Here is a 278,227-nt window from a genome sequence, read left to right as displayed (position 1 = left end):
ATAACGTAACCAAATCTAACCTAAACTAACCTACGCTAACCTGAACTAGCCTAAATTGACCTAATATTAGTAGAAACAAGTGAAATCCTATCATTTTTTAAAAAAAATTATACTTGACCCCTACACTAACATAATATAACCTAAACTAATCTAACCTAACCTAAGCTAACCTAAACTAAGGTAACCTAACCTAAACTAACCTAATGTGAACAGAAATTACCAAAATTCTAACACTTTTTAGAAAAAAAGAGTTGGACCCCTTCTGCTAAACATAGGCCGACACAAATAAATACAATCAAAGTTGACGGGACACACTAAATTTTAAATAAATTTTCAGCGTCAAATACCATTAACAGTGACGCCAAACTATCCAAAATATTCTTAATGGTATTTGAAATGTCGATTTGTACCTATGACCAGGGGCGCCAGAACCGGGGGGGCAAGGGGGGCAGTTGCCCCTCCTGAAATTTTCAGAGGGGCAAGATACTTGTTTTGCCCCCTCACTTTCAGACTAAAAACATCACACAACACTGATTATAAGAACTAAATTTTGCTTTTTATGTTAATGTGAAAAAAATTCTCTATTCTAGATTCATCTTTCTCTTTGAAACAAGGGACCGGGCGCTTTTTCTACCCACATGTTAGACAGAAAGAATCAGGAAAAAGAATTGAAAATTCCCTTTATTTCCATTGGTGTACATTCTCAAAACTGTAAATTCTTTAAAAAAAATTGTTGTTTAAGTAATCGTAAGTCTGCAATATGAAACGAGTCGTCGAGCGAGATTTTAAAATTTAAAAAATGTAGCAGTTTAAATGAGTAACAGGACATTTAGGCAGGGGCGGATCCAGGACCGACTTCTGGGATAAGGGGCGGTGGGTTGTCATACTGCTACTTTTAAGGGATCCAAACTTTGGGATGGGTTTTATTTATATATATAAAATAAGAGTTTCCTCTTTGGGGATCCGCCCCTGCATTTAGGGCCTAAATACATTTTCCATAAAGTTAAATCAATGTTCTTACAAACAATAAGCAGAGTCCAGTAAGTTTTATAGTGAGGAGGAAAAATGTAGGTATAAGGTAGGATTAATAATTCAGAGCACATGAAAAATGTGAACTCCATTGTCGTTCCGTTCGGTTAACCCTTTCACTACCATTTTTTTTCGGAGTAAGAAACATTATTATGACTAATTTAAGTTGTTTTCAAACATATAAATATATATACAAAAAAACATTTTTCGCCGTTTTCGTTTTTCGATGTGGGAAAGGTGGGGCATTATAAATCCCACTGATATTTTTACGTGGGACCTATATGTCCCAGTGGTAGTGACATGAGTGATCATCTTGTATTTTCAATTATGATACGTATATTGTCAAAAAAAAAAAAAAAAAAAGGTCGTATTTATGATAACAAATATTTTACATTTCGACATCCTTTTCCAAATGACAGTACACGCAACCACTGCTTTATCACTAGCACATTGTTCTTCAATTTCATTGTTCACTTTCACTCCCACTACTGTCTATTTGATAATGTTCATAACAATTCTGTGAACCATTATTAGGGTTCTCTTTACTAGTGGAACATCGATTCATAGCAATAACATGCGGTAAATTACCACGGGTTCTCTGAGAATGTATCGTGGGACACACATGTCCCAGTGGTAGTGAAAGGGTTAAGATATGAGTGCAGAAACAGAACACCTGTTTCAACTCTCCTTTTAGATCAAGTACGTAAACAAGAATAAGGAAGACAGCCACTGCTTATAATAACTAGTAGTGTTAGATATTTAGCTCGCAGTAGTCAAGCAATCAGTGGACATTTGCATAGTACGGATAATTTGATATAACTCCTGGCTGAAAGAAAAATGGATGTGCCTGTTCTCAATGAAGGGATTAATCAACGGGATAACTGGCTTAGTGCTGATTAAAAAGAATGAAATTTTAAAGATTATGGGACATGCAATATAGAAAGACTTGGTAGCAGAAGTCAAAGAGTCTCCATTTTATGCACTCATAGCCGACTCCACGATTGATATTTCAAAGAAAGAACAGTTGTCTCTGTGAGAGCTGTATTGACTCTGATTCATCAAATCCAACAAAATATTTATGGGAATGATCACCCCACATGGCACAAACAGAATTCACGATCAAAGCTATTCTAACGAAACTTAACCTGAATGGAGAAAATATACGCGAACGGTGTCATGATGGTGCAGCTATTATGTCAGGACGAGTGAATGGTGTGCAGAAGATAATTTCGACTCAACATCCGAAAGCTGTATACATTCATTGCAATAATCATGCATTAGATCTTCCATTGCAGAAAGTAGCACGGAAATGCGAATCTTTGTGTGACGTACGGGCCATAGTGAAACACGTTTGAAACATCAACCTGGATTTTGCAAAACGATAGACAACATACGCCGACATTGTTCTTGAACCCTGTAAAACTATCAACGAAAGTAATCCCAAACATTTGCTGCCTCTTTGTCCTACTCGCTGCTGTGCTAGACGAAAATCTCTAATCAGATTTCAATTTACTACAAACGAATTCAAATCACGTTGAAAAAATCACCAGTAATACAAGTGGTCCAAATGATGATCAAAAGGTAATTCTAAAAGGGTATTTGAAAAGAATGAACAAATTCGGAATGATATTTTTTCTGATAGTCAGTATACGTGCTTTTGTACCTTGAGGACAACTGGCGAAAGTGCTTCAAAATTCTGAAGCTTCTGCTTCTGGAGCTAAAAGAGCAGCAGCAATTCTATCTAGAGGATACTCTGAGAAATCTACGAACGGACAGTTTATTTGAAAACATCTTTAAGGAAGCAAAGGAAAATGCAGACAGACTACACTTAAAATTGCCCACCTCATCAAGATCAAAGAGAACACCAATTAGGTTGGAGGAGACTGATAATCCTTCTATAGCAGCTACCCTAGGATCTGTATCAGATCTTCCAATAGGGATGCGCACGAGACAAGATTTGTGGCTGTCTCGTCTCGAAAATGTGCTGTAAAAGTAATGTCTCGACTCGAAAAATGTATATTTCTCTATTGGAAGAGCCGTGTCTCAACTCGAATTTTGTCAGGAAAATCTTGTCTTGACTCGTCTCGTGCGCATCCCTATCTTCCAAAAATGTACTTCGAAATCATTGACTATTTGTTGAATAAAGTGAAGCTTCGTTTCAATCAGCCAGGCCTCAAACAACTCATAAATCTCTAGAAGATACTTTGTGAAGGAGCTATATGTGCTGGGGGGCCTCTCTCCAGAGATTATTTGGGAGTTCATGCGTCGGATTTTAACCTAGATAGATTATGAGCTCAGCTCAGGCTGCTTCTACCTATTTTGATGACGACTGAGTCGCTGAGGACCATCAGAATATTAAAAACTATTAGTGCTGAAACCCCAACTGTTTGCAGTCTTCTCAACCAAGTTGTTCGTCTAGGGACTTTCGTTCTCACTATGCCAGCTTCTTGAGAATTTGCGAAAGATGATTCACCTATTTGCGTCGTCTAAAGACATATTTGAGGACGTCCATGATGCAGGAAAGATTGGCTCATCTGCTGTTGTTGCATATGTGTGTAGCGACCAGACTTAGATTTAAACACCATTGCAAGAGAATTCATATCAAAAGCAAGCGAAAGAAAAGATACTTTTGGTCAATTTTGAAAAGGAATAAATGTAGAATTACGTAAGTGAAAATGTTATGCCTTATATAACTAATTATTTAAATTACAAAATAACACATAAAATTCAATATAAACTTGAATTATTCCTTATTAATTGTGTCTTACTTCATTACTGTGAAGTAAAGTGAATATAATGAGATTAGGAAGAAAGGTGAATGTAATAAACTGGATATACTGAAGTAAGTGTAGTAAAAATACAAATAACTCTGGACAATGAGTGTAATTGAATTTTCTATATAAATTTTATGAAGTCTTTAGTGAAAATTCCATTTTTCCATTTCTGGCACTAAGTCAAGTAAGTAGAAAAATATATTTTCTAATTTTTTACTTGATTATGTAGCCTGTTTTATAATGTTCAAGTTACTTTCTACTACAAAGTGCTACAAAGTTTGTAGTCCTAAATAGCAATTTCTAATATTACAGTGTACTGCAACACCAGAACTGGATTTTTAAAAATATAATTTTAATTTCCTCATTTCCAAGTGATTTAAGTAGCTTTAAGATTCTTTAAGTGTTTCCGTGTGACCACGTCCAATTACAGTTAAAAAATATGTACCAATATATAAAATGGTAAAAATTGTACTTACAAATAGTCATTGTGAGCAGTACAAATTTTACAATTTTGTATGATTTTAATTCTGATTTCAGTGGTTGAAAATTTCTTCACCAGACCAAAATCCAGCACAAAACTGACACGGGATTAATTAATCTAAAGATGTAAACTAAGATGCCTGTAGTAGATGGAAATTTCACTCTCACGAAACTGTTTACAGCTTCATTATATTATTATTATTATTATTATTATTATTATTATTATTATTATTATTATTATTATTATTATAATTATTATTATTATTATTATTATTATTATTATTATTATTATTAACCAATCAAATCAAATTATTCTTACATTACAAATATATATTCGTATTATCTTACCTATGTTACATTCCCGTATCTATTTTCAAGACAGCAGTTTCCCCCCCCCCCCCGCAGCTAAAAAATACTTCCGACGCCACTGCATATGACTACATACGTACGCAGGAATTTATTTCGGGGACCTAAAGTTTGCCGGGGGTCCAAATTCAATATGATAATACATTACATTAAAATTTGTAAATCCACCAAAATTTGACTAAATTCACAGAAAAGTCGGGCTTTCGGGTCAGGGGTTCGAATGCCCTGGACCCACCCCTGCGTAAGTCCCTGATATGACTTTCAAAATACTCAAATGCTTCTATCGCTATTGTTTTATGATTGCAGCACTGAAATTACTACCAACGATAATATTATTTCTTTGTACTAGTTCAATGCTTCTTAACTTCTGTTCATATAACCTCACAAGCTGACCTCTCAGCTTTGTTTTGTATATTTTTGGTTTAAATTTTTTATTGAGTTTACATTTATTAATATGTTTTCTACTCTTCTTAGTTAATTGTTCCACGTATAAATCTGGGTCTGAGAAAACGGTGAGCTCCACGTGTTCAGTAAGTTTGTCCCGCTTTAGGCCTGTCAATGGTGTTGACTCTAGAAGTGCACGCAAACTGCACACCGAGAACGCTATGATTACATTAGTGTTGCACAAAACACACTTTCGAAACTCCCTATAATTACGTCGGCACCTTGCAAATATTTCGTTTTGAATCTGCTCGGTTGAATGAAGGACCTATCAGAGTAATAAATGTGACAATGAGATAACACTAATTTCTTGGGGGGGGGGGGATATATAATAAGTGAGTTCTAATGCGACAAGTATATGTACTTTCTAAGATCTTTGTTTCACGCGTATACCCATCATCGTTTTGGGTCCTCTCCTTCGTACGAACACATCTCAGCGCAGGCACACCAGTTTCACTCTGCCATAATGAGGAATAGATACAATTCTTCCTTGTAGTATACCTAGTAATGGTAATGGCCGCTACAATTGAATGAGGATAAATTTCAGATTAATTATTTATCCAGAAAACAAAACAGGCAGGCCTGTAGCAGCCCAAAAATGGGGGGGGGTTGAATTTATGGGGGGCGATCCAATCATAGTATAGTTCATAACCGTATTATAGTTCATTTGCAAGCCTGCCGTGAAAATTTTAGGAGGGCCAGCGAAAATTTAGGGGGCCCGGCCCCCTTAGACCCCCTCTGGATACGGGCCTGAAAACAGGCACGCATTTATAAAAGGTTATCCACTAGTGATAATAAGAAAACAATAGAGTAGGTTATCGTTTCTTAGGAAGGTTTTTGATTACCACCAATAGGTAACAATCTATCAATAATCAAAAGTGTTTACAACCATGAGCTTCCAATAAGTAGAGGGTGTTAAGGGTCTTCACTACAGCTAAATTATATTATCGCTAATTTTAGAGTTTTTCTGTAATATCTTCAAAACAAATAAAAGTATTCGAAAAGCAGAAACGTAGTGAACTAGTCAATACGATTTTGCATGTGTTACCTTTACCGCAATTCACCTACCTGCTTTTGGTATGCCGCTATTTACAGAACCCGCAAAAACTGTTAAATCTATCTACAGTTGCAAATCAAAAGCAGATAGATGAGTTGTAATAACGATATCACATGCTAAATCGTATTATCTAGTTCACTACGTTTCTGCTTTTTGAATATTTTTAATTGTTTTGAAGATATTACAGAAAATCTCTAAAATTCGTGGTAGTTTAATTTCGCTGTAGTGAAGACCCTTAATATAAATCAAAGATTAATTGATCATTGTGTCCGAAGCAGCCTGCACACTGGACTTTTATTTAATATAAACAAATCAACCAATAAACGAGATCTGCGAAAACAAATTTAAATTTTTCAAGGTTGTAATCCAGTTGTGCTCGTACTTTCCGAGTACGAAGGTATATTTTATTGTTAGTCTGATTTTGAAAAGAATGGAACAATGTTTGAATTTTTATTTGTTATTCGGATATAAACAATTACTTCTTATTTCAAGGCTAAATTGAACAATTATTTCTATTGGAATGCATAGGGATCCCATTATTATTATTATTATTATTATTATTATTATTATTATTATTATTATTATTATTATTATTATTATTATTATTATTGTAATATTAGAATTTATTGCAAATTTCCTATATTAATAACATTTATTCAATGTTTCCAAGTTGTTTACGACAATTGTCGTCTTGCAATTTGACTGAATGTGGGCGTAGTGATACTAATGATCCAGTTTGTTACCAATTAAAATACATATAGATCCTATATATTTGGTAAATTCTTCTGAATTTTGTAAATTTACATCATTTTTGTATTGTTGTATTCTAAATATTTGATTTCTTTAATTGAGATAAATAATGTCAAAATATTTATCTCAATTATGTCTTTCATATGTTTACATTCCCATATGTTTTAATATAACGTTACCCTGGAAATAGGCGTGTGGACAAGGGCGCCCATCAGGAGGGAAAAGGTGGAGCGCTTGCCCCCCTAGAGGAAATGGTACTTCAGAATATCGAAAATCCAATAGAATTTTTACATTAGTTACAGCAAAATTTGAAACTATTTTTGAAACGTCGGTTTTACTTGCCCCCTTTGAAAACCACAACATGGGCGCCCTTGCATGTGAACCTCTGATTTGAAGAACGTATGGGGTTCAGATTAGTTAGTTGATGGTGATTGCAAATGGAAGCCAGTAATGCTTATTTTTTGTTCCGATAGATATTTAGCGATTTTGCTAATTTCAGTAGGGATGGTATCGAGACGAGACGAGACGAGACTTTGTACAGTCTCGGTCTCGTCTCGGTTTATTAATAACGGTCTCGGTCTCGGTCTCGTCTCGAGTAAAAAATCACCGTCTCGGTCTCGGTCTCGTCTCGGTCAACAGATGCTTGTCTCGGTCTCGGTCTCGGTCTCGAGTACCAAATCTCGGTCTCGTCTCGAAAGTCTCGAAAGTCTCGAAATAAATAGTGTGAAATTAAAATAGTGAAAGTATTATTCTCGTACAGTCTGTCGTTCCCGGTTATTTTTTCCTTTCATTTTGACTTAGAATTATGGTATGGTGTACCTCTTCATAGCTAATTTGCTAGTGCTAATGCTTTCCATGCGCGTATTCCAGGTTCAATGATCAGTGGGTATATCACCCTAAAACCCTAATAGAACCCATATTTCACTTTCAGCAATAGACTTTGTCTCATATAGCCTCAGAACTGCCTATATAATTAAACTCTATTAAATTAACTCCAGTACTATACAGTAGTTTATTTCCTTCCTTTGAATCAGAATTGTTCAATACCTCCTAACGGATAACGCAACACATAGCAGCACGAATGTATTTAATGGTACCGAAATTGAAACTTTACAATTTCTCATTATTCAATACATTCTGCTTTGACTGTAATTTTAAAAACAGAATATAACGTTCATTATCTTAACAAATAGGGTAAATTATTACTACAATATACGTATTTTGTTTGAAATTGATGAAATGCTTTATTACCGTTTCACATCTCTGTGTTTAATTGACATTTTATAACACGAACGTCCTGAACCTTGTGGTGGGAGCTACTACACTCATCTTTGCTATGTGAGGTCTCGAGTTGGATCACAAAACAAGTTAGATTCAAAGTCCGATATTTCGCATAGTTCGCGTCTCATTTTAAGTGCATTCTGTTCTTATACAAGTTCATAAGGTTGTAATGCATTACGTAAGCACATATCCAGTGCCGTAACATAGAATTATCTTATTCTTGAGCTCTCAACGGCGCATGCAATCTTTATTCGAGAAAACTAATCTTCCGTTTATTATGTTCAAATTTTATATTGATTGAAAATTAGTTGCGAAACATGGACATACATATTATATAAGTATATAGGTAATTCGAGTTCTCTGTATCTATTTTTTCTCATTCGCCAAAACAAGTGATTCTTAACTTTCTGATTTTTTTGTATTAATTTTCGTAGTTTTGCTGCAACATGATGGATTGAATAGTCAAAAATACTTTTTTCGCTCTATGATTTTCATTAAATTTTGGATCCATTTTTACCCTACCTTACCTAGTAAAAGTTATATATTTAGTCTTAGTTGAGGAATCGGTTTTTCGCTTCTGTAAAATTACGAACTTATGACTTGGTTTAGTTTACCTCCGTAGTCCACCTATAATAAAATCATCACCATCATCATAATCAACCATTATCGATCCATTGCTGGATGAAGGTCTTTCCAAGTCTTCTCCACAACTATCTAACTTGGGCAATTCTTTTCCAGGTTACTTCTCAGTGGCTCTTGATTTCGTCACACCTTCTTGTATGGGGAGGTTTCCTTGGCTGGCTTTGTCTCGTGGTATCCAGTCTAGAATTGTTTTCGTCCATCGATCATAATTTCTTCTTGCAATACGTCCAGCACACTTTCCAGCTCACATTAAATTATTTCATTAGCACCATCAGTATTCGTTTCTATATATTTGGGCTACAAATAATTCGAATTCGCTACTTTCGGAGTACATACACGCTACTTGTTAATCTGAATGATTTAAATCAACACAATGTGAGGACCCCCATTTGGTCTAGCGGCTAGAACTCTTGATTTCGGTTCGCGTGGTCCCGAGTTCGATTTCCGGTAGGGGAAAGTTGAACGACTGATGTGGTTCGGATTCCACTATAATCATTAGCTCCACATCTCCTTTAGCTGCCCTAGCATAATTGTGGGACGTTAAACTAAAACAAAACAAAACAAAAGTGAACACTGTGTATTACTAACTGTAAGTTCTTGAATAATTGCATATAGCTATATGGTATGGATCGAGTTTGAGGTGGTCGGTGGTCAAACTAAAGCAATTGAAATATAATTAGGGTGCAATTAGAACTTTTAATTAAGCACGGTCTTAATCTAAAGTGTACACCAGGCCTAAGGCTTAGGGGAAACAACTAGTGTTACTGAAAATGTATCAGTTACATTTAATTTCAGTTACAATTTGCATTTATATGTATTGCTGGAACGAAGATTTAAACATTAACATTATAAGTAGCCCAAAGACTATGAAGAACATCGTCTCTTGAAAGCATTCTTGCACCATAAAACAAATTACGAGTAATGTTAAAATATTTTGCAGTTTATCTACGTTGTTTGCACATATTTAGAATAATATTTAGCTATCTATTTAACACTGCTTAAAATAATGTAATTGCCACTTGTAATTAAAACCACCAAAAACTGTTGTAATGTCATAGAAGCAAAGGAAAGCAATAATCATTACAAAAATTTAATACAAATACGTCATTTTAAGCAGTATAACAATCTCTACCAATGTGTTTGGTATCTCTGAAACGATTTGAAATAACAATTGTTGTAAATAGCGTTATAAGCATTTAAGTCTTTTGGAAGCATCTGCATGATGAGACGTGATATGTCAGCGCGTTTTCGAAGTAAAGTCTTTAGAAACATTTTCCGTTTCTTGTAACTTTGTTCCTTCCTTCATTCGAAATATATTATACCATGATCACAGTATTTGACGCTAAGGTGCAGTTGATGCACATTGCACCGTCCATGTCATTTGCGTTATTAGAGATTTCCAATCTACACTAAATAACGTATGGGCTATTTTGGTTTTGTTAAATAACTAAATTAGAAATATATAATACTTTACGTAGCGCAATTTGAGAAAATACAACTTTATTTTGCTTTAGCAACATAATTTCCCAACTTGGTACAAAATTTCAGCATTTTTAATATATATTTCAGCATATATATATATATATATATATATATATATATATATATATATATATATAGCAGATCCTAGGGGCGGGTTATAGGGACTATAGCCCCCCTTAACGCTCAGGTATGCACTGGATAAAATGGGCTTCAATCCTACTTTCTTTACACTGGATAAAGCGGCAAACCATGGTTTAGCCGCTCCCTTGATCATATACTGTGTCCGCGGCTATACATTATATATATATATATATATATATATATATATATATATATATACAGGATGGCCCATTTTAATGTTTCCTTGGAGATATCTCGAAAACAGTTGAACATAATGAACCGAACAAAAACTCAAATAGAAAATTCCATGGGGCACACCGAATGGTGTTGTCGCGGCGCCTCCCGGGGCCGTCTTTCATGGGGTACCAGGGCCAAACTTTAAAAATTTAAATGGAAACATAGAGCGAGTAATATCTCGTTCCATAGATCTTTAAAAAGTAAAAAGTGTTGTAGCAAAAGATTTTTCACATCGGTCACCGTTTTTAAAATGGCCGCCAAGACATGGTGCCTGTATCAGATAAAACGTCCAGTACCACTAGACCCCTAATATGAAAATAGTTGGAGATAAATGAACAGAATAAAACTCGTATAGAAAAGAAGAGATTATTTATCATTCCACGGCTCGAATCTAATGCAACGGAGAAAATGATTATTAAAGTATAATTGACATGATACAAAAGAGGAAATGATATAACATGACCTTTCCGATCTCTGTCCGTAAGTAGGTGAAGCGGGAATGAATGGTAAAATCTCAAATGAGAACCTCACTTTCTATTTGCAATAGATATGGTTTGTCTGAAACACGTGTGTGTACAAATGACTGGTACTATAATGAATAAAAATAAAGTGAAATAAGGTGAATAAAAATAAGATGAAATTCAAATTTATCAACATTTTACCCGCCCCTTCGCCTCTGATAATTTAACGCATTGCATGCAAGATTTTTTGGGACATATCTGCATCAGTATGTACCGTTTCGTTACCAAGGATCACAACTGAAATTACCGTTGAAAGTTATTCGGAATGTAACTGTGGACATCTCAGTGAAACTCATATTCTATCACATGCAAGAAGACATAGAAGGAAAAGAAGCGAATCAATATCATGCAGACGATTGTTGAACAAAACCAACGTTTGTAAACATTGTTCTAAAATTGAATTGTTCGACAAATGGTTTCGCATTTCTGTTGATTCATTTTTGCATCAAACCATTGCCCGCAATCAAAATGGAAGGTACCAATTAACAAGAATTTTACATACTTTGTCCGATTACAGAGACATTTATCTCTTACAAAAACACATTTCAAATAACTTTGTTTCGTAGATACAATCTGCAAAAACTAAGGCTCTCATTTGCAATTTCACCGATCCTTCGCGCTTCACTCACTTACGGAATGAGGTTGGAGCGATAATTTTCTAGGAGTTAAATTTCTTTCTTTCCATTATGGCACTTTTACTCTAATCATCTTTTCGACTGTTGCAACATTCCCAAGCTATAGAATGATAAATACCCTCTGTCGTTTCCTATTCGAATATTTGTTCTGGTGTTTTCATATTAGTGATACTGGACGTTTTAGCTGATGCAGGTACCATGTCTTGCTGGTCATTTTGAAAACGGTGACCCATATGAACAATCTTTTGCAACAGCACTCTTTAGTTTTTAAAGATATGTCGAACGAGGTATAATTCATCCCATGTTTCGATTTACAATTTTGAAGTTGCGCCCTGGGCCCCCATGAAGGGTGGTCCTGGGAGTCTCCGCGACAATATCAATCGATGTGCCACATGACATTTTCTATTTGAGTTTTTATTCGGTTCATTTATGTTCAATCGTTTACATATTAGTGGTACTGCACGTTTTACTGTATCTGATAGAGGCAACATGTCTTGGCGGCCATTTTGAATACAGTGCCGGATATGAAAGCTCTTTTGCCACAACGCTTTTTAGTTTTTCAAGATCTATCGAACGAGATACCACTCACTCCTTGCTTCCATTTAAAATTAAAATTGTGCCCCGGAAACCGGTATGTACAACTGGGTGGCACCGCGACCATATATATATATATATATATATAGAGAGAGAGAGAGAGAGAGAGAGAGAAAGAGAGAGAATTATATTTGCATCAGCAGTGGATTTTGTTTCGGGATAGGCTTGAGGGACGAGTAAGAAACATTTGTGTTGTACGTGCAATGCAAAAATTATCACAAATTTAATTCGGGAGGGGTTTGAGCCCGATAACCACTCCCTAAATACGCCACTGTACATCAGTCAACCGTTCTCATATTATCTAACACAGCAACGAAACAAATTTTGAGTGAAGGCAATTTTAGTATTTATCAATATCAATATTCGAGACGAGACCGAGACTTTCGAGACTGACCTAAGTCTCGTCTCGGTCTCGTCTCGATTTATAGAGGTCTGTCTCGGTCTCGGTCTCGTCTCGGTATTTAAAAGTCCGTCTCGGTCTCGGTCTCGTCTCGGTATATAAAAGTCCGTCTCGGTCTCGGTCTCGTCTCGATAATTCGAGACGAGACCGAGACGAGACCGATACTAGTCTCGGTCTCGGTACCATCCCTAAATTTCAGAAATGAGGTATTTTTAACAACTGAAGTGCAATTAATAAAGCTCAAAAAGAGTTATTGATCTTAATTTGAATGCCACTCATTCTAGCTTTGGAACTTCTTGTATAAAATAACAGACAAATTCTGACCAAAGCATATATTAACTAATAAATAATAGCGTTACAGTTTCGGCAAATTAACTTTGCCTTCATCAGACACATTATGAAATACAATTTCTAAGATTACAGCTTATATACTTCTTAAAGTGAGAGGAGGTATTCCATGAACCAATCATATTCGTCCTTTCCTTTAACAATTTTTAAATGTAAGGGAGACAGGACATGAAATAGACTGGGAAGGCGTAGAAAAAATGAAATAAAATCGTTGTTTTACGTCCCACGTTTATGCCGGTTAGGCTAAAGGAGACGGTGATGATGCGTAATGAATGAAATGGTGGAATGAAGAAAGTGGGAGGAAACGGGAGAACCCCGAGAAAACCCACGCACAGGGTGTTTGTCCACCACAAAGTTCATTTGGCGGGAGCTGGGATCAAACCCGGGACCCCAAGCACCAGAGGTGAACGCTCTACCACTGAGCCACCGCGGCCCCGGGAGGGAAGGCGTAGAGGGGCTGGAAAAGGAGAAAAGAAGCATTATAATACTGCTTGTAGACGATCCAAGAAAGCTTGAACAAGACTCTTGTTCAAGACCATTCAAGACTATTTGATGAAAAAGACGTCAGCACTGACGTCATTTTTCTCTTGAATTCAATAGTTTCGTTCAAGAAATTTCGTTTCGGTCCTGTTCTAAACAATCAAATTCAAGAGCATTCAATAGCCAATCAGCGTTTGAGTTTGAGTGCAGGAAAATACAAAACAAGTATGATGGCGTCGTGAGACAGAGCTGCAGTTGAATAAATATCTTTTCGTTACTCTTTTCTATAATTATCTGATATTCCAAGTGTGTACTATAATAAACAAAGCTAATATTTGCGCTGGAAGATTTTGTTAGTATTTTTTGTTGATAATATTCACGATTTATATAGTTATAATGCTTGCATACCCATAACTTTTGTTAAATTTTGAGGCAATGAGAAGTATAAGTATTAATTTGAGAATTCAATATACAAGAATACCGGGTGTAGATTTAGAAAGAAGAGTCCATTAAATAATATATATAACTGACTTTTGTTGATTTAATAAGACGTTTTGTACTGTTATTAATCTCTGATAATATCAAATAATTGCGTACAGATTGATAATATGCTCGCAAACTGAAGTATCCTGGAAATGATTACATATTATCCTACTGTAATCTAATTATTTTATCACCAAATCCACAAGTAGTATTTGAGAAGTTATTTCTTAAGGTAGAGGTTGGTATTCATGTGTGCAGATTAGTTTTACTAGTGCTTTCCCGTAAGGTACAAATGTGCACCCTAACATGCTACAAACAAGACTGTGTAAAAATAATAATAAATAAATAAAATCGAGATGCTATTTAACAGTGTCGGGGCAGGAGCATTGAAGGGGGTCCACGGGTGAGTAGTCCGTACGGAGCAGGCGCGTCATCGACCGAGGTTATAGTACAAGAATAAGAATCATGTATAAATTAGAATAGTGCAACAAACTCTTGACATCATATTCACTCATTTGAATTGAACTATAGCTCCTGTAATGATTTGATACTGGTAACATTAAACTTCTAAACATAAAATACTAGTTTCTTACATTATGCAGGCATGTTTCGACAGTGGAACTTTTTACTGTATTTCAGATAATTCTCCTTCATACACAATCACACATTTTAACAGTAAAATTACTATTCGTTTTACGGTTTATTCTCAACCAGTACCAAAACAGGGATTGATTTGTGAAGAAAATATGATGCAGCTATGGGCAGTAAGTTCTGTAGCTGAAAAATATTATCATTGTTTCGTTTGGTTTTCTGTGATTTCAGCCTTTTCTTTAAACAGTCTTCGATGCCAAAGCATAAATTACTTCAAAAGGCAGTCATTGCCTCGTGATACACACAAGTTTAGGAAACATTTCGATTTTTTTCTTTTTGAGTGTGGTTCTGTCATCAGCACGCCATTTGAGGAATCAGATTTTTTTTTTTTTTTTTAAAAAAAAAAGCTTAGTATAGGGAACAATTTTATACCTAAGCAGCACTTTACTTTTTTAACGTCACCTAACCTAACTCGCATTTAATGTAAAAGGGACAAACTACTTAGTGAAAATTCGATGGGATTGCTGCAAAAGCAATTGACCTGTTTTCTAAATTATTTAATATAATCTATTAAATTACAAATGTCTGTAGAAAGTTACGAAAAGTACGCTAATATTATAGCTATTCATGCGCAGGTCTGAACTAAATCAGTACGCAGTTTCGCTTTCATTTGTTTTCATAGTTACAGTCTCTTGTTTTGGACTGCCATCTATTAACAAGTATATAAAACAGATTCAATACCTCTATGATCGTGTAAAGGTTGTTTCAAATCCGTTCGAGACTCTTGTTCAAGTGTCTCGAACAATACTCCTTTGAACGTGTAAATTTGAGGTATTGAATGGTCTTGTTCAAGCTTTCTTGGATCGTCTAAAAGAAGCATAAGAAAATGGAAAGAGGCAGAATGGATAAGAAAGGAAGGAAGCGAGAAACTTATGAATTGGAATAACGGACTAAATATACATGATGTATGGAGAAAAATATTGGATAAAACAGAGAAGAAAGAAGAGGTTAAAACAGATGTATTGAACAAGAGATAGACAATTAAAAGTTTATGTTTTTCAAAAGTGAAAGTTATTCATACACAGGTGTGCCAATTAAAAGTTTAGCTCTTAAGTGAAAGTTGATCATTAAAAGTTGCATTTGTATTAATTAAAAATTGTTAAAGGAAAGGACGAATATGATTGTTTCATGGAATACCTCCTCTCACTTTAAGAAGTATATAAGCTGTAATCTTAGAAATTGTATTTCATAATGTGTCTGATGAAGGCAAAGTTAATTTGCCGAAACTGTAACGCTATTATTTATTAGTTAATATATGCTTTGGTCAGAATTTGTCTGTTATTTGATCTTAATTTGTTGATGAAAATCTATCAAATAAAACAGTTTGGAAGATCACTTTAATCTGCTTGATTACTAAATCTTGAGCATTACCGTAAACTGAACATTATTTTAGCCTAGAAGATTAGTAAACTTAAGTTAAAACTAAATATATTGTTTTGGCAGTTTTAACATTACAGTTGAAGTTATTTTTACTGGCAGGGATGTTGAATTTGTGAAAGCATGGCAAGGGTAACAAACATGATTTGTGACTAGTTTTGTTTCAGTCTTTCCTTCTGCACAGTGAAATGTCTCTATTTCCGAGCACTATACAATATTTTACTACATTTTTAAATTGTTAATATCTTAGCAGAATGAGAGTCTTGACGAATAAAAATGTAATATTGTTTTTTTTTTTTCAATTCAATGTCTTCAAAATTGTAGCATTGACAAAATTCTTCAAAGCTATTTTGTTCAGCAAAATGTTTATTGTTATGTCACATATAATCACAGCAAATTAATATTAATGGAACAAGTACGGTTTGGTGGATACTCTTATTTTATTTAAAGCGATCCTTTGATGGTGTTAACAAAATTAATTTCTACAAATATTTAGATCCAATTACCTTCTTATTTTGATTCTTGTGGAGATGCATGCTCACTGGGCCAAAAAAAGTTAAATTATTTTATGATAATATTTCTGTTTCAGTATAAGTAGTGAAATATGAATTATGGAATATGAATAACACGAAATTTTTATGTATGTAAGAGCCAATATTAGAGTAAGGCAGTGATATAGTATGTGTAGAAAGGATGCGAGGCTATTATCATAATTCGAATTTGATATATACCTTGACATTGCACGTTCAGAAAACAAAGATTAATTAAACACAAACTTGTAAAAATGTATAATTTATTTTATTAAAAATTTGAGAATTGCGTAACTTGAAAATCGATTACAGGGACAATTATTAAGAAAATTGTGAATTCAGATCAGTTGTCACTAAAATGTTTATTACATATTTTCCCTTTCTTTTTTAAAATGTTCATGTAAATTTTGCTGTGAATAAAGATCAACATGATCAATACAAAATGTTCCTTACAATTGCTAAAAGTCACAACAATTTACACTATTATTATTATTATTATTATTATTATTATTATTATTATTATTATTATTATTATTATTATTATTATTATTATTATTATTATATTATTTACATATATTTTAGATCATAAGTAATAAAGGATTTAACAAATAATAATTTAAACACATATTTGTTATTCGAATAGTAACTTCATTTATTATGTGTTAATCTGTAATGTAATTCTAAAAAAATACATCTATGTAAATTAAAATTTTTGTAATTAAGAATAAAAGAAACAGATTAAGTTTCCATAAACAAGTAAATTCACTTTCAAAGAAGTGAAATCAGAAAGGTGAAAGTGACAATGTCAAAAATATAAAAACAAAAAAATCATACAGGTGAAAAGCCAAGACAAAAATATATGAACTAATCAATAAGTAAACAAAGGATCAGAAAAGGCAGAATTGTTAGAAATGTTAATAGCGTCGTTATAGTCAATTCTCTCAGCATAATCAAGTTAGTCGACCACGAGATTTTAAATCTTTGTCAGAATGGACTTCACCTTTTTCAAACCTTCAACTATCCTGTGAGTAAACCTTTGTAGTAGAAGAAAATTCTGCTACATATTTTTTTGCGGTGAGTAATAGCCTTTCCGCTTTTTCTCATTGAATATAATCACCTCTCGCAATATTGTGATAATGTCAATTTCTGTTTTCACAACATTGACAGGGCATTTTTTTAAACTATAACTTGAACAATTATTGTTATTGAATAATGATATGAATAGGTTCTGACGTGCACAAGTCTAATCATGTTTCAACACAGCTGATACAAATTGTTGCCATCCTTCTCCCTTGTTGTATGAACATATATTTACTGTTATACATATATTTACTGTTACTTTTTCTTTTCTTTTTCTTATTTTGTTTATCACCTTCGATGCATCTCCCCTCTTAGCAGTACTTACCTGGAATGTCACTGTATATATTGTACATAAAGGTTCGGGGTTCGATTATAAGTTAGTATATTTTATAGTTATATTATTTTTGAAGTCAATGTTAATATTGTATAAAAGACGAATCTTTATTCTTTAAGCTATTGATAATGTACCAGCCAAGAACAACAGGATGTAGGGTCACTGAAGGGTCACACATATGTGATGATAGTGTATGTACTTTCAAAATAATCACTTTTGTAATGGTTTCTTTTCAAGGAAGTATGATAATGTACGTGCGTGTACATCACGCAGTGAGAGCATGGATTACTAAGTCCAATTTCAAAGTCTGTATGATAGGTCTCCACGTGCGTCCACGTGTCGATCTAAACTCATGTGATAATTTGATCTTTGTCCTTACGATAGTTTTATATACTAGTTGCTATACAAGGTTTGGCACATTCCGGGGAAAGACGCTCGTATTATTATTTTTTCGCTCTGCGGTCTGTATCTTGGTTTACAGTAACTTGGCTCATAACATCTTGTATTTTAATCTATGTAGTAACAAGTATCTGGCTTATTCTTGTATTTCATCGTATCTGGTGATTCTATTTTTACTTAAAGTGGAACTTTAATAATTTTATTGAAAAGAACAGCCAGTAACAATTTGTATTCGTTTTTTTGTGGAACTTGTAAACTTTTATTTTTCTTATTAACTTCAATAAACTATTCACGCCTACCAAAGAGAGATCCTACTTTATTTGGAAGAAAAAGAAGAACCTGCGCGAGACGTAAACGTCAATCATATAACACCCTTGATCAGATTAATCCCTGGATCGTACACCGTGGACTTTCGTTGAAACCAGTGATGCATATATCAATGCCAGCATTCATTCAGAAACTTGATGATCATATAATATAACACATGCACTTGAGTTCAGTGTAAAGGTTTGTACCATGCCACTATGTCTTACAGTTAAAACATATACTGTACGCACGGGGTGCACATGTTGAAGAATTGCTACTAAAACAAAAGAAACTCGTTTAATTACCAATATTTACAGTACTGGTTAAGGAGCAGTTTTTATTAATTTTTGATACTGGATTATTGTTTTGTGCACGCTCATTTCATCTTCAGACAACTCACACTCCATACGAATACAGACATAGAATCTCAACGTAGCTAAAATTATGCAATTTACAGTTTTCCATCTTATAATACTATTTTTCTTAGTCACGTCGGTATGGATTTTCTTTCTTCTTGTAGATCTTTTGAATACTATTCTTATTAACTGTAAAATATCAAAATGTTAACTTTGCATAATTAGCAATAAATTCCTATCCAATTGATGATATTCTTAAACATTTGCCTAACTTTAGTAATATATAATCCTCCAAAAATTCAAACTTCACCTGTAATCTACCATGTATGAAGTATGATACGACATTCAGTTACTACTAATTTGGTGAAACATAAACAGCACATCGGAAAGGAAACAGCAACAGAGATGTTACTGAGTTAATGGGAATTATATCAGAACGAGTATTGACGTAAAGGAAGAGTTGTATTTGTGCTTCACCGACTGGCAAAAAGCTTTCGATCTGCCCAGTTGGACTAAATTTGTACCACATTCAGAGAGTTGCAAGCGGGTATTCATTTATTTTTTAGCCGCGCAGGTTTTGTCGTAGCGCCCATTTTGTATAGGCACCTGAGCGTATTTTGAACTTTTCAGAGGATTTCGTTAAACACTGTAACTTTTTAGGTTTCAAAGATAATGAGTTCAAACCAAAGCCAAGTTAATGGAATGGACAACATTCTGTGTTCTGTGCACATTGAGACGTACTTCAGAACGTCGAAAGAAAAAACTCTGAACATTTGGTTGTAAACCTAGAAATGGCCATTTTGGAATGTACATTTTGAAACAAAATAAATGAGACTCACCTTCAATTTTTTGTCTACATAGAAACTAGATAGTAAACAACGTCCCAAACTAGTTTCAGATCTGATAACCATATACTTAATTTTTTGGGAATTTTTAAACATTGCAAATTTTCGAAAATCCTGTATTTTCACCATCAAATATCTCAGGAAGGACACAAGTGAAAAGTCTCAAATTTGCACAAAATAGATGATAGTTATTCAGCAAGAAGTCGGTAAATTTGCATCACTGAGACTTGAGTGGTTTCTGAGTTATAAGTTTCTTATTCACTGAGACTTAATTTCATGAAGCGCCATGAGGAGTGGATATAAACTTTGTAGCAAAAGTCAAAATAACACGACAGTAATGTTTAATGGGTAAAGTATGCATAATTTATGAATCATATCTTGTACAAAAAACAAAACGCCAGTTAATTCTTTTCTGCCTATAGAGCTGCTGTTAAGACATCAGTGATGTAAACAGCTGACTAATTTGTGTACAGAGTTCGGCACTGATATTGAAAGTACGACCTATAAGAGTTGTGAACTCTGTGAGTATGAGTTTCCTGAGAATCTTAGTGATTGGCACCCACACTATGTTATTCGTAGATAGTTTTAAAAAGGTTCTTGAGCCATGGGAATGCTAAAAGTTAATAAAAAGATCGTTATTTTCCTGACTGATGTCTTTAATTCTCAAAATCCACCATTTCTCGTCGTAAATACAGGCTACGGTATCATCAGGTTCAACTGACAACATGCTATGTTCTTTATAACATCTGATTTGTGTTTGCGTTAGAGGTATAAGTCTATGATATGATCTGGCAATGAAAATACACTATTTTCAAAAATTCGCAATGTTTAAACATTTCTAGAAAATCAAGTATGTGGTTCTCAGACCTGAAACTTGTTTGGGACGTTGTTTACTGTCTAGTCTGTATGTAGACAAAAAAATTGAAGGTGAGTCTCATTTATTTTTTCAAAATGTACATTCCAAAATGGCCATTTCTTGGTTTCTAACCGCAATGTTTAGGGCTTTTTCTGAAGTACGTCTCAATGTGCACGAAACACAGAATGTTGTCCATTCCATTAACTTTCTTATGGTTTTGGTTTGAACTCATTATCTTTAAAACCTAAAAGGTTATAGCGTTTAACGGAATCCTGTGAAAAGTGCAAAATACGCACACGCGCCAATACAAATTGGCCGCTACAAACAAACCTATGTGGCTAAAAAATAAATGAATACCCGTTTTCAACTCCCTGAATGTGGCAGAATCTTCGGTAAAAAAATATTAAAAAAATAAATTTTGTCAGAAACTTTTGACCTAGAAATTGGTCGATTTCATTTGGATTGCCCCAGTAATGTTTAAAACTAGCAACCCGCAGAGTCCCGCTCAAGCGCGAAAAAATATGTGCTTAATTCGCTCTAATTATAGTGTTTACTAATTAGCTGGCTTATCTGATTATTTTTAAAATGTAATCCTCTCCCACCCCCATCCCAAGAGGGGAGGATTAACTTGAAACTCATGAAAACTGATATCGTCAAACTCAGCGACCTCGAAAACTATGAATTCAACACTAATATATGTCGTTTTCGATTACTTTTAAAATCTCGCCCCCTCCGTGGAGAGTGAAGAATGACCTTGAAGTCGAATTGGATTAATACTGTGAACGACCCCAAAAACTGTGAATTCAAGTGTAATATAGATCGTTTTTGGAATGGGGCGGAAATAGAGCACAGGGGCGAACAATATATAAATACGGGCCTGAATAAATGACAAAGTAGTAGTGTAGAGATTGGAGTCAGACAAGGATGTAGTATGTCTCCCCAATTAATCAACATTTACAGTGATTGTTTAATAAAGGAAGCATTAATGGGAATTAGAGATTTCAAGATTGGAGGGCAGATCATTAGCAAGATCAGGTATGCGGATACTACAGTTATAATTGTTAAAACCGAAGGAGGATTACAGGAGATGATTGACAAAATAGTGGACACTGGGAAAATATATGAAACGGAAATTAGCATCGGAAAATCGAAAGTCATGACAATATCTCGTGGGTCAGAGTAGAACAAAGAGAATTGGAAGAAGTCGATCATTTCAAGTATCTGGAAAGTATTTTGACGAGAGACGCTTACTGCACCGAAGAGATCAGATCAACAATTGCCAAAGAAGCATTCAACAAGAAAAGACCACTCTCAACTAGCAGGCTCAATATTGGACTAAGGAAAAGTTGGTAAAGTAATTTACTTTATATGGAGGATTGGACTTCATGGTTCAGAGACTTGGACATTACGGGAGTTAGAGAAGAAATATTTAGAGAGCTTCGAAATGTAGTGTTGGAGGAAGATAAAATAGACAGAGAAAGTAACAAAGGAAGATGTTTTAAATCGAATGGAAATTGAATTGGACAAATCCTGTGAAGAGATTGTGTTCTTCACACTGTTGTAGAAGGAAAGTTAGAACATAAGCGAGGAGTTGAGTTGAACGTCCCGTTTCAGCACCAGAGCTATATGAGACATGGACCTAGTAATTAACGTAGAATCCGAACATGATCTCCCGCCGGGAATCAAATCCGGGTCTCTAAAATAAGAGAGGAATAGGAAGAAGAAATTTCTAATCTATGATTTGAAAAATAGAAGAAATTATTGGGAGTTAAAAGAGGAAGCTGAAGAGCGAGAAACGCAGAAGAAACATTTGCAGTCCTAAACTTAACATTAAAAAAAAAATAGTACCAGAATTAACCAAAATGCAGAATACTTTAATAATAATAATAATAATAATAATAATAATAATAATAATAATAATAATAATAATAATAATAATAATAATAATAATAATAATAATAATAATAATATTTATTTTAGTGCCGCGAACAGCTTTTGGCAAATAGTGATGAGCGCAAGAGTCTTGGTCTTGCAGTTTTTGCAAGAGTCTTGCATGCAAGACCAAGACCAAGACCAGGAATCCCGATGCAAGACCAAGACCAAGACCAAGGGGGGCAAGACCAAGACCAAGACCAAGACCATACCTGCAAGACCAAGACCAAGACCAAGACTCTTGCGCAAGTATCGGCACTACTTGATTATTTTTATATAATGTAAAAAAGAAGGAGATGGATTTTTTTGGCTTCAGTAAAAATGCTGCTGGAGTGAATGTGTTCCCAGTAGTTTATGCAATCCATATGAGTCGATCTGCCCCTGTAGCATATAGTTACAGTATGTCATTTTCTGAATTGGTTGTTCGCGTTTTCTGTAGATATTGCTCATTTTTAAGCCACTCATGTGTCATCTTGCTCCATGTGAACTTTTTTTGGTGGGCAAATACTGTGTGCGAGGATTTTCCCGGTGTTTTTCTGTTTCTTCCTACTTTCTTCATTCCACCATTTCAGTCATTTCTCATCATTACCGTCTCCCTTAGCCTTGATGCATAATCGAGGGACGTTAAACTAGATACTTCATTTCATTTCAAAGCATATTAGTGGTGTTCTTCTTCCAAAACTAAAGAGACATGTGGTATTGAACATCGGTAATACCGTACACCATAGGTGTCGACTATATGGGTATGGCCTTGGCTCCGAGACTCAAGCATCCGTTGGAAATTTTTAATGCGCTCATAAAATTAATATCGAAATAACATTTTCATGACATTGACAAAAACTTAATACATGTGACCGCAAGTTTGATTTCATGGGCGGATGATTATACGTTGAATAATTGTTTATCAATATAACTTTTAGCCACCATAGGTATACGACACATCGAGGATTGAGCGATATAACATTATACTACAACAATAAATCTATATTATAAAATTGAAAGTGACTATTTTTGTGACTCCTAATCTCTTGAACCACCCGCTCGATCTCGATCAAATTTTCAACATAGATGCAGTTTGGGCCTGGGAGTGTTTTCATCATTTCACTTTGACGGTAAAACTTTGGGGAGGGGAAAGAGGGAGCTATAAAATAATAAATAAAGCTTAATAACTTGAACCAAATGAGCAATCTCGATCAAAATTTTAACATAGAAGAGGTTCAAGCCTGGAATGTTATATGTCAGTTCACTTTGACGGAGCAACGTAGGGGAGGGGAAGGTGTACAAAAATCAATATGAATGAAAATAAAAATGACTAAGTTTGTGACTCAATAACTCTTGAACCGATCTCAATCAAATTTTTAACATGAATGAGGTTCGGTCCTGGAAAGTTTTTTTTAGAGTTTGTTTCATTTTGATGGTAGAACGTAGGGGAGGAGGAGGTGAGGGATATATATATAATAAAACTTAATAACTTTTGAAACACCCGACCGATCTTGATCAAATGCTCAACATAGATGAAGTTCAGGCCTGGAGCGATTTTTATAATTTTACTTTAATGATGCAACGTAGGGGAGAGGGAGGAGGAAGATATATGTAAAAAACTAAAAATATAAATGACTGTCATTGTGACTTCATCACTCTTGATCCAGCCGATCGATCTCAATCAAATTTTCAACATAGATGATGTTCGGACTTGTGGTGTTTTTTTTTTTTTAAATCACTTTGACGGTAGAACTTAGGGGAGGGGAAGGGGATTGAAAATGTACAAAAATAAATAAAATTTAATAACTCTTGAACCACCCGACCGAACTCAATCTCATTTTCAACAAAGGATCGGACCTGAGATGGTTTCTGTCATATCACTTTGACGGTACAGTTTACGGGGGGGAGGGGAAAGATATTTAAAAATGATCGAAAATGACCGATATTAAAGTGGAATCTATAGGTTTGAGGTCGCTGAGCTAAACAGTGACACTTCCGATAGTGTATAAATTCAAATTGAGCGTCGTAGTTAGGCGGAGGGAAGGGAAGAGATATAAAAAATATCGAAAATGACGAATATTAGTGTCGAATCCATAGTTTTCGAGGTTGTTAAGTTGAATACTGACCTTCCGATACCGTTTATGACCAAATTTATCCTCGTAACTTGGGGGAGATGGAGATACATAATGATGGTAAAAAGTGATCAAATATTAATGTCGAATCCATAGTTTTCGGCGTCGCTAAGGTGAACAGGGATACTTTCTATCCCGTTTAAATGCAAATTCAGCACCGCAACTTGGAGAGGAAGGAGATATATAAAAATTATCGAAAATGACTATTATCAATGTCGAACTCATGGTTTTGGAGGTCATTGGGTTGAACAATGACGCTTCCGATGCCGTGCCTCGCAACATGGGGGAGGAGGAGATATATAAGTTTATTGAGAATGACCGAACTCATTAGTTATCGAGTCTTTGAGACGAACAGTGACACTTCTGATGCCGTTTAAATTCAAATTCAGCCCCGCAACTTGGGGAGAAGGAAGGGAAAGAAATATAAAAATAGTCGATATCAGAAAGGCTTTACTAATAGTAAAAAGTGACTGACTAACGAAATATATTACTTTTTTTTTTCTTTATAAAGTTTAACCCAACGAAGTGGATAATTGATGCTAGTAATCTATATTCACAAGTGAGACTTCAAATAACTTGGAGTTTGATGTCGTTATTTTATACTTCTAATACAGGTCGAAAGCATTCATATAAATTGAGTTTATACAAGAGATAGACAGTTGAGTCATTTTCAGTTTTCACTCAAATTATTCTAAAATATTAAGAGGTTTGATTATAATAATAATTATTTTAATTTTATCTCTCTTTTTTGGTCAATATTGCTAAATATATAATCATCTTCATCATAGCTATTCTGCCATTATTGGCAGGTTACTTGCTGCAACTGAGAAGGTTCGACGTGCGGTGGTCCAAGCTAGTATCTTCGTCTTGACGTAGTAATTTTCTGTTTTAATACCTTCCTTCAACTACAGTCTCCTTCGCTCCCTCCCTCTCTTTCCTTCCACAATACCCTCTAGCACGTCCCTCATAATACAGTTCCTCCTCAGCCAATATCCTAACCAGTTCCTCTTCCTCCCCTTAACAATGCAATTCGTCTTTTTTTTTCCCTACTGCTAATATTTCTTACACCTTCTCATTCGTTTTACATTCAACACAGCTCTCCTTTTTTTCTAGATGTCCACATTTCGAAAGCCTGCAATTTTTTAAATCGCTTTTGAGTCATGTCCATGTTTCTGCCCTATACACTGAGAAAAATCCATTATCCGGACAGCGGTATATTGTACAAATACAAGGATTCGTTATGTTTACTAAGGAAATCTGTACGGAGCGTACTTTATCCATATACTACACAGGTACTGCCTTTTACCCGCTTAGATGTTACATCATGTGGCTGCAGGATGTCTGACATCTAACAATCTTCTGTATTTTACATACGTATACGTATGTTAAATACTTCAGCTATATGTTATATACGTCCATCTGTGTGTGAGATCCAGACTGCCTATAGACACTCTTTCTTTCTCCATGGCTGACGTCATTGAACTACCGTCTTTTGCTTACGAAACGAAGTTGTTTACAAACGGAACAGAAGAGAGGAAGGAAACAAAAGCCTGGGTAAGTACAATAGTTAACTATTACTTTAGTTAAATATTCCATTAACTATATATTCTTTTAGTGTAACTTGCTTTAATATATTACTAAGTAAGTAATGTAGTTTATGACTACAATTCTTACTATTGTAACTCGTTAATGATTGAGGAGAATGGAATGGGTGTATCTGAATTTTGAGAAATCTTTGAATATTAATGTTTTGAAACATTTTACGTTTCAAGGTAGCAAAATGAATGTTATGTGTTTATTTATTCCGTTTTATGTGTGACGATTTATTACTTGGTGCAGATTTTCTACAGGACTGCTTAACATAATTGCTAAGAAACCGTTTTCAGCGCGAAAATTTCCTTGTTTAGAGAAGATTTAGGATTTAGATTTCTGGGCTTTCGGCATCAATGGTTTTGTTAGCCCGTTACATATGAGGGATGACTTCCCTCGGTGAGCACACTATCCGGGAAAGGAAGGGAAGAAAGGATTGGGGGAGAAAGAAAACGGGCTGGGATCTATATATTAGGCACCGCTCCGGCATTTGCCTGCTGTGAATGAGGAAAACCCAAAGAAACCTTATTCAGGATGGCTGGACTTAAAATCTTTTGATACTTTTTTGACAGAGTTCCTCCACCGGGATCGAACCCGGGACCGTTCGCACCGAAGGCGAAAGCATTAGCGATTACGCTACGCGGGGCCACTTGTGTAGTCTAGAAAACTCATTTTTACTAGGATATTTGCAAGTTTTTTTTTTTTTTTTTTTTTTTTTGCTTTTAGTTTAACGCCCCATGATTGTACATCAATGTAAGTGAGAAGGTGACGATGAGATACATGATAATGGTGGAATCAAGAAAATGTAAGGAAACTGGAAAGTCTTAACAATAATCACACGCACAGTGTTCACCAAAAGCCTATTTGTCGGGAGCAGGAATCGAACCAGGGGCCTAACGGGTCAGAGGTAAGCGCTCTACTACAGAGCTTTCTTTTGTTTAAAGAACTTGTTTACATTGAAATATATATATTACGAAGATATTGACATATTTTACAGCCTCACTGAAATTTAAAAAAAGAAAGACTCGTCAGGGAGAGCTTACTTGTCAGGTTTTTATTTTTTAAATTTAATTTAATTTAATTTTTATTTATTTATTTATTTTTGCTTGTTATTTTCCCTAGTTAATTAATGTTTGGGTTACTGAGAATTAAAACCTTTTTAGTATTATTGTCATGTCATCACTTTGGAACCAAAAAGTTAGAATTTTTTTTCTTGTGTTTTCAAATATGAAGTTGGTGAGTTTGTACCTTAGCATTGGTTTGATTTCTAGAACGTAATTGAAGGTCATGTTGAGTTGAGTCTTGGCGGGTTTGAATTCGTGAAGTGTCAGGCACTGCTTGTGTCCCTGGCTTCTGTCTGTGATGTTTCCTGGCTTTGGGCTGTGACGTATTTATGTTGAGAGTACCAACGCAGGCCGCGTGATATACTGTAGCTACAACACAGCTTCAACAGCTACGAGTGCCAGGTGTTTGAATTTCAGCTTTCGTTACGACGTGACTAATGCAGTATAGTACTAGGTTCCAATTCTATGGCTCGTAAAAACAGTATATTACTTTTGTGGTGTGGTAAGAAATACAACGTAATAGTTATTAGTTTAATTAGTGTTTCTTCATAGTATTGTTTCACTATTTCTAGAAGGAATTAAGTATTAACGAAGTAATGAATAAGCAAAAGCACACTTTGATTGACGTTTACTATTTCTCATACTCCATTAAGAATGTTTTGATCCTCAGTTGCGCAAACATCCAGTGTGCTTTTTTTTTTTTTTTTTTTTTGCTTACACTGCCTTACAGATGAGCTCCCTCGTGGCTAAGTGGTTAGTGTACACGCCTTTGGCGTGGGACATCCGGGTTCGATTTCCGGCCTGACCGTATGTGGTTCGGATTCCACGTTAATCTGTAGGTCCACGTCTCATACAGCCTTGCTGCTGAAAGAAACGTTAAAATCAACTCAGCACTGCTTTACAGATGCAATTGTTCGATTCCGAGTTCGAATGAAGCTTTTTACGGGCAAGGGGCGACTTTTATATATACAATCCAAGCATTTTAGTTATCAGTTATCAGCATTAGTTATCAGCATTTTAGTTAGTGATGCAATATATATATATATATATATATATATATATATATATATATATATATATATATATATATATATATATATTACAAAATTGAAAGTGACTATGTTTGTGACTCTTAATCTCTTAGGGCCGCGGTGGCTCAGTGGTAGAGCGTTCACCTCTGGTGCTTGGGGTCCCGGGTTCGATCCCAGCCCCCGCCAAATGAACTTTGTGGTGGACAAACACCGTGTGTATGGGTTTCCTCGGGGTTCTCTCGTTTCCTCCCACTTTCTTCATTCCACCATTTCATTCATTGCTCATCATCACCGTCTCCTTTAGCCTAACCGGCATATCTGTGCGACGTAAAACTCAAAGGTTTCATTTCATTTCATTTTTTCTTAATCTCTTGAACCATCCGACCGATCTCGAGCAAATTTCCAACGTAGATGCGGTTCTGGCCTGGGAGTGTTTTTAGCTATTTACTTTAACAGTAGAACTTAGGGAAGGGGGAGGAGGGGGACAGAAAAAATAAATAAGACTTAATTTACTTTGAAGTGTAAAAGTGCGAGCGTTTTCTTCTCTCTCTCTCTCTCTCTTTCTTTCTTTCTTTCTTTCTTTCTTTCTTTCTCTTCACTCCTTCAGTCTCCTCTCACTTTGATTTCACGATTTCGCACTCTGATGAAAAGTATTAAATACCGCCAGGAAAAGTACTAATATATAACCTCTCTTTTAGGCGCCCCTCCAACCACGTGCCCGGGGCATATGCTTTGCTTGCTCGCCCATAGCTTCGGCTCTGTGGGCTACATAAGTAATATACAATGCTTACGTAATACTTTGAGTTATAAATACTATTAAGAAAGGAAGAATTGCATTTTTTTAACTTTCGGGAAGAAGCTACTATGGGATTAAAGATAAGGTAGGAAAGGCAACACATTTGCATGCAAATGAAGAGAAACACATTCCAGTCTATGCTTTCACCCAGCAGATATTGTTTGGAACCAAAAAAATATTTTAATTTTTTGAATCTTGTACTTAGGTTCACAGCGGAAGCGACAAAATAACTTGACTCATCCATTGTAGCTCTCCCCGCAACCAGTGTTGCCAAAATGTTGACAATAAGTTTGCGAAATGAGAGGTGACGAGTCCAATTTTGGGTGAAAAGTCGCTATAAAAAATAATCGAGAAATTCATTGCCTATAAGCATTGTTTTAAAGTTGTAGATGTAAACTAAACAATATGTTCTACTCACTGGCGCAAATCCCGGGGGGATGACGGATACATGTCCCCTCCAATCTTGGAACTGAGGGGGACTTCTCCCCAATAATCCGATTTGAAATGTGTTCTCTGGGAGAAATTTGATGATTTTTGTCCGATTCCTACAAAGGAACGTGAGATAAAATACACGTCCCCCAGAATAAGCCTCAAATCTGCAGCCTCCCAACGCTGAAGACAACTCTGATCCTCCACAACATTGTTGTTCAACTTCATAAGTATTTTGGACATCGCAAAGAAAAGTATGGTAATGGTCTAATCCCCCCCCCCCGAATGTTGAAGACAGATTTGCGCCGCTGGTTCTACTCACATCTTTGTAAATAGGGCGCAACCAATCCTTTAATTCAGGGATCATTTCAGATTGTTTCGGGTACTTTTGTTCATATTGTGGAGTCAAAATAGTTCCGAAATAATTAACACTACAGTACTTACGTTAAGCAATTTTTTTGTAAAAGAAAAAGTGCAGAATAATTAAAAGACCCCAAAGGACAAGTATAACAAACACCCACTTCGCCTTTGTTCACGCATCTATAGCTAATCTTGTTGCTATCGGTAATGATGTATTACGTGTGCTTCTCAACGGAAACTCTGCGAACTAAAGAACATTAAGTTTGTAGTTGTTCTTCGTTAGAGGGCAAGGGTAACATAACAATGCAGGATTGTGCGGCAGTTGGTACTCTGTATTTCCAAACTTTTCATCACTTGCGCTGATTAAAACTAACAAACAGAAAAAAGAACGTAAAAACTGTTTTGAACTAATAATGCTTCTCTACAGATGAACATTTTGTTTGCAGCAAAAAGTCACTAAATTTGTAAGTAGCCAAATCGTCATTTAAAAATCACCCAAAAAAGTCTCAAACCGGAAAAATTATTTTTTGTCGCTATCGTAGGGCGACCATATGTCCCGTTTTGACCGGAACAGTCTCGTTTTAGAGGCGTGTCCCAGCCGTCCCGTCAGTAGATGGAAAAAAGTAGTATTCGTCCCGTTTTATGTAAATGAAAGAAGTAAAAACAAACCCAGTACCTTTACTCCTTTTAAAAGTATTAATAATTAATAATAACAAAGAGGCAAAAATTGAACTGAAATTCCCTTTATTAAACATACACTGTTTGCAGTACTGCTCGAAAGGCAGCAGAGGTTGTGTGTTGAACAAACTTCAACGTGTCTTTCCTTTTTCATAAGTACCCGCTCTGTAACAAAGAGAGAGAGAGGGGGGAACTCTGATATCAAGGCACTGATAAGAACAAAGATAGATCTAAAAGTCTAGGGTTGCCAGAACCTGTCCCGTTTTTAACTGAAAATTTTATGGTCACCCTACGCTATCGTTGAGGTCGAATTTCCCTGATTTAGCGACTTTTCCCAAAATTGGCAACATTGACCCCCACCGAACAACATCCCGTCATCTTTAGCCTAGCCAGCATAATAGTGGGACGTAAAACTTAAAGATTTCATTTCATTTCGAACAACACCCCCAGAAACCTACTGTTATGCCATTCCCAAAACACCCTTTTGTACAGTTCTCCCTAATCGAAAAAAAATGTAAATAGCAGGGTTCATACATAAATATGGAGCTCAATTTCCCTGAATTTTCCAAGTTTACCAGGTATTAATTTGCAATTTCCATGTCTAGTGGAAGAAACTAATAATACGAGAACACACAAATTTTAAGAATACTATATTTATATATTTGAGAATGGCCACCCTTCTCCCTAATGAACGATTGCAATTAAATATTGAGTCACAAGAAAATAAATAATTAAAATAAATAAAATTTAATTTGAAAAATATTAAGTTGAGAAGCCTACTAAGGGAATTAAATACTTTTGTTCCATACTTGAATACATTCAAAATATACAAAAATATTGGGTTGGGGAAGAAAAGAGGGCCCGCGAGATTTTAACTGATTCTTGTAGTACCCGACGACAGAAATCGATTACTGAAAGAATTTTCAAAATCAGCGCAGGCAAACATGGAGAAAATCATATTTTCATGTACCGGTTCAAAATGGGGAAGAAAAAAGGGCCCGCGAGATTTTAACTGATTCTTGTAGTACTCATCGAGAGAAATCGATTAGTGAACGAATTTTAAAAATCGGCGCAGGCAAACATGAAGAAAATCACATTTTCATGTACCGGTTCAAAATGGGGAAGAAAAAAGGGCCCGCGAGATTTTAACTGATTCTTGTAATACTCGTCGAGAGAATTCGATTAGTGAAGGAATTTTCAAAATCGGCGCAGGCAAACATGAAGAAAATCAGATTTTCATGTACCGGTTCAAAATGGGGAAAAAAGGGCCCCGCGAGATTTTAACTCATTCTTGTAGTACTCGTCAAGAGAAGTCGATTAGTGAAGGAATTTTCAAAATTGGCGCAGGCAAACATAAAGAAAATCAGATTTTCATGTACCGGTTCAAAATGGGGAAGAAGAAAGGGCCCGCGAGATTTTAACTGATTCTTGTAGTACTCGTCAAGAGAAGTCGATTAGTGAAGGAATTTTCAAAATCGGCGCAGGCAAGCATAAAGAAAATCCCATTTTCATGTACCGATTCAAAATGGGGAAGGAAAAAGGGCCCACGAGTTTGAACCGCTTTATAAAATTCTAGCCCGTGGCCATATGTATCACATATCTCACCAGTTCATAATAAAAATTTTGAACATAAAATTACGGTCGTCCGTGTGACGTACTCCCAAAAGGCCTAATGTGTATCATACAACTCACATTCAATGAAACCACATCCGTGTAGAATTTAGAAAGGAACTTCTTATGATGTATACAGGATGTCTCAAAAGTTCCCTGACATACGGTAACTCTGTTATTATCAGAGTTACAACAAAATGTAAGAGGTAAAAACATCTCGAAATATGACGTTTTCAATCTAAAGTGAACACTTTTTAAAAAATCGGACGAGATGTTTGTGCTGTATACTCTTTATGCACCCAATTTTAAATGAAAATGCAACGTTGTCATTTACCTTGCCTGAATGAAGTTACTGTTTGAAACGGGGGCTGGCCATCGACATGTTAGCGTAAAAGACAGTAACTTCACTCAGTTATGTTTTGGGTCTAGGTAAATGGCAACGTTGCACTTTCATTTCACATTGGGCGCATAAAAAGTGTACAGCGCAAACGAGTCATCCGATTTTAAAAATTCCTTCACTTTAGATTGAAAACATCATATTTGGAGATGCTTTCCCCTCCTACATTTTGTTGTAACTCTAATAGAGTTACCCTATGTCAGGGGACTTTTGAGACACCCTTTATATCTTATTTAATGTATGTTTGATGTCACTATAACTGTAGTATAATTTAGTTTGTTTAAATTTACAATTTAATACAAGTAGATTCGGATTTACATGCGTAGGATTTTGTATGCATCTAACTAATGAATTCTTTTATTTTCATGCTTAACTTAGTGACTTGGCTTTGAACTGCAACTGATTATTGTAACCCATTATTGTTTGAGAAGAAACAAGATATCCGAATCTTCATTTGGAGAAATCAAAGGTATATTGGAAAGCTGGGGATTACAATCATTACTTTCTACATTTCAAGGTGCGTAAATTATATATTCTGTGTTTATTGTTAAATTACTATTACTAATATTGGGTTTAGAATCAATCAAGCACTTCATGATATTTTATGGGGATTAAGATGGGTGCCGGATAGATAAGTATTTGAGCGTCAGCCTCTTATTTCTTTTCAATTTAATATTTAATCAATGATTATTTTCTCCCTCATTATTCCACCAAATCGTATTCCAAGATCATCAATTTTCATTACTCATTTGTGACCGTCAGCCGACATAGCATATTCGTAGGACGTAAAACAAAGATTTCCTGTTATTTTTTGTTTCTCTTTTCTCCATAGCTGTGAAAAATAACGCCTTCAGCATCATAAATTTGTAGGCTACTTGCCTGCTTTCGCCTTCAGTCGTCTACTCTTCAGACATCACGAAGCAAAGCAGGTCTACTTTACAGTTCCTAGTTTTGAAAGGATGTGACATAACATAATGATATTGGTGTTGCGATGTTCAGTACCATAGATAATTAAACAATGCTAGTAAACAAATCGAGTAGCAATTGTATTTTTTTAGCTTACATGCCTTTCAGACCGGCCATTTTTTTTACATATTGTTATTTCTACTCTATATGAAATATATTCTGAGGTTGTGTTTTGGGGAGCGTTCACCTCTCCTGCGTGAAGTTCCTGGATCGATCCCAGCACGTGCTAAATGGGCTTTGTGTTGGAGAAACACTGTGTGTGGGTTTTCTCGAGGTTTTCCCGTTTTCTCACACATTTTTCATTCTATTATTCCATTCATTCTCACCATCGTCTTCTTTAGCATACCCGGCATAATCGTGGGACGTAAAACTCAAAGATTTCATTTCATATAAACTTTGTTGCAAAGTAACCTGATAGCTGAAGATACTTTGCAACACACACAAAAAAAAGTATTTTCAACATATGAACATAATGTTTCTGTGCAATGTTTTCTCTCCTCTATTTATACATTTCACTTCCTACACAATACTGCATGCAGTCTACAAATATTGAGGTTGGACTTACGGTACCGGTGTCAGTACTTAGTACGAATTATCGATATTTGTAAAGAAAATTATGTATTTTCTGGTAGGGACATAGGAACCACATTCTGATAGTTTAGTATGTCCCACAAAAATGGCAACTCAAGAACAGCAAAAATCTCTGAGATCTGATTTGCCTTGGTTGCTCTTTGTATCCAAGAATATCATCCCAACCGTAATCAGTGGAAGATTTACGGGATTTGGGGCTTTCAGGCTGAAGTCCACCCAAATTGCCGAATTTCTTTTAAAAATCTAATTTTAGTCATTCCTATGCGTCTACGCTTCAAGCCCTTCAAAAAGTCTAGTCATTTCTAAATAAAGGAAATCTCTCTGTGTGAAGTCCCTCTCAAACTATTTTTCTGAATCCGCCGCTGTTCGTAATTTATTTCCCAACAAGAAATCCATTCCGACATCTACCTGAATAGGAAATTTTTCTAAAGTTAGACGGCAGGAGGTACCAGTAGTAATAATTTCCTATCTGAGGGGTTACGTTTGATCAGTGCAAAGTAGCCCCGATTAGAGCCTGAAACAGCCTTCTCCCAGTTTTATTTTTATATGACTTTCAAACGTTTCACACTTCAATTTCAACTATTGTCTCAAAGTCCCATTATACACAGAGTATTCTACGAAACTGACTTTGACAAAAATTCTTGTAGGTGATATCTTTCAAATTGTGTCGGCCTTTACAGTTACTGCTTTCCATACCTCTATAACAACAAACCCTTCACTTAATTAGAACTGATGTTAACCGCCAACATTATAGTCAAAATCCAGTTAGATGTTCTATCTTACGGTGACAGTTGAAACGTTCTCTTTAGTCCATAATTTTACCGACAGAGGACTGTGAAACTTTTCCGTATTTTGTGCAAAGTTAATCCTGAAGTGCAAAATAATCCCGTCTTACGGTACTTACAGAAGATTAGTCAGCAATTTTCACATTAATTTTAAAGGTGACAACAGTTGGAGCCTAGGGCTGTGTGATATTTAGATCGAACGATTGATATTTTCAAATACCAAAACATCGATATCGAAATTTTTGATCGATATATCCATATTTTTGATCTCTTTCATATTTCTATATTTTCGATTTTTGATATTGTTTATATTTCGATATTGCTGTATTTTTCGATAATTCGAACAAGTTTCGATAGTTTGTCGATATCGATTATCTATCTAAATTCGGATATCGGAAAGCCCTCCCTCCGAAATGAAGTTTTTGGCTATGGATCTGATTAGGGATGAGCACGAGACGAGACATAATTTTTGTCACGAAATTCGAGATGAGATATAGCTCTTCCAATAGAAACGGATCCGGTTTTCGAGACGAGACATAACTTACGCGGCACCTTTTCGAGAGGAGACAATTTCAGATCTTTTCTCTTGTGCATCCCTAGACTTGATCATGAGTTATCAAAAAAAATGTTAATGAGAAATAACATGTAAATACTATATAGGTAGCTAAAACATTTTTGTTTTCATTCTTCAGTAATGCATTGTTATTAATCTCAGTATTTTATAGTGTATTCTTAAGCATTAGGTGATGTATAATTAAATTTTGAATTCAGTTAACTTATTTTGTTTCTCAGATTATTTTTCAAATGTATGTACAAACGCTTATTTTCATTCTTGAGTGTTTAAAGGACGTATAGTTATTAAACATAGTATTTAATATTGTACTCTTAACGTGAAAGTGATATACAGTTAACTTTTGAATTCAGTTAACATTTTTCTTTTTAAAATTGCTTTAAAAAGTATGTAAAAACGTTTTTATTTTCTTTCTTGAGTGCTAAAAGTGATGCAAAGTTATTAAGCTTACTACTTTATATTGTGTTCTTAACCCTAAACTGATACACAGTGCGTTTTTGAATAAATTATGTCAAGTTATTTGAGTGACGAACACTGATAGAAAATCCTGACTATTACTGGAACATTTTGATTTTAAGGTGAGGACTACTGGTGCAAGGATTTTAAAATATTGTTTTTCCTTCTACTCCTTTTTGAATTCTGACTACATGGTCATTATAGGAAGGATCAGTGAGTCTTTCCAACTACGGTATAGCTCCGACAGATCCACAATGCTCAGAGAAAAGACAAAATAGTATGTTTTCAACCTTAAAGTGAGAACCACTGGCGTTTTTACCCTGCTATGCAAAAGTAAGTGAGTACTCCAATGGGGTTCCAATGCGGTACCTAATTTCTGCATTTTAGATTAATGGAAATACATGCCTCTAAAATGTAAAGAACTGATTTTTTTTTTTTTACTGAAAACTGCAACTCGGTAAGCCTTATGGATGCCGAGATATGGGAAAATAAAGGGCGGTACTATAAATATGTAGGGCTTGCATACTTGACGCTACAATTCGGAAAATGAATTAAAATATGACTTACGGCTATCAAGATGTTGTCAAATAAAGGGAAGACCAACACAGTTAAGGGGATTTCGTGTTAGATGCTAAAATTTCCGAAATCAGTCATGGAAAGTTAATAAATACCAGTAGCAATTTCATCTTAAAGTAATTAGATATCTTCATGGGGTGTTAGAACATCATGGAGTCTACCAAAATTAAATTTTAAAAGCTATTGAAAATATAATCTGACATTTGTAAACAGTATTTGAAATATGTGTTTACCCAAAACTTCCAGCTAGTACATCTAACATCTGGAGAAACACTGTGAAATAAAAGCGTATGAGATCCTGAAATTTCGGAAACAATTATTGGTCGCAACAAAATTAAATAAGATGGTACTTCTATGGGTTAAATGAGTACCTCAGTACAATTTCGATCGAAAGATTAGTTCAGCCCTAGGTTTTCTTCAGGCATTTCCAAGGGTTCATCGAGCTGTGCAAAAGAATGAAAATTCGCTGTCAATATGTAAGATAGTAACCAAGATATAAGGAATTATATATTTTATGACGTAAAAATAGAGATCTTTATATATTTGTACTTTTGGGTCTTTCCTATAAGAAAAATTCAGAAAATTACTGTATATACCTTAATAGACAATTCAATGGGCGGGGATACAGTAGCTTAGTGGTAGGGTGTTTAACTAATCTTTTTTTGCAGAAACTATTGGAGTATTCACTTAACCCATAGAGATACGATCATACTTAACTCCCCATTTAATTTTAAATTAAATAAAAGGAAATATTTCAGTGTAGCGACCCACGATTATGAATTTAAGTCTCAGGGAGATTTTGATTAGAGCAAGTGAATGTTGTTGACAGAATTGATGGAATGCAAAGGTGGGAGGAAAGAGAGTATTCCGAGAAAACCCAGGAATACGATGTCCACTACAAACTGACTTGGCTGCGGATCGAACCAAAAACCCAATACACCAGAGGTAAGCATTCTACCACTAAGCCACCGTGCCCCCGCCCACTTAATTGCCTATTAAGGTATATACGATTCTTTTCTGAAATTTCTTCTTCTTACAGCAAACACTCAAAAGTACAAATTCATGTGGGTCTCTATTTTTACGACGTCATAAAATACACAATTCCTTATATCTCGCTTGCTATATTAGATATTGACAAAAATGTTCACTTTATTTCAGAGCCCGATAAACGCTTGGAATTGTCCAAAGAAAATTTAGAGCTGAATTAACCTTTCGATCGAAATTGTACTGACGAGTCTGAGGTACTCACTTAACCCATAGAAGTACCATCTTATTTAACTTTTGTTAGGATCAATAATTGTTTTCTGAAATTTCAAGATCTAATACGCTTTTATTGTATGGTGTGGTGTATCTCTAGCTGCTAAATGTACTAGCTGGAACTTTTAGGTAAATACATATTTCTAATACTTTTTACAAATGTCAAAATATATTTTCCAAAGCTTTTAAAATTTAATCTTGGTAGACCCCATGATGTTCTTAAACTCCATGGAAATACCTAATTACTTTAAGATGAAATTGCTACTGATGCTTATTAACTTTCCATAACCGGTTTCGGAAATTTTACCACCTAACACGAAAACCCAATAACTGTATGGATCCTCCCTTTATTTGACAATATCTTGATAGTCATATTTTAATTAATTTTCTAAATTGTACTGTCTAATATGCAAGCTCCACGTACCTACGGTGTCGCTTTTTATTTTACCATATTTCGGTAACTGTTAGGCGTACCGACTTGCGGTTTCGGTAAACACACACCTCTAACGTTCTTTAAAACGTTATTAAGACATATTTCAGAATGTTTTGAAATGAGAGTTCTGCGAATATCATGGTACCCGAAAACCCCCATCAGGGCGTGTGTGTAGTGTGTTTAATTGAAAGTACTTTTGAGGTTGTTGTAAGCCCTCGTAATTACGTTTCCGAAACTGCACCATCTAGTACGCAAACCCCACACTTCTATGGTGTCGTTCTTTATTTTCCCATATCTCGATATCCATAAGGCTTACCGAGTTGAGGTTTTCGGTAAACAGATGTCAGTTCTTTACATTTTAGAGACATACATTTCAATATATCTAAAAAAATACAGACATTAGGTGCCCCATGGTACCCCGAACACCATTGGGGTACCCACTTACTTTTGAATAGTAATACATTTTGAGTTGTTGTTCAGCATCAATAAACACTTCATAGTTTTTCTACATGCAACCCAAAAGTCCATACCTGACCGAACGATTTTGTCCATTTAATCTCAAAAATGTTAAGATACTTTGTATTGTTAAGTACAACCAAATTAAGCTCACTGAATGTAACATTTTAAATATTTTGTGATTTTTGTTGCAGGTATTTCGTGCATCAAACCAGGATTCTGCTTGAAAGACAGTCAAAAGAAGCAGTGTAGGTTGTGGCTAAAAGTACGTCCTTTCTGAAGACAGACCCAGTTGTACTTACATTCTTTTGTACGAATATACTGTATAACTCTAATAAAGATACTGTACTACAAATTATTTCTTTCTTCCATAAATTAGAATAAAATATTATCTCTGTTTAAAGAAAATGTTTGTTAATGTTAAGTCATTTTAACTCTTTTTCTCTGTAATAAGAACATTATCCCTCGCAATATTTTTTATCTTTGTGCTATTACGATTGGATGAAGTAAAATTCTATACGAAGTACTATTATTTCAGACATGCATTAATAACTAATGTATTGTTCTATATGTAAGACAATGTGTATACTGAACATGTCTAGCGAAGGTGTTGTTTTAATACAGAATCTATAACTCAGCTTTTCAGTAGTCAACTTTATTGGGAATCCAAAGAAAAAAGTAAAAAAACAAGAAATGTTGGACTTACCAACGTATATGTGTTCGAATTCTGGACTAATCCAAATTATCCAGAGAAATCATTATATATTTCTTTGTTGCTATTTCAGATGTGTCCTTTATCCAAGTCGTATGAAACGGAAACTTCATACATCGCTATATTTTGTATGAATTATGTTCCGTATTTACTTAGTCACTTTGTAACTTTCTCTAGTGTTGACAAGGTCGCAGGTGTGAATCGAATAGTTTAGTGTTTCACTCATGTCACCTTGTGACTAAGGTACGTCCTGTCGGTATATATATGATACTGGGTTCAATTAGCGATAAAATACATTTTTAGCATTAAACAAATGCAAAAATCTACACGAAATGAGATACCACGATCTCTGACTTACAGATAACACCAAGCAACTAACGGTACTGAGTGTGATTGAGTTTACTAGTTACTATCTGGCTAAAATCAGTGTTCCTTTAGCTATAGTTCTTTTCGTGCTCTGAATTGCAAAGTTTGAGATAACAGTTTTAAATTATTGTATATATATCTTCCGAATAATTCTGAGAATCATTGCTCTTTCTTTAAGCAATGTATGAGACTGTTAAACTGCTCGTTGCTTAAAACTAAGAAGGATGCATCCAAGAAAGTCCAAATTTGCAGAATGTCTAGAGCAGGGAAGGATAAATATGTTTAGTCGATGGCTGCACAACGCCTCCGCTGTCACCAAATTGTCACACATCGAATACAGCGGACGTTTAAGAGTATTCTGCACTTACTATTAGGAATCGGCCTGGGAACTTTGGCGCAGCTACCATCTCTCCTTGGTGTTGCATTTTTAATGGCGAGTACTGAGTAGGAATCATCTTGTGAGCGATTACGTTTTCGACTGACACCATACTTTTAATTATTGCGACATTTAAAAAAACAAAACAAAAAAAAAAACATACCTGTTAATTAAAATGTACAGAGAAGTTATTTCTGGAAAATTCTATTCAGGCCTCTTGTGGTAACAACTGCACTTTAGAAGAAGATACTATTAAGGAAAAGAATGAGGAAAAATAATCTTTATATCGTACAAGCAATGGATTATAACAGCTTAATAAATGATTGTACGTAATTTTGTTTGAGTTTGAATATAGGATTGTATACAGCTGTGCATTTTGCATTATTATTGAAGTGCTGCAACTAACTAACTGCAAACCATATGATAAATTCTTACAGTAATGTATCATATTGATTTACTCTGTATGAAAACGAAAATAGTTTAACATATGGTTAACCTCCTTTGTGCCCATAATTTTAAAATTAACGCTTGTCACTTTTCGACACTTGGTTTTGCAGTAGCTTTCCAACGAATTAGCAGGAAGCCCAAACTTATAGGACACCCTGCAGGTAAATACATTTCTTTGGACAGATTCACTGCTCCAAACTAAGATTTGAAAAGTGTAGTATTGTTAATTTTATTATTATTGGCACAAAGGAGATCAACCATATTTTAAGCTATTTTTGTTTTCATACAGAGTAAAACAATATTTCACAACATTACAGTAAGAATGTATCATGCACTTTGCAGTATGTTGCAGCACTTTAATAATGGTGCACTATACGTACAATCTAGATCCTGCATATGTCCAATCCATATTTAACAAGAAGGCAATACGTATGCGATACAGGTAAAATCCGTATATTTCATATGGACAACCTATTAGCTATATACATCCAATCCATACATTACATATGGCCAACCTGTACGCGACATACGTATAATCTATATGCTGCATGCAGACAGTCTGTAAGCTACATATGTGCACTCTGTATGGTGCATACGGATATTCTGTATGCTGTATCTGGACAAGCTGTGTGCGACATAAGGAAAATCTGTGTAATATATACGTACAATACGTATATTGTATCTAGTCGTACGTACGGGGCACAAGTACGATATAGATGCTGTCTCGGGGTTGAACGCAAGAAACATACATACAGAACGTATATTGCATACTTCTTGAAATTATGCTCCGTCCTGATAGTCAGTGTGTGTCGTCATTATTAACCCACATGCTACATACGATCCTGACGTCACAAAGCTAGATATCATCTCCGTATATACTTGTTACTGCAGATGACATCACACGATTGACGTCATTGCACTTATGCAGACAGTACGTATAATACATACTTTTTCAGCTATACGTTTGCTGAAGGATGTTATATACGGTTGTACGTTAAGTCCAGAAACTACAGGAATTACGAATGTAACCTACGTTTTTAAGTATGCCACCTACATTTTTTCTCTCAGTGTAGAGTAGATATTGAAATCAGTAAAACAAAATCTCAATATTTAATTGGAAGTTTGTTTAATACAAGGATTAGCTAATCGTGGTTGAAAAGAAAAACCTGACGCCTTTAGAGTGTAAAAATAATTTTGCAATTCATGGTATTTCAATAATCTGTGCCGTCTTGATTTTCTTTCATGCGTCTCAGAGGTAGCCTTCCCAGTTTGGGAACCAGTGGAGTGTTGGATCTGTTAAAAATTATAAACAGATTAGGAAACGTTGTGATTTAGGCATAACTTATAAGTAATGAAGCGTGGGCACCCATTAAAAAAATAAAGGTCATCACCTATGTTGTACACTATCATCATACTTACACGAAGTTAAACTATATTACATTTAGAAACATATATTGTATTTCCGTTACTACTGGTGCATTGTAGAGTTTATTATCCCTTATATCCATAGTAAAATTTACCTATGAAAAGATTGAGATTTCTTAAATGCAATACTTGCAAGACTCTTGCATGCAAGACCAATACCAAGACCAAGACCGGATATGCAAGACCAAGACCAAGACCAAGACCAAGACCACCCCGGTCTTGGTCTTGGTCTTGCATTTGCTCATCACTATTGGCAAAAATACAGCACTTGGTATCAGAGTATGCGATGGAATAATAATACTACTAAAAATAAATAATAAGAAAGGAAACAATAAAAAGAAGGGTACTAATATAAAACACAATGTAGCTAAACGTCAGCTAAGCAGAAATAATTCCTTGTCAACGCAGTAAAACTTATCAAGTTTTCCATCCATCTAAAACAACAAGAAGCTAAGAACAGCAGTCATAAAATTACATTTGGCTTAATGTTTTCTAAACGTCATTGATTAAAAACTATCAGTCAGATCACATAAAACTTTCACATTGTTTAATACAATATGTCTAAAATGAGCTTAAAGTATGTGTCAATCTTTTTAAAATTTCACAATTCCAATTCAGAGGAACTAAAATCATGGTATTTCTTATGCTATGATTTGGCACTTTAAAACCTATGTTTTGTAAACAATATTCACTAATAATAATAATAATAATAATAATAATAATAATAATAATAATAATAATAATAATAATAATAATAATAATAATATACTCTTGATTTTTATCGATTTCTGTTTAACAGACTTGGAAGCAACGGACAAATTTTGATGCACTACATTCCGTGGGAAACTCCTGATTTTAGACTAAAACTGTTGCATTTACTCTACTAATAAGGGCCGCGGTGGCTCAGTGGTAGAGCGTTCACCTCTGGTACATGGGGTCCCGGGTTCAAACCCTGCTCCCGCCAAGTGAACTTTGTGGTGGACAAACACCGTGTGCGTGGGTTTTCTCGGGGTTCTCCCGTTTCCTCCCACTTTCTTCATTCCACCATTTCATTCATTACTCATCAATGAATAATGTCCTCCTTTAGCCTAACCGGCATAATCGTGGGACGTAAAACTCAAAGATTTCATTTTTTTACTGTACTAATGTGTACATTCATTGTGCATCAAGTATTCTACACTGGTAGATTGAATATTGAGGCGTTGGATGGAAAAGTGGCGTAACTCAGTTTTGACACATTGTGAAATGTTGAGACTTTCATTCCAATCGATATAGAAAAAGCAGGCAAAATCGTTTCTTTGTGATAGAAAAAGCAGGCAAAATCGTGTCTTTGTGCTGCCATCTCTTGGCCTATTTTTAACTCTGAGATACGCTACTTTGCCATCCACGCCTCATGATTGATTAAAAATAAAGAACTGAATTTTTTTCTCTTTCTTTTATAACGTATGGCGGATATTACCCACTGTACACTTATTTTCGGCATTTACAGTCAATCGGTACGTCTGTTCGAATACGCCCCCTTCTCCCATTAAAACTATTACAGCGAAGAATCTTTTTCAAGACTTTGTCTTATCTGCAGAGCCACCTGTGACCACCTTTAGCTTTTCCTAAAACTGTCAGTTGTTTGTTTAGTTAAATATTCCGATATATTCAAAAATAAGTCCAAACTGTATCTCGGCCTCCTCTGTCTTTGATCTGGAATTAAGGCTAGGGTCTGAATCACACACAGGAACATTTTACTTTTCAAACTCACCAACTGGAAATAATATTGCCATTTAAAAAATCTTTATAAAATTTAATAGAGTACTAAATTACATTTATATATATACAGACAGACAAATGCACTACATTAATTCCTTGGACAAAGCTCACAAGACATGACATACAAAATTCTATTTTACAACAGACAAAAGACAGATCACAATAATCCTCTTCAACAATGATCCTAAAGAAGTCCATGCATTGTTTCGGACTTTCATTTCTAGAGGTAAATGCATTGATTCAAACCAAAATATGAAAATTATTTTTTTCTATTATTCGCCTAAAACTATTTCCATTTTTTACCTCCTTTTTTCGGAATTTGATCTGAAATATAAAGAACACATTACGTCAAACTTGTATTTTCGACATAGTAGACAAATCTGATCAAATACGTTACCTTAAAACTTGTTTTAAAATATTAATTATTGGCATTTGAATTCATTCTCACTTTTCGCAACGAAATTTCATGTTTATTTTAAAACAACGGTAAATGATATTTTATTGAAAATATTGTCCTTAGGACGCTACAGCCTTTCCTCACATTTCGCATAATACGTAGATTCCGCAAGAAACAAGTCAATGTTCTTTTGATGCGATCACTCATCGAGCCATGTTTTTTTGAAATGTTCAAAAGATTCCAAGTATTGTTCAGAAAGGCAATGCTGGATCGACCGAAACAAATGATAATTTGAAGGACCGGCGTCAGGTAAATAGGCTCCGTGGGATAGCACATCTCATTCAAGTACTTACAGGTTTTCGTTCACTAGGTTTGCAGTGTCTCGAAAACAATAATTTCGTCATATCTTTTGGCATATTGTGAACATTTTCCTCCGAGTGTTCAATTGAAGTTGAATAATTGTGTTCGGTAGCTTTCATCATTAACCGTTTGATCCGATTACAGAGCTCCTAATAGATTATACAGACCTGATCCTACCAAATGCACAGCATAACCTTTTCCATGCTGTGACGTTGTTGATGGATCGCTGGACGTACCCATGGTTTCCTGCCCTTAAAATTTTCGAAACGAGACAGCTTGTCATCGCGTGTCACAAATTCAATGCAGAAACGATTTGCATTAGTCTTTTAAGCAGCAATTCACAAATGGTTAAACGTTATACAACGTCTCTTTCTGTTAATTATTGTGGCACTGCTATTCAACTGGGGTACGCGTACCCCTAGGGGTACGCGAAGATGTTTCTGGATGTGCATAATCCTAAAGTAAGCATATTTCCAATCTTTATTGAATTATAATAGTTGGGATTTTTTCCTTTCCAATGGTTTCTCTGCGTTTTCTTTCCAATGTAAATGAAGCACAGAAATTGCTTGAATCCAGAATCAGCTCTGATTCTCGCACTTTCGAGGATTCCCCAAGAATCGAGGAGTTGTCGTCCCGGAAACAAGCTCAGTATCTCATTAACAGGTTAGTTCTAAAGTTACTTTTATTTTTTTGATTTTTTCTAACATTGTCCTGAGTGTGCGAATTATCAGGGAGGATGAGGGGAAAATTTTCCTCAGTAGAACTGGATGTTTCCCATATGTTTTGAAATTTCCCATGTTAATTTTTTCGGATGTGCACTTTATCCCCCTGTAAATAGTCTTTTGATTGGCACACTGATTGTCCTTTTGTTGGGTTGGGTTGTCCCCGTTTCTAACCAACAGAACATGTGTATTAAGTTTAATAAGTTCATTTCGATTTGATTTCTTTTAAACAGCTTCAGGGATACACAATTGGATGGCAAACTGTGTCTAGGGGTACGCGAGGAAAAAGGTTGAATAACACTGGACTAAAGGAATCTCTGCAAGTTGTTTCAGATACAGCACACTCTCCTTACGTCTCCACAAACAAATGATGACCTTCAGCACCAGATTTCTTGAGATGAAAACAGAAGGCTAATGCGTTGCACAAATTCTTTTCTTTTGTGCAAATCCCATTAGTTTGAATACAAAATAATTGTTTTTTTTTTTCACTCTAACCTAAGGCCACATACTGATATTAAAACCTATTGAGTAGGGGAGATATGTATGTTCTACCCCACTTTCCCCCTCCACCCCTTAACTGTCAAAAAAATTATGAAGCCGCCACTGACTGCCAAAAATTTATGAAGTCACCCCTGACCATTGTACTTTAACACACAAGGATACCCCAAAGTACGATTGAATACGCTTTTATGACATTTAAAATCATAAAAACTTACATCTAAAACTTATAACTAAAACTACACTACATATAATTATATCTACTCCTCTTGTATCTTATAATGCCCCCAAGCTAACGTATTTACACCATCTCGCGCTATATATATTTTATCGTCCAAGGAATCTAGTGCCAGCTTATGAACGGTTATGCTATATATATCGTGCTTATAACTTCTAATGAGGTTTATATCCTTATACGTTTTAACATTTTAAAATAAGCTTTCTTTATAATCATCAAACTGCAACTCCTTGGCAACTACACATTTAGTTACTCCTTTAGCTTTTTTCTCTTCTTTATTTTCTACTCTATAAGCATACATCTTTGATCTCAATCCAATAAACTCTGTCATTATCTTACCTTTATTCTCATCTTTCATCTTACCTATTACTTTTTTGTTTATTAGTGGTAGTCCATATATGTTATTTTCCTTGTATTCACTCGTGTCAAACTGGTCAACTATTTCTGCTATATCTTTGTAAAAGTCTTCAGTCTCAATCTCATATATAAAGCTGTCGGTATCCATATAACATAAATCTATATTGTTTCCATATTTCGGCTTCATTGTGTTATAGTGAAAATCATACATTAATAGCTTCGATAGTTCTAACACACTCATACCAACATATATTGGCTTATTAAACGTTAATCGCTCTTTTTTCATATGTATAGCACACAAGTTCTCACTAAATATTGTTCTGTAATCAAAGTTAGGTTTAGCAATTAATGCTTCTACCCTCTTAGGATCACATTCTAATTGTATGGGCTGCCTCTTTCTAATATTTTCCATAGTCTTTCCAAATACCGAGTTATTCATGAGCTTATAAAAATCTTCTTCAAACTTGTTTTTAGCTTGCGTCCTCATCTCTGTATTTAAATCAATGTATTTCTTTAACCAGTCTGATTGTTTGAATTCTAATACTCTATGCCCTTTCTTTAATCTCATTCCAAGTGACATATAAAGTTTTAAGTTTCTATAGTGAATTACATATCTTTCCTTATTGTAAAGCGTTGTTAATAATTTCGATTGTTTTGAGCCGGGTGGACACATGTTCTCTGGAGCTAATAGTAAATCAGAATGCTTGTTATGTAAATGCTTTGGATATTCTAAATCTACTTCTAATATGTAACCAGTTTCTGAGTCATCCGGAATGTTCATTATATCTATGTAAGGTTTAACCCACTTAAAATCTTTATAAGGCATGTATTGACTCATAGCCCATCCATATAAGTTGTTTGCGTCTAGATATGCTAGATATGTTGAACACTCATCCTTATTATAATCTTGCATATATTTGTTGTTAGCTTTTACATATCTTTTACTGCATTGTGAGATTCCTCCTCGTATACCCTTTTCTAACATTAGTATTTTATCATAATCAGTCAGCATTTCTAAGTTAATTTTAGTCATCTTTAACATTGCATCCCACGATAGGCCTGGTGCTGTATAATACCAAGCAGGATCTAATCCATATGCCTTTAAACACACATCTCTAAAGTTTTCAAATATATCTGTTAATTGAAGGACATCTGTTTTGTTATAATGTTCAGTTAAGTCCTCCAATAACTCTAGATTGAATTATTTACAAACTCGTACATGAAGCTTATGACGTTCAGGACTCATTTTTTCTCCTGTTAATCTGTTTGTAAATTTGTCTGGAGATAATGGAACAGGTTCTTTCAATTTTTCAAATGAATCAACACAATCAAATGGATAATCACCTTTAGTATTAACTAGATCAAGTTTATCAATCGGGAAAAACTTTAATGTTTCTCGAAATTGTTCTGGCTTTAAATTCTTTGTTAGCTCTGCTAAACTCTTTGGCATAAATCTAAATGAATCAACAAATCTTAAATTTATTCCATCTTTTTCTGATCCTGCTTTTACATATTTTTCATATGTTATGTACCTTTCCTCATTATTAGCGATCAGTTTAATTTTCTGTGTGTCATAAGCTAACTCCTTAATAAACAAATGTGTATCATAGCCAGTTAAGTTGTGAAGAAATACAGGAACAAAGTTGGGATTTTTATAGTTTAAATTGCAATAACTGTGAGCTGCACCTCTAAACTTTCCAGTTAAATGATCATGATCTCTTACCTTTGCTTTATTTTTATTTATCTTATACAAACATTTTTTTAAGTCATGCTTCCATTCTTCTATTTTTTCACTCATATCATCTTTATCCTTGTAGAACTGTATTTTCTTCTTCAGTAAATTTATTTTTTCTCAACAGCTGGTGGTAAGTCATTCAAGTTTTTCTCACATATATGACAAGTATCTGAACTGTTATAAACTTCTATTTCCTCCTCACTAAGCGGGTTCATATTAACAACTCTGTTATATATTTTCATAATTTCTATTGCTTCTTTTTGTAACATTTCAATAAATACTTTCGCAGCATCTGGACCTATATAACTAACAGGGGCTTTGTAGTCTCCATTTGAATACTTGACATAGTAACAAAAACTCATTGGCTTATGCTTTTGATATTTTACTGTTTTACTACAATTATGCTCTATTTTTAACTTACATAAGATGCATTCAAAGTCAGCAATTATCGTAAATTGAACTCTTAATGATCGATTATAGTTTTGAAACTTTATTTGATTGTCGTATGGTTTTGGAAGTTCTATTCTAACAGCCTCATGCTCTTTACAATATAGCTCATGGTTTTGCAACTGCTTCTCATTTCGAAAGTGTCTTATTAAACATCTATCACAAAAGTATAACTTCTCAGTATGTTTTGTCACTTGACTTCTTATTAATCGTGATAGGTCTTTTATCCAACAAAAATGATTGTTTTTTTCATCTTTTACATATAATAAATTGATATGTTTCCTGCTTATTTTTTGTGATTTGAAGTGGATATACATTATAGTTCTTGTCATAGCTGTAAACATTACTTCTTTTTTCAAATTTAACTATATCTTTTAACTGTACAGGAAACTCAATACCATTACAATATTTCTTTTGTAATTCATTAACAAGTTGCTTATAATGAGAGGGTCTTTGAGGATTTTTTGAAACGGTTTTATCAATAGGTTTTAAATAACTTGCAATAGAATATAAGAAACATTTATTATCTTTATTTTGAATATTTATTACTGCTTTCTTATCTTTAATCTGCTTTGGAAGTTCAATATAGGAAGAAGCTCTTAATGGTACATACTTATTTAATCTGATTTCTAGGTGTTTAATTTGATGTAACGTCCATCCTGATCCTCGGCCTTGAAATTCTTCCATTTCTCTACGAAGTTTTTGTTTGGCATAAGATATATATTCACTTAAGTCAGTTGATTTTAATATTCTCTCGTTTGATGTTTTGAAATTGTGCTCTTGTATTTCTTTATCTTTAATATAGTCACAAATGAAAACAAGGTTAACTTTAACAGGGTGAAATTTTAATTCCTCTTTGATTTTGTTAATAGCAACTCTTTCGCTTGTATCTAAAAATTTTATTGGGTCTTTATATCCTCCTGTGTTTTCGACTTTAATGGTTTGTAAACGCTTCTTGAGTGCTGTTTCTTCTAATTCAATTTTGATGGGTATACGTGCTGGCTTCGGTTCTTCAATTACTTCTTGTTTAAATGGGAATATATCTCTAATCTGCCTTCTGCTTTGTTCATCGTCATATTGTTTAAGAAGGTCTATCAGTTCTGCTTTTCTTAATCGGGAATATCTTCTGATCTCCTTCTCCTTACATTGTCGTCTTAACTCTACTACAGTAAACTTGCTATAATTACTCATCTTATTTATACTATAGAAAATCTTTATATTCTTCAATTTCTATCTTCACCGGATTATTTCAGTTCATTTTCATTTGTCCTAGTACAACACTTAACATTGTACACTCCTGCCATTGTCTACATATTACGCGTTGTATTAGAACACGACTTTCATGGGAATAACCCATCAAAGTCACATATACACATTTAAAATTAAATCATTTTTGTAAACTTACTCATCATCATCATAATCATCACTGCCATATTTATATTCATCATCACTACTCAAATCGGATGTTTTTTGTTGCATTACTAATAACTCTTTTTCCTTTAACAGTATTTGCTTCTCAAGTAGTGTTGCTAAGAGTTTAAGATCATGATGAATTAGTTCAAGTCTATCATGTAATAAATCAAAATCTTTCTCCATATTTGTTATATAGAAAACCAACAAAAATGAAATAAATTTAAATCTAAGAATAAAAGCAAACATGACTAGTGCTAAGGAAATATTGTCTTACAAACCTATATTTGATTGTGTATGTAAATATTTAGATATTGGTGGTTATAATGACGAAGATAAAATAAATTTTAGCGTATCCATAGGTATGTTAGATCATTTGTTCAAGAAGGCCACTAAAGAAAACAACTCATTTCTTACACAAAACATTCTCTATGCGAAGGTTATGAGCTTGTCTGATGAAATATTAGATTCACTGACTGATGAACAATGGCTATCTATAGGCAATGATGATTATGAGGAGGAATATAACTATGATCACATTACAGAAGACTTCATACGTAAATATCTGCAGAAAGTTAATTTGAGTGAAATATGTTTATGGAAAAAGTTATCGGAAGAGTTTATAAGAGAATTAGCTGATAAAGTTGATTGGGAGATTATTTCAGGAAGCCAAGACTTATCAGAAGACTTTATAAGAGAATTTGCAGATAGAGTTGATTGGAAAGAAGTATCGGATAACCAAAAGCTATCTGAAGAATTTATTAATGAGTTTATAGATAAAGTTGATTTTGATGCTATATCTTACAAAAACGAACTCTCTGAAGCCTTTATACGAGAACATGCAGATAGAGTTAATTGGTGGTACATATCTGGAACTAAACAATTATCAGAAAACCTTATAAGAGATTACGCTGACAAACTAGATTGGGAAATGATTTCAATGTCTCAAAATTTAACAGAAGAATTTATTGCAGAGTTCGAAAGCAGAGTTCATTGGGTTAACATTTCAACTTATCAACACCTATCTATAGACTTTATATATACATATAAATATTTTGTGGATTGGAGAGCTATAATAAAATATCATAATAATCCCAATTTAGGTGATATGTTGAATGTAGCATTCACTGTTGCAGCAGAGGGTAATGTTTAACTAATTATCTTTTATGGCTATTATACCATAAAAGTTGTAATAAGAATGAGTAGAGATCAGGCTCGTTAATGAAAATTGTATGAGGTTGCATGTTTGAAAGGGGTCCAGTGCTGGTGGCCCTCTTGTAACTTTAATTATCAGATAATAACCTATCATACAAGCAATCAATTTCTTTAACCAATTCTTCTTCTGATAAGGACGTCCAAAACTCATTACCCTTACCTTTACGAATATCTAGTTCTTGCTGCATTAGGTTGAATAGCTTAATACTGTTAGGATCTCTAAACTTTTCGTATATTATTTCATGATTCGGATATTTTTCTTCTGCTTCATTAAGAGGCTTGTATAGACTTCTCTTCTGACATCTGATGGCATAATAAGGGAAAGGATCATTAGGTTTGTTCTTCTTATATATGATTAGACAATTATCTTTTGAAACATCATCTGTATATGGTGCTGCAATTTCTTTTAAGCTCTCGTTTTGAATTCTCAATCTCTCCATTGTTTGTTCTATCTCTTCTACTCTTGATTGCAACTCTTCTTGGTTTTCCTGAATCTGCTTAAAATTAGAAACGAAATAGTCTTCGATGATATCATAGCACTTGTCGTAGAAGTCTTGTGATACCCATAAAGCAATAGCAAGAAATATCTTTTTATACATATATGTTCCTGAGATAACTGAGGTCGATTCTCTGTCACCTCCTTTTACTAGATATGTGGAAAAGCAACCCCCAGGAAGCCAGGAGCTGAATTTTTCATTGTAGTACCTTATTAGTTGTTTTGATTGTTTATTTTCTAACCAATGATCAAACCTCTTACCACCACTCTGACACAGCTTAGTAGCATTAAAGTATCCTGTACTCTTATCTATAATCAATTTGAAATCGCCAAAAATACCATACCAATAATTGTCTTTAATCTGTTCGTAGCAAATATCGTTTAAACTAAGAGAACTATCCATAGTACTCATATTTATTATATAGAAAATGTTAATTTTTAACTTCATTTTCATTACCACCTAGTTTTACTGTGTAAGATGAGTTTCTGAAGTTCCTAGAATCAGCCTTTTACTAGATACTTAGAGCGACCGCCAGAATTCCGGCAGTCGGTTTTCTCATCGTAATACCTTATTATTTCTTTAGATTGTTTATTTTCTAGCCAGTGTCTAAACCTCTTACCTCCATCTTGACACAGTTCAGTAGCGTTGAAATATCCAGTGTTAGACCGCTTATCTTTTCTGAAATGAGCTTGTCTTCTGATGTTTTGTTTTGTATCATGATGGTATATTTTGCAACCGGAAAATCTTCCGTTCGGGAGTTTCTTTGTGGTTCTTCGTTAAACGTGTGTATTCAGTGCGATGGCTTTAAGAAATTAACTCTTTAGATTGTTTATTTCGTTACCAGCTAGCCGGCGCCAGATATCCCGCACCGGCTTTGATTTATGTAAGAGACCAACTCTATGCTATGTTTGCTACATTTCCAATCTCTGAACCTTTTACCAGCACTCTGACACAACTTGGTAGCGTTAAAGTATCCAGTGTTCTTATCTATAATCAATTTAAAATCTCCAAACAGACCATACCAATAGTTATCTTTGATCTGTTCATAGCAAATATCATTTAAACTAAGAGGACTATCCATAGTACCCATATTTATTATATAGAAAATGTTGATTTTTAACTTCATTTTCGTGGGGATCCACCAGCACTGGACCCCTTTCAAACATGCATACGTCGCTTCTTTGAAGTGGCCTAGACCGCTTATTAGCTGGCTTACATCCAAGCCAGCAAAAACTCAACGTATTGAAGTCCACCTGCTACTTTTTTGATAATTTCTACAGCTGGAATACCAGCGCTGGAAATGTATGCTATCTATAAGAGTAACGTTTCATTATTGTGTAAGACGAATTTTCAAAGTAGCCCGAATTCGGTCCACTTAGTTTGTTATTATAAAATACTATCCTTTTATGGAATAATAGCCATAAAAGACAACATTTATAGTTACACTACAACATTACTCTTATCTATCCAACTATTATGCGAATCATCAAACCCTAGCCATTTAACGTATACTTTGTCACCTTTCTTTCTCAACACTTTCTCCACCAAGTATTCATCTTTATGTTTCGTCTTTAATAGTTCTGGTTCGTAAAATCTACCTTGCACATCCTCTTCTTCCAAATCTTTAATTCTATAGGTAGGCGGATTGGATGGAATAACTTCACTAATAACAAATACTTCTGTTGACCAATTAGGTGTATATCCTTTCTCAAATAACCCTTTCGACTTACTTATACGAACATGATCACCTAACTTGTATTTGGGCTTAACACGCTTATATTCTTTTTGATACACTTTCTCCAATATTGTTTGCTCATTCTTCTTATTAACTTCTATAGGCTTTAAACCAATTGTTCTATGAATTTGATGATTATACTCTTTAACTAGTGTTGGTAATATCTCTATCCATTTATAATTTCCTTGTGTTGTAAACCTTTTCCACATGTTCTGCTTAAGTGTTCGATTAAATCTCTCAACAACAGAAGCTTTCTTACCACTATAGGTTGAATAGTGATTAATCTTATTTTCATCCATCAACTTCTTAAACTCTTTATTGTAAAACTCTTTACCTTGATCAGTTTGTAAGTTACTAGGTTTTCTCGTTCTTAATATGGATTCGAATGCTTCTGTAACATTCTTACCACTCTTATCTTTAACAGGAACAGCAAACACATATTTCGAGAACACATCTATAATCGTTAGCAGATACTTATAACCTTTATTTAATTTGGAAACACCTTTTAATACTCCGCTATCCATTTCTACAAGATCAGCTTGCCAAAGATCATCGATACCTTTTATAACTACACTTAATCTGTCAAAGTTTTTTCTAGATGGTTTGTGAATTTCTTCTATAATGTATTCTCTAACACCTTTACCTTCTTCTAGTCAATCAGGCTTTTTAACGAATTGAGTTTTAGTAACACCGCATACAGAACAAATACCTTTCTTTAGATATCTTCCATTCTTTGTTTGTTCAATTCTAATAGTATCTTTCTTCGTATCTGTCGATTTCTTACACTTAACACAATACATCCTGTTTATTATATAGAAAATCAATAACTATCGCTGTTTAATATTATGCTATCAACATTCTCACCATCATCATCACTATCTTCGTCTTCTCTTTCTACATGCATAAGAAGCAATAGTAATTTACCATGTTTCAGATCAGAATCTTTAGATGGTCTAATTGCTAATTTATCATTTGTATTAAAGTGCAATGGAAAAGTTTCAACTAGAGAACCATTTAAATATAGATCTATATAATACATATTGTAAGATGACTCTATATGCATTATCCTACCTTTATAAAGAAATTTGTATGTGATAGATAGATTATGTATTAAAAAGAACGGAGTTTCAACATTTTCTGATATCAATCGACTATGAAGCTCTATAACATAACTCCGTTTGATGAAGTTAAGCTCTTCTTTCAACATAGCAATATCTTTTCTCACAACTGTATTATCTAACTCTGATGTCATTTTAACATTACCAAAGATGTCCATATTTATTATATAGCAAACGTCTTTAGGAAAGCTCTCTTTCTATGTACATTACAACAAATAATAGTTGTCCTTCTTCCATAGCTAAATTTTTATTTGGTTTAATCGTAATTATATCGTTCTTCTTAAAGTCAAAAGGTATCTCGTTAACCAAAGTATCACCCAAATATATATCTAGAAAGTATTTATCCAAACTTAATTCCAAGTGCATTATTTTCCCATTATAGAGAAATTTGTAACCATTAGAAAGATTAAATATTCTAAAGATTGGCTCCTTAACGTTTTTAGCTCTTAATCGATATAGTAGAGGCATGGTTTCTTTCTGCATAACCAATTTAGTAGTATCCATCCTAACCTTTTCAATATCTTCTTTCTTGATGTATGTGTCTTGTAACATTTCTAATGCATCTTCAAATCGTTTTCTATCGTTCTCTAATTGGGCTTCTATTGACCTAAGTTGATTTACGCTAACAATATCATTTAAATTCTCCAACAATTTTAATTTTTCTTCACTAATATCAACATCACCTTTTCTATCTTTAACATTACCAAATATATCCATACTCATTTATTATACAGAAAATGCCCATCCTAGTTTTTCAAAACATTTCTTTAACATCTCTATTTGTCTAGGTGAGTGTTTAAAATCAACATCAACATGAACATCGTGCTTTTTCAACAGATGGTACAATACACATTTCAAGTTAATAAACAATACTCTTTTCGGATACAGTTCTTTAAAGACCTCGTGTAAGTTTTCGAACTCATTTACAAGTGTTTCCTCCATATGCTGTAATTTTAATGGTTTTTGATCGGTTAGGTGATAGTGTATTAAATAGACATCATCATAATATTTTGTGTATTTGTTTTTCTTTAGTACTTCTAGAACATCTTTTGTTGATATTAAATCTTTTGATATATCTCTAAATTCATCACTTAACACCTTGAGCACCTCTTCGGGAATAATTCTATCCTGTAAAGCTTGCAAACGAGATAACTATAACTTAAATCTTTTTGTAGTATCGTACCATGGTTTTCTCGCACAAGCAGCTCTCATTCCTTCATTAGTATCGTAAACCCAACCACTCTCTACAGAACAATCGTCACAAATGTATTTACTCATACCTTTTGCTAATGACTTACTACCACAATAACTGCATTGTAATGGTGCGGCGCTATAATTTGACAGCAAGTCCTTTAAGGTAATTATTGGGCGTAACTTTTCCAACTCTTCTTCCGTGTACAAAAATTTAGGTATTAGCATTTTCCATAAATCAATAGCTGTATATACGTTGTTTCTATCTTTTAAGTCTATCTCACTAACATACTCAAAATACTGATAAAAATTATAACTATCTAGTGCATCTAATTTATCCTGATGCTTCTCAAAATAAGCTAAAAATCTATTGTGTATAGCTTCCATTGTTTATCTTAACACAAAACTTTTATGGATACAAACCATAAAAGCACTTAATCATTTTTAATCATTTTTAATCATATACATAACATCACTAAAAGAATACCCTTGATTTAGAAGATTTAAAACCTTAACACAAAGATGACCACATATAACTGAGTTAAAGTCTTGTATTCGTTCGTCATTGTAAAAGAAGTTTTCGGTACCAAGATATTGTACCAGTTGTTTAGGAGGAACACCGCCATAAGAATCGAACACGTACTTTATGTTGTTATCTTTCCAATAGCATATCCAATGAGTACCAATGTTTTCTGATTTATCAAAGTTAACTACACCACACTCATTTACATAGGGTTTTTGTGGAAGTTCATCACTCATAAATACACCTCTAAATCGTTTTATCTTTAATTCTTTAGCCAACCTCTCTATATCGAAGTTGGTCAATGGTTTTAGTTTTTTGACTTCTTTTGTTTACCTGCCCCCTGCTTTTCTTCCATAGCCATATTGTGTCTTTTTTGTTCTTCAAGTTCTTGTTTATTCTTCTTAGCATCCAGTACAGTTTTAGTAATCGCTGCTGCACCACCTGCTAATGAGCCAACTGCTCCTAAAGCTGCTAAAATGGCTGGAATTGTAAAAATAAAACCGCCCATATGCTCTTTCTGAACCTTTTTCATTTGTGCAGTAGTTAAAGTTAAATTCATTCCTTTACCTTCTTTAATTTTCTTAGATTTATCGTTAAGTTGTTTCTTTGTTAATACATGATCAATATTTAAATCCTTTAGTTCGTTATAAGGAACACTAAACATACAACCTTTAATAGAACACATCTTCTCTATTTATTTAAGAAAAAATCTTAGTTTGTAAAAGTACAGTTGTTGTTGCTTCACCAAAATCAATTAAGGAATCATTCTCATCTGTTATCCTTATCTCAAAATTATCAACCTTGTCTTTGGATATAGGGAAAAATAATGGATAAGTAGGCTCGTAAATGATACTATGTTTGAACTCAGCATCTGTTTTGAATGATGCTATGATCCCTGTTTCTCTATGTGTGTATTCTGTATCTTTAACAAACATGCATCTACTATATTACAGTGAACATTTATAGTATCAAACGGATGAAACTTTGGCAACTTACTTCCAATATGTGTTTTGTTCTTTTCTAAAACTTCAAAAACATTAAACCCGAGGACAGTGCCTATACTCCCAATTGTAACATCATTACTATCAGTTTCAATTTTAACTCTATTTCTTAAATGATCTTCTGATAATTTTATGTTGATGGATTGAGATTTTAAATATTCATTAAGACTGTTTAAGCTGTATTGCCCTTCTGGTATAAAAACTTGTCTATCACCATATGAGAAACTATTTTTTCTGTTATGTTTGGAGTTAGATATGTACTGTAAAACCCAACTAGTCCTATACTTAAATAGTTGCTCCTGTTGTCTAATTCGTGATGGAGTTTCTTCTTTAAAACTGAAGTATCACTCGTTAGCTTAAATACCTTAGCCATTTATTATATAATAAATGAATGAGTTTGATTTACCTAGAGATATTCCGAGAGAGAAAGTAATCAAGTTAATAGAAGATGTCATTCAAAAGTTAGAATACAGTTTAAAGAAGAAAAAGAGAAAACTACGAATTGTTAGATATGCATACTACACTTTGATCACGTTGTCGGTTATACTTTCTGCAACAACTGGGTTTATTAATATTTTTATACCTGTAACAATTTACTCGATATTAACAACGTCTCTTGCAACTGGAAGTGCTATAATAACAGGTTTGTCTTCTAAGTTGAACATAAGCAAAAGAAAGGATGAATATAAAGCCATTGTCACTTGTATTAACTCATTTAAAGAACAGTTAGAGATGATAATAACATTAAATGGTGAAATGGATAACGAATATATAAAAGGTACGTTGCTTAAAATCAGAGAACAGCTTAAAGATATAAGATCATAAAGAGTAGATTTGAAGACAGGCGCGAGTTTAAGTCTTTTACAGACATCGGGAAAATCGACGGCCGTTGTGATGGTAAAGCAATCTTCATCAACGAACCGGGTCTGTACTCTCTAATCATGAAGTCAAAAAAGAAAGAGGCTGAGCGGTTTCAAGATTGGATAGGTATCTGATTGGGTTGAAACGTTTACAAGACTTTCAGGCCCTTCACATGTGAATGGTCAAGGATTAGAGTTCTTTAACAAATCAAAAGGCACAAACAAGCTTGGGAGCTCCGATCGGTGCTACCAAAAATATACACGTTGAAGACCTGGAAACAAACCAAGGGGGTGTCCAGAATACATACACCCTTCCAAACGAACAACCTCACACAACCTTCATCAACGAACCGGGTCTAATCATGAAGTCAAAAAAGAAAGAGGCTGAGCAGTTTCAAGAGTTGATTTTCTCTATAATAAATGAGTAAGAAAACTATTAATTGGGATGTACAAGAGATGATAAAAGAAACAACAGTTAAGAAAAGAAATGGAGAGCTTATACCTGATGATGTTCGATGTCTTATCGTAGGTCCGTCAGCGTGTGGTAAGACGTTTTTGTTATTTAACTTCTTATTACAGCCAGGTTGGTTAAACAATAATTACTTCTACATATGTTCTAAAAGCATGAATCAGCCAAAGTATGAGCAGTTAAAAGATCGATTTGAGAAGGCGGAACTAAAGTTTAAGAAGCAAATAGCAACGTTCTTAAGCGGTAATGATTCTATTGTACCTATTGATGAATGTGAAAAATACTCTGTCGTTGTGTTTGATGATTACATTTTAGAGAATCAAGATACAGTTAGAAATTACTTTACAAGAGGTAGGCATAGACATTTAGATTGTTTCTATCTTGCGCAAACATATTCAAAAGTACCTAAATAGCTTATAAGAGATAACGTTAACTTCCTATGCATATTCAGACAAGATGAAACTAATCTTAAACATGTGTATAATGAGTTTGTTGGGGGAGATATGTCTTATGATAAATTTAAAGAGATGTGTTCAAAATGTTGGCAAGAAGATTATGGTTTTATAGTAATTGATATGACAAGGAAAGTAAACAATGGTAAGTATAGGAACAAGATAAAACACTTCTTGAACATTTGATGTTTATTGACGTTTTACGTTTTAACGTTTGACGTTTATTGACGTTTATTGACGTTTATTAACGTTTATTGACGTTCTTTGACGTTCATTGACGATTGTTCGTTTTCTATACAATAAATGGATGAGAAAGAAATTGATAAGAATATTAAGTTGAAGGAGTTCTTGATAAAGGGCTTCAAATCTTGGAAGAAAGAAAGAGCAGTATATACGATAAATTTAAAACACAAGAGCAACCTGTAATTGATGCTATTCAAAACTTGGGGAGTGAGATCAAAGAAGTAGCAGAACAAAATAAAAATCTAATAACTGAACTTGTTCCAGTTGCACATAAGTGGCTTCAATAGATCCTAGTCTACTAGAAACACCTAAAAAGATAACTTATGATAGTTCTCCAAGTAGTAGCGATACGCCTATAACCGGAGAAATAAAGCAGATGAGAAAACAAATTAAAGACAAAGTGGAAGGAGTAGAACCTTTAACAACAGCACAATCATTTGGTAAGATTGCAACGAAATATTATAGTAAAAGAAATGATACTGTGTTTGGAATAAGAACTGTAGAAGAAGATGGAAAAATAATAAACAAGATAGGAAATTTGGAAGTTAAAGTGAATGGTGATGATTTGATAATTAACGGCAAAACTTATAAAGGAACAGAAGGTCTATGGGAATTGTTAACGACGAATACTAATAAAACCATTGAAGATTATGATGATGATGATTTTGAACAGTACAAGGAAATAATAATAGACTCAGATGCTGCCTTACAAAAATATAATCGAGATAAAAAGGTAGCATCTAGTAGAGGTTCAAAGTACATTAATATTATCAAGCCTATTTGGGATAATTATATTAAACCAACTTTACCCCCAACTCCTAAAAAGAACACGACACCTAAAAGGACTGGTGAAGGAATTAAACAATATACAGAGATACCTAAAGAGTATGTATGGATGGATGATGTGAGAAAGCTTATAGATAGGTTAATAGTTATAGATGGAGAAGAAAAGGCTGGAAATGATAACTTTTACAATGAGAAAGTAGGTATAGTGAGTATGATTAATAATAAGCTTTCACAGTTTATTCCTAATGATCCAAAAGGTATAGGGTATTTGATTAAGATCCTAAATATGTTGCCACCACGATTCTGGAATGATGAGAAGCTTGGGAAAGGATTAGTAAATGATTTGATTAATAAACTCCCATTTGAATTACATATTCCAGGATTTTCCTACAGTGGTCCGGGAACTAAGCTACATGAAAGATTAGAAAGAGGTGATAAAGGTATTAACCCATTAGATGAGGCTTGTAAAGAACACGATATATACTACAGAGACAATAAAGATACAGAGTCAAGACATATTGCAGATAAGGAATTAGAAACTAAATCATGGAAAAGAGCATTTAGTAGTGATGTGCCAATTGGTGAACGATTAGCTGCTTTTGGGGTTGGTACTGCTATGAATGCTAAGGTTAAGTTGGGGTGGGGGTTATAAGTTTTTAATTGTTATTATGCATGAATCTTTTATGGGTATGTCCCATCAAAGCGTTGTTTCAAGATTTTCTTTATAATAAATGGATAGTGTTGAAAGTTACGAGTTACAGAGTTTTAAAGCTAACACAAGAACATTTAATAATTTGAATGAAGCTAACAAAGATATTGAGTTTGATTTCAATGTGGGGGATGGGTTCGTACATCCACACAAAGCAGATTGTCACATGACTTTTGAAGTTGTTGGTGCATCAGTTGGAGGAACATTTGGTGCAAATGATACTATAAAACTTGTAGATAACTTCTTCCCATTCCTCTTTTCTCAAATTGAGGTTAGAAAGCATGGTGTTGTTATAGATAAGATTGAACTACCTGGAATAACATCTACAGCTATTGGAACATTAAAGATTTCCAAGCCAGAAGTTGAATATCTAAAACAAGCAGGATTTGAAACAGATGATAAACTTAGTCTAAGAAAGGACTTTAGTGTTTTGTACCCATTAAGATTAATTCCAGGCTTTTTAAGTGATTATAAAGAGGTTATGTGGAAAGGTGGATTGAGAATAACATTTACAAAAGCTAACAACAATAACGATGTCTTGTACAAATGGACTGGATCAGGAGCAGCTCCTCATGATGGAAAAATAACAATAAAAAGTATGGAGATAAGAATGCCAATTGTTGAATACGAATCTAATTACGAAAACAAGTTAAAGTTGAATATTCTTAAAGAGCCTAAAGTCATCTTTTCATTCCATACTTATCAATGTGTTCAAAAGACTGTTGTAGGTTCTTTCTTGGAGTTTGATGTTACTACTCAATTTAATTCTAGACAATTTGATATGCCTGATTTCGTAGTTGTAATGTTCCAAACTGATAGAAGTGGCAAACAAACAGCAGATGCAAGTAAGTTTGATCATTGTAAGGTAAAGAATATCTATCTTAAGAATGGGAGGAATGAGGTATTTCCAAAAGAATCAAGAAATTTAGATATTGCTAACAAGGATTATTTTAAGATGTACGAAGACTATACTGCATTTAAGAGAATAACATGTGGTAACACTGAAATGTACTATGACCCTAAAGAGTTTATAGATAACAGGCCAATGTATGTGATTAATTGTAGTAAGAGGAAGAATGTATCGGTAAATGAGAGAACAAACATAAAGATTGTTGTAGACTTTGCAGAAGCTGTGGCTGCTATTACTATATGTTATGCGATTTTAATTGGACAAAAGAACTTTACATATGATCCCAAGAATGAGAAAGTAGTAGAAGAGTTTTAGATAGTTAACAAAATATCAACGGACATATAGAGATTTTAAAGGTGAGCGTTTTGCTCACCCTTACGGTTCAAGAATCTAAGGGCCACCAGCGCTGGCCCTTTTATCAGTTACCCATAGGCAACCATATAAGAGAAAAATATCAAAAACAGTATTCGACTTTAAAGGGTATCGAAAAGATACCCTTGCATCCTCAAACTGTTTTCATTAACGATTGTTTTATGGAAGTTTTCCATAAAACGAAATTGATAAAAAATGATTAAATATTTTTTGTTGAAGATAAAAATTGAAGAGTGTTCATTGATTTTCTATATAATAAATACGATGTCGAGTCATATTGAGCTTTTAAATAAACTTGGAAGTCTTGAACAAAAACAAGTTATTGGATTAAGAGAATTAGAATTAAATACAGAATTTAAGATTGTGAAAATGGAAAAGATTAAAACTAAGTTTGGAAAGAGCATATTAGTTGAGTGTGAGAAGTTCAAGGTCTTTCTTCCACCTAGATTTACAAAACACTTAACAGATAAAATGATTGATGAGATCGTTAAAGATGGAATAAAAATCAAATACACTGGTCTAAAAGAAAACTATCCAACTGTTGAGTTCTGTATGTAAATCCAAAATGAACAAAAATGAACAAAAATATGCCGTTAGAAGTAAAAAATGGAGTGGTTAGAAATGGATCCTCAAAAAAAGTTCATTCTTACTAATAACTTTAATGTAATTGTAAAAAATGTGCAAACCGAAGTTCAAGTAGTTTTTGATATTAACGGTTGTCTATTCAGTTTGAATTACGATCAATGGACAGAGTTTAAGAAGTCATTGTTTCCTATTGAGAACGAGGTTAACAGAAGGTTTCATTATCAGTATCCGAACTTGTAATTTTAAGTATGTTTTAAGTGTTTTATGGTTATAAAGCCATAAAACTGAGATCTTTGAATATACAAATACAACTCAGTTATTGAAATCTGGTATCAATAAATGCTTTCAACTCTAGAGATATGTGTGGAGAGAAAAAGAGAAGATGTGAGAAATACATTTTGTATATGGAACACTAGCGCGTGCATGTGGCACGTTTTGGAACTAAATAGTGGCTCTGCTGACAAGGATGCTCACAGCCAAAGTCCACTGTGTAACAGCGCGATATTTTTCGCTCGAATTCTGATCGTTACGAGAGAAAAGTTTAGCGAAGAATACAGCGCCCGAGCTATGTGTAGCCGTTAAATCCAATGCTAACTATATGAGAAGCGAAAGATATGCCGCTGTTAATCATTCTCTCTCTGTTTCTATTGCACAAACCTCTCTGTCGTTCAGAGCTGATGAGAAGGAAAGAGAGAGAGAATGAGAGAGAGAAAAAAAATTGGCAAGCGTACAAGTTTTACTTCCTCCTTCTTCTTTGCTATATATGTATATGTATGCTCGACAGCTGATATTGTAAATGTGTGTATGCGATTGAGCGGGAGTGTATATACATATATCTGTAGTATACAACATACTAAACTTCAACGTTTTATAATTCAGTTATTTTTGAACCAATTTACACCAAACAAAAACTATTTTTTCAATCAAAGACAGCACTATAAGTTATAAGTTTTAGATGTAAGCGTTTATGATTTTTATATCATAAAAGCATATGCGATCTCACTTTAACATTGTAGTTATGAGCTCTTATGTGCTATTCAACTAATGTTAGAACAAAAAATCAAATCAAAGAAAGTGCTTAGTAATTACGTTAGTCATCTAGTGGTGATTTATAGTTAGTGATATTATAGTCCTTTTCTTTAAATTCTGGCAATCTTTTTTGTATCCAATCATGAAGTTTTATATGGGATATGGAACAAAAGTTCTCATTATAATATGCAGGAATTCCACATACAACACACTTATTATTAATATTTCCTTCATTAGTTAACTCATAACAAGATGTAGTTTCGCTCCTTCTAGAAAGATGTGGCGGGAAAGCAACACGTATTATATCTTTAAATAAAATAACTTGTGGTGCTGGTAATGTAATACCTACAGGGTTATATGTTGGATCTACAAACTTACATTCTGATAATGTAGCAGGTCTTAGAATCATAAATGGTGTATCTACATCCTTAAAGAATTGATACATTATTTTTATAAAGTCATGCTCTAACATTTTATTATGTATTTCAACCACTCGTTCTTTTGATGAGAGTGAATAATCTAGCAGCGGTCCAGAATATTTTAAACCCTGTTCAGCTTCTTTATTGAGATTCTCTGCTCTATAACATCTTTTACAATTATCAGACCTCTTGTTTCCATTTCTAGCGAACTCTTGGAATTGTTTTAATTCTCCACAAATTACACACTTTTTCATGATTTATTAAATATAAAATATCCGAAATAGTTAGATCATTTTTGTTTGGTTTTAAATGTCATAAAAGCATATTCAATCTCACTTTGGGGTATCCTTCTGTGTTAAAGTACAATGGTCAGGGGTGACTTCATAAATTTTTGGCAGTCAGTGGCGGCTTCATAATTTTTTTGACAGTTAAGGGGTGGAGGGGGAAAGTGGGGTAGAACATACATATCTCCCCTACTCTATTGAAAGAACTTTTGTGTGTGTCTAGTGTTACTTAGCTATGTTGAAATAGTACAAGTACCAGTGGCGTATTTAGGGGGGGGCTTCCGGGCTTAAGCCCCCCCCCGAAATCTTTCTTACTATAGTAAAGTATATGGAATATCTTGCAGAATTTTCACATTTTCAGGCAAAGCCCCCCCCGAAAGTTAGCAAAGCCCCTCCCGAAACAAAATCGTAAATACGCCACTGACAAGTACTGATCTGTGTTGGTCAATAGTGAGAATTATTTCAAACACCTATATTAGTATATATTAAATTCTATAATTAACTCTAGGTAACAGTTGCCCATCATTATTTATACTATTTAATTTCGAAGATAAAAGTAAAAAGATGCTTTATAAATATGTGAAATAAGATAACATTGCGGTTGCCATCATGTAGAAGTTATTGTCTTTAATTAATATTATAATTTGTCTGTAGTCAAGAGGCTGTAAAAATTCTCACAGCTATATAAAATTATTTATTTCTATATTATTTTTAAATTTATTGTTTCAGTCTTTATAAGAAATGGATGCTTCCGTGGCTAAACTGTTAAACCAAACAAGCTCCTTTCCCAAATTATAAAATGGGTGACTTTTGGAATACACGCATAATACTACTACTATCACTAATAATAATAATTTCAATTTCAATCCTTGCTCAATGTGACGACGGAGATCTTCTGTGGAGGAGGCAAGAGATGTTGGAATGACGGGGAATTCCAGTAGAATTATGAATTTAAGGAATGATTTACAGGCTTATTTCCTTCAATTGTGTATTTTCAGTTTATTTCAACCATTTGTAACTCATATATGATCACTGTTTCTTTTTATTTCTTCTCATATGCAGTATATATTAAAATAATATATTACAAAGACAATTAGTTATAATTTCTTTGATATGTGACACTCATTAAACACAACACTCCAAACAATATTAGAGAATAATCTGAAAATTGAGAATTTTTTGGTGCATCAATTGCACAGTAAATGCCTGTCTCAGTGCTCTACAATTTTACCAACTAATGTTGGCTGTTTAATATAATATATGTGAGTTGCGTTGCATCTGTCCAGGTGCTTGTAAAACCAGCAAAAATACTAGACGCGACCTAATAAAGTTATGACAGTCAGGAGGAATTATTTTTTGCTGCTGAGTGCACAATACTAGTCCATCTAACTTAGTTCTGATGTAGCAAACCCTTCTATGCTTCCTACAATTTTTAAACTTTTACCTGTCTCCAGAACTGATTAGATCTGAGAGCTTACATATCACGTGTTAACAAAAGGGTCGAAAATAGGGACATTCCTAATGAAAATGCAGGTTTAATTCCATTCTTAAAGCTAATTTTGTTAGTTTTTCCTCACACAGGTAATCTTTTAGAAACATCACTATGCACTGAGATTTTCTGCAAAATTTGAGTACTCTGCAGTTGTTTTATATAAAATGTTTAGATTTAAACACTTTTTATTCAATGATAATAGCATTTAGCTTTGTGACGTGGAAAATAGTCTTCCATAAAATCATTCGTTCAAAGTCCCCTTATTTTTACAAAAATAAGTTCTCAATCCTATTTCGCTCTTATAGGGTTCGATCCCGGATAGGGAATATCGTTCATTCGTGTCTCTTATTACTATGTATCCGTTCAGTGTTTCTTACACGTATACCTCACAGGGTGCTTTGGCCCCAGGAGCTATAATAAATTGTGTTCACATGTCACTTTTATGCAGATCACATGCTTTACGAAATAGCGTCCCCGTGCAATTCCGTAGCATTTTAAATTTGCCCCTCCCCGAACGTTGCTTTTAACAAAGCCTGGGTCTATCCATTCAGCTATAATCTTTACTCTGAACAGAAAGCTTAAATTCGAAGCAAAGAAACAAAATGTTTTTCCTAATCCCTTTCCTCTTTATAATAAGAAAATAGTGTTAAAATGCAGCTTTATTATATACATATTCTATTGTAATTTAAGACTTTAAATAATAACTTTGGATGCCTATATCGAAGAGTCGATATCACTGATGTGTTTGTATTCTTGAAAGTATCCAAAAACCTTTATGTATCAACTTCTGTGCCTTTACATACAGATATTAAAATGACTATTCAATAATACGAAAAATACTTTTAGTCGCATTACCACTATGAGAAGCAAAGTCTACAAAACACCGTGTGAATTACTGACAGTATGGACTTTAAGGGAAGACAAGTACAAAATTTCAAATTCCTAGGTGAATCCTTGTACAAATCTGGTAAAGAGACAGAAAATTTTTAATAAATTCTTTGTTCTTGTTCTTGTGTTCATTCTTTGTTCTTGTGTTCATCTCCAGTCTGTCCTCGGCATATCGCCTTTCTTCTATTGTCTCTTCATTTTTTCCCTTCGTATTTCTTCGTTCTTCTTCTTTAACTCAACACTGTTTATTCTAGTTTGTTATAATGCTTTCATCTATTTTATTATCCATACTTTTTTACTGCTTCTTTAGGCCGTGATCTATATTCTTTCCCGAATATATTTATATCACTGCTCGCAAATCCTGTGAAAGGGTATAAATCAGAGCCAAAGATAATGGGACAGCTTTTGATTTGGAAGCTTCAATTTTGCGTTGTCCATAGTCTGTGGTAATCATTTCCAACTGAGTGCTCTGTGACGTAACAGTTTGTTGCTTTTCTTCTTAGCAAATCACGTGAAGAGAAGGAGCTGGAAGGTGAGAGAGTAAAAGACAAGGAAGAACATCGAGAGCGTAGTTGATGGTTCTACTTCATTCTCATCGTCAAACTCCCTTCATTGCTCACTGCGATTTCTCTGTAAAAGGTTGTTCCTCTATGATACATCGAGCACTTTGAAATGACTAATTTCGGGTCTAACAACAATATTCTATTCTACAGAACTTCAAAATTTTATATCCAACTGTTTCGGAAATCCACTGATGAGTGACGCAGTGAGTTTTCTCTTATATACAGTCCCACATAGCACACTACGTCCCTGGGATGTCCCATTTTGATCCCAATCATCCCATTCGGTTCCCGGGATTATCGGGACAATGAGAAGACATCCCATGGACGTCCTGCATGGGACGTCTTGAAGGATTCCCATTTAGGATGTCCACGGGACGTCCCAGATGGGACAGAAGGTCCGAGGGAAAACCAATAGACATCCCTTCGTGGCCCCGTTGAATATCCCGTATCCCGGGATATTAGCAGACATCTGTATTTCCCGCGAAATCCTGTGGATGTCCCTGGAGCACATTCGGATAATCCAGGGATGTCCCGTCGTCCGTTGCGGGCTCAGTCTCGGACATCCCGTGGACGTACTTGTGCTATGTTGGGTAAATATATTATAGTATGTGGAAGATAATAATTTTTGTTATTATCAGCGTTCGAATAGAGAAAATGTGTAACGGCCTTTTGCTTAACTCTGCCATTGCCTAAAACAACAAAATAGAACAAGAAACATTAAAGACGACTGGAATTCCCAAATCTTTACAACTCAGTTCACCAATATTCATATTATCATGTTTTGTTCTTCAATATTCAGTCTAAAAGTCAGTCTTATGACTTTGTACCGGTGGAAGCAACAGAAAACACCAAGTATTTTAAAAGACAGCTTACCTTTCGGAAACTTGAATTCGCTGACATCAAAAGTTACTTGCTCTGGAGGAGGAATATAAAATGGACTAGAAGACTCATGCTGTAAGAGAAAGAAAAAATGAAATTCATGTTCATAGTAAATAGTATTAACTTACTTAGAATTCACTATTTAATCTACTCAGAAAATATAATAAAAGAAGAATTTTCCATTTTTGGTACATTTCTACACGCTAACAACGGCTTCCTCCTCTCTGTTTTCCCTTAAGCCGTTTGGATATTCCATTAATTCTTCTTTTGGTCTCATCATTCTTTGTTCTTGTGTTCATCTCCAGTCTGTCCTCGGCATATCGTCTTTCTTCTATTGTCTCTTCATTTTTTCCCTTCGTATTTCTTTGTTCTTCTTCTTTAACTCAATACTGTTTATTCTAGTTTGTTATAATGCTTTCATCTATTTTATTATCCATACTTTTTTACTACTTCTTTAGGCCGTGATCTATATTCTTTCCCAAGTATATTTATATCACTGCTCGCAAATCCTGTGAAAGGGTATAAATCAGAGCCAAAGATAAAGTGGAATATCTCTTATGAGTGTAAAAACAAAATATTTTCAAGCATATGTTTATAATACGCAGACTTTTCCATTTGCAATATCCATCTTTTGAGGTCGTTAGTATGTGTGTTAACATTAAACGAACAGAAAATATGCCAATATAACGTTATGTACGTCGATTCCATTTGCTTGCTATCAATGTAGATTCTTTCGAAGTAATTAGATCTAAACAAACTAAGAATGAATGACTAGCGCCACATTATATGCTAAGCGAAATTTATAGATGTAAGTGAATAGAAAGCTTTGCACGCTCATTCATCTATTGAGATGTTCTTAATGTACGGTGCAATTAATGCCATAATCAGTAGTTAAAATGAGCCTATCAACGATGAGTCAGCTTCCTCGATTACATTAAGCCCGAGCTACACATTGCACAACTCTTTGAAAGTACTCCGTAATGTTCAAGGAACCTCGGATACAGTACTTCCAAGCTTATTTATACTTTAAACATGTTCAAACGCATATACAGATTCGCATTATCGCAATTCAATTATTACTTTACATACATTTCTAGCTTCATCATTACATTTACTTTGTATCTTCGTGGCTCTCTTAACCTAACAGATTCGGTTCTACTTTAACATGACCCGGTTGAACCTTCTCCAAGGTGTGTAGCAGCGCAGATATTATCAATCATATTATCAATCTTTATTCAGTATTTATTTATTCTTATAATTTCATTTAAGAATAGATTTCGCCATTTTATTTTAGGTGCTCATCCCATCCAAACTATTTTCACACCAGTCGTGTCCAGTTACCCTCCACAAAGTTAAAAAGAAAAAGAGTTCACATCTTAACTCCCCTCTCGTTTTCCTAACTTTCTGTCCTTTTTCACTTTCTTGTCCTTCATCCACTGACCATACGATAATGTTTCAAGTCCTTCACTGACCACCAACGAAGTTCCCTGTTTGTTTTAGTCTTCGTCTGTCCAGATTTAAAATGTTAAATAGTTTTGCCAACCAATAGGAAACGAGGATGGGCTTGCATTTGAATATTTGTAAATGTTTCTGAAAAGCGAAAATAGAGTGATCGGAGAGAACAGAATGAAGAGAGACGTCAAACGATCAGTACCAAAAACGAATGCGTCCATTTTCATTACTTTAAAGAAAATTTATTAGTTTCATTAACAAAACGAGGAGTATAGTGTGTGAGTACTATACGACCAGTGACAGTGATTAGAAAGACAATGCTAAAGTAATTACTGATATAAACGTCTCATCGGCAGGATCTGCATACGAACTTCAACATTGTGAATGTGAGTGATAGACTACGCTGAAGTAATTAGTGATATAGACGCCTCATCGGCAAGATATTCACATGAACATGAATGCATTGTGAATGATTTCTGAGTTGTTCTGAATGTGAGTGATTTGTGCATTGAATGAACTATTTGGTGAAAATACTTGAGACTCATCGAGAGACCATGCAGAGAGGGCCGGTAAGATCAAACATACGTATACTGTGATAACCTTTCATAATAGAACGGCCAAAGACTATTAAGCGAATATGATAACTATCAAAAGAAAATAATAACAATTGGACTATTCCACTAATAAAAATTTACGTTAAAGAAAATAATAACATTTGCAAATCTTGTTATCCACGTACTAGCTCACGTTTATTCCTATTGATATATAAAATTTAGCCGGGAAAATTTCTTACTTGTAATGTTTCTTTTAGCATATGATTTTTAAAAATAAAGTGGCTGACATGTAATTTTTCGAATTTCATTTTTACCTATATTTTGCCCAGTCACAGGTGTAATCAAAACAGGAATCGTAGTTTACATAAATAGCTACAGGCTCATGGTGTAGTTGGGGTTAAAGGGTGGTAATAACCAATACATGGAATTTATGTACTGTCGAACTATACTATATCATAGATCAAATATTAGTTCAAGTGAATAATGTTTAGCTGTTTTAAGTCAACAACATAAACGTTGGCACCGTATAAAGGGACAGGGCGAGTCCAAGTTCGTCATCAGATTTCTTGTACAAAACAATAATATTATCTAACTTTAATTGAATAAAATAACATACAAATGCTTCGTTTGTCAAGTATACGAGGACAAATTGCAAATACTTTACGCCTACTGATTTATTGCCACATTATAAACTATAAACGAGAAATAAGATATACCTAACATTCTACAGACTTTGGTCTATTTTCCCACATAATCGCCATATCTGTTGAGGCGCCTGTCCCACCGTACTACAAATTTCTCGATGTCAGCTACAAAAAAGGAGGCCAGCTGATCACCGAACTGACGATGATCAATACTCTGTGCTTTGCTCTGTAAGTGAACCTCTGTCTTCTCACTCACAAAAAAAAAAAAAAAAAAAAAAAAAAAAAAAAAAAAAAAAAACCTCACCGAGGGCAGTGACTCGACTGTAAGAGAGCTGCTCCATAATCTCTCATCCCCAAGAATGAAGTTCGATTATTGTTTTGTTTGCCACGTGCAGTTTGCATTGTCCTTTAGCAGCACATCGCTAACATCAAGAGTAACCTAAGGCTTTTCCTTAATGCCTGCCTCCAGATGAGACTGCGTCAGAAGCGTTCTGAGTTAATGATTTCACTTTCTGCCAGAGAAATCCAGTACAAGTCCTCCCCAACTGTCACAAAACAATGTGAGCATCAGTTTTCTGACTGATGGTGTTGTTCGGAATGTCTTTTTTGCTGGCGAGCCGGGATGTTTCAACACCATTCTCTGCTTTTTCGACTTGAGAGTGTAATGCAGTATCCACGTTACAATGACAATGACAATGAGATCCACAAAAGTGTTGTCCTCCTCGACGTAACACTGCAAATGGTTCAGTGACGTGAACGTTAGTTTGCTTTTGTTGCTATCATTAAGAAGCTTAGGAAACCCACCGTTATGACACCTTACGGTATTCCAACAAACTGTAGATATTTACTTAGAAGTCGTATCTACTGCAATGAATCTCTCGTTGCACCAACTTCACACTATTCTATCCAAACTTCCAATTCCCGAACTAACACTCGGTAATCTCTCGGATCCTTTGTTTTCCGGGATTTATAAACTTCCTAAAACTTCCTAGTTCCATCATAACATTTACATCATATCTTGTTATGAAATGCCCTATCTTGTATTTGTCTCGGAGGAATACTTCCTAGTTGTAGCGTGAAGTCTACTTTATCTCTTTTATTTATTTAATAAACTAACTTGTTTATAACTTCTACAATTTCGAAAATAAATCTACGAAATTCTTATTGAATTTAGGTTATTTTGTAATACTCAGTGACGTAAGTAAAAGGGGTAAACGGGGCTTGTGCCCCAGACACCGGATTGGGAGGGCGCAAAACTGGGCAAATATTTATTTTCACTATAAGGCAGGGAAAGGAGTTTTAGCAAACTAAAGATCATAAAAAAATTACCTCAGAAACTTAACAGGAACAACAACGACTCACCAACCTTAGGATCATATCCATAGAGGATAAGTTCGCTTCAAAGCTATCTTTTGATTACAATATAAAAACCTTTGCAGCCAAAAGAGTCCCAAAGTTATATTCTTGTTCAGCGTTTGGTTTTCATTTAAATTAACATCGATTTAAGAGATTTGTAAAATGTCTGAGTATAATACTTGAGACAACAGCTTGACTGTTTGTCATAATTAAATATTCTATTCTAAAGCAACAGATTGTTGATTCATTCTACACATATGCACATCCTGATATAATTCCAAAAACATTATGATTTGCAGTTATTATGATAAGACTATAAGAATATGTAAAGCATGCTACTCTCAGATTATTTGGCAATCAAATACGAATTAGTTTGGTGGTTTATCTTGTACTAAAAATTAAATTATGTACTGCAATTTTTAAATCAAGTATTACTATTTGAAGAAAAAAATGATTAGGACAATTACTGTGTGATGCCAATATCAGGTAGTCGGGGAGCGTTTTGATTTGGCTAGTGAGAGGGGGGTCGCTAAGGTGAGTTCTTGCCCCGAGCAACAATTAGCCTAGTTGCGTCGCTGGCAAAACTTTATATACATTTGTCTCAGTGAAAATGAAACCAAAAAGAAATGTTGCACATGTAGAATTCAACGAAAAAATGTATTAGGAGAATCTTCCTTTCATTTTTTATAATTAGAAATTCAGCGCAAATCGGGGACGGAAATGCGTGCATTCCCAACAAACTTTTATGGACACACATAATTTGTACGGGAAGGGCTTTTCTCATTTACACAATATTACATTAAAGTCGTTCGAAAGTAAAAATACTATAATGTTAGAACCCCCCTTCAACGTTTGTTATGATTGTACCTCTATTCCAGTTGTAAGTATTTTAGTATCACAATTTAATGGTAAAGAATGTCCTTTCAAATACGAATAAACCTAGAGCATTTTTATCTCTCAAATATTCTGATGGACACATGAGACAAAATATGATGATAACGTATAACTATTAAATCTTACCTCATTTTCATCCGACTTCTTTCCTGGTGGTATTGCCTTCATCCCTCCTTTACTCTGAGGTCTGTAACCTCGATATGCGATACACGTATCTCTCAGGCTACCTCTTAAGCCTACTAAACTCCTATAAGACGAATGGAAGACACGGCTCCAAGGATTGCAACCAGTCAGATCAAGAATTGACACAGCCAATGCTCGGCCAACCTGAAAACAGTCACAAGTCTTAGTTTCCTGGTTTACACAAATTATGTTGTTTCACAGCAACTGTTACAATTTCTTTCATTACGTAAGATGTATGAAGTGGTAACAGTGAAGATGCGTGTGCAGCGCCTGGCCTTTTGCTAGGGCATATTAGGTGATCCCCTGCAGTGCGTGAGATCAAGTGGGAAGATGGTTGATGCACACTGATACAGCTCTCTAAGTTTGGAAAGAATAAATTATGGGCGGGATTAGTTGGCATAAGTTTATCTGAGGTGGGAAGTGTGCAAGGAGACAACACCCTAAAGAATTCAAGGCGAAGGAACGTGGGCAAAAGAGAGATTGCTGAGCATTCAAGAGGATTGTCTCTAAGTACGGTCAAGTAACTAATCAACTCCATCAATACCTGCAACAATCAATCCGATGAGAATTCTATAACCTTGGCACCAGCGGTCGGGAGGCCACTACCCAATCGCTTATCGTTGCCAGCAGTGCTTTGCCGCAGAAAAAACATGGTACAGAAATATGGAAGTAAATAAATGATAATTGGATGCTTTTAATAGCTTTTAATAGTCGATGAATCCTCTTCACCTTCTTCGCAACTACAGTCAGCGTTGATATATGGTTGATAGCTTCGAATGCGTTGTTGCCGAACAGGCAACTATAAGAGACTTCGAAAAATACATGCGCACAATTACATTTTGTAGAATTATGCATTCCCTGATATATTTTAACTACACTGAATTCCTGAAAAGTAGCATCCATAGTTTTCTGAAGGAATTGTATGGACTTATTTCCAGAGCTTCTCTGTTGTACTAATTGGCACCCTACACAACCACAGCTACCGTTGTAGCGACTGACGCGTATGTGGCCATTACTATGGGAAATGTTGAAGAAACACAACCACCTACCTCTCACCATGCAAGCGACGGTATTCATAACCTAAGCTGTCAAAGGAAAGAGGACGCAATCCACGGCCCTTTCAAATCTACTGACTAGCCAATGCTGCATACAACAGTGGACAGTCCGTCACGGTCATGCGTACAAGGAGTCTCCCATCGCATGTTGACACTGCACAATCCGCTGCCCGATCGTCAATACATATAGTTCTCTTCTGGCTGCAGCACTGTCGTTGATAAATGCTCTTCATGCACACAAGAAGCCAGTTTCACACAGCCCAAACGTGTGAGGCCGTTCGAACGTAGTTGTGTGTTTTTATTTTCGATTTGAATTCCACGAGGAATAGTTATCCTTACCCGTATGTTTCTTGTTCGCTGGCTCACGCTTCGTTCTCTGAGTGCTGCGTAAACCGCTCTCTTTCTGTAGTACTTCACGTACGGTGTAGCTGGAATTACATATACTCAATCGCAACTGAAATTGTTATAGTTCGTACATCATACATTATTCTATTGCATTATATTACTGTGGATATCTGAGACAGTTGACTTCTATTAATTGCCTGTTTGGTAGACATCCTTCGCTTGCATATAGAATATCCTCCAAACGTTATTCATCGTAAGTTTAATTTATGAAAAGATAACAGTTTTCGAAGTAGACATCTAAAACTTACATCTATAAATACTTGTGGCGAATACGACGGAGGATGCAAAGGAGTTTCTATGCGTTGCAGGAAGTCTCTGGAGCACGGTGGCACCACATTCACCAGTTTTCCTGTGTTGAAATTGCATTCCAATGTGTAGCTACGTACAAGTCCAATCGCCTCTGTTACGGCAACTCGCGCACAACCTTTCAAGACCTCTTTCCTGAAAATAAACAATAAACGAATGATATTCATTAATTTATATAGCAACAATTGATCGTAAAGGATTGTCCATGCCATTCAATTCTCTGATTCATTAATTGTGTTACTGGTGTAAATACAACAGCAACGAAAGGATAAATATCAGGATAAGTAGAAGAGATAGGAAGACGCTGTAATGGATTCCGTTTCAAAAGGAATTTCTATTTATGTTAAAGTACACAGCCAACTAATTACCCTTTTGTATTCTAAAGTAGATTGAAACATGTTCATAATTGTTACTCTTTCAAAAATACTAAATATTAATCAAACACGCTAATGATAATTTCTTATTTCCAGCCATTTAACATTCACTTCTGACCTATCCATCCATCCACGACGGGTATTCAAGGGGATTCTAATGATGTTTGACCTCCCTGGAGCTTATGTGGTTACCATACGTCCCTTAGGCACGGGAAACCAGGGTTCTATTGCCGGTCATGTGATTTCATGTTCTTTGCATCCCATGGCAAGCTGAAGATGTACATTTGAAATAACCTCGCTGCTAAAAGTGTTACTAAACTAAAATCTGAAACAATCCAATCGATATTTGTAAGATCTACTAACATTTCTTTTCACCAATGAAGCTTTATAAAACGTGGAGCTAGAGTTTAAAATGGATCACTGCAATACGTTCAAATTCCAAGAGTTTCGTCAGGCAAGGAAACCAGGGACGCGTGCAACTAGAACTCGACGAGGAGAAGGACGATTGTTGACATTTTTGCTTCTATGCAGGATTCCACCTTGTAATACGAGATGGTGGCTTCTTCTGTCATGAGAGCAGGGCTATTCTTTCGAATGATACTCTCCAGTCGATACGGTGTCTGAGGTTCCTCATTTGGTCAACATTTATACTATGGCCACACAGGTTGGAGCAAGGGATGGTCAATTGACTGGCCCTGGATTTTCAAATTACATGTCAAAACATTTGTTTACTCACACACTGTAGTATTTGTAATTGAGTATTTACATAAGACATAACGTCTATGTAGTCTACTGTAGTCAACGAAGTTGCGCAGCATGCATAGTTGTTGTTTTGCATGAGGTGTTACGCGCACGCGAGCACCAAGGTTTGCATATGTTCGCGATTGGCGTCTAGTGTCTAACCTTTGCTACTCCCCATGTATCAAAAATGCTGTGGGCGTCCCTCTTGCTCTTCATACCAGCTTCGTATTTATACACGGACCACAGGGGCCTGGGCCGATGGTGGCAAATTTCCAAGGGCGACATGCTAAAAAATCGGGATTTTATTGTGCTGTGCTAAAGAAGGAGGCAGTCCACGAGAGAGAAATTGATGGGAGATCTATACAAAAAACGAAGTTGGTAGCACAGAGGATCTAGTTTCATCATTATGATGATATCAGCTTCAAAAGTAGCGGAGGCTGTTGCTTATTGGCGAGTCTAATCCGTGGTTTATTATGTCCCACTTCATTCTTAGTAGCTGAATGTGAGCGGATAAGGTCGTATTCTTTATGCCTGTACTCAATACGACCAAACAAGGTTTTTTAGGCCCAGGTTCATAAAATACCTAAGTATGGATCTTTCCATACTGACGAACACGAACTGATCTTTTTCTGGCTTTTATACTAGTTCTGTCAGTTCAGAGCATATTGCAAATCTGATATGTTCATGAATTAATGTTAAAAGATATACGGGAAATGTTTTGCAACTGTCCCTCGTACCTTGTATGTACGAATGACAGCATACAGTTGTATAGTTGTAGAACATACAAAATAACTATATTCATTAAAAAAGAGTAAAATTGATATTTAATAAAACCTAACGTCGAGATAAAACAAGCAAAATTCTGCAGGTTAGAATTCGTAAAAGATTTGAAAAAGAGTAATACATTTTTACATTAAAATTAGGTAGGATGAATAGATAAGAAAAATATATCTTGAAAGTTTTTAAATTTCATAAATTGAATTTGAGGTTTTAAAATTAAAAGAACATCAAAAGTGAATAGGAATTCCAGAATATCCAAAATTTCTAAAAAGTTAAAAGAGTTAAAAGATGATTTCTTTAAATTACATTTAAAAATCGCTTTAACACTTTACACTAACATGGACGTCCTTGAAAACACATGTGAATGTAATAGTAAACGCATATTAGTATGATTAACCGCAACACGTAAACTAGACTGGAAGATATGAGAGATCCAACACATGGAGAAATCTGGCTATCAAGATGGTTTCCTAATTATTTCTTTCAGGAAAACTTAAAAATTTCGAAAGTCTTATGTCAAATAGGATGGAAAGCAGTAAGAAAAAGATTAGAACTATTTTCAAAGTTCGGACATCGACAGTAGTCTCAATATTACTAATGAAGAATCTCCAAAGAATAATAAATGTACACTAGAACAATTGTCTCTCTATATGTTGTATCTCTGAAAGAAAATATGGATTTCTTCATCAATCACAACGTATTGGAACCTTTAAAACACTATCATATTTTCTTACCTGTAGAGAGACTCGGAAATGAGAAACGAGAAATATTTTTCATATTCTGTTAAGGCTCAACAACGCTACAAATTGACAGTATTTATGTAGTAATGCTGTAACAATGGCGTTATACAAGGGAGTTACATAGTAAACTTTAGTCATTAATTGAAACAGTAGTACAATATATAATGTATCTACCTGTCACGTAAAAGATTATTTAATTGCTTAAATTAGAAAATTACTCACAACTCATCAAGTACGCATCAGGATGATGCAGGTCTTCTAAATAAAAGATGAAACATTGGATTTTGTATTTTATTATAAAGAGGATGATGATGGGTTGATGAAATGATGTTATGGGGATCCGGGGTCTTGAATTGTCAGAATAATTGGCTGAAATTTTGATATCCGATCAAGTGTTTGACCTGAAAGGTCTCGGTACAAATCGGTAGTCTTATTAGTTGAAGGCTAATAGCTCAGATTAAGGCTATGTGTGTAGTCCTTTCCCCTACACATAGCTTACTTTTTCCTCAAAAAAACCCTTTTAGAGAACATTAAAATATATTTCTTTTTACTCACGTGTGTTTAGCTTGCTCATGTTCACAGGCACAGAAACTGGTTAGGCACTTTCATTTAAATTAATATTTCAACGACGCACTGTTACGCTTGTAGAAGCTTGGTGTCGATAACCGAAGTCCTTGGATCGAACCTGCCAGAGATTGTTCCTCTTCCTTCTCTGGGGCGCTAGAGTCAGACTTCACTTTCCGGTCACTGCTTGGCTCTGGATGTTGAAGTCCTGGGTTCGTCCCCGCTGGTGGCCGTCTCGGAAGTCTCTTCTGTCAGGATCTGGGCTCGGAATCCAACGTCTTCCCTCGAGGTCGCCTTGACCCTGGCCAACTTAGCTTCCGGACTTCTGGACGTCGGACTCAACTTCAGTGATACTGGGTGTCGTGGTCCATCGATGTTGCGCTGCACAGAGTGGGCGGCATACACTCAACAAGAAAGGACAAAGAATGTACAACTGAACTTTCTAACCGCTAGTTTTTAAACGGAGTAGTTTCCGTGTTTACTAGGCTGAATGCTCAATTATAACCAAGAGAAAGTATGGTTTTGTGGGACATCCGCGTTTCTGTTGTTGAATTTAGTCTCTTTGTGTTCCTTGAATAACTAGTCGATTCTGAAATAACAATACTGTAAGGATTTTTTTTTGAATAAGTGTCACTTTCTTAATAATATTTTTTTTGACGAACGTATAATTCAGCCCATTCCGGCTGCATGTTTGCTACATTTAGAATTGTCTATCCAAGTAAGAATACACATTCACCTAATAGTCGAGCAATCAGAGCATTCCTATGCGTACTACATGACTTTTATTTTCAATTAAAACTCATAAACATGAAGAGCATGACAAGGTACAATATGAAAAAAAAATCTTAATCTTCCTGAATGAATTCTTAATCTTTTAATAGATTTATTGGCTTTTATTTATTGTTCTATTTTCAGCTTTAACTGTTCTTATTTTGCCTCTTCCTCCTAAAAGTCTTATCTGAGGATAATAACAAGTGATAGTTATTTATTAAGAGATGGCTATCTGAAGCACTCATTCTACCAACTACCAGATATCCTGTTAAGAACGCCTTTGCTGATTCAAATGTAACACTGTGTGGATATCTACCTACCTGGATCTCCATCTCCATTTGCCTGCGTTCACTTTTTTGTTTGCACCATTTTCATTAACCGCTGCGCTGTCACCTTCCCTGTAATAAGAACAATTCGTTATTTTTAATCTTTCGGTCCTTTTCTATGTATGAGGAAACGTCAAAAATTATCCGCAGTTTTTCATTAGCCTTCAACTTCATCTATACTAACTTTGAGCTGAGTCTGTAAATTTTTACTGAGTGTTTGTAAATGCGTTTCCACTGAATCAAAATAGTAATCAAAATAATGGAAAGATTAAAGTACTGTAATACTTAATCCGTATGAGTTTGTAACACTGAACATGCATGATTTGGATTTTCTTGTTAGTGCTGTGTAGAGTAATACTGACTAAAGCCTGAGACAAACATCTTGGCATTTCAGCTAAACAAATAAAACGGAAGCTCTGACGCGATGTTGCCTGGTGTTAAGCGGTGTAACTATAGCTAAACAGACGAACTACAGCGCGATCAGGTGGCAGAGGATAGACGTGGATGTGTACAAAACAAACGTGGCAATACCGCTGAACTATCATTTGATAGCAGCATTTAAAAGAGAACTTGGAGCGCCGCCTTGAAATGCCAAGATGTTTGTCACGCTGTTTAGTACATCAGACAATGTAGTAAGCATTCTTATCTGTAATACGCTACATGTCGTTGATGCAAAATAATACTCCCCGATTTTGAAAAATGCCCATTTGTAAATTTCCACAAGTTACGTATCGCAAACTGTGAGTATTCGAAGTATATTGACAAGCTGCCCAAGGTAGCAATGCCATGAAGAATTCATAGCAACAAATAACAGAGAATACAGAGGTTGTTTCCGATCTATGGTGACGAAATTACACACCTTGTGCAGCACCTCCAAGCGGGAAGAGGAGGAAGCTGCCAGTCGTGTGGACTTCTTGGATCATTAACTGTAAGTACATATCAGAACAAATGCCGCCAAAAATAAGTGCTTATTGGGAGGGCTACATACCTGCCCTTTCCGATATGAACTACAGTTATAATGCCATTATCAAACTGTACAAGGAACGTGGATAGGAGCAGATAAGGCGAAACGTGGGATGATTCCTTTGGGGCAGAAACAGGCCAACCCCCATCCTGCCACTAGCCGCACACGATCTACAATTCGGGAAGCTGGAACTCTGGTGACCAGGAAGAACCTCTCAACACAGAGGAATATCACAAACTGGCTACAGACAGCACTGAAGACAGTGCATATCATCAATTACCGCGATTTGAGGTTGGTAAAGCGACAAAAGGGGCGTGTTCATAAACTCTAGGCAAAACACATCCAGGAACCTAGCACAACTGTCGAAAGCTGTATAAGCGATACCTGGCCGGTGAAAAGTGCAAGTTTGTTGTAACACTGCACAAGGATATGCTTATCTAAATGACTGTCACAAGCCACGTGCAACTGTTTATCGATCGACAGGTGCACGGGACTTTCAAAGATGGTTTACTAAATGCAAGGACAGTTTTGCACAGTTTCATGATCATTGTTGGATACTTGTATCAGGGCAAGCTGGCCATATATCGTGTAGCCAAAAATCCAAAGATGAATTCGGAATATTATTAGGCTAACGTTCTGACACCCGTTTATCGCCATGACATTCCTCATCTCTACGGGAGTGACAAGAATCGTGTATGGGTGCATCAAAATAAAGGTAGGGACATGCCGAAAATACCTCGTGATCGAGGTCTAGGTTTAAGTGGCGGTCGCACCCTCGATACTGGCACAAACCCATGTATTCAAATGAGTAAGCGCATGCCGAAGATGTACGCTACATCGCGACCTAGAGGTCGACCGCGAGGGTGAATTAGTAGTCGCGATGATGAACAATTGAATTTCTTTTTACATCGATGTTCAGCGGAAGTATCGCTGTGGCTCGTGTTCTCAGTGGTTCTCCCTGAAGCGTTTCACGGAATAAAGTCTTCCTTTGTTTAGAATTTCGTCTGCAGAGGATTGTGTGTGTCTATGCTCGAGATGTTTTGTTGCGCTATTATATTTGATTATGAAAGACATATTAATAGAACCAATGAGGAATATTCCAGCAATGTGGAATAAGAAACTTAAACAACATCATAACAAACACGTTTTAACTAAAGAATGGAAGAAAATAGCAACTGAAATGAGAATGTCAGATAAGTTATTTATATTTATTTATTTGAGAATTATACTGTAGCTTAGGCAGTGGCAGTCACAAGGAGGGGGCTTTTGAGGTTAAGTCCGTAAATTGTAGAATTTTTAAAGAAAAAAGAAGCTACTATTAATCATATCTATGCTTAAAACTCCACCCACCCACCCAATTCCGAGATTAATAAAAAGGGTTTCTTCCAAATTCGTTATTGATATAAGGTAAAGAAATACCTGCAAAGACAAGCACGTATCCATAGGGAGGAAACGTCGAATAATGGAATTACAGTGCCGAAACTTCATTTGCTGAAGTTAATACCCCCTCCACCTCGAAACCTGAAGACACACCTGATTTATTTATTTATTAAATTTTATTGGGAAACGATTTATCTCCTGAGTGCTGAAAGAGGGCATTTTCTTCGCACAAAATTGAATAGAGATGAACAGGAGATGAGACTCAAATATTTTTGCTAAACAAGAGACGAGACTTTGGTATTTCTAATATGTCGTCTCGCGTCCATCCTTATTTATAAACTGGTCCTTTCTATTTCAAAATGTGGATTCGAAGTGATTTTTATGCACTAACGGAATAATTTCATATGCGTCACAGCAATATTTCTCCTTAAACTGAGAACTTAAGAGCGAGTGTGCGACCTCCTCACTATGTGCGCCCTTCATCCATCGCGACCTAGACATCTAGGTAGCGACCGCGACTTAAACTTTGACCCGATCGCGAGGTATATTGGGCATGTCCCTACACTAAGGCCTCAAATCACACATCGCGCTCAATCCGCTTCTTCCTCCAACAAATGGGAGCAGAAACTGAAATTCGTGGCACTCCATTCAGACATTTCAGTGAAGTCCCCTGATGCGTCACCGATGGGCTTTTGGGCAATCGACTTCCTGAAACGTGCCTTGTCTCACAGGAGACCCCACAACGTTGAAGGGCTATGGAAAGCCTGTCAGGAGGAGTGGTTGCTGCTTGACATGACTACACTGCATCCCAGTCCCCTACAGTGGAAGCTTCGCTGTCCGGCAATTGCTCAGGTGCAGGGCCATCAAATACAGCACTCACCGATGGGCTTTTGCGCCCTCTGACTTCCTGAAACGTGCCTTGTCTCACAGGAGACCCCACACCGTTGAAGGGCTATGGAAAGCCTGTCAGGAGGAGTGGTTGCGGCTTGACATGACTACACTGCATCCCAGTCTCCTACAGTGGAAACTTCGCTGTCGGGCAATTGCCCAGGTGCAGGGCCATCAAATACAGCACTCACCGATGGGCTTTTGCGCCCTCTGACTTCCTGAAACGTGCCTTGTCTCACAGGAGACCCCACACCGTTGAAGGGCTATGGAAAGCCTGTCAGGAGGAGTGGTTGCGGCTTGACATGACTACACTGCATCCCAGTCTCCTACAGTGGAAACTTCGCTGTCGGGCAATTGCCCAGGTGCAGGGCCATCAAATACAGCACTCACCGATGGGCTTTTGCGCCCTCTGACTTCCTGAAACGTGCCTTGTCTCACAGGAGACCCCACACCGTTGAAGGGCTATGGAAAGCCTGTCAGGAGGAGTGGTTGCGGCTTGACATGACTACACTGCATCCCAGTCCCCTACAGTGGAAGCTTCGCTGTCCGGCAATTGCTCAGGTGCAGGGCCATCAAATACAGCACTCACCGATGGGCTTTTGCGCCCTCTGACTTCCTGAAACGTGCCTTGTCTCACAGGAGACCCCACACCGTTGAAGGGCTATGGAAAGCCTGTCAGGAGGAGTGGTTGCGGCTTGACATGACTACACTGCATCCCAGTCTCCTACAGTGGAAACTTCGCTGTCGGGCAATTGCCCAGGTGCAGGGCCATCAAATACAGCACTCACCGATGGGCTTTTGCGCCCTCTGACTTCCTGAAACGTGCCTTGTCTCACAGGAGACCCCACACCGTTGAAGGGCTATGGAAAGCCTGTCAGGAGGAGTGGTTGCGGCTTGACATGACTACACTGCATCCCAGTCCCCTACAGTGGAAGCTTCGCTGTCCGGCAATTGCTCAGGTGCAGGGCCATCAAATACAGCACTCACCGATGGGCTTTTGCGCCCTCTGATTTCCTGAAACGTGCCTTGTCTCACAGGAGACCCCACACCGTTGAAGGGCTATGGAAAGCCTGTCAGGAGGAGTGGTTGCGGCTTGACATGACTACACTGCATCCCAGTCTCCTACAGTGGAAACTTCGCTGTCGGGCAATTGCCCAGGTGCAGGGCCATCAAATACAGCACTCACCGATGGGCTTTTGCGCCCTCTGACTTCCTGAAACGTGCCTTGTCTCACAGGAGACCCCACACCGTTGAAGGGCTATGGAAAGCCTGTCAGGAGGAGTGGTTGCGGCTTGACATGACTACACTGCATCCCAGTCCCCTACAGTGGAAGCTTCGCTGTCCGGCAATTGCTCAGGTGCAGGGCCATCAAATACAGCACTCACCGATGGGCTTTTGCGCCCTCTGACTTCCTGAAACGTGCCTTGTCTCACAGGAGACCCCACACCGTTGAAGGGCTATGGAAAGCCTGTCAGGAGGAGTGGTTGCGGCTTGACATGACTACACTGCATCCCAGTCTCCTACAGTGGAAACTTCGCTGTCGGGCAATTGCCCAGGTGCAGGGCCATCAAATACAGCACTCACCGATGGGCTTTTGCGCCCTCTGACTTCCTGAAACGTGCCTTGTCTCACAGGAGACCCCACACCGTTGAAGGGCTATGGAAAGCCTGTCAGGAGGAGTGGTTGCGGCTTGACATGACTACACTGCATCCCAGTCCCCTACAGTGGAAGCTTCGCTGTCCGGCAATTGCTCAGGTGCAGGGCCATCAAATACAGCACTCACCGATGGGCTTTTGCGCCCTCTGACTTCCTGAAACGTGCCTTGTCTCACAGGAGACCCCACACCGTTGAAGGGCTATGGAAAGCCTGTCAGGAGGAGTGGTTGCGGCTTGACATGACTACACTGCATCCCAGTCCCCTACAGTGGAAGCTTCGCTGTCCGGCAATTGCTCAGGTGCAGGGCCATCAAATACAGCACTCACCGATGGGCTTTTGCGCCCTCTGACTTCCTGAAACGTGCCTTGTCTCACAGGAGACCCCACACCGTTGAAGGGCTATGGAAAGCCTGTCAGGAGGAGTGGTTGCGGCTTGACATGACTACACTGCATCCCAGTCCCCTACAGTGGAAGCTTCGCTGTCCGGCAATTGCTCAGGTGCAGGGCCATCAAATACAGCACTCACCGATGGGCTTTTGCGCCCTCTGACTTCCTGAAACGTGCCTTGTCTCACAGGAGACCCCACACCGTTGAAGGGCTATGGAAAGCCTGTCAGGAGGAGTGGTTGCGGCTTGACATGACTACACTGCATCCCAGTCCCCTACAGTGGAAGCTTCGCTGTCCGGCAATTGCTCAGGTGCAGGGCCATCAAATACAGCACTCACCGATGGGCTTTTGGGCCTTCGACTTCCTGAAACGTGCCTTGTCTCACAGGAGACCCCACACCGTTGAAGGGCTATGGAAAGCCTGTCAGGAGGAGTGGTTGCGGCTTGACATGACTACACTGCATCCCACTCCCCTACAGTGGAAGCTTCGCTGTCCGGCAATTGCTCAGGTGCAGGGCCATCAAATACAGCACTCACCGATGGGCTTTTGCGCCCTCTGACTTCCTGAAACGTGCCTTGTCTCACAGGAGACCCCACACCGTTGAAGGGCTATGGAAAGCCTGTCAGGAGGAGTGGTTGCGGCTTGACATGACTACACTGCATCCCAGTCCCCTACAGTGGAAGCTTCGCTGTCCGGCAATTGCTCAGGTGCAGGGCCATCAAATACAGCACTCACCGATGGGCTTTTGGGCCTTCGACTTCCTGAAACGTGCCTTGTCTCACAGGAGACCCCACACCGTTGAAGGGCTATGGAAAGCCTGTCAGGAGGAGTGGTTGCGGCTTGACATGACTACACTGCATCCCAGTCTCCTACAGTGGAAGCTTCGCTGTCCGGCAATTGCTCAGGTGCAGGGCCATCAAATACAGCACTCACCGATGGGCTTTTGCGCCCTCTGACTTCCTGAAACGTGCCTTGTCTCACAGGAGACCCCACACCGTTGAAGGGCTATGGAAAGCCTGTCAGGAGGAGTGGTTGCGGCTTGACATGACTACACTGCATCCCAGTCCCCTACAGTGGAAGCTTCGCTGTCCGGCAATTGCTCAGGTGCAGGGCCATCAAATACAGCACTCACCGATGGGCTTTTGCGCCCTCTGACTTCCTGAAACGTGCCTTGTCTCACAGGAGACCCCACACCGTTGAAGGGCTATGGAAAGCCTGTCAGGAGGAGTGGTTGCGGCTTGACATGACTACACTGCATCCCAGTCCCCTACAGTGGAAGCTTCGCTGTCCGGCAATTGCTCAGGTGCAGGGCCATCAAATACAGCACTCACCGATGGGCTTTTGCGCCCTCTGACTTCCTGAAACGTGCCTTGTCTCACAGGAGACCCCACACCGTTGAAGGGCTATGGAAAGCCTGTCAGGAGGAGTGGTTGCGGCTTGACATGACTACACTGCATCCCAGTCCCCTACAGTGGAAGCTTCGCTGTCCGGCAATTGCTCAGGTGCAGGGCCATCAAATACAGCACTCACCGATGGGCTTTTGCGCCCTCTGACTTCCTGAAACGTGCCTTGTCTCACAGGAGACCCCACACCGTTGAAGGGCTATGGAAAGCCTGTCAGGAGGAGTGGTTGCGGCTTGACATGACTACACTGCATCCCAGTCTCCTACAGTGGAAACTTCGCTGTCGGGCAATTGCCCAGGTGCAGGGCCATCAAATACAGCACTCACCGATGGGCTTTTGCGCCCTCTGACTTCCTGAAACGTGCCTTGTCTCACAGGAGACCCCACACCGTTGAAGGGCTATGGAAAGCCTGTCAGGAGGAGTGGTTGCGGCTTGACATGACTACACTGCATCCCAGTCCCCTACAGTGGAAGCTTCGCTGTCCGGCAATTGCTCAGGTGCAGGGCCATCAAATACAGCACTCACCGATGGGCTTTTGCGCCCTCTGACTTCCTGAAACGTGCCTTGTCTCACAGGAGACCCCACACCGTTGAAGGGCTATGGAAAGCCTGTCAGGAGGAGTGGTTGCGGCTTGACATGACTACACGGCATCCCAGTCTCCTACAGTGGAAACTTCGCTGTCGGGCAATTGCCCAGGTGCAGGGCCATCAAATACAGCACTCACCGATGGGCTTTTGCGCCCTCTGACTTCCTGAAACGTGCCTTGTCTCACAGGAGACCCCACACCGTTGAAGGGCTATGGAAAGCCTGTCAGGAGGAGTGGTTGCGGCTTGACATGACTACACTGCATCCCAGTCCCCTACAGTGGAAGCTTCGCTGTCCGGCAATTGCTCAGGTGCAGGGCCATCAAATACAGCACTCACCGATGGGCTTTTGCGCCCTCTGACTTCCTGAAACGTGCCTTGTCTCACAGGAGACCCCACACCGTTGAAGGGCTATGGAAAGCCTGTCAGGAGGAGTGGTTGCGGCTTGACATGACTACACTGCATCCCAGTCCCCTACAGTGGAAGCTTCGCTGTCCGGCAATTGCTCAGGTGCAGGGCCATCAAATACAGCACTCACCGATGGGCTTTTGCGCCCTCTGACTTCCTGAAACGTGCCTTGTCTCACAGGAGACCCCACACCGTTGAAGGGCTATGGAAAGCCTGTCAGGAGGAGTGGTTGCGGCTTGACATGACTACACTGCATCCCAGTCCCCTACAGTGGAAGCTTCGCTGTCCGGCAATTGCTCAGGTGCAGGGCCATCAAATACAGCACTCACCGATGGGCTTTTGCGCCCTCTGACTTCCTGAAACGTGCCTTGTCTCACAGGAGACCCCACACCGTTGAAGGGCTATGGAAAGCCTGTCAGGAGGAGTGGTTGCGGCTTGACATGACTACACTGCATCCCAGTCCCCTACAGTGGAAGCTTCGCTGTCCGACAATTGCTCAGGTGCAGGGCCATCAAATACAGCACTCACCGATGGGCTTTTGCGCCCTCTGACTTCCTGAAACGTGCCTTGTCTCACAGGAGACCCCACACCGTTGAAGGGCTATGGAAAGCCTGTCAGGAGGAGTGGTTGCGGCTTGACATGACTACACTGCATCCCAGTCCCCTACAGTGGAAGCTTCGCTGTCCGGCAATTGCTCAGGTGCAGGGCCATCAAATACAGCACTCACCGATGGGCTTTTGCGCCCTCTGACTTCCTGAAACGTGCCTTGTCTCACAGGAGACCCCACACCGTTGAAGGGCTATGGAAAGCCTGTCAGGAGGAGTGGTTGCGGCTTGACATGACTACACTGCATCCCAGTCCCCTACAGTGGAAGCTTCGCTGTCCGGCAATTGCTCAGGTGCAGGGCCATCAAATACAGCACTCACCGATGGGCTTTTGGGCCTTCGACTTCCTGAAACGTGCCTTGTCTCACAGGAGACCCCACACCGTTGAAGGGCTATGGAAAGCCTGTCAGGAGGAGTGGTTGCGGCTTGACATGACTACACTGCATCCCAGTCCCCTACAGTGGAAGCTTCGCTGTCCGGCAATTGCTCAGGTGCAGGGCCATCAAATACAGCACTCACCGATGGGCTTTTGGGCCTTCGACTTCCTGAAACGTGCCTTGTCTCACAGGAGACCCCACACCGTTAAAGTGCTATGGGAATCCTGTCAGCAGGAGTGGTTGCGGCTTGACATGAGTACACTGCATCCCAGTCTCCTACAGTGGAAGCTTCGCTGTCGGGCAATTGCCCAGGTGCAGGGCTACCAAATAGAGCATTCTCGATAGTGACGACATGGTTTTTCTTAAGGTAAGTTGCACTTTTGCTCATGAAGATATTATCACAAAATTTCCTATGAACGCCAAACTATTTGCATCAAAGATTGAAGAAATATAATGCGTTATTTGTTATTTTGTATAAATGTGAAATAGACCGAGTAAAGTTTTGCTCATAGGGTCTAACTGAAGGTGAAAGCTAATAAAAATGCTCAAGTCAGGATTTAGATGTTTGTAATATCCGTGCAAGCAATCAACCATATAGTCCTTTAACACCATCGATGTGCTATTTTCAAACCGGGCTTGTGTGATCCCTGATAATAAAATGATAGTAATGCTCGGACGATTGGTCTCTCTCAAAATTGCCTTGATTTAACACTTTTTGTGTGTGTGTGTGTAGTGGTACAAGACAATAAACCGCATATAACACATGAAACTATGAATATTGTATGCTATTACCTTTGTTTTTCATCACGTAGTATTCTGCTCTTATGGCCTCTCGGAGGTGTAGCAATGGGCTTAGCCTGGGTTTCATTATTTTTGGGTAATTCCTGGTTGGTTGCCTCGTCCGATAACCTGAAATTAGAAAACAACCTAACAATATTGCTATCTTTCGTTCTTTTTCTTTTTTAAAAAAAAGAGAATAATTTAGCAAACTTTTATCAAACTGTTACAATATAAAGGAATCATAGAAAGCGTATAGTCATTAAATAAAAGAGTTTGTTTTGCAAGTCATACGAAAGAGGGGAACTATTCCCAACTTCGCTCACATGATTCAACTCCATCGAGAGACTTACCGATTTCAGATGTCTTCAAGCACGAAAGATTTCACATGTCTTCACATAGTCTCCGAAAAACACACAATTTATACACTAAATACAATGCTTAGACAGTAAATAATACTTGTATCCAGTGGCGTATTTAAGGGGAACTTCCGGGCTTAAGCCCTCCCCGAAATTTTGTGTACTATTTTAAAGTAAACAAAAAAAAATATCTTGTTGAATTTTCACATTTCCAGGAATAAAGTTAGCAAAGCCCCACCCAAAACAAAATCGTAAATACACCACTGCTTTCATCCATGTAGATTCTGAAAAACAGAAAAAATGAGAATTGTCAAAGTTGTGACTGACGTCGTTTTAACAAATACTAATTCATTTTCAAAACTCTCCATAGCCCGCACTTTATGAAATATAGAATAAACGAAACCAGGTTAGTTTTTGTGTCCGTTTCAAATTCCACTTTTAAATATGTATGTTAATGGGTATGATTGCGAATTGTTTTTACAGCATCGACAGAGCCTCATATCTGCGATTCCCCCCAACGTGAGTTTGTTGGACAATATCCTGTCCGTGGGTCTTCTCTGAGTTCTTCCGTTTTTTCTCCCCTCCCCCCTCACATTCTTATCCATCAATTATCTCACGTATTTAAAAATATACAGCGCATTCCACGCATAACACTAAGGCCCGTCTCCTGAAGAAACCAAAGCAGATAGAAACATTAAACCTTTTGTAACCTTGAAGGGACACTGAAAACAACATTATTCTAATAAGGAAAATCACCCATGAGGGGGGCCTAAGGGGTTACGTTAAGTAACTACGAGTACTTCGACCGTACTTACGGATGGCCGCCATGATGGATAGAGACACGATAGCGACAAGCAGTTTCCAGAACTGGTCTTATGAATCATTAGCTTTCAAAGGAGGTACTGCACGATGGGGATTGCTATTTAAAATTTTGTAGTGACTCCTTAACGTCCTTCAGCGAACCCCATGTGGGTAGTATATATAAGGTGTATCAAAGAGGACTACAACTTTGAAAACTCATATTGGTTTATTTATTTATCTAGCTTACAGAAATGGTTTTGGCGCCATTTTGTTGCCAAATTTAACTTTTTTCTTTATTTTACCTACACCTAAAGAGATTCTAAAGGAGACGGTGATCATGAGAAATGGATGAAATGCTGGAATAAAGAAACTAGGAGGAAACGGGAGAACCTCGAGAAAAGTCACACACAAAGTGTTGGACCACCAGAAAGCTCACTTGATGCGAGCTGGGATCGAACCAAGAGCCCCATAGACTAGAAGTGAACGCCCTATCATTGAGCCGCCCCGGTTAGTTTGAGTAAATTAAGTTTATTACATGCCTTAGTTTTAACAAAGTTATGAGGAGTCCAAGTGAGATGATATTGTATCGTATTAGATGTAAGACATACATTAAATATATTATTGTATCCTCGTCGCCAAAAGTGCCTTTACATCGCCGTGACGGGTATGTGACTGCGCAGTACTCTAAGGAAGGGATGGTTGCATAAGAATTTGTGATTAATTTTGAAGAGTTTTATTTTGACTAGGGAAATAACGTAGGTATAGAGAGTAAAGGCACAGATTTCAAGCTTCAGTGCGCTGTCATCTTTTTTTTTTTCAATTTATTGCCTTATATGTTGAGTTAAACACCACAACATCTGTCACTTACAGGGTAGATCATCTTACTTTTTAAAATTGCCACTTTAGCTTATTTGTCCAAACACTAATCTCCAGACATGATGTAGAAGAAGAGAAAGAAAGAGATACAACATCTGTAAGATTTATGTAATTCACTAAGGAACTATAGGGACTGACTGAGCTAATTACTGCTACTAGCGCTTTTCACTCTTCAGGAATTTACTACATGTTTCCTAAGTCCTAAATCTGTGCATGAATTATATCATTCGCCCCACTGTAATTATTTGGAAATGGAAACTGATTACCGCTGAACGTGAATATGTTTCGCTGTCGTAAAGCAAGGACCGTAATAAATGTAAAGAAGGCTCTCATTATTATATAAAACACAGAAGTATTTATTCCGTGTATAAAACACTATAATACAGTAACTAAGCAACATCATAATCACTAACGCCCGCAGAATTTTTTCCAACGGGGGGTGGGGGGCAAAGACCCATATAGAAAAATCTTTGAGTTTTACGTCCCACGTTTATGCCGGTTAACCTAAGGGAGACGCTGATGATGAGTAATGAATGAAATGGTGGAATGAAGAAAGTGGGAGGAAACGGGAGAACCCGAGAAAACCCACGCACACGGTGTTTGTCTAACACAAAGTTCAATTGGCGTGGGATGGGGTCGAACCCGGGACCCCAAGCAGCAGAGGTGAACGCTGTACCAATGAGCCACCGCCTCCCCTGACTCAAACGGCCCCGCGTCCAAAGGGCCCGATTCAAAAGGTCTCCGCAACAAAAGGATGCGAGAAAAGTCCCGAATGGAAATGCAGCTCATCAAAAGGGCCCGGGTCGAAAGAAGCCGAATCAAAACGCCCCTCATAAATAGAGCCCGGGTCAAAAGGGTCCCACGACAAAATGACCAAGTCAAAAGGCCATGCGTAAAACGAGCACGGGGGAAAGGGGTCCGTTACAAAAGGACCCGAGTCAAACGGCCCTGTGTCAAATGTTTCCCGGTTGAAAGGGTCCGAGTCGATAGGAGACGAATCAAAACGCCCCTCATTAAAGGAGCCCGGGTCAAACGTGTCCCATGACAAAATGACCCACGGCAAAACGCCCTGCGTCAAACGAGCCCGGGTGAAAACCCACGCAAAGGTGTTTGTCCACCATAATGTTCAATTGGCGTGGGCTGGGATCGAACCCGGGATCCCAAGCAGTAGAGGTGAACGCTCTACCACTGAGCCACCGCGGCCCCTGAGTCAAACAGCACCGCGTCAAAGAGCCCGGGTCAAATGGTCTCCGCAATAAAAGGGCGCGAGTGAAGTCCCGAAACAAAACGCCCCTCATCAAACAGGGCCTGGTCAAAAGGAGCCTAATCAAAATGCCTTTCATGAAAAGAGCCCGCGTTAATGGCTCCCTCTATAAAATGACTCAAGTCAAAAGGCCATGCGTCAAACGGGCCCAGGAGAAAAAGGGGCCTGCTGCAAAAGGGCCGAAGTCAAACGGCCCCGGATTAAAAGGGCCCGAATCAAAAGGAACCGAATCAAAATGCCCCTCATAAATAGAGCCCGGTCAAACGGGTCCCACGACAAAATGACCCAAGTCAAACGGGCCCAGGATAAAAAGGGTCCCGCTACAAAAGGTCCCGAGTCAAACGGGCCCGAGTCAAAAGGCCCTTCATAAAAGAGCCCGGGTCAAAAGGGTTCTACGACAAAATGACCTACTATCCATTTCATAAAGATAGGCCCCTGACTTCGTGGTGCTGCCGTGACGTTCAGTCAAAACTTATATTGCACTGTCGTACCTCATTGGAATTGCTGGAATGTTGTCTTTTCAATTCTTGAGACATAAAAATTTTCTTTGTACTATGTAGTGAGAAAAAAATAAAAATTAATGAAAAAGTGCGTATTTTTTCGTACTCTTTTGGTAGAGCGATGTTTATAGGACTATATCTGAGAAAAGAGATCACGTGAAATAATTTCCTGTGTACAATATGTAGATGCATCCATTAACTGTAAGTTGTGAAAAGTTCAATTTTCATCACTTGATACTTTTTGTGTAATTAAAACAAATGTACGACGCTCTGATCTCCTTTACCATGGTAGGTAGAGAAACGTACAAAACACTGTTCGAATATTTGGAAGTCTAGTGTTCCAAATATTTGAAACTATTAACAAAAAAACGTTTAGTTGGTACAGTATTTATTTTTTTAAAAAAAATTTTTACTTCAACATATTCTCTGCGTTAAGCGGTGAGCCATGTTGCAGCCCGATCTTTAAATTCCCCGCGCTTATATGAAGAAACAGCATACAGTAAGTGGAAGTGCGGCACCGCTGTCGTACAGTGTTGTCGCGTTCAGGAAGCCTGTAGCGCGAAGCCTACTTCATAAGAATGTAATAGAAAAAAGTATTTATTATAACCTTTCACAACATCATAAAAATAGTAATAATGCATTACACATCTCAATGTAATCGAAATAAAACGTTGAAGTAAAACATGCAAAAACTCATCTCTTAATCTATTTACTTCATTTACTTTCGTAATGTGTTTGTTGACTCATCGCTGCTCCTGCTATCTTCCTGAACACTTATTAACAATGGCTCCATTTCTACCTCAAGATCTATCAGTATACATACTTTTCTGCTTACGAACATATTAAAGGATAAAAAGAAATGTAGCCTTGGCAATCACGTGTTCACCCAAGTTCTGCGATGAATTCCCCTGCCGAATGTATAGTAACACAGAATGGGTCCTTTGCTTTCTTTCAACGAAAGAAAACAATGCAATGAGTAGCTGACGAGGGCTGTATTTGCGTTTAATCACGTCGCACTGATTGCGTCTTCGACACTTCCTTTCGGTTCGTAGGCGTCAAAAACTTACACACTTATATATACACACTTATTCCTTTACGAGCGGTGGTATTACAAAAAGAACAGGAAAATTTTTTAGCGATAATGAAATTGCAGAACTGATGAATGACTCCAACTCGGAGTGAACAATATAGTCTCTCTGTTTCAAGTAAACCTGAGGCTGCGCCGGGAAAGAAAGAAAAAAACGTGTCGTTCCTATTCAAAGACAGATTTTGATGTAGCTTGGAGCCATAAAATTCAAGTAAACGCAAAACCCCTGTTAGGTGGTGTCCCGGGAATTGATCAAAATGATGGGCTATCTACAGAGTATTCCACATATAAAGTGTTTCGGATGTTTTTACCGATGAAGTTTTATAGTTAAAAAAAAAGTTGATTTTGAATTGAACGTCCTGTTCAGCAATGAGGCTATATGAGACGTGGACCTACTGATAAACGTGGAATCCAGACTAGAAGTACGTAGCATCCGCAAAGTGAAAGGACGTTTTTAATAAATATTAGCGTTTATTGCAGGGATGCAAATAACCACTCGCCCTGGGCGTGTGCTTCATCGGTGCGGGCGAGTATTTAATATCATACGGAAGTAAATTAGTTTTATTATGTGATGTGGGCTAGTAACTTCTTTCTTGGGCGAGTAAACTTTTGTTGCTTATTTGCATCCCTGGTTTATTGCCTGATATATAAAGTTGGACTTGGAGTGGGAAAGTGCCTCGAAATGTGCAACACTAAAGAGAAGTACTGGGACTCCTAGATCTGAAAACAGATTTTCTGTGAAGTGTAAACTCAATATTATAGGCTATATTAACTAAGGTTGTATCGTATAATAAAGTTTGTGCTTGTATTTGTTTCTGTGGAAGTGTATTTTGTACTGCGTGCAGTAAGTTAAAAAGTGACAAAAAGCAACAAAGTTTCGAGGGCCATCACATGCAAATCGAAACAAAATAAGAGTTCGCTTTTCTAATTTTGAACATTTGGCACATTTACTGTATATCCTGTTAATATCTAAGAAATTGTTTTAAAATCTGTGGAGACAAAATTTTAGAAATATCTCTTAAAAGTGTCGGACAGTGTGCGTGACAAGTTTAAATACCCGTTCGTCTGAGAGTGTATACGCAAAAGGAAAATGTGGCAACGTAGCACTCCGTATAAACTGCGATAGCGAAGGACGCAAAGCTGAGAAAATCATAATGTCATATTTGTGATTGTTTATTTTTTAAAGCAAGTTAAAACAGTTTGGTTGAAAAAGATACTTTAATATCTTTCTAAAGGTTTTTTCAGATTGTTAATACACCGCAGCAATTCAGAGATAATGGTGTCTCACTTTTTACTGAATAACAAGAAAATTACTACGTGTTGAGTAATGAAATTTTCAGAACTTACAGGTAATATATGCATCTACATATCGTGCACAGGAAATTATTTCATGTTATCTCCTTTCCAAGATATAGTCCTATAAACATTGATTTACCAAAAAAGTACGAAAAAATACCAATTTTTCATTTATTTCTATTTTTTTCTCAGTACACAGTACAAAGAAAATTTGTATGTCTTAAGCACTGAAAAGACAACATTCCAACAATTCCATCGAGGTACTACAATGTAATATAAGTTTTGACTGGACGTCACGGTAGCACCGCCAAGTCAGGGGCCTATCTTTATGAAATGGATAGTAAGTCAAAAGGCCCTGCGTCAAACGAGCTCGGGTGAAAACCCACACAAAGGTGTTTGTCAACCACAAATTTCAATTGGCGTGGGCTGAGATCGAACCCGGGATCCCAAGCTGCAGAGGTGAACGCTCTACCACTGAGCCACCGCGGCCCCTGAGTCAAATAGCACCGCGTCAAAGAGCCCGGGTCAAATAGTCTCCGCAACAAAAGGGCGCTAGTGAAGCCCCGAATCAAAACGCCCCTCCTCAAACTGGCCCTGGTCAAAAGGAGAAGAATCAAAATGACTCTGATAAAAAGAGCCCGGGTTAAAGGGTCCCTCGATAAAATGACCCAAGTCAAAAGGCCCTGGGTCAAACGGGCATAGAAGAAAAGGGGCCCGCTGCAAAAGGCCCGAGTCAAACGGCCCCGGGTTAAAAGATCCCGAATCGAACGGAACCGAATCGAAACGCCACTCAAATAAAGCCCGGTCAAACGGATCCCACGACAAAATGACCCAAGTCAAAAGGCCCTGCGTCAAACGAGCCCGGGTGAAAACACACGCAAGGTCGTTTGTCCCCCACAAAGTTTAATTGGCGTGGGCTGGGATCGAACCCGGGATCCCAAGTAGCAGAGGTGAACGCTCTACTACTGAGCCACCGCGGCCCCTGAGTCAAACGGCACCGCGTCAATGAGCCCGGTCAAATGGTCTCCGCAATAAAAATGGCGCGAGTGAAGTCCCGAATCAAAACGCCGTTCATCAAACGGGCCCTGGACAAAAGGAGCCGAATCAAAGTGCCCCTCATAAAAAGAGCACGGGTTAAAGGGTCCCTCGATAAAATGACCCAAGTAAAGAGGCCCTGCGTCAAACGGGCCTAGAAGAGAAGGGGCCCGCAGCAAAAGAGCCCGAGTCAAACGGCCCCAGATTAAAAAATCCCGAATCGAAAGGAGCCGAATCAAAACGCCCCTTATAAATAGAGCCCGGTCAAACGGGTCCCACGACAAAATGACCCAAGTCAAAAGGCTCTGCGTCAAACGAGCCCGGGTGAAAACCCACGCCACGGTTTTTGTCCACCACAAAGTTCAATTGGCGTGGGCTGGGATCGAACCCGGGATCCCAAGCAGTAGAGGTGAACGCTCTACCACTGAGCCACCGCGGCCCCTGAGTCAAATGGCACCGCGTCAAAGAGCCCGGGTCAAATGGTCTCCGCAACAAAAGGGCGCGAGTGAAGTCCGAATCAAAACGCCTCTCATCAAACGGGCCCTTGTCAAAAGGAACCGAATCAAAATGCCCCTCATAAAAAGAGCCTGAGTTAAAGGGTCACTCGATAAAATGGTCCAAGTCAAAAGGACCTGCGTCAAACGGGCCTTTGTCGAAAATTAGCCCGCTATAAAAGGGCCTAAGTCAAACGGCCCGGCGTCAAAATGTCTCCACAACAAAAGGGCCTGAGTAAAAGGGCCCGAATAAAACGCCCCTCATTAAAATAGCCTCAGTCAAAAGACCTCCGCAAGAAAAGGCCCTGAGAATAGTTTGTTAACGCAAAAATTTGTGATTTAGGTAGCGATAATAAACATAACAATTATAATGACTGTCTGCATTTTTGCATTACGTTACTATACTCAGAACTTTTGCGAAGACTGTTAAGGAATGACAACCAACGTCAGTAACAGAGGCGACTTTTGATGGAACTTACAATTTTAAAAATTAACGTTTTACGAATGTAATCCACGAGAACTGCGCAAATGTATGGTGGAATTTCATTTACGTTGGAAAACATTAATGGTCTCAAAACAAATGTTCAAAAAAAAAACACACAACCACTTTTTGTTCATTGTTATGCAAATTTAATTATTATTATTATTATTATTATTTCTATTATCATCATTAATAAGAATAATAATATTCAAGGTCAGTGGTAGCCCATGCTTTCAAACCAGTATACGCCACTGCTCGAAACTATTAGCTTTATATTAACATCGGTCGTCTTTCGATCATTTTACGTTGCTCCGTCCCACTCCCTAAGGTGTGCAAGGGTGCCTTCTTAATCCTTGCCCCAAGGCAAGAAAAGTAAACAATATTTTCGCAAACACAGCCAGACTGGAGTGACTCAGAACGCACACAGCTCGCTGTATAGCTGTAAGAGACCCATGGGTAATTAGTTGCCCTCTTGTTACAAGACGTTTAGTTAGTACCTATCAAGGTCAGTTCCAGCAGCAACAACTAGTCCCTTCTGTTTACTTTTCACGAATATTTTTCACCTTCATGCGTACAGGTCACGTGTTGCGTAGATTAAATAACATGTGTCAAGTATATATTCCCAAAAAGATATGAGTACTCAAAAGGCAAAAACATGTAGCTATTTTTGTTTTCCCCTTTTCTATTAGCCAGTGGAAGTGTGTATGGTTGTTTCACATCCCTCTTGTAGTTTGCTTATTATTCCTTCTTCTTTTTAGTTGAGCTTTTGGCTATGAATACCAACGCGACAAGTCGTGGTTCTTATGATAGTGGCGTATTTTCGCCCCGAGAAATTACGAAAATAATAAATAATCTAGACTACGATGCTTTTGAAACGGACGATGAACGTAGTTTGTAGGAAGATTCTAGCATCAATTCGTGACACACATGCCTTTTTTCATATAGCCTCGCTGCTGAACGGGACGTTAAACCAGTGGCGGAGTAGGCACACACATTATATATACAGGGTGGCCCATTTTAATCTTTCCACGGAAATATCTCGAAATGTTTGAGCATAAATAAACTGAACAAAAACTCAAATAGGAAATACCATGGGGCAAATCGAACGGCGATGTCGAGATGCCCCCAAAGCCTCTTTTCAAGCGGGCCCGGGGCTAAATTTAAAATATTTAATGGAAACATGTGGCGAGTGACATTTCATTCGATATATCTTTAAAAACTAAGAAGCGATGTGGCAAAAGATTTTCCATATCGGTCACCGTGTTCAAAATGGCCGCCAAAATATGTTACCTGTATCACATAAACGTCCAGTAGCATTAATATGGAAACGGTTGAACATAAATCAACCAAAAAAACTCAAATAGGAAAGTCGTGGGGCAAATCGAATAATGTTTTCAAGGTGCCCCCAGGGCCGTCTTTCATCTTAGCCCAGGTCCAACTTAAAAATTTTATATGAAAATATGGGTCACGTGATACCTCGTTCGATAGGTCTTCATACACTAAACAACGTTGTGACAAAACATTGTTCATATGGGCCACCGTTTTCAAAATGGCCGCCAAGACATCTTGCCTGTATCAGATAAAACGGCCAGTACCACTAATATGAAAGCGGTTGAAGAACAGAACAAAACTCCTATAGGAAATCACAGAGGGTATTTATCATTCCACGGCTCGAAAATGTTGCAACGGAGGAGAAGATGATTAGGGTAAAGGTGCCATAATACAAAGGAGGAAATATAATTCCTAGAAAACGGTCCAACGATAAGTGGGTGAAGGGGACGGGAAGGAATAGTGAAATTCCAAACGAGAACCTTAGTTTTTGCAAATTGTATCTACACAACAAAATTATCTGATACATGTTTTTTACGAGATATATGTCTGTAATGGATAAAAGTAGGTAAAATTCTTGTTAAACGGTACCTTCCATTTTGATTGCAGGAAATAATTTGTGCAAAATGAATCAACTGAAATGCGAAACCAATTTGTCGAACAATGTAATTTTAGAACAATGTGTAGAAACGTTGGTTTTCTCAAAAGTCGTCTGCAGAATATTGGTTCATTACAGTACCAGTCACTTGTATACCCCAAGTGTTTCAGGAGCTCCTCCGTGGCTAAGCGGTTAGCGTACGCGCCTTTGGCGTGGGAGACCCGGGTTCGATTCCCGGCGGGAGCAAGTGTAGTTCGGATTGCACGTTAATCAGTAGGTCCACATCTCATATAGCCTCGCTGCTGAATGAGACATTAAACCCAAAATCAACTCAACCAAGTGTTCCAGATAAACCATACCTATTGCAAGTAAATGTGGGGGTTTTCATTTGAAATTTTACCATTCATTTCCGCTTTACCCCTTACGGAAGGAGATCGGAAATATAATTTTCTAAGAATTAGAGTTCCTCTTTAGCATTATCACTTATACTTTAATAATCTTTTTCTCCATAGGATCATTCTCGAGGCGTGAAATGAATAATACCCTCTGTGATTTCCTATAGGAGTTGTATTCTGTTCATCCGCTATTATTTTCAACCGTTTTCATGTTAGTGATACTGAACGTTTATCTGATATAGGTAACATATTTTGGCGGTCATTTTGAAACGGTGACATATATGAAAAACCGTTTGCCACATCGTCTTTTAGTTTTTAAAGATCTATCGAATGAAGTGTCACTCGCCCCATGTTTCCATTTAAAATTTTTAAGTTGGCCTCGGGACCACTTGAAGAGCGGCCCTGGGGGCACCCCGATATCATCATTCGATTTGTCCCATGGTGTTTCTTATTTGTTTTTGTTCAGTTTATTTATGTTCAACCGTTCTTGAGATATTTCCGTGGAAAGATTAAAATGGGCCACAATGTGTATATATATATATATAGTAAAACCTGTCAACTTGGCCACCTGTCTATCTTGGAAGTTGGCCACATTGAAGCAATGTTTACCCTATGATGATAATGATAAGTTTACCTGCATATCTTGGCCACGCAAAGTACCATTTTGTTGTTTTTCTTAACTGTTTCGTATTCACATACGCGAAGCAGATGTTCTGTATTTGTAAGTGGAGACAAAGAAGCATAGATTCCCACGATTTGTTCTTGGAAGTCAAAAGCCAGAATACTACCCTGATAAAGGGTTGGGAAAGGAAGACTTGAATAAGAAAAAGCACGTACAGGAATTCCGGAAATGATTGCACGTATATGTTTACCCTATCTGTTTTGGTAAAATCATTAGCTAGGGGGCGCGGTGGCTCAGTGGTAGAGCGTTCACCTCTGGTGCTTGGGGTCCCGGGTTCGATCCCAGCCCCCGCCAAGTGAACTTTGTGGTGGACAAACACCGTGTTCGTGGGTTTTCTCGGGGTTCTCCCGTTTCCTCCCACTTTCTTCATTCCACCATTTCACTCATCTCTCATAATCACCGTCTCCTTTAGCCTAACCGGCATAACCGTGGGACGTAAAACTCAAAGATTTCATTTCATTTCATTTCAAATCATTAGCTACAGCCTATCAGCTCCGTTCATCAGTGGGAAGCTTTAGTAATTTTGGAAAATTCTCAAGGCTAAAGCTAACCATCTCAATTCTCAAATATTAGCACATGACTTCTTGTCAAAAGGTAGTGGAGGTTTTGAAATATGAATTCCCTTAACATTTCTCAAAACATCTTTTGCTCCAAGGGAAATACTTGTAGCTCATCAACAAAAAGTAGTTAAATGATTAATCTATATACATTATTTTAAATTAGCTATCGTGTCATTGCTTATTAACAACCAAGTAATACTAGAAATCTTATTCTAAAAATACACGAATCACACTTATTTTCTGTAAGTTGGCCACTTTTCAATGAAACCAATGTTGGCCAGCATAGACAGGTTTCGCTGTATATATATATATATATATATATATATATATATATATATATATATATATATATATATATATATATATATATATATATATATATATATATAGTATTTGTAAGGCATGTTTACTCTCTTCCTTTAAGTATAAAATTTGATAATTAGTGAAATTTGGTGAATAGTTTTTTTTCGAAGCATAGATTTCTTAATGGTACCTCATTTGCAAGAAATGGGGGCATTACTTCCCCATACCCTCCTTAGGGATAGTCATTTCTAAATACCTTCGAAATGAACTGTAAATTAAAAAAAAAGATAGAAGTAAAAAAACCCAACACCTTACAACACGTAACTTAATACCTAATACCAAATACCTTACCTAATTAATACCTTACAGTCTTGTAAATGAGCTCCATACCTTATTCTTCATTTCGACGAAAATATTAATAGCTCTTTCTTTGAATTCAAATATCCGACAAAGCTTCCATACCAAGTTCTTTATTGTAAATGTCCGTAATTCAGAAATTTTGTCATGCTCTTTGTTAAGTAAGTTAAACTCTTTTCAGGGCATTCGTTGAATGTTTGTTCTATCGGAACATAAGTTGATAATGTATTAGGAAAGGTGGATATCAAGTCATTCAGTTTGCCGTATGCAATACTTTGTTGATGCATACTAAATATTCTATAATTTATTAGTTCTTTAATGACCAGATTTTTTTATTTTTCAAATCTTTCATCTGCACAGTTATTGAGCGAAGAATCTAAAATAAATAAAGTAGAGTTTGTTTGTGTGTCTATCTAAATATCTTTGTGTCTGTGTGCGCCAGCAGAGCAGACGAGTGGACCGAGTTACCAAAATTTGGTCACGGTACCTTGATCCAGGCCCCAGACCAAGACAAAAAGGTTTCTCTTTTTCAAAATTCGAACCGGGGGGGGGGGCATTTACCGGGACATGTAAAAGTACTTGTCACTCTCGCGAAAAACATAAAAGTGATAGAATTGCCAATACATCTAAACTTTTCGTTAGGGAGTCTTCTTTTTTTTTTAAATTCTGATGTTGGAGACATATAGAGACAATATACATACATACATACATATATATATATATATATATATATATATATATATATATATATATATATATATATATATATATATATATATATATATATATATATATACAGTTCTTCAAGGATACAATAATTTAACATTTTATAGAGGGAGCTCGAAAGATGGTTTAAAATAAAACAAATAAGAAGAAATAGCGGTCTGTTTCTGTCACTTACAAATTCAGCTTAAAATGAAGATAGGTAGCCCTGTAAACGTAGACAAAATAGCAACTGTCTTTTCGCAAGTACTATAGTGAAACCTCTATCAACGGACATTTCGCGTAACGGATATATTTTGTAATCCCCAAACACTGTAATAGGAAAAAACATATTGATAAACCTCTCTAAAGCGGACACTTTCTAGTACGGACAGTCTTTCCTGTCTTTTATAGGTATTATTTACCTCCTTATTACGGACACTTTCTCTAGAAACAAGTTGGAAAGTGCAGTAAAAATACATTTTTAGTAATTCATACTTGTGTCATCAAGGAAGCATTGTGACATTTTGCCTCCTCAACTGGCTGCTCAGTAACCCAGACGAAGGCTCTGTTTAACAACACTCTCATGTCCTTTGCTCACATCCACTTCCACCCCAACTGTTTTAGACAGAAAAGTGTTTGACAGTGACCCACAATTTGGGATGACACGTTATAGTACTGTTCCGCTAGAATCTGTAAGCAAGCAGAAGACAAGTTTGGTATTTTTGGCCCGCGAGTAAACATATTGTCAGAAAAAAGACACTACTGGACTGCAATTAACTCACAAATTAAAACAATATACCGAAAATGTAGTAAGTAGTAGCAAGTGTAAAGAGCAGAGAACTATATCATCTTATTTCCATGTTGTGCCTCGAACATAGAGTATTGGGTGGCGGAGGATAATTCAGACATTTTTGTAATATTCGTAAATACGTGATTCATGCAAGAATATTTGTTTTCTAATTGTGTATTACCTTGTTTACTAATTTACGTCATAAAATATTGAAACCTCTCTAAGATGGACAATTTGTGATTCCCCATGGCTGTCCGCTTTAGAGAGGTTTCACTGTACTACATAGCACGAGTCTTTGGAGTTCGCACGTGGTTATTTGTTTCTCCTACGCTTCTATAGGAATAATGTTCAAGGTTTCGCGAGATCCATTGCTTTCTGTCTTTCATACGCAAGCATTAAAAAAGCTAAGAATAAATTATAGGAAATTTTAAGTTCAGAATCTAAATTGCAAAATTTTAAGTTAGTAATTTAGGCTTAATGGCTTAATACATATAACATTCTAGAGGGTAGACGCTGTCTACCCTGTCTCCCCTCAGGCCTTGCCATTGCGTTAAACTCAAAATCAAAACTCAACACATACCTCTTTTTATTTAAAAATATTGTGTGGTATACAATATGCGTAATTCAAGATGGCTACTATGATGTATACTAAATCATTTAACGCAGTTTCTACACCAATGCCAAATTGTAACATTTGCTTTTCCTCCGTCTATGCATCTCTTTGTTACTGCCCTATCATGATACGTTTTTTCTATTAGATACATATGTCAAACATAGCACACTCTGTCTCAAACAAATGATGTGTAATAAATGAGTTCACATTCTCATTTGTGGGAATATTCAAGCCTAAGTTGAAATGTAAAATCATAACCTTTTACATTTGAAACAATATTGTGTGATATGCAATATGGCGGAATTCAAGATGCCTTCCATGGTGACCACACTCCAAATCAATGCAGGTTTTGCAATAATACCATTTGTAACATTTATTTTTCCTCCGTCAGCGCATGTCGTTATTATTGTTCTGTCCCAATACTTTTTGCTAATCCTGTATGCAGATCCACATATGTATTCTCAAGTAAAATTAAACTAAACTTTTCCACAGAATATTTTTCATACTATACTTTGATTCAGGGATAGAAATGGAATTTTACAAGTAAGGAGAAAATCAGCAATAGTTAAAGTTTGATTGGGCTATGTCACGAGAATACAAACTCAGAAAGACAGGAGTCAGGGGCAGACTGGCCAGAGCCGTTAGGCTGCAATCGCGGCCTAGGCCCTCTCAGAAAAAAAATATGAAACAATAAAGAAAGAAAGAGAAAGAGAGAAAAGCTAAAACAGAAGAAAGCTAAATAATTCGGTAGATCACACTTATTATGCTGCCAACACACACTCCTCTTCCATCCTTTCATCAATCAGTAAGTTATCTTTTTCTATAAGGTCCTTTTGTTACTGGATTTGTGGCTAGGTGCATCTTTCACTATGGTCTTTTATTATCAGAAACTGTGATTTAGTTTTACCTGGGGCCTTGGACTCTTCTTTCAATATATTGGACAGTTGGGACCTTCTTACATTACATTGAGCAGTTGTGTCAATGAGTCCTTTATTCATTATATCGGGCAGTTGGGGACCTTCTTTCATTTCATTGAGCAGTTGGGCTCCTAGGCACTTTCTTCATCATATTGAGCTGTTGGGACCTGGAACTTTATTCATTATGTTGGGCAGATGGGGCCTTTCACCGTTGAAGACTGGGGTCTGGTTTGTAGCGGGGTCCATATTTAACCACACGCTGATTGGTCCTTTATGGATGTTAATACATCTTGTAGGTCTATATTTCATAACTCAAAAATGGAAAAACGGCCTATTTTTAAAAAAAAATTATTTTCTATCAAAAACGTTTACAAAATTGCAGGAGAAAACAGTGGAAGACGGCAAGAAAGCGGGCATTTTCAGCATAATGGTTGATTCTATTTAAGATGTTTCAGTGCTGAATCAGCTTACTATAGCAATTCTCTGCGTTATAAGCGGTCAAGTATTTGGGCGGCTGTTAGCAGTTGTCGTAAAGAGTGACACTATAAGACAAGTAATGTAAAATGAAAACAAAAGAGTACTTTGTGCCAACAATGTTTTGATCTCTGATATTGTAAGTTGCTCTTTTGATGGAGCTGCTAACTTGAGTGGATGCTATAAAGGAGTTAAAGCAATACTAGAGAAGGATAATCCTGAAATCATTTACACCCAATGCATGGCTCATGCTCTTAATTTGGCTATGACAAATTTGACTCAGTAGATCCCTGAAGCTGCAAACATATTTGGTGTGGTTGAAACCAGTACCGTGTTCTGTGTGAATACTACAAAAGATAGAATGTTTGGAAGAAAATGATTGATGCAAGCCACGAGGAACATGACAACTACGAAAAGTTCAACAAGTTGGTGCAACACGATTGTGGAGCAAAAACAAGGCACTGAATGCGGTAGTCGACACTAACGAGTTTCGCTACGAAACATGAAGCCAAGACGAGACAACTGTCTATCATCATCAAGATTTCTTTCATTTTTATTGTTCCTCAATGATGATGTACAGGACAGGAGTTTTAACGCAAAATCAACATTTCAAGCTAAACTTTGCTGAATAAATTGACAGAATTTAACATTGTAATGATGTGCTCTGTGTTTCAGGACTTGTTTACAGAAACGAAGCATGTTTCAAAATACCTGCAGTCTCACGGATTGGACTATCGTACAACCTGGAGACTTGTAGACAACTTCCTGCAGTAGCTTCAGAAGAAAATAGAGGCAAAAGATGTCTGTTTAAGCTTTACGAAAATACAAAAATATTTTGTGTGAAAAAACAACAGCTTGTGCAATCTGGTATGGAGATAGCAATGGAAAAAGACTTTCCGCCCAGAGGAATCTTAAAGAAGAAGAAAATGTCAGGAGAGCTTGCGGCAGTTGAACTGGGAAAGAACTTAAATATAAGTGAAAATGATTTATTCAGAATAAAAAACTTCAACGAAAATTCTGAATACAGCTGTTACATGTGTCAGTGATAGATTTCAGCAGCCAAATGAACTCCAAATGCTGGATCCAAGCACTTTTCGGAAATCGGGAAGAATGGTGTGTCTGTAGGAGCTTTCAGAGTTCTTGCGAAAAAACTAAATATAAAATATGAGGAAATATACAAAAAGCTCCAGCTCTTGTCGTGTATTATGTCACAAAACGTTCTGGTTTTTGATGATCCTGAAGAGAATGATGCCCCTGAATCCGTGGAAGATGATGATGATCATGTATCTGAGCATGCTATGGGAGATGGAACATTTTGGATGGGATTCACGGCAAGAGTTATAATGATGCTGCAAATACCTTGTGTAAAAAATTTTTGGCATGTGCAGGGAAAATTTTGTACCAAGTTGTTTTAATAATTTATACATTGCATACAAACATGCGTTGTCTCTACCATGCACACAAGTGACATGTGAAGGGTGCTTCTCAAAGTTAGAGAGTAAACAAATCTCAGAGCTAATTTGTGTGAAGACATTTTGGACACATTTTTACTAATGAAAATGGAAAGAGATATGTTAAATTTAGTGTCTGTGAACAAAGTTATTCAGGAACTCTGCCATTTATAATCTGAACTGAAAAGAATCTTAACGTTTTAAAATTATTAGTTCTTTAGTTGTTCAGCAGTGTTTTTCATTTTCAGTAAAACGTCGTGTTCATTCCAGAGTCAAAAGTTATTATTAGTTGTTTGTTACAATTTTCAGTAAGCTGCTCTGTTTTTTCCATAGTAAAAAGCTATAGGCTACTATTTGTTTAGTGTTTCAGCTACTTACAGAGTGTGTCTAAAAAGTCCCATGACATACGGTAAATCTCTTATTATCAGAGTTACAACAAAATGTAGAAGGGGAAACCGTCTCCAAATAAAATGTTTTCAATCTAAAGTGCAAGAATTTTTTAAATCGGACAAGCCGTTTGGGCTGTACGCTCTATATGCGCATATTGTTACATGAAAATGCACGTTACCATTTACCTGGACCCAGAACACAAATGAATGAAGTTACTGTCTACTAAAAACTTTATTTGAAGACGGTATCTCCTCTTACATTTTGTTGTAACTCTCATAATAAGTTATCCTAAGTCAAGGGGACTTTTCAGACACCCCATTTTCTCTGTGTATTTCTCTTTCGACAGTGCTTTGACTTAATTCAATATTCATTTTTGCATTGATCTATTTTGAAATTTCGCCGAAATTTGTCTGCAGCGCGGCTGTACAAGATAGACCAGGTTTGTTTCGAGGAGGCATGAGCCCCCGAGCTCATAGCTGGTTACGTCACTGATTGTACGATATGTTAGAAATTGATATTATAGTCTGAGAGCCCTCCATGGTAACCGCGGCCTAGGCCCTAATTCACCCAGTCCGCCTATGACGGGAGTGCAAGCGAACTTTCATGGAGAACGACTTAAGCGAAAGCGATTGTTGCAAATCAATCAACAAGCAAAGGAAACTAATATCACAATTCAAATTTCCTTTTCGTTACTAATACCCAGAGATATATTGCCTTCTTTTGCACAAACACTTCAATTTACTAAGAGGACACAAACCCCTTGTTCATGTTTGATCTCCAATCTTGCTTTGATCTAAAGCTTTTTACCCGTGAAACAGTATTTACCGGGCCGTTTTGACGCGAGAACTTCCTGACTTGTGCCACTTTGAGGCGACGCCCTTTTGACTCAGGCCTGGCTGACGCCTGGCCGTTTTAACCCGTGCCCTTTTATAGCGGTGCCCCTTTGATTAGGGCTCGTTTGACGTAGTTCCCTGTTGACTCGGCCATTTTGTCGCAGAAACCTTTTGACCCAGGCTCTTTTGACGCAGCGCCCTTATGACTCGGGCCCTTTTTTCGCGGAGACCTTTTACCTGGGCCCTTTCGATGTGGGGTGTTTTTGACTCAAACATTTTGTAGCGGGACCACTTTTGACCCGGGTCCGTTTGACGCAGGGCCCTTTTGAGTCGGACCCTTTTGTCGTGGGACTCTTTCGACCGAGACCCTTTTGATGAGGGGTGTTTTGATTCTCCCCCTTTTGACTCGGGCCCTTTTGTTGCGTATACATTTCGCCCAGGCCCTTTTGACACCGAGCCGTTTGACTTAGGCTTTTTGTAGTGGAGCCCCATTTCACCTGGGCCCGTTTCACGCTGAGCCTTAGCGATTCGAGACCTTTTGTCCTGGGACTCTTTTGACCCGGGCTCTTTTGATGAGGGGCGTTTTGATTCGTGTCTTTTGACTAAGGCCATTTTGTTGCGAGGACATTTAATCGGCCCATTTGACGCAGGTACGTTTGACTCTTGCCCTTTTGTAGCGGGGCCCCTTTTTGACACGGGCTTCTTTGACGCAGGGCCTTTTGACTAGGGTCCTTTTGTCGTGGAACCATTTTAACTCGACCCCTTTTATGAAGAGCGTTCTAATTTGGGCCCTTTTGACTCAGGACCTTTCGTTGCCGAGATCTTTTGACCCGGGACCGTTTTGACTCGAGTTCTTTTCTAGGGGGACCCCTTTTGACCCGAACTCGTTTGAGGTAGGTCCCTTTTGACCCCGTTTTATTTTGTCGTGAAACCCTTTTGACCCTTCTGTTTTGATGAGGGTCGTTTTGATGAGGGTCGTTTTGATTTGGTCATTTTTGACGACTGCCCTTTTGTTCCTGAGATGCTTGACCGAGCCCTTTTGAGTCCTGCCGTTTTGTTGCTGAGACCTTTGACCCGAGCCCTTTTGTCGCTGGTCCCTTTTGACTTGTGCCCTTTTGTTGCGGAGACCTTTTGATCCGGACCCTTTTGTCCCGGGTTCTTTTGATGAAAGGTGATATGACTCGGGCCCTTTTTGCTGATACCTTTTGAGCCGCGCCCTTTTGATGCGGGGCCGTTTGACTGAGCCCTTTTGTAGCCACAATAATATTTGACCCGGGCCCGTTGGACACAGGACTTTTGACTTGGGTCCTTTTGTTATGGGAACCTTTTGGTCAGAGACTTTTTACAACGGACGTTTTGATTCGGGCCAGTTTGACTGAGCCCTTTTGTAGCGACGCCCATTTTTGACCCGGCCCCTTTGACACAGGGCCTTTTGACTCGGGTCTTTTTGTTGTGGGACCCTTTTGGCCAGAGCCCTTTTTATAAGGGGCGTTTTGTTTCGGGCCCGTTTGACTCAGAGCCTTTTGCTGCAGAGGCCTTTTCACCCGGGCACTTTTCACGCGGGGCCGTTTTGACTCGGGCTATTTTTAGCGTGGCCTCTTTACCCGGGCTTGTGTGAGGCAGTTCCCTTTTTACTAGGACTCTTTTGTCTTGGGACCCTTTTGACCCGGCCCTTTAGATATGGGTCGTTTTGATTTGACCCCTTTTGACTCGGGCCCTTTTGTTGCGGTGACCTTTTAACTCGGTCTCTTTTGATTCATGGCTCACTCGGACCCTTTTGTAGCGGGCCCCTTTTTGACACGGGCCCTTTTGACGCAGAACTTTTTGACTCGGGTCCTTTTTTGTATGATCCTTTTGGCCAGGGCCCTTTTTATGAGGGACGTTTTGATTCGGGTCCTTTTGACTCACGCCATTTTGTTGCGGAGACCTTTTCACCAGGGCACTTTTGACGCGGGGCCTTTTTGGTCTGGCCCTTTTGTAGCGGGTCCCTTTTGTCGCGGGCCGTTTTGACTCGTGCCTTTCTGTGTTTACCCTTTTCACTGCCCTTCTGACATGGAACCCTATATATAAGGCAGCAGCTGAAATACTTGGGACAGGGGGCCTGGTGGAGTATGAGTAAACCAATGATCGATCGATCCAGGACGCAATAAAATTAATTACACCACTGTTCATATCTCTTTCTTTCTATTCTCTCAACATCATGTCTGGAGATGAATGTTCTGACTAATGGGCTACAGCGGCGAAAGACGATACGCTATCAATATTGTAGCAGCACTCGATTTTCGAGTAAATCGATTTGTATATTTTGATTCTATTTTAATGTTTATGTCATAAAAATCATTTATTAAGGTTACGGGAATTAAACGTTGAGTATGAGAGTATAATGCAAGCTGCACAATGTTGCTAATGTTTGTGTCAGCAGTTTGTTGTAAATAAATGTGAATAAGAATGTCTTCGTTGAGAGTCTGGCAATGTAGGAAGGAAATGTTGACAATGTGTCTATCCTCACATTAGCCAGATTTTATACATTGTATAAAGTGAATCTGTAAGATTTCACGAATTTCACGAAATTACGGATATGCGGAGAATTGCTTAGAATCGGGAAATCAGAGCGTGTCGAGGATTGCAATTTTGAGTCTTGACACATGGAAGGAATTTGTCTCTCCATGTGAAAACGGTGTCGCACGTGCTGCAAGCAGACGACAAGCAGACGACGGAGGTTGGACAAAGCTCAACAAAACCAGAAGACGAGAGAAGTTTTGGATCAAGTCCTGGAAGTCCATAGATGAATCCTCAGGGTGCAGTTGATCGAGTTTATGATCAAATCTTAGTGATCAGTCTTTGGTTCGAGTCCTTGGAGAACCAAGCTTCATCAGGAGTCAGCCTGATGACAGGAGAAGGATATACTTCATATTCCACATCATTTTAACAACGTAGAACATCACGCCAGGAGTAGCAATTGAGAGGAGCCATATCTCAATGCCCGTTATCGTCTTTCAACAGTAAGGAGATTCAGCGAAAAGGAGCCGAGTTCAACGCCAGAGCAACGTGGGAATTACACCAGAGTATCCAGGTATGTGTTGCACCGACTCAGGGCTCAAAAGCTCAATACTTGACCGTTTCTATACCCGTCTGGCAAATTATTCTTAATATCCGTCAATACTAGCGTTCTGAAATCTTACAGTAAACTCATAAGTCAAAGAAATACAGTGATATTAAATTAATGAAGTGGACGTACCTTTATTTGATTTATCCCCAATGAGAAACCTCTCGCAATTGAATATCAAAGTTCATCCCACTCATTCTAGATGGTGAGTGGAAGGCATCCAGTTACACTCAATTTTGCATCCCCAATTAGGCACTGAGTGGCTGGGTTGTCATGGTTGGAGATTGCTGGCTTGTAACGATCTCAGTAAATAGTTAAATCCTTCCCGTAGTGGAGATGCTGTGAGGTCATTTTGACTATTGTAGCGATCCTAGTAATTAGACAGCATGGTGGAAATTGCTGGTTTGGTAATAGGCCAATCAGGAGCGATCTCAGACAGTAGATTTAAATAATTAAGCCTTCCCGACCCACCCATATTTTTGATGAGATATTTTATAACGTAACTAAAACCCACCCTTCCCACCCTCTCTACGATGAAGTGTAATTTTAAGTATTGTGAACGTATTTTCTCGAATTAGGTTAAGGTATTTAGTGGTAAGGTGTTAATTTATATAGTGTGAATTTAAGGTTTTGCAATAAGAAAATAATTTATCCGACTCCCCCGACCAGTTAGTTAAAGTAGCTCGAATATACGTTTTATAAGAATAAATAATTTAAGTAATTAATAAGTAAATGAGTAACGAAAGTATTCGTACGAGAGCACAAAGAGCGGCAAAAGGAGTACAGGTCGAAAGCCTGTTTAATATTGCGACCTCGAGTAAGAAAAAGCAAGAAAGTGTAAAACTTAATTTGAAGTTAGGACCCGTCGAGAATTTTCCGTCCAGTCCTATAGCAAAATCTTACACGGAAGATTTTACATCAATCTTTCCATTTGAAAGTAGTGTAATAGGTAGTAAGCAGTCGAGTAGTTCAAAAGAAGATAAAATGGCGACAGGCGTAACATTTTATTCTGATGTAAACAAACTTCCGAAGTTTGACTTAAAGACAGATAATGATATAATTGGCTTCTTTGATGAATTTGACGACGCGTGTCAAATGGCAGGCGTGAGTGAGGACAAAAGAAAGGAGTTGTTACCTAGTGTATTTAAAGGGAATGGTAGACAATGGATGAAGGTATTTTTAAAGAGAAGGAACGTTAGCGAAATTAGTTATAAGGAATTACAGAAAAGTATAATAGAGGAATTTACACGTACAAATGTAACATTAGATATAGAGGAACGTATAAGAGAAAGGTTACATCTCGAGGATGAACCTATAATAAATTATGTGTACGATATGCTATTTTTGTGCGAAAGATTAGACGCTAGCATGGATGACAGAAAGAAAATAGGGATAATCGTAGGTGGCCTTCAGCCATATTTCATGGAACGAGTAGGAACTAACTCGTATTCGACAATTGACAAATTTGTAGAGGATCTTCAGAAAGTAGAGAAGAATAAGTGCAAAGTAGAGAAACGTGTTAAACGGGAAAACGGAAAGGTTACTGTTAAGGATCTTCTCAAGAAAATGAGAGAACAAGTAGAAGAGGAGGATAGCGATGTGGAAATTGATAAGTTGTTGTTAAAGAAAGAGATTAAAAATAGGGAAGACGTAAAAATTAAGCAAGAACCACCTAGTATCACTCAGTTGGGTGAGCTAGAGAAGAAAATAGAGAAATTACAGTTAACATTAGCGACTAAGTTTCAAGACCGGAATAGTAGAGAAGATAAAAACGATAGTGATTCGAAGCAACAGAAGAGTAATAGTAGTAATTTTCGAGGAAATAGAAATTTTCGAAATGGAGGACGAAATTTTTACAAAAATAATGGAAATAGGAGTTGGAATCGGGATAATAATAATAGTTATAATAGGAATAGAGGTTCTAGTGGATACAATAATAGAAGAGGATTTAGAAATAATTGGCGTAGTAATCGAGGTGGAAGGAAGACAAATTTTTGGCAACAACGAGGGAATAGTTGTTGTGCTAACGGTGTTAATGGTCCGTCATGGTGCCAAAATCATAGTCAAGTAAATGGTCCAGTACAGTATGTTCCGGTGGTACCGAACCAGATAAATGGTACAACTTACTATCAGGCTACAAGTTCAAATAATTTAAACTAAGTCAAACTGTAAATGACAGAGGCGCATTTACAGGCGGTAAATCGAAAGTTAGAGAAATAGTAGCCTCTATGTTAACAGATAATAATATGCTCTATGTTCCGATAGAAGTAGATGGGAGAAGTCATAAGGCGTTTATTGATACAGGATCGCAGATATCCATTGTAAATGAAAAGCTAGTCCCACCTAGTGCGAAGGTAATCCCTAGACCAACACGTATTCGTGGAATAACACAGAATGTGTTAGTAGTAAATAAGATCGCTGTGATTAGATTTAAAATGGCCGGACAGACATTTCATTTGGAATTTCGCGTAGTGAAGGATTTTCCGTATCAAGTTTTGATCGGGAATGATTTTCTACAGAGTCAGAATTGCCAAATAAATTACGGTCAGAATAAATTGACATTGCAGAGATTTGGAAAGCCAAGATTAAGGAAAAGGGAAGAACAGGAATCTGTGACTGTGTCTGAAAATGCAGCTTTAGGAATAAAACATTGTATTGGACCAAGATGGGTACTAGGTCATAAGGTACGGTTGTTACCTAGGACTAAGACTACTGTGGAAGTGAATTTGGTTAGTTCTTGGAATAACAGGGAATACTTGTTAGAGCCGGACAGAAAGATAGAAGCCCAATACAATGTGTTGTTCCCGCGCGCACTTTTATCGGCGGAGAATAATAAAATCGAAATTATTAATCCATCCAATAGAGCAATTTTATTAAGACCAAATATAACGTTAGGAAAAGCTGAAGAATGTGTTGATGAAGAACAATTGAAGAACGAAGGTTTATCAAACGAGGATATAGATAGTATTTTAAGATCCCGTAGGAATTTTGATAAATCTCGATTGAAATTTGGAACCGAAACTAAACCGGAAATTAGGAAGCGAATTGAGAGTTTATGCTATGATTTTGCGGATGTTTTTGCATGGCAGGATGACGAATTAGGCCAGGTAAAACATTTTGAGCACCACATCGAGTTAGAAACGAAAGTACCATTTAGACGACACCAATATCCTATTCCCATAGCGTTAAGAGATAAAGTTAAGGAACAAATTAATATTTTGTTAAGACAAGGAATAATTGAAGAAAGTGCAAGTGCTTATAACTCTCCGATGTTGTTTATACAAAAGCCGTCAGGGGGTATTAAAGCAGTTCTCGACTGTAGGTTTTTGAACAGATGCGTAAAATTGCACAGCATTGCGCTGCCTCCGATCCATCAAATTTTAACTTGCATGGGAGGACATAAGTATTTTAGTATTTTGGATGTAAAATCAGCTTACCATCAAGTGCCTATTTCTGAGGAGTCACGGGAGTATACCGCATTCAACATACCGGGCGTAGGAGCCTATCAGTATCGAGTTCTTCCGATGGGATACTTACAATCGCCCGCGATATATACAAAAATAATGGCGATGACCTTGGCAAATGTGAATCCAGAGTCAGTTTCCTATTATATGGATGATGTATTTTTATATACGAATAATCAAGAGAAAATGGTAGACGTACTACAATTAGTTTTTAAAAGGTTGAGACATTACGGACTCAAACTATCTGTAGGGAAATGTCAGTTCATAGAAAGGAAAATTTTGGCTCTCGGACACATTGTCAGTGACGCAGGATATGAGGTTAGCCCGAAGATAATTCAGGCGATAAAAGCATGTAAGGCCCCGAATAATGTAAAGCAGTTAAAATCTTTTCTTGGTCTAACGAATTACGTTAGAAAATTCTGTAAGGACTATGCCAAAATCACATCAGCGTTTCAACCAATTTTGAAAAAGGGTCACAAGTTTGAGTGGAATGAATCACACCAGCAGGCGTTCGATCAATTAAAATCAGCGTTAATGAATGCACCATTATTAGCTCCGTTTAGGGAAGATTTGGACACGAGAGTGTACACTGACGCATCGACTAGTTCGATTGGTGGAGTTTTAATGCAAAAACAGGCTAATGGTGAATGGACACCAGTAGCGTATTATAGTCGCGTGTTACGTCCACAAGAGAAGACCAGACACATAGTGGAGTTAGAAATATTGGCAGTGATAAGTTCATTAAGAGCATTTAATTATTACTTGTTCAATAAAGAATTTGAGCTGTACACCGATTGTAAGGCATTAAAGTATTTGCAAACGTCACCTAAATTAGCTCCGAAACTGGTGAGATGGAGTTTAGACTTAGCTCAGTATAAGTATACACCGGTGCATTGTCCTGGAGAAAAGAATCCTAGTGATATTTTGTCCAGGAATACCGACATTGAACCAACAGTGGAGGATATTGAGTTAGAAACGTTGAAAGTGAATTCCGAAGATCTTCAAGTTAATTTGACCTTTGATAAAGACATTGATGTTGGCGAGTTACAGAGAAAAGATTCATTTTTCGGACCAATTATGCATGCAATTGAACACCCGGAGGATGCTGATGTAAAGGCTGAAAAACAAGCTCGATGGTATAAGGTAAAGGACAATAGGCTTTATAGAACACAACGAATGGCAGACGGTACAAAGTTATTATTATGTATTCCTTATGCATTAAGAGAACAGGTATTCAAGAACCTAATTGTTCGGTGTATGGTGGCGGACATTTTTCCTACACGAAATGTTATAAACGTGCACTAAAGTTAATATATTTTCCGAACATGAAGAAATTTTTCATGGAGAAGATAGGTGAATGCATAAGTTGCCAGATACAGAAGAGAAAGACAGGAAGAGTACCATTTCACGCGCAAACGTACCCCTCTTATGCTCCATTTCAGTCAGTTGTGATGGATGAGGTTGGTCCTTTCAAATTGTCTCGTAACAATAGAAATAAATACATTCTAGTATTTGTAGATAATGCAACTAGATTTGTTATCGCTAGAGCGGTACCCGCAGTAACGGCAGAGATCGTTGCACAGGTCATATTCGAAGATCTGATTACGAAACATGGGGTTCCATCTCAGATCCATCTGGATAGGTTATCATCTCATCGCAGCAAAATCTTGGAGGAAATGTCAGAGAAATTTGGAATGCAATTGCATTTTGCGAATACAAGCGCCCATTATTCGATAGGAAGTGCAGAGAGGGCCATTGGCTCATTACAGCAAGTAATGAAGCATTACATTGACAAGGATTTTTCAAACTGGGACGAGATCTTGCCAAGTTTGATATTTACTATTAATACGCAAGTGAATGATGGTACTGGTTTTTCGCCATACTATCTATTGCATGGAGTCGAACCAAGAACGTTTCTTGAGCAGGACCTAGACATTCCTTGCGAATACGTCGACAATGAGGTGAGACTTCAGAGCATAAAAGAGGCACGACAGCTAGCGTATAAAAATTTGCAGAGAAGATTTAGATCTCAGAAGAAGCAAATAGAGAAAAAGTTTGATCAACCGAGTTTTGAAATTGGTCAAAAAGTGTTAATTAGGGAAATGCCAAGAGCAGGTTTGCCCGCATGTTTTGGTAACCGTTACAATACAAAAGGGGTAATTGTATTGTAACAATAATTCAAGGACAAGATATTAACAATAGGACAAGATAAACAATAATTCATACAAACTACAGTATGAAACTAAAAATGGTGAAAAGAAGAGTGACACTATAGACTTAAGACGATTAAAATTATTTGTAGAAAGTAAAAATGGTGAAAAGTTGGGTGACACAGATCAAACATCAGATGGTGATGAATAAAGGTGGATTTGGTGAAAAAAAAATTTAACATAGGGTATAATGTAACTATGGTACAAATTGGGTCTACCGATGAAGTGTCAGAAAGGGGGCACTTTCTCAACCAAACCCTAAAACCCGAGATTGGAGGAAATGCTAATCTCCATCAGGAAATTTCCCGAATCGATAGACACTTTTTGAATTATAGTTACTAGAGTTGTGAATAAATAATAAATGTATGGAATGTAAAATTAAATTAAATAATTAAAATCAGTTGACACCTAGAAAGTAAAATAAAATATTTAATAAATAGGAATAAATAAATTTTTGACAGTAGGCTAAAACACAAATAAATAAATAAATGGTAACAGGAAATTAATATTAGGTTTTACTAATTCCAGAATTTTATTCGAGACTGAAAAGGAAACATTAGAATATGGAAACAACAATGTGGGTGATCTATATAAAGTTGATAGTTATGGTTCAGTTTGGAAAATCAGACGATCATCATCAAGTAACTATGAAGGACGTAGGGATAGCCCTAACGCAAGATTCGTTGGCAGTTCATGCGTCAAATATGGTTTATACAACTATTCGATTACATGTTAATTTTCACGAAGCTGTGCCGATGCACAAAGTGTGTAGTGAATCATATGATATTTTAGAAGAGTACGCAGAAAGGGAAAGACAATTTAGAATTAATATAATAAATTCAATACCATGTCAATTTGTATTCATAAATGGTAGTTCTAAATGTATGGAATCAACAAGGACTAAACGTTCAATTTGGTCTATGCTATTAGGATTTGGGTCTATAGGTTTGTCAGCCTATAACCTAATATACACACAACAATTGTCGACCTCGATTCAAAAATTGTCTGAACACGAAAATGTATTGGCTAAAGAAATTCATAATTTAAAAATATCGCATAATGAGGAAATTTCAATAATGCATGGCGTGGTAGTTAAGGTACATCATGTTCTTCAGAATGTAAGGAGTAAACTGCAAGAGATGTATTGCTACTTGCAGCAAGCTCAAAGGAAAATTTTGACTAATCTATTTTCGCATTTAGCTAGAGAAAGAGTGAATAAAATATTCAACGACATACTTAGCAATCAATTATCCTATCGTATTTTGTCGAATTTAGATGTGAATAAATTTATAAATAGTCATGATATTTTGAAGCATTCAATTTATCGCTCTGATATAGGAATGTTTTATCGAGTATCATCGATTTACTTAATGAAATATGACTATAATGAAAACAACATTGACTTATTACTAAAAACACCTATTGTTTATGAAAATACTGTATCAAAAATGTTTAATGTAATTTCAATGGGTTATTTGACGAGCAATTTTCGAACATATTACAAGTTACCGGAAGTGGTATACTTAGCTAATGGAATATATCACACACTAGATCGATCGAAATGTGAATTCAAGAGTTTCTTGTATTTTTGCGAGCAGATATCATTAGATGATGCGGCTAAGTGCTTGAACAACATTGTGTTCAATGGATCGCTAAGTGGTTGCGAACAACAAACCGAGAAATACCTAGGCAAGGTAGTGTATAAATATGCTCATGCTGGAGTATTATATTCATCATTGGTAGAAGGATATGTGACTAAGCTAGGTAAACATCACGAAGTTACATCGACGAAGGTAAATTTTGGGAATAATTGTTCGTACTTCATTGATTACAGTTTATTTGATAACCTAATTTTTGGAGAATTGGCGATTCCAACAAGAAAAGTAATAAGCGTAAATAATAAGCATCTAAGTTTGATAGGGAATTGGACGCTAAAGCAATTAAATTTTAGTATACACCATGAGGAACTCAATAATCTAGCAGAAAATTTATTAAAACTGAAAGTGGATACCACTGTACCACTACTAATAATTAGAACGAATTTCATAATGTATGTAATCGCAGCCATTATATTAGTATTAATTGTTTCAATCATTGCATTAATAATGTTGTACTGCAGACTGTATAAATCGATAAGAAAATATAAAGTAGAAAACAATGAACCATAATAATCATAATAATAATAATAATAATAACAACAATAATAATAATAACATTATTTAGTATCATATTGTATATAAATTGTTTGAATATTTTGTGAACTAGAACGAGAAAAGTCTAGAAAAGGTTGTAAGACACGTTGTAAACAATGGGATTAAGTAGTGGTAATTTTGTAAAAAAAAATGAAGTCGAGTGTAAACAAACATGTAAATGTGTCAAAAGTGTTCAAATCATGCATTCCATACTCACCAAACAGCCATCACCAATAGTAAACACCATCACCACATGAAGGTTTGAAGTCAAGTAAACAAAGTCTATAGTCTATGATAGTCCATAATAGTCATACTACCCAAACCGGATAGGTTGTATTGTAATACGGTGTACCAAACGATGTCCCATTTCCATATAAAGTGTGAACGAAATGAAGAAAATAGTGAAATAAGGATAGAAATAGATGAGAATAGATAACCTAGATGAATCTAGGATAGTAACATCAATCAAGGATAGATAAAGTCAAAAACATTTAAACATTCAAGAAGGGATAAGGAAAATAAATGTAGAAAGTAATAATATTAGTAATAATAACAATAGAAATAGTTAATAATAAATAAGAATAGACGAAATAGTAATAGCTTACTATTATAGTAATAGTAGATGGTATATATGCATAATTACTACAAGTGTTTCTATAAGATAGCGAATAATGAATTTTATATTGTATGTACATGGTGAATTAAAGGGTTAAAAGATGCAAATAAGCATAGATAAAGCTAGAAATAATTCACAAATAGTGTTAAAGAATGTTTAGTGTATGTAGTAATAACGTATTTACTCATTATTTTTAAAAAAGTCCGAAAATTTTGTAAGTTTTAGAAAAGAAAAGAAAAGAAAATAATATATTTTATTATAATTAGTAATAATCAATCAATATTGATTGAAAAGAATCATTAGAATTATTAATTTTATTGTGAAATGTAATTTGGAAACGATACGAGCAATGCTCACATATTATTCAGTATGGATTTGCGTTAAACAAGCTTTTTGCTCTGAGCAGCAAGAGGTAACAATGAGAAGTGAAACCCCGCGAGAGATTATCTCCGAGAGAGGCTACGTTAGTCTCCACTCCAGGTCTCAAGCACATGGAAATCCGAATGATCCCGAGTGAATTCGAACGAACACGAACGAGTCACTCTATCCAGCCTCACTGTAGTTTCCGTAAGCTTGAAGTAGCATCCTAGTCCGAGCGTAAATCTATGTAATATGTTTTTAGAAATTCTAGAAAAATTAGTATTTAATAAAATTAACAATATTTAATCACGTAGATGATTAAAATAAAGTTTAAACTACATAAATACGTATGTAATAAGTACTAAAAGCTTAAATATAGAGAGATATAGCGAGTATAATTTAATGCTATATTTATGGTAGAAAAAGAGTGAAAACACGAGTTTTTAAGTGTGAAACATAGTCTCCAAGTTATGGTTAGAAGGACTTCACACATAGCTAAAGTTTTAACGGTCATGCACAAGAATTACTAGGAAAGTAACAAGGGTGCTCGACACAGAAAGAACAAAATAAGACTGCTTTAAAAAGATGCGACGTTTTAGAACGCAAAAAGTGTAGGCAGACACAAGATAGGAGTTTTAATTATTTAATTAACTATAATAAATGTAATTTTCTACGAGTTTTAAGTAGGCCTATCCCGACTTTATCTATTTCTCGTTTATTTCAGATAATACCCAAAAACGAAGGGAAATGGACATCAATACAATATTGTTATTAATATCAGCGTTAATTTTAGGAAGTGTATTAGTTGTAATAGTAGTTATCACATGTTATATTTTGTTAAGATTAAATAGGATAGAGAGAAAATACGAAAATAGTGTAAGAAATAGTAAAAATAATGTAAGATCAAACATAGATTTAGAAGTAAATGGTAGAGACGAGTCTGAGACTTACGCACTTTCCCAAGTATCACCAATGTACGCCACAATTTTAAATAAGAGCAAATCTACACTAAAAACTATCCCACAAAGCACTGAGATCACTATTTTTAAGAATTTGCCAGATTGTAGTATAGCGGATTGTAGTAAGAGCACTGAAACTGAGCGGGAAAACACACACTTGTACCACATCACTACAGAAGATGAGAAACACACTAATACATCAATGGGACACTATGAATCCACGAAAACCGACGTTTTCATCGAAAATTCCGACAAACACGGGAAAACTGAGTGCCCGAAAAACATGAAAAGTGAAGTTTTCTATCCGTGCGACCTAGTAGTATTATAAAATACAGTGTTTTAAAACTAATAACGAAATTATTGCTAGGGAATATTAACACCGAGTGTTATCCGTACAAGAGTGACGCGCAAACAGAAGGGCAGAAAAAGAAGTCAAGTTAACCTTGATTGAAAAGTGTTGATCTTGCAGTTACCAAGCTGGAAGTATCTGCAGTATATCCAACGCCCTGCAGCAAGATTTTATTTCCGTTTATGCTAAAATGTCAGTGATTAAAATTTTTGATGAGAATAAAACAATTATATTTTCAAGTTTTTACAGTACTAATGTAAAAATATTAACTAACTATGTTTTAACACTATGTTATCAGTTTTTGTTTTTAGATTTCCAATCACATAGCGGTGGAAATAAATGTAGTTGAACCAGTACTGTTACGGCCAATAAATTCATTGGTTGGCACGTATGGACAGACAGAGTAGTGGAAATTTTCGGTAACATGAAACTCTAAAAGCGTTGTTGCGAAGAGAAGATTATTCAAGAGTACTTGTAAACGAGCATATATGATTATGCACAACCACTCTTGAGCAAAGGTGATGAGCTAGTATTTCATCGAAAACTCACTAGATGTCGTGAGCATATACTTTGTCAAGTTACACTTGAAGTTTTTGTATTTTATAATTATAGGAATTAAGAAAATATTAAAGATTCAAATAGATATATATTTTAATAAGGGTAGGTGAAGGAATATTAATTACTGTTTATATAACTATTTTGCACAATTATACATATGTTATTTAATTTCAAATTTATATTTATCTTTCAATATTGATTCAGTTTATATGATGTACAGGGTGATTATGGAAAATCGCCCTCTTACGAGGTCTATCTTGGATTGCGAGGCAACCAAGTTTTTAAGGGGGGCCATGTAGCAGCACTCGATTTTCGAGTAAATCGATTTGTATATTTTGATTCTATTTTAATGTTTATGTCATAAAAATCATTTATTAAGGTTACGGGAATTAAACGTTGAGTATGAGAGTATAATGCAAGCTGCACAATGTTGCTAATGTTTGTGTCAGCAGTTTGTTGTAAATAAATGTGAATAAGAATGTCTTCGTTGAGAGTCTGGCAATGTAGGAAGGAAATGTTGACAATGTGTCTATCCTCACATTAGCCAGATTCTATACATTGTATAAAGTGAATCTGTAAGATTTCACGAATTTCACGAAATTACGGATATGCGGAGAATTGCTTAGAATCGGGAAATCAGAGCGTGTCGAGGATTGCAATTTTGAGTCTTGACACATGGAAGGAATTTGTCTCTCCATGTGAAAACGGTGTCGTACGTGCTGCAAGCAGACGACAAGCAGACGACGGAGGTTGGACAAAGCTCAACAAAACCAGAAGACGAGAGAAGTTTTGGATCAAGTCCTGGAAGTCCATAGAGGAATCCTCAGGGTGCAGTTGATCGAGTTTATGATCAAATCTTAGTGATCAGTCTTTGGTTCGAGTCCTTGGAGAACCAAGCTTCATCAGGAGTCAGCCTGATGACAGAAGAAGGATATACTTCATATTCCACATCATTTTAACAACGTAGAACATCACGCCAGGAGTAGCAATTGAGAGGAGCCATATCTCAATGCCCGTTATCGTCTTTCAACAGTAAGGAGATTCAGCGAAAAGGAGCCGAGTTCAACGCCAGAGCAACGTGGGAATTACACCAGAGTATCCAGGTATGTGTTGCACCGACTCAGGGCTCAAAAGCTCAATACTTGACCGTTTCTATACCCGTCTGGCAAATTATTCTTAATATCCGTCAATACTAGCGTTCTGAAGTCTTACAGTAAACTCATAAGTCAAAGAAATACAGTGATATTAAATTAATGAAGTAGACGTACCTTTATTTGATTTATCCCCAATGAGAAACCTCTCGCAATTGAATATTAAAGTTCATCCCACTCATTCTAGATGGTGAGTGGAAGGCATCCAGTTACACTCAATTTTGCATCCCCAATTAGGCACTGAGTGGCTGGGTTGTCAATATTAATGTTATGGATTTTAACTTAACACATATAGGGCAATAAAATGAAAAACTCTATATTGGTATTTTGCCCCCCCCCCACCTTCGTTAGAAAAATCCTGCGGGCGTTAGTGATTATGATGTTTCCTAGTTATTGTATTATATTGTTCTATATACGGAATAAATACTTCTGTGTTTTATATAATAATAAGAGCATTATCTACATTTATTACGGTCCTTGCTTTACGACAGCGAAACATATTCACGTTCAGCGTAATCAGTTTCCATTCTCAATAAATTACAGTGAGAGGAATGAAATAATTCACGCACATATTTAGGACTTAGAAAAGTGCCCTGCGAACATGTCGTAGTAAAGTCCTGAAGAGTGAAAAGCTCTATTAGCAGTTGTTAGCAGTTATTAACTTAACATGTAAGACAGTAAATTGAAAAACTGAGAATACGAATATTTTCAGAGAGGACAGTACGGTGATGCCTCTAATCTATGCCTTTAGTTCCTATACCTACGTTATTTCCCTAGTCAAAATAAAAACTCTTCAAAATTAATCACAATTTCTTATGCAACCATCCCTTCCTTAGAGTACTGCGGGGTCACATACCCGTCACATACCCGTCACCGAGTAAGGCACTTTTGGCGACGAGGATACAATGCAAATGAAGAGTAAGGAGAAAAAAGAGGGAATGTCACAAAACTGCATTTTCGAGAAAACGGCGTTTTAGTATTGAAAAGCTGTACAAAATGAATAAGGTTAGTCAAATCTTTTGCCCCGTTTTACACGGACATTTGTACATCTACACATGCATGCATATACAGTCAAATAGTACCAAGAGTCATCAACAGATAGGACAAAGCATCCGTTAAAGCACACATAGGGACATTCCTTGTTTTTCCCCTTACCAGGCCCGTATCCACGGGGGGGGCAAGAGGGGGCCGGGCCCCCCTAAATTTTGGCTGGCCCCCATAAAATTTCACGGTAGGCTTGTAAATGAACTATAATATGGTGATGAAGTATAATATGATTGGGTCGGGCCCCCCTAACTTCTACCGGGCACTCCCTAAATTTTGGGGCTGGCTACGGGCCTGCCCCTTACCCTTCAAATTTTTCCTGCAATATTTGTTCCTATTATCAGAATTTAAAGAAAGTCTTGAGAGTAAAGATAATTACGAAAAACTCAAAAGCCAGGGAATGATTTTGCCACGAGGGGGACAGGTAGCATCACAGTTGTGGCTGACTTGCCTGTTATAGAACTCTAGAGCCGCCAGTGACTAATAGACTGCATGTTCTGGTAATCACTTTCAACCAGAGGCGAAGGGTCGTAACAGGCTCTGATGCCTGGTCTACCCATTTACTTTCAGTGGCCCGGCCTACCCATTTACTTTCAGGAATTATAATTTATAATTAATTTATTTTCCTTACACAAAATATATGATAGTTTTATTTGTTGAACAAAAAAAATATTTTTCTATAAAGAAATCGTGGTTAGCACCATTGCTTTGAGGTTCACCGAGCAGTGTCTCAGGTGGCAGTAGAACTGCCGCCAAGCTACTCAGAAAATCCCGTGAGAGAACGTGTTTGTAATAACCTGCGAAAGAGACCGGCCCACACTGGTCCAGAATCAAATTCTAGGTGGCCAAAAAGGAAAAAAATAGAAATGCAATTCTTAAGCGCAATTTGTGCTGGAAATGTTTATTATATACCTGAATAATTCTGTACATTTTTAAGTTTTCTTATCTTCGCCAGATGGCGCCACTGTCGCTGAAAGAAAGAGCAACGGATGACGCTTTCGCTTACTCAACTCATGATTTTCATAGTTGTTGTGATTGTGGGTTGTCGTTTACGAGTCGAATGTAAGCCTTTTGCAATTTTCTTTAGTTAATAAGTTCCTAAAGCTTATAATTTGTGCAATCAGTTTGCTTTTTTGTCAAGTTGCTTTAAAGGGTGGCAGAGTGTTTTTGTTTACATTTCGTAATTATTAGACTGAGAGAAAAATCCCTATTACTGCCAAAAGGTTTCCACCTTTACATATTGTTTTGTCAATATTAAGTGCAGTGAACTGGGTTTCGTTGCCTCTGTGCGCCGCCGGTGTCAGATAAATGGACACAATGCAGCCTACGATAGGTGAAAACCGTTGAGGAAAATGATATGTAATCGACTTTGTATGATTATTGCTTAAAACTGTGTGACATAAATATTTTTTTAAAATTTGATCATGGAAGAAGTTATTAATTTTAAGAGTCTCTTTGAGCAGTGGAGGAACCAAACTAACCCACAGAGGCCTGCTACAAGAGCCCCAAGGGATTATCTTGTCGCCTATATACAAAATTTGAACACAGGTGTAATCGACGAAGAACTTTTAACTTCAAAGGTAGAACACTACTCAAATATTGGAAAGCAGCAGATCACAGCAGAAACAAATTTTTAGTGAAACATTCGGAGTAGCTAGAAACAAAATTCGAGATAAAACCGAACGTTGCACCGTGTCCTGGAAGACCTTCAAAGAGTTTCAAGAAAAGTAGTGAGCGCTCGAAAAGGCGAAAAATACAAAAATTGAAAGGTGATGTGTCAGTGGAAGAGGAGACTACCTTGTCAATGTCTTATCTACGAGACGAGGGAAAGCGAGCAGCCGCTGATTTGTTAAAATATGTGTTGCAAGGTTCGCCTACGAGACCTATACAAATCAGAAGAGCAAACAAACAAAGCATGGATAGATAGGTCAACCGAAGTGACTCAATACACAGATGATCAAACCCTGGTATTGGTGATGGATGGTAAGTTGTCAAAACATAGCTACATCACATTACGAAAAGGGGCCATAGAACATAATTTGAAAAACTTTTACCCTCCGTACAACAAAATAGTGGAAGCAAAAAATCGCTGCTATCCGGAAGGGATTGAAGTTAGTCTAGGAGGAGCCAGAATTGCTCTTCAAAAGTTCTTAGATCACACTGCCATAAGGCTTATAAAAATAGCAGACTGGACAACAGTGGAAGAGCTCCCACATTCAGAATTAAAGAAAGTGGTTTTAACTGTAAAATATAGCTGCGACGGTAGCTCAGGACACAGCAAATACATGTATGTACCTTCAAAAAATGTACATTCTAATGAACTCCTGCCAAACGATAAAGGCAAATCTCTGGCAGCCGACACGATGGGACAAAAGGAGAAAGGAAAAGGGGGGAGAAAACGACCACATGCACCAGAAGAAACTCCGGATGCAGCACAAGACCAAGATGAAGCACTGGATATCGACGATGAACATGAAGAAGGTGACTCTCAAACTTCAAGTCTGCAAAGTGGAATTCTGTTTTTATTTTCTATGGTTCCTTTAAAACTTGAGGGTACTTTAAGTAACGAAGAAAAGCAGGTCATCTGGATCAATGATAGGCAATCGTCAACAAAGTTGTACCATCCTATAAAATTTATATATGTTAAAGAAACTGCCGAAGTGATTAAAAACCAAGCGAATCAAATGAAAGCAGAAGTAATCCTATTTTAGTTGAATATAAGGTTTTTTTCACTATGGTAGACGGGAAAATTATAAATGCATTGACAAACACTGGGTGTCATATATGTTATATTTGTAAATGTACACTGAAAGAGCTGAATGATTTACAAAATTTTAAAAAGTTTAATATTAATCCTGAAACCTTAGAGTATGGTTTATATCCTCTTCACAGTTGGATTAAATTTTTAGATTTAGTGTTAAAAGTTTTGTATTAAAAAAAAATAATAAAAAAATAAAAGCTCCGACAATAAGAGGAGCTACTGAAGCTCAACGACAGGAAATGAAGATGATCAAAAAAGAAATTCAGACCTGATTTCGGAATGAAACAGGCCTACAAATAGATAAGGTGCTAGCAGGAAAAGTCGGGACTTCTAATATCGGCAACGTTGCCCGACTTTTTATATATATATATATATATAATGCTGAACAGTCTTCAGATATAAAAGAATTTGATAGAGACTTGATTGGAAGATTTGGAAACATAATGATTACAATTTCAAGTGGAGAGGTTATCAATGGAGAAGCCTTCGCTAAATACACAGAGGAAACAGCAAGGAGATTTGTCAGTCTATACGGATGGTATAGAATACCTGTTAGCGTTCACAAGATTTTAATGCACGGAGCAGAAGTTATTAAAAGCGCCGTCTTTCCGATAGGTATGTTATCGGAAGAAGCTCAGGAGTCTTGCAATAAAAAATACAAACAGTTTCGTATGCATCATACTCGAAAAGATTCATGCATGCATACCACGACAGATTTAGTTCATCGGTTACTCGTGGATTCGGACCCAGTAATAATAACCCTTAGGAGAGCAACAAGAAATAAGCGTACAACTCTACCGGAGGAGGTAAAAGCTCTGCTATTGCTCCCGAAAGAGTCAGAAACGAAAACAGGAGATAGCAGTGAGGGTGAAGAACTATGAACAATCCGAGGACAAAGAAAATATTTTGGACGGCTGAATAGACGATGTGACATATTTTTTCTTAGTTAAAATTCTTTACTGATCTTTATTATCTCATTTTAGAATAAATTATCTTACTTCAAATTGTTTGTTTACTTTCTGAAACTTATTGTTGCAGTTTCCAGTAACATTTATGTATTTTCAATAACCTTAACTCATATTCAAGGAACCCTATAGTTAAATTTACGAATATGTCCGCCATTTTGAATTTTAAACAAAAAAACTTATCAGGTTTGAAATCAGCGACCCCGAAAACCCCCCGACACTCACTCTTGAGCGATAGAAGGAAATGTTTGAATTGTCCGCCATCTTGATTTTTTAACAAAACTTTATCAGATTTGAAATCAGCGACCCTGAAAACCCCTCTGTAGCAATTTTTAGCCACCAGCTATTTGAAATCAATTTTGGCCACCTAGAATTTGATTCTGGACCCGTGTGCGGCATCAGCGCTTATCGACTTTCGTTTCTACATAAAGCGTTTCTCTCGAGACTTTCAATTTCGATTCGATATGTTAAACAAATAGGGAGTCGTTTTGACGTATGATTAGTGCCTTATGCAGAGTCGTTCTTACGTATGATTAGTGCCATACTAAAAAGTTCGACTAACATTTGTTTTCTGCAGGAGTCCGGCTTTTAGTATGACGCTAATCATACATCAAAATGACTCTGCATAAGGCGGATAAAGAGTAATGGGGCGTTTACACTTAGTCGATTTGCGTTCGATTCAGTTGAATTGACGTCACTTTCAACTTAATCGACCGTGTAAACGGGACTTCAACTTAATCGCTTGTTGATCGAAGGCGACTAATCGACTGGCAACTGAATTAAAAGACGTTCTATTTTCTGTAGTTGAAATAACTGAACACATCCATCGATCTGCTTCGGCCTAGTTACTTCGATTTAGTGGCAAATGCAGCGAGTCGATTTAGTCGTGCGACTAAATCGATTTAGTCAACCTTCGATCAACAAGCGATTAAGTTGAAGTCCCATTTACACGGTCGATTAAGTTGAAAGGACGTCAATTCAACTGAATCGAACGCAAATCGACTAAGTGTAAACGCCCCATAAGACAACGTGGGGCCCCATTCCGTACCAACTTTGCTTAATTTTGCGGACTTTAACGCAACGCAAAAGCTGGAACAAGCAATTCTAAAGGTGCTACGCCTATTATTGCAAACTAATGCCCCTTTATCCCATTACGTTGACGCAAATCTGTATGAAATCAGCCTCGTTGAGTTCATTAGAATTGAGTAGAGAGTGTATGTTTGAGATACTGCGAGTGCCATTCATTCTTAAATTTGCAAAAATTAATGAGAGAAAATTTCAGTAAGTGGAGATTATGAAAATAATATAATTCCTATTAAAGAATCCTATATGTCTGTGGTCTTTTGAAAATTAATGTGTTATTAAGGAACGAAGACCAACACCTGTGTTGAAAATACAAAAAAAAAAAAAAAAAAAAAAAAAAAAAAAAGGTGTTGACATAAAGAACAGCGTATGAAAAAATATTTAAGTCTGATTCTGCTTTAAAGGAGAATTAAGTGAAATACAAAATGACTTGATTGAATGCTTGTTGTCTTATGAACAATATAAGTAAATTTATAGTTTGTTTCAGTACAAGTAAACGAAATAGCATATATTTCTTGTGAAGCACAGATAATGCGATAGTCCATCGTTCCCAAGCCCAATTGAAACAATCAATTGTATTAGGGCGAATTAGATCAGCTCGGATTGAATAAGTGCTCGGATTGAAACAATTACGTAAAATTTATGTGAATTTGTCTTCTTGTGTTTCTGTATTAAAATATTTATGTCCAGTGGCGTATTTACGATTTTGTTTCGGGGGAGTCTTGGCTAACTTGGTACCTCGATTGTGAAAATTTTGCAAGATATTTCATTTACTTTAATATATTAAATACAATTTCGGGGGTCTTAAGCCCAGAATCCCCCCTTTATTATGGTTTATATCTATCGATAATTTGCTTAATATTATTAGTATTATTATTTTATTATATTCGGCCTACCCTCTTAAAACTATCACTCTTCGCCACTGTTTTCAACGAACTGTTGCAGTACATTTCGACGTTGAAAGCGGGACGATAATTAAAGAATTCCGATTTAAAAGAGTGATACTGAAGTATTTGATTAATTTATTCAACATTCATATAAGAAAGACTAACACAGAACATTTGCTAATAACCTAAAAACCTTGAAAACAAACTTAATTAATACTGTACAAGGTTGTTTACTCACTTGGCCATATCAAGTCCAGGTCGTGCACGGAATTGATTGAGGTAGTTCTTCCGTCGCAAGAATAATTCTTTTCTTCTTTCCTTTTCTGCCTTCCAAGGATTGAAGAAGAATGTAAATTTACTTGGGACAATCTCACTCTTTCTGAAACTAGACAATTCATTATAATTCTTACTCATAAAATAGCACTTGATATTCAATAATTATTACTAGTTCTACATACATTCTATTGTCTAAACGTTAGAACAACTTTTTTCAACTCCAGTATAAATGCACAACAAAATATACCTACGACATCTTTATTTTTTAGCAGTTCATTTATACGAACGATTATTTTTCTGCTTTCTTTCAAATAATTTGGAATCTTAATTACAGTAAAGCAGGGTTTCTCAACCTGGTGTTCGGGACCCCTACGGGGTTCGCGAGATAGTTTCATTAGGGATAGCGAAGATAAGTAGAAGAGATAAATAATAATTAGAATCTAATACCGGAAAACATTTTTAAATATTATTTTGAATTTTGTTCTGATAGCATATTTCTATTTTTATATATACTGTTAAGAACAAGAAAAAATAAGTCTACTAAACATTTTCAACAGGTTCAGAGTTGTTTAAAAATCAGTTTAAATGAAAGAGGTACGATATGAAACCTATGGAGAACTGCATACTGAAATACCAGAAAAATGCAAATGCAATTATATTACTATGGCTTAGTTCGAGATTACTGCCTTCATATGAAACAACAAACACATGTTCACGGCCACTTTTATACCTAAATCGTTTAACAGTTAGTATACTACTTGTAGCATTTGTTCCACTTTCGGTTGCGAATTAGCAACGGATAATGCATCATCCGCATAAGCGAACAGGAAGCATCCGCATTCTCAAACCTAAGACCCATTTGGTTTACATCTAGCTGTCTTATCACTCTATCAAGGACCAAATTCAAGTAAGCGTGTTTCTCTGTCTAACTCCACGCTTAACCCGAGTATTAACATGAACATGGCTAAATACAGTTTTATTATTTTCATACACCTTAGCGTTTTCATACAAGGTACATAATTTACTGGAATATCAAGACATCTTAAGACATCTATTAAAGCTTGATATGGAGTAGTATCGAGTGCTTTAGTGATACCAATTAAACAACTGTAAACAAATTTAACAGAATTATCCATCTTGACTATAGTGTCCAGCATTATACGAGTCGAATAGTCTGGCGTGGGAGACCCTGGCTCGATTTCCGGCGGGAGCTCATGTGGTTCGAAACCCATATTAATCTGTAAGTCCACATTTCATGTATCTTAGCTGCTGAATAGAGTTCCAAACTCAGATCCAACCGAATGCAATCTAATTACCAACTATAAAACCTTGTTTCATCATTACGTACTTTGAAACACTTCGTACCCGAGTATCGATTACACCTATTAAAACTCTATATAACAAAGAGATGCTTAAAGACAGAGGTGGGTCTAGGAAGTAAAAACTGGGGGGGGGGGGGGCATTCAGAACCCAGACCATGATAAGTATATCATGAATTCACTATAAACTTTGAAACATTTTTAATTGTTCAATTATTTTTGTTACTCAAATACTAGGGTCCTAGGCCCCTGGCCCCGGGCCAGATTCGCCTGAATACCACTCAGTTTAGCTCTGGAACTTCTTGTATATAATAAAAGATCAATTCTGACAAAATCATATAAAAACCCATAAATAACAGCATTACAGTTTCGGCAAACACACCTTGCCTTCATCAGACACATTCCTGAATTTGTCAAAATTGCTCTTTTATTGCATAGATCCACCTTTGCTTAAAGGATGCGGATTAGTTACTTTAGCTATTTTTTCTAGACTCCGGAATGAGTATAGTTTCCTTCTGTTTTCAAATCACTAGAATGTATCCTGATGTTATAATTAAATAAAAGGTCTTAGTAATACATATATTATGTCCTCTTTCTCAATATCCTTTTTACTGATTTTATTTAATGTATGCGATCATCCACGTGACATCTTTTTTATTCTTTCCCTAGTTTCTTGAAGGGTAAGAGGGGTTGATTAAGATTACTTTTTTCATCATCTGTTCAATCATTGTCAACCAGTTATTACCTAACTTCGCCATTTTTCATACGAGTAGTTCAATTTACAAGTTTCATCAGACTCTAACGCAATATTTCAAGATATGGACATCTTGTTATAATACTTGCAGCCTGTCATTTCCTTTCCTTCTACGTAAATTCCAAAAATTCTCCCTTACGTCATATAATCTATGTACTGTCCAAATTTTCGCCTAAGTGTTGATAAGTCAGTCAGTTAGGACTGTTTCTTTTAAATATAGCGTCAATCACAAAACAAAGAACTAACTAGTCTGAAAACAACTTAATGTCCGAAACTAGAAACCTTGTCCAAAGTTACCCCAATTTACTGTAAATCTTTAAATCAGCATTACCTTTGTTTTTGTATCATATCCTCCTTCTTCTCTTCCTCCTTGCTTTGGTTCACTCTTCCACTCGGTTTGTCTCTGTCTTTATCCCTGGAATAGTGATATCTTACTTTATATTACGTTCATAGTGATTTAACATATAAAGTTGTATTTAAACGGGCCCTAATTTACCTTCTTTCCTTTTTCAACTTTTCAGTGTTCAACATTTTGTAGCCTATTTTTCTTCTGTCGACATTTTTCAGTTAAATATCTAATTCGGTCAGTACAAGTCTAGGATCAGAGAAAATGTCAGCCCCGAGAAGGGTCTTTGCTTTCTTCAAGTTATTTCGATACCTGCCCTTAATCATAATATATCCTATGTAGTATCTTCGACTGTAGATTCAGGATTTCCGTGTATATCTTCTTCTCTTATGCTGATAGTAAATGTTTCCAATTACTAGTGAATTCTGTCGACAGAAATTGAGCACTCCCTCCCCTCTTCATTTCTTTCGCCTAAACCATATTTGCCTAGAACACAGCCTTCCTGTTCTTCTCCCACAACTGCATTGAAACCTCCAATCATATTTACGCATGCACCTGTCTTCTCGCTGTCTATAATTTCTTCTTTTTGTCATATTTTCTTCTACTTCAGTTACATGCGAATTCGTCGATGCGTAACAGTACTAGATGTTTTTTTCCTTTAGGTCTTATCATCATAACTTTGTTCATTAACAAACTCTGCTTTCACTCCGTTATCTTTTAATCACTTACCCGGAATTATTACCTCACCATTACCCTTAACGAGTTTTCGTAACCATTTGGCTACACATATTTTGATCTTGCCTATTGCGTTTGAAGACTATTATTTTTAGGTATTTTTCCTTGTGGTTATTTGTGTACATACTTTCCGCGATCCAGAGAAGCTATTACCTCCTGGTGACAACTCTCGTAAATTTTACGCGGAAGGTAGTCTGTGGATATATTGTTTTGCAAGCAGTGCCGGAAACAGACAGAAAAGACAGTGAACCGTTAAGGGTTAAGATCCCTCTTTCCATTACATGAGATTCGAAAAAAGTTGTAAAAGAAAAACTGGAAAAGTTGATAAGCAAAGTTAATAGTTCCATTACGTTACTAAAAAGCTCAACTATTTAACTTCAATAAAAAGATATTCATTATAAGTAGCCTCTGAAACATCCAAAAGGGATGTTAGTCTTTGTACTGGAATAATACAAGTTTTCAAAATATCACCCACAATTATTATTATTATTATTATTATTATTATTATTATTATTATTATTATTATTATTATTATTATTATTATTATTAGAGTAATTCGGGAGAAGTGAACATAGTGAGCATGAAAATGAAAAAACTTACATAGAGATGGTAACACGGCTGGCATTTATGCCGATCCCAAGTTTCAGCATTCGCGCGCTTCCCTAGTCATGTAAAATGTACAGAAAAATTTGGGCAAGAGAACAGAAACTAACCAACCCCTGCGGGGCTTCTAACCCGTTCCTACTACTACTACTACTGCTGCTGCTGCTACTACTACTACTACTACCGCTACTATTACTTTTACTATTAGTAATACTGCTACTACTACTACTTTTACTATGGATCCGTATAGTAAAACTGCAAGCTTATTTTAATGAAAAAAGTGTTATGAAAATTTTAAAAAATAAAAAAACTTTCCTTGGGCAGGGTTTGAACCCATGCCAAAAACGATTTTCATTACTACCTTGTTGCGCTAGCACTCTTTTTTTTAAATAGTCACTTTATATATATATATATATATATATATATATATATATATATATATATATATATATATATATATATATATATATATAATAGATATGTTATTACAGTGTAGGTTTACAATGGAAGACAAACATGTCTGATCGTCAAAGTCAATAAATAAAGTGATAATGTTATCCTACTTGTCCAATACCAACTTAAGAAACTTATCAAAAGTTTTGTTTTCCTGGAGAAATTGGCATGTCTTCCATCTTGTTCTTCTCAAAAAATCCATGTAATCTTCCACTGTGAGGAAAGATCTATAATTGTCAATATACCAAAGAGTATTGGCTATTACACATAATACAGCGTTATTTTTAGATTTCGGTACTTGTAGTTGGGGTAAATTATTATTTCAGGCAAAATAGCCTTGGGTGATGTACGACATATTAACGCTAGCATCCTTACAAGTTGTATCCAAATGTCCTTAACGGTAGTACACTTTGTAAGTCTATGTATCAATGTATCGTCATCTCCGCATTTTCCACAGATGCTTGACTCGGAACGTTGTATCTCGGATAGGAGTTTGTTTGTCGGGAATAAATTATGTATAACCATATACCAAAAACTTTTCACCTGAGATGTCAAAAAGGGACAATGCAAATTTGGGACCAATGTCTACATGGATTTTTAGTGACTACCCTTGGTACATGTTTGGTAGTAGATCTGTCTAATAGAAACTTATACAAAGTTTTTAAAGTCTGGTAGATTCCAGGCAATTCCTTGGTACATAACTCCATTCAAGTATAAGTTTTTGCACATATTTTGGACTATGTCTTACGTAATCATAATTTGGTGGGTTTAGGGCAGGTAATTGTGATGTCCAGCAACGTATCCACACTCTCGGCTACGAAGACCGATCACAGTTGGCCTTTACTTTCTGCTATGTGTAAATCATGACTCTTGATGTCTTATCTGTATTGGCCAATAAGATATCTCAAACTCTTGGGATCGCACGACTGATTGACAATTATATGTGAATAGGACCGACCTTCTGCATTCTGAAAATAAAATGTGGTTCAAATCGTGTCTGAATTTATATGCACAGAATCAAACAAAGTAGATTATTCACTTCACCCCACACGAGGGGGTGAAGTGAATATACATATGGGGTGAACTGGTGAGAAGAAGTGTCCTTGACATAATGTAAATAATAAGATATAAACTGCTATATCATGAGTATACGGCTAACGAAGAAGACCTACATGATGTACAGATACATAAGATATTGTTGTAGAAATGCTTAAGAAGCAAATAGACAAACCAAAACGAGATCGTGCCTCAGGGGCATTGAGTTGTTTGACCTTACAAGAAAGAGCACAATATTTGAGGTTTTGAAGCCAAGTTTCTCCTATATAAGACTGTGGTTTGGAGGACAGACAAGAAATAGATGCGAATATGTTCTTTAGTCGTAGAACGCAAACATAAACTTCTACAGAATAAAGGATGTGTAAGGTACACACACCAAAGAAGAAAGCCTGTTTTGTGCAAAAAAAAAAAAAAAAATTGTAGAACACTATGCTACCAAAGGGAAACAGAAACAACCCTGCTACGTGCAAACGAAAAAAAATAATTTTCGAAAACTTCGCTAATAAAGTTAAGCAGTAATCAATATGATGCCACTTGAATATTTATGGTGCCAATGGTAACCTACACACACACCAAAGAAAAAGGCGCGATTAATGCAGAAAAACATTCTGGAAAACGTTGCTAACAGATTAATACATGTTCATAATAGAACACTGTTTAATGACGACACAAAAAAAGCTAGAGCTGAACACACATGGTTCACACGGAACATTTTCCACATATGAGCACCTTTTTGCCAGAGGCTTCTACATAATACTCACGTTACCACACTTCGCACTTTAGGCACTGGATCCAGTTCAGGAATTGACGGGTACTGAGTACGTGAAAGAATTTGTGACAGTGACCATATTAGTCAGATGTGGAATCCCTAGGAGCGAGCGAGAAGCCACAGCACGATGTGCCCTACGGCGTACGCCGACACGTGGGCCTTTGTTAGAACCTCAACACAATTGTTGCGATTGCTCCGATTAACAGTTTGTGCAGAATGTTGTTTTCGGAGACCGAAGTGTTTTAACCACGGTGTTTGTATTCATATCTTTATCATCCTTCGCAGAGGGATCTTCAGTACTGTCGTGTTGTTCCTCACTGCTCGTAATGAACCGTGCTTCTGAGATGGCTAATCTATTCAAGGGGAAAATAACAGTGATCCTACAGCCAGACGCGGCATTTCCAACGGAAGCCGATTTTTCCCAGGTTTCATTCAGGGTGGGTCCAAGTTGGATCTTAGTAACAGATTGACCGGGATGATTAAAAAACCACTGATTGCAAATCTTTCTGTCATACGTAAATAATAGCTTGAAAAAACGCTTTATCTAGAGATTGTATCGCATGAGTTGTATGACTAGGGAGACTCATCACTGTAATGTCGTGCTCGATACAAAATTCCAGGACATGCAAAGACTTATGAGCTGCATGGCCATCCATCAATAACAAGATAGGTCCTGGAGGCTTAAAAGTGGCAAAATGGTTAAGCCATGAGAAAACGCATCTCCATTAAAATAACCAGATTCTGTCATTTACACCTGTAAATCGACTTTAAACCATCACCAAAGCCTGATCGCATCCTGACACCTTTAAATAATACAAATGGTGGTAGAACATGGCAGCTGCATTACAACAAGCTTTAATGGTAACATTTGCACCCCGTTCCTCACACATGACGAAAACCATGTCACTTTTCCTTTCTTGGCAATTACACTGGGTACACATTGTTAGGGGCAACTCAGTTTCGTCAACATTAAAAATGTCTCTCCTTACCTGCCAATCCTAACTATGTGATTGTATTTTTCAATAAATTGAAAAACTTTCCAACTGCTTCGTGTGTTAATCCTGACACTTTTGCCTGCGACAGGTGTTCTAATTGACAGTTAAGGATACCGGTTCAAATATCCGTTGAACCAATCTAACCGGCAATCTTAGTTTGCTGATTGAACGGATGATCGATGTTCAACCAATCTGCAAAACGAAATGCTCATCATCATACATCTTCTGGAGTTAATGGAAACCTTCTTCTTGCCACTAGTGATAATCTGTAGGATAAAAAAACACTCTTGATCTACTATAAACCACCAAGAGGCACCAACAGACAACGAAACTGTTCCTTCTTTTCGCACATTTACCCATCTTCTCAGTGTAGCGTATGGAATCCCAAACGTTTTGCTGCTGTCGTAAACAGAATATTCGGCAAGTACGAAAGTAATGGCAGTTTCCGTATTCTCCTCCTCCCACCTGAAGATACGACTATCCCCTTTTCGTTTGTAGTGTCGGGGCATCTGAAAGCATGCGCGCCGACTACGTGGGTGTTCCGGGGCTCCAGTACCCACAAGATTTTTAGTTTGCACCCAGGTTTGAACTCGTTTCTCTTGCGTTTAAGTCAACCGTGTTACCAACTGAGCTAGGGCAGCCCCAACTTATCCCTATAGTACCGGTATATTTTTCTTTATCACAACACAGCCCTTTATGACAGTGTTCATAAATGATTTTAACTAAAAAGTATCAAGACTTCCCTGAAAACATATAGGCTAACACGTCCTCCATTGATATGCATTCACATAAATTTTGGAAAGTCGGCGCCATTGTCTGAAAGTAAGACAAACAAATCAAATGTAATTTACAAAATGAGCAGGTAGTCACAAGTCACTGACGAATCAGGTGCGCTTAGGCAGTGGTGGAACTCTGATTCACGCTTTCGACAGTAACGCTTACATACAAACATACAGAAGGTTCAGAGGGTAATATATCGGCGTATAAGAAGCTTGGCATATGACACAGTTCTTTTGTTCCCCAGTAGATGAGTGGTTACGCGTGTTCTCTTGTAATCAAGGGGTCCCGGTTTCGATTCCCGGTAAGGCTACAAGTGGTCCGGAACCCACGTTAAACTGTAGGTCCCGTCCTTAGGACGTCATCATCCTCCCATGGAAGGCAATAACAAATCATCATGGGTTCACCTATATCCCTAGAGCAAGGGTCAAAAAACCTGCCTTCGGGCAGATCACTACAACACACACGTACACACGCACAAACACACACACACACACACACACACACACACACATACATACATACATACTTATATATGGAATACAATATGGAATGATTAACAGGACTATTCACATCACCCCAAAATATGTTAGTCATTTCACCCCACTTCGTCGCCTTTTTTTTAAAACATGTTTTGTATCTTTATGTTCGCAATATATTGAGGCACATATACACACGTACCTAATAATCGCCTCGGGTACAACACGATTACTTCAGAAAAAAATTGCCCTAGTTTCTTAGTGTTCCATATTAGAATAGAAACAATCAAGGTTACAAATCTACTCACCTTTCCTGCTGTTCGTGCTCGATGCATTCAATAGTTCGTTGCTTTCCTCTGTACACTACCTTCTTCGTCACACCCATGCTCAATACTGCGCACACAGGGGCTTTGCAAAGTCAGTGCCGATTACGTTTTGTTGCCACATATCATTAACCTTAAGTGTATTCACTTCACCCCTATGGTCACTTCCCCCCTAATTACTCTATTATTATTATTATTATTATTATTATTATTATTATTATTATTATTATTATTATTATTATTATTATTATTATTATTACAGTAGAGAGCTAGAGTGGAGGGACATATAAGATCTGATTATTGATGTAGAGCGCTTTATCATTTTTCACTTGTGCCCCGCTAACATAGTTTGGCCTCCTCTAAAACTTCCTTGGGCACCAATATCTCCGCACTACTTATATGTTTCGAGGTCATATTTTAATATTTTTTTCTTAAGCCTTTTGATAAAGTGAGTTTTTGAGATCTGAAGTGCTAAGAATGATTGATGCCAAGGCATCAGGATTGATAGCTTAACAGTTTGTATAGAGATTTAATCACTTCGTAAGTTGATGGAATATCTACTGTTTCACACGGATGGACTTCATAATGGGTGGTGCTGTAAAATTATTTTCTGAGTTCCTAAATAACTATTGAAATCTATCTCTTTTGATTTAACTTCACCCTTACAAATATTCAGGAGTTTTTTCTTGTTTTCTTTCGGACAAACACCGTGTGCGTGGGTTTTCTCGGGGTTCTCCCGTTTCCTCCCACTTTCTTCATTCCACCATTTCATTCATTTCTCATAATAACCGTCTCCTTTAGCCTAACCGGCATAATCGTGGGACGTAAAACTCAAACATGAATTTTCTTGTTTTCTTTCTTTTTAGTTTAGCGTTCGTCATCATCCACCGAGGCTAACGGAGACTGATAATAAGCTGGATGATATTGGTTTAATGAAGGAAGTTGGAGGAAACGGGTGGACCCACACAGATGGTGTTTGTCCACCACAAAATTTACTGGGCGGAGACTGCGATTGATCAAGGAACACCATTCGCCAGATGTTAAACATTCAGCAGAGTTACACCTCTTGAGAAGCAAGAAAAGAAAAAGAAGTTAAAAATGTATCAGAGAATACAAATAACCTGCCAATTACCTTTCTTTACTCCTCCATCTGCTGTCGTTTTCCTTCCCTTGATTAACATTTTCTTTTTCTTTGGCTTTCTCTGCCCCCGCATTCCACTTGGAAGCATTCACCGCTCCTTCGCTCTCATCTGATTTCTTTTTTTGCTCTCGGTTCTCAGACTTCTTTTTCGTCGCTACCAGATCAGGGTTACAATTCTGATGATAGTTCTTGTTTCTGGAAAAACAAATTTCAAATCATTTCGAAATTATTGTTACATCTACTCAATTTAGTACATCTGCTCCTGCATAGTCTCTAGGTATTGAAGCTTTCTATCTTGTTATAACTATAATGTTATAAGATATGTCGAGAGGCCTCGACAACAAACGTGAGAATTAATTGAGACAAAGCGACAAGTCACATTCCTTGTTGTTTATCAATATCATTCTTTTGACAGAAGCGAGAACATCGTCATTACTGGACAAGCACACGTCATTTACTTTGCAGAATTGGGCTGCTCTGCTTTGGTTTTATTGAAACCATCGTGGCTACCCAGCCCTCAATGAAAAGTAGAGTTGCAAGAATCCTGAGTAGGATGAGGGAGCTTAGTATTTTGGATTGAAACAAAGATCTTAAGCTCTTAAGAATATTCACATTTGTTTGGTTTGCTTTTGTCAATGGATACAAGTGAATATATTTTCAAAGAGATAATCTTGGAATGGAAATAAGACTGAGCAACTCGGGTGAACATAATGGTAATCTCCTCTCGTTATATTGAGTTATTAGGTAGAATTGATTCAGATTATACTATAAAACAGTATGTAGGTAGTTTAATTTCTGAAATGCACTTCCATATGGCAGGGAAACCTTGTTTGGTATGTGTCATTACATTGAATTGCATGGGAATGTTAAAGCTTCCCTTCTTTCTCAGTTCACTCCAAAGTTACAAAATGTGACATAACATTATGTTTCCCCGAGACGCTCAAATATCTCAGTTGAGACCAAGAGTTTGAGAAGTGCCGTCGTGTGCCTTTTATGAGAGCAGTGCGATGCTAGAAATATGTCGCTTAACGAAAACACAAAGATGGTACTGCTAACATGAGAAGAAGTAAAGCAACTCTTTCAAAACTGCAGAAGTATATACAAGATGTGGGTGCAAGAGTAAAACAATCCCATGAACTGATAAAATTAGTCTGAAAAGTGATACATTGCTGTGTCACAATAAAATCAATCAACAACCAAGTACAGAGTAGCTCGCTGGAAAATATCTTATGTTAACATGTATACAATACGACGTTGACTGTCAGAAACTGCAGGACCTATGAAGAAGCGACTTCCTACAAAATAAAGTGAGCTCGGAAATGTCAACCTGTACCGGTACTCCAGAAAAATGGGAGCAAAGGATATTTAGTGACGAAATACATTTTTCCGGCTGAAGTTAGAAATACAGTATTTAAGACAGAGTCTTGAAGATGTGAATGATAGCCTAGATTCAGAACCTGAAAATTAAGTTTTTGATTGGCCTCAGATCCTCCCAGACTTCAATCCCATCAAGAAATTGCAGGTACTGTCTACGATCAGCAAAGTGCATTATTCAATACCTGCAAGACTCATAAGGCCTCTTCTTCCTTTATAAACAGCCGGATCAGTATTCTTCTAAACGAATTGAAATTTCTGCTTACCGAAGACGTATCAATTATGCTCGATGTGATGGCCTCTGGTATAGAAAATTCCACGGCTTTCAAGTTTTCACTGCAGTATACACTGTTTCAGCTGTAACAGGAGTATATTGTCCTACTCCTTCTTGCAGGCTCCTTCCAGAGGACATTTAATATGCGAACCCGACGGGGTGAAAGGCAAAAGCACAGTAATCCTTTGGATTACTATTTACACTTTGGACAGGAATAATATCTTTGAACAAAATGAGAAAGATACCAGTTGTAGGTGCCAAGTGTTGGTAGAAGGCCATGTGACTTGAATCTTTGCCCTGATGCAGTTCCACATAATGGGTGTTGTCGTCTCTCAATGCTTATATTTTGTTTCTATAAACTGTCGATATAGTATGTTATTGGTAGTAAGCATTACGAATTTAGACTTTCTATCGACCTTACGAATTCTCAGATTCCCTCTGTAGCAATAGCCAATAACAACCATAAAAGCTTTAGAGAAACTTTATTTGCATTGACCAACCATGTTGTATCTGTGTTTTCAATGAACCCTCTTTAGGTGATTTCGACAGTCATTTAGGTAGTTCCATTCTTCATGCATTGCCACAAAAAATCAGTAGTTACCTAAAAGGTGGCGCTTGTATAGCCTTCTACCCTTTGCGACATGCATGCTATGAAAGCATACAAGATAAAGATCTGGACAATCACGTTGATTAGGTCACATGGTATCGTTTGAGAATAACACGCTGTGGAATTGGATTCTCTCAGGGCGCTATAACCGGGATCTCTTTTAGTTCTGTTTCACTGACTTTCTCTTTGGATATTATTTCGTTGTTGATGTGAGTTGTGGATTAGGGTTCTATGTATAACGTTTAATTATAGCACTAAAAGTAGCCTATATAATAACAAAGTCATTGTTTCAAGACGTTTCTATGGTTTGCGTGGAAGAGAGCCACGACTTACTCTTCCCAAAAGCGATTTTCTCCACTACAACATTATAATTCTGCTACACAACAACTGATACACCGTGCATACAGTTTTGTTGCTCTATGGAACCCGATTTAAGAGGTTTACTTTCTACAAATTATTCAGATTAAAACAGATCGGTCTCTGTAAGTGATTCTATATGTAAATCGATTTTATTAGATAATCATCATCTTCAAAACATTACATATTATTTAAAGAAATGTTACGAGTATTAACCATGCATATTTTGCATTTCCGCTACAACAGTCATACATTTCAAACAACCAAAATAGAAATAAAAACAAAAACAAACCGTCTACGATTATGTGCACGGTCATTTGCCAATACAGTAATTTGGAAAAATAAAACTGTCGGGATAAGTTATCCATAATTCAGTACGCAAGTGAGGATTAACATTTAGGAAATTAGATCTTAAGAAATCTTAAGAAGAGATTATGTCATAAAATATGACAATGAACACAAGAAGAGAATTACAGAATCAGAATCTAATGGTAAGTTCCCAATTCCACATAAGAAGGGGAGATTACATTTGGGGCCCTAGTCTGGAAATCTCTCTTTTTATTTTGAAATGGCTTCAGAAGTGACTTGATATGTTAAGAAGAGGTAGTGGCTGAGGGATAGAAGGTACAAACATCATGACACATATCTCGAATCTAAGAAAAGAATAATAAACAAGAGACTGATTATGTAACATCGATTCAGTCTGAGAAGGAAGTTTGAATGAGAATAGAATCATATATGTTATATTGATCAAGACTACAATTTTATGAGAAATGTAGCACCTATTAAGAAGATAATTAAAGACTCTTAACTTCATTCTATTAATATTTTCCCATTCTAAGAGGCTCACAATTGCTATTATCATCCGAGAACGGATTGAAGTGGATACAATTATCACGAATGAGAAACACGTGGACTTGATTCACTGAGGAACAGCGGTCTTTTGAAAGGAACGTTATCGACTTCCAACGTACAACAACGTTGAACAACGGTAGCATTAGAAGTAATCAGAAGAGATTTTACTATTATTTGAGCATTGGATAAAATATGTTGAATATCAAAGGCATAAATTGACTTTTCTACTTTTTATATGGAGAGCTCGATAGCTCAGTGGTTGAGTACTTACCTCTGGTGTATAGGATCTCTGGTTCGATCTCTGCCCAAGTAAGTTAGTAGTGGACATCGTGTTTGTGAGCCTTCTCGGAATACTCTCCTTTCCTTCCACATTCTCAATCCACAAATTCTTCCATCATCATTAACTTGCCTTGATCACCCGCCCTCCCTTATGCTAAATGGCATAATCAAGGGACATTAAACTGCGAGATTTCAATTCTCTAATATGGAGCTCTTGACGTAGGTAATTTCCGAACCACATTTACTTCATACAAGCTTTCAGTTTGTTTCTATTCGATACTTACACGGAACTGTTTACTACATTTGATTCAGTATATTTACTTCTCCTCCATGGCGGCACAACTTCTTCCCGTTTATCTTCGTCTCTGCACAGTTCAGTTTCGCCTAGGACTTTATGATGTCTGTGCTTCATCCTGCAAAAGAACAAGAATTCTCGGCTTTACTAACAATTCAATATGAAATTTTATTTACAATCCACTAATCTTCCGATCTATAGAAGAGGCTACGAAGGATTTTTTTAATAAAAACGAGAAAGGTGTAAAAGTAAATGACCAGGTTTTCAGCACAATAAGGTTCGTTGACGACATAGCACTGATAGCGCAGAACGAAGAGGACTTGCAGGAGGCACTTTCAAACTTGAAGGACCAACTGGATAAAACATGCAAAATGAAGATAAATAAAAAGAAAACCAAAGTGATAAAGTAATAAGAGCAGGATGGACCGAAAATCGAAGACGTTAAGACATTTCCCTATTTAGGAAGTCTAATATCCTTGGACGGAAGAAGTGAAAACGACTTAAGTAAGTTCAAGAACAGTGCAGGCTAAATAAGAATTTAATAGGAAAACTGAGCTGCTAACATCAGGAAATGTGTCGTTGGACGTTCGAAAGTGATTTCTTAAGGGTCTTGTATGGAGCGTGGCGCTTTACGGATCACAGACGTTGACACTCTAAAAAGCTGAAATATCTAAGCTGGAAGAATTTGAACTGTGGAGTTGGCGCAGAATGCTACGCATGTCATGGACCGAAAAGAAGAGGAATCAAGACGTACTAAACGAAGCTCATGAAGAAGAACAGATCATGAAGATAATAAGAAAAAGAACAGACAATATGCTTAGCCATCTTATGCGGCACTCCGATTGGATCACTGTGCTGATAGAGGGAAAAGCAGAAGGAAAACCAGGAAGAGGAAGACTAAGGATAGAATATCTTGATGCAGTTACGAAGAATAGGCCTTATCAAAATATAAACAGCTCTCGCAAGGGAGAGAAAAGTTTTATAATTTCCATGTTGCCCTCTAACCAATGGTTGAGGTGAGAAAGAAGAATCTTCCAATCATAGGATATACAATCTTGTAATTGTATAATCAGAGGGTTAGCAGTGGTTGGGGATGAAATGCAAAATACATTTTCGACCAATGGTAACAAATGTTTTGCATCTCCTCCACATTATGTATATTGTTATTTTATGCTTGTAATATAATACTCTGCTTCAGGACAGACACAGTCATTGGGTGCTCGCATTAAACATGACGAACACCGGACCCAAAGTTCACCCCTTGTATCATCAGAAAATTTGCTGTAACAAAAAATACACTTAGCATCGTTGTCATCAGGCACTGTGCCAGGTAGATAGTCGGGTTCTGATAAAGTGCCAGATTTAAATGATATATCGTCATTGCTTGACTCTTCTTCGTAAACTGTCACTAAAGTCTTGCTAGCACTTTCCTTCGACTTCTTCTGACATGGCAGATGAACAGTACGTTGAGAAACCCTCTTTCTCACATATTCATCACTTTTCTTGTTTGCTTTTCTGATTACTGTAGTAGTAAGTTTCGTTTCTAGTTGTATTTTGTAAGGAGATCCGGTTCCACGTTTTAGTCCTTTATTCAAAGTTTTATTGTTATGTGGTAAAGGAGGTATTTCAAGTGGTAGGATACCAGCTGAGGTTTTAGAAGAACGTGCCACTTGTGGCATTTCTGGATCTTGGAAACTATTTAGTGGCGTAGTCGTAGCTTCAGATATATTGTTCTTGTCTGCAACTAGTGGGGAACAGGATGTCGATGCAAAACACTCAATTGAGATAGCATCATTTGAACATTTGGCAGATCTTGGTTCATTGGCGACAATAGTATCGTGTTGTTCGACTGTCTTATCTGCAACTGTAAGGACAGTTTGTCCAGTAATATCTATGTAGACTTTTTAACTATTAGGCTTCTTTGTTGTCTACTATAGTAGACAGCAAAGAAGCCAAATAGTTAAAAAAAATCTACATAGATCCAACCATAGTGTCAATACAAGTAGGAAAGCACGTAGAGTACTATTCATGTTCAAAGGCTGTTATAAAGAGGTATGTTTAATTGCCCAATCTCGGATATTTTTGTAATCGGAATAAGATACGGAATACGGAATACCATTATTTTCTTGTGTGTATTATGGAATACTATTCCATATTGCCCTCCACTCCATCTTGGAAACGAAAGACTTGTTAAACGCATTCGATGGAGTATAGGATAACAGCGCTTATCAAGCTATCACTCTGTACGCCTATATCTAACGTCATAGTAAACAAAGAATTGTTCCTCCATTACATTTCAATAGCAAAATACAGGTTGTAAAAGTTTTCATGAATAAGAAATCAGTATTTCACGTCTACCGACACAACGAATGTCACAATGACAAGGAAACTGACTATAGAGCATCATGGGAACGTGAGGTAATTTCTTTGCTCTCTGCTTGGAAGCAACACACTACAGGCGAGATAATGAGGTATTCCATATTATCTGACTATTCCATAATACCCGAACTTTCTCTACATATCTCTATAGGTTATGAGGAATATTTCATCTGATAACTTCCAATATTTTGTGTGTTACAGGCATCAAACTGAAGGAAAGTGTGAAGATGGGTACAAGTGAATAACAAACGGTGATAAAGCTTCTGTACTTGAGAAGCCGCAGATCAAAGGAAACATTTGAGAAGATGAAAGATCCTTATGGAGAGGAAGCCCCATTATATGGCGAGGACACTGGAATATTTAAGTAGGTCAGATTTCTGTACAAACGGCTCCCATTACAGAATGATATCAGTCCACCATTGATGAAGACACCACTGGACAAGAGGAAGACACCATTAGGCAAAAAGGAAATCACCACCTTGGAGGAGTACCGTTTAGACATTCGCTAACTACCTGAAGAACTGAAGAAGTCAAGATAACCGTCTGGTATGTGGAAAAAATAATCTATGCGCATTTACAAATACATAAGTGTCTGCCCAATGGGTTCTTTGGCCACTGATACTTTCTCAAAAGCACAAACGAGTCGCTTTCTTCTAGGAAGTTTTGCCCCTGTATTACGAGAACCAGAAGGACTTTTTGACAGATTAATAACTCAGGATGAAACGTGGGTCTATCATTATGATCCAGAAACTACGACTTAGTCAAAGCAATGGAAGCATTCTTACTAACTCCAAAGAAAGAATGTGTCCAACAATCACCAGGGAAGGTCATGCTGAAAGTTGATTGGGACCAGCAGGAAGTACTGATGATAGATTTCTTGGTAAGAGGTACCACAATTACAGGGACATACTATGCTTTACTGCTGCAGAAATTACGGGTTTCCATTAAAATCACGAAGTGTGGAATGCTGACCAAACGTATCCGTATCCTTCAAGACAACGCTCCAGTTAAAACTCGTATGTAACCCAAACAGAAGCATGGTCCTGCAGGAATGAAAACCTACGTCATTTTTCATATTTTTCTAACTTGTATCGCCTGATTTTCATCTTCCTAATCATAAAATCATTTTTGAAGGGAGTGGTTGAGTCAGGATTCTGGAATAATCTGCGGACTTCTACAAACAAGGTTTCCGCAAGTATATAAAGCGATTGCAAGAGTGTGTGGACCTTGGAGAGAAGAAGTAATGTCTGTTCCAAGTGTTGTTTATCCCAGTCAACGGTAAGTGGATCAGGGGGCTTTTTTAATAAATAGCCAATTTACCTGTATGTACAGGGTGGCGCAGGGAAACTGGAAAGTTTCAATCGACGTAAACTGCACGAATAAATACAGGAAAAATGCATTTAAAGACGGAAATACACTATAGAGTATGCAATTAAATTGGCATAAACTATCGCACTTACATGTGACTTTATTTCTCGACGATATCGGAATGGTGTTCCATCTCAGCGTACAAAAACCTCTGGACTGCTCGGTATATGTTTCGAGGAATGTAAGCGATTTCTTCTTCAATCCTCCGTGCCAGTTCATCGATTGCTGCAAGACGTGTTTCTCCCGCTTTGTTGTTGAGATATTTTGCAGGAAAACGCTGTGCTCATTGAGCTCAGGGAGTCTCGGACGCCATTGAATATCATCGTTCTTGTCAAATGCTTTTAAAGTGAACACACCTTGCACACAACTCTAATGTTCTATTATTACTAAATGTCAAAGCCTCCTCAATGATCTCTAATCAGTTTCCAACAAATGTCGACGCCACGTGTTGCTAATCCCAGATTCAAATTTCTCATTTTCCTGCGCCACTCTGTCTGTAATAGCCTCGTAGACATTAAGAAACAAAGCTGTTGTCTTGAAGTTCATCATCTGGAGTTAATGTGAATTTTTAAATCTCACCATGTCCTAACGTCGACGTCGCGCATTTGGTACATAGGGTCCTGGGTTCATTCACTATGAGAGAGCATTGAAATTTGAACGCATTTTCGTGGTTCGGGTTCCACCCAACTAACCAAACCGATCGTAGTGAGGCCGTAATTGCCCTTCTTTTGTTGTGGGCAACGTGATTCAATTGATACACATTTGGCACTGACAAGGAGTAAAGAAACGTCGATAGCATAAGAGTGGAGCATAAGGGTATTTCAAGATCTACTAACTCGACAGGGCCTTATCAGTTACGGTACCACGAGGAACCTGCTTGCAAAATCTAAGCAAACAGACAGTGTAGCTAAAGAAACCCAAAGAAACAGTTTAGGTATGGATGAAGATAGCAACGTTAGGGTCCTTCAACAAGAGTCTCTCTCATAGTATGGGTCATTTTCTAACCACTTTCCGGATCTGCCCCTGCTGTCTCACCAACGAGTACTTTCAGGAGATTTGGACTTACTTGGTTAAGATATTAAAGAACATTTCCAAAAATAGATTACAGAACTTTACCTGGATCGCTATCTGGTCTTACTAAGGAAATGACAAGGTATTCAAAGGTTAGGATATCTCGTCTCGAAATCCCCATGGGCACCCAGATTATCACTCAGACCACGACACAGAAAATATCATTCACACATGCAACGAAAACACATTAAATAAAATAATACTATGCTTATTTATTAAATGCACTATGTGTAAAAATTATATAGAAGAAAAACAAATACAACTCTAAACCCTGGATGTAGACACTTAAATATTTCCACACTTCACATTTTACGATGTATAGTCCTTTAAAATTGTATCACGTATATAGTAGATGAATGAAATATTAAATTTGGGGGTTCACCACAAACACTTTCTCACACCACTAACTAATGCACAGGAGAGTTAGCACTGTGGGGTAACATTGAAAGTAATCACACGACATAGGTTCCTTGAGAGAATTCACTAAAAATCCAAGCTGACGTATCCATGGAATGAAGGTCTGTTGGCATGATATTAATATAAAAATCAAAAAATACCGTAAAATGGTTCGCAATGGGACTTCATTAAATGGGGGCTAGGCCCTATACAAATCCTTGGGCGGCTGTTAGACGTATGCCCCTTTACTTATTCTATAGCGAATTAAAGGAACATAACACGCATTATTGTTACATCAACACGCGGAGAAAACTCCTAGAGTTGAGGTACTCCTGGTACGAGTTGGGTTGACCAACTGGTCAATGTTGGTAGTTCAGTTTAAAATGTGGTCAGGTTAAACACCTGTACGGATATGCAAATTAAATGTCGAAAGAATCTGCGTTAATTCACAGTCCACTGGTCATAATGCAGAAGAAAATGACGATAGTTGACCGTGATAACTTCTAGATAAAAAAAAAAAAAAAAAACTGGGTGACAGTCTGGCTAGGTCGCAGCTGTTCATGTTAGTACGTCCATAAGTAATTAAAGAAAACAATTTAGTTCCAAGCAATCATATAATGTAGTCTTTGCATATTAATGAGTAAGAAAGAAACACTGAAGTATCCAAGTAATTGAAATACGGTTTTCATACATATACACCCTCCATTCCAAAAAAAACCGAACGTTTTAAAAAAACAAAAAAACAATGTACATTTTGGAACAAATCATTTTTATTAATCAATGTATTCCCCTTCTGCATCGATACACATATTTGCACGCTCCAACAAGTTGTCAAACGACTTCTCTATGTCCTTTATTGGAATGGTCTTTAGGACGGCGGTCGTCGCCTTCTCAATGGCATCAATCGATGCGTGCCATTTTCCTTTCATCGCCAAATGCAGTTTCGGGAACAGATAGAAATCGCACGGAGCGAGATCTGGTGAATAGGGCGGATGATGCAACCGAATAATGTGATTTTTGACCAAAAATTCAGTTACAAGTAGCGAACGATGTGATGGTGCATTATCGTCCAAAAGAGTCCAACTGCCGATTTCGCGATATTCGGGCCGAATACGACGAATTCTTGCCAGCAAACGCTTCATGACGCCCAAGTAAAACTCTCCAGTGACTGTCTGGCCGGGCTGAACAAATTCTTTGTGGATAATTCCTTTTGAATCGTAAAAACAAATCAGCATCACCTTAACTTTTGACTTCACCAAGCGACTTTTTTTGGGTGTTCCTTCATCCGGCGCTCTCCATTCAGCACGTTGCCGCTTTAATTCGGGCTCATATTCAAAACACCACGTCTCGTCACCAGTTCCACTCGATTTCAAGAAGTTTCGATCCTGCCGAGCACTTTTAACGATGTCTTTGCAATGCGCAATTCGATCAACTTTTTGGTCTTCGGTGAGTTTGTGTGGTACAAACCGCGAATTAACCTTCTTAAGGCCCAAAACTTCGGTCAAAATGAGGTATGCGGTTATTTGAGGAATGCCTAATTCCATTTCAATAACTTTCACCGACAATTTTTTGTTATGTTTGATGAATTCACGCACTTTTTCGATGTTTTCTTCCGATAATCCGGTTCTGGGACGGCCTGATCTTTCGTCATCATCCAGCGTCTCTCTACCCGATTTGAATCGCCTGAACCACTCGTAAACTTGCGTACGGGATAGACACTCATCACCATATGCATTTTGTAGCATTTGGTGCGTTTCACTAAAAGTTTTACCCAATTTAACACAAAACTCAATTGCAGCTCGTTGTTTGAAACTCATTTTCCGACCGATGTACACAACACACTGACAGTTGAAACGCAATAACTTTGTTGCCGTGCATCCAAATGTCATGACATTTATACCAGTTGTCAATGAGGGACTACGCCATCTACCGGTAAAATATTACAACAGATGGCACTAGTGGTACTATTTGTTTTCAAAAGTTCGGTTTCTTTTGGAATGGAGGGTGTAGTTTAGAAAATGAATGTGGTCATTGTTACTCAGTAAAATCTTCTCACCGCAAAACAACGTTTCACATATATGTATTGGTGTGAGTTATTAGCAGTTTCCACCGAAGAAAGGAATTATTTGCGTCGCAAAAATAAAGTATAAATCGAAGAATGGTTTCTCTTTCCAAAATATACAGAGCATCCACAAAAATTACTTATATATAATCTGATGACGGTTATAGTTTAGCCCAGGGATAATGCGTCAGCCGAATGTTCATTATGCGCATAAGGTCTTGCATAAATGACATTCATAAATAAAACTAAAGTTTTGATTATTTTTTATTGATTGATTGAGGTTTAATGAGGAAGTCAGGATCGAAGTTAATTGTCTGCGTCACGATCAACTGGACTGTCGTAAATAAAATTTAGAAACCAACATATCAAATATAAAAAAAAATACCGCTGCAAAAGGGAAGTAAAAATCTAAAAGAAGAGATAAAATTATAAATATATAAGAATAACAAGTACCGGGTGTCCCAGAAGTAGTGACTCACTTGTTGTTAGGTGTGGTAGATTAGGCTGTATGATTGTTGTTGTTGTTTGTTTGTTTCTTGTTTTGTTTGTGTTGTGGTGTAATGGTGTTTTTCCTTTTTTCAAGACAGTGGTCCAACACACTTTGCCCGGATTGTCCGTGACTTTTTGAACATAGCCTTCCCGGGCAACGGATTGGTCGTCGGGGAACAATGGAGTGGCCGCCACTGTCACCAGGCCTCATCACTCCCGACTTCTTCCTATGGGAACATTGAAGGACACAGTATATGCAAGACCCATAAACAGTGTTGCGGAATTGACTGCGTAAATCACCGAGGAATTCATCAACATTCTCGTTCAGATGTACCGAGAAACGTGCAGATGTGTGCGTCTCCGGCTGCAGGCATGCATCAATGTTAATGTCTGCCGGGTGGACCTCTAAATCGAGAATTGGAATTGAATTAGATACTGTAAAGCATTTGATTTTTACATCATTCCTCTGTACCTACAATTTTGCTTCATGACGTTCTTGTTTAAATAACTGATCATTCGAAAGGTGAGTTAGTACTTCTGGTACACCATGTATTATAACACTAACAGCAAATATATTTCAAGGACAAAAACAGTAATAATAGTAACAATATAGAAAATATACAGGGTGTCCAGAATGGGACTGGCGGTATTTAAAGTGTATGGTTTTAATATGGTCAGAGATACAGAAGAAAAAAACATGCATTTTAAAGAAGAACTCAAAAAGTTTATTTGGTCTTCAAGTCATTCTAACTCAGTGTAACTCCACGTGAGCTCCATTTGTAACTTTTACAATATCTAGCCTGAACTCAATCTCCACGTATTCTGTAACATGTGAAGTGTTACTGAAGCAATCGCATTTTTAATACAATTCTTCAGTTCATGAAGGTTAAGCACCTTTTCACCGGAATCCTTCTGGTAAATACGTCGAAAGTTTCGTTGAACTTGAACAACACTTTTTGCCTCTGCAAACCACCACACGCATTGTACCTTTTTGACTGCCGACGCCGCACTGCCGACGCAGTATGAAAATTTGCTGAACAAAACTTTTTGAGTTTTCCTTCAATATAAATGTTTTTTTTTTTTTTTTCTATATCTCTGACCATATCAGAACTATTCACTTTTAAAAACCGTCAAGTCCCATTCCGGACACTCTGTATAACAACAACAATAGCAAAAAGTAATAAAACATCAGAAATGAACGTTTGAGGAAAACCTTTCCATGTGAGTCAAGTACCGACTACTCAATATCTATCAGGTCGTCTCTCACCATATCAGCTTTGAAAGAAACTTCAGGTGGCTTATCAACAGGCGAAGATTTTTTTATTTTCGGGGAAAGAGTTCGTCACTGAGTTCGCAAAGTTTTAGATCGGCGATATAAAGTAAGCAGTGATGAGCTCGAGTTTGCCGAAGACCACCTCTAATAGAAACGTGGGATTTTGTGGAGTTCGCTAGTCTATGCGACTAGGGTCTGAATTTTTGGACTTTTCTCAGAAACAATACCAATTTGACCACAAATCGGACGTCTGGATAGCCAGAGATATACAAGAGATAGCTTCAACAGTGACAAAGGGCACAGATAGCGAGAAAGGGATGCTTTCTTTGAAAAGACGTTTAGTATCTTCTCCATAACCATTAGTTCTCACGTTTAAAGGCTGGACAGTCTCAATATCAAGCAGAATGCTCGCCCTTGCGGCTTGTAGTTGACACAAAAGGGCTTGGTCGATGTACAGGGTTCCCCACCATGACTACCCTGGTCACAATTCGTACAAAAAGCAGCATTCGCATTACACGACGTCCTGGTCTTAGAGGTCTGCACGGGCCGGAATTTTCTGTCCGGGCCCCGGCCTGCCCGTGAATTTATAATGTGAGGCCCGACCCGAGTCCGAAATATTTAGGCTCGAGCCCGGCCCGAGCTCGTGTGATAATCAAAATTGTATTTATATTTACTGCAATTAGAAGTTCAATTTTGCAGTTGTTTTTTTTTAAAAGATCTCCAGAAAGAACGGCCCAAACGTTCAATAAATATCATTGTACAGTGCATTTACAAAGTTAGGTCCGAAAAGGCCAGAGAAATAGAGTTGTATATTTAAAAATTTACGCCTCGAGTCTGGTCCCGGGCCTAAGTGATATATCCTTTGTAGGCCCTAGTCCGGCCCGAGTTCGTGCAGACCTCTAACCTGAGATCATAATAAAAGGAAAATTGTTATATTTGAATGAACAAAGGAAGGAACGTAAATATTGTAAAATCTTTTTCAACTCTTTTTTATTATTATTAATCTCTTATTCGAGATTTCTTCATAGTTTATTGTTAAAATACTGACTAACACATCCCCATTTTATTGTTCTAACAAACCAATATATGTTGCCAGTAAAATAGTTTAGATTGATCAAGCTCCTGGTGTGATAACCACAGTATTTAATGTCACGGACCCTCCTTCCTTTACGAAATGCTGGCTACGTGCCTGCCCCTGACCAACCAAACCAAATGCTCCCCCCAATATTTCCTGCGCCCTCTCAATCCGGCGCCCGAGGCACAAGCCCTGTTTGTCCCGCTAGTTACGTCAGTGCCCCCTCCCCTCCCCTAATGTTGAAGACAGATTTGCGCCGATCATTATAATTATCATATATCCATTTGTTCCATGAGTACGTTTTCGAGCTATCAGCATGTACTTTCCATTTTTACCTTCATCTTCAGACGACTTTTAGAGTCTGTACACGCTATCAGAAATACACTTGTGTTTTCTGGGAATGCTTTGAAGCATCCTTTTAAATGCGTATCATCAGCCGACTATTCTGTTACTATCTTTCGTTCTCCCAAACTCGTACTCTTAAAGAGAAACTAAAAACTAATGGAGACAAACAATCCCCGTTCATATTAATTCTCAAAGTCTCAAACTATCTTAAAAACTTCTCATTCATACATATTAGGGATTAGACCAGTGGTTCTCAACCGATGTGCCGCGACAGACTACTCTGTCGCGCCGTACCCTAAAATGTGTTGCAAAATTTTAGAATTTAAAAATAGTAATTTAATAATAATTAGTTAAAAATCGAGAGAGATTGTACTATTCAACACCTTCAGCGGTAGCAGTGACGCTCAGTGCTATATGGAGTAATTATAAAAATTTTGACTATTTGACTTTTATAATAAAAATATGAAAGAAGTGTGCCTCGATGTCCTTGTCGTGAGTGAAAAAAGGTTGGAAACCACTGGAAATGTTAACAACTCTGAATTTACCTTGAATGTGACGCTTTCACTTGATCAAGCTTTCCTTTAAGCTTCGACAACCAACACGTCTTACAGCCATTCATAAACTTTGGGAAATCTTCGAGTTTGCTTAATTCCCTGGAATGGATGGATACAAGGTTAATTACTAAAATGCGCTTTTATTTATACAACACTATTATGATATCTAAACCAACAGATAACGATCTCAGTGAAATCCAACAAATGCAAAAAGAGAACTTCAGAGAAAAAAAAAGTTGTTTATGTTAACTACCGAAGAACACTACCAAGTAGGAAAGTTATTGTTAAACTTGAGATGGTCAGCGAACAGTCCATTTATTTTCCCTCCTTTGATATATAGGATGTTTCAAAACAACACCGAGAACGTTTCGGAGGTGATTCCTGACACCAACATTAGACAAAAAGTATAGACCAACCTGGGTGCACAAATGCTTCCTTTCGGAGTTATTGGCTGCCGAAAACATAAAAAAATAAACTTTAAAGGTCCATAGCTCCAAGCTTTAGGACCTATCGTAGACGGGTCGAGACTTTACTTAGGAACTAATATGTACACTACCCAAAAATACATGTATCAGAATCCTAAGGTACTCACGCAACAATTTTAAAGAGGGAGTTTGGCTACGGCCATATATTTTGAAGTACCCACCAAGTACCTTTATAAAAATTATTCCAGAAGTACCGCAGGATTCTGAAACTTGAAAAAGGAAAGCTTAAAGTAAACAGTATGTTTGGGAAGTAGTAGAAAATGGATCGATCTGGCTCAGACCTGGGCCATAATAGAACAACTCACAAGCCCCTGGGAAATTGACCACCGTACACCGTGAGCCCACGGTCTTTTACGACCTCCATTTTAGGGGTGAATTCGTTCCCTTTTATGACCACTTTTAAGGGGGTGTATTCGTTCTCTTTTACGACCTCCATTTTAAGGGGTGAACTCGTTCCCTTTTATGAGCATATTTTCCACCTCCTACGAACACATAGAAGAAGAGAGAACACATAAGACTACGTAACACACAGCAGAGCAGATAACACATAAGAGTACGTAACATAACAAGGGTGTATTCATTCTCTTTTATGAGCATATTTTTCAACCCCTATTTTAACATAGGAGATAACACATAAGATTACGAACACATAGAAGAACAGATAACACATAACACTACGTAACACACAGCAGAGCAGATAACACATAAGACTCGTTCCCTTTTATGACCTCCATTTTAAGGGTGAACTCGTTCCCTTTTATGAGCACTTTTTCAACCCTTATTTTAACATAGGAGATAACACATAAGATTACGAACACATAGAAGAGAAGATAACACATAAAACTACGCCACACACAGCAGAACAGATAACAGATAAGAATATGAAACATAGAAGGGGTGTATTCGTTCCCTTTTATGAGCATATTTTCCAACCCTTATTTTAACATAGCAGAAATTACACTGAGACTATGAACACACAGCAAAACAGATAATACATAGCACTGCTAATAAAAGAGCAGGGCATATTTTTCAACCCTTATTTTAACATAGCAGGCCTCTATTTTAAGGGTGAACTCGTTCTCTTTTATGAGCGTATTTTTCAACCCCTATTTTAATATAACAGAAATGACATAAGAATACGTAACATAGCAAGGGTGTATTCATTCCAACCCCTATGTATGTTAATTACGAACAGATAGAAGAGAAGATAACACATAACACTATGTAACACATAGCAGATCACATAATACATAAGACTACGTAACATTTTAGGGGGTGAACTCGTTCCCTTTTCCAACCCCTATTTTAACATAGCAGAAATGACATAAGAATACATAACTCATTCCAACCCTTATTTTAACATAACGAGCAAAGATTACAATTGAACACCCACGGTCTACAGATAATCATTTTAGAGGGTGTATTCATTCATTCTCTTTGATGACCATTTTTTCCCACCCCTAATGAAATTACATAGGAGAGCAGATAATACATAAGATTCGTTCCCTTTTATGAACACTTTTTAGAGGGGTTAACTCGTTTTTCAACCCCTATTTGAACATTTTAACATAGCAGAAATGACATAAGCATGTCCTCAAACTACTGACCATCGTGAACAAAGGTCAAACTAAGAAACGAAACAACATATCGAGGTGCTGTTTCCACATTTAGCAATTGATCATCAAAAAAGTACTGACCATCAAGGTCAAAAATTAAAACTCGAAAACAGAGCCACATTTAGCAATAGGTCATCAGGTACTACATGTCCCAAAATAGTGGCCATCGAGGTCAAAGGTCACAGTACTTAAAACCTAATTACTCGAAAATGGATCCACGTATCGAGGTGCTGTTTCCACATTTAGCAATTGGTCATCAGGTACTACAAGTTCCAAAATAATGACCATCGAGGTCAAAGGTCAAAATACTTAAAACCTAATATCTCAAAAACGAAGCAACATATTGAGGTGCTGTTTCCAAATCTAGTAATAGGTCATCAACTAGTACATGTTAAAAAGTACTGATCATCGAGGTCAAAGGTCAACATACTTAAAACCTAATAACACGAAAACTGAGCCACATATTGAGGTGCTGTTTCCACATTTAGTAATCGGCCACCAACTACTACAAGTTCCAAAATAATGATCATCGAGGTCAAAGGTCAACATACTTAAAACCCAATCACTCGTAAACGAAGCAACATATTGAGATGGTGTTTCCACATCTAGTAACTGGTCATCAACTACTACAAGTTCCAAAATAATGATCGTCGAGGTCAAAGGTCAACATACTTAAAACCTAATAACTCGAAAATGGATCCACATATTGAGGTGCTGTTTCCACATTTAGTAATTGTTCATCAACCACTGCAAGTTTCAAAAATAATGACCATCGAGGTCAAAGGTCAACATACTTAAAACCTAATAACTCGAAAACGGATCCACATATTGAGATGGTGTTTCCAAATCTAGTAATTGGTCATCAGGTACTACATGTTCCAGAATAATGACCATCGAGGTCAAAGGTCAGCATACTTAAAGCCTAATAGCTCGAAAACGAAGCAACATATTGAGGTGGTGTTTCCACATTTAGTAATAGTTCATCAATCACTGCAAGTTCCAAAATAATGATCATCGAGAGCTTGTAAACGGAGCAACGGATAAATTTTGTACAAAGCAGAAAAAGTAAAGGAGGAATAAATTTGAGTGGCCTATTGAATTTTGGACCAACGAGAAATGTCATTTTAACTAGCTGAGAATTATATGTCTTCTTGTACTAATTAAATAAACGAAGGAATATTGGACCAATGAGAAATGTCATTTTTTCTAGACCATGTTCTAATATTTAAACAAACGAAGGGGTGAATTTGAGTGACCTATTCAATTTTGCACCAACGAGAAATAATTGCGTATTTTAAACAAACAATCGGATAAATTTAACCGGCTCAGAAGTTCAATACTATTTTGTACTCTTGAGTGAGCTTTCCAATTTTGTAGCAAGAAGGACCATTTTTTTTAAAACTAACTCAGAATTTCATTTCATTTTTGTAATACTTAAATTTGGATGAAGTGTTTAGTTTTGTACGAACCAGAAAAATTTGATTGGATTATTTCCTTAGGTACCAACTGGAAAAAGTGAAGGGCCATTATTCAAATAAACGAAGGAATAGAGTATTTAGTTTTTGTACCAACTAGAAAAAAAGAAGTGAAGTATGAATAAAATTTAGGTGGACTATTTTCTTTTGTACCAACTGGAAAAGAGAAGAAGAGCCATTTTAACAAGTTCATAATTTCGATGTTCTACTTTTTATACCAACGAGAAAAAAAATGAACTAGCTGAATATTTAAATATACGAAAGAACAAATTTAAGTGACCTATTCAATTTTGTACCAATGAGAAATGGCTCAGCAAAAGGCGAAGAAGGACTATTTTATATAATTTTACTACTCAAATAAACAATGGAGTATTTAGTTTTGTACCATTTTGGAGTATTCAAATAAACAAAGGACTTATAATTTGTGTCAACTCTAAAATCAATTAAACGAAGTAATGCATTTGAAAAACCGAAGTTGAGTATTTTATACCATTTTGTATTATTTCAACAACCAAAGGAATAAGCAAAAAAAAGGATTATTTTATATCATTTTAAACTAGTCTAATAAACGAAGGCATAAATATGAGTGAGCTATTTAATTTTGTAGTAACCAAAGGATTTTCACGAAAGAACAAAATTGTACTAATCAGAAAAAGCGAAGAAGATTCATTTTAACTAACTGAGAATTTCTGTACCTTTTTGTACTATTGAAACAAACGATGGAATAAATTTGAGTGACCTGTTTTTTGTACTAACCAGAAAAATCGAAGAAGGCCCAATTTTGCTAACTCAGAATTTATATACCTTTATACTAGCTCAATGAACGAAAGAACAAATTTGGGTGTTCTACTTTTTTATACCAAACAAGGAAGAACCATTTTGTACTACTCAAATAAATGAAAGAAAAAGCGAAAAAAGACCTTTTTAACTAGCGCAGAATTTCTGTAACAAGAAAGAAAGCAAAGATATGCCATATTAACTATTTAAATAAACGAAGGGATAAATTTAAGTGATCTATTCCATTTTGTACCAAGGAGAAATGCCATTTTTATCTAACTTAGAATTTCTAGTGCATGTTGTATTATTTAAACAAAACGAAGGGCTAAATTTGAGAAGCGAACATGAACCATTTTACTCAAATTTGGATGGAGTATTTAGCTTTGTATGAACCAGAAAAACAAAGTGAAGAAGAACCATTTTAACTAACTCAAATCTTTATACCATTTTGTACTACTTTTTGTACCAATCAGAAGAAAATCAAAGAAGGGTCATTTTAACTAGCCAAGCAGAAAAAAGGAAAGAATTAACACTTTGTACTAACCAGAAAAGGAGAAGAAGGATCAGCATTCTATACTTTTTGTGCAATTTATTGGGGTGTCCTATTTCTTTTTTTAACAACGAGAACCATTTTTAACTGACTTAGAATTTTATACCTTTTTGAAAAATTTTTATCAAATCGAAAAAAGCAAGGAAATACCATTTTAAATAGCTCAGCATGTTATAGCTTTTTGTGTTTTTGGTCTACCCAATTTCTTGACCATGTTGTACTATTTAAACAAACAAAGGAATAAATTTGTGTGACTTATTCACTTTTGTAACAATCAGAAAAAGGAAAGAATAAATTTCAGTGGCTTAAGCAAAGAAGGTCAATGGTAACTACCCTATTGAAGAATGAATAAATTTTGTTTGCAATTAAAAAAGCGGAGAAGGTCTACTTTCTGTACAAACCAGAGAAAAAACAAATTTGTGTGACCTATTCACTTTTATAGCAAGCAGAAAGAGCACGAAAAAAAAGGGAAGAAGGTTCATTATAACAAGCTAGGTATTTTTATACCATTTTGTATTACGGGTGGTCTATTTCATTTTTGTAACAATCAGAAGAAAAGCTCAGAATGTTATACCTTTGTGATGCTACATTTAGTATTTTTTTGTCATCCAGAGAACAATTTAAATTGCCTCTCCCGTCACTAAGTAAGGCTTATAAAATATTTCAACGTAAGATTTAACAAACCTGAATTGCGTCATAATTGTGTAGAACAGACTCCATAGTAATTTGCGTAACATCATGCATGGTCATTTTTGATCACAGCAGAAGAAGAGATCATATCAAAGTAAGAAAAGTTTTCAAAGTTCCATGTTGCTGCAGATATTTAAACAACGTTATGAATGCGTTACCTAACAGGGGTATTGCCTATTGCTCAAAGATTCAATTTTCTTTCCTCGTCTAAGTCCAAAAAGACAAATATATATTTTTGCATTTATGTATTTTATTATAATGGAATATAAGTTTATGGAGTATATTTGGAAATAATAGAACATACATCATGATGTTTTGTATTGCTTGAAACATATTATTTAAGACGGAGAATGCATAGAATGCTTGTATTGTAGATATATAAAATTATTTATAAGATTTGTTTTTGATGAAGAACATGGAGATTGTTTATGTTTCACCTAGAGAAAAAGAAATTCAGCGTGAAAACGAGAAACCTATACTGTTAATCCAGCCGTCTGACCCCGTTTTGCCAGATGAATTACGTGATAAAGTGAGAATCATATATCCAACACAAGAAATAGAAGAAGTGTATTATTTTAGACGCTATAATAGATATAATGATGACATACTCCCGGAAAGTGATGATGACAGTGTTTCAAATATTACCTGTTTTGAACTGGAAGCTAATGAGTGCGAGTGTACTAGTGAAAGTATTAGTCATACATGTGTTATACAATTATTTAATGAGTATACACCAAATTCAGTATTATTATGTGAAGCATGTTCTAAACATAATGAGAATGAAAAAGATCACAACTGTTTGCTGCAGCATGATTACGAATTATTGCAAAAGGTGTGGACGATCTTAATTAAACGTGAAATGAGAGAAAAAATCTATAAACTTTATATAAAGAAGCATTTTAAAAGTTGTAATATTAAGAACACTTATACTTTGGAGAAAAATTTAATCTGGTATATGAATACATTACAGAGTGTGATTATTATATCAACAAAATAGTAGAAATGTTTTTAGAGAAAGATAAACAATTATTTAATTCTGTAAATGACCACTGAGCCCACTTAGCATATGCATTTGATTGTGAATGAATAGAAGAACTTGAACTGATAAATGGATCAATTTGTAGTATTGTAATATTAAGAATTTAATAGATTGCTTGTTATAATGAACCTTCTTCCCTTTTTTTCGTGCTTTTTCTGCTTGCTATAAAAGTGAATAGGTCACACAAATTTGTTTTTTCTCTGGTTTGTACAGAAAGTAGACCTTCTCCGCTTTTTTAATTGCAAACAAAATTTATTCATTCTTCAATAGGGTAGTTACCATTGACCTTCTTTGCTTAAGCCACTGAAATTTATTCTTTCCTTTTTCTGATTGTTACAAAAGTGAATAAGTCACACAAATTTATTCCTTTGTTTGTTTAAATAGTACAACATGGTCAAGAAATTGGGTAGACCAAAAACACAAAAAGCTATAACATGCTGAGCTATTTAAAATGGTATTTCCTTGCTTTTTTCGATTTGATAAAAATTTTTCAAAAAGGTATAAAATTCTAAGTCAGTTAAAAATGGTTCTCGTTGTTAAAAAAAGAAATAGGACACCCCAATAAATTGCACAAAAAGTATAGAATGCTGATCCTTCTTCTCCTTTTCTGGTTAGTACAAAGTGTTAATTCTTTCCTTTTTTCTGCTTGGCTAGTTAAAATGACCCTTCTTTGATTTTCTTCTGATTGGTACAAAAAGTAGTACAAAATGGTATAAAGATTTGAGTTAGTTAAAATGGTTCTTCTTCACTTTGTTTTTCTGGTTCATACAAAGCTAAATACTCCATCCAAATTTGAGTAAAATGGTTCATGTTCGCTTCTCAAATTTAGCCCTTCGTTTTGTTTAAATAATACAACATGCACTAGAAATTCTAAGTTAGATAAAAATGGCATTTCTCCTTGGTACAAAATGGAATAGATCACTTAAATTTATCCCTTCGTTTATTTAAATAGTTAATATGGCATATCTTTGCTTTCTTTCTTGTTACAGAAATTCTGCGCTAGTTAAAAAGGTCTTTTTTCGCTTTTTCTTTCATTTATTTGAGTAGTACAAAATGGTTCTTCCTTGTTTGGTATAAAAAAGTAGAACACCCAAATTTGTTCTTTCGTTCATTGAGCTAGTATAAAGGTATATAAATTCTGAGTTAGCAAAATTGGGCCTTCTTCGATTTTTCTGGTTAGTACAAAAAACAGATCACTCAAATTTATTCCATCGTTTGTTTCAATAGTACAAAAAGGTACAGAAATTCTCAGTTAGTTAAAATGGGTCTTCTTCGCTTTTTCTGATTAGTACAATTTTGTTCTTTCGTGAAAATCCTTTGGTTACTACAAAATTAAATAGCTCACTCATATTTATGCCTTCGTTTATTAGACTAGTTTAAAATGATATAAAATAATCCTTTTTTTGCTTATTCCTTTGGTTGTTGAAATAATACAAAATGGTATAAAATACTCAACTTCGGTTTTTCAAATGCATTACTTCGTTTAATTGATTTTAGAGTTGACACAAATTATAAGTCCTTTGTTTATTTGAATACTCCAAAATGGTACAAAACTAAATACTCCATTGTTTATTTGAGTAGTAAAATTATATAAAATAGTCCTTCTTCGCCTTTTGCTGAGCCATTTCTCATTGGTACAAAATTGAATAGGTCACTTAAATTTGTTCTTTCGTATATTTAAATATTCAGCTAGTTCATTTTTTTTCTCGTTGGTATAAAAAGTAGAACATCGAAATTATGAACTTGTTAAAATGGCTCTTCTTCTCTTTTCCAGTTGGTACAAAAGAAAATAGTCCACCTAAATTTTATTCATACTTCACTTCTTTTTTTCTAGTTGGTACAAAAACTAAATACTCTATTCCTTCGTTTATTTGAATAATGGCCCTTCACTTTTTCCAGTTGGTACCTAAGGAAATAATCCAATCAAATTTTTCTGGTTCGTACAAAACTAAACACTTCATCCAAATTTAAGTATTACAAAAATGAAATGAAATTCTGAGTTAGTTTTAAAAAAAATGGTCCTTCTTGCTACAAAATTGGAAAGCTCACTCAAGAGTACAAAATAGTATTGAACTTCTGAGCCGGTTAAATTTATCCGATTGTTTGTTTAAAATACGCAATTATTTCTCGTTGGTGCAAAATTGAATAGGTCACTCAAATTCACCCCTTCGTTTGTTTAAATATTAGAACATGGTCTAGAAAAAATGACATTTCTCATTGGTCCAATATTCCTTCGTTTATTTAATTAGTACAAGAAGACATATAATTCTCAGCTAGTTAAAATGACATTTCTCGTTGGTCCAAAATTCAATAGGCCACTCAAATTTATTCCTCCTTTACTTTTTCTGCTTTGTACAAAATTTATCCGTTGCTCCGTTTACAAGCTCTCGATGATCATTATTTTGGAACTTGCAGTGATTGATGAACTATTACTAAATGTGGAAACACCACCTCAATATGTTGCTTCGTTTTCGAGCTATTAGGCTTTAAGTATGCTGACCTTTGACCTCGATGGTCATTATTCTGGAACATGTAGTACCTGATGACCAATTACTAGATTTGGAAACACCATCTCAATATGTGGATCCGTTTTCGAGTTATTAGGTTTTAAGTATGTTGACCTTTGACCTCGATGGTCATTATTTTTGAAACTTGCAGTGGTTGATGAACAATTACTAAATGTGGAAACAGCACCTCAATATGTGGATCCATTTTCGAGTTATTAGGTTTTAAGTATGTTGACCTTTGACCTCGACGATCATTATTTTGGAACTTGTAGTAGTTGATGACCAGTTACTAGATGTGGAAACACCATCTCAATATGTTGCTTCGTTTACGAGTGATTGGGTTTTAAGTATGTTGACCTTTGACCTCGATGATCATTATTTTGGAACTTGTAGTAGTTGGTGGCCGATTACTAAATGTGGAAACAGCACCTCAATATGTGGCTCAGTTTTCGTGTTATTAGGTTTTAAGTATGTTGACCTTTGACCTCGATGATCAGTACTTTTTAACATGTACTAGTTGATGACCTATTACTAGATTTGGAAACAGCACCTCAATATGTTGCTTCGTTTTTGAGATATTAGGTTTTAAGTATTTTGACCTTTGACCTCGATGGTCATTATTTTGGAACTTGTAGTACCTGATGACCAATTGCTAAATGTGGAAACAGCACCTCGATACGTGGATCCATTTTCGAGTAATTAGGTTTTAAGTACTGTGACCTTTGACCTCGATGGCCACTATTTTGGGACATGTAGTACCTGATGACCTATTGCTAAATGTGGCTCTGTTTTCGAGTTTTAATTTTTGACCTTGATGGTCAGTACTTTTTTGATGATCAATTGCTAAATGTGGAAACAGCACCTCGATATGTTGTTTCGTTTCTTAGTTTGACCTTTGTTCACGATGGTCAGTAGTTTGAGGACATGCTTATGTCATTTCTGCTATGTTAAAATGTTCAAATAGGGGTTGAAAAACGAGTTAACCCCTCTAAAAAGTGTTCATAAAAGGGAACGAATCTTATGTATTATCTGCTCTCCTATGTAATTTCATTAGGGGTGGGAAAAAATGGTCATCAAAGAGAATGAATGAATACACCCTCTAAAATGATTATCTGTAGACCGTGGGTGTTCAATTGTAATCTTTGCTCGTTATGTTAAAATAAGGGTTGGAATGAGTTATGTATTCTTATGTCATTTCTGCTATGTTAAAATAGGGGTTGGAAAAGGGAACGAGTTCACCCCCTAAAATGTTACGTAGTCTTATGTATTATGTGATCTGCTATGTGTTACGTAGTGTTATGTGTTATCTTCTCTTCTATCTGTTCGTAATTAACATACATAGGGGTTGGAATGAATACACCCTTGCTATGTTACGTATTCTTATGTAATTTCTGTTATATTAAAATAGGGGTTGAAAAATACGCTCATAAAAGAGAACGAGTTCACCCTTAAAATAGAGGCCTGCTATGTTAAAATAAGGGTTGAAAAATATGCCCTGCTCTTTTATTAGCAGGGCTATGTATTATCTGTTTTGCTGTGTGTTCATAGTCTCAGTGTAATTTCTGCTATGTTAAAATAAGGGTTGGAAAATATGCTCATAAAAGGGAACGAATACACCCCTTCTATGTTTCATATTCTTATCTGTTATCTGTTCTGCTGTGTGTGGCGTAGTTTTATGTGTTATCTTCTCTTCTATGTGTTCGTAATCTTATGTGTTATCTCCTATGTTAAAATAAGGGTTGAAAAAGTGCTCATAAAAGGGAACGAGTTCACCCTTAAAATGGAGGTCATAAAAGGGAACGAGTCTTATGTGTTATCTGCTCTGCTGTGTGTTACGTAGTGTTATGTGTTATCTGTTCTTCTATGTGTTCGTAATCTTATGTGTTATCTCCTATGTTAAAATAGGGGTTGAAAAATATGCTCATAAAAGAGAATGAATACACCCTTGTTATGTTACGTACTCTTATGTGTTATCTGCTCTGCTGTGTGTTACGTAGTCTTATGTGTTCTCTCTTCTTCTATGTGTTCGTAGGAGGTGGAAAATATGCTCATAAAAGGGAACGAGTTCACCCCTTAAAATGGAGGTCGTAAAAGAGAACGAATACACCCCCTTAAAAGTGGTCATAAAAGGGAACGAATTCACCCCTAAAATGGAGGTCGTAAAAGACCGTGGGCTCACGGTGTACGGTGGTTAATTTCCCAGGGGCTTGTGAGTTGTTCTATTATGGCCCAGGTCTGAGCCAGATCGATCCATTTTCTACTACTTTGGGATCACCCCGATCACTGGGGTAATCCCGAACATAGGCACATTTTTAAAACATCTCACTGATTTATTGAAAAGGTTAATTTTGACTTTCCTCTGCACTTCAGTAAACAGGAAAATCTGAAAGAAGAATAAAAAAAATATGCATGTACTATTAGGAAATAGGAATTCATAAATACAGTGGCGTACGCATTGGAGGAATTCCGGATTTTAACATATCCACCACGTTCAACAATCTGTTATGCAGTGCTTCTTTCAGACATAATGTTCTGGGGGCACACTTAGTATTCCGGGGGGGCACTGCTGGTATTATTCTATTTATTATTACATTATAAATGTCTAATTTTGGTCTTTTCCGGAGAGCACTCTTAGAGCTCCGGCGGGCAGTTCCTCCCCCCTCCCCCCCAAAAAAAACATGTCTGGAAGAAACACTGAAGTAATGGGAAAAAATAAAGATCTACTATATTAAGATAGGAATGCAAAAATCACAAATGTTCTCAAGAGACATGAGTTTGGAAGTTTGATGCCCCTGGATGAAATCCTGTGTACGCCACTGCATAAGTATATTCCATGCCTTCTATAATTCATTAAAAACAGTCACCAAAAGATTGCATTTTTACCTTATCGTATCCTTGTCAAGCTTCTCGAGGTCTGGACAATTATTTATGAAATCCACGAGAGTGAGGCTCTGGCTTCCCAACAGTCTTGTGAGGACAGCGTTATTCACCGACTGAGGTTTCTTTGTTGCGTCATCACCGTGATCTTCACAAGTTTCTCTGCAATAAGAAATTATTATATTCTAGAATATTAGTTTCTAACGTTATATTTGCTTAAAATTACCCTTTACTATTACGTAGCTTTTCCTAATGTGGAAGAACAACAACTGGCGTAAATCCCGGGGAGGATGAGGGGACATGTCCCCTCCAATCTTGGAACTGTGGGTACTGTCCCCCAATAATCGCCTTTGAAATGAGTTTTTTTTTGGGGGGGGAGAAATGTGATGATTTGTGTCTGAGTGCCACAAAGGAAAGTGAGATGATATTGATGTCCCTCGAGGATAAGCATAAAGTATTCCCGCCTACTAATGTTGAAGACAACTCTGCTCCCCTGATCCTCCATAGCATTGTAGCATTGTTTTTCAACTTCATAAATATTTTGAGCGTTGCTTAATGAAGAAAGAACAAGAGAGAGGGAGACAGAGAGATTATGGGAACGGTCTTACCCGTCCCCCCAGTGTTGAAGACAGATTTGCGCTGCTGCGAACAACCTTACGGAAACGCCATAACTGACCTTTTTGGATGTAAATCATGGATAATATTACGAACAGGGAGGGCGGATACTGTAAGCAAATAAAGCACGTCCTTAGGACATGAAGGGAAGAAAGCATAACAGAAACTTTCCATCGATAAATTACCTGCTACACAATACTGCAAATGAGCAGCTGCAAAAGCCATCCCCCTCAACATTAAAAAAAAAAAGTACATACAGATATAGATATATTGTTAAAATCTTGCACAGACACAAAATTTATATACTTAACATCCACCAAAGGGTCAGACATAAGCAGTGATCTACTGCTAGAATTTTGGTAGGTATACGCTCGATTGTTTTCAAAACTATAGAGTATAGGGCTTACCTATCTTTACATCCTGATTTAAAGTGGCTTTATAACGTAAATGTATGTTCCATTACAACCCTGGACATAAGGTACCTTGTTAAAAAGTGAAGACAAACAATCATCTGAACCTAACAAAGTTTCTTATTATGCGCTTACAATACAACTAGAACTTTATATCTGTATTCAATTGATTTTTTCATTGAACAAGAAAATTTCTTAAAGATCATAAATTTACAAACATAAAGCCTATGCAGAAAAAAAGGGTCAACCCCTGGGCTAAGAAATTACCGTTCTCTCTCTTTCTATTCTTCATCTGTTTTTTTTTTTTCTAAAACTAAAAATATTACGTGCTGTAGCTGCTTCTCTAAGTAATATAGACCTATTAAACAAAAGAAAATACAAATAAAATATATGCAGTTCTTCTGGATTTCACATAAGCCTCTCGTCAAGTTAATCATGAAATTCTAGTAAATAAGTTATATTATTATTATTATTATTATTATGGAATTTCAGGCCTTGTTAAATTATACTTTTCTTTTTTTTGTTTTTCCTTTCTTTTTAACAACTAAAATTTCATTTTGCTCTCAGATTGTTTAATGTTTTCGCTGTTAATGATCATGACGATGCAGTTCATATTTGTGCAATGGAGACAATTTAAAATTTATTTGTTAGTACAATAAATAACAGTACTAGGATATTTACATCAAGACAAATGTCGTCTCCGTCCTCTAAATTAGGAAAATGTTATTAGAAACGATGCGAGGGTGCTTCCCAGAGGCACATCTAGAAGGTGCCGTTGTATAACAGAGCGGAACCCAGACTATGATAGGTATATATAAACTTTCATAAATAATAGCTTAAATAATTTTGTCACTCAAAAAAACTGGGGCGTCTAAACCAGCAGCCCCGTGCTAGATCCGCCTCTGATGCTTCCCCATGATTCCCTTTGACCCCCTTCTAGTTGTGGCAGGTACTTTTAACCACAAAATCATTCATTCTTTAGACTGATGTTTTCAGGTTTGAAAAATTTACAATTTTTCTTTTCTTCGCAGGTTGTTGATAGGTAAGAAGTGTAGCCTGATTGGAAAAAACGAAAAGAAAATAGCTCCGAGCAGTAGTAAGATACTTAATGAAAAAACATCTACCATTCAAAGATATCCATGCTAATACGGTGGGGACTCTTGGTAACTTTAGCCCTTCATTTGGCTAGTCCCATTAATTTAAATGTGGTCGACAGACTTGTCAAAATGAGCATATGGGTAGTCCATCTGCAACCGTCACCATGCCATAAATTATAACAAAAGTACAGGCATAATGTTGGCAGACTGGTCCGCCACATAGCAAATTCATTTACCATCTCAACTGGCAGTGTGCATTCAATTATTCATAAGCATGTATTAATCAAAAAGAAGGTACGTTGTATGATAAGAAGGCTGACAAACGAGAAGTTCCGCGGTGACTTGTCAACGTGCATAAAACACCAAAGTATGTCATGGAAACACTCCCACTTTCCAACTTTGTGGTGGACAAACACCGTGTGCGTGGGTTTTCTCGGGGTTCTCCCGTTTCCTCCCACTTTCTTCATTCCACCATTTCACTCATCTCTCATCATCACCGTCTCCTTTAGTCTAACCGGCATAACCGTGGGACGTAAAACTTAAAGATTTCATTTTCATTTTTAGTCCCACTTTCCACCACCCAAGAAATCCAACATCCAACCATCAAAGGGTAATGTGATAGTATCTGTTTTATGGAATGCATGAACTGTAATTTTGATTGATTATCTCCAACAATGAAAGACAATCACAGGTGTTTATTTGCAACCATAATTGCCAAATCACGTACTGCCATCAAAGAGAAAGGACGTGGGGTGTTGTTGCATTATACAATAATGAACCCTGCCACACACTTCAAGTTGCGGTGGCTTCAACTCATAAATCAGGTTTTGAAGTTGTCCTCTATTTCCCTATTCCGTAAGTCTGGCTCCCAGCAACTTCCACCTGTTCCCTAATCTGAAAAAGGACCTTCGTGGCAGACATTTTCCCACTGGTTTTAGGTTATTGGCACTTTGGATGCCTGACTGCAGGAGCAACCGAAAGAATATGTTTTTGCTGGGATTGAAGCATTGAAGGGTTGATCAGAAAAGTGCATTAATGTTGCAGGGGATTACGAAGAAAGGAACACTGTTTTGGTTTTCCTGTGTGTGTTTCTTCTACGTTAGGGGCAGACATAGAGGGCCATCCTCGTATAAGAAATAAGAAAATTCTTTTAATTGCCTTACATCACTGCAGGACTGAAAACCCTGCAAACTAAGTTTTCCCTTTCAACGACTAAGAAGCACTGAAGAAACTTATGTAACAACAAATGTTTTAATATCTACAGGGACCAAAAGTGAGTTAAAAACACAAAGTTAAACAGCTGAAGGAGTAAAGTGTCTTAGTTCAATGTTATTTCCAGTGGAGAATATGAATGCAACTCTCTCTTCGAGTATTGGGTGAAGCTGTTATATACTAATCCTCTTACATTTACGGTTTGTTATTAGGATCACCCATTAAGACTTACGAGATTAAAATGTTATTTCATCCGTTAGTGTACACGAGATAACTTTTGAACGAAGGGTAATTTCTGAATTCTGTTTCTTGTAATAAGGAGCTAGAGCAATTATCTCGGGCGTCCGCTCACATCTTCACGGGTAACAGAGATCCCGTTTAAAATAACTTCTCTTATCTTCTATGCAACCTGAAAAGTAGCAAAGAAATGTAGGTTGCCTATAATAACAGGATATGGATGGGGATCCTCTTTTACTACCTTTCAGTACAGTTTACTAGTACGTTACTATTTTAAATGCCGTAAACTCCAGTTACTTTGCCGCAGACCACTCTTTCCATGTCAAAGTAAAGGATTCCAGCCTTAGAATTTCCTAATCAACATCGAATCAAGGAAAGCGTTTCCCAACTTACTCCTCCTTTGCCGCTTTCTTACGGAAGACATCAACTATCAGTGATCACAGCTTATACTTTGTAAATCAGAAATAAAATTAACCTGCAGAATGCATGTTTTAATGTAACAGAAATAATACCTTATACGATGATGGAATGGAAATAATTGCTACAATTGTAAGAAATTACCTGACTGTTGTCAAAATCTCTTTGTCTTCCTTTCTAAAAGTGTCACCGGATCCTCCATACATGTGGTGAGAGCTTCTTCTTCTCTTTATCTCTGTCTTATGAGGGATTTTGTATGTGTAGCTGGACTTTCGCATTTCCCTACAAAAAAAAAAAAAAAATCAATCATATTTGTATAGATTCTTACAATAGATGTAATTACCTCAAAATCAAGCTTAAAACAATAACGTATTCATTATTTAGCCAATGAAACAAAAGGGCTGATGTGTAAAAGTGTAGTATGTTTAGCACGTTACCTCTTTACAAGAGGTTAACTCACAACCAGTTACTATTGTCACCAACATAAAAGTAACTTAATTACGGATGACCGAAAAAAAATGTTACAAAGCATAAAACATTTATGTTATTCACTGTAAGTTAACTAAAATTTATTTGTAGATTAATAACATGTTTGTGTTGGTGCAGATTTGAAGACTTCGGATTCCGATCATGTATACCGGAGAAAGCGGCCATTAAAAATGATGACTCGTCTGGAAAATTAGTCAAGAGTAGAAGTGAGGTCCTGTACGGTCAGGGGTGCCCACAAGGGGGGGCTATGACGCAAACTGCGTCATTGAAATATTTGGGGGGGTTAAAATCTATATAAATATGTTTGATGAGGGGGGGTAAAATTAATCGAAAAGAAGATTTTTTTTCATGGAAGAACACCTACGGATAGACAATTGGGGGGGGTGCGTCATAGACATAAGGGGGGGTGGGCACCACTGTGTACGGTCAATGGTACGTTTCCTGTATGCCAAAAGCACTATACCTGCTGACATTCATAGGCAGATTGTAGAGATGTATGAGAGGGCTACATTTCAAAGCAACATTTAAAGAAAGATGGACCCATATTGTTCATGACAACCATAGACACAGCGTTAGACCCAGTACTTCAACCACTAACGTTACACTTGGAACGACAAGAGTACCCCTTCTACAACCCTAACCTAGCCCCAGTGACTTTCATCTTTTCACTGGCCACCATTATCTGGCATGTGATTATCTCAAAACCGCTGCCTCACACTGACTACGAGAACTTGACGCAGACTTCTATGCAAATGATATAGAAAACTTATCTGCGTTGTGATAAGCGATTGAACAAAAACAATGATTACATCCAGGACTATTGTTGAGTGCCCTCTATCATCAGGTGTGTAGATCTTCCAGGTATGTCTTACACATAAAACATAATAGGCTTTGTAACCTTTTTTTCGATCATCCCTCGTATTCATTGTCTAAAGCAGTTATGGCCAAATTGTGTCCGGTAAGTATTTAAAGAAGTACCATTTGTTATTTAAAAAAAAAAACTGTGTGTAACAGGAAGAATGTAGCTTTCATCACAATATACCTGGATCGAGACTTAGTTTTTATCTGTTAAAATATTTTCTTTAACCTTTTCACCCATTCTGCAGGATAAGATTGCTGGCACCGAGACAGTTTTTAGAAGAATGAAGATTTCATACAACTAGTTTCAAACGTTCCTAGCTCAGCTCACAATTGGCCTAACCTTCACACATACTTTCGAACATTCGTAACTCAACTCATAATTGGCCTAACCTTCACACATAGTTTCAAACATTCGTAACTCAGCTGATAATTGACCTAACCTTCACACACAGTTTCGAACATTCGTAACTCAGCTCATAATTGGCCTAACCTTCACACATAGTATTCGAACATTCGTAACTCAACTCATAATTGGCCTAATCTTCACACATAGTTTCAAACATTCGTAACTCAGCTGATAATTGGCCTAACCTTCACACACAGTTTCGAACATTCGTAACTCAGATCATTATTGGCTTAAATTAGACATTAGTTTCGAACGTTCTTAGCTCAACTCATAATTAGCCTAGACTAGACTCATAAAATTAGAAGGAGGGTACAAAGGATAGAAAGAACATTCGCAAAATACAAGTAGAATATAAATATAACATGTTCTTATATTGCCATTGTTGAATATTATTTCTATTTATCTATTTATTTTTAATTTGCCTGCTCCTCAGTACGGTTCTAAATCTATGCTGGCCCTCTGCACATTATAAATTGACCTTCACTGTTCCGAAGCATAATTTCTACGTCATTTAATTGGCTATTTACCTCGACCGTGGTGCCTCAGGTTGCTCTTTAGCTTTTGCATTATCCTTCTCTACTTTGTCCGGCTTACGTACATTTTCTTCTTCATTTTCAGACTGGCTGTAAACATATAATACTTATAAAGTTACATTTTAAATGTCAACATTTCGAAAACCTTATTAAATTCATACTCATCTTAATGGTCAGTACTTATACTCATAAACACAAAATACAGGGTGTTTCAAAATGAATATCGGGGATTTAAGGCTTTTTACTATTTATTACAATTAACTTACAATCATTAATAGTACATCAAATGAAAGAGCAACTCAAAAGTTTTGTATGTACGCATTCGCATACACTCTTTCATCTGTTTGCCGCTAGAAAGCGTTAGTAGACAAGATGACGACAAGTGAGCAGAAAGCTTTGTGTGTTTCACATTTTGCAAATACAGAATCTGAAATCACAGTGCAACTGTGTGTGTGGAGAATTTTAAGGATACACTTACCACTACAACCTTATCGTTTGCAGTTGCTGCAAGCTCTAAAGCCTACAGACTACGGTTTACATGCCAACTTTGCAAATTACATGTTGCTGCTGCATGACGATGAAAATTTTCTGAATCATGTCGTCTTCAGTGACGAATCGTCGTTTCATCTAAGTGGCGATGTGAACACTCATAATGTTTGCATCTGGTGGTCAGCAAGTCTCGACGAGATGGTACACTAGCAACTAGCGTGTCATAAATTGAATGTGTTTCGTGCTATATTCCGGCGGAAGGCTTATAGGCCATACTCGCCTAACGACTCAATGTGTGCCATGTGGCTAATGGTGTTCATGTTGAACAATTGTAGCAAAAACTGTTTGAGTTGCTTTTTCATTTGTTGTATTATTTATAATTGTACCTTAAATCTAATAAATACTACAAAGATTTAAATTTCCGACATTCATTTTGAAACACACTGTATTCTACGATATTCAGGAAATGAAGTCTCAATTTAAAATAATTGCTATATTTATATGACATCTGCTTAAACTTAATATTATTTACATTACATATTTTACAATAAAATTTTACTTGTAGAATAGTGAAATAATGCACTATTAAACTTTCGCTAAGTACTTCATCAGATAGGGAACAGAGTTACCATCCGACCCGATTTCGGAGATGTCCCGTACCAGACATGCCTCTATCGGAACTTTAAGATGTCCCGAAATTCAAGTTTATTGTTTGATGTAATGTATTATTGGAATTTAGTTTCCACGTTGTTATGCAGAGCCTTCAAAATAAGAGAAAATCTCGCAACAGCGCCAGCAGGCAAGGCTTGGTATATAAACCCATACATACGATACATACTATTTAAAATTGCTTTAAGTTTGCAATTCTGAGAAATAAAACTAACAGTATTTTCAGAAAAGAAGAATTGTATTTTAAATCTTGAAATACATATTAAGTAGATTATAATAGGAATGAAGAGACTGGATTATAATGAATATGTTCCATTTACTAAGAAGTACAGCAGATGTGAAGAAAAAGTAATCCAGATAATTCCTAGAGAGGTAAGTAATTTTTCTTCCATTTAGTAATTTATTTAATCTTATCAAACCTCTTTCTACAAACAACATGTATAATCTAATCTAATCTGTTTCTACAACCAATATATATAAACTAAATTTAAGAATATACTCGTAGGGCTTTCCGTTCTTGTTTTAAAGTGCACATCTGTAGAAATAATAATTAGTAGAGCACCCCACATTATCCTTTATTTTTTGTGTAATTATGCTTTTTCTTTTCCAAATTATGCTTTATTATTAATTTCAATCATTGTTTTACATTAATCGTGTATAATGTATAACATTTCCTATACATTAAATATTCTAAATATCTTGATCTATTTATTAATATTTTATGCAACCAATTTCTTTCATATTTAATGAACTTTCTAATTAATATACTGTGAAGAGATACGCTTTACTCCAGTCAGTTTCTTTGTCACTTGTGTTCACCTTAGAGGTGCATGTACACAGAAATTCCACCAAAAAATACAGAAAGTGCTCAAGTTCAATACGTACACATAACAATACAGTGTGGAGTTCTTGTATACTATTCATTGTTGGCGGAAAGTTTTCTTCTTCTTTCTTCTTTTCTCCACATCAAAAGATTACACCGAAAAGTTTACAGAAATAAAAATTAGCTTCTCATTGTTGCATTGTTATGTTCTCAATGATTTTGCTTTGTAAATATTGGTTTTAAAAAATATTAATACAGTATGTTAAACTTACAGTTAAACAGAATTTTGCAAGAATTGTGTTATATATTTTAAATTATGCTTTATTTTCTAAAATTATGCTTTATTATGCTTTTAAAATTAGTTTCTTCTGTACTCTTAAATAACCACAACCATGTTCAAGGTACCAACCATATGTCTAAATTGCTATTATTCTTTTTATGCTTTTGGGTTGCTCTAATAATTAGTGTTGTTTATGTAAGATAGTTAAGCGTAAGTATAGAAAACTGCAGTCTAACTGAATTATTATTAGTAGTAGAAATGCCTAAAGCATCAAAATAACATGGTCGTTAGTTTGCAAGTTGTCTGTAGACGTGTATGCGGTACAACTGAAACATTGAAATATACTATATTAAAAGAATGCAGATATCACAGAAGGTAAGTATCAACTTCAATAATGTTTACGCATGCAATATTAACTTTGAAAGTCACTAAGTTTGTTTTATCATAGCACATATTGCTATGCTATGTTTGTTACATTAGTGTAATACCATAAATAAGTAGCTGATTCTTCTTTACATTAGCGATCAATTATACTGAGTATGCTTAGGAAGGTAAATTGCATCGTCAACACCAAAGTTAGTATATTATTACAGTTCATATCACTATTCTAATAATCCATTTATTAAAACATTTTATTAACTTTAATTATATTTTATTTTATTTATATTGTAAAGTCATTGCCTTCAAGTTTAATTATTTAAAAGCATTATTTAGAAACACAATTTTGGAAAACAGGCTTTAGTTATGTTTTAGAATCTTATTAATCTCATATCAGTTGTTATGTGTTTGTGTGTCACAAAGGTATGTATGGTATTGTATGTGAATGTATTTTGTGGCGTTATTGTACAACATTACATAATATGTTTTGTAAACAACAACACTACCGTCAAACAGCATGTTGATAGATATTTCATTATGGTGTAACGTCAAAATAAATAATGTTAGAGAGGTTTCTGATTTATCAAAAATTCATCAAGAAATCTTAAAAGCACATGTAAAATTTCATCCAAATTGTAAAAATTGTATTACTGTAATTCAGCATTTTCCAGTAATATATAATCTTCAAGTTATTTCCTAAAATTGTTTTTTAAGTATAAAATAAAGTGTATAAGTACAAATCACCGAGATATGCAAATAAAAAAAGCAATGTAAAAATAATAGAAGTCTATCCAGTAATATATTAGAAACTACATCATTTACGAAGTCGTACATTCACTGTACTCGTCATTGTAACAAAACTTTATTTCTCCAAAAAGACGCCAAAACAGTATACGTTGTTTCCATCATTAAAAAATCTATACAGCGTAAAGATATTACCTTCCAACCAAAAGCCTGGCTACAACAATTTAAAAGCCTAATACTTACATCTAAAATGATATCTCTCAAACACGCTACATAAACAACGTAATACACATTAAAGTCAGTTTATTATTAATACACATTTACTAGTTCAATCATTTGCTTTTCATTCTTAACACAATTCTGTTTAACCAATAAACAAACAATGGCAAAACATCCCCAAATTATCAACACCTCTCGCTTGCACATTATAAGTGTGTTAAAATGTACTGTTAGTTCCAAATACTAACAACTACAACCTAAGTTGTTCACAAATCTCTAATAGCTGCATCCTACACAATTTTAATAAATAAAAAAGTTCACAATATTATTATTATTAACTTATTTATATCCATAAATATTTCGCACCATTCAATTACATAATATCCCTCGTAGAAAGCGATGACTTATTACCTATATGATTGTACTAATCAGGTATTATTTTCTTTTTCAGGTACGAGACATCGTAAGCCGGTATTTCAATGTTGAATTTCTAGTGACAATGATGTATTTAGATATTAGTAAAAAGTTCATAATTACATGCATGTATTATTTATTATTTCTGTGTTCACAGCCCCAGTGTTTATCTGCATTATAAATAGATTTGTGTATAGGAAAGACAATAAGAAACAAATTAGGGGACTTTAAGAGTGCGATCATAAGTGTGATGTCCTGCTTAATTACAAATATGGATGATTGAATTATTTTCAGAATTTTATTTGATTACTGTTGATTTATATTATATTATGTAATTTATAACATTTCAATGAATTTGGACGGAGTAGCATTCTCCCTCAGGTTTCGAAGAAAAGGGGTAGAAACCCTAAGCCTGCCATTTACAAGTTCATTAATTTGAAGGCATTTCAGCAGTAAAACCTAAATCACTCAAATCAGTAAACTCAATAAATAACATTTATATTTAGCTTCCACTTATATATAAAATATTGAGAAATTACTCGGGTTAATATTCGACTTACTGAGTAGTTGAATAATTTGTTTTAAAACTTGTTTTCGAAGTTCATAATCACTCCATACTTTTATTTTATAATGAAGAAGTCACAATCATTGTTTTCTCCATTCTTATCTGTTGATTAAAATTGGTTTGCAATAAAATTCCAAATTCTGTTTAAACAGTGAGATGGTGCAGATTGAGAATAATTCAATCTTCGATAACTAATAACAAATATAATAACAACCAAAGAAATAATTTTTAAAATTAAACAAACAATGAACAAAACATTAGCACATGCATGAAAGTGCAAGATTATAATTGATTACACAAGATGGTGGAGTATTACAAAGCAATGGATCCCATGAATGCTTCACTGAAACTTTTCTGCCGTTTAGTTTTCTTTTCACTTTCTCTGCCTATTTGAAGAAGCAGTTACCGAAATATTTTAGATGTACTTTTAGTAGTGTCCACTATTTTCTAGTAAATACGAGTGATTCATTTTCCATTTCTTCTCGGGATTCCTCTGTTCCTATATACTAATCATTTTATGGTTGAGACTCTGTATGGTATATTCAAACTTAAAAATTGGACATCTCTACAGTTAAGTAAAATTTGAGTTCTTAAAGTAGGCTTAGATGTTGCCTTGTACGTATTACAAAAAGAAAATATTATAATTCTAAAGAGCTTTCATTAAAAATGTGGATGTAATATCAGACTCACTTGATTTGCAAAATTTGACATTCATAATTGCGTATCACGGTAAATTAAGTTTCAGGTACATTTGTTCATAATTAAGAACTTCGATATAAGGAAAAACAGTTTTAATTGCACCCAACCTTGAATATATCCTGTAGGACGAATTTGTATTTGCATTATTAGATTCCAGCAGTGTTCGTAGTTTCAGGGAAATTTCCCTGTTCTAGGGAAATATCGTAGGTAAATTTAGCAAAAAGGGAAAAAGGAATTTCTTCGATAAATCCAGGAAAATTTTCGCCCTGACTGGTTGACCAATATAAATGCTTAAATTTTTTCTTTTTTTCCTCAGAAATAAACCAGCACAATAGCAATAGTGTGAGTGTTGAAAGTAGTATATTGTGCACCCATTGTTGGCTACATGCATTTGTGTTTTTTTTCTTTTTTGCAAAAAAAAAAAATAAATAAAAAGTAAAAGCAATACTTAGGTAGAAGCAAAAAAAATGAGTGAAACAAGTGTGGTTGGTACTTCTTTTAACATAGCTAAATTGATCTTATAACGCCTGTCATAGAAATTGGACACTCAACGAAGTAGGGAAAATTTGGTAAGAAAAGGAAAATTTCTGTCAGTCGAGGGAAATTTTCTTAAGGAAACCTACCAACACTGGATTCCAGGAGTTGACTCTTATCTATCGCTACAAATTATGCTTGATTACCATTTTCCCTTTTGAAAGTTTTTTTTTTTTTTTTTCGTTCTAAGCTGGTAACTGTCTCATAGCCAGAAGAAAGTGAGTATGCATATGAACTTATTTTAAATTGTTTTGTTTTGGGGAGTTTATGATTTTAGTATTTACAATCTATAAGTAGCTCAATATCTCGTGATTATTTTGTTTATTTTAAATCTTTTTGTACAAAATACATAAATTTGCTTCCTGAAGTCGTTATCTTTCTTTTTATTTTATTTTAGGGTAACGTCCCACGATTATGTAACGAGGCTAAAAGAGACAGCAAAAATCGTTATAATAGTGTTCTTCATTCCAATAATTCTCTTCAACAGTATTCTAAAAAGGCGCCCATGGACCACAGAACACTATTCTACAAGTCAAAATAAAGCGAAAATGTTATATGATGGAATGATCTCTGAGTCTTCCTTGAGCTCCTATGGGGAATCAAAATTTTACTATCTGGCAACATTGCATATTAACTTGGAACCATTAGCATTGCTCTATAAATCCACCAAACAGTTACATCGATTTTAAAGAAAATAAGTGGTGCTAGTGTCAATGTCTGTTGACTTTAACTGTCACCTGGCACAAATCAATGTAATTATTTGATGGATTGGTAGATGGTTCTTTATTTGCGATGTTGCCACATAGTGCAATTCGCGTCTCCAGCCGATAAATAGGCCCTATATACTGACAAAACTAAGCTTGTAAAGCTGATATGTAAGTAATAAAGATATGTGATTTCTATTTACCTTAGCCCAGCCTGAACTCCTCTCTCAGCATAATACACTTTCTTCACTTTGTTATTTCTACGAACATACATCACCCTTCCTCTTTCATTCTCTTCTTCATCTACTTCTCCTTCATCTTTCTCTGTTCGCTGCTCCCTGACAAGTACAACAAAACACAATTATTTTAAACTCCTCTTTTCTACAGTGATTGCAGGACGTTTGTGCAAATAATGAATGTAGAAAGAATTAATATATCTCCAGGAATTATTGCTCACGTCACATTTGTCATATCTTTACTGAGGAAACGAATTTGTATGTTTGAGCTTTGAGGAAAGAGCATTATTATCTTGTAATGCCTTGTAGAGGAAGAGAAAAGATAGTTTTTTGTTGTTTTATTAGAATTCCAAAATAATGTACTTGAGTCGATCTCATACTTACTTGGTAATTTGAATATAAGTGAAAAGTGCGAGTTTTGGGGTGTTACGAACCCTTAATAAATGTCAATTAGTATTAGGGATTGTGTAAAATATACGAACTATATGTTGTATGGAGAAAGCAAAATATAATTATGTTGTGTGCTTCGTAGTTCTGGCATAATGTTAATATTGTGATCATATTTGTTCTATGTTTGATATCTACTTATGTTATACAAATTAAAGCACCCTAATATAGACAAATAGTAGTTTTTTCTGTAGAATTCAACCCCTTCTCGAGACAAAAGGGAGTATCTCATTTTCTTAACTTTTCCAGAAAAGAAGTTTAAACCATTTGTCATTATTTATTTTATCGTCTTTTTTTTTTTTTTTTTTTTTTAATAGTTTGATTTCCTTCGTTTCAGGTATAAAACTTACGAAATCAAATTTTAACAGAACACGATAGAAATCTTTAAACCTGTCTCTTGGAAAAGTTGAAAAAATTAGATACGCCCCTTTGTCTCGAGATGGATGAATTAATTAGTCTGCACTTCCATTCTGCCTGCTTGTATTAATGGAAATGCACATTGAACGTTCACTTAAAATAATAATAATTACTAATTCTAGAACCAGTGTTAATTACTTAAGAGACTTTGTAGATTGGTGTTAGCCCTTGTATGATATCAACTTTATATTTCAGTGAAACGGAATTACTTAATATATAGAATTAATCAAAGTTCCAAACAATTTTATATACATGTGTGTAAAAATGTTGCTGAACATTTAGTGTTTTTTGCATGTAGAAGCGTGAAATAGTTGTACATCACAGCAAGCGTTTATTTCTAATACAAGAAGCCATGGAATTGGTGTTTCCTCACGTCGAGGCATTTTATATTCACCGCTGTAAAGGTTTCCTTTTGTCTAACTTGGACCCACCAATAAGTCGTATATATGACAATTCTGTTGGGAATTAAGAGCTCTAGGCAATCCCTTGCGCACATAATGCACATTGCTCAAATAAGCAATTTTGGATGGTGTATGTGTGACTTCCTTTACGCTGATATGGACCACTCTACGGTTTCTCGTGTTCGAAATAACACGTGTAACAAATTAGGAGGGTAGGGATGCGCACGGGACGAGTCGAGACAGAATTTTCCTGACAAAATTCTAGTCGAGACACAGCTTTTCCAATAGAAAAATATATCTATTTTTCGAATCGAGACATCACTTTTACAGCACACTTTCGAGACGAGACAGTCTCAAATCTTGTCTCGTGCACATCCCTATACGAGGGTAAGTCAAAAATTATTCGCAATGTAGCTGTATTTTTTTTTTTTTTTACATTGTTCATACTGACCGCTGTCCTTTCTCATTTTATTGTTATGTTATGAAACTTTGGTCCTAATTCCTCCATTTGGCTCTATTTTATTGCAGATAGATCATGGCTGGTCCATTAGAAGTTTGCACCAAAGAGGAAGAACGAACAGCGATCCGGTTTTTGTAATTGGAAGGTGTTATCAGGTCCCGCAATCCATCAAAGACTTTCGGCACAATACGGAAACAGTGTCTTACAGCAATGGAATGTCCAGGAATTGATTGAAAAATTCAAAAATAGTCGCACGAGGAAGAAGCCAAATGACCATCTACGGCCATAAATGATAACAACATTGAGTGTGCATGTGACATGGTTATGGTTCCTGATACACCTTCCGACAACAAAAACCGGATCACTGCTCGTTGTTGCTCTTTGATAGCATCACCACAACAGCATAATAAATAAATGAGAACAGAGGGTTAGCATGAACAATGGAAGAAGTTATAGCTACATTGCGGATAATTTTTGACTTACCTCGTAGTTTTTACATTCTTTTAGATGGTCCTAGCTCTGATAGCAAGCACTTCTCCATAGGTCCATATGATTTTCTTTCTTATCTTGGTATTCGGAATTATCTCCTAAGAGTTATCACTCTTCGTTTGAAACATCCTTTATTGATAAATATATTCATAGTAACAGATAGCGCCCCTATCTTGTAAACACAATCTACCGACCAGGAAGAAAGGGTAAATAAAATGGTATACCATAACTAACATAATTACTGAAACAAGCACTTTTATTTCATACACAAATTCTAAAATAAATCACACAGATATAAAGTTTTAAGAAATGTAATGGAATGTTCTAACCACTATATTATAATATGAGAAAGTCTTTTGATATAGTATAAGACTAGACATAGTCATCAGGGGGACGATGCGTCTTATAGAAATAGGTTAGTCTTATGTTGTGAGCAATCAAAATTACAGTCATCATTTCGTAATATATTACTACAAGTCTCTGCTTCTGTCTTACAAGAGTGAATTACTACATAAAATCCAATGAAGACGGTATTTCGAGGATGTGTGGACTAACGAAACTAATTTTCTTTTTGACAATATCAGTGTATTTCCATAAGCTCCTAATCTACATGTAGATGTACACAAATGAAGAGCTGTTTTCTTAAAAGTTTTCTTGTACGCAACGTGTGAAAATGTTGCTGCATAATAGATTAACGTGTAAATATGAGCTTTAATAGATATCTCTACAACGAAAAACGCTCCATACAATTTTAATTCTAATAACGATACTTTTGAAACAATAATAATAATAACTGAATTTGAAAACAATAATACTACAAGCCCAGGTTTATATATAAAATACATATTTGGAGTGTCATTTAGAAACGTGTGGAAACTAATATTTTTCTTTCCAACGAATCTGTAGGGATTCGTTTGAGACGCATATGATAACACATATAGGTGCATATATTGAGTGAATTGGGATGTAGATGCATATTTCGTAAACTTTGCAGGATACTGCATACTTCTGAATTTTATTGCTGCATACTAGCTTTCTGAGAGTATCACAAGAAAGTGAGTTATATTTAAAGTTAACTGAATCACTTTGCAAGCGCAGAAGTAAAATAAAATGTTGTATAGAATAATGGAACAAAGTGTTGTATCCTAATTAGTCCACCTCACTTGTCTTGCACACGATCTTCATTGTGTAGCAGAAACAATCAGATGCCAATATTTGGCAGCAGACGCGCTTGTATCAAATGTAAAGAAAGTATTTGTAAAAGCTCCATCGCGCGTACCTATCTTTCGCGAAGTTGCGAACAATGCTCCGCTACCTCTGCAACCAGTTTTAATCCGATGGGGCTCGTAGCTAAAAGCTGTGTCGTAGGCTATTATGCAGATAACTTAAATCAAGTGAAGACGGTTGCAGACTGAAATGAAATCCGTGCTAAGTGCCAAAGATAGAAAAGTTCGGTTTAATGTGAAAATACGGCCTATGTGCCTAACACTGCTCAGTTAACAATAGGCTATCTAGTAGTTCAACTTCAAACAATCATCAGAAGAATACGCGTCGGTACATGATGCACCAGTTGTGAAGTAAAAATCTGGGTTTTTTACTCAACATTTTCATTTTGGTACTTAGCACTGATTTTATAGTCAGTCTACAGTTGTAGCCTCTATAAATCCCGATTATGTGTCACAAAAATGTTTGTCTACAAGTGGCATTGAGAACAAAATTAAGTACATCCACAACCATTTCTCGAAAACACCTGAAATTATGAGATAGTTGGAATCAAGGGCGCCGATTTCTCTGTAACTTTGGGGGGCCCATTCATTATATATATATATATATATATATATATATATATATATATATATATATATATATATATATATAACAATAAAAATACATGTAAAATATATATTCATAAAAATATATGGGGGCCCACACGAGCTTTGAGGGGCCAGAGCCCTCCCGACCCCTCCAGGATCGGCGTCCTTGGTTGGAATCCCGTAAAAATGCTTTGCAGCGTTCACTCTTCTTGTTGGGTGTATTACTGCAGACTTTGTCTGGTGAAACTCACGGTGTTGCGAAAATAGTGTCAAATAAACTTTGTCAAGTATTTAACAAAAATCTCGGGTACGAAACAATCTGTGACCTTGCAAATGTATTTAATGGTGAAAACATGGAATTAAAAGAAGATCTAACACAGAAAGACATTTGGTATTTTTCAAGTGCATCAGTGACTTGTGCTGATGTAGTAAGGAACTTTTCGATCTACAAAACTTGTCTCACTTATAAAAGCAGAGGGTTTACAGAAAAACACCTAAGAAAAACGTTCATAGTTCATTGCAACAGAGGTCATTAAGATAAGATATTTTTGTAGGAACTTGTCATTTTATTTTCTTAATGTATATTTCAGTGCATATATTAAATTTTAATGCTTATTTTTTTATATATTTTTTGTGCATATTTGCATGCATATCTCGGGGTTGGTTTCTGCGTGGAAATCCGGGCTCTAATAATCATGCATTGAAATGAGAAATACTATTATAAAGAATTAAAATTAAAATGAATTATTATTAAAAATAATTTCAATAAAATAAAGATATTTTAAAATGGTATGGTTCTCTCGCAAAAACCTTACTAGAATAGATATGTTAAGGAGTTAAATTACTTTATCGGGAAAACATAAGTGTATTTAGTTAATTTGTATTTTGTAAAATGGAAGTTACATATGAGTTACTCCAGCTGAACTCGTAAGAACTGTGATTTCAATTAACTGCTAACACCATTATTTTGAGTTTGATACTATGACACAATTTTCTAAATACGATTTCTATAGCTTAGCAATGGCCTTTTCCTTCGACTCTGAAATATAAAATGTACACTAAGGACAAACATAAATACAGACTGAAAGCTTACTTGGGAATTGTGTTACTTGAGTTGAGAGAATTTACTAGTAATTAGAAGTTCTTGTAAAATGTTAGAGAAGCAAGAGTTACTAAAAATTGTGAAATTTAGATTCTATGATTATTTATTGCTTATGAATAGGATAACAATAATTTTAGGAATGAGAAAAAATGGATCAGAAGATTGCGATCTTGAACAATAATTAGTTTTTAGATCGGGGGGCACAAAATTTTTGAATGGCCTCTAAATCGAGTTTTCGTATTTTCTACGGAAAAAGCACATCATACTGAATTAACTGATCGTTTGGGTTTGGCTACACTATATGTAGTTCTTCAGATATAAGGCCTACAAGAAAATTTTGCCTGAAATAGATTGCATCTTTTGATCCAAAAAGAGATGGCTAGGTGAGACAGACGATATCAGCATTAAGCCTCAATTCAGAATTTAGCATAGTTAAAGGTAACAAATTTAAAGTATTATTTAACGAACAAAAAATCATGGACAACTTCGACTCAGCTTTAGCTTCTATGACGTACTGAAATCTCAGTGAAACGATGGCGTTACAGATAAGAGAAACAATGGAAACTGCTGTTGTTTAAAACACAGTTCAGTTTGTGCATGATATCCAATGTTTATGACTTTTACCTGTTTCTCGTCCATTCTTCTTTATCATTTATGCGGTTGGTCATTTTTCTTTTATGCTCCTTTACGTTTCGTCCTCGTGGTGCAAGGTTGGTAATTTCTCCTTCATCACCTCCACTATAAACAGCGCTAAAAGAAAACCATGACATCCATGTAATACTCACATTTATTTAAAGATACAGTTCAAAATATATTTTAAAAATTATTACTGTACCACTTATCTAGTTTTATTGCGTCTGGAAGTTTTCCTCAGCTGTTTCAGCCACTTAATGTATGGCCTTTTCCAAAAGTTATGTCACTTATATGATGGTCTAATCACTTAATCGATACATCTTATGCCATTGTACAAGTTAACAAGTTGAGAAACTTACATCTTGGTAAGTGCTTGGTTTAGAGGAAATATTCCTGCAGAGTTTTCTTGACGAAAGAGCTGGAGATTTAACAACTCTTCTGTAGGCCTAAACTATGCAGGCCTTATGCAGAGTCGTTTTGACGAATAATTAGCGCCATACTAAGGATATGACTAACGAATAGTTATCAGAAGTGTATTCAGAATCTCTGATTAGCCTAAAGTAGTTGACTAAGTTAATCACGTGTGACTAACTAATTTAGAGCAGACAGTACCCTGGTTTAGCCACAATAAACTTATATTATGAGAATAAAAAGGCAACTAATTACCTGTCTTTCACCTTTCACCTAATCGGGTGAGTTAAATATGAAGCAACCATTAAGTCGAGTCCTCTACAATAGCAGAACTGTTTCTTAAAGGGAACAGGGAGAAATATGTAGAAGATTTCCAGTTTTCTAAGGGATACATACAACTGATCGATAAATTATCTTCTCTTATAATTACAACATACTGTAATCCTTCTATTGTCACTAATATTAATTGACTTCTACTTATTCCTCCCGTAAATACGTCCCTTAGAAATGAATGTGTTAATAATCATTCGGTCTCGTAACTATTTATAAGTTATTTTGATGTTAAACCACAAAGCAAACATTTCGAATTTCGTATTTCATATATATTCATTTATATAGACTACTTATGCGCACATCTAGATTTCCTTAGTTGCCACATTTTTTTCACACCAGTTATTGAGGTTATATTAGTTAATCATACTTAGATCACCTTATTAGCTGAACTGCAAGCAGACTCTGTGCTACAAAGTACACCCTCCTTAATAAAGAGCTAATGCGATAATAACTTATCGCGTGACTAATGTTTGATTACCGAATTCTCTCTGAATATGGCCTTCTGTGTTTTACTATAGCACCACTTCATTAATTGAAAACAAATATACACTTAACACTACATGTAGCCTTGAACACAGAAAAAGCTTTCTAAGTGCTCTGTGAAAATAAAACACAATTTAAACACTTTCAGTACAGATGTTGACAGGAAATTGATGAAATAGTGTTTATAAAGTGTGATCCGTGTATCCAAAAGTGTTCATTCTCTAAAAACAGCATCTAGTATGACATTTAAAAACCGTTCAAAAACAAAGTGATGACATACATTTTGCACATTTTGTACATACAGTACATCTAGAACATACTTGGACAACACAGTATCTAAATGGAGTGAAAGTTCTGGAGATGATCAAAGGATGTCGGTAATGTGTAAAGTGTCCTACTGTGTCTAAAAGTAGTTTCTTTATTTTTTGCAGTGTGTACGTACTGCAGTCAGTAGAAAACAATTTTAATGAACAATGTCGTTCTCATTTCACGTAAACTGGCGGTGTGAACATAGTTTGAACTTTTGATATGTTCGTTGTTCTTGTCAGAAAAACAATGGCCGACACAATTAAACCAATTTACTACTACACTCAATACTTTTAAAATATAATATTCAATCTATTTTCGTAATATTTACTTAAATAAATTCGTATCAAGTCTTATTGCATACCAAAATTTTCTTAAGATGATATGATAAATAATTTAAGTGCTGTGAAAATCAAGTGAAGAACATTTCTAAATTAATGTCTGGCATTCTAAAGAATAGAAATCTAGAAACACTTGGACCTAATTTTAAGATCTATTTAACGTTTAGGAGTCTCTACTATCCCCGTTGGTGCCCAAGCGACGGTTTTTAAACATAATGCAATATGCATAACGTTATTTTCAAATGCAACTACCTCATTCCTTAATTGTTCTACTGACATGATAACAAAAAGCCTAATACGCAGGCACAATAGATCAAATATTTATAAAATGTATTATTTATATTCACTGAAGTACCCGTAGTGTACTGGTAATTGGAAGATGAGGGAATTGGAAATTTTTATCTTTTCCTGTGTGTAGTCTCTCATTCGCGCTTTCTGATTTTCCCACTTTCTAGGTCCACTCCAGAGAATGCTCCCGAGGACCAGCCAAAGATTGTAGGGGTGAAAATGAATAGTGGGTGGGGAGGAAGGCTTTTACTTTGTCCAGAAGTATATTCAAGTAACGGAATATAAATACGAAAAGTGCATCATAATCTGCTAAATTGTCTTATTGCATTGCAATTGCATATTAATAAACCATGTTTCTGTGTTTACAGATGAATTCCATAAATAAGTTGGTTAAGCATTACTCTTCCTTTATAAATAGGCTAATAGATATTGCCTGCATTTTTTTTAAAGGCATCTACGTATTAATACTATAACTCCTGAACAACAAGCGAGTGATAAAATAACCTCATACATAAGATTGACATTAATTGGCAAACATTCTTAATAATTTTAGATTAAATTCCATCCAAAGCATGTTTAAAATTGTTGCCTAGCGTCAGTGAGAAGAGAATGTAGTTAATATGAAAGAAAATTGTATTAACACTTTCACTGCCACGTGTACCACAGGTGATTACATCATACTCGCTTCAGCGGACCACGCGCACCTCGTGTTCTACCGATGGGCATTTATAGTGTGAAGTGGAATATGTGTTTTAGAAGAGATGACCTCCACGTGTAACCAGGCCCGTATCCACGGGGGGCTAGGGGGCCGCCCCACCCTAAAATTTTCACGGTAGGCTTGCAAATGAACTATAATATGGTTGGCTCGCCCCCCCCCACATTTTGGGGCTTTCTACGGGCCTGCATATAACACATAAAAATGGTTCACGGCTTCCTGAAGTATTTAATGCTATGAAAAAGCTCTTAATTAGTGAGTTATTTTACAAAGTTAGATTAATTTTATTATTATTTATTCTTTCTTGAAAAGCTATAATGGCACACGCTTAATCGATTTATGCACAAAGATGATTGCTAATGTTAATCATTATAGTTGTATACGTACTTTACTGCTTAGTCAGACATTCCCTGCCTAATGCACATTCAAGCAGGTTCTTAGGACATGGAAGGATATTTTCGTTGTTATCGCAGGGACAGTTTCTAAAACTGCATGGCAACACTTTTGTTTTCTTTCAATGGTCTCAGTCTTCCAGTTGCAACATTCCAACAATCGAAGGTGATTAAAATAGCCGATGTTCTGATGGAATCAAAAATGAAAATTCTAGTGATATAAGTTTTTCTTTTTGGTTATTTTATCGCCTTCTATTGTGAACACCTTCAACTAAATGATTGATATCACTGAAAGTAAAGAAAAAGGTTGCCAAGGAGTTTTCGATGCTGTCCCTGAGATGACAACGAAAATATCCCTCCATGTTCCTACAACCTGCTTGAATGTGCATTAGGCAGAGAATGTCTGACTAAGCAGTAAAGTAAAACTAACTAACTAACACTATGGCCTATGGAACCCGGAGGTTGAATGCCGCGTTCACAAAAGCTCTCCACTGACTTCTATCCTTAGCTAACTGCATCCAGTTTCTACTTTGTATTCCTATCTCTGCGAGATCCACCTTAATATTATCCTCCCATCTGCTCCTAGGTCTTCCTAATGGTCGTTTTCCGATTGGTCTTCCAGTCAAGACTTTGAAAGCGTTTCTACTTTCATCCATTCTAGCTACATGACCCGCCCACCTAAGCTTCCTAGACTTGACGACCCTAACAATGTTGGGTAAACCGTATAAACTATGTAGTTCCTCGTTATGAAGTTTCCGCCATTCCCCGTTCCCGTTCCTCTTGGGTCCGAATATTCGTCTCAGGATCTTGTTCTCAAATACTTTCAGTCTATGTTCTTCCCTCAGAGTAAGCAACCATGATTCGCAACCATACAGAACAACAAATCGTTTTATATATTTTAAGCTTCAAATTCCTCGACAGAATTCGCGACGACAAGAGATTTTGAACCGAATAATAACACGAATTCCCTGCTTTTAGTCGACATTTAATTTCTTCGTGAATATGATTTTCGTCTGTTAATATTGATCCTAAATATTTGAAAGTATTCACTTTATCAAAAGTATTATTTAATATTTTAACGCCTCCACAATTTGCCGTATTACGGTCCCGATGCACTTTCATGTATTTAGTTTTCTCTGCATTTACTTCTAAACCCATGTCCCTGCAAGCGTTTAATAAGATCTCTGCATTTCTTTCAATTGTTCTCCTATCATCCCCTACTAAATTTACATCATCCGCATATGCCATAACCTGGTGAATACCGTTCAACTCTAGGCCCTGGTTGTATACGTAAGCAGTAAAGTACGTATACAATTATAATGATTAAACATTAGCAATTTTATATATATATATATATATATATATATATATATATATATATATATATATATATATATATATATATAAAGATGTAGTGTCCACCGGTGGTACACGTAGCCTCAGGATGTAAACTTACATTCTGGGGCCACGTGTACCATATGTGGGCACTTCCAGAGAGACGCCAATAGAGGCCCAATAAGACAAAACAACAACATATATTAAAAACTACATCACTCTGATTACGGAGAGTTAAAAAAAATCACGTGGCCCCATTTTAACAGTCACGCAAAACCAGCTTGGCAGCGAGTGTTAATACATTTGTCGTAAACTATTATGAATACACTTCTGTTTCAAAGTCGTTGAAATTTGCTGAAGCAAAGACAAAAGATTCTTCTATTGTACACGCCATATAATTCACGAATCGCCTATGAAGATAAACTGCTTGACACAAAAAATAATATTCCACTCAATGTAAATAAATATACAATGTTTTCAATAAAAAGCAATGACTTCTTTCGACTGACTATAAACTATAATATATCATTTAGTTCTCTATGGATTATATTTAATACTTGTACTTTTACTATGTTTTAATACTACAGGTGGCGAAGCTAAATGTTAATAAAGTGCAGGGGCGGATCTAGGACGGACTTCTGGGGGGGGGGGTTGTAATACTGCTACTTAGAGCTATTTTTAAGAGCTCCAAACTCTGAAATGAGTTTTATTTATATATAAAATAAGAAAGTTTTCTCTTCTGGGGTGTCGATCCCCCGCTCGCCCCCCTGGATTCGCCCATGATAAAACGTTAAATGAAAGAATCTTACAAGGCCTTGTTCCTCCTATTTCTTTCTCGAATCTTCTCCATCCTGTCTATGTGGGAACTAAACTTCAACAAACGTCTCTCCTCCTGTTCACTGCAAAACAATACATTAAAAGGACTTGCTATTAAATCATAACAAAACAAAAATATGTCGTAAAATGACAAACAAAGTCCTTCTTATTTTTAAGAACAGTTTACCAAAAATTCATTTATAATGAGGCCTTCTGTAAGTTATTGAGAGTCAAAATTAAGAATACATTTATTGAAACCACATATGGATCTACTACTAATTTTTCCAACAACAATATAATCCCGTCCCTATAAAACAATTTTTGGTCAAAAATTTGTGATACGTGCCTCTTTTTTTGAAATGAACTTGACACCATTCAGCAAGTTTTGCGAAAACTTAAATAAATACTACTCTTACGATGCCGTGCTCGGTTTATACGGTGGGTCCATTAAAACCTCGTAGCCAAGCTCTCTCAGTTTCTGATGGGCTGTTAAAAATGAATGAGGTCTGACGTTGTCACATGGGACCCTTTCTGCTGACTCTCTCTCCAGTTATTTCTCTTGACTTTCTAGGTTCACTCGCGCTAATTGTCAGCTCCGTTAACTTGTTCCCCCACTTTTAAAATTTACTCAGAAAAGAATGTCAAAGTTTTGTATTAATTTTGTACCGTTTTGTACTACCAATAAAAAGTTTTGTACCACGTCCATTAACCAGTAATGGACGATTCAAAGTGGGGCAACAAGTTAACGCCTTTTCCCCCACCATGACAAATTTTCCCGAAAATAGTGGCAAAGTTTTGTACTAGTTTTGTACCGTTTTGTACCACCTCCATTAGCCAGTAATGGACGATTTAAAGTTTGGACCTAGCGTTAACTTTTTCCCACCATAACGAATTTTCACGAAAATAGTGTCAAAGTTTTGTACTAGTTTTGTATAGCCAGTAATGGACGATTTAAAGTCTGGACCTAGCGTTAACTTGTTCCCCCAAAGTAACGAATTTTCCCGAAAATAGTGGCAAAGTTTTGTACTAGTTTTGTACCGTTTTGTACCACCAATAAAAAGTTTTGTACCACATCCATTAGCTAGTCGTCCATTTCAAAACTTTGACATTGTTTTCGAGATAATTTGTTATGGTGGAGAACAAGTTAACGCTAGGTCCAGACTTTAAATCGTCCATTATTGGCTAATGGACGTGGTACAAAATATTTTATTGGTGGTTCAAACGGTACAAAACTAGTACAAAACTTTGACATTCTTTTCTGAGTAAATTTTAAAAGTGGGGGAACAAGTTAACGGAGCTCTAACTGTCGACAGTAAAGGTCCGAGTCTATCGCTTCACCCGGCGGCATCGGCTCATTGTAGACGATGCCCTTCCAATCCCACCAAACGCACAACATAATCTTCCCATAGATTCTGTAGTTTCTGCTGGGTTCAACCAGAATCTTTTTCTCGAATTTTTCTCGTAAATTATTCACTATTCATCATTTGTGGTCAACCGCTTCAGAAAAAGCTCGAGTTCGTTACATTTCAGTAGAGGTTCACAGACAAATTCAGTCGACTGAATCTCTTTGGGTCATATCACATGGTACCCGAATGTCAAGCTTTTGTGGGTAGTCAGTGATGAATGTTTAGGTCATTAGTGATGTCATGACTGCTTTTATGTCTTTGCCAGGTTATGATGCTAAATCATTTCATTCAAGGTGAGGGGAAAGTTCTTGTAAACGTAATCCTGTACACAAAATCGTAACCTATTAGAAAGAAAAGAAGCTAACCTAAGCTTACCAGCTTGTCGCAAAACACACTCATTTCCAATTATGCTACTCCGTGTTGAATAAAACTTGAACAATGCAACAAACTAAAACGTTGTGCTTTATTTTATTGATCTTCAATGTGTTCTACAAGCTTGCATTAAAATAAGCCATCAAAAATAGAAATAAGGGTATTTTTCTAACTGATGACCTACCAGGCAAGGTTATTATCTAGTGTTACACCTAAAAATGATTGGCCATTTAAGTATTTAATTTTATTTTGTTCAAATATAAATCCCTTGTCTATTGGCTCATGTCCTTTATTAGGTTAGAGCTCGGTAGGTTACTAGTTAGAACAATACCAAAATAAGAAACTGTATAAAAAATAAGAATCACAGTCATCCGTTAAATCTGACAAACACGAGACTACCGATAACCTGCTACTACTCTTTATAGAAAAAAAAATTATGTTCATACTCATTTTCATTGTTCTGTATAGTGGTATATTTACTGTCTGCCATATGGTGCAACTAATCAACTCAAGACTGTGCCACACTTAATGCATTCCACAAATTCAAGGGTGGTCCACACAATTTAACTGTCATTAAGACTTCTAATGTATCTATTGTTAATCGATTTCTTTCATAGCTTTTCAAGTCATGAGCAACACTGAAATCACGCTCACACTCTGCAGTCGACAGTGGAACTGATTTTATTTTCCGCAGCAGCAGTTTAAATACGGGAAGATCATCAATAGATTTGAGACCAGATTTCAAATGTTCCTAATTCCTTTACAGTTATAGATGGATCTATACCCAATAATTCAGCAACCTTATAGACGTCAAAATTGCAGTACAATGGGCTAAGTTTCTTCGAACTTAAAGTTTCATCAAATACTTTGAAGCAGGAAGTCAGTTCATCTGCTGGAAATCATCTTCGTAGTTCATCTAAAATTTCTTTAAGATTGATATCTTACTTGCTCGAATTGAAATGATGTTGAGTCACTGTCAACACAATAACACAGATACTTCTCTTTGCAATTCGTGAGATAAGCGTCATCATTTTCTTTTATTTCAGTAAAAGTTGTACACGTAGTATGTACCTGAATTTCTCTCTCTCGATATAATACAGATTTGTTTTTGCATTGTTGTAATGACCGTAGTTAATACATGTATAATGTCTAATGAGTCATGCAATGAATATTGACTAAGTGGGGAGCAAAATTTCTTCCAATGCGAGCAGCAACTCCATCGTGCTTACCTATGAAAACTAATGCGTCATTTGATCCAAGACCCACAAGCTTTTCTTTAATATCAAAATCAATGCCATCCTTTGCGAAAGCTTCAATGGTCTTCATTTCTATTGTTTTTGCGTCTGTTTTCTCGATGCGTACTAGTTTATGAAAACAGCTTCGAGCAATATTCCTCTCATCTACGTACGTAATATACAGAATCAAATGCTTTTCAGAGAATCGATCTGTAGACTCATCAAGGGATATAGAGAAGCAATCAATAGACTTAAAAAATGTTACCAAATTCTTGTATGTATTACGGTCTTGAATGAAACGTGTTATCAAAGCAGCACTTTTGTCTGTTTGGAGGTGAGTTTCCATGTCTAAACCATTTGATCCCTGAGCTCCTCCGTGGCTAAGCGGTTAGCGTACGCGCCTTTGGCGTAGGAGACCCGGGTTCGATTCCCGGCGGGAGCTCATGTGGTTCGGATTCCACGTTAATCAGTAGGTCCACGTCTCATATAGCCTCGCTGCTGAACGGGACATTAAACCCAAACTCAACTCAACTCAACCCATTTGATCCCTGAAACTCCAACATTGCTTTGCACTAGTATATACAATACGAAATACTTTTACCGTTACATCCAGTTGCTGTTCTTGCTTTCTCATACACGTTTCTCTTGCTGTTTCTGCGCTTTTTCCCAGTATCTTCCTCTGACGAGTAACTTCTGCATCTAAGCACAACCGATGAACTTAACTTAGTTCATGTCTGTATACGGCACTCAAATTTTTCTTTTTATTTTTCCGAGGAACGCCATTCGATTACCAGGGCAAGTCATTATTGGCAGTTTTAATCTTATTGTTTTTACACACGAAAGAAGCATGCAGTTTACAAACATCTACATCATCACCTCCTGTTTTGCTTTCATTTCAAAAACAAGCCATGTTGTATCTTGTTTCCACGAATTCTGAAATCTTTTCTGCTCCATGGGCGGTTGACTTCCTTCTAACAATGTTACATTTTGGTTCATTTTAGTTGACATTGTTTTATCACTTCCATCACACGAATTCTCTGACAAATGTATTTTAGAAGCTTCCATCACATTTGCACTAAAACACTTATTTTCGGCTTCACCCGTTTCACCACTAATGCATTCGTCTTCTTGAATAGGGACGCATTATTAGTAACATGCAAATTTTCACTATTTAGTTTGCGAACTTTATTGTCTGACTCAGAATTAACGTTGAAGTATTTTGTAATTACATTATTCGTAGCACTCTTCCTAACGTTTCATTTTTGTTGCATTTAAGAAGTCAATTACACCGCACTCAAGTATGATCACCTTAGTAGTAGAAGAACAAAAAAGAATAGTTACTTCGGATCTCATCTATATTTTGTTTTCAGAGTTGCCTGATCAAAGCACAGTTTAATTATTCACTGCCTTTTTATTTTTGCTTAACGCTAACTGCACTTCTAAACTTTCATTATACTTTTCCTACTGAAATATTTGCAAATATATTCATAAGTGTGTTGAATTTGTATTAATAGAGTGCGTGTGCCTTCGAAAGTATTTTGTAGCGAAACTAACGTTACATTTTCAAGAAATATCTATGACTTCTGACCAGTGGCGTATTTATGATTTTGTTTCGGAGGAGCTTTGCTAACTTTATTCTTGGAAATGTGAAAATTCTGCAAGATATTTTATTTACTTTAATATAGTAAATGAGATTTCGGGTGGCTTAAGAACGAAATCTCCCCCTTAAATACGCCACTATTTCTGATAAATACCTACATATTCTCTTCCCCCAGTAACTCTGCGGTGGGGAGGATTACTTTCCAAAAAAACAGTAAGGGAGAATTCTCCCTCATCCCCCATGATTTCGCACCCTGGCATTCACTTTCTGCTGTGATGGGTCGCCCACTGCTAGGAGCATTTTACACAATGAAAGCTACTGAACTATTGCTTTTGATTGAATATTTTGCCTATAAAAAGCAAAAATTTCTTTGATATTTGCGCCTTTATCTCAATTCAGTTTTGCCGGAAGTTCACTCATCTTTAACTGTTAGCTGTCGAATTACGTTAGGTCTAAAACTGAACCCTGAGATTATGACCGGTAGGGTTCGTGTCTTGTCTGGTACGCCTATTTGGTGACCCAACTGGGTATGATTGTTTCATTTGGACACTAAAGATTTTCATTTGTAGTGGGTCTGAAGGATGGAACGGAATGTGAAACTCTTTCTGTATCGTAGTGGTTAGAGATTGCGGGACGAATTGCACCAGATCACAAGTCAAGGCGGGTTCGATCCAAGGTGATATGTGCGCGTACCCACCCTCGGTGACACGCCCACTTCGCATCCACACAATGTCTACAACACCAAGTAAAATATTATTACCGTTCCAGTAGTGATTTGCGTGTGAAACTGGTATGAAACAACTGAAATAAAATACATATATGGAACTGATTTACTTAAGCACAAACATTATACACGTTACATACATACTTACTTCCGTATTTTGATTAATATGAATATTGTTGATACCTTTTTCAAGTTTTGTATTTTAGATTTTTCCTTTTATCATTTTAACATATCAAATTTAAGCCCATGAATTTTTATTGGAGAATAAAAAAATAAAAAAAAAGAATTTCGAAAAATTATTTCAGAATTATATGCTTTGTCGACGAAGCCGGCTCATTGCGTAACAAGAGACATGATTACTTTGCACATAATTCTCACTGAACACTGGTTCACACAACACTTTGATTTTGGAGATTTCAGAAAAAAAGGGGGGATCAGTGGATTTTTTTGGAGGGCAATCCTTTTAGATTCTTCTTCCCATTTTTGGAAGGATGTTAGGCTTTTTTGACTAGCCCCAATTTCCATTGTCCGGCTGGGTAGTTGATCGTGAATTTACTTATGGTGCCACTGATTAACAATCATAGAAGTAAATTTATCCTTTGTCTTACCTACATTACTTTATCACGAATATAAGTAAAATTCAATAATGAATTTGGTATTTGTTCTTGAATAGCAACATTTACAAGGAACTCAGACGGCGTGGTGTTCCTTAATTTCAGATAAGTTAAGTTGTTTTATGCATTTTCGTTGAAATTCACTTTAACTTACGTAGGTCACGAAACAACATAAGTTTCACTATTCATTGATGTGTATTTTAGCACAATAACATAAATGATGACCGAATTATCGATGGATTTCTTTGGTAAGTTGTTCACATCATCTCTTTTTGATGGCGTCCATTTGCCCAATAGTTCTCCCGCCTTCCTTTCTAGCGTCTCTATGCTTACGCTTGCGATGACAAAGTGAAATTTTAATAATATCTTTAAGAAGTATTCTCTACAAGGAATATATATATCGAAAAGTGTTAAATGTATTCACCATTAGAATTATATATTTAAAGTATTAAAAATAATTAAAATATTTTTCGATTAGGTTTGATTTCAGTGGACTATTTTTTTTTATAAAATCACAACCACGTCTCTTTCCTTCGTGCGATGAACAAAAGATACAAGTCACCACTCACAGTACTGCCAACTCATTGAAAAAGATAAAACTAACAAAGTTTGCGTCGACGGATAATCCATGGAGCCTTATTCCACTTCAGCCAAGAGTAACTGGGAAAATTTAAAATGGAATGGGAGTGAGGGGGGCCACACACTCACAAGATTTGCGACACTAACCTCGTCTCTTGCGCAAAGGGCTGAATACTTTTTATATACTGTACCTATATTTACTCTGTCTGCCTGCGTGTTCGTTCGGGAAACACAAACACTTAAGAACTACTTGACTTGATGAATTAAGGCCACGATGTAGGTCAAACGTTCGGAACCTAATTAGTTGACGGAGTCACCCATCTGCTGATCCCAAGATGGATAATCAAAAACCGGTTCCCCATCTATTCCTATGGGAGTAATTATAGATATTATCCTTATTGGATAGACTACCCGCAGTCCTGTTCAGATTAGCGTTTTAGTATAATGCTCACGCTTAAACGAAACAAAAGTAGTTTCTAGTAGACAAATCTAATGGCTTAAATATTTTCTATTATCAAATTTTCATTAAAGTATACTTCAATTAATTTGTGTAAAAAGCTAGATGAAGTATTTAATTCTAGGCTTGGTAAAATTTGTTATGTTAAGGAGTTCAGTTTACCAAAAACCAAACCAAACTCCTTCACGTGGTGTACAGTGTAAACTTCTACTTGTTTTATATAGTAAGAGTACTCTCATACAGTAACATACAGTGTCAACTCTCATAGTAGACATAGGCAGTGACATTCAATTATTATCTTATATTTTCCGAGTCTTGGCAAACAAAATGAGGAATTTAAGACTCTACATTGGTGAACGTTACCTGAGTTCTAAAGGGCTATTGCTTCTCTCTCGCATTTTCAGTTTACTATACCAGCTCCTGGCGGGAGTTAAGGCGTCTCGAAGTCTTTCCTCATATAGTTCCTTCCCGCTTAAACCCTTGACTTCCTCTCTGGACCTCCTGAAACAAGATCGACAATTACTCTAAAAATCCCTTTCTCTTAATTAACAGCACTTTTATCTCCAATATCTTCTATCAAGAACTATTGAACTGTTCACTTACAATACTAAGTTACAATTAACTTGTGCGAGTATGGTACATCTCACGACTCACTAGATCCGACTTAGTTAACCACATGCTTCAAAAAGGAACAGCTAGGAACACTCGGTGAATGGAATTTAGAAGCTCTCGGCGTGCGAAGTTGCGTAACATAGCCACTGTTGTCGGAGTACTTACCCATCAACTTCTGATTAGGACCAGCCAGTACTTATCAAAAAATAAAGCATCCCTTACAAGCCGACCAGACCCTATCCTTCCCCCTGATCAGTGGCGTAACTGAGGGGCATGCAGTGCGGCGAGGCCCGCAGGGTTTGGGGGTCCACTACGAAGCAAATACCAAGAACTATAGGCTACAAAAAGTGAGCAGAATACGGAGTATCTGGAAGTTTTGTTCACCTGATATTTGCATTTCCATGTTACTCCTCACTATAATTTTATTAATTCCTCTTGGTACGTCGGACGCTATTTTCTATGTTCCCTCCCTAGTGGGTTCGTTCTTTTTGGATACCTACACCCGTTTATGTTATTAATAGAGTGATTTATCTTAGGAGTATCATAAAGAAAATAGCATATAATGCTTGAAGACTATAAGACAGTATCGTAACCATTATGTTTCACTGGAATTATTAATACGTCTTCTCTATTGTCATATACAGTATATATTTTATGCCACACATACATGTTGCCAAAACAGTGTATACCCTGTGAAAATTTTGGGGCTACAACACTGTCCCAAAGGGTTAAAGAACGACACCATATTCATACTGTATAGTGATTATTGAAACATCCAGGTGGAACTGGGTATTTACAGAAAGCAGAGTATCTTCATACACTGTAAGAAGCTAATTATTATTGATTTCAAAATAATTAAAACAATCGTTAAAGCAAACTTGAAAGGATTCTGCTTTATTAGTAACAATTCTAGAAGTCACACTTTTAAATCACTACAAGTTTTTTTTTAATTATTATACAATCTATATATATAAAAGAGAACGCACAAAATCTTTTGTCCGCTCATCACGCTAATACGGCTGAACCGATTTCTTTCATTTTTGGGGGGTTGTTAGGATTTGGACCCTAGATGGTTTTTATCATATCACTTTAATTTTCAATTACCAGTGTCTTGAGATAATTGACCAATCAGGTGTCAATACGTACAAAAAATCCTTTGTCCGCTCATCACGCTAATACGGCTGAACCGATTTCTTTCATTTTTGGGGGGTTGTTAGGATGTGGACCCTAGATGGTTTTTATCATATCACTTTAATTTTCAATTACCAGTGTCTTGAGATAATTGACCATTCAGGTGTCCATACGTACAAATCCTTTGTTATTAGTTCATCATAGGTATAAAAATAAACGTATTTATATGCAACCCGCATGACCCTGTGACTCGGCGGGTTAACATAACTGACAGGCGCTATAAATCACTTGAAAGCGAAAAAGTAAAAATTATCTAAGTAACAAAGTTTATTGCGTTCCGGGATGACCGCAGCGAAGCGGGGCGGGTTGGGGTGACCGCAGCGAAGCGGGGCGGGTTAACATAAATGACAGGCGATATAATGTTAACATTAGTGCAATCTTCTATGGTTTTTATCATATCACTTGAAAGCGAAAAAGTAAAAATTATCTAAGTAACAAAGTTTATTGCGTTCCGGGGTGACCGCAGCGAAGCGGGGTGAACGCTGCTAGTATTAACTATAAAAGAATACGGTCTATAATCCTGTGAAAAAAATAAAATATTCCTGACTGCGTTTTATATTGTATGAAATGTGGAAGTCTCACCAGACCAATACTCAAATTATCCGTATTATTACTAACATTAATAGTTGGTACTATATGAAAATAAAAGAATTTATAATTAAAATCTCTCTAAAGATCCTTCACTGACTGTGTCTTTGTTTATAGATAAAACACTACAGACATTATACTTCAGCAATTTAACTGGAAATGTCTTGCTACCTGGATGTTTGTGATGTTGGACTGTTAACAAAGGCTTCTCTTCAAAACTATGAATATCGTGGAAAAGTCAAGAGGTTATACAATATTTAACACGTTCAACCCCAGACCTATATGACTAAAGTTTACCTCGAGACCAAAACACAGTTCCCTTGGACAGTTCAATATGTAATAATAAAGACGCGGAAAGTGTAACAATAAAGGGCTGGTCTCGTCGGTAAACTTTAGTCCTTTAGCCCAGGTGAACATTTCCTTTCCCAGCGACCAGAGCTTCTAATTGGACCATTTAGTCAAATGAAAACTGTGAGTCTAACTGATATACAGTTTCTAGAAGACAAAAGACATGTGTGAGGAAAATGAATACACGTGGTCTAACTCTGCCATATTTTTTTTTCATGAGAATACGGGACACTTTCGATGTCTCTCCCCCTCCCCCAAAAGTTCCCAACACAACCCAATCAACTGTAGCTCTGGTTATAAACAACAGTACGATATAATAGGCGAAAGTTCCCTAAGCCGCAGCTACTTTTCTCTTTTCGTTCCCTGGAATTAAATGTACGGAGTGAAGATATTACCAATGCAACTAGAAAACAATCACCTTAAAAATTCAAGACGTCTTACGTGGTCTATAAAAATGCTTTATGGGAAAACAATATGCAAATAATCTTGTTTTATTTAATCATGACACAATCTACCTTCAATATTATTCGCGCGATTAACAACATTTATTTACATAGCTGTATTTGCTAAAATTACGGTTTTCTCCTTGGCCCTGTGTGTGATCGTAAGGGCAGGACTTACACATTTCTAAACCTTAGACCAGAGCACAATTCTGCGCCCCTAGCCCCTCAAAGAGCTTATATGTAATTTCTGTTAATTTACCTGATGTCTTGCTGGAGAAAAAAGTCACTCATCTTCCCTGTGCTTGTAGGTGTAGAAGCAGTCGAAGCCATTTTATGTTTGCTTATGTTTTGGTATTGTAGAATGGCCCAATTTCCACGATATGCAATGGAAAAAGTAGCATCGCAAATTTTTGCAGTCAACTTCATAATTCAAGGAAACGCGTTTCGGCTTAGGCATTCTCGTTGATACAAAATTGGAGGACTTCATTTCTAATGTATTATGAACAACAGCTCAGCTCAAGCTCTCTCGTGGCTAAGTAGTTAGCGAACGAGCCTTTGGCGTGGGAGACCTAGGTTCGATTCCCGTCGGGAGCTCATGTGGTTCGGATCCCACGTTAAACTGTAGGTCCATTTCTTATATAGCCTTGTTGCTGAACGGGACGCTAAACACAAAATCAAATCAAATCAAACAGCTCAGCTCGTACATTTTATCAAAGATTGCAGATCCCCTTGACTGTAGGCGAACAACTGCAGCTCGACAGTGCGAGTTTATTGTCTTGCTTGCTATGAAATAGGAGAGAGTAGTGTGATAACAAACTCCAAGTTGTTACATCTCACAGCTTATTGTTCATTTATTAATAAAATGATTCCCAGCCAATGTCAAAATGTTTGAGTTTTCATCTTTCGATAAGCTAATATTGAGAGTAGAAATGGAGCGGAATTAAAATACGGGACATTTGCCTGTCCCAACTAAATTTACGGGGACGCAGGACATTCGGGTCCAAAATCGGGACTGTCCCGTTGTTTACGGGACGTATGGCAGGCTTAACGTGGTCCAATCTGTAAAACCTTAGTGTGAATCAAATAGATACACATGGGGCTGAACATGTTTTTAAAAATTCCAATAAAAGTGAAGCCTATATGTTGCCATTTATCTTATTCTGACTCAATCAGAACGATTTCCTTGTTCTCTGAGTTCACAGGTACGCACTAAATAGAATTAGCGGTAACTTTGATTCCAGTATTAGCTTACTACAATGGAAATTCTACAGGCTTGCAACTGAAATCCTAAGAAACATGGATCACCTGTAATTTCCCCTGTCTCTGGAAATTACAGATACGTAATCTATATAAATAGAAATAAATGATCAATGTTCTTTTCCTAGATCACATTGCATCGACATTGATTATTTTTGGTAACCAAGTGGACTGGATTTATATCACATGACAGTCGTTTTCTCTGGAGGTTCACTAGATCCAATGTTGCCAACCGTAGCGGAATTCCGCTACGCGTAGCGACTTTTCGTTACCCTGGCGACAAAGCGGCGAAGGACTAAAAATACGGAAAATGTAGTGACTTTTGAAAACCTATATTAAACTTTCCAATTTTCCCCCATAGCTTGAAAGATGTGACCAAATTAGGTTAGAAAACATGTATTTGTTTGTAAAATGCTAAATATAGTTTTGTAAGGGGAAAGTACACAAATTTCAATAAATGGGAAGAGGAGAGGAGAATTGCACAAGGTCCATCTTTTGTTATTGTAACTGGCAGCCAACGTCCACAAGAAACCATACAGTTGACAAGGTAAACTAAAGTTATTTAGAGTTTCCTAATTTAAACCATAAGTTATTTAAGTAAAATGTTATAATTTTGAAATAATGGAAAGTACTATGCTAACAGATATGTGCGCAGGCGTGTGAGGGTATGAGGACGAGAAATAACCAGGAATTCCAACTTCTATGTAAATTTGATATAACTGCATGAGTATTTTACAGAGTCATGGCAGATTTTCATGCAATCGTTCGTTGCTTGCGATTTCTATGTGTAGTCAACAGGAAGTTGTGTTACATGTAAAACCGTACTTAAACAACTTTCTTTCCCAATTGGATATTCAGCCATATCGCAACGGACGTTTGCATCAAAATCCGCCTTTATATACAACTTATATTCAGGCTGAATTTAGACTGTAATTGGGAAAACTTAATCACTCCCAATAAAATTCCCGGATACGTGCCTGTACGGAAATTACCATATTTGCCGACCTATATTAGTCTATTTACATTTAACATGTCCAAAAGCGCGCATGTACTTGAGAAAAAACGCACCAATATTTGTTTTCAAGAAATGTGCTTCTTAAAATAAGATTGTATGCTGACAAGTGTATTGATAACAGATTCGTAGCCATGTTTAAGAATTGGCTTTAGGTGAGCTGCATTTGTGAGATATTTCTAATAAAAAAGATTGGATTAAATTTAATAAATATTTTCCGACATAAAAATTTTAATATTTCTTGTCATAAAAATTTTAAAATCTTAGGGCCAATTGTAAAATATTCTGACAAGCTCGTTGCCTTGGAATTGCCGGGTTCGATTCTAGTGGGGAGACAGAAAATATTTTTCAGTCTTATTAACAACGTTTTTGTACCATTAAAAATTAATTTTATAACATAGCGGAAAATAGCGGAATTCCACTAAGGGTAGCGGAACGTGGCGGAGTTTTGCCGGCACAGTAGCGACTTTTCGAGCTGGGGACCTGGCAACACTGCCTAGAGCTAGTAAACGTCCCTATCAACGTCATTCCAGTGTTAACATATGGACTAAATTTAAAGACAATGAGTTCATTTTATTCATTTGAATTTCATACCACCCAGTTCCATTCTCTTTATAAAATATTTAAAGCTTATTTCTAAGATCTTAAAGACATTCATTATCTTATAACCAATTGCATTTAAATTCTCCTTTACATACGCAACTACAAGATTATTGACTAAGAAAGTAACAATGGTTGAGAACTTGTGCAAACGAGCTCCAAAAATGACAAATTCCATTTTATGTTTGTAGTTATGAAAATATCCTGTAAAAACACTTACAGAGCTTTGATTATATCCAAATACTGTACAAGAAGTTATCTTAATTAAAAAAAAAAAAAAATCAAATATTGTTATCCATTTGGATTTTGCTGGAGATCACGGTGCTGATTGTAATTTGAGTAAATAGAATGTTGAAAGAAAGACTACATGCACATATTTCAAATCATTTGTATTTACCTGTTTCTTGTTTCTCCATTTTCATCCTCCCCTGTGTCATGGCCTCCTCTATCTGTACCTCGTTTCCCCCTGCAAAGAAGAGGCATCCTTTAGCAATAGTAAGTTCTAGTACTTACCCAATACTTGTTTGAATATTCCTTGTTTAAAGTCTTAAAAATAGTTTAGTAAGCTTTAGGGTTGTTGTAAAATCTCCTATAATTGGACATATCATCCCTGTTGGACTTACATATTATATCATAAATGAATAAATAAATAAATAAATAAATAAATAAATAAGACAGGTATATTGAGATGCAATGAGATAAGTAGTGATATTACTGAGTTTATGAAGTACTAATTCTCGCAGTACATGATAATTTCATTGCTTTCTCTCTCCCCCTTTGTTTATTCTTACAAAGAATTTCAGACTATTATTAATATTGTTTAAGATTAGCTTCCAAACACAGATTTGTAACAGTATGATATAAATTACTGTAGGTCTATATATTTCTGTCTGTCAGATCAAAGTCAAAATGATCTCTGAAGAATTGAAAGGAATATTTTGCTTTGAAACCAAGAAACTCCCACAAAAATATGTACATTCAATAATAAGTACCGTAAACTGGGGTTACTTGGAAAATTGGGGACTATTTGGAAAAGTGACATTTTTGTGTTATATGGTATAATAAATTTTAATGAGAGACATATTAGTGTGGTATGTTAGCGTAAGTATCCTGCATTTCCGGTTACCAGCATGAAAATTCGCCATTTTGTTACATGTCCAATCAAGGTTGGAAAATTACCGGGAGGCAGTTCGTAGGATCATTATGGTCGACACTGGACGCCATCTTGGAAAATGGCTAACTTCTAGCAACTTAATCTAAATATTTACATGAAAGGTTTAGAAAATACTTTTCTTCTTCTACAGTCTGCTGCCAAACAGAATAAGAAACAGTTAATAGCAAAAATTTTCCGATTTTAGTCATTTAACCCTTTGGGGACCGATGGATCAGATTTGTACCACAGCGTCGACCTTTGGAATTTGCCTTATATGTCTCTAGTTAAGCTTTTTCACACCGGGCTTTTTGCATTTATTCAAGCGTGGAAGCATCAAAGAATGCGTTTCATGGGCATTTTCCAGTCACGCGTGCGATGCCTACGGGTGGTGACGTCATGAACATTGAAGAATAAAAAATTGGATAAATTTTAGAGCTTTTTGGCAATTTTTTGACACATTCCTATTTATTCTAGGATCATGATTCGTACGTCGTTGTGCTTGTAATGAAACACTGTTTCTAACTGTACTATTATAATTTCCCTATTGTGTATCAGAAGCGAGAAAATCGCGTTCAAATTGAAAAAATGAGATTTTTTCAGGAAAAATTCCCTTTTTTTGGATTTCCCCCCCTCAGGGACACGATAGGGACATGTGAGTGGTACCATTTGAAAGCTACCCTAATTTGACACGAAATCGTTTGCGAATTATGATCCTCGAATAGATAGGGACGTGTCAGGGAGTTTTTGTTTTTCCCTTAAAGTAGTAAGGGTTATGCTTTCCACGTGGGGGAATTTTCTTTACCGTCCTTAGTTTTCAAGATATGAGATTGATATTTTCCAAAGATATTACATATACCATGTAGTATGTTTTAGGCGATTTTGAGATCCAAGCGTTAACACAGGGAAGAGAGGGACCCAAACTTGTAAAAAAGTGATTTTTTTCTGACAAAATATTCCTCTGGAGGTAATTTTCCGTCCATAGGCACATGGTATCCACATGCGAGTGGTACCACTCGAAAGGTTAATTCACTCCAAAGACAACAAGGTACGATTCATTTTCTTGCGAAGAATAGTCTTTATGCTGAAGCTCATTAAAAAACAATTGACTGACAATGTATTATTGAGGGAAATTGGTAAATCGGCAAGAGCATCTACACTAATTTTGGGGGCACAATTCTTCATACCTCATTCCATTCACTATAAAGCAAAGTTTTTTTGGTACCACTTGCATGTTCGTGTCATGTACCACTTGCATGTTCGAGGGGAGATATTGGTGCCATTTTTTTGTGTGATTTCCGTTTTTCCCACTCTGGGTGGGAATTTTACGCCTTAGGTACAAAATAAGGAAATTTGACTAGTACAGTTGAAAACGCAGCTTCATTACAAAAAAACCTAGGTATGAACCATGATCCTACGATAAATAGTCTCGTTGCAATAGCTGCTTGACTGAAACTCTAAAATTTACCTAAAAAGGCAAGGTCCCATAAGGGTTAACTGCATGAATGGCCTCCCTGGTCACCCGACCTCACCGTGAGTTTTTATTGTAGAGTATATCAAGTACAAACTAATACAGTTTATAATTCTACAACTTTTATACGTTTGCTACAATGTTACATATCTACATAACTCATATTCATTTCACATTTTTAAAAAAAGTTCAGCTGCTGTGTTCATAGTGATATCACTATGAGCATTGTTCTTCACATTCGCAAAGCAACGTACAGACGAGGTCGTTCTTAATACAAGTACATTACCCAAGTACAGCGCAAATTTGCAACGGCATGTCACTAGTTGTCGACTGTTATCAGACATACTCCTCAACGTAGTTCACACAGGTTGGTAACCGACTCCGTCATCTGTTTCCTTCCAACCCCAGTTCAGGGGTTCAACATCATGCACATCTTTTTCGAGGCACTGTCGCCAGATCTTGCACTGAAGAGTTGCTCTTCTTGTATGAAGATTCAATGCGTCTTCGGTTGGAGATATTCTGTCTATTGTGCGATTTTTCTTGCTGAATAGAATACGTCTGGTTTCGTTGAGTTCCTCGCAAGTAATTACTTGATATGTTGTACATGAGGGTCACAAATCGCTGGATTAGCATGCGAGATTGGTAGCTTACAACATCTTGAGAATGAACGACTGACAGTTCCCGGAAATCTGTATCCACTTCTCTAAACGCCATCCACGTATTCCATGCACTTGTCTTGCCAACGCCAAGGAAGGTTGACACTGTGTCACAGCCCGTAAAACTGTGAAAAAAACGACAACAGACAGCAAATCTATCGTTCCAGAAGGTAAATTCGTGCACATGGTGTGTTTAGGAATGAAACGTCGCATTTTTGCAGAACCAAAATCAATCCATAGTTTCTCCAGAGTGGGTGACAGATGCAGAAACGCAAAGAGAGCGATAACAACATCAGAGTCAACTGTACTTTTGTGTCCCTTCTCTGCGGCATGACGGACGTGCAGAAGGTTCTTCCATGAGCTTCTATGTGGGATGAGGGAGAAATACCAGTAAAATCTAAGTCTAAGGAAGAGGATAAGACTTCATTTCCTGTTGTGCAGAATATTTCTCTTTCTGAAATATCAGCTACAGTTATTATTTCGGTGAGGTAATGAAATAACCTTTCCTTGTTGTTATCGTTTGCAAGGAACTTCTGGAAATTGTTTGGAAACGGTCCCGTTGACTTGACAACAAAGCGGTCGCCCTGCCCACGCTTCTGACGCGTCTATGTTCTCAAGCTCTTTTCAATGTAGCGGTCAAAGACCACGTTTAGTGTCTCGAATGCGGCATATTCTGCAAATGTTTTCGCTGCTCCTGGTTGCAGTTGGTGTACCAGCATCGCTCCATCTACAACAAGACAAGAAGAATGGGGGATGATAGTACTTGTACACACATCAAAATTTTCAAAACGTTTCAAAATATCTAATTTAGAGGTAGGAAGTCTGAGATCTCCAAATTCAGATATTGATGGAGGTTAAATTGTGTTCTCATGAGAAAAGAATTCTCTGATATCGCCCTCCCTTTCCTGGCATGCTATGAACATCTTGCAGAACAGGTTAGAATCTTTGTGTGCACTAGCAAGTTTCATCTTATCTTTGCAACGAACTTTCAACAAGCTACAGTTGAAAAGCTGCATATTAACTTTCTTTATAGCATCGTGTATGGACTGCTTGCTTATCATTAGACGGTTATAAACGAAGTCCTCTCACATTTTGGCTCCTGTGATAGCTGCGATGCGGACAGACAGGCACTAATCTTCTGGCGCTGTACGTCTGGTGAACCCAACTGTAGACAGATGCTCTTCTTCAAAAGGATTACCAGTATCACGAAATACATCAATCAGGTTCTTCACATGTGTCCTGTACTTGCTTTCGAATGCATTCGTGTCCTCGTGGTGTGATCTTGATACGTGCAACTCAGCAGAGTAGCTGTCTTCATACTCAGCCAGTAAACGTGCGACTTCGGGACAAACAGAACCATTTTCTTTTATCAGTTTGTTGTTCTGTTCGTGAAGGTGGTCGTCTGACATACGTGAAAAGTGCCGGTAAGATTTCCTACTGGTGAAATGTCCCTTAGAGAATTCCTTAAATACATCAGGATGACGAACTGCAAGTTGCTTCAGAGTATGAAGAAAGACGTAACCATCACCCGTAGTGTACGTGATCCAAAGCTAAGTACCAAGGACACATGGACTGGATTACTTCTACATAAAGCATGAAATTACCATCACGCACACTTTTCACAAACAGTAACAACAGTGCTTCTAGCTCCATAACTGTAACCCAGTATTGGAATTGAGCCGAGTGCTGCCTCTGCTGGTATATCCACATTGCTATGTTACTAGTTGCTCTTGCAAGCCTACCGTGAAAACTTAAGGGGCGGCAGTAGAAATTTATGGGGTGGCCCCCATGACCCCCGTGGATACGGGCCTGTCGTGAGTCCCCTTCCCAGAGATGTTGACTTGATATATAGGTCAAGTAACACAATAGTCTTATTTTTGGTGTACACAAAATAACTACCCCCCAGAATACCTGTGCCCTTTCACTAGCCCCCCCTCAAGAAATTAAAGCTATTGCCGTTATTGTTTAGCAGTTCACAGTCTTCTATAGTTGTTTTGCCTGTGAATTTGAGCCCAAAGACGGTGTAAATCGGACAAAATTTGGGGAACTTGTGAAAAGTAGGCCATTTTTCAAGATGGCGCCCAGAATCACACAAAACATATTGAGAAGCTGTCTCCCGGCTTTTTTCTCATTTACATGTCATGTTAAACGCTCTGACCAAATTTTGTGCTGGTAACCGGAAATGCACGATCCATACAAATTATTGCACTTACAGACCGCACTATATATGTCGTTTTCTTCCAGACCAATGAAAAGTGGACGCCTAAAAGAAAGAATATGGATGGTCATGTGTGTTATATCTTATTTATAGACTCGTCTAAAAATTCTCTCAGCAATTGACACTTTTTTTTTATTTTTCTGGAAATTGTTCCTGTGTTTCCGTAGTGATTTTTGGAAGTGATTCTGGAAAGTGATTTTTATTTGGTTATGTTAAATATAATAGAATTCAGAAGTTTCCTAGTGAGAAGAACTAGTTTTATATTTCCACTTCCTTTCTGGGACAATCTGTGGCCATTTTTTTTTTCAATTTCCTTCCGATTTTCTACTAAAAATGAAGATATTGATCAGTGGATAGACAACGATGACATTATTGAAGTTTAGCCTGAACCTAGCTAACAACCGCAGAGAACAAGTTTTTGCAGATGACTTTGCAGCAAAGAATTTCAATATGTGAATTGTTGTCCTGATCGTACTGTATTACGTTATTATTATTATAATAAGAGTACCATATGATATTTTTGAAAAGAGTTAACATAGAAAAAAAAATAAATGTACATTTGTTAAAATGGTACAGTTAATTTTGTAAACCAATGTAAGGCAATTACTGATCTGATACATACATAAATTGAATAAAATTATGTAGGGCATGTTTTAGTGTCTTAATGAAGTCTCAAGAGCTTATGCATGTATTAGCATTTGCCAAAATTTCCCTTGGATTGTTTGAAAAACTACCGTTTATAAAAGCATATTACCAACAAAAAAAAACTGGTTCTGTAAACCTTCAGGAAGACAAGCTTAACACTGCAGTTGGTTTAGATTGGTTCAACAATTTATTGTGTTTAACTCAAAGGTTGTGCAAAAAGAAGTATCTCTTTTTTTATTATTTTAAACAGCCTAGGAATACATTACTATGAAAGAAACATAGACATGTTCTACACCAATCTTCTCAGGAAAATGTGATTTTGCAAGTGGTTCTTTCCAAATAGCCCTATCTGTCACACAGCTCTTACTACAATGAAAATACTTATATTTTCCAAGTAGCCCCAAAAACGGGGCTACTTGGAAACAGCACATTTTGGTTCCTGGGAGTTTTCAGTCTCAGTAAAATTTTGTTATGACTACAGGAAAGGGTAACATGGACTAAGCCCTAGAAACATCACAAGAAGAAGAAAAATTAATTGCAATAAATAGCAAGGGGTAGTATGAAAAAGAAAAAAAAACTTTCCAGGTAACCCCAGTATGTGGTATCAATGTCCGTTCGCAATACCTCAAAAGAAATCTAGGAAGAACCTATTTATAGAGAGTTCTAAAGAAAGAGGATATATAAAAAAAATGTCCAAAATGACGATAAAAGGTTTTATTACAAATAGTTACAGCTCCCACAGGAATATGATCGAATTGACTCATAAATCCAAATTAGTGTCGTAAACAAATATTCAAATATTTAGTTGAAGGATAAAATAATATCGATCATTTTTTTGTTTTACTGTTACCTTTCTTTCCAGGAGTGCCAATGGGGGCTGAAGTTAGACTTAAGCATAATCGGAAGTATCGTTATTCATGTCAGCGTCCCCGAAAACTATAGATTCGATACTAATATCGGTCGTTTTCAACCATTTTTATGTCAGTCTCTCCCCCTCTCTCATAGCTGTGCTAAGATTTCTTAACTAGGGATGGCCACAAAGTTCCGGTTACCGATCTTAGGAACCGGTTCCAGACCTGGATTTGAAAACCCGGTTCCAGAACCGGATCTTAAGAACCGGTTCCAGATCTAGATCTGAAAACCCGGTTCCAGAACCGGATCTTAGGAACCGGTTCCACATCTGGTTCTGAAAACCCGGTTCCAGAACCGGATCTTAGGAACCGGTTCCAGACCTCGATCCGAAAGCCCCCAAAGACCCATAAAGGAGGCATAAAGTTCACCTTCAAAAATAATGCAAAGAGGACCATGCGCTTGTGCCTTCCCCGCCCAGACCCGTTTGTGCCCCCAGAAAAACAATTTTGGTCCACCAGTGGGTGTTTAGCCAAATGAGTTGGCCAGTTTGCCTGTTTAACCAATGAGTTTCCCAGTTACCCAGTTTATTTAGCCAAATGAGACAAGCTGCCGCCGCCTGGGCGCCTGCCTGTCGCTTCCACCATTTCATCTAGCATACTGTTCACAGCTTGCCAGCAGCTCGGGTTTAGCGTAGGGATGGTCACAAAGTTTCGGTCCCAGCGGAACCGGTTCCGTGAGGAACCGGTTCTGTTTTCAGAACCGGTTCCAGACCTGGATCCGAAGAACCGGTTCCAGACCTGGATCCGAAGAACCGGTTCTAGACCTGGATCCGAAGAACCGGTTCTAGACCTGGATCCGAAGAACCGGTTCCACACCTGGATCCGAAAAACCGGTTCCGGAACCGGATCTTCTAGAACCGGATCCGTTCAGACCCGAAAACCGGTTCCACCAGGAACCGGTTCTGGTCATCCCTATTCTTAACCCCACAGTATTCTTTTCGTGATCATAATGCATTTATCAAATTTAGTTACAATTGCCTAGGCTTTCGAGGGTTATGCCGAAATATATATACACAGACACACATGTATACGTTTTGTATATACATTGTAAACCTGGAAGATGTGGACATACTTCGGGAGGTGATTCGTGACATCAAAAGAAGGCAAAAGTCCTCTTGCATGTTGACGAATGCCACGTCGTGTACAAGTGATACGGGTGCCAACTCGGAATCGAAGCTCGAATCCTGACAATTGGAACGGAACAGGAAGATGAATGAATGAATGAAAATGTCTTTATTGAAGCGGGCTAACCCTTGTCAAAATAATACAATATTAAACATTACACATCAAAAGAAACAAAAATGAAAAGAAAAAAGTAAAAAATACAAGTAAAAGAATAAACCAGAAAGTAAACAAGTCACAATGCAATAAAAAAAGTATCGATATTGTTGGATTTAGCTAAGTTGTTACATAAAACTGTACATGTCGTAAGTACCAGAGGCCAGTCGCTGGGATTTCATCAAATGTGATTTTAATGAATTTCGACATGAATTAAATGACTCTATTTTCGTGAGAGCTTTTGGTATCGCATTCCATACTCTCGGACCTGCTCTAGAAAATGATCCTTGCACTATCTTCAGTTTAAGTCTTTGTATATTGAATTTCTCACTGTTACGCGTAACGTGAGGGTGAATTTGTGACCGCTTTGTATATTTACAATATAAATGTTGTGGGGATTGAGTTTTAAGGATTTTATATATCAGACAACTATAGCACAGGTATCTTCCTCTCGGCATTGTTAAAATAGCGTTTCTATTTAGCACTGGTAGGATATGTTCCGATTTCTTTAAGTTAAAGACAAACCTAATATGCACGAATTCTGTATTTTCTGTATAGTTTTAGAATTGTAAACGGAGAGAGATGGTCCATATGCAGCGTTACAGTAGACTAATAACGGTAAAACAAGAACTCGTATGAGATATAATTTCATAGACTGAGATAGAAAGTCTTTGGCTTTGTAAAGTCGACGTAATAAAGTAATAGCTTTATTACACTGAGTAAATATATGATTATTATAATTTAGTTACTTATCCAATATGAGTCCTAAGCTTTACACATGGGTAGAGTAAGAAATATAAGTGTCCATAATTTTTATTTTTAGATCCGCTGCCTTGATTTTACTCAATTGTTGTGAGGTTCCTATAATCGTAAATGTACACTTACTGGGGTTGATGACAAGACCGTTATCGGTACACCATTCAGATATAGAGGTCAAACCTCTATTAACAAGTTCTACAGTTTGTTCAATATTTTGTGGTGATGACGTGATGTAAAGTTGTGCGTCATCCGCGTAGCAATGCACAGTAGAGTATTTAATGGAATCTATGAAGTCAGCAATGTAAATAGAAAATAAAAGGGGGCCCAAGATTGGTCCTTGAGGTACTCCTTTGTTTATAACGAGTGACGAAGATAAGGGATTTTGAGCTGTCCTAAGATATACTTGTTGCTTCCTGCCTGGTAAGTAGCTTTCGATCCAGTTTATAACGGTATCAGAGAATTTATAGTACCTTAGTTTAGCCAATAACAGGTTATGATTAACTAGATCGAAGGCTTTAGTTAGGTCGAACAGAACTATGATTGCAACTTCAGAGTTATCAACTGCATTTAATATCCCATCTGTTACCTCGAACATCGTACTGACAGTACTATGATGCTTACGAAAACCGGATTGAATAATAGGAATAATATTATTATGATTTACATAGTCGTATAATTGCGCTGGTTTACTAGTTTCTCTACAACCTTTGACATTACTGGTAAGATATTAATTGGACGTAACTCGTTTAAGGAACTTACGCGAGGTTTCTTTGGCAGGGTACCACTTTTGCTTTTCTCCAGGCAGTAGGATGTGTATATACAGCGTGGTCCGGAAGTATACCCTAATTGGTGTTTTCTGACGGTTTTAGGTTTTACCCACATTTGTTCCGTTTGGCATTGCCTGGCAACATTGCTATCCATATTCATTTGTTTTCTGCTTGGTAACCGTTATTTGCAGTGAAGTTGAGGCAGGGCTGTAGCCAGCCTGATTCCTTAGGGCGGGCAATGATGAATACTGAGGGGGCAATGGCAGGGACCTCAAGGAACACAAAAACTCTTTCTCTCTCTAATATATATATATATATATATATATATATATATATATATATATATATATATATATAGTTTTTGTTCCTTGAGGCGCTTGTCGTTGTCAATGCCTATGTTCATTTATATATTTATGTATTATTTATGGAATCTATAAGAAAGTTGAAACACTATTATGCTGATAAATATTACAGTACCAAATCCACGATTACCAAGTATAATCATTAACAATTTTTGTTAAAATGATGGTATATAATTCAATATATATTTCTATTTTAATACACTAAGTAGTACTAAAAGTAAAAAATAATAATTTATTTTAGGAACATTTATTATCTGTTATATAAATTATAGTATTTTGGAACTACAATGCTTTTATTACAAGCAGCTTATGAAATATTTTTATGTATAAAAATTAAGAAACAGCCCTGACATAAGTAAAATAAATATTTTTACAGTCCTTATGTAAGTAATTACATCAAAAGGAGTTTATGTGAGCACTTCGCAAATTCAAAAGGTGCACGCAGAATATCTTTGTTGTAAGCCAGGAGAACGAGGTCCGATTTTCTTTCAAGTCCCATAGACAGACGTTGAGGTCGAAGGAGAGCTATCAGATGTGAGAAGCAGTTTTCGACAGTGGACGCATAAGACGGAATGATTAGAGCAACTTCTGTAAGCATCTTTAGGCCCGGGAAAGCCTCGCCACATTTTCCAATTTGTTTTGTGAGCTCTTCCAAAGATGATGTCTTGTTGATCAGTCGATTTGCTAGATCTATTTCCTGCTTCAAATTCTGAAGCACTTTGCAATGCAGGTCTTTGTACTTTACATCACACAGAGGTTTCAAATTTTCTTCACTTCTTTTCTCGCTCAGTAAGTGGTGAATGGTACCAATCACAGCTGTCCCTGTCTCATTGAATCTTTCTTCGACGGAGACATCGAGAACTTCGCAGAATAATCTTTTTAGCTCCTTCTAGTCTTCCTTTCCCTTCTCCAAATTTATGCCTTCCAAATCAACAACCGAATCAGCTAAGCGACTGGGGAGTGTGCATTTGCGTTTCAATGGTTGCTAAATCGAAGTGTTTAAGACATATGCCTTCATTGTATCGTGAAGGATATTTTCAAATATTCCTTCGTCTTGCCGGCAAGACCTGAGCTGTTCCGTTACCGATCCTACTAACTTCACAGCGGGATCAATATCCAAATTTCTCCTTTGTAGCAGTGCGTTTGTCGGTTTTAGATATCCAAGAACCCTGAACATGAGCTCAGTAAGGAAACAGAAAGTCTTAGTGGAGATCTGATGTAGTAAACCGGTAGCTTCAACTTTCATTGCGGCGTGCTCTTCAGGGGAAGTTTGAATTGCCATCAGTGCACTTAATATGTGAAACCTGTCGTCATGAATTACAGTCACTGTGTCAAGATTAGAGATGCAAGGGCTCGGAAAAAAACCGGCTTTTTTGGGAAAAAAACTCGGTTTTTTTCTGCTTCGCTTTTTTGCTTGGAAAATTTTGGGCTTTTTTCAAAATTTTGCTTTAAATTGATAAAGAAGACTTTGTTTCGCTTCTCTACAACACAAAAAGTCATTTAATTAGTGGTTGATGCTGATAATAATACAAAACCTCTAAAATAAACCATGAATTACGAAAAGATTTTTTTTTAATCTTAACATATTTAAATTATGAATTCCAAAGGATTAACCAATATATATAATAATTTTTTAACCTCCTATATACAAAAGTAAGTACTTTTTTTAAAAAAAGAATATACATAAATAATTAGCAAACTTGTATGTAGTATTTTTATTTCAAAATATCACACATCCTCTTTTTGAAAGAAAAGAAAGTAAAACATGAGAGAAATACATTTATATGGTACGTTTAAAGGCTGCACATCAAGAGCTTCGTTTTGAGTGGTTCTGTACATTCTTGAAATTCTTCAGTTAAGTTTTAACTTTCATATACATTGTATGAATATTTCGAACGAATTTTTCATTAATTGATCACATACGTAATAATCTGTTACCACCTAACAGGTGCTTCGGATCTGCAAAATCGGTAAAGTTCCGAATTCTGTAATGCACTGACTGTTCCTTAAGCTTGTTCAGAACCGGAAAATTACCGGATTTTCTGTTCATGGATCATATGCGTAATAGACTGTTCATCTGATCGTGTGGTTTCCTAGGATCTAAGATATATAACCACCATCACGGTTTACCCAGTCCTGAAGGTTTATGAATTTTTAACAAGAGGAATTCAACATATCGTTACGTTTTCTTAAACAAAAAAGAGAAAACCTATTGAATACATTTAAAAAGAGTGGAAAGAATCAATCACTGTTTCAATTCACAAGAAAGGCGACAAAACTGATTGTATTAATTATCGATGCATTTCTCTTAACATTCTATTAACAAGATTGATCCCATACGCAGATGAAATTATTGGAGATTATCAGTGTGGATTTAGGCGAAATCGATCAACCATCAACCAGATATTTACCATTCGACAAATACTCGAAAAGAAATGGGAATCAGGGCCATGCCGTGGGGGGGGGGGAGAAAATTCGGTAGAAAAAAGGAAAAAAGATAGGAAAAATTGCTTGGAATATATGTTTGGGGGCGCCGTCGTATACTCTCGCCCCGGGCGCTGAATTTCCACGGCACGGCCCTGATGGGAATATATTACCCAGTACATCAACTGTTTATTGATTCTACAAAGGCTTACGACTCGGTTATTAGGGAAACATGGCACAACATTCTTACAGAATTTGGAATACCTAGAAAGCTAGTTAGATTAATTAAAATGTGTTTAAATGAATCCCAGGGTAAAGTCCAAGTAGAAAAATGCGAGCTTCCACATCGAGAATGTCCTGACACAAGGAGATGCGTTATCTCCATAATTATTCAGCTTTGTTCCGGAGTACGCTATAAGGAAAATCAATGATAGCAACCAGGGCCTAGAGCTGAATGGTATTCACCAGCTTATGGCTTATGCTGATGATGTAAATCTGATAGGAGACCAATCGAAAGAAATGCAGAGGCTTTATTAAACGCTTGCAGCGACATTGATTTAGAAGTAAATGTAGAGAAAACTAAATACATGGAAGTTCACCAGGATCGCAATACGGCAAATTACGAATGCGTTAAAATATCAAATAATACTTTCGACAAAGTGGGTACTTTCAAATATCTAGGACCAATATTACTAGATCAAAATCATATCTACGAAGAAATTAAATGTCGTCTGAAATCAGGAAATTCGTGTTATTATTCAGTTCAAAATCTTTTGTCGTCGCGAATTCTCTCAAGGAATTTAAAGCTTAAAATATATAAAATGATAATCATGCCCGTTGTGCTTTATGATTGTGAAATATGATCGCTTACGCTGAGGGAAGAACGCAGAGTGCAAATATTTGAGAATAAAATCCTGAGAAGAATATTCGGACCCAAGAGGAACGGAAATTGGGAATGGAGAAAACTTCATAACGAAGAACTGCATAATTTATACGGTTTACCAAACATCGTTAGGATCATCAAGTCTAGGAGGCTCACGTGGGCAGGTCAGGTAGTCAAAATGGAATAAAGTAGGAACGCTTTCAAAGTTTTAACTGGAAATCCAACCGGAAAACGTCCATTAGGAAGACCTAGGCGCAGATTAGAAGACAATATTAAGATGGATCTCGCAGAAATAGGAATACAAAGTAGAAACTGGATCGAATCGGATAAGGATAGAAGTCAATGGAGAGCTTTTGTGAACGCGGCATTGAGCCTTCGGATTCCATAAGCCATAGAGAGAGAGAGAGAGAGAGAGAGAGAGAATACGTTAAGCACAACTGCACAACAAAGATGAAGGAGTGATTAGCTTTTGTGCTCCTATCGGGAAGTCTGGGATTCAACCCCGCGTTTGGCCATTTTGACAAAAGTTTTTCTTAATTCCATCTGAGTGTAGGGATAGTGCGTGGACTGTGAGTCCTGGTCGACTTCCCTTCTTATTGTTCTCAAATCGTTGTTATTACTAACTACCAGCGGTGTCGTATTTGCGAAGGGGGTTAGGGTGGGGATGTCTTTCGGATTGAAGCCTGTACTCCGAAATTGCGGAATTTCTAGAACAAACTAAATATTACTTATGCCTCTACTCATAAACTTCAAGCTCTCCTGAAATAAAAAATTAGGAATTTTTAGAAAAACTAAACATTAATAAGAAAAACCCCTCCCAAAATTCTTTTCTAAATCCGTCACTGATTATTAGTATATAATGGTCTTCAAGGTTGTATCCGGAACATTATTGCTAAATATACAAACGAAACGAAATATTTAGTATGCCTGTACTCATAAACTTCAAGCTCCTCCCAAATAAAAATTAGGGATTTTTTAGAGAAAACAAACATTAATCAGAGAAACCCCTACCGAAAACTTTTCTAAATGCACTACTGATTATTCCTATCAAATGGTATTCAAGGATGTATCCCGAAGATTATTGCTAAATCATTGCACAGCTACATTATAACAGAAATGTGGAAGTACGCTCTGACAGATATATTGAAAAACGTACGCTCTGATGAATATATTGAAAAACATAAGTTTAATTATGTGCTAGAAGCTAGAGTACTTAGCTCTAAGAAATGGAACACGGATAACTAAAAAGAAATGATCTAGAGAAGAAAAAGCCGATAACGCAAAAGTTAAAATAAAGATAATAGCCTCTAAAATTGCCCTCAAATACTACGTACTTTGTTTACTTTAATTCATAAAACATGTACTCCATCCATCATGATGGTGAATTCCAGAGCGAAATATGCCATTTAGGTCATGAAATCTTATTTAACTTTATAGTAAAGCTATTTAAATAGAAAAATCATGAAAATGAAAAAAGCCAAAATTTCCAAAATTCTCGTTTTTTTTTCAAAAAAGCCGGCTTTTTATGTGCAAAAAACCATCGATTCAAAAAAGCCGGCTTTTTTGCATCTCTAGTCAAGATGGCCAGTCCAACGTTGTTCCAACAATCGCTTTAAACTCCTTCCTGCGTAATCTGCTGCAACGCGTCCTTTTCTGAAAAAGTAATATAGTTGTTGACAAATATCAAAGAACTCTTTCAGTTCAGGAATTGTGTCAATGGCTCTACAAATAACTAAATGTAATTGGTGATTCAAACAGTGAACAAACAAAATTTTCCTCTTCAAATCCTCAGACAAAAGAGCTTGCACTCCATTTTACTGTCCACTCATGACAGGGTGCTCCATCGTAGCACTGTGCTATTATCGTGTTGGTTTTGAATTCTACTTTTCTTAAACAATCTAAAATGGCGTTCTTAATGCTGGCATCATCTTGTTTGTCCAACTTCAGTATAGCTACGCATCTTTCTTGCACTTTAAAATTCACAAAGTACCTAATTGCGAAAGACAAATCTTCGATTTGTTGAATGTCTCTGGTTTCATCTGCAAGTAATGAACAAAATGTACTTTCGTTTGCTTCATTTACTATTTTCCCCTTAACAGATTCTGCCATGAAATGAATTATCTCATTCTGAAAATCCGGACTAGTGTATGTTGCATTGGCAGGAATAGTTTTGACAATTTCTGCTAATTTCGGATCTTAACGAATACTAAATCCAAACAAATTTAAGAACAAACCACTTGATTGTTTTCCGAGTTGCTCACACCCAGAATCTCCCCTAAAGGACAACTGATTCACAGCCAAGAATTGAATAACTTTCATCATACTTTTCACATAGTACCTATTATTCATAATTACATCATTACACACCTTCTTCACGACTGTTTCGCCCGAGTTCTCACGTTTTCGTTGCTCCAAGTAGCAAGCCTATGAGTTTCAGAATCGGCGTGACGAGAAAATCCCTTATTTTTCTCGGTTGCACGCTTCCAGTCTCTGAAACATTCTGCACGAATGAGGGATCACTGTTTCTTGACGGGTATTTCCGGCATGGGAAGCAAAAGGGCAGCATCTAACATAACAGAATACTCGAGCCAATCCCACGTTTTGTACCATATTGGACGAGATCGTCGAATTGAACCAGAAATGCTGGAACCTGGAAAATTTGTAAGATTCGGCTCAGCGGGTTTTGTATCGCCAAGGTCTGTTACATGGTGGAAATCAACACCAACATGGTGGAAATCATATGTTTGACGTTTAATTTCTTCTTGACCTTCTACACATGTTGATACAGATGACCCTGCTACGGAATTAGTTTCATTTTCGATAACTTTTGCACCAAAAAATGACTTGATGGATGTCTGCTTCATATTTATGGCGTTATAATAGTCGTTATAATAGTCGGTTCTAATAGGCAGTTATAATAGAGTAGCTGGAAACGTCTGGCGAGGTACATTTGCCTGTAGTTCATTTTCTACTGTTTTTGTTTCCTTCTGGAAATTCGCTAAGCACTCTGCTACTTATTATTGCGCGCAATTATAATGGTGTGTGACAAAATCTTTTTAAAACAATTGGTTCGGTGTTCTGCTGCCGTCTTGATTTTTTTTCTCTGAGTGCATATAAGGAATTAACGTTCTCTTCATTCCGTATATTTGTAAACAAAACGTGAAACAAATGGTTCGGGACTACTCAGAAAAAATAAAGTGAGCCGATGCAAACTGCTATTTAGAAACATTTTACAATCATTGATTTATTTTCATGGGTGTTCGGCGCAAAGACTCAAATCACGTCATTGTTGCCGCTTTTACAATAAACAAAACTTCAGAATTTCCCACTGACTTTTTTGTATCTGACTATTCTAGAGGAGCATGTACGTTTTCTACAGACATCACAGTTTCGGTACCAGTTTCATATATGAAACATGCGTTTTCCTTGCACTGTAAGGAACATGGACGTGTTGCATGTTTTACACGTTAATTACAGGCACACGTGGGACATGTACTGTCAAGTCGGCAAAACAAATGTTTTTACCTGCAATGTTACACATGCACAAACCAGGCACTCACATTCATGTAACATAGCCTGTTTTCGGGTCAATTTTCATATGGGTATTCTTTGGAAGGGCATCTTGTCCAACGCCTTGAATGCTTGTCGTGGTTGTGATTCTTCAAACTCTTGGAATGAGGAAAAGTAATACATGGGAGATTGTTGAGTATATCTAGCAATTAGAATAACTGTTGTTTATCGTAGAAATATACGCCACGATCAATTTCATTTGTTAGTAGTAGTAAATGCGCGCTAAGTTCAATTTTATTTAGTAAATAAAATCACAAGATTTTCCTATTTGGGATTTGCTGAAACAATTTGAAACTTCTGAACAACGTCCTTTTTAGAATGGAAAAAATATTTAGAGCGGGCAAAAAATATTTTAGGGCGGGTATTGCCCGCTGTAGCTCCTCCCTGGCTACGGGCCTGAGTTGGGGTCATCAACAATGTGTAATCAAAGTACATATAGCATTGAACAACGATTAGTTGTTGCGATTTGGCTTCACGAAAGATGTTACACAGGTGACACCATGGAAAGTGTTAAAGCCATGGGCGGAGTTAGCAATTGTCTGCTTCGGAGCAGACCTTTTGTCTGTTGGGGGTGGGGCACGGTAAACACAAATGAGAATTGAAGAATCTTATGTGGCATTTTTATTTTTTGTCAAAAAGTTGAGGGGGCAATGCCCTCCATAACTCCGCCCATGGTTAAAGCGACATTTACAGACCGCTTTGGTATTAATCCACCAAGAAAAGCAACAATTTTGGGGTGGGAAAAACCGTGTATTTGCTAAATGCAGTGTGAACGAACTTGGCGCAAAATTCAGCTGTGTTACGAGATGGATGGTGATCATGTCGATGTTTATGACTCTTAAGACTCTTAAGACTTCAAGGTAACTGTGTACAGACATTCTACCATAACTAAGGGGGCGCCGTGGCTCAGTGGTAGAGCGTTCACCTCCGGTGCTTGAAGTCCCTGGTTCGATCCCAGCTCGCGCCGTGTGGACTTTGTGGTGGACAAACACCGTGCTCGTGGGTTTTCTCGGGGCTCTCCCATAGCCTCCTACTTTCTTCATTCCACCATTTCATATATTTCTCATCATCACCGTCTCCTTTAGCCTAACCGGCATAATCGTGGGACGTAAAATTAAAGATTTCATTTCATTTTTCTACAATAACTAACACTATACTGTTGAAAGTAAAGGGGGGTACGCCCACTTCCTGATCACCCTGTACTTCGGGAGGTCTCTTGCATGTTGAATTCTGCGTCGTGTAGGCTGTGCACATCTTTCTATTCCGTTCCAACAGTCAGAATTAGAGTTTCGATTCCAAGTTCGCAACCTTTGTCACCTGTACACGACGGAATTCGACGACATACAAGAGGATTTTTTGTTTTCTTTCGATATTACAAATCACCTCCAAAGTTTGTGCACATCTTTTAGATTCACCTTGTATATATAATAACACCTTTATGTATAATCATCCTGTACTGTTTTTATTGTTCACGTAAATGCACATGTGAACTTTAGCTTTAGGACATTTTCGACCCTAAATGATATAAAAGGATATTTTCAAATATTAAGCGACTTTTGCCGTGTTGGCATGAAATTATTTCGAACTTCATATCTAGAAATATTTATCTTTTTGAAGGCTACCAATCATATTATAGTTCATCACTATATAATAGTTCATTTGCAAGCCTACCGTGAAAATTTTAGGGGGGCCGGACCCCCCTAGACCCCCTGGATACGAGCCTGCTTTTAACCACATCTGGGGAGTAAATGTGCGATTGTGAGAGTTCTGGTAGACCTTAATTCACGTTTAGTAGATCAGAGGTATGGTCCATCCGCGGGCCACTTTCTCAGATCGTTATTGGCGCTGTTCATAATATTTTCTTCCCTTTTTAACTCTGAGTGTACAGCAGGCCCGTATGAACGGGGGGTCTAGGGAGCCGGGTCCCCTAAATTTTTACTGGCCTTTTAAAATTTTCACTGTAAACTTTTGTTGATGAAATATAATATGTTGGATCGCCCCCCCCCTCTAAATTTTACTGGTCCCCTAAAATTTTCACGGTAGGCTTGCAAATGAACTATAATATGGTGATGAAATATAACATGTTGGATCGGGCCCCCGTAACTTCTACCGGCCTCCCTTACATTTTTGGATTTGCTACGGGCCTGGTGTACAGATATATATATCGATTATGAGAGATATTTGGCATTCGGTGGAAGTTTTTTCTGTGTCCAACAACCTTTTACTTCTGAGTATTCTTTCAAGATGTCTAAAGTCAAATTTTCCTGTAGCATGTATTTACATGACTTTCAGGCCATAAATGCATGCACGTAGAAATCCGAGCGTTAGTGAATGAAGGATGAGAGAGGATAACGGGGACGTCAGCATCGAGGCTATCATTAACATGGACTTTTAAGTTCTCAAAGCACATCGTAATAAAATGTGAATGAAAAATAGTGAAAGCATGAAATAGTTACTTGGTAAATTAAATTCAGTGTTTGAAGCAACAAGCAAAAGATTCATCTTCCGAAAGGAAGTTGTACAAACAGAAATATACCTTCGACCCTTCTTTCTCAAAAACTGCTTATCTGCTTCAATAACGGCTTCAGAGTCAGCTGGACGCTCTTTCTTTTTCATTCTGAAATCGAGATAGACATTATTAACAAGATTAATATTATACTAACTTTTGTATAAATAAATATATTTATTTTAAAATCAGTTGACTGTCGTTGTGAAGGTGTTTGTCATCAGTTCAACTTAAAATATCCGAAAATCTTGGTAAGGTTAAAACCTCGTACTTGTGGTATGAGAGTTTATATCAAGCCCTATAACAGAACTCTAATGACAGAATCTCTAATAAAGAGTCATATAATATTACGTTATAATATACCTCTTAATAGTAGTATCTACCTGTGGCTTAGATTAAATTATTTCAACAATTATCATTACTCGATACTCAAATACGGCGCATCAGAATTACGCCGGATGTATTAAATGAAAGATAAGAGGTTGGATTTTCCCAGTTTTATTACAAAAGGGATGATGATGAGGTAATCACATGATGAATCTGGGACATTGGATATTTACTAATAATAATAATAATAAATTCAATTAATACACAATCTCCTCGTTGACCTGAATGGTCAGGCTAGATTCGGAGGTTCTGGTACCTGAAAGCTAATTGCAGAAATTAATAAACCAATTTGAATGTGCATGCCAATGCAAGGCTATGTGTGCGGAAATTTAATAAAGTTCTTGTTTTCCCTCTTCCTCAAGTATGAAACGTCACAAGGGACCATACTTTTTTTTTTGACAATTCGATTTCTGAAAATGCTTGCTATCATCGGATGCAGCACCAAACAAACCGAGAGAAACAAGTTTTTAGCGGCAGACCGTAAACAGGTCCGGAGATAAAGGGGTCCAATGTTCGAATATAGGACGTACAAAGTGCATATAAACATCATGTAATTTTGAAACGAGTGGAGGAATTGAGATCAAATTTGAGGTGTGAGTATCGAGTGTGGCATCATGCGGCCATCGGATAGGTATATTGCGCATCATGTCGGCCATCTTAAAAGTCGCCATATTAAAGTTATCGAAAATAAAGAAACGGGAAGGAAATCATGTGGCATATCAATTTAGGCTAGCGTTCACCCAGGAATTCAAATATGAAGTTAGTTTTTACAAACCCTTGTGTGTTGAGTAGTTGCGGATTCTGGAAATTTTGAATAGTTGAAATTAATGGTAGTGTCTTCTGCCGATTCAACGTAAATCAAGAATAAGGTCAAAATAGAGCTTGATAATAGTTCTACAATTATTACGGTTGATAAGAAACTATTATGTCAGGGATGCAAATAAGCAACAAAATTTTACTAGCCCCCCCAAAAAATGCTACTAGTCCACGTCTCACAATAGAAATCATTTACTTACTTTCGATATGCTATTCCAAACAATACTCGCCTGTTCCGATGAACCACTCGCCCCGGGCGACTGTTTATTTGCACCCCTGTATTATGCTGTTAAGGCAATCTTGAAAGATGCATGGGAGCAACCGATAAAAAACCTTAAGGTGTCAAAAGATCAGTAGTAAGTAGGACTTATCTTGAATTGACAACAGACCTTATGCACGTTTAGTTACATCTGTTGTGTACCTTTAAGAATGATTGTGGGGTTAATACAAAAGGGGAACAATAGTGAGCACATCTGAAGAACGATAAACAATCAGGCTTATCACAGTTTTCACCAGTATTGAAATTGAAACAGTAGTCGACAGGAGTCCGAAATGATTCAGGTGCGTCTTGAAGATATCCAGTTTTGTAAAATGCATATCTTACCATGTCTTGAAACCTTGGAGCTGTGAACTGGAAGTGGGTGAGTGATTGCAGGTTAATAAAGTTGTCTCGTTGCCAGATTTTAAAGTTCGAAGACATGTATTTTACAAAGTTGTTACACGGACGGAAGAAGAATACATACAGTTGTTGTATAAGTGGCGTACAACCAACAGGAATGAGGAGTCGTGTAAGTTGAACAGTTTCTGCACCAACACTTCATCTTTATTAGTGCTCCATGAAAAAAGAAGCAGCAGCAGCAGTTTAGTGTGCTATATAGCAGCAGTCTTAAGGTGCACTATTGATAGGATATTATGAACCTTTCAAACTTGATTTAACAACATAATACTCCCTCATTCACAGCACTAACTCTAACACCGTACCCACAGCCCTATTTTGATCGTGTTTCTCGTGACACTAACATTAACTTCACCTGTTAAAAATTTACAGAATCCGTAACTACTCAACACATAAGGGTTGGTAAAAACTAACTTCACATTTGAATTTCTGGGAACAAGCTAGCCTAAATTGATATGCCACATGATTTCCTTCACGTTTCTTTATTTTCGATAACTCCAATATGGCGACTTTTAAGATGTCCGACATCATGCGCAATATACCTATTCCGAAGAGCTTCACACTCGATACTCACACCTCAAATATGAACTAAATTCCTTCACTCATTTCAAAATCACATTATGTTTATATGCACTTTGTGCGTCCTGTATTCGAACATTGGGCCCCTTTATCTCCGGCCCTGTTTACGGTCTGCCGCTAAAAACTTGTTTCTCTCGGTTCTTTGGGTGCTACATCAGATGATAGCAAGCATTTTCAGAAATCGAATTGTCAGAAAAAGAATGGTCCCTTGTCAGAGAAAACGAATGAATCAGCAGACCGCAGGCTGCGAGAACTGGGCAGGCACTAACACTTCATGTTACATTAAAGACGTACTATTTAACTAGTTTGACGTGATATTGCTAGTTGAATCGCTCGGATTGAATCTTTGGGAGATCGTCTCACTTCTTCGCTCTGATGTCGTGTTGTAGCTGAGGTGCAGATCGCCGCTAGGCTTTGGATTCGATGGTCCTGGGTTCACAGCTGGTTGTGGCCGTCTTTGATATCTTACTCTCTGGACTGGAATGATGCAGCAACCATTCATCATCCTTCTTGTGAGCAGTGTGGAAATTGAAGCATTTGAGGTGGGGAGGAAGTAAGTGTACGCCTAAAATATAATTGCACTAGGAGAGTACTCTCGCAGACTAAGCGTTAATTTCTCAACACATTACAAAAGAAATATTTACTCGCAGGAAAATGCCCCTGTGTGTACAATATGGGAAAGATTATGATTTCTCAGTTCACAGTATTTTTCTCACAAAAGACTTGAATAATCAGTTTTTGTAATGCTCATAGCGTATAAAGGTGCTTGGGTACTCGGCAGCCCCAATGGAGCAACGCTGCATCATCAAGTTTCTCCTGAAGGTAGACACGAAACCTGCTGAAATCTTCAGAAGATTAAGTGAGCAATATGGCGAAGAAATGTTCTCTTAGTCACAAGTGTACGAATGATGTTCAAAATTCAACGTAGGAAGAGAATCCGTTCATAATCCACGCCGAGCTTCTGCAATCAAAGAAACCAACATTCTTCAGGTGGAGCAGCTCCTTCTGAGTAATCGACGCATTAATATGAGATATTTGAGTACGGAAACAAACATCAGCGCGGGAAGTGTGAAACGATCATCCACGAACACCTGCACTTACGGAAAACTACAGCCAGATGGGTACCATAAATGCTAACGTTCGACCAGAAGCAGTGAAGGTAAAAAATCTTATCTCAGTATCTGCAGCGATTTTGAAGAGAAGGCGAAGCCTGCTTGAGGTAATCACCTGCTATCAGAGCTGGGTGCACCATTAACACTTCGGAGTCAAAGCGTTCCAGTTTGGAATGGAGACATGCAGACTCGCCGCCGAAAAATTCCAGGCACAAGTGTCCGCTGGCTAAGTGATGCTGACGGTATTCTGGGACAAAGATTGGGTAATATCTACTGTTTTCCTGGCACTCGGTTTCGAGAAGAAAACGGTCACAAACGATGAAGGATAGCCTCATCATCTTGCATGACAACGCGCGTCCTCGTATTACCACGACAACGGTCACACTTGATTGGGAAATCATATACCAACCTCGAATAGTCTCGATCTGTCGCCTTGCAACTTCCATCTTTTAGGTCCCCTCAAGAAGCACCTGGCAGAACAAAAATTCCACACAGCAACGACGAAGTCAAAACGTGTGTGCTGAAATAGCTGAAAGAATTCTATGCCACAGGAATATGTGCACTCCTACACCAATGGGATATATCTGTGTGTACCGTATACATGGGCAGTACCTTGAAACAGAACAGTAATTGATTCGCGTGTTGTCTTTTCTAGAAAATAAAAAAATAACTTGAAGGCCTCTCGTATAATAGCTATTAAAATCTTATTTTTAATTTTAAAAAATACTATCGTTTTTTATTGAAAGTAGTTACTGTATATACACGCAACCGTATTCTCAGTGCACAGGATAACTTTCTAGTCCTAAATACATACTTTTTCTGCACGGGTAGGGTTGAAAATAAACATTTCTGTCCATATACTTCGTGCCTTGTACGCGTTTTCAAAGTCAATTCAATTTCAGACACTCTACATGTAAAGATATGTTTGGCTAGTTCTATTCAAGGAAAGAATTGTTAAAAAGATCACATCTACTGAAAAGTATTCGAATAGGCAAAGTCAACATGATGCTGTTTAATTACTTTTCGTACTATTTTTCATAATATTTTAAAAGCAAACTTGAAAATAAAAGATAAAACTTTCCATTTTTGTCTGGAAACAGGGTGTTCCACAAAGAGGTTTAAGCTGTTTGAATGTTAATAACATAGAAAGTATTAAAGAAAACCTGATCAAATTATTATTTAGCTCTGTCATGACTAGTATGTATAGTCATTCATTTGTTTTGTTTTGTTTTCATTGATTTGTATAGTTTTCTTTTGTTCTCAGTTCAGCTGCCAATAATGACCAGTAATTTACAAGAAGGCGGGGAACTCTTACTTTGAGCAACGAAAATGAATTTTACGGTGTTTCTGGAAATGTGACAACATGAAAGAAGGGCAGAGACAATGGCGAGCAGAATTTGATACTGTGCCGAAATTACATATCACAACAACTATGAAATTACGGAACAAGTTTGAGAAGGAAGGATACTGTGTGTAATCTGAAGAAGGAACGGTGTGGCAGGAAGAAATAAGTAGTGGATGAAAAAGGAGTGGAACCAGTGTTGCAAACTTTCACAAGACTCCCTCGGAAGTCCATACTGTAAACTTCGCGTGAATTATGTCTAAGCAAATGAAGTGTCCATCGCATTTTAAAGCAAGCAAAGTAGAAACCTTATATTCCCAGGTTACTTCACGCAATCAGTAAGGACGATCCGGACAGGCGTATCCAATTTTATGAATGGAGTTGCGACAGTGAACCGTTGACTGATTTCAACCTTTAGTCTGATGGGATGACTTTTAAATTGAATGGGACAATCAGTCGCCACAACTGTTTGTACTGGGCAAGACAATCCTCATGTTATGGGAGAACGAGCTGTTGATCTTCCTGGGTTATCAATGTGGTTTAGTATGTCTACCAGAGAACCTGTCAGGTCGTTCTTTTTCAAAAGAACAGTGACAGGTGTAGATGTTGCAGGAACAAATTGTACCACCTATTCATCAACTGTGTCCACATAAAGATTGCTTTTTGAACAAGACGGCGCATCGCCACATTACCACAGAGACGTGCAGCAATTCCTATATGAAACATTTGCTGAAAAGTGAATAGGCCGACGAGGAAATGTCGAGTATCCATCCAGATCTCCCGATCTGACGCTGTTACATTTCTTTCTGTGGGGAACTCTCAAGAACACTGTCTACGGCACAATACCACGTACGCTGCATGCCATAAGACAGGCGGCCTGTAAATCCATTCTAATGGAAACCATATTACATGTTTGTCGGTTTGTTGCACAGCGTTGTCAATCATGTATTGTTGTCAATTGAGGACATTTTGAACTATTTCACATTATATCATCATGAGTAATGTTTTGAACGTCTTTGTGACTTAAAAACATTTTTTGTTTGTTTTAGTTCGAGTTATTAAAGTTCAAACAGTTCGAAAGCCTTTGTGGAACAATCTAAATTTACATAACGAATTAGCCAGATGAAGTGTATCTGCTTTTCGGGATTTCAGCATATGGTAACCCTATCCAGGGATGCAATTATATTTCCTTGTACTTCCTATTATACATAATTAATTATTTTCTTAGATGTTATCAATTTCTTTGTCCTATACGGTTATTTCTTCAATGAAGTTAATATCGCAATGTGAGTGAACAAAATGATATATAAATGAGAAAGTTTTTTTTTTTTTTTATTCAGTTATCATTTTAAGCATTTTTGCAATTTTGATTTTACTTCCTAACATAATATCACCTTTGTTAGTTTATGTTGGTTGGGAATCTGGAATGAAACTATTCCATTGGTTTGAAATCAAAATATGAACCTTGACTTAGTGAGAAACGAAAATCAAGAGCTCAAGAATAGTATTTGATGAAGCCAAAATGTTTAGTTGGCGAAAACATTATATTAGTTTTATAATAAACATTCTCAGCGATTAATTTGTTATCTAAGGATACAATAGGCAAATCTCGTATAATGGAGAATATCGGAGTTAAGGAAATATTTGAATAGATCATAATATATCAGGAGCAAAAATGGTTAAATACCAATGGTAATAATTGGGTTGAAAACTTAAGGGTACGATGAGTTGCCAACGACAATCTGAGATATGTTCTATGTTGGGCTAACAAAGAAGTTCCCTTCCCATCCAAATTACTCTGGACCATCATACATTGGGTGCAATGGTGTAATGTTACATGGCAGAGTGTACACTGTACAGCCACCCTGTATACGTTTGTTTTCCGTAAATTTAAGGTGAGCATACCCTAGACTAAAAATATTCGGTATACTACCATATACGGCCATTACATCCCTGATTGGGAGTGTTTTATTCTTGTTGAACTTATATACTTATAAATATTTGACTCTACTTTAAGAAATGTTTGGCTTTCCTACGTAACGATTAGCCTAGAGTTTGACAATTAACTTACGCTGACAATTAACATTCTTTGCTGCTAGAATACGTTTAGTTATAAAGCGAGAATATGCTTAAATATTTTCCTTGGCTAAGTCTTTGGTGAGGGTTTATACCACTAAAATTCGTTCAACACTTTGATCTTACCTCTGATACATGTTTCCCAGAGTGAAATCGCAGGAAGGAAAATGGAAGTTGCAGCAGTTGAGCGATAAAAGTTTGGGAAGCAGAAGACATTCCACTTGGTCCTCGATGCTATCAAAATAGTTGCCATAGATGAAGATGCCTGCAACAAATGTTCTTTTAAGCTTCAGTTTGATATCTAAGTTTAAGCCTCTTCTACTACTTGAGATTAGCGGGTTAGTATAACGCTCAGGATACAAAATACTGATCTGTTCTTGGAATATAGGGTTGCCACATTTTAAAATTAGACAAGCGGGGGATTCTAAACCGTAAGTAGTGATGTGAACTTGTGTATCCCAAATGCTAATCCGAAGGACATTTTCTCTCTTTTTTTCTTTCTTTTTTTTTAGTGATTTCTTTGTTAACTGACACTTCCAATGTGCTTTTCTAACGAAACTAAAGTAAAGCAAATTTAGTTTTTGTCTTTAATGTTTTATCAAGTTCAGCAAATGTGAATCTTGAATTGTAAAGTAAGTATTACAGTAAGATATCTGTAATTGTAAAAATATCTGTAAGGCAAGTCTTTTTTTAAAAAAATAAGTGATATATGGCACATATTGTTCATACGTTTTTCTCTCTAAGAAACACAAAATCATTTTTAAATTCTTATTATAAGGAAAGTAAAACATATTTAGGAAGATTGCTACTTGAAATCATACTAACATTCAAAATTACCGCGCTTTCATAATATATGAAATACAGCGTAAAAGAAGAAAATATTAATAATGAATCTATTCTAACGAAAATACTAAGGATACCGTAATTCAATTTACAATCACTTCTGAGTATATATATTTTATATAAACTAGGTGAACACATAGACTAGGTAAAAATATAGATTTGTTTAGCTGAACTGGACACAATAGTCATCAAACAAGTCATGAATAATTCAAATATTTTTGGCACAATATCCACAAGTGAATACTCATTCGAATCGAACTTCCAGTACGTTACATTAAAAACACATGTACTACACAAAGAAAACCACTGCGCATTAGAGCAAATCTCTTAACTCTTATTAGCAAATCCCCCTGCGCACACGCACTGGGCAAATAGCTCACAACCTGAGCCTGAACGCAACTCCAAATTTAACTCAATCGCAATTGAGATTGACACAGAGATGTAGCGGTTTACGTTGAATAGAACAACACTTTACCAACGAAGTCGTCTTAGATTTTTCTCCAATCCAAAAAAGCGGGTGGTTTTTTCGTGATTAAGAGATGATTAAGCGGGAGATAAATATAGGACCTGAAAATCGGGTAATATGGCAACCCTACTGGAATACAAAACTGAAATGAACCTCAACGATTTTCTACTCCACAAAGCTAAATAGTTAAATGTTTTCTATTTTCTAATATTCATTAATCTTGAAATATACCTCACCTAATTTGAGATAAAAGGCTATATTTAAGCCTAGGCTTGGTAAAATTTATATTGTTAAGAAGTTTAGTTTACCAAACACCAGAGCAAACTGCTTCACATGGCATACATTATGACGATGCTACGTGTTATTTTTGAATACATCGTATGCTTAAGCAAATTCAATTTCACTGAAATCAACTCGCAAAAAGCTCCCTTTCTCACAAATTAACTTTCTAAAAATCAAATCCTACCTAATGATTTTTCTTTCCTGAAAATTAGATTCGCCTCATTTTATGAAAACTATTTGGTAAAAATCCTTCTTCTCTTCCAAACAACAGAGCTACGAAGACTAATCATTAGCTAGGGCTAATCATTTGTAGTACCAGAATATCACAATCGATTTAGATACGAATATAAGTAACACGCAACAATACCTAATCGATAGTGAATGATATGAAACAAATTTCACGAAAAGATATTTGAATATAGCAATAGCAGTACGCTCCATAAAGCAGGTACCGAACAATATGGTGAATTAAGTAAATGCCTACTGCATGACAGAAGTATGAAGTTTCATTTTTTTTAATACAGTAAATCAATGTTTTATACTACTGGTCTGCTCTCACTTCGTTCTCTCCAAACCTTCGGTATCCTAACCCTCTGTGGTACTCGCTTATTAAAGCTCTCACACTTGTCAGTAGATTACAGAGAGCGGTAGCCTTCTAGTAACAATGGAAATCCTAACATGTAAAATTCAGCGGCTCAGGGAAACATAATTGTCTGTCACATTTTGTAACTTTCTAATAAACTGGAAAAGAAGGTTCAACGTTCTGATGCAATTCAACGCAATGACACATACCCTGCTATCTGCAGGTGCACTTACGAAATTACAACTACCTACATACTCTTCTGTGATTCAATCCATCCTATCTAATAGCTCAATTTCACCGAAAGGCCTATCTAATAACTCAATCACCATTATGTTCACCCAAATCCCTCAATTATATATTTTCACAAGTATACTATTCGTGCAAGTATATTACAAATATTAATCCTGAAAGAATTTTCGCTAATGTTTAGCAGAAGGGGTCGAGCAATTGTTTCTAAAAAGTTACAACTTCGGTAATGTCTGTTCACACTAGGTTAGCTTAGGTTAGTTTAGGTTAGGTTAGACTAATTTATGTTGCATTATGTTAGTATAGGGGTCCAGCATAATTTTCCAAAAAATGATAGGATTTCTCAAATTTCTACTAATATTAGGTTAGGTTAGATTAGGTAAGATTTGGTTACATTATGTTAGGTCTAAGTACTTGCATCATCCATGTCTCCTGTAAATTTTATGATTTTTCTGTCGTTCTGGACACTTATGCGAGACATAGCCCCGTATTTTAATGTTTTATAAGTTTCAAATAATTGACAACATAAGCTAGTCTACATACATAACTTTTTTAAATGCTCATTACCACACTGCATAAAATATTGTAACCAATAAATATAAATTTGTCTCAAACTTTATTCTTACCCTCTTGGTGAGGATGAGCATGAAGATCCACATACAAAAAAAGACCTGATTCTTCTTGCACGTCTGTCTTCATCTTGTCATTCTATTATGCTTTTGATATTATTAGCTTTTCAAAAATATTCAACATCAAAATTCCGAAAACGAGATCAATTATGCCATTGAAGATAACCACACTTTTAAATTTATCGAAATTTGTGCGCCATGGTGAAAACAGAAAATCTCAAACAGAGCACTGACGACTTTCTTGTAACCATTTCTGCCCCTGAATCATTTGAAATTAATATTTCACGACACGTTACATATATTGAAAATAACAAACGATAAAGTTTATATTACGGAAATATATTTTCGGAACATGTGCAGAGCAGATCATCAAATTAAGAAAACATTTTTATTTTTGTTTTTCTTGCTTCAAGTGATCGCTGCATGCCCAAATAATTGCGTACAGATCCATAATATACGTGCAAATTGATGTGCTTCCCCTTACGACTATAAATACGCGTCCTGACTTACTCTATAAAACAACTGTGCAAAAAAACCAACTTGTGCTATGTGTCCACTAAAAGCGAGAATGGTTTTAAGCGAGTAAGGGTAGCAGAGCAGAAGGGGTGGCCAGCACAGGTAGTAAGGGCGTCAGCGACGGAGGGTATGCACAAAAACTAGGATAGTATAAAAACACCTGATACCATACTTGTATGTAAATATAAAATGCAGGACGTGCATTAACAGAAATACTGCGCCGAACGAAGTTAGTATGTTGCACAATCGTCTTTGATATACACTCACTTATTTTAACCCTAGTATTAGCCCTTGTAATTGTTTGACGCTAGTAACATTATATTTGTAAACATAAAACACTAGTTTCCTACACTGTACAGAAATACTCCAACGTACAGTGGGGCTAAACACGCACATTGTTAGAGGGGGCTCGGGGGGACGCGTCCTTTTAGATTTTAGTTAAATATTTTTAAAGAAACTATACCAATTTGTATATTTAATTTTGTCGGAAAGCGGATTTTGATTTTGATTCATCTAACCCCCGAGATTTAAAAAGCTAACGACGCTAGTGGGCCAAACCAGGTAATTCTTGGCAAAAACTCGAAAAATGAAGTAAAAGTTTGACTCGATATAATTAGTTATAATGAAACCTTAATAGTATAGACCTACACATAAGATAGTTTGCACGAAAGGAAGTGACCGCAGCTTATTATGAGCTCATGGCACGTGTAAACTCGGTTATCCGCCGAAACCGGAAAGGCGCTGCTTAGTGACAGAAGATAAGAAATTGACTTTGAATGTCACTATCCCTACATTGCGTATACGTCGTCATACAAACGGAGAATTTGTATGATACTGTTAGTAAAGCTTACATGCTTGCTGCTGGTCTAGTGGCTAGCCCGTGAGTTTTTGGTTCCTGTAGTCTTGTGTTCGATTCCAGTTAAGGATCAATTAAAATTTTACTTTAACTAGAATTTATTTTCATTAATTATCCGTCTCCTTTAACCTAAAGGACTTAAAAGTTGAGAAAAGTGTATGGGAAAAATTGTTAAATACTAAAAATGAAAAAGTCAGGTGCCAGTGTTTTGTAAGCTATTGACAAAATAATAAAAAGACAGGAAAGAAAATCTCTTGAGAACTGAAACTGAACAATGTTTTAGCATTCATGCTTAATTTGCTACTAGCGTTACACATTAAATTCAATGTAATATAAATATTAAACACAAAATTCGCTACTTGACTGTGGATAACATGGAAAATGCTAGGTATTGTTAAACATTAAACATAACACCTCATTTTTATATCAATAAATAACTTAATAAATAACAAGACAGTAATAATACTATTAATCTATATCTATAGAGTATATAAATGAAAAATACGTTATCATAACGAAAAATGGGTGAACCGTTTGAAATGAATTTTATTAACATAGTTAACACCTACCTCGGACTAGATTGTTGTCACGCCATTTTTATTGAAATGCGTATCCTAACAGAGGAGAGGGGGTTAAAAATGTATGCAAAAAATAGAATATCTAACGTTTGTGAGATGAAACGATACATAAAAACCATATTTAAAACGAGAGTGCACGTGTCCGACCGTGTTTAGAAATTTCGGTATTAAGTGGAGACTAGGAGCAGTTTGTATCATTTTCACTCAATATTTAAGAATGACGTCATCGGAGTTGTGTTTTGTCATACCGTATTTAGCATTTGGTCCAGTCCGGTTTCTATAATTCATTAACATATATATCATAAGAGGAAGAGATGGAGATAAACATCTTAATTTAAAATATGTGAGCCCATCTATTGCTGTCCTTAAAAATCCGTATTTGAGAGGGAAAAGGAGCAAGTTCTAAATGCGTGGTCAATATGTAAAAGTGACACCGTGATTATCTGTCCGATTATCACGGAAATCGAATGAATCGTTTGAAATGAATATTTGAATACATTTAGTACTTGAAACAAAATGGTTAGCTGACGCCCACTGGAAACTTGACAAAACTTCGATACAATTTAGAGGATGGTCAACTATGCCTAAATCTAACATTTCAGATGAAAGTGAACACAAGGAAAGAAGTAACAGCTTATTTAAGTTTAGCATTGCAAGTAATTAAAAAACAGAATATGATACGCAAACGAGAAAAACGTAACTTTTTATAAGGTTTGAAGACATGATTAAGAGATTATTTATTCCAATGGATCGACTATTTCTTACACGAATCTGAAATATATAGTTACGCTCTCAATTGATGCTGACTGATTGCGGCTGCATTAACATTTGTTTCTTATTGAGTTTCATTACTAAACTTTACCTCAATCCCCATAACTTCTTGTGTATATTTCTACCTGATTTTTTTTTCATTGAGGCATGGTTGATCATTGTCTAAATATTGTTCAAGTTCGCCAGCGGACGCCAGGTGACCATTTCTTACAAGGGGAAAACAGACTCTTGTAAATGAGGTTTGGGTCCATCCCTCGCGAGCTAGTAGTGTACATTCAAAATGTTAATATTACAAACTAGGAGAGCACAATTGCCAGAAATCTTGGAGAAAAAGCGCCTTAATGATTCCAACTCGCGTCTATATAATACGACGCGTAAAGTTATCAAGTGATGGCCTGGCAGAGCATCTACAAAACACGTGCAAAGGGTGCTGGGTTGGATTAACGCCCGAGTCAATGTTTTTTGCTTTAACCAATAAAGTAAAATGTTACTTTATACGAAGCTTCAAGAACATTTTTACATGACTGCGCTAACCATAATATAACCCGTGGCGTCAATATACAACGCAGAATAGAGTATATTTTATTGCTCGTTAACATGAAATATTTCAAGTTTGTACAACTGATTTGAACATTTCAATTGTTTTATGTATTATAAACATAAGATGAATTAATATTTTACTTGTAATTACAAATGCCTACTTTATTGGTTAAGCCGAAAAATGACTCGAGCAGGAATCGAACCCAGGACCCTTTACACGGGAGTTGAGAGTCCTCCTAACTCTGCCACGCCGTCCTTTCATAACTCTTCGAGTCGTATCATACATGCAGCGAGTTGGAATTTTTAAGACGCTTTTCCCCACTATTTCTGGCTATTGTGTTCCTCCAGTTTGTAATATTAACTTTAAATGTGCACTACTGCTTCGCGAAGGATGGCCCCGATGTTCATTTACCAAAGTCTGCTTTCTCCTTGTCAGTTAACTCTAGCCGGGTTTTTCTCATGTTACTTTCATAAAATACATGTTCTAAGCGAGGAAATGAGTATTAAAATATACTCCGAAAAATTGAGTCTCTCATCACAGGAAGATGAAACTCGGCATTTAAACTTATCCTTACATATCTGTGACGACATGGTCCATCCTTTCCTCTAGCAATGTAGCAAAGGAAGCAAGGCAATATCTTAATTTCCTATTTTGTGTTCATTAACTGGCCAAAGTGAGTAAGATTTTAGCTGTTTAAAATAAATCTAGAAGATAGCAGTTGGATTCACTAGGATCTATTTCATATCACTTCATACCAACTACGATAATGACATTTGATTATTTTCTTTTTTTCATGTTATTGTAATGTACAATATCAATGGTGAGCACATGGATGTGTGCATGTGAAATGTGCGAGATATGTATGTGTGTTCGTCCATATATATTTGCATGTATAAATATTGGTGTATGTATATGTTTATATATGTATATGTAAGTGTATATATGTATTATGTATGTATGCCTATTTCTAGAATGAGAGCATGAGTTCGTGCTTGATAAAATGTATGCATTGATTTATGGAATGTCCGTATACAAAGTTATGTATTGTATTTGCTTATTGCTAGCTTAATATTCTTATTATTTTCATTTTTTATTATTTTCATTTATAAACTTCTCTTTTCCTTATTATTATTATTATATAATAATGTAATCAATTGTGTACACCTCCTATAATTGGAGAGATCTCTCTGTTGGAGGAAATAAATAAATAAATAAATAAATATTGATATGCTATTCTATTGGGGAAGAGGTTTGAATATTTCGCAAATAATATTTCCATAAACTTATTCTTCTCGTTCGAAAAATTAGCATTTCAACTAGTTCGTGTGTGATCTTTAAAGATTGCTCCAGTCTATTTTTAAACGAATTGTGTATTCTATTTTTTATTTTTAGAATATATTTACGGGTCTTTTGAACCCTATTAGGAACCTAGAAGCACAATTTTAGGAAGCTAAAAATCAAGTTTAATTATTCTATTGGTCACAATAGTTCAGTGAGCGATCAACTTTTATACGTAGATTTGTGACTTTAATCTATTTTGGATTGCGTGAAAATTGCTTCATGCATGGCTTGTAGATTAAGAGACCTTTCACAGTTCACAAACCAATCATCTTTCCTCAAACTGATAGTTCTAAGACTGATCAGTTGGTTCATTGCTAGTGTAACATCCCTTTCAGCACCGAGACTATGTGAGACATGGTTCTACAACTTAACTTGGGATCGTAAACTAAATGAACTCCCATCAGGAATCAATCTCTTGATAAGGTTGATTCCATAAATATTACAGTACATTTTTTTCATTCTCACGTGAGTATTCACAAATAGAATATGACCTTCGAGAATACATACTGTCTTTCCACTCGGTATGAATACTAGTTTATTAATCATATTCTCATTAGTGAACATTATTTTTTCAATATACTGAAACATCTAATAATAAAAACAAAATATACTAATATTGTTTTTCTCTCCTATTTTCTTTGTTTTGACACAGACCAGTATTTCATTGATACCGTTATGTTTTTTAAAAAGGTGTGTTCAGTTACAGTTAAGACAGAGATACGACAGGCACTTGAAAGCGCCTCAGGTTATATTTGCTCTGCTCTTCTGCCTGGTGATGACTCACCAACTTGCTACTTTCATTTCAATTACTTGTATATTTAGTTTCGGATGTAAAATAATTTTTATATTTTATTAATGAAAAGAAATCTAGAACACCCTTATTTTTATCTACCTAGGTAGAATCATACTTGCTGCTTTATATTATTACCTGATACAAGAATAAGAATCAATCTAACAGAATGAAACCATATATAAAACTCTAATACTACAAGTAATGGCCGTTCCTACGACGAAAAAATAAAAAATGCTACAAGTAATGGTTGTTCCTTTGACGAAAAGGAAAAAGTGCACTTGACGAAGATTCGAACATGGATCATCTGATTGGTAGGTTAGTACGTTAGCCACTACGCCACATAGTCGGGTGTTAGCTTTCTTGCTATACACTTTAAACATTCAGCTTGTGATTTTTGTTTTGTCGTCTTAACGTATACCAGTTTCTCTGCTTTCCCTGCTTCTCATACTATTCGTGTTATTTGTTGTATAAATTGTATTTGCAAACATAATGAGTTTTGTTATATTACCAGGATCCACAGCTTTAAAAGTTTTTAAGGTCAATTGCATTAAGCGAACTGATTTTCTCATATCATCCATCGCTTCACGGGGCAAAATATACTATCCCGCGGAAAACATGCATAACTTATGTGACAGATAATATATATTTCATATGAGATTACATCATACGTTTTACATGAAATGCAGTCTGGCTCTTCCAACAAGATCGTACCAGTGTTCAGGCATGTACATATGACTTGTTTTCCTGATTTTTTCTCGGTAACTCCAAAATCAGCATCACACGGCAGAAAAGTGTGGCTTGGAACCAGGTAGTGTTGACGTATTTCTTCAAACTTGTGTGAGTGAACTAGAATGTAATGCAACAAGAAAATGGTAATGTTCTTGTTTTGTCCAAAGCAGGATTCCGTAAAGAAACATAGTTTTTTCTTCTGTAGTACATGGCCTGGATTCAGAAGAATTTCCAGCTAACAGGATCCGATTTCAGATTAACCACGGGATGCTACTGATACTGGCCACTTGCACATGTAGGTATTTTTCATATTGCACTGCTGTCCACTGTTTTATTCCTTTTTAGCAACATTTCGATCCACTGTTCCGCATTTAACGCACTTGTCGTTGTATTTGGTAGCATGCTAGCAGGCTACACTACCTTTGTTTGTAAGCAGACGTGTCTGATTGGTCGTTCTATTGTGCTGCCAAAATGTCTTGAGCCGTGGCAAAAATTCGAACTAAAGTTCACACCCTCGCGTTGAGCCAATAGGGATTCAGCTGTTGTTAAGCGAGAGAAAGCGAGTGGAATTTCTTCAGACGATAGCAGCGCTTGCAACGGAAGACTAGGGATCAAGTCAATGCGGTATAATAATAGTTGGACTGTGGTTTGATCCCTTCTCTCAGGACACGAATTATTGTGCCGCAAACCGCCACATATTTTCATTCCTATTTCTGAAGACAGGGAACAAATCACACAGTTCGGAAACTGATAAGACAGATGGCAGCACAACGCATTCCCATCATAATCTCATTTTTTGTTAACATGTGGTTTGCCCCCCCTCTCTCGATCAGCTCTTCAATTCTTCTATTGTCTCACATTTTCTTTTATGAAACTCTTCTCTTGCTCTGTCTGTGTCCCTTCGCAACTGGTTATTTAACTTCCTGTATATTTTTCTGCCCTCTTCTGTATCGACTTGTTTCCACGTGTTCCTTTTCCTCGTTTTCTGCAACATCTGTTTCGTTATCCATGGTTTCTTAATACTTTTGTATGTGCGGTAACCTACTACTTCTTCTGCAGCCTGCTGTATGACAAATTTAATATGTTCCCACGGTCTGGTACTACTAGGATGATCAGACGTACTGATTTTCGCAGTACAGTACTGTATTTCACAGAGCTGTCCTGGCTGTTGCGAAGACTACTAGAAAATCGAGAAATATCCTTTTTTTAAATGTCCTGAGTTAACTAATTTGCAATATCTTTGAATCACAGGCCCTTTTCCTGGATGATGAACCGCTGTGTTTTTTAACACTCCTCAAAATATTAGGGATGGAGAACAATCAACAAACCATTGTTTTACAATACATTGTTTCTACTGAGAAGAGTTTGTTGAGATATCGGCAAAGTAAGAAAAGGTTGTTTTTCAAGTTGTGACAGTGATGCTAACAAGTGAAGTAGAAGTTCTCTCGTGCCGGTCTCTTAAAATAATACCATCCTCCAGAAATCAATCAAAAAAAATTCTACTCCAACACGAAGTTTCATAGATATGGAGTTGTGTTGAATTCCTGGAATACTTTTCTTCAGTACTTTTTTTTAACAAAAATGAATGATTAACTTAAGGTTAACGTTAAATGAAATAAGTACATACGTCGACGCAGTAAACTATCATATAGTATTGTATTTGTGTCCTACTTTTTGCTTGTAATAATCTGGTCACTTTAGTTGGTACTAGCACTAGGGTGGGTTGAAATCGAGTAACATTTCGGTGGGGTAACTAAATTTGCTGAAATTGGTGTTTCGTGGCATATTAATAGTGAGAAATAAAAGAATGTGCATTTAAGTACTGTCTGGCCATCTTTACTTTGAGCAGATGGATGTTATGTCAATTATAGCCAGATATGGAGTGTATATTGTATACGCATTCGGAACTGCTACCTGAAGTAGTATAGTTATGCAGATTCCAGACAACGTCAGATCGGAGCTCTATCCAGTTACAAACTAAAATGTGTTAAAAGTAATTAATATCAGGTTCGTTTGTAGATCACAACGTAAGCTTGCTTTTGTTGTTTTCAATTACTATGACAGAGTAGAGTGAAGAGTAAATATTGTCAAATTCTTAGATGCTAAAGCAACTGTCAACACAAACTCTCATACAAAATTAGACTTCGTCTGTAGAGAAGGTATTTCTGTTTGAGAATGCTTGGTTTGTAGTATTCTACCATATTGTGAAGAATGACCAAGGACCCTAGTACAAACAGCGGATACAACATTCAACATCAACCGAATGACACAGATACTTTGGTAGAATAATTTGTTGATTACGAACCATAATATCATCGTTTATGTAATCAAGTAAAGGTGAAGGGATGACGGTAGTACTCGCCCAGTCTATTAGTTCCATGTAGGTAGTAGCATTGAGATTGATTTTTAGCTGCTTTTTATCGAAGCAACGGACTTGCACACTGCTGGAAGTCTTCTTTCTTGCTTGAAGAATGTGCCGACATGAAAACGTTCCTATGCTCCCTTGTTCTCAGCAACACCAGCGAGCAACAGATTTTCAGAATGGCAGAAATAGGAGCTATTTAAGAGGACGGGAGAATTATTATCTGGTTCTCAGGAAGATGTTCTTTATACACATACTATGAAGTAATTCTTTGCACCATCTTGACAGTATGGATAGTATATAGAACCATAGGAGCATAGAAGTTTAGTATGCATCGTACAAAACGTTTCAGTTCCTCTGATGTGGATTCGTGTGAAATGTACAATCGAAGTAGCCGGTTAGCTTTAGTTAGCCATCGTGCGTGGCTTAAAAGCACCTGGCTGTGCAGTTTTCAAGTATTGCAGAATAGTAGGATCTGAACTTTGCGCTCCTTTCTTAATTAATACGCATGTCCTAAGTAAATACAGCTGATCAGAACTTAATTCTTTCGTTAATGACTTAGGAACATCAATTACAGTGTCTGAAATAGGTTGAAACATAGTAATTGGCTTGGTCTAAGGATCAGATAACAGCAGTTTGGTAATAGGTCCTACATGTGTCGCTGGACCAATTGTTCTTTCATCAAGAACTCAAATTATTCTACAAATTCGAGAAATTCGGTCGATGTTGAATACAAAGTCAAAGATGTATTCGCTGTTTGTACTAAAGACTTTGGTCATCCTTCTCGATATGGTGCAATAGTATAAACCAAACATTTATCTATTGAAGCTTTCCTGGCGACATATTGTGAACAGGTCTTCTCGGACTAGCAGTCAGGTAAATACTGTTATTCCTTGCGACGTTCCGAGAGCTGACATCGTCCTCATTTTATGGCGAATATGATGGGACAATAGAGTGTATAGAATATATACTTCGTGTATGTGTGATTGGACTCTTCTGATTGGTGATTGAAACGGCGGCTTCTGATTGGTGCTTGAAATGGCTAGATATGATTGGTGTCTATGTTTGACTCAGTTGGAATCCTGTGTCTCTGTAAGGTTTGTTTCTTCTTGTGTGATTGCAACAGCTACTCTTATCCTCCTGTCCCAAACTCTTGAGCAGTTTGCTATTATTTCGGTATCTTACCTATATATAAAACTACATGAGCTGACATGAATTATTGAATTTAGACGATTTATTTGATAGCGAAACTGTCTGCGAAGTTACAGGGTCAAAGGCCAAAATGCGATTTTTCCTTATGGGATTTCAATCTTAAATAGTAGTCTCATATGCCTTTTTTTGAATATCCATCTCTGGTAGCAAAAAATGGTATATCGACATAAATTCTGATCCGAAACAATGTGATAACGAAAAATGTGGGCAATCATGACCCGGTGATCTCTAGCAGGTCATCTGTGACACTTGAGGAAAAAGCTTCCTTTTCAACAGCTTATTGTAAACAATTAATTCAGTTGAAGATAATGTTAAGAAGCACATGTATAAAGGATCTACCGAACATTCTTTTTAGCAAAGCGAAAAGGTCAGCAATATCATGAGAGGTCAAAGGTCGCGTAGTTAAAATGTCATATTCGATGTGTTAACAAGTAAGAAACTGTGACATTGGAAATAATGATTTGAAGTGCCATAGGACACATGCATAAAGATCCTTCCAAAGCAGTCTGTATGGGCAGAGGAAGAAGGTCAACAATGTCATTAAAATGTCAAGGTCACGTAGTTAAAATTTCATGTTTGATGTATTAGCAAGTATGAAACTGTGACGTTAGAAAAATGATTTGACCTGCCATAGAATACATGCAGAAAGCTGGCCATAGAATACATGCAGAAGGTCCTTGCAATTGGTGCGTATGGGGATAGGAAAAAGGCCCACGTCATAAAAGGTCAAAGGTCATGCAGTAAAATATCATGTTTGATGTGTTAGGAAGTATGGAACGGCGACGTTTGAAAAATGATTTGACCTGCCATAGAATACATGCAGAAAGGTCCTTCGAATTGGTGTGTATGGTCACAGAAAAAGGTCAACAATGTCCTTAAAGGTCAAAGGTCACGCAGTTAAAATTTCATGTTTGAGGTATTAGCAAGTATGAAACTGATGGAAGTAAGGACTTGAGTTGCCATAGAAAATATGCATACAGGTCTTTCCAATTGGTGTGTATGGGCATAGGAAAAAGATCAACAATGTCATAAAAGGTCAAAGGTCACGCAGTTAGAACATCACTTGACGTGTTAGCAAATATGAAAGTGTGACGTTTGAAAAATGATTTGACCTGCCATAGAATACATGCATAATTAAAGGTCAACAATATCATAAAAGGTCAAAGGTCACGAAATAAGAAGTTCATAGTTCGTATATTGCCAAGTATGAGATGGAAATGTTTGAAAACTAATTTAGTTGGTATAGTATTTAAAACTAAAAATGTTTATTTAAAAAATGGGAATATAAAGAAAACAAACTGGAATAAGTTTAAAGATAATTTAAAGTTACCACAAATAGAAGAAGATAGTAATATTACACAAATAATACAGCAAATAGAGTTAGTAACCAAACAAGCACTAAAAGATGCTACCCCGACGAATAAGAAAATTAAGAAATACGAAGACTTTTGGAACCCCAAACTCCAGAGGTTAAAACGAATGGTAACATCAGCAAGAAAAAGCTACCAATTACCACTTCATCCCGTTCTGAAGAAAAGGAGATTGGAAAAATACAGAATTGCTAAAAGGGAATACGAAGAACTATTAGAGGCAGAAAAGAAAAGTTGGGATTTATTCCTAAAAAAGAATATAGAAGTAGACCCATGGGGAACACCCTACAAACTAATTACACGAAAAGTCAACCATCTAATCTTGAGCACAGTTAAAAAACCTGATGGAATGCTAACTACGAACAGAGAGGAAACAATAAAGGCATTAGCAAATAAGTTCTTCCCAAAGGATATAAAGGAGACAGATACGGAAAGTAACATCGAGTTAAGAAACAATATGATGGAGGAAACCATTCATACTGTACCTGAAAAGATCTGGTAACAAATGAGGAGAAAGGATAATGAAGAAACTTAAAAACAAAAAAGCACCAGTAATAGATGGACTAAAGAATGAAATATACAAAAAGGCAGAAGATATTTGGACACCATATCTAGCTAGACTATTTAACTGGTTACTTAAGAAGCAACTTTTCCCAGATTCCTGGAAAGTTTCAAAGCTAAGTATCCTATCTAAAGGACCAGAAAAGGACGCAGTAGTAGTCCCCCCCGTATATTGAGCCGAGTCAGCAAAAATTTTTGTGACGTCATAGGTCAAAGGTCAATGACCTTGGCCCGGGGTCAATGACCGAGGGGTACCTAGGACCACCCCCTCTAAATTTTGGCAGGGGTACCTTGGCCCACCCCCTAAATTTTGGCAGGGGTACATAGGACCACCCACCTTAAATTTTGGAAATTGCCAAATCTAAAAATTGGGTATGGTAGCCTAGGACCATAGTATGTACCTCTATCAGTATTGGGGGTCTATGTCGTTCCCTTTTATGGGTAAAAAATTGCCAAAAATTTAAATTTCGGAGGTTTTTGACCTAATTTATTCCCTTTGATGAGGTATTATTATCCTATATAGTTATATGGGCGTATACAGGGGTCCATTCCCTTTCATAAGACATGGGTATATTAATGCACCCCTTGAAAAATTTGGGAGGGGGTACGTTGGCCCACCCCTTAAATTTTGGAAATTGTCCAATTTAAACATTGGGTATTTTAGTACTGGACCCTAATATGTATCATGATAAATTTGGGTGGTCCACCTCATTCCCTTCTAGGGTACAAAATTGCCAAAATATAAACGTAAGCAATACGTTGTACCACGTGTTTGGTCTTTTGGCCCAATTTATCCTCTTGGATGAGATTCTATTACCTTATATGGTTATGTATAGGGGTCTATTCCCTATCATAAGACATAGGTACATTTGTGCACTCCTTTAAAAATTTGGGAGGGGTACTTTGGCCCACCCCTTTAATTTTAGAAATTGCCAAATCTAAAAATTTGGTATGGTAGCCTAGGACCATAGTATGTACCTCTATCAGTATTGGGTGTCTATGTCGTTCCCTTTCATGGAAAAAAAAAAGTCGTCAAAAATTCAAATTTCGGGTTTTTTTTACCTAATTTATCCCCTTGGATGAGGTGTTATTACCTTATATAGTTATATGGGTGTATACAGGGGTCCATTACCTTTCATAAGATATGGGTACATTTGTGCACTCCTTTAAAAATTTTGGAGGGGTACTTTGGCCCACCCCTTTAATTTTGGAAATTGCCAAATCTAAAAATTTGGTATGGTAGCCTAGGACCATAGTATGTACCTCTATCAGTATTGGGTGTCTATGTCGTTCCCTTTCATGGATAAAAAATCGCCAAAAATTCAAATTTCGGGGTTTTTTGACCTAATTTATCCCCTTGGATGAGGTGTTATTACCTTATATAGTTATATGGGCGTATACAGGGGTCCATTACCTTTCATAAGATATGGGTATATTTGTGCACTCCTTTAAAAATTTGGGAGGGGTACTTTGGCCCACCCCTTAAATTTTGGAAATTGCCCAATTTAAGCATTTGGTATTATAGTACCGGACCCTAACATGTATTATGATAAATTTGGGTGGTCCACCTCGTTTCCTTTTAGGGGTACAAAATTGTCAAAATATAAACGTAAGCAATACGTTGTACCACGTGTTTGGTCTTTTGGCCCAATTTATCATCTTGGATGAGATTCTATTACCTTATATGGTTATGTATAGGGGTCTATTCCCTATCATAAGACATAGGTACATTTGTGCACTCCTTTAAAAATTTGGGAGGGGTACTTTGGCCTACCCCTTAAATTTTAGAAATTGCTCATTTTATATATTTGGTATTATAGTACTGGACCCTAACATGTATTATGATAAATTTGGGTGGTCCACCTCGTTCCCTTTTAGGGGTACGAAATTGCCAAAATATAAACGTAAGCAATACGTTGTACCACGTGTTCGGTCTTTTGGCCCAATTTATCCTCTTGGATGAGGTTCTATTACCTTATATGGTTATATGGTTATGTATAGGGGTCTATTCCCTATCATAAGACATAGGTACATTTGTGCACTCCTTTAAAAATTTTGGAGGGGTACTTTGGCCCACCCCTTTAATTTTGGAAATTGCCCCTTTTACATGTTTGGTATTATAGTATAGAACCCTAATATATATATATTACTATAAATTTGGGTGGTTCACCACGTTTCCTTTGATGGGTACGAAATTGCCAAATTTTAGTACAACCACGTGTTTGGTTTTGGCTCAATTTATCCCCTTGGATGAGGTCCTATTACCTTATATGGTTATATGATCATGTATAGGGTCCATTCCATATCCCCTTAAATTTTGGAAATTTTCCAATTTAAGCATTCGGTATCATAGTACATGACCTCAACATGTATCATGATAAATTTGAGTGGTCCATCTTGTTCCCTTTCATGGGTAAAAATTACTAAAATATAAACATAAGCAGTATGTTGTACCATGCGTTTGGTTTTTGGCCCAATTTCTTCCCTTTGATGGGGTTCTATTACCTTATATGGTTATATGGTCATGTATATGGGTTCATTTCCTATCATAAGACATGGGTACATTGACGCACCCCTTGAAAAAATTTGGGAGGGGTATTTTGGCTCATCCACTCGGTTTTAGAAATTGTTTTAATATAAGCATTTGGTATCATAGTACAGGACTTCAATATGTACCACTATAAATTTGGATGGTCCACATCGGTCCCTTTCATGGGTAAAGAACTACCAAAAATCGAATTTCGGAGGTTATTGACACCTATTTAGCACGTTATATGGTTTATTACCTTTATATGTTTATGTTCCCTTTTAAATTTGGGAATTATCAAATAACAAAATTCGGTAAACGTTTTCTAGGACCCATTGGTGTTCCTCTTATGGCCAAATATTCAAAATTTAAGTGTTATTGACCGGCTTTATTATTGAATAAGTACAGGATTTATTACTTTTTTTCATAAGACACAGGTGTATTTGTGTACCAATCTTAAAATTTGGGAGGGGGTACATTTCTTATTGTCGTATCAATAATTGGTAATTGGATAGTATATCATTCATTGGGTAAATCATTGTGATCACGTGATCAGTTATTAACCTATGATGGGATTAGGAGTCCAGGACATTGGTACATTAAAACTTTGTAGTATAATTTGAGAATGCGTCATTGGTTTTGATTATTCACGCCAAATATAAACGTAAGCAAGACGTTGTACCACGTGATTGTCCTTGATGAGGTAGTGTACAGGGATTCATTTCCTTTGTTGTGGTACTTCTTAAGTTTGAGTACACACACTTCTAGAAAACAGTTGGTTCTACTCAGGTAAACAATTGACGGACATTATTGACCTTATTGAACATATAATAATATGATTAACTCTAAGACTTAGGTATATCAGGAGAAGTATTCTTTAAATTTGGGAATGGTGATAAACAGAATTTTAACATAAGGTGCGAAATTAGAAACAATACATTGAACTTTTTAGTCACAGCTCATAGTCTAAGATCATTGGTGGTGATTGATTTTGAAATCTGATACCTATCCTTATTGAATCTTATGACTCATAGACGAAAGGCAATACATGCTACAACACTGGCAAAGTTATTGTTAATGCAATTTGATTGGTTGATCACTATCTTTCCTGCAATCTGATTGGTTGATCACTATCTTTCGTGCAATCTGATTGGTTGCTGATTTCCAAATCTTTGATGCATTCAGTTTTGTTTTGTTTAACATTTAAAAATCTTGGTTTCGTTCAACATTTTGCACTCACTGATAAATATGATCAAAACCGTTTATTTGTTAATCGAATAGTTAAAAACCGGATAAAGTTTGACGGTTAACCGTGAAACGTAAAATTTTTTAGTTTTAAAATTTTTTGTTTGAAAGTTTTTGTTTGAAAACTCTTGTTTCCAAATTTTTTGTTTCAGAATTTTTTGTTTGAAAATTTTTTGAAAATATTTTTGTTTGAAATATTTTTGTTGCAAAATTCTGTTTGAAAATTTTTTGTTTAAAATTTTTTGTTCGAAATTTTTGTTTTGAAATTTTTCGTTTCCAAATTTTTTTTGTTTAAATTTTTTTTTCAACATTTTGTTTGAATTTTTTTTTGTTTCAAAATTTTGTTTCCAAATTTTTTCGTTTCAATCAGTTTTGCATCATCGTTCGCGTTAGTATTCATGATAACATCATCATGGCTACTTGTCTGCAGTTTCTAAACACACGTGATGTGATGAAATCATTTACCAAGATTACTGATTTACAACAGAATGTACCTTATAGAATCTTAGCTAGCCAAATGATCCCTACAGAGTTTGGATTTAGAATCGTAGTGAAGCTTGAAAATGATAAGAATATAATTTTACCAGCAAGATATTTACCCATGGAACCATCAAAACAAGAAGAACTGCTGCGTTTCTTAAATACTGGATCTGTATCTTTATGTTACAAAGGATTCTTGGGTCGAAGTCATCAACTTGAATTTAGTACACAGCCAGATTCGTCAGCCATTGTGATGAAATCATGAATCAGCACATTTCTTTCCAATGACGTCAGCTGTAGTTGTATGAATTTGGTTGGTCAGCATGACGTCAGCAACTGTGATGAAACCACGAATTTAAACGTCAGCACATTCCTTACCAATGACGTCAGCAATAACTATAAATCAACCAATACAGTGTCATCCCATGAAATCATTTGAGCAAGTGCGTTTCAGGAGGAAAGATGTGTACTTCTAACGATAAAGAGTTCATCTTCGCAAGCTATTATCCAATAAATATATTTCAAACAAAACATGTGATGATTGGTATCAGTGCTAGAACATTTGAACCTGTGATTCGATTGGGTAAAGCAGAACAATTTGGTGTACAACTGACCTGTGAAGAATGGCAAATATTATGTTCACGAATCGACCAAATGAACGATTATTTTCATGATGAGCTAAATGTGACCATAGTCAAATCATTAGGCTCAAATCATGAAGTGGTGATGCGTACAGTCCTCGAAGAGAAGATGGTGCTGTTACGTAAAAAGAGTACATTTCATGTCCCTCGCAACGTGGTGTATCTAACACAAACGGAATGGAACAAATTTATCAACGTATTTCAATGTGTGAAACATGCAGTGGAAGTGTGCAACAAAACTAGTATATTCCTGAAAAAGTACTATTTTGAAAAATGTGTTATGCATATTGTACAACATGTATCTAGATATTGTGATGGTTGTCAACATCGTTCTTGGGTGCATACCTGTATTGATAAACAGTTTATTTGTGATCAAATGAACATTGAGTTTCCACCAATTGATATTGCATTAGACCTTAAAAGACTTCAATTGGAATTAAAATTATATGCTAAAGACAAACTAGTGCACGAAGTTCAAAATACATTGTATCGACAATATCCAGAACCACAATCTGGTATGGATGTATGTGGAGTGTAATAAAATGATCCATTTCAATGAATTGTGTTTTTTCACTTTAAGTACAACCCCATGTTCTGACGTGTACTATTGCACCACAATGTTGTCAAAGGTTTTTGTTCTAAACAGTTCTGGTTCTTTACTAATAGGTGCACAAACTTTTAAAAATGTCAACTCAAACTTTGGAACAAAAATTTCAAACAAAAATCTTTGAAACAAAATTTTTTAAACGAAAAAACATTCAAACAAAATTTTCTTTTAAGCAGTTTCGGTTCTTCACTAATGAGTGCACAAACTTAAAAAAAATTAAACAAAAAAAATTTGGAAACGAAAAATTTCAAAACAAAAAAAAATTTCAAACAAAAAATTTTTCAAACAAAAAATTTGGAAACGAAAAAATTTCAAACAAAAATTTTAAACAAAATTTTGAAACGAAAAAAATTTCAAACAAAAAAATTTTAAACAAAAAATTTTGAAACAAAAGTTGTCAAAAAAAATTTCAAACAAAATTCTCAAACAAAAAATTCAAACAAAAAATTTGAAAGCAAGAATTTTCAAACAAAATGTTTCAAGCAAAAAAAAATTCAAACTAAAAAATTTTTACGTTTCACGGTTAACCGTCAAACTTTATCCGGTTTTTAACTATTCGATTAACAAATAAACGGTTTTGATCATATTTATCATTGAGTCCAAAATGTTGAACGAAACCAAGATTTTTAAATGTTAAACAAAACTTAAAAACTGAATACAGCAAAGATTTGAAAATCAGCAACCAATCAGATTGCACGAAAGATAGTGATCAGCCAATCAGATTGCACGAAAGATAGTGATCAGCCAATCAAATTGCATTAACAATAACTTTGCCAGTGTTGTAGCATGTATTGCCTTTCGTCTATGAGTCATAAGATTCAATAAGGATAGGTATCAGATTTCAAAATCAATCACCACCAATGATCTTAGACTATGAGCTGTGACTAAAAAGTTCAATGTATTGTTTCTAATTTCGCACCTTATGTTAAAATTCTGTTTATCACCATTCCCAAATTTAAAGAATACTTCTCCTGATATACCTAAGTCTTAGAGTTAATCATATTATTATATGTTCAATAAGGTCAATAATGTCCGTCAATTGTTTACCTGAGTAGAACCAACTGTTTTCTAGAAGTGTGTGTACTCAAACTTAAGAAGTACCACAACAAAGGAAATGAATCCCTGTACACTACCTCATCAAGGACAATCACGTGGTACAACGTCTTGCTTACGTTTATATTTGGCGTGAATAATCAAAACCAATGACGCATTCTCAAATTATACTACAAAGTTTTAATGTACCAATGTCCTGGACTCCTAATCCCATCATAGGTTAATAACTGATCACGTGATCACAATGATTTACCCAATGAATGATATACTATCCAATTACCAATTATTGATACGACAATAAGAAATGTACCCCCTCCCAAATTTTAAGATTGGTACACAAATACCCCTGTGTCTTATGAAAAAAAGTAATAAATCCTGTACTTATTCAATAATAAAGCCGGTCAAAACATTTAAATTTTGAATATTTGGCCATAAGTGGAACACCAATGGGTCCTAGAAAACGTTTACCGAATTTTGTTATTTGATAATTCCCAAATTTAAAAGGGAACATAAACATATAAAGGTAATAAACCATATAACGTGCTAAATAGGTGTCAATAACCTCCGAAATTCGATTTTTGGTAGTTCTTTACCCATGAAAGGGAACGATGTGGACCATCCAAATTTATAGTGGTACATATTGAAGTCCTGTACTATGATACCAAATGCTTGTATTAAAACAATTTCTAAAACCGAGTGGATGAGCCAAAATACCCCTCCCAAATTTTTTCAAGGGGTGCGTCAATGTACCCATGTCTTATGATAGGAAATGAACCCATATACATGACCATATAACCATATAAGGTAATAGAACCCCATCAAAGGGAAGAAATTGGGCCAAAAACCAAACGCATGGTACAACATACTGCTTATGTTTATATTTTAGTAATTTTTACCCATGAAAGGGAACAAGATGGACCACTCAAATTTATCATGATACATGTTGAGGTCATGTACTATGATACCGAATGCTTAAATTGGAAAATTTCCAAAATTTAAGGGGATATGGAATGGACCCTATACATGATCATATAACCATATAAGGTAATAGGACCTCATCCAAGGGGATAAATTGAGCCAAAACCAAACACGTGGTTGTACTAAAATTTGGCAATTTCGTACCCATCAAAGGAAACGTGGTGAACCACCCAAATTTATAGTAATATATATATTAGGGTTCTATACTATAATACCAAACATGTAAAAGGGGCAATTTCCAAAATTAAAGGGGTGGGCCAAAGTACCCCTCCCAAATTTTTAAAGGAGTGCACAAATGTACCTATGTCTTATGATAGGGAATAGACCCCTATACATAACCATATAACCATATAAGGTAATAGAACCTCATCCAAGAGGATAAATTGGGCCAAAAGACCAAACACGTGGTACAACGTATTGCTTACGTTTATATTTTGGCAATTTCGTACCCCTAAAAGGGAACGAGGTGGACCACCCAAATTTATCATAATACATGTTAGGGTCCAGTACTATAATACCAAATATATAAAATGAGCAATTTCTAAAATTTAAGGGGTAGGCCAAAGTACCCCTCCCAAATTTTTAAAGGAGTGCACAAATGTACCTATGTCTTATGATAGGGAATAGACCCCTATACATAACCATATAAGGTAATAGAATCTCATCCAAGATGATAAATTGGGCCAAAAGACCAAACACGTGGTACAACGTATTGCTTACGTTTATATTTTGACAATTTTGTACCCCTAAAAGGAAACGAGGTGGACCACCCAAATTTATCATAATACATGTTAGGGTCCGGTACTATAATACCAAATGCTTAAATTGGGCAATTTCCAAAATTTAAGGGGTGGGCCAAAGTACCCCTCCCAAATTTTTAAAGGAGTGCACAAATATACCCATATCTTATGAAAGGTAATGGACCCCTGTATACGCCCATATAACTATATAAGGTAATAACACCTCATCCAAGGGGATAAATTAGGTCAAAAAACCCCGAAATTTGAATTTTTGGCGATTTTTTATCCATGAAAGGGAACGACATAGACACCCAATACTGATAGAGGTACATACTATGGTCCTAGGCTACCATACCAAATTTTTAGATTTGGCAATTTCCAAAATTAAAGGGGTGGGCCAAAGTACCCCTCCAAAATTTTTAAAGGAGTGCACAAATGTACCTATGTCTTATGATAGGGAATAGACCCCTATACATAACCATATAACCATATAAGGTAATAGAACCTCATCCAAGAGGATAAATTGAGCCAAAAGACCAAACACGTGGTACAACGTATTGCTTACGTTTATATTTTGGCAATTTCGTACCCCTAAAAGGGAACGAGGTGGACCACCCAAATTTATCATAATACATGTTAGGGTCCAGTACTATAATACCAAATATATAAAATGAGCAATTTCTAAAATTTAAGGGGTAGGCCAAAGTACCCCTCCCAAATTTTTAAAGGAGTGCACAAATGTACCTATGTCTTATGATAGGGAATAGACCCCTATACATAACCATATAAGGTAATAGAATCTCATCCAAGATGATAAATTGGGCCAAAAGACCAAACACGTGGTACAACGTATTGCTTACGTTTATATTTTGACAATTTTGTACCCCTAAAAGGAAACGAGGTGGACCACCCAAATTTATCATAATACATGTTAGGGTCCGGTACTATAATACCAAATGCTTAAATTGGGCAATTTCCAAAATTTAAGGGGTGGGCCAAAGTACCCCTCCCAAATTTTTAAAGGAGTGCACAAATATACCCATATCTTATGAAAGGTAATGGACCCCTGTATACGCCCATATAACTTTATAAGGTAATAACACCTCATCCAAGGGGATAAATTAGGTCAAAAAACCCCGAAATTTGAATTTTTGGCGATTTTTTATCCATGAAAGGGAACGACATAGACACCCAATACTGATAGAGGTACATACTATGGTCCTAGGCTACCATACCAAATTTTTAGATTTGGCAATTTCCAAAATTAAAGGGGTGGGCCAAAGTACCCCTCCAAAATTTTTAAAGGAGTGCACAAATGTACCCATATCTTATGAAAGGTAATGGACCCCTGTATACACCCATATAACTATATAAGGTAATAACACCTCATCCAAGGGGATAAATTAGGTAAAAAAAACCCGAAATTTGAATTTTTGGCGATTTTTTATCCATGAAAGGGAACGACATAGACACCCAATACTGATAGAGGTACATACTATGGTCCTAGGCTACCATACCAAATTTTTAGATTTGGCAATTTCCAAAATTAAAGGGGTGGGCTAAAGTACCCCTCCCAAATTTTTTAAAGGAGTGCACAAATGTACCTATGTCTTATGATAGGGAATAGACCCCTATACATAACCATATAACCATATAAGGTAATAGAACCTCATTCAAGAGGATAAATTGGGCCAAAAGACCAAACACGTGGTACAACGTATTGCTTACGTTTATATTTTGGCAATTTTGTACCCCTAGAAGGGAATGAGGTGGACCACCCAAATTTATCATGATACATATTAGGGTCCAGTACTAAAATACCCAATGTTTAAATTGGACAATTTCCAAAATTTAAGGGGTGGGCCAACGTACCCCCTCCCAAATTTTTCAAGGGGTGCATTAATATACCCATGTCTTATGAAAGGGAATGGACCCCTGTATACGCCCATATAACTATATAGGATAATAATACCTCATCAAAGGGAATAAATTAGGTCAAAAACCTCCGAAATTTAAATTTTTGGCAATTTTTTACCCATAAAAGGGAACGACATAGACCCCCAATACTGATAGAGGTACATACTATGGTCCTAGGCTACCATACCCAATTTTTAGATTTGGCAATTTCCAAAATTTAAGGTGGGTGGTCCTATGTACCCCTGCCAAAATTTAGGGGGTGGGCCAAGGTACCCCTGCCAAAATTTAGAGGGGGTGGTCCTAGGTACCCCTCGGTCATTGACCCCGGGCCAAGGTCATTGACCTTTGACCTATGACGTCACAAAAATTTTTGCTGACTCGGCTCAATATACGGGGGGGACTACTACTGACGCCTCAGAAGTTGGATCTTATAGACCCATTTGCTTGCTTAGAAACATTTCCAAAATTTTTGAAAGAATAATCCTAAACAGGTTACAAAAATATAGAGACGTTAAGGACGATGAATTACAATATGGTTTTAGAATTGGAAAATGAACAAAAGACGCTATAAATAGATTAGTAGATAATATAAAGGAAAAAGGTACGAACGAAAATATGTCTTAGCACTCTTTTTAGATATTGAAGGAGCTTTTGACAATCTTTGGTTTCCCTCTCTTTTAGAAAATATCAGAAAATTAAATTTGCCTAAATACATAATAAACTTAATACGAAATTACTTATTAAACAGGAAAATCATAATACCGGACGAAGAAGGAGACATAGAAATTGAGACCGAGAAAGGTTGCCCACAAGGTTCTATCCTGGGACCAACTTTATGGGACATTGAGCTACAACCATACTTGGAAGTATTAAACAAGATGCAGGAAGTGGACATAGTTGTTGCATTTGCCGACGATAATGCAATAACAGCAAGTGGAAATGGCAGAAGAGAATTAGAAATTAAAACTGCAAAATAATAGCAAATTAGACAAATGGAGCAAAGAAAGTAAATTTAAAATTATCAACGAGCAAAACTAAATACCTAATTTTTGGAACAAAGTTACAACGAAACCCAACAATAAAGCTAAATGATATAAACATAAAAAGAGAACAAAAGATAAGACATCTGGGAATAATATTAGATGAAAAACTAAATTTTGATGCACATTTTAAATATGTAACAACTAGAGGGAACAGCATAGCAAATAAATTAATTACGATAGCTAGAAACAAATACAAACTACCATTGAAAATAATAAATTTGTACCAAGAAGCCATTTTAGCAGCTGCAATAACATATGCATCAAGTGTTTGGATTGGGAGAACATTAGAAAATAAAACATATAAGAATAGATTAAAAAGACCACAAAGAAACATACTAATAAGATTAAGTGGAGCTTTTTCATCATCACATAGCTAAGTATAATATTAGGAGTAAAACCCATGAATATTGTAGCTCTGCAGAGGGCAGCGAGCTATTGGTTAAAAAAAGGAAATCTAGACAAAATCAGGAATACATTTGATAAAGAACTAAATACCGAAAAAGAAATTGAAGATCATATGATAGCAATTTGGAATGAAGATTGGCAACGGTATGAAGAAGCTCACAGAGTACATCAGATATTTCCAAACATAAAAGATAGACTACAAATAAAACATTTAAATCCCACTTATGGAATAAGTCATTTCCTAACAGGACATGGACCGTATGAAGATTACTTGCATAAAATAAAATCCAAACGAACACCAAGCTGTGAATATGGAGAAATTGGCACACCAGAACATCACATTATGTGGGGCCTAACAATGGAAAATGACGTGATATTAAGAAGGGATATTCCAGACAATACTTTACAATAATTATTAACTAGTAAGGAAGATTGTGAGAAATTGAAAATATAACTAATGAATACTCAGATATAAGAAGAAATATATATAGAAGAAATTTAAACAATGGAGAGAATTAAAATGATGAATGGAAGAAAATGAATGAATGTGAGACCTGTTCCTGGATCGGAGGAAAGACTCCAAGAGAGAAAACACAGGAAAACTGTGTTTCCCACCGGGAACAAATTGAATGAATGGATGCACCTCCAGCCTAGGGACTGGAAGAGGAATTCCTGTGCAAGAGTGTGTGAAGAAGAATGCGTGAAGTGGAGAGTGGTGGTGGGTTACCGGGAGGGAATAGGGTAATGATAAGAAAGGACATAGTGGAAAACACTGCATTTACCGTTCGGGAGCCAGGGGAGGTTAGTGAGGATAGCACTGGGATAAAACGGACCGGGGTCCACACTAAGTGCTCCGAGTGGACCCCGGACCCAGTCTAAAAGAACCAGCCAAAATACCAAGGAACGCAAAATGAGCAGTTAAAACAAATAAATAAATAATGAATGCAGTAATAGTTAAACGAAAAGATAAATTTTAGTATACGGAAGAGTGAAAGTAAATAATAAATGGAAAAACATACAGACTGAAAAACTAAATGCTTAACTTAAGCCAGAAATTCGTGTTGGTGCAAGGTAAAGTTAAATATATATATATAAATCGGGTGTTGCAAAATAAGTGTTACAACTCTTGGGAGGTGGCTTCTGCCACTGAGACAAGAAAAAAAGTTCTCTTAAACTTTCGGCTATCAGACATAGTTTCGGATCTACAAGATGCCGAAAGCGTGGGAAAAGACTTTCGGATGCCAATAGTTCGGAAACTATCCAACGTAAAGAGGGCGGGTAAAAAATTCACTGAAGAAGTCATACCTGCTGTATTGAATTTTGCATGTTTCACAATCCTACCATGCACGCGCAAGGAATTTCCCAAAGGAACGTAGGGAGTACCGGATAATCTGCCAAATGAATATTGGTCTAAATGGATATGAATTGATAGTTTCTACCAGGTAACAATAATTCGTTTGTATTAAATCGATATCTGGAACAAATACAAAATGGCGGACACCTTCATGCCCGTTGTGTGTGGTTGCATAATCGCCAGGTACGGATGCTGGCCAACATTGACGTTCTGAGTATTAAGTGTAGCGAATTTGTACTCAAATGCTCTAGAAAGATATCTGTAGTGTCGGTAGAGCACAATAGATGAAGCATAGTGATTCACATGTGTGGAAACACATAACGAGAAATGTCCAGAAATGCACTCATACTAAGTAAACGTGAGTTCAAAGCGTCGGAAATGTAAGAAATAGCATCAAGAACATGAGAGCCATTGCCAATTCACCAATAATATTCCATCAATCCGACGCAATATGATCAGAACGGTTGCATACCAATAAGGATACAACAACTGAGGCCAAGTTGAAATTGTGCAAGGGGACTCACTAAGAAACTGGGTAAACTAAAGGAATGTCACTAGTAGGATCGCATGATCGATATTGAAATGTGGCCAATGTGTGTGTTGATATCGACATGTAGCTAATGGACAAATGTCAACATGTCCTACTACTGCTGGGGCACCGTCCCACGTGTGAAAACTAGGAAAATAACGTTGTACATTCTGCTATTACATCTGGTGCACTTTTTGGTAGAACATAACTAGAACACGATTGTATCAATGTCCATCTTTGTTTGGGACATTGTCCCACAGTCGACACATATGAAAATAAATCTCTTAATGCATCATTCAAATTAACATGATGGAAATAACAAACTTGTATCATGTCCCACGTCTTCTGGGACATATGACGTACTCAAAATATAGAGAAATATCCAGAAATTCGTATCTTACACACAGTGCACATGCCAAGACAAAGACGAAAATGAACCAATTTGACACATGTAACACTACTACTGGAATACCATAGATATGGAAAATAAAACGACATGAGAAATAGGAAGAAACGTCTTTAAACCTCTGATTGTTTACAACTGTGCAGTAGGAATAACACAATGAAACACACAAGTATGTCGGGAGGCTGTACAAGAGCGCTTGCCAAACAAAATGGGTACTCCTCAAAGAAATAAATAGAGAGAAAGTGAGGCTCCATCGAAGCCTCAGGGCTAGAGCGTTTGCTTACGCTCGCGTGGTCGAAGTTTCTAATCTTACTGGGAGCCCACATCCTTAGATTCAAGACCCGAGTAGTTATTTTCCTATTTATCGCACATGGGACGATGTCCCAACAGCAGTGGGGATGTTGACATTTGTTAATTAGCTACATGTCGATATCAACACAAAAATTGGCCACATTTCAATATCGATCATGCGATCTCACTAGTGACATTCATTTAGTTTACCCAGTTTCTTAGTGTCTCCTTGCACAATTTCAACTTGGCCTCAGTTGTTGCATCCTTATTGGTATGCAACCTTGCGCATCATATTCCATCGGCTTGAGGGAATATTATTGGTGAATTGGCAATGGCTCTCATGTTCTTGATGCTATTTCTTACATTTCCGACGCTTTGAACTCACGTTTACTTAGTATGAGTGCATTTCTGGACATTTCTCGTTATGTGTTTCCACACATGTGAATCACTATGCTTCATCTGTTGTTCTCTACCGACACTACAGATGTCTTTCTAGAGCATTTGAGTACAAATTCGCTACACTTAATACTCAGAACGTCAATGTTGGCCAGCATCTGTACCTAGCGATTATGCAACCACACACAACGGGCATGAAGGTGTCCGCCATTTTGTATTTGTTCCAGATATCGACTTAATACAAACGAATTATTGTTATCTGGTAGAAACTATCAATTCATATCCATTTGGACCAATTTTCATTTGGCAGATTATCCGGGATTTCCTCATTTCTTTGGGGAATCCCTTGCGCGTGCATGGTAGGATTGTGAAACATGCAAAATTCAATACAGCAGGTATGACTTCTTCAGTGAATTTTTTACCCGCCCTCTTTACGTTGGATAGTTTCCGAACTATTGGGGTCCGAAAGCCATTTTCCCAAGCTTTCGGCACCTTGTAGATCCGAAACTATGTCCGATAGCCGAAAGTTCAAGAAAACTTTTTTCTTGTCTCAGTAGCAGGAGTCACCTCCCACGAGTTTTAACACTTGTTTCGCAGCACCCGATATATATGGAAAGTCACATAGGTGAAAAACAAGTGTCAATGATTATTAGTGTTAGTAACAGCAAAAGCTTACAGTGTAGTGTAGTGTTAAGAATATTAGTTTTGGTGCACAAGTGTTAGTGTGGAAACGCAGGTGAAAACCATTAGTGCAGTGGAAGAAATAGGTGAATACTAAAGAAATATATTTAAAAATATGTATATATATATATATATATATATATATATATATATATATATATATATATATATATATATATATATATTAACAACCTCCAACCGTCGTGCCTAATTTTCATGGGGATGAATTAATGTTTGACGTTTGGAGATCGCTACTACTCACCATCTGAAATGAGTAGGTTCGAAGCGGGAGCAGAGAAAAACCACATAACTTTAACTTTCATTTAAATATCTGTATTTTCGAAATATCAAGTGTGAACGTTGGTAGTATAGATTGTGTATAACGCGTCAGATCACATATCGTTAGCATCTAAGAATTCAGTCACGAATAACTCGTACATAGCTGAGATACACATACCTTGTCGATAGATGACTGCCTGGACTGGATGTTGAAGTTTTATAACAATGAATGGCTCGTGCTGCAAATAGTCAGCGAACAGTAGAGTCCGACTATTATCCAACCATAATCCAATTAATGGTTGTACTAGATAATGATAGACCTTCCTAGATCTACTCCTGGACTGGACTCGCAGTTGACTGATAAACTGCGATGAGCTTACAAGTGGTTCTCCCTGTCGATCCTCCACTTCTGATCCAAATCCTCTCGGACCAGAGTTTTTTATTCTCCGTTTCCAGACATTCTGGAATTCTCGTAGTTGACTTTCTGTTTATCTCAGCTATTGGTAAAACATTGGTTTCACCCGAATTACATCGTGATCAAATTCTCAGACCAACAAATTTCTGCAAGTCTGACGGTTATGCCACAGTCAAAGTGTGTCACTGTTACGTACAGAGTTTCACATTGATGACATTTCAATTCTTCAACCATAACATTGCAAATCATACAAACTGACGACTTAGCGTCTAGCCATACACAACAATAACATTCAACGCATTTACAACATAATGACATATGTCAACAAATAAACACAAACACGTGTTTACACTACATGACAACATTTGATTACTATACTTTGATACAACATTTAATAACTGAGCTCTTCTATCTCCAAAATAATATATTCCAAAACCATATATCTCGACAATATATATATATATATATATATATATATATATATATATATATATATATATATATATATATATATGTATGTATGTATGTATGTATGTATATATATAAAACATATGGGTGAAAAAACCTAAACACACAAGGAAAACCTGCAAGAAACAAGAAGAAGCCTAAGGTAGAAAGAAAAAGAAGCCAAAAGGCAAAAACATAAAATCATAAATACGCAGAGAACACAGATACCAAACACACATACAGAAATGCACAACAAACAAACAATCTAGATTCAAACTCTTCTGTTAAACTTTTATAGTTTGTTTTGTTTTGTTTTGTTTTGTTTTTTGTAAATTTTCCCTTTTTGTGGTCTCTTTTCCTTCCCCATCCTTTCCCTCCCAAATTTTCCTATTTTTTTATTTTTTCACTTATGGAAATAAAGAAAGAACAAAAACAGAAACTACCATAGAAATCATTCACAATGATGATAACTCGTAGGTTTTCGAATGCTCTAGGTAACCGACTAAGAGTAATGCGACTGAGCGAATGTAAAAAAGAAAAAATCAGACAAGACAGGAATACTCTCGAGACATTAAAAATGCGACAATTCGAGAAAAGGACCTGTCTCATCTCGTCTCGGAAAACGAAACGAGACAGACTCTGTCTCGGATTTAACAAAGTCTATCTTGTCTCGGCCATTATGAATTGGAAGCCTCTCACCAGAAATGAAGTGGGTCCTTGGCCAAGTGAGTCAAGATTTGTAAGTGGGTCAGTGGGTCGTGGGTTAACAAGACGTGACCCACTACAACCCACCACCCACCGTAACCCACCATAACCTACAGACCTACTACGACCCATCGACACACTCTGCTCAGTGCATTGTATATAGCATCCTTAGAACAGTGGCGAATTTGTTTACATTTTACTTTTAGGGTCTCCTTTTTCTTTATTTCTTCTTTTTATTCATTTGTTTCTATTTACTTAAATGAGATGAGCATATCCAACAAGGAAAAAGCAGACTTCTGTAAATAAACTTCGGAGCCATCTTTCGCGGGGTAGTAGTGCACATTTAAAGTGTTAATATTACAAACTGGTAGAGAGCAATAGCCAGAAATAACCTAGAGAAAGCATCTTAAAGTTTCGACATGCCTTATATATGATACAACGCCTTAGTTTACCAAGTGACGGTGTGGCCGATTGGGGAGCATCTATGACTCACATGTGGCGAGTCTCATGTTCGATTCCTGCTCGAGTTACTTTTTTTTTTTTTTTTTTTTGCTTTTACCAATAAAGTAGCCATTTGTAACTACAAGTAAAATATGTTTATAATGCATGAAACAATAGAAATTTTCAAAACAGTTGTAAAACTTTTCAATATTTCATGTTAAGTAGCCATTTAACAAAATATACCCTATTTCGTAGATATATTAATATCGCTAGCTATATTACGGTTACCAGTCGTTATGTAAAAAATGTTCTTGACGCTTCGTATCTATATCTATGGACAGTGTGCGAATTGCAAGAGGGATAATTCGAAAATCAACTTTGGCTATAGCATACATCCAGTATTCCCAAAGGGGATTTCCCCCTTATTCTGCTTGGAATTCGCATACTGTACCAGATATAGACACAAAATGTCAAGATCATTTTTTTTACATAACGGCTGTGGTACCGTAATATACCTGATATCAATATATTTACGAAATAGATTACATTTTGTTAACATAGCTAGTTAACATGAAACATTGAAGAGTTTTACAACTGATTTGAAAATTTCTATTGCTGTATGCATTATAAACATATGGTGAATTAATATTTCATTTGTAGTTACAAATGGATACTTTACGGGTAAAAGCAAAAAAAAAAAAAAAGGTAACTCGAGCGAGAATCGAAACTGAGACCCTCCGCATGTGAGTCATGGATGCTCCCCAATCGGTCAACCGTCACTTGATAGTCTAAGGCGTCGTATCATATATACGGCGAGTCGAAACTTCTTTAAGATTCTTTCTCTAGGTTATTTCTGGCTAATTGCTCTCTACCAGTTTGAAATATTAACACTTTAAATATGCACTACTACCCCGCGAAAGATGACCCCGAAGTTCATTTACAGAAGTCTGCTTTTTCCTTGTTGGATATGCTCATGTCAAGTAAGTAAATAGAAACAAATGAAAAAAGGGAGAAAGAAAAAGGAGACTAAAAATAAAATGTAGACAAATTCACTACTGTTCACAGGATGCTATATACAATGCACTGAGCAGAGTGTATCGGTGGGTCGTAGTGGGTCTGTAGGTTATGGTGGGTTACGGTGGGTGGTGGGTTTCACTGGGTCACGTCCTGTTAACCCACAACCCATCTACAAATCTTGACCCACTTGGCCAAGGACCCACTTCATTTCTGGTGCGAGACTTAAAATTCAGGATGGCCGAGACAAGATAGGCTTTGTTAAATCCGAGACGAGATGAGACACATTCTTGTCTCGACTCGTCGCTTGTTAAATGTCTTGAAAGAATTTTATCGCCCTCTATTATTCGATTATCAATTCTAACTTGTAAATTTCGTTACATTTCGAAGTCACATGGCTTCCAATTTTACTTCTACTATTGTGAGGTTTTCGAAAGAAAATTAGACGAAAGGAGACGAGATAACAATTTGTCTCGTTTCGGAAACACGAGATGACACATGGATAGGCACGAGACAAGGCACAGGCTTTGTCTCGCCTCGCTAAAACGAGGCATTTTCATATGATGTGTCGAAACAGGCAATCATGTTGTGTCTACCACATGATAACCATTTCTTTTATAAAGGTCTGTATTCATCTCATTACCAAATTATTTCTCAAAGTCCGACGTCGGATCACTGTTTTTTTGATTGACCGTCATTATTTTCTTCACTAGCTTGTGTTCATACTTGTAATTTATTAAAAAGAAAATTGTATCAACTTGTCAGTCTATGGTTTTCATTCCACCAATTGTGAAGTGGAATTCACATATGATAGGTTATAATGTTGTTGTTAATGTTTGTTATGTGTCTAATTGTTTGAAACTAGTAGACAATCGATATTATGTGGGGTTAATTGCATTCGTCTATTACTACTTAACTGTCTATGTATGGTATATCTATGAGTAGTGTTCTACGTTTACCTTCGTAGAACAAAGTTGTTTGAAGGCTCTGGATTAAGTGTAATGGTGGATTGTATATAGGGCGGCCAGAAGGCAATGATTAAAAAGCCGGACACATTGACTTAGAAAGCTGGACTTTATAAATTTGTAAAACTTTTCCCCATATATGACAACTCAATTCATTGCTTTTAGGCATTTTTGGTTCAAGCAAGCTGGGAAAACTACATTTAGAAATAGCTGCATTCACATGTTAAAATTCAATGCCAATATAATGATTTTCCTACCAAATTTTGGAACTCTAAACTTTTCTTACTTTACAACTTAAAAAAAATGTAATTATTGAAATAATTTGCAAATTCTGAAATGTCGGAGACTGGAGCCATCGAGCCATCAGAATAATGGAAAGTTATTCTAAACATTTATAACAAGACAACTGAAAAGCAGGGCAGATGGGCGTCTGGCTCGACTACTAAGCTAGACACGGGACAGGACCTCCAAAAGCCTGACTGCCTGGTTAAAAGCAGGACATCTGGCCACCCTAATTGTATAATAGTCTAGGCGCGTAACTTTGACAGGGAAATGGAAGATAGAATTACAGCATAAAGTGTGTGAAAGAGGGATTTTTTATTTTTTATTTTTTCTTTCTTTTGAAATGTCTGTAATGCGTTGCTTGTTCCGTCCACTGTATCCTTATCTGCCCTTGCTACTTCCTTCAGGCGTGCCTCGGTGGCTAGTCTGTGCATAGCACAAGTCACGAGTATAATATGCATGATTCACGTGTAACGGAGTGTTGTAATAACTTCGTTTCGTCGTTAACGAATATAGTGCTTTTGCTGTCTTGAATATCAATAAAACTGATTGTGGGAAAGAAATAACTGAATATGAATCTGCTAATAGTCTATTTATATAGTTTCATATTGTGGTCTCAATATGGCCCCTCATCCCAAAACTTGTGATTGTTTCCATAGAACGCTTTTGGGGAGAGTGGGAGTTGGGTAAATTACAATGTTTTGGCATTGGGGATATCAGTGATATGTTCGGACCTTGGAACATTAGGTGATAATGCTTGCAATTATCACTTTGATGTTTTATAGCAGTTTATATGAGGCATTCTTATTATGTTAGGGTCTATTGTCATCTCGTTGATTTGAAGGGAAGCATTCCGCTGTCTCTGTCTCTGCACACACGGACACACACACACACACACACACACACATATATATATATATATATATATATATATATATATATATATATATATATATATATATATATATATATATATATATATCCATTTGGGGATCCGATGGTACAATTTGTACCATACGGGTGTTTCATGGTACATTGCGTTATAACTCTCCTATTTGAGCTTTTTCGTCCGTTTTTTGTTTGTTTGTTTGTTTTCCAAGTCCAGAGGCATTGTAGAAGACCTTACGTATGGTTTCACACCTTCCTGCGTCGAGACATAGAAGGTGATGGCGTCATAATCCTAAAATATATTTTCTTTTATTAAGCCTATGTTCATTATTTTTGGCGGGCTTATTTTTGCACGTAAAAGATTGAAATTTTGCACGAACATTCAGTCCACCGAGTAGTATTTACCAGATTTTTTCAGATTTCTGCGTTGAAACAGAGGGGATCCAGAGGAGCAAAAAATTGAAAAAAGGAATATTTTTACCAAAAAATCATTTTTTCGGGATTTTCCTGCCTTAGATACATGATGGAAACACGTGAGTCATACCGTCTGAAAGGCAGTTTTATTCTGAAGAGAATGATGGGCGAAACATGACCCTAGGGTAATTAGGGATGTGTCAGGGAATTTTTATCAAAATATACTTCTGTATAAGGGAATATGGGACATTTTCGATATTTTTTTGGCGAGCTTATTTTTGCACCTAGAAGATTGAAATTGTGCACAAACACTGATTCCACCGTGTAGTATTTAACATTTTTTAAAAATTTCTTCGTTAAAACAGGGGGGTCTAGAGGGGCTAAAACTTGAAAAAAGGGATATTTAGACCAAAACATCCCTTCGGAATTTTCCCGCCTTAGATACATGATGGAGACATGTGAATGGTATCGCCTGAAAGGCAGTTCTATTCTGAAGAGAATGATTGGCGGATTATAGTCCAAGAGCAAATAGAGTTGTCTCAGGAATTTTTTTACCTCAGATCATGGTGTTTTGCGGTAATTTGGGTCATTGTGGGAATTCTTGATAAAATTTCTCCGCCCTTAGTATTCAAGATAGAAACTTGAAATTTGGCACACACATTCAGTATACCAAGTACCATTTATTAGATTTTTTTGAGATCTCTACGTTCACACAGGGCCGCTCCAGAGGTGCCCAAAGGGTGAAAAAAATTTCCCCCCGAAATTTTCCCTTTGACATCATTTTCCTTCTCCTGATATATGGTATAAGCATGCAAGTGGTCCCACTTGAAAGCCAGCTCCATTCTGAAGAGAATAAGGGATGAACCATGATCCTAGGATAAATAGTGACGATGCAGTAGCTGCTTGACTGAAAGTCTAAAAAATACCCCAAAAACCCCAGATCCCTTAAGGGATATATATACACACACACACACACACACACATATATATATATATATATATATATATATATATATATATATATAGAGAGAGAGAGAGAGAGAGAGAGAGAGAGAGAGAGAGAGAGAGAGAGAGCGAGAAACGAAACTACAACTGAGGTTGGTTTTCGTCTCAGAGCGTGATGATCGACAAAAGTGCATAGAAATTTTACGGCGTTTCGGACATGATGGTGTCTGCAATAGGCACATTTCTGAAGAAATTTGCCGTATCGTAGAGACTCACGTGTGCTAAATTCGGGAAAATTTCCAGTTTTTCCGATCACCGCCCTCTGATACATACCACTAATTAAATATACCTGCTTCCTCGTTTTCATTGTTTCACTTCTCTAATAAATTTCACCGGAATTTTTACCTCGTTTTCACTTAACATATTTAACGGGTAATACTCTCTTTTTTACCACCTTTCATGTGCTGTATGCATTATTAAAAAAATAAAAAGAAGTATAATCCTTGAAGCAGATTCGAACTGACGTCCTTTGGATTTGTAATCTAGCGCCTTAACCACTACACCAAGTTCGTTGCTAAGTAAGGACTTAGTTATTGGTATATTTGTTTGCATTTGTATTTTACGTTCCTACTTCGATAATTTCTACTCTTTTTTCTCCATTTAGCATCTGTTTCTGGATTTCTTTTTCGGTGTCGTCCTTTATTTACACTATGCACTATTCGTATTCATAGCTTGTACCCCTCTTCAGTGTTTATTCAGATTAGGCTTTTCTTCTTGCCCCCCATACACATTTGATTGATTTAATTCTTATATTCTCCATGGGTGACGCGCAGAAATGCCAGACTCAAAAACCGGTGTACATTTACTTTCCTGACAAACAGTACATTAGTGTCTACACGCTTTCTGTCTCTGTCATTAAAAAAAAAAATAACGTTGGAATATATAGGCAACTTCTTGTAGGTCGAATGCCACTTCTCATGGAAATTGACTTATCATTATAAATTCGATCATTTATATAAATGGTATATTTCTCATCACAACGTGTGCCTTTCTCAGATTGGCTTGCGGACCCTCTGATATAGTCTTGCGGATCTCAGCTTGGGAAAGGCTGGATTAGAGTCCTAAAATACTGGTAATAATTCTTACCTTCAACTATTTGTACCCAATTTGCGCTCTTGTATTCTGCCGCAATAGTTACACATACAATACTTTCACTGCCATTCAAAATTCATTTCATTGCTATGCACTGTCAGAAATTACTTAGATTCACACTCTCATTCCTTCACCAAAAATGTTTCACATCGTATTTTCAACGAACTTAAAAAGTTTGTTATTAAATTCTGTGTATGTGTATGTGTGTGTCTGTTATTTGCGCCTTTTCAATTTTGAGCCCTCCATTCGATACACCATCAAAAACTACCGGTACCTCAAAGAAGTGATGAAATTTTTCGCGTCACTTTTACCTTTCCCGAGATGTTGGTCAAACAAGTCCGATTTCCGAAAAGTTAAGGATCCATAACTCGGGGAGATGATTCTGGTGTTGATCAACATCTAAGAGAATGGGAAACATTTTTAGTGCTAAATAGTAACCGGTGGCCACTAGTTTGGCCAATGGCTACCAGTTAATATCAGTACCGCCCTCTTGGAGCATTGTCAACTGGTTTACATGTAAATTTTCTATTTGGTAGAACCATCTGCTCGAGTAAATCCTGCATTTTAATTAATAGTATAATAATATAAAGTCCAATATATCGGAGAGTCTTGCATTTCCCAGGCAAAATCTGAAATGACGCTCACTGTAGTTCAAGAATGTGAGGCGAAATTCACTTTTTCAATTTCGAGACTGGATTTATACACATGTGCGACTGTCAAATACTGAACAACGTCTAATGATTGTGAGTTGATCGTTTCTAGTGCACTCCCTACACGAAGATACAGTATTTCATTGTAATTAAATTAATTTGACTTTTAATTCTTTGATTTAATTTTATTCCGTTGTTATTAAATAATATACTTTGCACATTCTATAAGCGCATGATTATCAACCATAAGTTTATACGAATTGATGACATATCAGCATCTGCGATACTACTTTCCTCTTCTTCTTTTTTTCATTCTTGGTTAATTTCCTGTGAACATTAGATCAAGCTTTATGCCATATACTATCAATACCAGGGGACTCTCGGATAGCTTTTCTGCTCTCATTTTTCCCAGGATACTTCGCGGTCGGTGACGTCATGTGGAGGTATTGCAGTATTTTTCAAAATAAGTGAAATACTGCATAAACAAGTACACTACTGTTTCAAGATGGGGAAAAGTTATCTTACTTGTGCAGTAGCTCATTCTAATAACATAGGAAACAATACAAATGAAATAATGTTCCATCGATTCCCTAAAAATGATGAACTTCGAAGAAGATTGATTTCCCGCTATAAGCGAAAGAACACTTTTAATGTGAATAACGCAGGAATATGTTTTGCTCACTTTTCACCAGAGGATTATCAAAGAGTTTGAAAAAACGAGCTTCTAAGTTTCCTGCAAAAGTAGTGTTTAAGATCTGACGCTGTTCCTTCATTATTGATACCAAACTGGCATGGGGGAAAAAAACTAGACACTAGTCAAGTTGAAAAACAGGTGTGTAACAACAATAATTAATTTTACTTTTATGACATTTGTTTCTGATGGCCTGAAGCTTAACGAGTTTATGTACTCCCATGCGCAAAAAATATTGCGCGTATACTGTAACTCACAATTTTTCGCAATTATTCCATTTTCCATATGTTTATTGGTAAAATTCAGTTAATAGTACGTGGAGATAATAGAAAGCAATCCATCTAAGGAGATATTTCCAAAAAATATAATAAAATAATAAAAATATAAGCAAAAAACAAAATTATGTTCGGTTTTGTGTATACTGGCAATAATGTTTTCGAGGGAATTTTTGGAGTAGCACAGCACGATTGCAGAGGGAATAACAAGATTAGTAGGAGAACAGCTGAATCAAGGAATTGGAAATTGGAGCAAAATATTGCATTTATTGGCTTAAATCTAGGGTGTAAATTGTCTGCCAGATATAAATTAGCTTCTGTAAGCAAGATGTTATACGGAAAATATAAACAAAGAGAAAAACTGTTGTCTTAAGTTTGGAAGTGACATGCTCTATAGCCATGAGCATTTATTTCTTAAGAAAAAGATAGGCATCAAAAGAAAATCTGTGTGGGCAAGTGGGTAGAGTGACGGACTAGTAATTCTTATACTGTTTTGACACCAGATCGAATCCCATCCGGTCCGGTTCATTTTTTTTTCTTTACAAAACATTGTAGAAAGTATATAATTTTTATGTTAATAAGAAACGAAATAATATAATAATGAAATAACTTTTTGTTTTTCTGATGACGTATTTATTCAGAATTAGCTTACTATTTATTACTAATAGCGATTGTTTTTAGTTTATGGTATGGTATGCTTAACCGTTCCCTCTCTGTTTTTACACAGCTTCAACTCACTGCGAGTGTCTGTGAGTCAGGAATAGGAAAAAACAAAACAAGAGCAACCTGCAGCTTTACACACAGCGTGAGGAACACAGTCACAGCGATAGCTCGTTGTCATGAAGAAAAAAACTGTTCTAGTGTTTCTTTTTAAAGTATTGACTCTCTCTCTCTCTCTCCTTTTGTTTCATATCCACAAGTGCAACAAATGCAAGTCTGTGTGAAAAAAAATAAAGAGTGCTTTCTTTAAACAAAACTAAATTTTACAGCTCTCTTTGTGAGGAACGCGAATGCTTCCAAAAGATGCCATGAATATTAACTATAATCGTACCGAATTATACAGTAGCGTGAAAAACTGATAATAAAATGATGTAAGATGCATAAGCTTTTTTTTTCTAGAGTAACCACACATTAAATATAACAAATTAAATTTTTGGGATTACAAATTATCACATTACGTGTCGGTGTAGGCCTATTCGTTTTCACATTCGAGCGACGAAAAAAGAATGTGTGGTGATAGTTATAAAAACCGAATACCAGATTTCAATAAATTCAAGTTACATGGCTCCTACATAGCGAAAAAAATGATTTTTCGATGTCTGTCCATCTATTTGTCTCTCGGTTCGTCACGCTTTTACACGCACTCAAATAGAGGCCATACTGTTCAACGTATCTGCACCGAATTCTAGACATAACGTTTTAGTAACATAATATCTTTCGAATTTTATGTCCTTCGACACCTAAAACCAAGGTTAATTTACTGAAGGATTAAAATTTAAAATAATTCAATTTTCTCAAATAAAAAAAAAGCTGTGACTATTTTATTTACTTTTGATAAATATATATTTTATTAACAAATCTCCACCACATATGAATAATTTTTCTGAAAATATATATATGGTGTAATTTACTGTATGGTATGCGTTCTTTTTGCACAATTTTCTCAACCACATTTCATAAATAAACGTATCATTAATTACCTAACAATATGCCAACTCGTTGGAAGGAGTAGCTTAATCTTAGGGTGAGCTTTCCCCCGATGGTTTTCCCATTAACGCCTCAGGCAATTTTGTTCATATTTCGTAAAGGAATATTTCATTAATAAACTAACATAGAGCATAAATAGTTTATTCCGATAACATACAGAAGAAGTGGTTTTCTCAAGGGTTGATTTTTTTTTTTTTTGGACAATTGTCTCAGTTATTACTGAAATTTCTATTTTTACTGAAATTTGTTCTAATTTCAGTAAAAATATTTTCTGTAATAATCTTACAATATGGTATAACTCGCTTGTTCCGAAAAGAAAAATCCAAAAGAAATAGTTTACTTTGACAGTGAAATTTTTCCCGACGATTTGCTTAAAAATTACTCGATATACTGTCAAAATTACAGATAGAAGAGTTTACCTGTGGGGGTAAGCTTTTGCCGATGACCTTCCTAAAAACAACTCAGGAGATGTTTGTTGTTCATATTTTATAAATACGTATTACATAAATAACCTAGCTATATGGTATAATTCCCTCATCCGGAAAATCTAGAAATGGTATATTACTTTTGACAGTAAGTTTTACCCTGCGATTTTCTCAAGAACGACTCAGGCGATTGTGTTCGTATTTCATAAATAAATGTTTTATGAAAACACTAACAATATAGCATAGCTCGTTTATACTGAAAAGATCCACAATCGATAATTTATTCTTGGGGGTGACTTTTTGCATAATTTTCTCAGAAATTACTCAGACGCTTTTGCTTATAGTTCACATACAATTATATCATTTATAATTCTAATATATGGATCAAGTTATTTCTAACGGAAATATGACCAATGGGTACTTTACTTTTGGGCCTGAAGTTTCTTCTAGCAAAGTTTTCCAAAACATTATTTTATTCGCAATTTCCCAAATAAATGTATCAATAACAGTTGCAGCCTAACATAAGTCAGTGTAAAAAATTCGAGCGAGAAAGTACAGTGCGTTTACTCCGTACCCTTTCTTAAATATATTTTTAAATGTTACACCTAATCACAATTTTCCGAACAAAATCGAAACTTCTTTTTAAATGTGCCTTGTTGTGATCAAATGGTTCAAGTGCATTGGTTCTGGATTAGATTTCCAGTGAGAGCTAGTGTATCTTCATCCAAGAGATGTGACACGTCGGTGCAAAGAAGAAAGTGTTTAAATAAGCCTAACCAAGCTAATCAACAAAAGAAATAATACAATGTTACGAAATTATCGTAGAAACGTTGTTAATATTAGGTAGGTTCGACTGGAATGTCCAAACAATTGTCAATTCCAAAGGTCTTTGTTTTCGTCCGGCGGGAGCTCATGTGGTTTGCATTTCACGTTAATCAGTAGGTCCACGTCTCATATAGCCTCGCTGCTGAAAGGGACGATAAACTCAAAATCACATCACACATCTTTGTTTTCGCCTTTGTTTTAGCTCATAAATCTCTCTGTTCATAAGCTCCTTAGTGGTTAGCGTACGCGCCTTTGGCGTGGAAGACCCGGCTTCGATTCCCGGCGAGAGCTCACGTGGTTCGGAGTCCACGTTAATCAGTAGGCCGACGTATCATATAGCTTCGTTGCTGAACGAGACGTTAAACTCAAACTCAATGTCTATTCATAAATGTCTTTGTGTATGGTTTTTCATATACGTGGCATGGACATTAAATTTTGATTTCTACGCCATATGTATCTAATTATTATACATACACACCTATAGAACGAACACAACAAACTTGGAATATCTACATTGTTTGCGTATGGAAAATAATCACGCTCTACTGTACAGGACAGCCGTGTGTATGGAATTCCATACACATGGCAATCAACGTATTAAGAAATGTATAATAATAAGAACTATTATTATTATCTATATATATAAAAGAGAACGCACAAATCCTTTGTTACCTCATCACGCTAATACGGCTGAACCAATTTCTTTTATTTTGGGGGGGTTATTAGGATTTGGACCCTAGATGTTTTTTATCATATCACTTTAATTTTTAATTACCAGTGTCTTGAGATAATTGACCATTCAAGTGTCCATAACGTACAAATCCTTTGTTAGCTCATCATAGCTAAATCTAACCGTATTTATATGCAACCAACATGACCGTGTCACTCGGCGGGTTAACATAAATGACAGGCGATATAATGTTAACATTCTTCTATGGTTTTTATCATATCACTTGAAAGCGAAAAAGTAAAAATTATCTAAGTAACAAAGTTTATTGCGTTCCAGGGTGACCGCAGCGAAGCGGGGTGAACGCTGCTAGTTATTATTAATAATAATAATAATAATAATAATAATAATAATAATAATAATAATAATAATAATAATAATAATAATAAACAGAAAACGATACGATCACTTACATAATTTATAAATATAAGTTAACATTTAATAAGCATACAACTGCAATGGAATTAAGTTGTTTCTCTCTCTCACTGAACGCTACAGCCTTTATTGTTCTAAGGCGTAGAAGAGAACTTGTGGCACCCACGATTTGGGGCGGTGTGTGGTCACAACTTGGTATCCCTTTGTTGTTAGTCCTAGCTTTCTAGACGGATGCAGTTATTACCGGTAGAATATACAAGCAAATTGACTTTTGTATTACTATTAAAGTAAATAATTACACTCATTCCTTCAATGTGATACTTGTGGTTGCTTAACCGTATACAGACAGCTGATCCATGGAAAAATCGTTAATAATAATAATAATAATAATAATAATAATAATAATAATAATAATAATAAATAACAGGAACTCGACAAATATTCTTGCAAATAATAGGAAAAAGTTTGCGTCACACTGTTCACTTTGCTGGACACACCAGTGTGGCGCGTTATACCGATTGTGGCACACTGGAATATAGGGTATGTTTTTTTTTTTTTAATTTTTTTTCCAACTATTCCAACTGCTTCAATTGAAATGGATCTATAATAATAAGAGAAAGAATTTAGTCTTCTTACCCTTCAATTTAGAAATAAGGTTCGCGAGAATTTCATAAAAGAATAATATACTCAGAATTGTATATAGTAGTTTGTTTTATTCGAAATTACATACTTCCTGCAACTGTTTTTTGATTGAAATGATTTGAAATGAAATTTTTAAGTTTTACGTCCCGCGATTATGCCGGATAGGCTAAAGGAGACAGTGATGATAAGAAATGAATGAAATGGTGGAATGAAAAAAGTGGGATAAAACGGGAGAACCTCGAGAAAACCCACACACACAGTGTTTGTCCAGCACAAGGTTCACTTGGCGCGAGCATAGATCGAACCAAGGACTCCATGCACCAAAGGTGAACGCTCTACTACTGAAACACCGTGGTCTCTGAAATTACTTATGGAACTACCGAGAACTATGCTGTAATATTTGAATGTGCTTCAAGTTTACAATAATTAGTTTAGTTAAATTCATTATTAACAATTAAATAATTGCATTCATTATTAACAGGTAAATGCTGCTGATGCAAAGACAAATTCATTATTAACAATTAAATAATTGCATTCATTATTAACAGGTAAATGCTGCTGATGCAAAGACAAATCTAGCGATACCGCGAGCGTAAGTATTAAACAGAGAGATTTTAAAGGGCCCCCTGAGCTGGGGGCCCTGGGCTCCATTGGCTCCGCCCTTAATCCGCTAATGCCTATAGATTATAAATTAAAGGGGACGGGCCGGGTCCGTTCTAAAAATTCCGGCCCGTGCAGACCTCTAGCTCCTGTGTATATGTTATCTGAAAATACAGTAGAGTTTCGCTTATCCGACATAAAACAGGCAGGCAGAACGCCGGATAATATGGATGTGTTAAGGAAAGACCTATAAAATGTCAAACTATGATATAATTTTACACATTACGCATCTAATTATCATCTTTGCAAGAAACAAATATAATGCATTGACTCAGTGACGTATCCAGCGTGAGGTCCTGGAAGCGGTCCCTTACCAAACCTCAAGCACTTTTTAATAAACCTACTTTTTCCCTTTTGAGTTTTTTTTTTTTTTTTTTTTATTTATGTCAGATTACTTTGAGTCAGTGTCCAAACTGTGGACAATGCGTTGTTGTTATAATTCTAACAAGTAACACTTCCCAAGTGTAACACTCCGATTTTGATAAAATTTGGCAGTTAGATACTATACATAAAATAAACAAATAAGTGCTTTTTTATTTTTTTTTGCTGAAAAACGGTTTTAGGGGGCAAAAGCCCTCACCCAAAATTTGAAAGTTGACGCTCGAAAGGCAAAAACAAGTGGACCAAAGTGAACGAAATTGTGAACAGATATTGCGGACATAAAATTAGAGAATACGTGTTTTGTATTTTCCTGGAAAAAACGGTTAGGTGGGGCACAGATCCCTCCAAACCTTTGATCATGAAATATCAAAAGTGCTAATAACAGTATGTCAGAAGTGCCTAAATTTACATGAAGAATTGGAACAAAACTTTCTGTTAGGACAATAAGCAAAAAATAAACAAATTCGGCTTTTTTATTTCCTGCGAAAAAACGGTTTTAGAGGACAAAAGGTCCCCCGCATGAATTTTGAATTTTGACGCAAGAAAAAATGTACCGAACTGAATGAAATTGTTCACAAATGTTGTAGAGGTAAGATGAGGAAATACGTGCTTCGTATTTTCCTGAAAAGATAAAAAAAGCTTTTGAGTGGACCGAGGCGTTGAGTGTCGGAAGGATTGGACCGAAGCGAATGAAATTGTCTGTAGATATTGGATATGAAAAATAAAGCCTCTCGTGTTTCACAAGTGTCTCCATCAGATTTCTTCAAATTTGGCAGATCAACATCAAGCACAAACAGTATAGCGTATTTTGTAGTATTTCACGAGGCAACTTTAACCCTTACAATGTTTTTCCGCATAAACAAAAACACGTGCCGATTAATTTCCTGTTTGCTTTTGATGTGCCAAAATTGATAGGGACATCTTTAAAACACGAAAGTCCTTATTTTACATACAGTCTATACAATATCTACACACAATTTCATTTGCTTCGGTCCACTCCTTCCTGCACTTTTACGGTAATATTAACTTTTTTTTGGAGGGGCTCTAGGCCCCAACACTGTTTTTTCATACAAATTAAAATGCATTTCATTTATTGTTTTGCAAATTGTCCCTATACGAAGTTTCGTTGCAATTCTCCATATTCTTTAGGAACTTCTGACGTATACATACTTATTTGCACTTTTGATATTTCCTAATCAACAGCTTAGAAGGTCCGTGCCCCACTCAATCGCTTTTTTTTTTCAGGAAAATACGAAACACAATTACCTCAATTTACGTCTAGAATATCTGTGCACGATTTCAAAATTTTGGGTGGGGAATTCTGCCCCCTAAAACCAATTTTTAGCAGAAAATAAACCCGTTTTTTTTTTTTTTTTTTTTTTGCGTATTGTCCCTACACAATGTGTCGTTCCAATTCTTCATGTCCTTTAAGCACTTCTGACATACTGTTATTAGCACTTTTGATATTTCACGATCAAAGTTTTGGAGGGGTCTGTGTCCCACCGAAACGTTTTTTTTTTTTTGTTTTTTTTTTTTGTTTTGTTTTTTTTTTTTTTAAAGGAAAATACGGAACCCATATTCCCTCATTTTTCCTCTACAATATCTGTGTACAATTTCATTCATTTCGGTTCACTTCTTCTTGCCTTTCGGGCGTCAACTTTCATCATTTTGGATGGGGGATTTTGTCCCCTAAAACAGGCATTCGTTTAGTTTTTGCGTATTGTCCATACACAAAGTGTCATCGGAATTCTTCGTCCTTTACACACATCAGACATATTATTACTAGCACTTTTGATATTTCATGATCAAAGGTTTGGAGGGGTCTGCGTCCCACCTAACCTTTTTTTCCAGGAAAATACAAAACACGTATTCCTTCATTTTACGTCTGCCATATCTGTGCACAATTTCGTACACTTTGGTCCACTTGTTTTTGTCTTTCGGGCGTCAACTTTCAAAATTTTGTGTGAGTGCTTTTGCCCCCGTAAAACAGTTTTTCCGCAGAAAATAAAAAACATGTATTCGTTTATTTTATGTGTAGTATCTGCCTGTCAAATTTTATCAAAATCGGAGTGTTACACTTGGGAAGTGTTACTTGTAAGAATATACCGTAATGCCATTGATACCAGGTGGAATTAAAGAACACTTTTAAATGGGATTACAATTTCGTTTCCGGTCTGTTTATAACATTACTGTATTAGAACGATACACTCATTGCCATTTGCTATTTTTGTTATGTGATATACGTAGCAGACAGTTTTCCTTACATGTCTCTAGAAAATATTTTTTGATTTCGTGTGAGTTAGAATTAAGTTTGACCGGTTCATAAATGACAAGTAAGAAACGTTTAAGAGAAATACAGAACTATTGCATTATTATTATTATTATTATTATTATTATTATTATTATTATTATTATTATTATTATTATTATTATTATTATTATTATTATTGATATTTTTGAAACATTAGAATTACGTGCTTACGAGGATTCGTGTCGGGTCCCCTCCGAAAAGAAAAGCTGGATATGTGCCTGCACTGAATGATAGACGTATGAGTCAAGGTATAGACGAGCGTGCTAGGCGATCGAGTCCGGAGCATCAAAAACAGACTAAGACTACAACTTGCAGTTCTTCTTGCCGATTGATGCTGCTTTTTACCTGCTATGATATGTCGGATAATAATGTGAAATAAACGAAGGTCAAGACCATAGCGTATTGGTGTTTCATGCAC

The 278,227-nt window shown here is 36.4% G+C and overlaps 2 protein-coding genes across 3 annotated transcripts; both read right to left on the bottom strand.

Moving 5' to 3' along the window:
* Positions 1–44,047: 44,047 nt before the first annotated feature.
* LOC145663224 (uncharacterized) lies at positions 44,048–198,080 on the bottom strand. 2 transcript variants are annotated; one of them, XM_081729588.1, is made up of 18 exons: positions 197,946–198,080; positions 190,589–190,678; positions 185,167–185,280; positions 179,380–179,514; positions 172,653–172,748; positions 170,514–170,651; positions 166,388–166,543; positions 154,357–154,464; positions 143,343–143,471; positions 139,304–139,507; positions 131,967–132,050; positions 129,525–129,671; positions 89,007–89,123; positions 79,558–79,635; positions 75,210–75,402; positions 73,445–73,645; positions 68,413–68,491; positions 44,048–44,358 (listed from the first exon to the last, which is right to left on the bottom strand). In XM_081729588.1, exons 1-18 carry the CDS (start codon positions 197,978–197,980, stop codon positions 44,321–44,323), a joined length of 2,142 nt encoding a protein of 713 aa, XP_081585714.1. In that variant the 5' UTR covers positions 197,981–198,080; the 3' UTR covers positions 44,048–44,320. The 2 variants fall into 2 exon arrangements, with proteins under 2 accessions (XP_081585714.1, XP_081585715.1); XM_081729589.1 differs by lacking the exon at positions 185,167–185,280.
* A 5,946-nt stretch (positions 198,081–204,026) lies between these two features.
* Positions 204,027–233,500, bottom strand: LOC145661931 (cytosolic carboxypeptidase-like protein 5). The gene is made up of 4 exons (XM_081727279.1): positions 233,268–233,500; positions 230,348–230,486; positions 223,264–223,344; positions 204,027–204,099 (listed from the first exon to the last, which is right to left on the bottom strand). Exons 1-4 carry the CDS (start codon positions 233,338–233,340, stop codon positions 204,027–204,029), a joined length of 366 nt encoding a protein of 121 aa, XP_081583405.1. The 5' UTR covers positions 233,341–233,500.
* Positions 233,501–278,227: the final 44,727 nt, after the last annotated feature.

The sequence above is a fragment of the Thermobia domestica genome, chromosome 10, assembly GCF_964235325.1.
Source record: "Thermobia domestica chromosome 10, izTheDome1.hap1.1, whole genome shotgun sequence".
In the NCBI taxonomy this organism is placed as follows: domain Eukaryota; kingdom Metazoa; phylum Arthropoda; class Insecta; order Zygentoma; family Lepismatidae; genus Thermobia; species Thermobia domestica.
This window is presented reverse-complemented; position numbering and strand designations above follow the sequence as displayed.

What these genes read in the sequence shown, in the direction of transcription:
- LOC145663224 (XM_081729588.1), bottom strand. Translation starts at nt 197,980, where the DNA reads ATGCGAGAGAGAAGCAATAGCCCTTTAGAACTCAG. An exon ending in CTACGTGATGAAAAACAAAG is followed by an intron (nt 79,636 to 89,006) that starts GTAATAGCATAC and finishes TTCTTATTACAG; the next exon opens with GGAAGGTGACAGCGCAGCGG. An exon ending in AAATGGAGATGGAGATCCAG is followed by an intron (nt 75,403 to 79,557) that starts GTAGGTAGATAT and finishes GTTTATTTTCAG; the next exon opens with GAAAGAGGTCTTGAAAGGTT.
- LOC145661931 (XM_081727279.1), bottom strand. Translation starts at nt 233,340, where the DNA reads ATGAAGACAGACGTGCAAGAAGAATCAGGTCTTTTTTTGTATGTGGAT. An exon ending in TGCTCATCCTCACCAAGAGG is followed by an intron (nt 230,487 to 233,267) that starts GTAAGAATAAAG and finishes CATTTGTTGCAG; the next exon opens with GCATCTTCATCTATGGCAAC. An exon ending in TTGAGAAAGAAGGGTCGAAG is followed by an intron (nt 204,100 to 223,263) that starts GTATATTTCTGT and finishes TCTTCTTTGCAG; the next exon opens with GGGGAAACGAGGTACAGATA.